Source organism: Ascaphus truei, chromosome 2 (genome assembly GCF_040206685.1).
Source record: "Ascaphus truei isolate aAscTru1 chromosome 2, aAscTru1.hap1, whole genome shotgun sequence".
In the NCBI taxonomy this organism is placed as follows: domain Eukaryota; kingdom Metazoa; phylum Chordata; class Amphibia; order Anura; family Ascaphidae; genus Ascaphus; species Ascaphus truei.
Genome location: NC_134484.1, coordinates 299,015,197 through 299,303,554, shown reverse-complemented (window position 1 = coordinate 299,303,554; position 288,358 = coordinate 299,015,197). Strand labels below are relative to the sequence as shown.

The window sequence follows — 288,358 nt, the reverse complement described above, 5'->3', positions numbered from 1 at the left end:
GCGGAAGCCAGATTGTAGAGGGTCCAGGAGAGAATAGGTGTTGAGAAAATGGAGCAAGCAAGAGAATACACGATGTTCAAGAAGTTTAGAGGCAAAAGGCAGGAGTGTCAGGTCGATAGTTAGAAAGACAGGTAGGGGGGGTTTCCGGTGACGTCAGCGGGCATGGGGGTGTAGGAAAGGAGCTCTGCGGACCCGTCAACATAATAACGATAATCAACGCTCTTCCACCTAATACTTCCCAACTCTTTTTGGACCCTTGATCTGAACAACACTAAGGAAATGTCCAAATAAAGTAAGAAGCCCGCAAACCAAGCGGTTACTAAATATTTCTCACCCTCGCAAAAAAGCCCTGAGGACCCGACTGAATTTCAAGATGGCGTCGGAACATGCCACCCTCATACCACACATGGCAGAGGTACTCGGGCTAGAGAAGCTCCTGCTACAGAGGAACCTGTAACAAGAACATACCTCGAGGACCTCCTAGCAACTATGCATAAAAAAATACATGCATCCCTCCAGGCTGACCTTAAATTGGCGGTCTCGGAACTCAAGTCTGAGATCTCGGGCCTGGCAGAGAGAACGGGGGGATTGGAAGACAGACTGGACGAGGCTCTTGCGCCTATATCTGAAGCAGAGGAAGAAATTTTCCACCTAGGGGAGGAAATCACAGCTCTAAAAGATCACATGGAGGACCAGGAGAACCGGGACAGGCGGCAGAATATCCGTATCCGCAACGTCCCCGAAGCGGTTCTGCTTGGTCTCCTCTGGCCCTACCTGATACAGTTGTTCACCTCAATCTGTGACACCATAGAGGAACGGGATATGGAGATCGACAGGGCCCATCGTGCCCTAGGCCCCCGCTCAGATGACCCCAACCGCCGCCGAGACATAGTCGTCAGGCTTATAGTTATTCCACAAAAGAAAAAATCCTCGCGGCCTGCCGGGGGAAGGATACCCTGACTTTCCGGGACGAGCCCCTCAAGCTGTTTAACGATTTGTCAAAACCTACCATCAACCGAAGACGGGAGATGAAATCCCTAACTTCCTTTCTACGTGAAAGAGGAGTGAAATATCACTGGGGTTTCCCTTTTAAATTGACGGCAAGCTCCGGAGGAAATACCTGACGATACGACAGCATGCAGATATGATCCCCTACGTCCGAGCTCTGGGCCTGACACCACCGCCGTCGTTGCTTTCCGATCGCTCACCAACGGCTGCACAGACGGAGGAGAAATACCGAACGACATTAACCCGGAGATAAGTAAGATGAATCCAGGATCCTGCTTTCCAGGTTACCTGCTACTCTACCCCCGAGACCACCACGACAACGGCCATTGTTACCGGGGAGAGGATCGCCTAGATGTCATCGCCGGTAGATTTCTTCCACGTTCTTCGCTGGATACCTATCCGTCTGCCACCAGAGGGGAGCTGCAAGCTGAACAAGCGGAATTGCCCAACACCCTTGGCCCGGTCTGGGGGACACACAGTTAGGCTCCATGTCTTCCGCAGAAGATTTGTTTTGAAGCTTTAACCTGTTGTTGAAGAAGGTGGTGGTTGTTTGGCGGGGTTGAGAGATGAGGACCCAAACACAAAGCTAGAGGATCTCCAACCGTGAGTACTTCTCCCAATTACCACCGGCTCCCCACCCAACCCCCCAGGGGATCTGTTGTTTATCGGTTGACTCTGTTCCTACAGGAGAGCCTCCGGGCCACCGCTTGTAAAGCGCTATCGACTCTCGCGAAGTTAAAAACCCCTTAGGATCTGCTGTAAATAATCACGTACACTCCCGAAAGAGATTTCCCCATCCACCCCCCCCCCCCCCCACCCATAAGCGGAGACGAACTATCTGGTCTCACCGATTCCCCATGGAAAATAACACTTTCCTACCCCCCCTCCGTTCCCCTCCCCCCCCCCCGACTCACCCCATTGCCCCTTGGTGCTCCCCTTACCCTCCCCCTTCCCAAGTTCGTGACCTCAGCTATCATCCACAGCTGGTTCTGGTTTAATGTCTGAAATAGCTAACCCTCTTTGACTTTATGATATATTTGGAAACTCTCCACCTACACTCAGATACAAGGAACTGTCTCAAGTCAAATGACGCTGCGATCTGTCATAATGTTTACCATTGCTACTGTTTTCCATGCCTCTGAAATGTATGCAAACACCATTTAGACATAAGTGATCTTGCCTACGCCAATCACCCCCCCACATATCTGACCCCCCCTCCCTTCTCTTCCCGTTCCCCAACCCCTCCTCCCTTCCCCTTTTCCCCCTCCCCTCTTTCCCCCTCCCCCTCCCCCCTCCATCCCCGTCCCCCCCTGTCCCTCCCGCACCTCCCTTTTTCGCACCCCTTCTCCCCCCCTTTCCCCCAAGTTTGTGACCTACCATCTACAACTTGCTCTGGTTTAATGTTTAACATTAAGCACAAAAGGAAAATCAGGGGAGTATCATTCCATAAAAGGAAAAAATACTACCATAGTGCAATTAACGTAATAACAGAACACTCTAAATGGCAGAGCTCTCATAAGAGCATACAAAGCTAAATGGTACAAAAAATCTTCATCCACAAATTAGCAGTAAGGAGCAAAAATAGGAGGTAGGTGAGTCCAGAAGAGAGACACAGAGCCAAAGATTAAAATGCCAAACATTTATCCGACAGTGATAAAATTGGAGGCTTACGAGATTCCAAAAGAATTACAGTATGGGTGTTCTGGACTCACCTACCTCCTATTTTTGCTCCTTACTGCTAATTTGTGGATGAAGATTTTTTGTACCATTTAGCTTTGTATGCTCTTATGAGAGCTCGGCCATTTAGAGTGTTCTGTTATTACGTTAATTGCACTATGGTAGTATTTTTTCCTTTTAGGGAATGGTGCTCCCCTGATTTTCCTTTTGTGCTTATTGTGGTCCTTGAAACAGTCCTTTCAGGGTTTGAGTTTTTTCCTTTATCACTTATTGCACTATATTTATTTTGAGTTATTTTAGTCACTCTATTTATTCACTGCATGTTTTTTGTGATAGATTGTGTTTGAGCGCCATCTAGTGTCCTTTTGTGTATAGTTAATGTTTAACATTGTTAACTTTATCTATGATGTGCTTGGATACTCTCCACAAAAAAAAAACAAAAAAGAAACTTGACATACAGTAAGGAATTGTGTCACGCCAAATGACGCTACGACCTGTCAATATGTTTAATATTGCCATTGTTATCCATACCGTTGAAATGTATGCCAACATCATTTAGGCACAAATGATCCTGCCTACGCTAAACGCATCCCCACATGTCTAACACCCCCACCCCCTGTTTTCCTCTCCCCCCGTTCCCCTCTCCCCCCCCGTTCCCCTCTCCCCCCCGTTCCCCTCTCCCCCCCATTCCCCTTTCCCTCTCCCCTCCCAGATTTGTGACCTCAACTACCATCCACAGCTTGCTTTGGCCTAACGCTTGATATTGCTATGTAGGACCCTATGATGTGTTTGGATACTCTCCACCTACACTCAGACATAAGGAACTGCGTCGAGCCCTATGACACTGCGATTTGTCATTATGTTTATCATTGTTATTGTTTTCCATGCCTCTGAAATGTATGCAAGCACCATTTAGGCATAAATGATCTTGCCTATGCTAATCGCGTCCCACATAGTTAGACAAAGTTAGAGAAAGATGGAGGGTCCTAAAAATTGATTACAGGGATCTAGGCCAAAAGGCCAAAAGCTTAAGGCATGGACCTCCAAGGTAGTATTTTCTGAAATACTATCAGTGCCATGCGCTACCGCAGGGAGACAGTCAGAGATCAGGGAGGTTAATGCATGGCTAAGAAAGTGGTGCAGGAAGGAGGGGTTTGGGTTTTTAGAGCACTGGGACTCCTTTTCTGAGAGGTGCCATCTATATTCTAGGGACGGATTGCACCTCAATGAAGAGGGATCTTCTGTGCTAGGGGGGAGAATGCTAAAAAGGATGGAGGAGATTTTAAACTAGGATGGAGGGGGGAGGGGAATGAAACAGATAATTAACTAAATGGAATAGATGAGGATACAAGGTGGTATGGAGGTAGAATGGGGGCAAGTGCAAGTTTGACAAGCAGTGAGACACCCATAGTAAATACAGATAATACTAGAAAACTTCTAAAGGCTAAACCAAGTGGGAGCAGAAAGGAAGGAGCAGATAAGATAATAGTACAGGCTGAAAAAAACTTAAATGCATGCTTGCTAATGCAAGAAGCCTGACAGATAAAATGGGGGAGCTTGAATTAATAGCTGCAAGAGAGCAGTATGATATCATAGGCATTACTGAAACATGGTGGGATGAAACTCATGACTGGACAGTTAATTTAGAGGGTTATTCTCTTTTTCGGAAGGATCGAACAAATAGAAGGGGAGGTGGAGTATGTTTATATGTTAAAACGGATCTAAAACCTATTATAAGGGATGATGTCTATGAAGGGAATGATGACAATGTAGAGAATTTGTGGATAGAAATTAGCAGTGGAGGTAAAAGTATAAAGAAAATGTTTGTGGGAATATGCTATAAACCACCAAATATCTGTGAGATTGAGGAAGCTAAAATACTTTTGCAAATGGAGAAGGCATCAAAACTGGGTCATGTTTGCATAATGGGGGATTTTAATTATACAAACATAGACTGGGGTAATGAGATTAGCGTTACAACAAAAGTAAACAGGTTTTTGGGGGTGCTTAAAGACAATTATATGACCCAAATTATTGAGGAACCAACCAGGAGAGGGGCAGTTCTGGATTTGGTCATATCAAACAATGTAGAAGTAATAACAAATATTCAAGTCCTGGAACATTTGGGTAACAGTGATCATAACATGGTCTCATTTGAAATAAATGATCAAAAAACAGATTACTTGGATTCAACAAAGACCTTAAACTTTAAAAAGGCAGATTTTAATAAACTGAGGTCTAATATAGTAGTAATACAATGGGATGATGTTTTTGCAGGGAAAAATGTAGAAGATGAATGGGCAGTCTTTAAAACATTGTTAGAAAAGCACACTTATCAGTGTATACCCTTGGGTAATAAGTATAAAAGAAATAAGTCAAAACCAATGTGGCTAAATAAACAGGTAGGGGAGGAAATGGACAAGAAGAGGAAGGCGTTTAGATTCTTTAAGTCAGAAGGGACGGAAACATCGTATCAGAATTATAAGGAATGTAACAAAAATTGCAAAAGGGCAATCAAATTAGCAAAAATGGATAATGAAAAAAGGATTGCAATAGAAAGTAAGGTCAACCCTAAAAAGTTCTTTAAGTACCTTAATAACAAAAAAATAAGAAAAGAAAACATAGGACCCTTTCAGTGTGAGATGGGTAGGTAGATTATTGGAGATAAGAAGGTTGGGCTAAAGTCGTGAGTGGAGTACCTCAGGGATCGGTACTGGGACCCCTGCTTTTTAACTTGTTTATTAATGACCTTGAGGTTGGGATCGAGAGCAAAGTCTCCATCTTTGCTGATGATAATTAAGTGTGTAAGGTAATAGAATCTGAGCAGGATGTAATTTCTCTTCAGAAGGACTTGGAGAGACTGGAAACGTGGGCAGGTAAATGGCAGATGAGGTTTAATACAGATACATGTAAGGTTATGCATTTGGGATGCAAGAATAAAAAGGCGACTTACAAATTAAATGGAGATATATTGGGGGAATCCTTGATGGAGAAGGATTTAGGAGTGCTTGTAGACAGCAGGCTTAGCAATAGTGCCCAATGTCATGCAGTAGCTGCAAAGGCAAACAAGATCTTATCTTGCATCAAACGGGCAATGGATGGAAGGGAAGTAAACATAATTATGTCCCTTTACAAAGCATTAGTAAGACCACACATTGAATATGGAGTACAATTTTGGGCACCAATCCTAAGAAAAGACATTATAGAACTTGAGAGAGTGCAGAGAAGAGCCACCAAATTAATAAAGGGGATGGACATTCTAACTTATGAGGAGAGGCTAGCTAAATTAGATTTATTTACATTAGAAAAGAGGCGTCTAAGAGGGGATATGATAACTATATACAAATATATTCAGGGACAATACAAGGAGCTTTCAAAAGAACTATTCATCCCACGGGCAGTACAAAGGACTCGAGGCCATCCCTTAAGGTTGGAGGAAAGAAAATTTCACCAGCAACAAAGGAAAGGGTTCTTTACAGTAAGGGCAGTTAAAATGTGGAATTCATTACCCATGGAGACTGTGATGGCAGATACAATAGATTTGTTCAAAAAAAGGATGGACATCTTTTTAGTTGGGAAAGGTATACAGGGATATACCAAATAAGTATACATGGGAAGGATGTTGATCCAGGGATTAATCTGATTGCCAATTCTTGGAGTCAGGAAGGAATTAATTTTTCCCCTTAATGGGGTTTTTGTTTGCCTTCCTCTGGATCAATAAGTAAGTAAAGATATTGGATAAAGTATCTGTTGTCTAAATTTAGCATAGGTTGAACTTGATGGACCTACGTCTTTTTTCAACCTCATCTACTATGTAACTATATATATCAGACCCCCCCTCCTCTTCCTGTTCCTCAATCCCCCCCTTCCTCTCCCCCCTTTCCCCCTTCTCCCTTCCTCCCTCCCCCTATCCCTCCCCCACCCCTCCTCTTCGCTCCCCTTCCCCCCCTACCAAATTCGTGGCCTCAGCTACCATCTACAGTTTGATCTGGTTTAATGTTTAATATTGTTAACTTTATCTCTGACCTTAGGATGTATCTAAATACTCTCCACAAAAAAAACAAAAAAAAAAACATAAGGAATCATATCATGCCAAATGACGCTACGATCTGTCAGTATGTTTAACATTGTCATTGTTATCCACACCTCTGAAATATATGACGGCACCACTTCCTGCCTACGCTAATTGCACTCCAACATGTCCAATCCCCCCCCCCCCGCTCCTCCTCACGGATCCACGCCTTCTTCGGATTTCTGGGCCTTAAGCCCGAATGTCGGTAATTAACCCCGGCCACGCTTTTTGGAGGCGTTCCGCAGGCCTTTTCCTACTTTCTCTTCATCTGCTGACACTGTCCCAGCAGATCTTTTCCCCTACCCACTGCCCCCACCTCTGTCCCCAGCCCGCTAACCCAGAAACAAGCTACGGATTTATCTCCCCTACCCGAGAAGCATTTCCTAACCCATTCTGTATTGTAATTCCGCAAGACCTCCCTAGTGGGAATAGAGAGGTCCTAAGACTACCTACTAAAAATAAGGATTATGGCTAGTCAAACACCAATCAAATGTATCTCCCTTAACGTAAAGGGCTTACAAAATAATAGAAAAAGGAAATTGGCCCTCCAAGAGATGAAAAGATCTCAAGGAGACGTGATATTTCTTCAGGAGACGCACTTCACGGATCATGAGCCGCCCAAAACATTTAACAATGCATTTCCAATTAGTTTTTACTCGTCATATAGTAGTAAAAAGCGAGGAGTCATGATTCTAATTCGCCAAGGAACCCCATTCAATCATATCAAAACGGTTTCGAATCCAGGGGGTAGATTTCTAGTGGTATACGGCTCTCTTTCTGGCATGGCGATCGCCCTGATCAACCTATATGTGCCTAAGGAAAATCAAGTGAAGTTTCTAAAAATGGTCCTAGACAAGGTCTACCCCATCTATCTGTCCTCAATGATAGTGGGAGGGGATCTGAACATGGCCCTAAACCCCAATGAGGATAAATCGCTTCCTCCAAGCCATCCACATACGGTACTCTCCCAGAAGACTGGGAAAAAAATCAGAACTGTTCTCAAGGAGTTCTCATTAGTGGACATCTGGAGATCGCAGCATCAGGGCCAAAGGGACTACACTTTCTACTCCGCGCCCCACCAGACCTATTCCCGCATTGATTAGCACCAAAAATGTCCTCAAATTCAAATGTTGGCCCGATCACTTGGTCGCACCATGCCCCTATTACACTAACCCTCTCTGTTCCTTTTGTAAAGTCAAGCACCTTTACCTGGAAACTAAACGATTCCTTGCTGAATCATCTGGAAATAGAGAGAGAAATCAAAATAGCCCTTACTGAATATTTTACACTCAATTCAGGCTCAGTTACGTCACCAGCGGTACTCTGGGAGGCCCATAAGGCAGCAATAAGAGGCACCTTTATCTCCATTGCATCCCATAGGAAGAAGGTAAAACTAAAATTACTTAAAGACTTGACAGAGAAAATTATAAAGTTGGAGCAGCAGCATAAAGCTAGCCCATCGGGAAAAATTTACAAACTTCTTACCGCCGCCAGAAATTAGATAAAAAAAATCCAACTGGAAGACATAGAAAAAGCCCTCAAATGGACTAACCAGAGATACTATGATAAGGGCAATAAGGCTGACAGACTTTTAGCTAGCAAGCTTAGGGGAGTCCAGAAAAGATCCCAAATCACTGCGATTAAGAACAGATCTGGGGAGATAATATATAACGATAAAAAGATCGCGGAGGAATTTACAAAATTTTATACTAATTTATATAATCTAAAAACCCAAGATAGGAATGTAAACACTTCAGCAGCTACGGCAATCTCGGACTATCTGGATAGCTGTAGCCTCCCATGCTTAACAGAATAGGACAATCAATTACTCAATGGGAAGATAACATAGGAAGAGCTGTGAGACGCAGTAAAGACGTTAAAAATCTCTAAAGCTCCAGGCCCTGATGGCTTTACCAATGTCTACCATAAATGATTCCTACCGACCTTGTCTACCCATTTGCTGAACCTATTTAACTCTTTTATGGAGGGCAGCCCAATACCAGCATCATTGTCCCTAGCCAACATTGCGATTATTCATAAGGAAGGCAGAGACCCGATGCAATGCGGGAGTTACCGCCCAATCTCCTTGCTGAACAACGATCTCAAATTGTACAGCAAAATATTGGCAAATAGATTGAACCCCATCCTACCCAGACTTATACATATTGATCAAGTTGGGTTTGTCTCTGGTCGCCAGTACCCATAAAATAATAAATATAGTGGATCATATCAACCTTACAGACACATGGGCAGTTATTCTGAGTTTGGACGCAGAGAAGGCGTTCGATAGAATCGATTGGCTATTCCTTGTCAAAACCTTACAGAAATTCGACTTCAAAGATACATTTCTAGAAGGAGTCAAGGCACTCTATCGCAACCCATCTGCGGTGGTTAAACTCCCAGGTAGCACAGCTATGAATTTTGATATCAAAAACGGCACAAGGCAGGGTTGCCCCCTATCTCCACTCCTATTCGCTTTGACAATCGAGCCCCTAGCAGCCAAAATCCGTGACAGCACAAACATCCAGGGTGTACTAATTGGCGAAATAAACTACAAAATCTCGTTATTTGCTGATGATATTATTCTGACTCTAACCCATCCCCAGACATCCCTTCCTAATCTACATAAGGAATTATTAGAATTTAGCAATATCTCAGGCTATAAAATCAATAACGATAAATCAGAAGCCCTGAATCTAAATTTATCAGAGCCAGAAGCTAAATTGCTTAAATTAAATTTCAATTATAGGTGGAGTTCCTCATACATTAAATATTTGGGAGTAAATGTATTGGGAAACTACCACTCACTATATAAATATAACTACCCGGCCCTACTTGGGAAAATTATAAAAGATCTGGATAAATGGGAAGGTTACCAGATCTCATGGATAGGGAGAATGATCTCGGTAAAAATGACTATACTCCCTAGATTACTATACTATTTCCAGACACTCCCGATCCATGTCCCTGGCTCTGAACTAAAGAACATACAAAATAGAATGTTTAATGTTATCTGGCAGGGGAAAAGACCAAGGGTCGCTAGGTCAGTTCTTTTGTCATCCAGAGCAAGAGGAGGCCTAGGAGTGCCAGACATCTTAAAATACTACCGAGCAGCTCAGCTAAGACAAGCAGTAGTGTGGAACGCTGACCCGAGCCAATACTGCTGGTCAGATATCGAGTCCCATTACACCAAGACGCCTTCTCTACCAGTGAACAAAGAAATAAGTGCGCAACCCAAAAAACAGCCCAATTGTGTTAAAAGATCAATATCTAAAAGTGCTACCACTGATTAGTGTAAACCCTCCTTATTATATTATATTTAAACAATGGTTTCAGGCACAACCCTACTGTGGAAGTGACAAGAAATTGGTAAAACCATACAAAACCGTTGGTATGTTGCGTATGCTGCTATAGTGACAGAGTGGCTCAGCACTCCCAAGAACTAGAGACAAAAGACAAAAAACAAGCGCAAAACGCAAATGGTGAAGTATATCAAAACATATTTAGTGTTAAAAAAGGGTAAGTATTCTGCGTACATCAAAACAATAGAACATAAGCATTTCGTGTATCAATACACGAGTTACCACACAGCTGACATCAGGGTAGCTATAGAAGGAGATTCTCCAGGTAAGTGGACCTCAGCACTCTCCAGATGTCATCTGACTCCGTGGCTGTAGTTCGTCACCAGCGTCCAGGTCGTCTCCAGGTCACGTGTTACAGGAACTCCGTTGCCGCCTCCGTGGTAGTAGTGAAGATTTAATCCAGAAAAATGTAAGGTTATGCATTTGGGAAACAAGAATAAACAGGCAACTTACAAATTTAATGGGGACAAATTGGGGGAAACCTTGATGGAGAAGGATTTAGGAGTGCTTGTAGACAGCAGGCTTAGCAATAGTGCCTGAAGTCATGCAGTAGCTGCAAAGACAAACAAGATCTTATCTTGCATTAAACGGGCAATGGGTGAAAGGGAAGTAAACATAATTTTGCCCCTTTACAAAGCATTAGTAAGACCACACCTTGAATATGGAGTACAATTTTGGGCGCCACTCCTTAGAGAAGACATTATGGAACTAGAGATAGAGCCACCAAATTAATAAATGGGATGGACAATCTAACTTACGAGGAGAGGCAAGCTAAATTAGATTTATTTACATTTTAGGAAAGAGGCATCTAAGAGGGGATATGATAACTATATACAAATATATTAGGAGACAGTACAGGGAGCTTTCAAAAAAACTATTTATACCAAGGGCACTACAATGTACACGGGGTCATCCCTTTATGTTCTCGGAAAGGAGATTCCTCTAGCAACAAAGGAAAGGGTTCTTTACAGTAAAAATGTGTGTGGAATTCATTACCCATGGAGACTGTGATAGCAGATACAATGGATTTGTTAAAAAAAGGTTGGACATCTTTTTTAGAAAGGAAAGGTATACAGCAGTCCTGTACAACTCGTAAAGCGAGAAGGGCCGAACTGCTCCAAGGAAAAAAAATTTGGGCCGCACGGGTAAAATCATCGTCATCGTCATCGTCATCGTCATCACCACCATCATCATCATCATCATCATCATCATCATCATCATCATCATCATCATCATCATCATCATCATCATCATCATCATCATCATCATCATCATCCAGCACCTCTCATCATCATCCTCATATATCTCCCCCAGCACCCCTCATCATCATCCTCATATCTCCCCCAGAACCCCTCACTATCAACCTTTGCGATACTCCCCATCTATCTCTCATACCCCCATCTCTCCCCCTCACCCCTCACCCATACACATAATACTCCCCCTCCACATCAAACACACAATACCCCCCTGCACACCACACACATCCCACCCCCCCTGCACCTCACATCCTTCTCCCCCCGTGCACCTCACATCATTCTCCCCCCTGGCACCTCACATCATTCTCCCCCCCTGCACCTCACATCACTCTCCCCCCCTGCACCTCACAACACTCTCCCCCCTGCACCTCACATCATTCTCCCCCCTTGCACCTCCAATCACCCCCCCTGCACCTCCAATCACCCCCCTGCACCTCCAATCAGCCCCCCCCCTACACCTCCAATGACCCTCCCCTGCACCTCACATCATTCTCCTGCACCTCACATCACCTCCCCTGCACATCACCTCCCCTGCACATCACCTCCCCTGCTCATCACCCCACCCCTTCACATCACCCCCCTGCACATCACCTCCCCTGCACATCACCTCCCCTGCACATCACCCCCCTGCACATCACCCCCCCTTTCACATCACCCCCCCTTCACATCACCCGCCTTCACATCACCTCCCCTGCACATCACCTCCCCTGCACATCAACCCCCCTTCACATCACCCCCCCTTCACATCACCCCCCATGCACATCACCCCCCTGCACATCAACCCCCCTTCACATCACCCCCCTTCACATCACCCCCCATGCACATCACCCCCCCTGCACATCAACCCCCCTTCACATCACCCCCCTTCACATCACCCCCCTGCACATCACCCCCTGCACATCACCTCCTCTGCACATCAGCAGGGGTGGGGGGGTGGGGCGTGGTTTGAGCGGAGGGCTCTCGTGCTGTCCCCCCCCCCTGTTGGTCCCTCTCTCACTCCCAGAGTCCCCCTCCACTCCCCCCCTCCCGGAGCAGGGGCAGCCTGCAAAATGGGCACCAGAGGAGGGGGGGGCGCTATGCACGGCTGCACAGACAGGGTAGCCACCTCCCTTCCCTCCCCATTGTCACCTCCCTTTCCTCCTCATTGGCTGACTGCTGCACCATGTGACGCGGCAGCGCTTCTGATCACCAGAAGCTTGCAGCATCAGCTGGCTGACGCGTCACAGCACACAGTCAGCCACGTCTGAAGGAGCCAGCGGGGACCTCCAGGCTGGAGGAAAGGAGCTGGTGGCCCGTGGCCGCGCGCGCCGCCGGACGCAGCGGGACCAAAGCCTAAAAGAGAAATGATAATTACCAGGGTCACTTAAATCTTTATCATCTTGACAATCTGAAAGAAACCAAGGATTATTAGCATTCACATATTCGTCATAGCATTTCTTTAATGTACACTTCCTCACAAATTTATGAAGATCTACAACTGTATTAAAGACATTAAATTTGCATTCAGGGGCGAACTTTAAGCCCTTGTTGAGAAGAGATAGTTCATCCTCCATTGATTCAGTATTCAAGATATTGATAACACTGCTCAAAAGTTCTTTTTGCGTTTCGATGGGACCCCTTTGTTTTGATCTCTTTTTCCCCTTCTTGTCGTCTTCCGTTTTTTGACGAATAGCTGGTAGATGGAGCCGAACCATAACTTTCAGTGGTTCTATTCCCTTGATCTTTATAGGATTTTCCCCATTGGGGTCGCTGATCCTTGGGTCTATCCTGTTGGGAATAAATCCCCCCTGATCATTAAAGAATGAGACTGAGTGACTTAAATTGTCCTTGTATGATGCATCAGACTCTACATTTTGTGTATCATTAGGTGACGATGTTTTTTTAAGAATGGATTTCTGAGACCTCAAGTTAGTCCTTGATTTGTTTGGTGTGTAATAACCAGACTGTTGTTTCTTACTCCCCCTTCTAGCTTGTACTATATTTTCCCAGGAGTATACCTGTTTCCGCTCGTAGTCACGCTTATCACGTTCAAATTTAACATGCTTTTTCCTCATGATTTCCTTTTCTAGTTCTTTAATAGGTCTAGCTAGAGTTTGATTGCATTCCTTAAAACCCTCCATTTTTGGAAGGCGCATGCACGGCGGCTGACTGAATGGACGTGTGAGTCGTTAGCTCCGTTCACAGCCGGCGAATAAATAAATAAATAAAGCACTAAAAACCTGACGGCGAACACCGAATATACACCCAAGCCGACCCAACAGTGCAAGGATGTCGAGGGCGACGCGTTATAAGAGAACCTCCACAGTCCTAACTGACTATTTTGCAAAGGGGGACTCAGCGCGCGCCAAAAGCCACGAGGGCCCTACACGAAATGGCACCAAGTCGGAGGAGGAGAGAGAAGACAGCGGCAGGGAAAACCAGGTGATGAGACGGAGAGACATGAGGGAATTCTGCCTTGACATAAAATTATGCTTTCAATCAGAATTGGCTGCGTTAAGGGCTGATATTAGCGGCATAGGTGTGAGAACAGACTCCCTGGAAAAGAAGCTAGACTCCACTATTAAAGCCCTGCACAGAACAGACAAACAGTTGGCCCAGGTGAAAGATACTGTGAGGGACCTCATGGACAGACAGGAGGACTCTGATAACCATGATCACCGAAACAATGTGAGGATCAGGGGGGTGCCAGAGGATGAGACTGATCCGGAAGATTTCATGGGAAGATGGCTGCAGCAACTAATGCCTGACAGATCAGAGCAGGACATCCATCTGGACCGGTGTCATAGGGCTCTGAGGTCGCGGCTACAACAAGGAGACCCCCCTCGCTATATCATAGCGTGATTCCACTTTTTTAAAGTGAAAGAGTCCTTTTGCCAAATGACCCGGAACGACGCAGAATTTGAGGGTCACAAACTACAAGTTTTCCAAGATATATCGCCCACCACCCTTTTCGAAGGGAGACAACTTACCCCCATTACCAAGGTGCTCCGAGATGAGGGGATCAGATATAGGTGGCTGTACCCGTTTGGTCTGCTAGTAACCTGAAACGGAGCCTCTAACACACTGAGAAGTCTGGAAGAGGGTGAAAGCTTCCTATCCAAACTAGGGCTCCAAGATAAGATCCCCGAGGAGGCAACTGGAGGGCCCTGACCCAGCCTGGAAGGAGGCTAGGAAAGCTGACAAGAACAGACAGCCACGTAGCCCAAAGTTAAGAGGGGCCGCGATATACAGAACAATGCTCACCTTACCTGTTCCTGTTCATGTTGTTGGAGCTCTACGGTTTTGAGCCTGGTTGGGGACCTATTGTGTCCTGTTGAAATGCTGCCCCACGCTACCTCTTGATCCCAGCAGCGCTCCTCCGGGACTGGCGGCCATCTTGGATCGGCTCCTGCTACATAATGAGATCGAGAAGGGGCCGCATGACGCAGAGGAGGAGGAGACGGCAGATCTCGCGAGAGGATCTGGAAGTAAGAGTACGGGCACCTCCAAGATGGCGGCAGAGACAGACGGAAGGGGCGGAGCAACACAGGAGTCCACAGGAAGAGTCGCGAGTCCGGCCGGACTTACAGGGGCTCAATGAAGAAGTCGGAGTGGAGGGTGGAGGGATGGTGGGACGTGGAGGGAGGGGGGGAAAGAACTTCCCGCACAAGGGCTATTGTGTATGGAGGAAGAGCTCACTAAATAATAAAGACACCCCACAAAACAGAAAACTTAAAAAAAAGGGGGGGAAGAAAAAGTAAAGAGGAGGGGGGGGGAGTACGTGAGAAGAGGAGGGAGAAAATGATAAAAAAAAAGCCTGAAGCTCCCCTGGTTCACGTGAGAGGGAGTCATAGTGGTGGCCTATTTATTTGATGAGGAGGGGGGGGTAGGGGAACATATTGACACCCCCAAAAATGGAGGGGGATAGAGGGGTGGGTCTCAGATAGGGAGGTCATGGGTAGGATGGAGGTACCATAGGAAATGAAGGAGGATAGGAGTAAGGGGGGGGGATAACATCTAGAGCAGAGGGTTTAAGGCACAAGGGTAAAAAGGAGGAGGCAATAATGCACATAGTTTCAGAGGGAGGGTATTGAGGGTATTGATTATGGGGGCTTACGGAGAGGCAGGGGGAAGAAATTATATAAATAGTACACAAGACTACAGAGAGGGGGAGACTATCAGCCCTCCAAATTTCTTTTTTTTTTCTCTCCCCCCTGCAGTTATTCCCTAGGTCAAGGTTAACGAAGGGTTCTCTTTTTTGGTGTTCCAAGATTTAATTAAGAGTTAGTGCTTTAGGAAATAAAATAATGACAAACAGACGCCGGCCGGGACTGCGGTCTGGCCCTTGTCATGTGTCTTTGGACTCGGGCCAGGGGAGATGCCCAGGATCTCGAGAAAGTCCTTGGGAGAGGGAGGAGCAGAGCAGCCCAGATGGAGGGAGGAGTTTCAGAGGGGGCTCCGCCCGATTCCCACAACCCAAAGGCAAGGGAGGGGCAGTGGTACAGACACCTCTCCCACTTTGTTCTTTTTTCCTTATGTGTCAAATTTTCCTTTTGTGTCCTCCCCATCCCATCCCCCCTCCTGCCTAGGTGGTGCAACGCTCAAGCTGGGCAAACTGCTGAGCACTGCAGGGGAAGAGAGGTTCTACGGCGAAGGTCTGACATCCAAGGTCGTAAAACGACTGAAGAGAGGTGAGAATACACTTACAACATGACTCTAACCTTTATTTCACATAATGCCAAAGGGCTGAACTATCCCCGCAAGAGGAAGGTAGCACTCACTGACTACAAGAGAAAAGGGGCCGATATTGTGTTAATTCAGGAATCCCACTTTAGCACCACCAGCTTCCCAAAATACTTTGATACAAACAAGTGTTTCTGTCCTCTGCAAAAGAGAAGAAACGCGGAGTTGCAATACTGATACACAACAGAGTGGGGTTGGTGGTGGACATTGTGAAAAAAGACAACGAGGGCAGGTTTCTTATGCTCACGGGGTCAATAAATCAGCAACCAATACCGATTGCTGCAATATATGCGCCAAATGGACACAACTCGGCCTTTTTCACAACAATATTCACAACCATTCAAAAACACAGTAAAGGTGTCCTGATAGTAGGAGGTGACTTCAATACAGTGCTGAACGCAGCCCTAGACAGATCAGGACCTCCCAGGCCTGGAACAACGTCTAGACCTACGGCTCTGGAACAAGGGCTAAGGGACTTGCAGTTGGTCGATGTCTGGAGGGAGTCACACCCGTTAGATACAAATTACACCTTTTATTCGCACCCACATGACTCATTCAGCAGAATCGACTAATTCTTTGTCTCTAGTAGACTGGTCCCGAAGATCGCCCACTCTGGGATCCATGATATTTCGTGGTCGGATTATGCACCGATAGAGCTAAGGTGCGCACAGATAGGGTTGGACAGACCGGGAGCAAATTGGAAACTGAATGAATCCCTATTAAAAATCCCCAAACTGACGGAGATGGTTGGAGGGGAAATCAAACACTTATATAGAGAAAATGAAGGAAGTGTTCGCTCACATATAACCCTCTTGGAGGCGCATAAAGCAACATTAAGAAGGATTTTGATCAGTCTAGCGGCCAGGAGAAAAAAAGAGAGCAATGCAAAAATTATAAAAGGGCAAAAGGAACTAAAGAACTTATGGGACCAACATAAGAGTTCCTCAAATTCGGCTACCCTCCAACAAATCAGGGACGCTCAGATTAAGTTGAATCTACTCCTTACCTTCCATGCTGAGAAATCGTTAAGTTGGTCAAAGAGAAGATTCTTTGAAAAAGCAAACAAGCCAGATACCTTGCTGGCCAACCTGATCAATTCCAAAACAAAAAACTACAACATCCAGGCCATACGTCTAGAATCAGGTTGGATCTCGGCCAACCCTAAAAATATTGTAAGGGAGTGTAACAGGGGACTTACCCTGTTCAGAAAACTTGCCTCTAATCCAGCAGTGTGCTGGTTAATTGACCAGCACCTGGCTGATTAGAGGTGTTAGAAAAAGCCTGTCTCTGAGAAAGGAAGTGAGACTCCTTAGCACACCTGTGAGCTGAACAAGGAGACAGATGTCTTGAGCCTGCCAGAAGAGACTGCACGCTGCCAGCAAGACACAGGGGAAAGTACTTCTAAACCTGGAGAACAAAGAAGCCTTCCCCTACAAGAGACAGATAAGACTTTCCTTTCTAAGACTTTTTGTATATCTGCACATATTAAGATATATGTTTGGGGCTGGGAGACATGCTAATCTAAAGGGAGTTGTGGACTGCATAGGTTTCACTAGAAATACTCCCAAGTGGAACAAAAGCTTTGTTTGACCCCTTATTTGCATACGTTTGGATGATTTTCTTGTGTTAAAGAAACAGGCGCAATAAAAGCCTAATTTAATTTCACCTTAAAAAAGTCACCATTGCATACCTCTGCACATGTCCTCTTACAGGGAGTTTAAGAAATTTTCTGAAAAATTGTACGATGGGGGAAAGGTGACCTGATTCTCTGTAACTGTCACGACTCGCGCTCCCTCGCGCGCTCCCGCACGGACTCCGTGCACCTGCACATATTTCCGCTCCGGGCCGACACCTGCTGGCAACCTTTCGCGCTGTTCTCCTCCGTCACGCACCTCTCCCCACACGCGCAGTGCGCTCCCCTCGGGAGTGTCAGTCCCCGCTGATGCGCTGCGCAGGCGCAGACCCCGCACCATGGGATTGGAGGGCAGAAGCGAGACACGTCACTGGCGTGTGCTGCACGCGCGCGACGCACGCACAATGCCCCCGAGCGACGAGTCAAGAGGAACTCTCTAGTTCCAGTGCTGCCAGCTGTCTCTTCCCTTCTGACCTATCCCTGCTCCTCGTGAGGGTTACGCCCCCGCTCCACCCCCTGGGGTGATTGGTCCTTGCCTGCTACTTATGCCACTGGCACTTCGGCTGAGCATAGACTCTTTTACCTGGTGTTTGCCTCGGCCTCCCTTGTCTTGTTATCTTGTCCTAGTTCTGCTTACCCGTGTACCGACTCTGCTTGCCTTTGGAACCCTCGCTCTCTGGAACCCCGACCTTGGCTTGAATTTTGACCATCCATATCTCTCCTGCCCTGACCCTCTGGACTCTGACCATCCGCTCTTCTCCAGTTCTGACCTTGGCAATTGTACCTCACTCGCTCTGGATCTCTCTTGCATCGGACACGGCAAGTATACGTTTACTCTCCCTTCTCCTGCCCTAGACTCGGCCAGCAAGACCACTCTACATTCCAGACGGGGTCCCCGTGTCTGTGACTGGTGGCTACTATCCCATCTCAGCACAGGGGTCTCCTCTAGTTTGTGGCGAGCACAGCATAACAGGAACAGAGAAGGCCCTGAAGGATTTATTAAAGGGCTCGAGTCTTCCAGGTCTGAGTGAGATAGAGAGGTAATGGGTAGTGACTTCACAATGGAGGAAATAACTGAGGTTATCAAAAATCTGAAACCCTCTAAAGCCCCGGGTCCCGACAGATTCTTGAATCTCTACTACAAAAAATTTAGGAAACAGTTGACCCCATATCTCCTCCGCATGTTCAACCAAGTAGTAGGAGGTACCTCCTTTCCCCAGCACATGCTCCAAGCGTCCATCTCTGTAATACACAAGCAGGGTAAGGACCCCAAGGACTGTAGAAGTTACAGGCCAATATCCCTGATTAATTCGGACATAAAAATCTACGCTAAATTACTGGCCAACAGATTGGGTCTCATCCTGCCCAGACTGGTGCACCCAGATCAAGTCGGGTTTATCCCGGGTCGTCAGTCATCTGATAACACCCGACGAATTATTGATCTGTTAGAAATAGCCAATTCAAGATCGATACCAGTTATGGCACTCAGTCTGGGTGCAGAAAAAGTGTTCGACAGGATAGACTGGCCTTACTTGGAGGCCACGCTTGGAGCATTCGGGCTGGGAGAAAAGTTGACAAAGGCTATATTCGCTCTATACTCGGCTCTGTCGGCTAGGGTTACCCACCAGGAATTTGCTTCAGATCCCTTTCAAATTAAGAGCGGAACAAGGCAGGGATGCCTGCTCTCCCCCCTCCTCTTTGCATTGTGTATGGAGCCATTGACTGCTCATATATGCGACAGCAAAGACATCACGGGTATTGTCATTGGAAGCCAGTCGAATAAGATGGCACTGTATGCGGATGATGTTTTCCTGACAATATCTAAACCCCTTACCTCTCTACCGAACTTATTCGACTTGCTGGGGAGATTCAACAGGATCTCCGGATTCAAAATGAATCAGTCTAAATCAAACGCTTTGAATATAAATCTACCCAAACATCTAGAGAAGTTGATCGCCATAAACTTTAACTTCAACTGGCAACAGAAGCAAATTAAATATCTAGGCGTTAACGTTACTAAGACATCCAATATGCTGTACCAGGCAAATTACCCCAAATTGATGCATACCCCTAGAGGGGACCATTAGGAGATGGGCCACTCAAAAAAATTCTTGGATTGGGAAGATCCACTGCATTAAAATGAATCTGCTCCCACGCCATCTGTGTCTCTACCAGACCCTACCGGTGCCACTAAGGTTGAAGGATTCCCTCTCGCTTCAATCTGAGATGGATAAATTTATCTGGGGAGGAAAGAGAGCGAGGGTGGGCAAGCAGATAATGCGTAAACAAACAGGGGCAGGAGGGCTAGCGGTACCTTGCTTGTTGTCTTACTACAAGGTGGCTCAATTATGCCAAATTGTGCAATGGCACACTAACGCAGATTTGAAAAGATGGGTCGCTCTAGAAAAAGACCTATGCTCCCCTATTGAACTGGAACATCTAATTTGGCTTCACAAAAAGGTGCAGTTAGGCACCAAACTGCCGCTATCCTCAATGACCAACTCGCTTTCGGTATGGGAGGCCACCAGGCTCAAATGCAAATTGACCCACAAATCCTCAGGAATGACCCCTCTGTGGGGTAACCCAATGTTTGCTCTGGGTCGGAACAACGCTGACTTCACTATCTGGAAACACAAAAGTATTAATAGGCTAGTAGATCTGGAGGGTAGGCAAGGCATACAAACATTTGATCTACTTAAATCCAACAAAAACCTCCCCAATGGGATTTTAGATACCTCCAGATCAGAGCATTCTATCAGGCAACTCAGCCCCACACCCATTTAACGAATTTCGAAAAGCTCTGTCGATCAGGGACATCCACCAAGGGACTTACATCGCAGATGTACAAAGAGGTAACCGGTTCTGGCGCGACAGTGATGGAGAAAAAGGATATATGACTAAATGGGAGTCCGACCTGGGGGAGGTACTAGATCTAGATGAGTGGACGAGGATTGTGATGGCAACCTCCAAGCTCCATATAAAGTTATGATGCGATGTACCACACCCCCACAAAATTAGCTAAATTTCTGCCCAGTTACACCCCATTGTGTCCAAGACAATGCGGACAGCAGGCAGATCTGTTGCACATGCTGTGGTCCTGCCCCAAGATCACTCCGGTCTGGGACTCAATTAAGGATTGGCTGAATAAGATCCTAGACACACACATTCCACTGGATCTGTGGCTGTTTCTCCTCAACAGGCCACATCAGGGTCTCTCTAAAGGTGAAAATAAATTAGTGGCGCACTTTGCGATGGCGGTACGAGGGGAGATCGCAGCACGTTGGAAACAAAATGAAATCCCACTAATTGCTAAGATTCAGAATAGAATTTGGTCGGTTTGCCAGATGGAGAAATTGACGAGTTTGGTCAATGACACTGCTACAAATTTTCTAAAAGCCTGGTCACAATGGTTGGCCCAGACAGACATACCGGGGGTAGAAAGGGCCACGATATGGCAATAATAGAGGTAAGTGCGTTCTCGCTTGAAGACGTTACACTGGGAAGAAACGGACTATTCGGACAGACTAGAGACCCCTAGACAGAGATAGACACAGACTTCCGAACATGTCATGGGTGGCGCGAGGAGAGCACTCGGTCTCCATGGATGCAGAGTGCCAGCAGACGCAAAGCAATAAGCGGAACCATGGTAGGAGGATCCTCCCCCCTACAACACCCATCCCCCACACTTCCCCCCTTTTTCATGGGGTCTGTCATGTCTGTAATTCTGTCTGTTTACCCCGTATGTCTATATTTGTAAGTACCTATATGTGGTTGATTTTTACCAGTTGGAGGTTGTTCCCTTATTACAACTGTATGCCATGTTTGTAAACCATGTATGTTCTTAATAAAATTTAAGTTGAAAAAAAAAACCCTCCATTTTTGAGAATTTTGACAATTTTACTTGTAGATTTTAACTTCTTTCTCCATTATCAATTTCTCTTTAGACTTACATGATAATGATAATATCAAATCAATTAATTTAAAGGAGCAGTCATTAAGGATACTCTTCCAATTTGCCTCAAATTCTGGACCTGAAAAAACAAAAGTTGGAGACTTTTTTACTCTTAAGCCTCTGGCTATACGCTTCACCCTCGCATAATTCTCAAGTGAGATAATATCCCACCATAGTCTGGTGTCTGTAGTCATCAGTTTCTCAAGCTTAAGGAAATAGTCATGTAGACCAGAAACATCCTCACAGTCTACTTCCACATTGTCATCAAAAACTAGTTGAGCTTTATGGAAAAACTGACGGGGATACAAAACGACACAGTACAGAAATACATAGACGTCTGGGAACCGTGGAGAACCCATATAGGGAATAGATATCTTTCGAGAGCTACTCTCCAGTCCTGAAAACCAAAAAATAGGTGGGGTAAAAACACACAAGCTAAGGAAATTAATAAAAAAAAAAAAAAAAAAAAAATATATAACAATAAATAACAAGAGCTTCACTATTGAGACAACCCTGGTGTGATAAGGAATCGTAATTGTATAAAATGCAGAGGTGAGCCTGGAGGGTATCCAGTATCCAGATTCGGATACTCTATAAATGCATGGAGGTTAAGCCGGTGTGACAACAAAAGAAATGAATATTCTAAAAGCAATGACATTTCCCTCTTTTTCTTTTTTCCTTTTTAAGTCTTTTGAGTTAATTTTCTGTATTCACTACTTTAAACGCTGTAATAACAGTGATGTCATTATTGTCTCCCCATTGAATGTGTTATTCACTTGATACAACTGTATGTGATATGCAAGTAACATGTTCCCCTTTTTGTGTTTTGTATCCCACTCCCCATTTTTCTTAACAAAACAAAAAAACAAATAAAGAATAAGTTGAAAAAAAAAAAAAACTAGTTGAGCCTTCTTAGATCTAGCACGTTGATCAAAATAATTGAAAACAAAGTCTGTATTCGCGGATTCCAATAACCCTTCTTGTGAAGTATCCTCCGTGTCCATTGTGAAAGGAAGAAGGAATAGGAGTTTCTAATGAAATGAAGGCTGGCTGTAGAGGACGTCCATCGATAGCCTCTAGACCCACCGGTACTGACTTGTTGACCAGAGGAATGTTATGTTTGGTAGCAAAATCTTAATCCACAAAATGTCCACCACACCAGGAATCGATGAAGGCAGCGGCAGAAACTAGAAATCCAGGACCCTCAAGGAAGATTGACAGCATGACCCTGGTAAGAAGACATCTGTTACTAAGAGGGAAAGAAGAAATGGTACCCAAAGAGATCCCCTCATACCTCATTGGGTGTTGGCATTTCCTGGCTTCGTGGGACAGTAAAGCACCAAGTGACCCAACAGTCCGCAGTATAGACATAATCCTCCAGTCATAAAGCATGTAAAAATGGTCAGACTAAAACTAACACTTTTAGTTCTAACAATACAGGAAAATGCTTCAAAATTAAATCATTTATAAACTGTAGAAGCACACATGTAATATACATGCTAACATGTCCATGTGGATTACAATATATAGGGAGAAAAATAAACCTGCCGCCAAATAAAAGTCCAATATGGAAGTCCTGTAATCCTCAGTGAAACGGCATGGATGCTTTCAAGCCATGGAACGAGAAAAAAGACAAACAGAACAAATCATAGCGTAACACTGCTGGGTAATGACAGTCTATGCTATACACAGAACATTAAACATTAAACAAACTCCTAGTGACAAAGCTAAAACTTATTTATTAAAATATATAATGAACCATGCCATTAACATTGGCTGCAAGGGGTTACTGAACAGCTGATCGCCCAGAGATGTAAAATCAAAACCCTACTCACGAGAAGCAGGCTAATAGCAAGCGGTGGTAGTACAGTGTCACTGTCCAGGGGATGATGTCAAAACAGAGTTTACACTCTGCAGCGCCGGCTCACTCACCCGGATCTCCCTTCTACCACACACGGGGATGTGTCGGGGCGGAAGCAGTCTCTCTGGGGCGCCCACGCTGGAAACGCTTGTAGCTAATCCCCCTCCTTCTGCTCCTCCTCTCCGCCCGACTGTAGACGCACGCCCGCGCGCGTGTGCCCGTGTGCTTAAGGTGAAACGAACTCCTCCACTTGCACGGATCTAACAGTGCTACTGCGACCAGCTAATCAAGCAAACCTCTATGCAGACACAAGGGTGAAAGATAACACCCACCGATGTCCATGTGGATTACAATATATAGGGAGAACTACACGTCCCCTCCGTACAAGGATCCTTGAACACCTAAGAACACCTAAGAAACATTAATTTAGGGATAGAAAACCATAGTGTTCCCCTACATTTAAAAAAATATCACAATTCCAATTCTGATGGCTTAAAATACATGGGGATAGAACAAGTACCTATACATTGGAGGGGTGGGAGTAGGATACAACAGTTATCCCAACGAGAATCATTTTGGATTTTTGAGCTAAAAACACTGCAACCAAAGGGATTAAAAGCTGACTTTGATTTTAATGCCTTTTTAATATAGATGAGGTTTTACTGATTTAGGTTATTTCTATTTATATGTGCTTATTTATATTGTGTATATTTAAATGTATCTGTATGCTGTGTATTTTATATTTTTACTATAGATTGCTTTGTGTTATCATATCATTGTTTTCAGATAATTTCCTAGTGCACCATAGTATATATTTTTGGGGTCATGTTCTATCCATGTTATATACACAAGTGGGTAGCGCTGCCCCTGTGGATTAACTTACTCTTAAGATGGTTATCATGGTTTATTTATTGTATTATACACAAGTGGGTAGCGGTGCCCCTGTGTATCTACTTACCTCCCTGTCTTCTATGCGTGGAACGCATGAATAGCGCTTACACGCAGTGCTTGATGACTGTAGTGCGATGACGTCATCGCTCTAGCTGGAACGCATGCTGGGTCCTGGCACGCAGCACATAGCCAATAGGAAATGAGAAAGGAAAAAAGGCGCGAATTTGGAATGTATTTAAGAAGGAAAGGATTGCAGGACATTTCCAAAAACCCCTGAAAAAGTCCATTCGGACGAAACGCGTAGAGGCATTTTTGGAGCCAGCTGCTGTATTATCTAGACCTTGATGAGCTGTCTGAAGCTCTGTACCCCCTCAGTGCAGTATCCCCGGGTGTATGGCCATCACCAGGTTTTACTGAGAGTGGGGCTGCATGTGTTTTGGACTACCTTAGGCTGTTTATGTCTACAGCTCTGTAAGTGCTTATTTTTATTCATTTATAAAGTTTTTTTCTACCTTTTCCTGCATCCTTTTCCTTTTTTTGCCTGGGAATTTTCCTGTGATTCCAGAAGACATCATAAGTTGGTTACTTTAACAACCTGAAGGCCTACTATCAATACACACAATGTGAGTGGATATACTATATCGTTATAGAATATATCTACATATACAGTATTACACTATGTGTGTCTATTTCTCTGTATCCCCATAATATCCTGCTGCCTGTGAGCCTGGGAAATATCGGGAGTATCCTGTCGTCAGAGATTATATATACCATAAGAAGTGTCCTGACATCAGACGTTCTTCAACAACAGTTTGGTTAAACTGATTAACCGAGATGCCTGTTTTATCCTACTAAATGTGAGTGCATTACCACCTTTACCTATACTGGTCACACACAGAATTACACTATTGTGTTCTCTCTCTTTTATTTCATATTATCTGGATGTGAGTGCGCATTGGATCCTCCTTGTGCCATTATTAGCCATATGTGACCAGGCTGATTCCAGAAGACATAATAAGTTGGTTACTTTAACAACCTAAAGGCGTACTATCAATACACACAATGTGAGTGGATATACTATATAGTTATAGTTATAGACCGGGTAAAATGTTATCATGTCTGTCCGAAACATCCAGTGTTTCATCCAGGATAGACACTGAGGACGAGTCATCTTCTTCTATGGTCTCCCAAGTGGGGGTACGCAAATGGTGGGATCCATTATTCCAAGGGTATTGCCCTTCAATGAATCGCACAAGGTTCCTCTTGGTAGATGGGGACATTGTGGATCATAGGTGGGGGGAGGGATCCTTATCTCCAGAAGAAATAGCAGAGGCATTGAGGAAGAGAGTAGGGGAGATACAATTGGGTATTGTAATGCTTGCTGGACCCTCTCTGTCTTGTATCAGGAGGTGCCCTCAGAAGAGCCCAAGTACTGGGTTGTGCCAGGACAAGCCCATGGTAAAAAGTTAACTAAGCTGAGCACGGCAGACAGGGCTATTGTAGTCAGATACAGGCAATCTCATGGGTATGAGTACCCCTATTTTCCTGAGCCCATCATTTGGGAGATTGAGGCTAACGGGAGTCATGGCATAGGGAGGCTATTCAGTACTATCTGCGGTCCAAGACCAGTTATTCTGCCTACCACACTGAGGAGAGGGTGTGTGACTTGATGAGAATATGGAGTATAGGCCGGGGGATATTCATGGACCGGGTGGGGTATAGCCCTGAGAATATTTTGTTTAAGTTGCAGACCTTGAAGTCAGAATTGTGAAGAATGTAAAAAAGGAGGGGAATGAACCCCGTGTATCCGATGCTCTTAATACATGTATATGACTGTTTGATTGTATTGTGACCTCTGATCCATATATGCAACAAATGTGGGAATCCTACTGCAGGTATAACGTATAATGAAAGTCATAAGGAGGGTAGTATATAGACTACAACCTAGTTGGGGGGCTAGTACACAGGAAACTGGATAGAGGCAAGAGAAGAAGCATTCGCAGATGCCTCTCTCATGAACTCAAAGGAGCCCACAACCTGCTGCCCTTTCCCGACCCGGTGTCTTCACTGCCCGCCCTGCCGGTCCCAGCTCCAAGAACACTCCAACGGTATCGTCTCTGATAAGGAGCTGCTTGTCCGGAAAGGTCCCAGCATACCGTGCGCTCCGGCGCGTGTCCTCACGCTCCAAGGGGCGGCGCCAGATGCCACATGCTGGGAGGGATGCAGGGCTTCCTGTGCAGTAAGATGCCTGCGTGCTCCAGCCGGTATTAGACAATAGTGAAAGTAAGATGATAGGCGGTCACTGCGGGATCAGAATCAGCCAAACTGGAGATAAATTCAGCTTTATTTGGTCAAAATGCTGCACATCACAGAGAGAGAAACTCTAACGCGTTTCGTCCCGTCGTGGGACCTTATCAAAGAGTGAAAAACTCTCAACACACAGGCATCTTAAGTAGGTAATGGCTACACCCCTTTGGTCAGATAATAATAAGACCCAGTGATTAGCAATCAACCAAATGAGCTGAAAGCCAGGGATAGAGTCAAATTACTCTGCACAAGATATCTTATGTTTGACAAAAATATATAAAAAAATTATAATGACAAGTAAACATACAAATAAACAAAAAACAATAAAAATGTTAAAAACAAGAATGAAAGTAATGTGAAGCATCTATAATAGAAGTTCTATTACAGTCTGAAACAGTTGGAAATTTTGGGTAGGAGCAAACCCAAGTCCCTTGTTGAGGAGAGACAGCTGGTCTAGAGAAAGATCTACCCCAGATAAATTGATGATATTATCGGGAGCCCTTAATCGTATTTCTTCCTCTTGGACCTTCCTCATCCTCCCTTGTTTCCTCTTGGATCTCCGCGTTCTCCCCAACCTTTGGCTCCTGTCTGTAAAAAAGCCGAGGAGGGTTGGCCAGAGGATTTGATGACTTTAGACTGGGAAAATGAGGTAGAGGCCTTGTTGTCATATTTGGAAGCCCCCCGATCTCTAGAATACTCCATAGGCCTATCAAAGGAAACTGAATGAGATCTGGATTCAGAATCAGAGAAATCAGAGTCGAAGCTAGAAGTCTCTACTCGTGTATTTTTGAGGATAGATTTATTGGGGGGGTTTCCTGACCATCTCTTGGGATGATGTTTTGGACCCTTAGGTGTACTAGAGCCAGTGAATTCTCTTACTACTATTGGTTTCTGCCAGCAATAAACTTGGCTTTTAATATAATTAACACGATCTCTTTCAAACTTGAGATGTTTCTTATCACTAATAATATCTTCAGTTAATTCGATATTTGATGATAAGGTTTTATCGTTCTTAATAAATTGCTCCCTTTTGGAAAATGGCTGCAATTTCGTTTGAAGGATGGTTATCTCTGCCATTAAGATAGTTTTTTCTGTTGTCTTTTGCTGGATAATAAGCTCCATCAATTGTATAGAGCAGGTATCTAAGGCTTTCACCCAGTCCTGTTCAAATTGTTTGTTCATAAAGCCAAATGATGGTACTTTCTTTATGCGTAATCCCCTAGGGATTCAATTACACCTTATATAATTTTCCAGCGAGGTGATATCCCACCAGAGTCTTATATTTTCAACCAAGAGTTTTTCTAGCTTAACAAAATGATGTGTTAAATCCGAGGGTTCATCACATATAATCTCAGAAACTCCATCAAAAAGGTGTGCTGCCCTTCTAGACCTTCTTGTATTGTCTCCACAGTTATGTACTGTACATAAGTACTAATTTCAATATCAGATATAACATTTTCTTCTCCACTGGATTCCTCCATATTGTAATAAAAAAATACTTTTTTAATAGAAATGTAATAAAAACGAGACTGGCTGAGTCCCTATGATATATAGGTCGAGGTATATATGAATAGCTTATATTCATAAAAAGCAAAAACAGTCCTTCCAAGTTGGGTAACTCTTAATGAGTCAATTATCCTTTAAGGGTAAAAATACGCATGATGAGCAACAAGGAAAAATGAACTAGAATGTAAAAAAGGAGGGGAATGAACCCCGTGTATCCGATGCTCTTAATACATGTATATGACTGTTTGATTGTATTGTGACCTCTGATCCATATATGCAACAAATGTGGGAATCCTACTGCAGGTATAACGTATAATGAAAGTCATAAGGAGGGTAGTATATAGACTAATAGTATATAGACTGGGTGGGGGGCTAGTACACAGGAAACTGGATAGAGGCAAGAGAAGAAGCATTCGCAGATGCCTCTCTCATGAACTCAAAGGAGCCCACAACCTGTTGTCCTTTCCCAACCCGGTGTCTTTACTGCCCGCCCTGCCGGTCCCAGCTCTAAGAACACTCCAACGATGTCGTCTCTGATAAGGAGCTGCTTGTCCGGAAAGGTCCCAGCATACTGTGCGCTCCGCCGCGTGTCCTCACGCTCCAAGGGGCGGCGCCAGAAGCCACATGCTGGGAGGGATGCAAGGCTCCCTATGCAGTAAGATGCCTGCGTGCTCCAGCCGGTATTAGACAATAGTGAAAGTAAGATGATAGGCGGTCACTGCGGGATGAGAATCAGCCAAACTGAAGATAAAATCAGCTTTATTTGATCAAAATGCTGCACATCACAGAGAGAGAAACTCTAACGCGTTTCGTCCCGTCGTGGGACTTTATCAAAGAGTGAAAAACTCTCAACACACAGGCATCTTAAGTAGGTAATAGCTACTCCCCCTTTGGTCAGAAAATAATAAGACCCAGTGATTAGCAATCAACCAAATGAGCTGAAAGCCAGGGATAGAGTCAAATTACTCTGCACAAGATATCCTATGTTTGACAAAAATATATAAAAAAATTATAATGACACGTAAACATACAAATAAACAAAAAATAATAAAAATGTTAAAAACAAGAATGAAAGTAATGTGAAGCATCTGTAATATATATATAGCTTATAACCAATTGTACTTATTTATTTATATTGGATAAGAGGATATTTATTAAACAATATGTATTTTAGGTTCTGTATAATGTTAAAATATATATATATGATTTTTTAAGTGTTATATTGTATAATGTGTCTTGATTGGATTTCGCCAACAAGCACGACATCCCTATGATACAGAACTCCGTACCCATCGGTCTCGAGGCCATTGATGGAAGACCTCTCCAGCCAGCCTTCATTTCTTTGGAGACAGTTCTTCTTTCCCTCTCCACGAAGGATGGTCATAAAGAGAACATTTCCTTGGACGTAATTCACTCCCCTGCGGTGCAGGTAATCCTGGGTCTACCTTGACTCCAATGCCACAATCCCCAGATAGATTGGACTGATAACAAACCTATACAGTGGGTTCCAGTTGCTAAGAGTCCTTCAACCGCCCCCCACGTACAAGTCGTTGTCGGCCTAGAGACCACCAAACCTGCTAACCCTTCTCTTCCTGTAATATATTCAGAGTTTCTTGACGTATTAGATAAGGTTCGTTCTGAGGTTCTGCCCCCTCATTGTCCCTTTGACAGCCCTATTGATCTTTTGCCCGGTGCCATACTTCCCAAAGCTAGGTCTTATACTTTTATCTCTCCCGGAGACTAAGGCCATGTCCGAATATATTCAAGAGAATTTAAAGAAGGGCTTTATAAGAAATTCTACTTCCCCTGCCGCAGCAGGGTTCTTTTTCGTTAAGAAGAAGGATGGGTCACTTCGCCCGTGTATAGATTACAGAGGTTTGAACAAGATTACTCTTAAGAATCGCTACCATTTGCCCCTTATTTCCGAACTTTCCGACCGCTTACAAGGTGATACCATTTTCTCCAAGCTGGACCTCCGTGGGACTTATAATCTTATACATATATGATAAGGAGACGAATGGAAGACGGCCTTCAATACATGCGACGGCCATTACGAGTATTTAGTTATGACCTTCGTACTTTGTAATGCACTTGCGGTTTTCCAGGAGGTCGTGAATGAAGTTTTTTGTGATATCCTTAACGTTTTCGTCATTGTATACCTTGATGACATCCTCATCTATTCTAAGTCTCTCCTGGAACATATTGCATACTGCTGCGACACACTTTATTCGAGCAAATACCCAGTATGTACCTGGCAGATACCTGGAATGCGCCGCTCCTCACCTCTGACAAGCCCCGTTGCGTTTGCCTTCCCAGCCATGGTTCATGCCTGGCTGACGGGCGGCTGATCTGTTAAATGATAATGATTAGGATTTAATAGGCTGCAATGCTTCGCGTGTCTACCAGATGGCATAAATTCATGAATTGTAATGCAGTATACATATATATACTGTGCAGTATTGCAGCCAGCGGGAATAAAATGCTTCAATCCCTGCCTGGAAAATAACGCAATGCACTCGGGCAGAAAACAGTCACAAACCTCAATACACCCGAGTATACCCGAATTCGTGGGACTAGCCGAGCTCGAATAAAGTGTGTCGCCAGTGTATGTATATATATATATATATATATGTACTAGGTATATAAAGGTTCCCCAATGTAGTGTACCTTACTCCTTGATAAAGCACCTTGTTGTGTGAAACGCGTAGGAGGATTGTACCTCCTTGTTTGCTATGTCTGACAATAAACTTATGTTTTATTTTTGATACACCTGTGTCCCTGGGCAGTGCGCTGCTTTGTGCATTTCTTTGCATTTTTTGGACCCTTCAAAAAGGGATGTCTCGTTTTTTTTACCTTTTTTAACTTGAAATTTAAATTCCAATGAGACATACACGTATGTGCCTAAATGTGATGACACGCATATGCGTTTCAACAAGGTTTCAATGAGACATACACGCATGCGCATTAAATAAAAACAATATGAAAACAAGAGAAAGCCTAGCAAAAGTTGAAAATATTGAATAATACATACAGACTGAAAGATATGCCTTTTTTGGGGGGGGGGTTTCCTAAAAGAGTTAATTAAACATGCAAGTGTATTGTAATTATACTAGAAAATGCAACGTCAAACAGTAGTGATGATTACAGTACAAAAACGTATTGAATATGAAAACAGCAGCATACTGTATAAGGTTTTCTATAAAGCTCCCAATTATTTTATCCTAATCAATAAAAATTGCACTGTCACTAAATTGTTGCCTACAGTACTTGGATTTTTAAATCAGATTCACAATGCGCAATCAACGTTTCAAAAAAGCGATATTATACTGTAGGTCCATCGAAATCCTTATGCCATTTTCCGCTTGATGACAAAGTTTCTTTTCTGTGGAAAAATAACACGAAGCTATTATTTCCGGTATTGCGTATGCGTCGTCGAGTCATTGGGAATTAAAGCAGCAGTTCAAACAAATTAGTTGACAGGTGACAGCGGGCCTGCTACACCTGTAGTTGACAGCTGATGAAGCTGGAAATCTTTTTGGTACATGCAAGCTTGCTAGAAGTTTTGCAGGTATTCTGGCGGGGACAGATAGGAAGGATTGCCGTTCACCAGGTTTTCACTGATGGTCGGACCGTTATTCTAAGTCGGTGCATGCGCTGGTGCAGGCGCTCTTGCTGGCGCTGTTGCATTGCTGGATTGGGATTGACGAATCTTATATGGATTCAACCGGGACTTTTTCCTTTTGAAGTTTCCATGCTCAAACACAATGGAAAAATCTGGTACAACACACCAATAGCCTCTTCCATCTCCGCGTGCTGGGTCAATACGAAAAAAACACGGATCGCTACTTAACTTGTTTCTTATCGCACGCTTCCACACACAAGCGTCGGGTGAAAATTTGTAAAAATCATAGTTCAAAGTGAAATATTCATAAATTTCGGTAACAGTCGCCATGTTATCTGCTGCAGCATTAATTGCAGAACAAATTAAAAATGCATATGTACAGTCAGGTCTTTTATACAGTGGTGTACTCATTGTGTCTAGTCAGCAATTTTGCAGGAGAAAGAATGTAAAAAAAAAGACACAGAGCATTGAGTTTTTAAGTTTTTATTACGAAACGCCTAAAAAAGATAACTTCTTCAAGGTCAATTCACAATGGACCACTGTGGCAGACATGGTTTTTATCTATTTTTTTAAACACCTGTATGTCGACACAGTAGTGCCAGTACTGTACAAATTACAATTCATTACGATTCATGAATTTCTGCCACCTGGCGGATACGTGAAGAATTGCACCCAATTAAATCCAAAACCATTAAATTAAACAAACTAACCACGGATCAGCCGGGCGGCGTGAATGTGGCATGAACACGGGAATGCAAAATTAATACTGCATGGAATAGAGACCTAAAGTAGTCTGCCGCTCACCTAATACAGTGTAATTGTCATCTGTAAATATAGGAGAAATTGGTGGTGCATCAGGGATTGTACCTGACTATAACCCGAAACTTGGTGAAACCCCTAGGGGTACACACAAAAATAATCCCTATATAGATGCACTCTACCTCTATGATATATAGTTGGCAGTCAATGGCTGCTGAGTATAATACTCAATTCATCAAAAACGACTGAGGACTAAAGTGGTCCCAAGAGACCCCACTAATATACAAAAAAATAGGTAAAAATAATAAAAATTTTATTAACATATATGCTAAATAAATGACAGACACAATGGTAATTAAAATGCAATGTAAATAAAATCCCCTTGGTGAAACCAGTCCTGCTGAGTGGTTGGTATATGAAGATATTTTCAGGACGGAAGGTCTATACAATCACTAATCTAGTGGTTGCTCCAAATGTTGGCAGCCACTGTGATAAAGACCCTACACTGATAGGCAGACTCAATATCGTGTCCCTGAAACACCCAAACCACTTGGAGTGGTAGTGTGGCTATGTAAATAAATAACGTGGGGTTGTACCGTTGCAGCGTCTAATCAGGTAATATTACAAGGTGCGCAATCAATACCTCTGATATAGTGCATGTGCACATGACACATAGGTTAATACAGATGTGGATGCAATGAACAATTACTGTAAGTCCCAGAACACAGAATGTGTCAGGTAGAGGTACTGTTACAAAGTGACATGCTAGGTATCCATGCCTCAACGTACCAACAGTAACCTCTAAGATGCATGCATAATAGATGACTTTCTACAGATCAATATCCGCCAGATTTGGGACAGAGAGACCTTCCACTTTGTGGGAAACGAGAAATCGTTATCTCTAACTAGTGGTGAAGGGACGCAAAGCCACTTCAAAAAGAGGCAGACTTTCAGAGGAAAGAGGGGGAGAAGAAAAAGAACGAGAACCGAAAAGGAGTACAAGATAAATCATAATATTTTTAATTTAAGTTCAGTCATATTGTCTGAATCACAGAATTTTTTTTTATCTCAAAGGGATTGTCTTTTGCACCAATTAGAGGCCAAGGTAATTTTGACCTCTACATAGATGCCAATAAATTTTTGAGAAAGCTTACCTTAAAGAGATATGTTTTAGGAAGAAATGTAGAACCAAAGGCTGATATGGCTATTCCTCCAGTTGTGCAGCAAGAAATAAATTTTATACACACAGAACTGAAACAAAGATCAACCTTTTATCCCCAATTTGCAAAGGGTAATCATTTGGAGGTTTTCTTCCAAATGATAACAAAAGATTTTGAGGATTTGATACAAAATCAAACCAAACAAAAGGATAATCTAACCCAAAAAGAAAAGGAGGCCTTAAAAGAATGAATGGCGAATGACAATCTAGTCATTAAACAGGACAATAAGGGGGGAGGGGTGGTTCGTATGGATAGGGGGGATTACGATAGAGAATAATCTTCGCCTTCTGGGGGATACCAATACCTATACTAAACTCAGGTCTAACCCGATAAAAGAATATACAGAGGAATTGAAGTGTCTCTTGGAAAGAGAGAAGGAAATGGGCATTCTAAATGAACACGAATATAGATTTCTATAAAATGATAAGGCAAAAATGCCAGTGTTATATTTCCTCCCAAAGGTCCACAAAAGTCCAGTCAATCCCCCAGGCAGACCTATTGTCTCGGGATTGACTCAGTTACAGCAAACCTGTGTTTGCATATATATAGGTTTTTTCAGAAATATGTGACCAAACAAAAATCTTATCTAAGGGACACTTTAAACATATTGAATTTCCTTAATGATACACAATGGGAGGAACATTACATAATGGCAAGCTGTGATGTAACATCACTTTACACATCCATAAAACATATAAAGGGATGTGCGGCCATTAGGCAAATATTAGGACAAGACAAAGAATTACCTGAACTTCAGGCAGAGTTTATTATTGAGAGCATCGGTTTTATTTTAAATCATAACTATTTTTGGTACGGTGGAGATTTTTATTTGCAAAACTGTGGAACGGCGATGGGGGGTAGGTTCGCACCCAGCTACGCCAATTTGTTTATGGCAGTCTGGGAAAGTGAATACATCTGGTCTGGAGACGAACTCTGTGCGGGCCTAGTCCTCTGGTGTCGTTTCATCGACGATGTGTTTTTAGTATGGAAAGGGAAAGAGGAAGATCTGACAAAATTCAATGAGAAAATTAATGTTAACACGTGCAATTTAAAATTCACCAGCCAAAGCAGCAAAAATCAGATTAATTTCCTGGTTTTGACAGTTTATATAGAAAATAATGAAATTAAGACTAAGATATTTCAACGAAATTGACCAGAATAATTATATTTTAGGGTCCAGCAGTCACTTGCCAAGATGGATGGACAATGTCCCACCTGGGCAATTCAATAGAATTAAAAGGAATTGTTCAGACAGGGACCAGTTTTTAATACAAGCAGATCTTATTCGCCATCGATTCCTGGAGAAGGAATATAGTAAGGAGACGCTAGACAAAGCTTTCATTGAAGCTGATCTAAAAGTTAGGAGAGATTTATTACAACCCAAACCAAATAAACAGAGGAATAGTAAGAAGTTTGACAGTCCTAACAGGTTATAATAAAGAAGCAAAAAAGATTATAAAAATCATGAACAAACACTGGGACATTTTAAAGAATGATCCTGTCTTAGGGACAGAAATCCCTTCCAGGCCAAATGTTTTGTTCAGAAAAGCTTGCAATTTAAAAAAAACGATTGGCCCCAAGCGCACTGAAACAAAAGGGATCTAACCAAAGGAATTGGTTGAATCATAGTAAGGGATTCTTTGGTTGTAAGTCGTGCAGGGCATGCCAATTTAAGTCTCCTATTAGTAACAACTTCAGCTCCAATGTTACAGGCGAAATCTTCACAGTAAAATCATGCCTAACGTGTAGGACATACAACATAATATATGTGTTGGCATGCCCGTGTAAACTTCAATATGTGGGTAAAACGGCGAGACCCATTAGAACTAGAATAGTCGAACATTTAAGTAGTATAAAAAGACAACTCATCACCCACAGCGTATCCATCCATTTTCTGGAGTTTCATAAGGGGAATCCAACTGGTCTGACATATGGCCATAGAACATGTTTCACAACATTGGAGAGGGGGAGACGGGTATCTTGAATTGTTGAGGAGGGAGACATTCTGGATCCATCGTTTGAGGAGCCTTACACCTAGGGGACTCAACATGGCAATAGATATTGTTCCCTTCCTCAAATGATGCGTATATATTATTATGCCCTAACAGTTCTCGTTCTCGTTCGTTCTCTCGTTCTTTCTCTCTCTCTCTCTCTCTCTCTCTCTCTCTCTCTCTCTCTCTCTCTCTCTCTCTCTCTCTCTCTCTCTCTCTCTCTCTCTCTCTCTCTCTCTCTCCTCTCTTAGGACAATATTGTAATTTTTATGAATTTTTATGAATCGTCATTTTTATGAATTGTATATAGATTTTTTTATTAATAATAATAATAATAATAATATATTTTATGATTATTTGCATAATGATCATTGCTGCTATTATTTTATTATCACTGATGCTTCATTTTATGATTATTTGTATAACTAATGTTACTTTGACCTCATTTACTCTGTCATAGTCTAATATTGGAAGTACAGTAGACGTTACTGTAATGATATAAGTCTTGTTTGTCAACTAATGTGTAACCTTGGGAGTATGTATGGAAGGATATTTTTATGTTCTGTATATTACCACTAATAGGAGTTAGACTTGGTAATCAGCCTTCAAGTTTTTAAATACTCCATCCGGTGATTTTTGATTTTAGATTGTAAGCTCCTCGCAGCAGGGACTCCTTCCTTAATGTTACTTTTACAGTATGTCTGAAGCACTTATCCCCATGATCTGTTATTTATATTATTTGTTATTTATATGACATGTATTACTACTGTGAAGCGCTATGTACATTTATGGCGCTATATAAATAAAGACATACAATACAATACAGGGGGCCCTCTATGTCAGTCTCAGGGTATAAGTTGGTGTCCATTGGGGGATACATACTGGCGCTATATAAATAAAGACATACAATACAATTTTAGTATTTTAGTATCATCATCTCCCCCCCCTTCCCTCTTTTACCTCCCACCTCCACATCCTGTGAGGGATGTGTATATAGAACCATTTGAGTAGATAAATATCTATCATTCTTCACCATGATTGATTTAACCTATCTCTGTAAATATTTCATCTTGTGAATAACAGCTGTCCATATATATTCGGCTGTTCTTATTCCAATAATGCTTAATATATTTTATATTATTATAGTTAATGACTTTCTTTAATGTACTATACTCATTAGATTTAGTTTTTATATAGTTTTGAGCGACTTTAGAATAAAGCTGTTATCTGTTATTTATTATTTTTTATTGTCATTACAATGTTGCTTAGATTTGTGCCAGCACTGAATGTTAACCCCTGAAATTAGCATAGATACACCAGGTTATGTGTATTAGCATTTATTGCACTCGTTATTTAAAGCCAGTAATTAGAATGATACTCCACACTCCTGACGATGCCGTTACTTTTACGTGGGAGTCTTTTGATCCACGGAACACACTGGAGACGTGCCGCAGGCTGTTCGGACACCGCCGGAACTAACCCGGATCTGACGTCAGACGCCAGACTCTGTCAGGAATCCACTCCTGGCTTTTCTCGTAGCCTTGCAGGGTGCTGTTGTTCTCACTAATTCCCTCTTTGCAATCAACAGCAGCTGTGTGGGCTATCACTGCAACCTAGCCTTGTACGCAGTCATTGGAGCAGTGCCCTCACACCCTCCTCCGGTGATTGGCCCGCTGGCCTTTAAATACTGCATTCCCCCCACAATCCCTCTCTGCCAAGTATAATCCTTCCTGGATGTCACCTGTGTTCTGCCACAAGCCCCTGGCTTGTTATCTCTATGTACTAATCTCTGTGTATTGTGTTCCAGAGTTAGTTCCTGTTTTCTCTCGTGACTCTGCTTTGATATGTTCCAGCGCATTGCTTTCGTTCCTGTTTTCCAGTATTCTACAGCAGCTACTACGCTGAAGCCTGTGTCCTGGATCCCTTGGCCTGCTGCTCTCTCTCCCTTTGCAGAGGCCAGCTTGAACTTCTGTGCTGAAGCACTGGTTTACCAGTGCTGCCTGGCGGTGTGCCCTCTCCGGTCAGCTTTCTCCTTGCTGAGGCTGGTACCATGGGCTACGGTTGCCACTCGCACAGAATCCGCTCCCGCCCTGCAGCTATTACGCTGAAGCGGGACCTACTTGATCTCCTGTTGCCAAAACTACGCTTGCATAACGATTCCCCTGATGTCTCCAATCCTGACCCTGGTTCGTCCACCGACTACGCTGTTTTCTCCAGTCCTGAACCTGGCCTGTTTGACTATGAACTTCGCACTCCGGACCAGTCTGCGCGGTCTAAGGTCGGTGATTTCATAGCTCAGCCTCAGCCACGCGGTCCGGCCCCGGTTTGTGGCGAGCTCAACCGTGACATTATGCTCGGCCCCACAAAACCGTACCGTACCGTGGCGGGGGTTGGTAAATGTGTAACTGTACCTATGTCCCAGGTTGCGGACCAGTCCCTGTTTGAAAAACAGTATCTGTTTGAAAGACTGCCTCCGCCTAATCTTGCTTGTATGTATGAAGGGTTAACCCTTGCAGAAAGACGGACTTGTAAAGAAATACTTACTAAGTGTCAGGAATGTAGAGAGGTAAAGAAGATGTTACAAGCCCAGTACTCCCAACTAATCCTTCTTATGTCTACTCCGGGTCTGGAAACTGCGGATTTTTGGGGTACCGGCTCAGGCCATAGACACCACCCTTAAATTATTCCTGGAATTTGACAGGAACATAAGTGAGCGTGAACCTCTTCTTTCTTCCTACGCACAGACTATTCACAAACCCTTTTCTGTCAGTCCTGTTGTTAAACCTGTGGGGGTACCTTCCTCTCCAAAAAATGACCAAACTGTCCCACTATCACTGCCTCCTAAGGTAGAAGCTGCCACGGTCTCTAGCCCTGATTGCACCTCCCGTTACTTATACCCCAAGGATATGTCTACGTTAACCCCTGCCAATCAGCCCTGTGAGGTTCCTGTGGAGTATACGTGCATTTCCCAAGCCAAAGCTAAGGCTCTAGTATCTGAGAATGAACCCCTTCTACCCTCAATTTCTAACTCAGAATCCCTAACTCCTGCCCTTGAGGTTATTCCTGTCTTAACCCCTGCTAGTCAGGCCTATGAGTTCCCCACTGTAAATCCCTGCATTCTCCAGGTCAGTGTGTCTCTCCTAGCACCAGAGAATGAACACTGTTTGCCCTCTCTTTCTAACTCAGAATTTCTAAGCTCTGTCTCCGAGGTTATTTCTGTTTTAACCCCTGCTTGTCTGCTCTGTGAGGTCCCTATTGTTAACCCTTGTATTCCGCAGACTAATGTTAGGTCCCTAGGGCCAGATGCTGAAACCCCTATGACCCCACTTTCGGAGGCTAGCTTCTCTTTTTCCGATTCTCAGGCACAGCCTAACTTAACCCTTGAGGTTTTTCCTGTATTAACCCCTGCGGGTCAGTCCTATGAGCCTCCTTTGGTAATCCCCTGTTGTTCGCCAGCCAAGTACACGCCCTGGGCTCCAGAGGAGGAACCCTTGTGTCCCCAATTTCAGAGGTAAATCTCCCTCTTTTTGACTCTCAGGTACTATCTGGATTAACCCCTGTAAATCCTTGCTGCCCCCAGGCATGTACCTGTATGCCCTTGATGAGGATGAGATGACAACCCAGTAAGGCCACGACAGGAGGAAAGCAATCCTCCCAGACCACCTACCCTCGCCTGCTGCCAGAAGCACACCCGCACCCTAGATTGTAATGCTCCCATACATCATCTTGAGCGAACTGCCCCAGCAAGTCCGGGAGAAATTCAAGATCGAAAGTGCTGGTCTAGCCCAGAAATATGCCCTGTCCATCTTGAAACACCACGTCATTTTTGAGATGTAAGCGGGTGGACCCACAATGTAAATTATGAAGGGAATAAAAGCAAGAAGGGTCTGCTGGCAAATTTAAGGAAAACAATTGTGGAGGAAGTGCAGCGTTATTTTATTGTTAACGATCATGTTATGAGAACCGTGAGAGACACCATCAATGGCCTTTTGAGGCATATAAGGGCTCGTCCCTGGAAGGCCAGCCCATTTGGGAATGACTTTGCTGTTTGATTGCAATGTACTGTAGTTCAAAAGTTATAGAAAATGTTTTTACACCAAAAAAAAGTTGATTGTTTTAAATTGTTTCATTGTTTAATGTTTTTAATGCTTGTTACTGTATAATCATTTGTTTCTATTTCTGTTTTGCATGTGCATGTCTGGAGCTGGGAGACGATAAAGTGCAGGAAATCCCCCCTCCCCCCAATACTGGCAGGTAAAACCCAGTGCTCCAATCCCTAACTTGTTATAGTTATAAAGTACTTGTACTGTATACAGTATAGAGTTCCAGTATATACTGTACAGTATACTGTAGTTATACAGTTATACTGTACAGTTTATATTTTGACAGTAGTTACTGTATAGTCCAATATAGTGATATATGCAATGCCTTAAATGCACTTTACTGCACTAATTTTTTCTTTTCTTTTCAGAGTTGCAGCAGTACAGGAAGGGGGGGCATGTGTAAAAGTATTGTACTGGTGGGTGCTCCAATTTTTTTTTGACCAATTCCAAGGTCTAGGCATAAGGCTGATTGCCAATCTGCTGAAGAGTGAGGAGATTCTCTCCTTCCAGGAACTTCGAGATAAATATCACCACCAAGGCCTCCATCTATTCAAGTTCCTGCAAATTAGGCACATCCTCCTATCCCTGGCCCCGAACGCTAAATTCCCCCCATTAACCAGGTTTGAATCCCTCTGTCGCAGTGGTTCCTATCAGAGAGGTCTGATATCAGAGATCTATAAGGGGATGGAATCGGTAACCGACCCCCCAATCCACCATTATATGCAGAAGTGGTCCAAGGACCTCAATGTGCAGATAGATATGGACGAGTGGGAGGATATCTGGGAGTTGGCCACAAAGACTTCAATTTGCACAGTGACAAAAGAGAACATATATAAAATACTATTCCAGTGGTACCTGACCCCGGCTAGACTGAGCCAGATCTTCCCCAGCATACCCGACCTGTGCTGGAGGGGATGTGGTCAAAAGGGGGACATGGCCCACATTTGGTGGTCATGTCCGGAGATCCAGAGATACTGGACCAAGATCCAGATACTCCTACAAGAGACCACGGGGCTTCTTTTCCCCCTAGTCCCCTTGACCTTTGTGCTGAGCAAACCCATAAACGACCTGGCCCCACCTATGAGTAGACTAGTAACAGCTTTCCTAACCGTAGCCAGATGCTCAATAGCGGCGGCATGGAAAAACACCAAAGCCCCAGCAAGAAACACGGTGCTAAGAAGAATAGATGAAGTAATGATCATGGACAAGCTTACAGCTATGCTCCATAAGAAAATGCCACAGTTCTGGAATACCTGGGGCCCCCTTGAGCGGTCCGTTGGGACTAGGCCTGCATTAGGCTGCCCACAAACAATCTGAGAGGCCCTCCCCCCCCCCACACCACCCCCCCACTAATTGAAACACACCTACTTTGAGACAATATCTTGTTATACTCAGTTGAGAAATCGTGTCATGTGCCTATGACATTCTTGTACTCATGTGAATGTATGTTGTTCTCAATAAAAAAATTGATACAAAAAAAGTATTGTACTGTGTGTATATTGTAGCAACCGTCAGTAATTTACACATACCCCCCCCTCTCTCAATGACAAAAGAACTACAGCCATTACAAAGAAGATAAAGTCAAGATTGTAAATTTGGATAAATAGGCGACCTACTGTATTTTTGTATTATCCATTTTTTCATGATTATCCTGTACACATAAAATTGTTTCTTCTTTAAATTCATGAGAATCATTGAAACACCCCCACCCCCAAAGAAAAATTCACATATACGCATGCGCCTAAATGTGATGACACGCATATGCGTTTCAACAAGGTTCCAATGAGACATACACGCATGCGCATAAATGTGATGACATGCATATGCATTTCAACAAGGTTCCAATGAGACATACATGCATGCGCATAAAATAAAAACAGTTTGAAAAGAAAAATTATCATAGATAATGTTGAAAGAACTTAATAATAAATATAGAATAAAAGATCTACATTTTTATTTGTGGGTTTTCTTAGAATTTAATTAAACATGCAAGTGTATTGTAATTGTACTGCAAAATACAACGTCAAACAGTAGTGATGATTACAGTACAATGTAAAAAAAGTATTGAATATGAAAACAGCAGCATAATGTATAAGGTTTTCTATAAAGCTCCCAATTATTCTATCCTAATCAATTAAAATTGCACTGTCACAAAATTTTTGCCTACTTGGATTTTTAAATCAGATTCGCAATGCGACTTCCTCAATGATGAAACGTGTAGAATCCTAGTCTGTGTCCTGTTTGAGAGATCCTGGCAGACGAAGACCCAGCGTGACGTCACATCCGCCCTTTCCGCTATGCACACCGGAAGTGTCGGACGTGAACAAGCGCAGGCGCCGGAGACTGAACGCTGAAAGGATCGGGATTTCGTACAATTCCCTGTATTGTATTTTAAAATGTGAGTGCATTTTATCTCTTTTGCTGCTGGTCAAATAATACAATTTGTAGATATACTACACCATGCCAGTCTCTGTCCTTTTTGTATGACACTGGAGGACGGATTACCCTACGAATACAAATCATGTTGGAAGTTACAACTGAAGGTTGCTCATTTCAGAGAGAGATAGAGTCTCTGTACTGCGTGATTTCTGGGGATAAAGTGTGAGTGCTACTATCTTACATCCTATAAAATGCCATTACATGCACACAGGTTGCACTATGTTATGTTCCTTTATTTTTTCACGACTGTACTGTATAGTGTAATAGAGTATACTGTAGTACATTATATTTACCTTCATTATAGACTTTGCCAAATGGGTGGTGATGAGCCACTGTCATTCCTGTAGTCTTCATTATAGTTGACAGGTGACAGCTGGCCTGCTACACCTGTAGTTGACAGCTGATGAAGCTGGAAATCTTTTTGGTACATGCAAGCTTGCTGGTACCTGTACATGAAATCAGGCTTAGGCTGGCAATTTTGCAAGTTTTCTGGCGGGGACAGGTAGCAAGGATTGCTGTTCACCAGGTTTTCACTGATGGCCAGACCGTTATTGTAAGCCGGTGCTGGTGCTGGCGCTGGCGCTGTTGCCGGCGCTGTGACATTGCTGGATTGGGATTGACAAATCTTATATGGATTAAACCCAAACTTTCTTCTTTTGAAATTGCCATGATCAAACATACTGTAAAAATCAGGGACAACACCCCAATACCCACTTGTACAGTATCTCCGGCAGGTTGGGCAATGCAAAAAAAACACTGATTGCTACATAAGGTTTTTCTCATCGACCACTTCCAACCACGAACGTCAGATAAAAACGTGTAAAAATCAAAGTTCGAGATGAATAATCATATATTTCGGCTACAGTCACCATGTTATCTGCTGTAGCATTAATTGCAGAACATATTAAAAATGCATAACTACAGTCAGGTTTTGTATACGTCTACGGTGTGCACATTATGTCCATTCCAGTCAGCAATTGTGCAAGGATACTGTAGGAATGTAGAAAAAAGCACACAGCTTTGAGTTTTATAAGTTTTCATTATGAAGCGCCTAAATTTGATAACGTCTTCAAGGTCAAATCACAATGGACCACTGTGGTAGACTTGGTTTTTACATTATTTGGTTTTAAACACCTGCAAATTGACACAGTAGCACAGACAGAACTGTACACATTAGAATTCACTAATATCTGCCACCTGGCGGATACGCGAAGAATTGCGCCCAAAGAAATACGATACCATTAAATTAAACAGATCAACCGCGGGTGCCTGGCGGCGTGAATGCAGCATGAACGGCGGCATGAATGCGGGAATGCAGAATTAATACCGTGTGGAATACAACCGAGCACACGAAAATGGCTCCATGATTTATTCGAATAACGGCCGCTGCAGCTGTATCACAGAAAAATAAATTGCCTCTTCACTTTCTGATAGAATGTTGTCTTGAACATGCTTTTTACATAAATTAATACATTCATTTTGGGTTTCCCAAGATAAATAATGAGCCTGGAGTCTTTGTCTAATTGAGTCTAACTGGAGTCTCTTGGCTAATCTTCACTTTTTCTAAATGTTCTTGCAGCAGAGGATCATAATGTGATATCAACTTGAGTAAACAAAGAAAATTCCTGTCACAGTAGACCATTTATATTCCTGGGACCAGTCAATAGGCAAAACAAGGCAGTGAAATAAAATGGGATTTATTTGGATAAAACATTGGAAATAAAACAACACACAAAATACAGAAATATACACACTTACTGGGGTCTGGGGTATGAGATCTAGCCTTTCCTAAGCGCAGTGTGCCCGCTTACAAGGGCTTACCCTGATCGGAACCTTGTTCCAGACTTCCTGAACCAAGATTCAACAGAAACTCCTGACCGCGATAGCTACATTCTCAGATGAGAACTTGGTTCTCACGTCTTACTTAGTCTCTGCAGGGCAGACTTTCCTAGCTTCAAAACAAAGCCGATTGCTCTGTTATCTGGGACAGAGCAACTTTGAAAAGCCTGCCCTAGCTTCATCGACTCAAGCCACAAAATCGTCTGGTTCTCTGACTGGGCTTCTCCTTACATACCCTTCGCTGAGCTATGTTCAGCATGGAGGAAGGAGGAGCGACCAATCAGAGCGTGAGAATTCATTCCCGCCTGCCAATAGAAGCAGTGGCTCATCTCTGGGCTGACATTAGAGGAGGAGGCATGTCAAGCCGGCTCAGGATGCACCGTGGGTGGGACATATGAATCGACCAATGGGAAATGCGCCGACATTCTGCCGCTTCCCATGGTTAACCCATTGCCACCTACTGGGCAGGCTCCACTAAGTCTGGCAGACCAGATTTGTTCTCTCCCCACAGGGGGTCCCTGTTCTCTGGTCTCAGTACTCCACCCTGCCCTGGACCCTTTGCACTCCGATACCTCTCAACATCCAGTCTCCTTTTTGAATTACGGACTCTATGCAGACTTGCTGGCACCTTAAGCAGATGCCCTGGCCGGATGCATAGAGCCTTATAATAAATGTATCAAATGCATAAAACATTTTTTAATACATGAGACTCATGTCTGTACGGGATATAGGACTGAGATATCAGGGCTCGAAAACCAGGAGTCTGGGGGACATGGGGCAGCCCTTGTGTAATTCTCTTGCGTACCTGCAAATCATGTCTGCTCGCCGGATAGAATTAAGGTACTACTGGTAGCTCCAGTCCCTGAACTCCTGCAAATAAAATAATTGCAATCTTACCCAAATATCCCACCTAAAACTGACACACAATAAATCTCACAGTTCTAGGGCTAAGGGAACAGAAAAACAGAAAAAAGCACGGGTCCCTTTATTTTACACATGTATTATCCATGGCTTATGGAGCTACCAGGGACCCCATGGTTCCAGGGGTAACCAGAGGGCTTAACCTTTATTGTATAGCCTGGTTGCCAACTACCATCACGATTCCCATCTCTGATATTTTGAGAGCGCCTTCTGAATGCCATATTCCTTGATGCCAAAAACAACGTCACATCAAGTAATCGTTCAAGCAGGGCAGCAAACTTCTCAGTTTCTCTTTGTAAACGTCTTTGCCTTTCAGCATTTACTCCATGTCCTCCAATAAACTTCTACAGGTTTCTCCAACTCCAATTGCTTTGTTTGTGCTGACTGCTCTTTTCATGTTCTGGTAGTCTATCATACAGTTTATGCCACTTGGTTTTTGAGGGATCAAATCCTTATTTCTTGCAGAGTAAACTGCCAGCTTTGCTTCGGTCAGCAGGAAATGCAAGAAAAGTGACACAGTACAATACATGTTTGCTAGTGCTCTATCCAAGCCAGTCCCGTGTACGTTTTTCAAGACCATTGGATGATATCACATTCAAAAGAAATTCATGAAATAAGCGTTCTTGACAATTCACAGGCATGCTGTGACAGGGTGAATAAACGTCACCTGCCCTATGCCTGGAAGACCCATGTTTAGGTCTGCAGTGCAGCAGTGACCGGGTTAACACTCAGCTGGGAAGCTCTAGTCAATTAGTCTGGTCCCAGCTGCCTCATCAATGAGCTTTAAAAACCCCAGGCTGCACACACATGCAGCCTGTCTGATCCAGTGAGAGATACTGAAAGGCTGAGGGAGGATTACTGCTATAAGGTCTGTCTTGCCTATACTGTTTTTGCAATACTGTTGTTCAGGACTTGGACAGCCCTTGTTGGGAAAGGGCAAGCCCTGCTCAGGACTTATTTTCTGTTTTGTTCTACATGCTGAAAAGAAGCTGTTTTGTTTTTGTGTGCCATATTTTTAAGGCTCAAATAAATAAGCCTTCCCAAGAAAACCCACGTGTGGTTGCATGTACCCTACAACACATGCATTTAATAATTTCCTTTAATTATTTTTCCGTCTTTAATCTACAGAGCACTATCTGTTCTCTGTCTTTGACTTTCAGTGCGTCCGGCCATATACAGTTAGGTCCACAAATAATTGGACACTGATACAAGTTTTGTTATTTCGGCTGTGTACCAAAATAAATTCAAGTTACAGTTAAATAATGAATATGGACTTAAAGTGCAGTCTATCAGTTTTAATTTGAGGGTATTCACATCCAAATTGGAGAAAGGGTTTAGGAATTACATCTCTTTAATATGTAGCCCCCTCTTTTTCAAGGGACCAAACGTAATTGGACAATTGACTCAAAAGCTGTTTCATGGACAGGTGTGTGCTATTCCTTCGTTATTTCATCATCAATTAAGCAGGTAAAAGGTCTGGAGTTGATTCCAGGTGTGGCATTTGCATTTGGAAGCTGTTGCTCTGAACCTACAACATGCGGTCAAATGAGCTCTCAATGCAAGTGAAACAGGGCATCCTTAGGCTGCAAAAAAAGAAAAGAAAATCCATCAGAGAGATAGCAGGAACATTAGGAGTGGCCAAATCAACAGTTTGGTACATTCTTAGATAAAAAGAACGCACTGGTGAGCTCTGTAACACAAAAAGGGCTGGACATCCACGGAAGACAACAGTGGTGGATGATCGTAGGATCCTTTCCATGGTAAATAAAAAACCCTTCACAACATCCAGCCAAGTGAAGAACACTTTCCAGGAGGTAGGCATATCATTATCCAAGTCTACCACAAAGAAAATACTTCACGAGAGCAAATACAGAGGGTTCACCACAATGTGCAAACCATTCATAAGCCAAGAATAGAATGGCCAGATTAGACTTTGCCAAACAATATCTTCAAATGCCAGCTTAGTTCTGGAGCAGCATTCTTTGGACAGATGAAACTAAGATCAACCTGTACCAGAAAGATGGGAAGAAAAAGTATGGAGAAGGCTTGGAACGGCTCATGATCCGAAGCATACCACATCATCTGTAAAACACGGTGGAGGCAGTGTGATGGCATGGGCATGCATGGCTTACAACGGCACTGGGTCACTAGTGTTTATTGATGATGTGACAGAAGACAGAAGCAGCCGAATGAATTCTGAAGTGTATAGGGATATATTGTCTGCTCAGATTCATCCAAATTCAGTGAAGTTGATTGGACGGCGCTTCACTTTACAGATAGACAATGACCCAAAACATACTGCAAAAGCAAGCCAGGAGTTTTTTAAGGCAAAGAAGGGGAATATTCTGCGATGGCCGAGTCAATCACCTGATCTCAACCCGATCGAGCATGCATTTTACTTGCTGAAGACAAAAGTTAAGGCAGAAAGACCCACGAACAAACAACAACTGAAGACAGAGACAGTAAAGGCATGGTAAAGCATCAAAAAGGAGGAAACCCAGCGTTTGGTGATGTCCATGCGTTCCAGACTTCAAGCAGTCATTGCCTGCAAAGGATTCTTGACAAAGTATTAAAAATGAACATTTTATTTATGATTGTTTTAATTTGTCCAATTACATTTGAGCCCCTGAAATAAGTTAACTGTGTATGAAAATGGTTGCAATTCCTAAACGTTTCATACGATATTTTTGTTCAACCCCTTGAATTAAAGCTGAAAGTCTGCACTTCTATTGCATCTCGGTTGTTTCATTTCAAATCCATTGTGGTGGCGTACAGAGCCAAATTATGAAGATTGTGTCAGTGTCCAATTATTTCCGGACCTAACTGTAGCTTGATCCTTCCAGTCAATATCTTTTTCCAAATTTGTTTGAGATTCAGAGAAGCTGCTTTGAGCTTGTTCTTCTATCTCGGGCATCTCTTCTTGATTTGCAGTCCCATTGGTGAAAGACGATGTTACTGTAGACTGTAAGCTCCTCGGGGCAAGGACTCCTCTTCCTTAATGTTACTTTTATGTCTAAAGCACTTATTCCCATGATCTGTTATTTATATTATCTGTTATTTATTTGATTACTATGTGTATTACTACTGTGAAGAGCTATGTACATTAATGGCGCTATATAAATAAAGACATACAATACAATACTGTAGGCAACAAGCACTTTCCTCTTGTTCTACTTCCTTGTGGTCCTTTTCAACTTCTACCTCAGGAGATAAATTATCTTCGACATCTTGCTGGTTGGATTTAGGCTTGTTAAAAAAAATTCAATAATAATTTCTTGTGTCTCAATCTGTCATCCTCTTCTTCTCGTTCTTTCCTTTGTTTCCATTTTAGAGAACCAGACCTGTGGTGGTACAGTACATTTTAAAATTCAATGTGTTGAAATAATAGTAGGCAATGGAAACAGGACTTTTGTGCTTTATTATAATAATATAACATATAAAATATACCGTATTAAGATGATAATTTCCTCTAGCTAACCTAAGCTAACCAGAAGACCACAACTACAAAGCAGGTTCTTTGACCCTTAATGCAAGAACTCTTCAAATAACAAATGTCACTTACAGTACAAGCACACCTCAAACCAACGTGTAATTAAAAAAATACATAATATTACTTTGATAACTTATTCAGATAACCAAGAAATCAGCAATTGTACAGAAATTACAATGTAATGATGCTGTCTTTAGTGCGGTAAAAACCTTACAGAATGACCGGTGCGCCTTACCTAATACTGGTAGTAGGGTGGTTGATGGCAAGCTGCCTCATGCCCAGATAAGTGGATACCTCAGGCTGGTGGATGGCTGGAGGGAAGTTACCTCAGGCTGATGGGGATGGGGTACCTTAGACTGAAGGTGGGTATCTAATGTCTGGGGGGACAGGGTAAGTTATGGGCCAATGGGGTAAAGAAAGACCTGGAGGAGGGGTAAAGTATAGACCTGGGGGAGTGGGGGTAAAGTATGGGCCTTGGGGATAAAGTATGTGCCTAGGGTGTGTAAGGGGTATTGAACTAGGAGGAGGTTTGATGAGTCTCTGATGTAGATTACCTGGAAGCTCTGCAACTGACTGCAGGTGGCTCTTCAATGGGCATGCAGGGGCCTTCAACCAGTCTGCGGGGGGAGCTCTAATCGGCCTGCGGGGTGGACTTCAATCAACCTGTAGGGGGGACATTCAACCGGTCCACGGAGGCGGCATGTGGGGGGCCTTGCCAGTGAATGAGGGCTGGGGACTGCGGAGGGGGGTATGGTTCGGTAAGGGGGTAGGGGGGTATGGCACATGGGGGGCCTGCAACCTGCACCACCAGATGTCCAGAGAGGAGGGTGCAGAGGAGAAGGGGAGAAGTTGAAGGGGAGTTGGGGATCACACACACATAGACACACACACTCAACACAAAAATATACACTGGAACAGGGACACAGACACTAAAGAGACAAACACTGGGTAAACACACAGCAGTACAGGGTAGTACAAATACAGTGAAGTATTTACATTTGTATTTGAATATCAGCTGCTAGTCCCCGCCCATGAGGAAGGCCATGATTGGCCATCCTCCTCTAGCTACAATTAACCTAGTGTGTCACCTAGTATTATTGCAGGGGGCTCGGGCCCTCTGACTAACCGGGCCCGGAACACCAGTCCCGGCTGTCCTCCACTGTCGGCGGCACTGATAGCATCTGCTACCAGTTACTAGCGGTGTACACTACTAGGATGTATGATAGTGGTAATATCAATGTTCTATGTAGCCAGGATATTAATAGTGTTAGCTTAGTCGGTTTATCACAGAGAAAAGAAAGAATTGGCGGCGCCAAATCAGTCCTTTAAATAATAATAACTCCGAATAAAAACCAAACCGTCTCTTGAAAAGTCCCAAAAGTGTCCTTGAACAGATATGCAGTGAAGGGGTCAATGAACGGCTCACACCAAATGATAGTGCAATATGTAAAAAAGAGAAGAAAACAAACAGATAATGGTGCAGTACGCCAAAAAAGTTGACATTAAAACATTAAAAACTCACACATGACAAACATAACACACAATGACAGACAGACACTAGCAAGGCTATAATCCTAACAAAAAGCTATTTACTGTATACTGGGTTCCGGAGGATACAGCACTTAGGTCCAGAGGGGTAAAATTGAAACCCTACTTACAGGACAGTGGATGGTAATAGCAGTTAAGCTGAAGATCGCTCAGGTGCTCTTCTCTGATGATAACTGGAGCTCCTTTAGGGATTGCCTCGTGTGTTGGATGGATGTTGAGTCGCACGAAAACCGAAACTTCCGGGTGGATGTGACGTCACACGCCACGGTGTTACCGAAATCGCTGCTCCTCTTCCTCTCCTTTCCCCCCTCAGCCTACACAACTGCTGCCAATATCCTCCACAACCAAACGGACAGCTCTAAAAACAGGATAATCTCCCAACGACGTTTCATGCACATGCATGCACTTCTTCAGGAGTTATTATTATTTAAAGGACTGATTTGGTGCCGGCAATTCTTTCTTTTCTCTGTGGTTCATTTTCTGACTGTACAGTCAGTATTTGCCAGGCTGCCTGCAATATTTATTTCAAGTATTGTTGTTATTATTTTTTTAGCGCTGTTTTGCACTGTCTTTTTTCGTTAGTCAGCATTATCAGCAACAACTTTGTTTGTCTCCACTCTCACTGATTTTATCACTCATCATTTGACATTGCTAGCGGTCACACATACAAACCCTGTTCTGTATTCTGTTATGAAAAAAATATTAAATGAGTATGTTCTTTTATTCTCTTTTCTCTTTCCCATTATAGACTATACAGTTAGGACATACTCAACACAACTCAAGCATTTTTCCAACACGCCAAAGGCTGGCAAAGCTAAGTGTTGGCTGGTTTGGGCCCCACAAAATGGTACCAGATAAAAAAGGATACATTAAGAATCATGATGATGCTGAATTGAGTAGTGGTGGTGGACACACTAATACTATAGTTGTTGGTGGTGTGGTTGATAATAGCTATGCATGGGCACGAATAATGGCACTTGTGGTGGTGGTAGTGGCAAGTCAGTCAGTGACTGAGATTAGTGAGGAGCACATAGCATCTATAGCTGCACTTGTCCACAAGGGTGTAAATATATCCAACAATATCGTAATAATCACTTCAGAGTAAGGGAATATGTCAGTAGAAATGTCATAATAAGCACAATCTATCTTTGGGAAGGCACTGAGTGCTTGCTAAATAAAGCAATTTGATTTGAAAAAAAAGCTCCAAGGGAGATTTCCCAATGTGGTTAGTGCTAATCGCATATACAATATGTTCCCATCAAATAAATAATAGTTAATCTCTTAAGTAGGAGCCTCAGTAGCTGTTAGATAAAGGAAAAAGGAATACCAGCGCATGGGTTAAATATGTGCCCTAATGTGCAAAAACACTATGGGGGTCATGCACTAAGCAGCGGAAAATTGCATTCGCCAGGGGTTTGAATTCGCCATGTTTTTGGCGTGTTGCCCTCGCTGTATGCAGGAAGGGCCGAATCCCTGGCGAATCACAATGAGAGCAACATTGCCAAACATGGCAAGTAACCGGTGGGGAGACAGTGTGTCTGGCAAGAAGCTGCCGAGAAGCCGTCCCCTGCCGAGATGTGTCTGCAGCAGAGAGAGATCCACCGCTCTCTCTGCGCAAACATCGGCACATTAAAAAATCTTTTAAATACAATTTTATTCATAGTGTACATGTGCAGGGGGTTTCCGGAGCTGAACCGCATTGGTTTCAGGTCCGGGGACCCCCTGCTTCCCGAGGCACAGGCCCCGTTATGAGGTGCCGGTATCCCTCGTCATTTAAATGTCCCGATCACGTGACCGCGGAATGTAAACAAAGCAGAGGGATACCGGCACCCCCTAAAGGGGCCTGTATCTCGGGAAGCAGGGGGTCCCCGGACCTAAAACCAAAGCGGTTCAGCTCCGGAGACCCTCTGCACATCTACACTATGAATAAAACACCCATATCAATAAACAATAATTCCTTACCTTTGCGGCTATGTGCTATGATAATGAAGCAGCATGAATATATTTTTAATAATAGTGTACTGTGAGCAGGGGGTCCCCTGAGCTGAACCGCATTGATTTGTGGATCAGGGACCCCCTGCTTCCCGAGTTACAGGCCCCGGTATGTGTCATCGGATGCCAGGGTCGCCGCCATCTTTATAGTGTCCCATATGCGACGTGCCCGCTATAAAGATGACGGCGACACTGGCACCGATGCCCCAAACCGGGGCCTTTAACTCGGGAAGCAGGGGGTCCCTGATCCACAAATCAATGCGGTTCAGCTCAGGGAACCCCCTGCTCCCGTACAATATTATGAAAGTACATTAATGCTGCTTCATTACTATAGCGGATAGCCGCTAAGGCAATGAAGGGGTTAAGGCATAATAGCATGTTTATTGGGGACAATTGCCCTCAATAAACATTGCAATATACAACATACACCCCCAGGGTCCCAAACAACCCCTATACCCCCATTACATATATAAAAATTTTGGGATGCACAGCAATGATACCATAGGCCGGCGGTGGCCCTCGGGTGTTCCCCGCAGGCCTGCAGTACCAATTCAGTGTACCCCCAAAAAAATTACAACACATAAATACACTACCATTAACACATACAGTATAGTAATGTGCAAAATTAATATTATCCACATATGGATAATAGTGAATTTGCCATTTAAAATACATAAAGAACAATAAATACAATAAATACATATAGCACTCACCCATGTACGGCTGCCATGATGAAGGCCATCCTCATCTTCATCACCATCCATGCCCCCTCCGATGCTGCAAAACACGAACAAGAATAAAATGTCCCCTAACCCCTTAATCACCATAGCGGTTATTAACCGCTACAGTCATTAAGGGGTTAACCCACCCTCACCCACCACTCGGGCGGCCTACATACCCTCCCCCACTACCCCCCACCCCGTGAGGCCTAACCATCCTCACTCACCCAATACCCAGCCGGGAGGCCTACCCACATACCCTTGGGGCCAATACACCCTTCCCCCACCCCCAGTACTCACAATAAAAACAATACACAGCCCCACAATAAACATCATTATATTTATTAAATACATAACCCACCCCCTGTGCCCCCCCATAAATACATGATTTATTATTTTACATAGAGGGTTAATACCTCAGGCCCATGGGAGTCCCCGGTGGGCCTGACGGGTCACCTCACAGACCTACAGTAGCCCAGCACCATGTTTCAAACAGGGTCTGGAGGCCTACGGGGGGTCCCCGCCAGGCGCCGTGGTCCACCAGGTGGTCTCCGCGGGTCACCGTGGGCCACAATGGGGTCCCCACGGGTAGGCTGGTGGCTGTCTGGGGGGCCCGGGTCAGACCCACAGGTGTCTGAGGGGCCTCGGGTGGTTTCCACAGGGGTCCAGGGGGCCCACGGGTGGTCCCTACGGGTCTGCAGTGCCCCAATAGATGTGGGGCCACGGGTTCTTCCCCGCAGGTGTCCCCCGTGGACCCGGCAGCCGTTTACCCATGAGAAGCCCGAGGAGACCACAGGTTGTCTCCATAGGTCCCCCACAGACCTGAGGAAACAGTATGTAAAAAAAATAAACATGTCCTATACATTAAATACATCAATCGCCCCCCCCCCCCCCCCCCAACACATACAGTACAATAATGTGCAAAATAACTATTATCCAGATAGGGATAATAGATTATTTGCACATTATTAAACACATTAAGTAGCATAATAAAATAAATAAAGTTCTACTGACCTCATCAATAAGAAGCCCCCTCGCCAGCAAAATCCGTGTCCTCCGTTGCCAACAAAATACATAGCCAATACATTGCAATTACATTCTGATATCAATTAACACCTTAATCACCTTATCGGATAATAACCGCAAAGGTAATTAAGGGGTTAAGCCACCCTGGCCCGATACCCACCCTTCACCCATTCATTTGTACAGTGGCTTCATCATGCAAATATATATATATATACACACATATTTATATATTTATATATTTATATATTTATTTATTTAGTGTGGGGCTGTTGTGTGTGTATTTTTTTTTATTGTGGGTAGCGGGGGTGGCTGAAATGGGTATTAGCCCCAACGGTGGTTTGTTTAGGGCTTGCGGGTGGGTAGCGGGTGGGCTTAACCCCTTCATGACCGTAGAGGTATTAACCGCTATGGTCATGAAGGGGTTAAGTGCACCCACAACCCCCCCGCAAGCCCTAAACAACCACCAAGGGCCAAATACTCCCTTCACCCACCCCTGCTACCCACAATAAACCTGGCACGGCTGGTTAACCCCTTCATTGCCTTAGCGGTTAGCCGCTAAAGTAATAAAGTGGCCTTTAAATGCATTTTTCCTGCCTTGGATGCATGCCGGGAGGCTCCGGTGCTGGTATTAATGGTATCAGCTCCGGAGACCCCCGGCATCTATCCCAGGCAGGAAAAAGGCCTGATTTTTTCTAAGTGCCGTTCCGCCGCTCATCCGCAGCCTCTCTCCAGCAACTTGTCAACTTTTTGGGGCAAGATGGATTGCTGTGAAAATCTCAATTCTAGAGTGGCGCAAAGCTACTCGCCACTACTAGAATTGAGCAGGTTTCAAAACATGGCTAGTTGCGGCGCAAAGTGCCTTTTTGCCGCGCCGATGGCGGAAAAAAACCCGCCAACAAACTTGGCGTTTGTTTGCTTTTCGCCAAGTTTTCGCCCCTTACTGAATCTGTGTATGCATTTTTGGCGCAAAACGGGCGAAAAGTGACTTTGCGCCGCTTACTACATGAGGCCCTATGTGTTTAAACCTATAAAACACACAACTATCCTATATACAGTGCAAAATATATCCAATCTCTGTGAAAAGTGCACTTACATAAACAAATGTCCAAGTGAAAATGTCCCGCAAAGTAAGTCCACTTCCACAGGTTAAGTTGATCCAGATGATAGGTGTATATCTTCACACTTGTTCCACTTTAAGAAAAGAAAAGAGAGAGGGACATGGCATAATAACATTTATTACAGGAAAAGATAAAAGTAGGAACACTCACAAACGAGTTATACAGTAGTGCATTGGTGCATAGCTTGCCAGCTCCTGTTGTCTTTGTTAGATCTTCCTTTGCTCGTCCTCTGTTGATTTCCTTGCAGGGGGGTTTTCCACCGGCCTCTCTGCTTCCCAGCAGACTGCGTGTCCTCTCCTGCTCCAGACGTGCACGAGCACACGTGACGAGGTTCCGACGACTGCGGGAGGACTGTGTGAGGAATTAGCACTGCTCTCAGACAACTATGGTGGCTGTGAGTGCCCAAAACACATCAGATGCATTTCGGCAATGCCTTCCTCAGTGATGTAAGTTTGCAGGGGCTAGGAGTCCTTTTATAGAGCGTCCTCAATTAAGTCTTTGATTATTTAAAATGTGAGTGAAATTGATTGTTGCAGACTGTTCTTTAAAAGAGCAAAAGAAGCTCTATAGCCACACAAATAACATTAATAAAATTGGTACATACAGTACCATAAAAAGAAAAGGGGTCCCAGTATAACATTTATATCCATATAGATCATATATCTTACTTGGTAGAGGAAAAGGGAAAAGGGCAGGGTCCATACTGCAATGTAACCCTAAGGGTTAAAGATTAAATGCCAATAGCATTGCAGAGGTTCCAGCTGAGGGGAAAAATAAGCATAGAAAGCACACCTAGGATATTCACTTCTGATAGGGACTATGCATACATGCTACAGAAGAGCTGCAATATCCATACCGTAATTTAACCATTTGGGTGCCTGTGTTTGCAGGGTGAAAATCCAAAATGTTTCTCGTTTGGAGATTTTTTGTGTAAAATCACCCCCTCTCCAATCATGTAACACATGCTCTATTTCCCAAAATTTCAAACATTTTGGATCTTGTTGGTGTTTTATTTTGTAATGCTTTGAAACAGTATGGATCTCTAACCCTATGGTTATATTCCTAATATGTTCGCTGATTCTAGTTTTCAACTTCCGTGTTGTTCTGCCCACGTATTGCAAATGGCAACTGCACTTTACTGCATACACAATGCACTTGCTATTGCATGAAATATTGGATTTTATTTCAAAATTTGTTAATGTAGCAGTGCATACAAATGCCTTCATTTTTGTTTCCTGATTTTTGTTATTCTTACATACTTTGCAGTTCAAGCATTTGAAAAAGCCTTTTGAGGCTCTACTTAGCCAGCTTTCATCTTTTCTAGTGGACAGAAAACTGGGTACCAACTTTTGCTTCAAGTTTGGGGCCATTGAAAATAAGATGTCAGGCTTCTCACTAATGACATCCTTAAGCCATTGGTCCTGCTGTAATATATGCCAATGCTTGCTCAGGATTCCCTTTACTTGCTTTGACTGTTGTATGCTGTAATGAAAGGAATAAAAGGTTTTTCTACTCCCGGATGTGTTGTCTTGTTTTTATGTACCAACATATCAGACCTATCAAACTTATCTACCTTTTCCATTGCAGCATCAATTGTCCCTGATTTGTAGTTCTTTTCCAGGAATCTCTCTTTCAAAAGGGAAGCCTGACCCTCATAGTCCTGTTTCTTAGAGCAGTTCCGCTTTTACGTCGGAATGCGCCATAAGGAACATTACTGAGCCATGTGGGTTTATGGCAACTTTTGGCCATGATATAATTGTTGCAGTTCACTTCCTTAAAAAATGTCCTGGTGTGGATCTGATTATCTTCTATGAAAATTTCTAGATCTAAGAACTCCACACTTTTAGTACTCATTTTGTGAGTGAACTGCAAATTGAGGTCATTTACATTGATCTCCTCAAAGAAAGTCTGTAGTTCCTCTTGACTGCCCTTCCAGATTATGAGGATATCATCTATGTAGCGGTGATAGAGTACCAGGCTTGCACTAGCTGGGATTGGACCAGATGGTATGATCCTCCCACCAACCAAAAAATAGATTGGCGTAGCTAAGTGCAAACCTGGTACCCATCACAGTTCCTCTAACCTGGAGGTAGTGGTCGCCCTAAAACTAAAACATGTTGTGGTTTAAAATGAAGGCTATGCCCTCCAATAAAAAGTCTACCTGGTTGGTCTTCATATTCAGACTATAGGCAATGGCCTCACATCCCTGCTGGTGTCCGATGCTAGTTTATAAGGAGGAAACGTCACAGGTTGCCAATACATAATTCCGTTCTCAGAGTACTTCTTTCAATATATGTAATATATGTGTTGTGTCTCTGAGGTGAGAATGCAGTTTCTTTACATATTTACATAGTTACATAGTAGATGAGGTTGAAAAAAGACGTACGTCCATCAAGTTCAACATATGCTAAATTTAGACAACAAATACTTTATCCTTTATGTATACTTACAGTGGTGGCCGCCTTTAGCCTCGTGCGGCCGTAGCGGCGCAACTCTGATAACCGTGGACAGATGCATTTTTTTTTCCGGAGTATATTGCGGTATTTTAGCGCTCGTAATATTAGCATTTTATTATCGCTGTCTGCAATACTGCAATAACGTCTAAAAACTAAGGGGGGCGTTCGCGAGGTGTTGTCTACGAAGTCTAATACTTTAGCAGTTCAACCTACGTCAGTACACAGTCTGCGTGTGCGCGCGCAGTAATTGTAAATTTGCATATTTATACATGCATTTGCAGTGCTGTACTGTATGTCTCATTTGAAAATTGTTGAAACGCATAGGCGTGTGCTGTAACAGTACTGTATCACATTTCAGCATATACCGTACAGCGCTCTCCCCTCGCTCGCCCCCGCACACACACAGGATAATTTACTGCACTGCAGTATTTCAACTTCTTATCTTATCTACAGTGCAGTACACATCTCCCACACCATTCCTTTGAATGTGTGTCTTTCTGGTTTCAATCACATTCCTGCTTGCTTGCGAAATTCAAGAGTGATTTTTTATTTTAATTTTCTCCACAAGCCTGCCTAGACCAACTTGATCTGTGCTGTAGCTTTTGACTGCGACCCTGTGCGTTTGACTGCACGTGGTTGATTTGTGTGCTTTTTATGTACTGTATTTGGGGGTGTAGGGATCAAATTATTATGATAACCTGCCTTTTGAAATTATGTCATTTCTTTGAACTGCAGTACAGCTAATCCTTCATGCAGCTGTACTCTGTGCCCCCCCTCCCCCACGCACACAATCAAGGCTCGCTCAAGGATTTGAAACTCTTATCGACAGACACTTCTACAGAGTCATTCAGTTTCTGAAGCTTGCCATTGGGTTTTTAATCCGTCCCTAGCCAAGCATCACATCACTGCGCCTGTGTGTAATCCTCTTTGGGATGGGAGCTACAGTACATAGCTGATGATTACTGCGCATGCGCCTGTAAATTCACCACTGCTTGCTTGCGAAGTTCAAGAGTGAGTGACCAAAAAAAATATATATATTTTTTTTCTCCTTATTTTTTATTTTTATTTTCTCTACAAGCCTGCCTAGACCAACTTGATATTACGATATTCAATCTGTGCTGTAGCTTTTGACTGCGACCCTGTGCGTTTGACTGCACATGGTTGATTTATGTGCTTTTTATGTACTGTATTTGGGGGTGTAGGGATCAAATTATTATGATGACCTGCCTTTTGAAATTATGTCATTTCTTTGAACTGCAGTACAGCTAATCCTTCATGCAGCTGTACCCTATGCCCCCCTCCCACACGCACACACACAAGGTTCGCTCAAGGATTTGAAACTCTTATCGACAGACACCTCTACAGAGTCATTCAGTTTCTGAAGCTTGCCATTGTGTTTTTAATCCGTCCCTAGCTGAGCATCACCTCACTGCACCTGCGTGTAATCCTCTTTGGGATGGGAGCTAGCTGATGATTACTGCGCATGACTCACCCATCCACCCCCCAACCCTTTGAGACTTTGTTTACGGTAACGCTTTTGAAAATCCCCTCGGGAAAATCCCTCTCGAATTTGATATGTAAATCAGATTTGCACAGCACTGTCATTCTTTATTTTTCTTTGGTGTACTGTAGGTGTGTGGGGGGGGGGGGTTGTCAATGATTATAATTATCATGAATGTAAATAAATATTATTTTCTTTTATCAGGAACAATAAAAACAAATATAAAAATAATCATGAATAATACAAAATGCAGTCTTTATTAAGTTCTTCTGTCAGATGGCAATTGAGGGCCGGTGGATAATCATGAATAATGCACATTGATAATAATATTAATTAATAATATATAATAATATATATATAGCAATATAATTTTTTCCGTCTTTATCTTCTTCCTCATTCTGTGTACAGTACGGTAGTTCATTGAGAGAGGAGAGGTTTTGTGTACATCATGACTGCAGTTTAGATACTGTGCACTTAACTGTACAAACAGTTCACAGACTTTACACAATACCCCCCTCTCCCCCAGTCCATCCTTTTTTTCTGAAAAGACAAGAAAACAAAAAATTAGTGCAGTTATGTGCATACTGTATTATGGCATTGTGTGCTGTGTAGTACTGTCAAACTAGTCTATACTGGAACTACTGTATACTGTGACTACTGTTAAATACTTTGTAACCAGATGGCTGGTGCTGCTCTCTCTAGAAAGAAAAAAATTGAGCAGTTAGGTGCATACTGTATTATGGCGTTGTGTACTGTATAGCTTCTCCATATTGGACTACAGTATGCAGTTAGTACTGTCAAACTAGTCTATACTGGAACTACTGTATACTGTGACTACTGTTAAATACTTTGTAACCAGGTGGCTGGTGCTGCTCTCTCTGGAAAGAAAAAAATTGAGCAGTTAGGTGCATACTGTATTATGGCATTGTGTACTTTATAGCTTCTCCATATTGGACTACAGTACGCAGTTAGTACTGTCAAACTAGTCTATACTGAAACTACACTCAGTATGCCTTGCGCCAACTCATCCTTTTTGGAGGGTTTCACGACTTTTTGGATATGGTCCTTCAGCTGATGCCAGACCATTTCGATAGGATTGAAGTCTGGCAATCTGTCATTGGAGGGAGGGGGAAAAAAAGGACAATTAGTTTAAGAGATACAGTACACAGTAAAAACAGTGCTAAAAAATGAGACACGGTTACCGCACTTACTCCGCTGGCGTCTTTACCCAGTTGATACCGCGCTCAAGGATATGCGCTGTTGACGCGGTGTGCTTCGGATCGTTGTCCTGGTAGAAACGGTGACCATCCGGGAACTCACGTGTGATGTATTCCACAATCTCAGGCACAATTTTCTCTTGGAAGAAAGCTTTATTCATGATTCCTATAACAAGAAAAGAAAAGGGCTCAAAAAACTGCACACTAGTACACTACAGAGCGTAAGGCAAAAGCGTGTGACATACATTTTACTGTACCTTCAAAGATGATGATACATCCTGGTCCACGCCTAGAGATAGCACCCCACACATGCATCTTCACTGGGAGTTTTGGACGCGGCTTCATAGATATGCAACCTTTTTTGTGGAATGCAAAGGTGGCAAATCTCTCCAGCGAAACAGTAGACTCGTCAGTGAAGATGCAATCCTGGAAAGTTTCTCCAGTGTCGATCTATGCCTAGGCCTGGACCACTCTCTTGATTTTGTTAACGTCCCTTATCATAGGGTATGCTCTGTAATGACAAGGAATAAATAATTTTAGAGGTACAGTACAGTTTCTTAAACAACACTTTTACCTCCTGTTCTGTCCAGTACTAACCTCACACGTCCATATTTCCATCCAATTCTGCGTCTCATCTTCTTTATGCTGGTCTCGGATACAGTGAGATTGTGATTTTGCTGCAGAGTGTATTTGACCCTTAATGCACTCTTCTCATCATTCTCTTCACTTATTTTGTGGACCAGAAGAGTTGTCTCCCTACAGTGTACAGAAAAACAACAATCCGGTAAGTTACAGTGCAGTAGGCCACAAGTACAGCACATCATTTACAGTTAAAATAGTATAAAATTAGATAGATCTACACAATATATAGTTCTATTAATATTTATTTATTTATTTATTTATTTTTATTTATAAAATATTTTACCAGGAAGTAATACATTGAGAGTTACCTCTCGTTTTCAAGTATTTCCTGGGCACAGAGTAAAACAAGTGTCTATGGAACAAAAGAACCCGGGCGCTACCTGTAGATGATTAAGAGTTGAAAAGGGTGTAATAGCAACCTTAGTAGTGGGCAAAGTATCCCTCTGTTTCTTTTCCTCCTGTGACTCTAACGACCCCAAAGGAGGATCTACCCAGGATCCTTCAAAGTAAGGGCGACAAAAGAAAGGAATGGGGGAGCACTAGTGGAATAATAAAGTACAATCTGATTCAGGTGTGTGACTCTGAAGTGCTGAGGTGGGTGTTATAACTCTAAAATAGTTTCAAACACTCACACGGCCTTGTGCGAATGCTTGAGCATCAAGGTATCTTTGCGTCCTAACTTCTTTTCTTTATGGATTCGATCTCCGCTTCTCGTCTGGGCTCTTCCTTTCTTTCTTTGTTGATGTGATGTCACCTTCTTTGTCCTGTAGGTTCGGTCTCCGTCTCTCGTCTGTGCTTTTTTCTCTCCTTTTTCTTGTGTGCGTTATCACCCTCGAAATGAAAGCATGGAAATAGGAACAGAATATGAACAATCAAGAACAAATTCTAGTGGAACAATATAACCAGAGGTGATAAATATAACCAAACACTCACACGGGCATGTGTAAGTGCACTCTAAGGTATGGTATCTTTGGGCTCCCAGGGGTAATCCCACTGCTCCAACTGACAAAACTTGACTCAGTGGCAAGTGATGAAGGGGATAAAAAAGATAATTCAAAGTATTACTACTCACACGGCCAAGTGTGAGTGCACACTTGGAAAGGTATCTTTTGTTGTGTCTATCGTCCTAGGATGGAAAAAAGGTAGCCATCTCCCGAGTTGAATTCCTTACAGAATGGTAATAAAAATAGTGAGCCCAGTGAGTCAAGGCTATGGTCTTTATTTAAACAATAAACAAGAATTTAAAACAGGGATAATCAACAGACCCCCCGCTTGTTCAAACCGTGAGCTGCGGTGTGGAATGGGGTTAAGGCCAGTCTCTATGGGATCTTTAGCAGGGCTCAAGGTGCTGCAGTAGCTCGCTCCGCGTCTGGATGGAGCTCTGTACTTCCTGGTCCTGCTCCCGACGGTGGCCGCAAAAGGTCAAAAAGGCTGGGGGATTTCGAGCAACGCGTTTCGCCCTGTGGGCTTCCTCAGGCTCCGTAGTTAGTCATTCTAACTTACGTACCGGATACTTTGTTGAGCCTTGGGACCATGAATAGTCTTTTGGAGTCTGATCTCAGGTGATAAGTGCTGCAAGTGGTAGGGGTGAGGAGCTTGATCAGATAGCTGGGTAGCTTACCCATGAAGAATTTAAAGGCAAGACAGGAAAGGTGAAGCAATATAAACAATAATAGATAAACTGTATTATATAGTTATATGTTATATATAGTTATAGTTATATAAATAAAAAAAGTTATATAAATATACCGAAATAACTATAACATTTTATAAAATAAGTTACAGTGCAGTAGGCCACAAGCACAGCACATCATTTGCAGTAAAAATAATATACAATGAGATAGATCTACACAATATATAGTTCTAGCAATATAAACAATATATATACTGTAGTTATATAAATATACCAAAATAACTATAAAATTAGATAGATCTACACAATGTATATAGTTCTACTAATATGCAGCAATATAAACAATATATATACTGTAGTTATATAAATATACCGAAATAACTATAAAATTAGATAGATCTAATATAAACAATAATATAGCAATATAGCAATATAAACAATAATAGATATACTGTATTATATCTTACTATATATTTCTGAAAGCGTCATATGTGTCCGTGTCTGTGTGTGTCTCCCTGTGTCCCTCCCTGTGTCCCTAGCGGCAATCCCATTGGACCTTGGGCCAGGCCAATGAGATTGCTTCCTTGGCCCGCCCGCCCCCGCACACCTCTCATTGGCCTGAGGCGGAGTGACGGGCCAAAGGAGAAACGGAGACACACACACACACACACCTCCTCCATGCTCTCTGTGGCTCTCCCCTCACATAGGCCGCTCCCCCAGCTGACCATCCCCGAGAGTGCTCCCCACGGCTCTCACCACCCATAGGCCTCTCCCTCACCCGGTGCTCTCCCTTACCCCCCGCCCGCTCACCCCCCTCTCCCCCCCTCCCCCTGCTCTCCCCCCTGCTCACCCCCTCTCCCTCCCTCCCCCCGCTCTCCCCCCGTTCACCACCCCCACTTATCCCCCCCCACCCACACACACAGAGCATGCTCTCTGCGGCTCTCCCCTCACACAGGCCGCTCCCCGTCCCAGAGGCCGCTCCTCTGGCTGTCTCCGCCTCTCCCGCGAAAGGCACAGCACCTCCTCACCGGAGTGTCTCAGCCTCTCCGCTGAGGAGCCCGAGGTGGAGGAGGAGGGCGGCCGGTACCCAGAGGAAGAGGAACGCGGCCGTGTGCAAGGTGAGTAAACGCAGGGGAATGGGTTATTTAACACGTCCCTGACTCACCCTGCCCTTTGCCCCCTGCCCTCCCTCCCCCTGCCCTTTGCCCCCTGCCCTTTGCCCCCTGCCCTCCCTCCCCCTGCCCATTGCCACCTGCCCTCCCTCCCCCTGCCCTTTGCCCCCTGCCCTCCCTCCCCTTGCCCTTTACCCCTGCCCTCCCTCCCCCTGCCCTTTGCCCCCTGCCCTCCCTCCCCCTGCCCTTTGCCCCCTGCCCTTTGCCCCCTGCCCTCCTGCCCTTTTCCCCCTGCCCTCCCCCCGCCCTTCGACGCCCCTCCCCCCCCCGACCTTCCACTCCATGCCCCCTGCCCTTCCACGCCTGGGCAATGCCGGGAATATCAGCTAGTAGTTATATAAATATACTTACGCGTTAGTTACCGTTGGTGTCCTCGTGCGTTGTTTGGTTTTTCCGTGTGCATGATAGCACACGGTGGTTGATGGCACAACGAGGCCAGAAGCAGCTAGCCAGCGTTGGATATCTGCAATTCGGTGTCCGCTCGTGTACATCTCCTTAATTCTCATGCTGAGATCCTTTGAAATCTTTTTAATTGTGGATGGTGTATTTATACGATAATGACTCACATTAGAGTATGCCCACTTTTAACACCTGTACCTCATCGCAATGCATAAAAGGTTACAGACTTTGCATAGCCTCCCACTCGATGATCTGTATCTGAACTTGTCCAGATACTGCATTGTGCCATCTGCTTCCATGGATCAACCCCGATTCTATGGACGCAAGAAGCCACTCGCCTCTGCCGTGCCTGTCACACAGAAAAAGTGAAAGGCGGCAGCCGTTTCCAAGCCAAGGCCAAAGCGACAGGCTAAGGCTAATAAAGAAAACCTTCTGCTGACCCCAAAGACTAAGGGTTTTAATACACGTAAGCCTTATTATGTCAAGAAGAAATACGGTGATGTACACTCAACGCAAAACAAATGGCAGCCAACCCATCGAACCCGCAGACCACTTCCTCCAATTCACTTCGACAACTCTGCCGCCGCTCTCCCGGAAACCCACAGGCCATTTTCGCCACTGCTCTTCGACGCCGCTGCCGCTGGTGTCCCTGAAATCCATGGGTCACTTTCTCCATTACGCTTAGACGACTCTGCCACTTCTCGCCCAGAAATCCACAGGTCACTTTCTCCATCCCTCTTCGACGACGCTGCCGCTTCTCCTCTCCCGGAAATCCACAGGTCACCTCCTCCATCCTTCTTCGACTATGCTGCCGCTTCTCTCCATGGAACCCCCATCTCATCCTCCGTAGCACCCATCCACCCAGATGTCCACAGCACCCCATGCACAAGAACCAGCTCGTTAGACCGCATGCTGAATGGGTTAAGTGTGGATATCCCTGGGAACTCTACTGTGCTGGTAAAGATAGATCTGCTTCTGGAGACCATCCTAAATATGGATCAACGGATGCAGAAGATGGATCAACGGATGGAGAAGATGGATCAACGAATGGAGAAGATGGATAGACGGATGGAGAAGATGGATCGACGGATGGAGAAGATAGAGACTGGCATAGCGGGGATACATAATTTGCTCGGTGTTCATGCCCCTGTATCCCCGACGCCAAAGCAGGAGGGTGGCATGGATGTGATGAATGGGACATTCGACCGCCTTCCAACACCAAGCGCACCCCCTCCACCAGAAGAATTTGTGTACATGTATGCCGTTGATGAGGAGGAAAACATGACAACCCCGTCAAGACCACGCCAGGAGACAACACGGTGACCAAGACAGGAGGAAAGCTTCCTCCCAGACAACCTACCCTCGCCCGCCACCACAAGCACACCCGCTCACAGAAGAACACCCGCTCCCAGAACCCAACCTACATACGCTTGCATCGATACGGTGCCCGACATCATCCTGCGCGAGCTGCAACCGGCACTCAGGGAGAAGTATAGGGTGATGAGTGCTGGTTTACCCCAGAAGAATGCCATGTTAATTTTTAAGCACCACGTGTCCTACTTGGTGTCCTGCGAGTGGGTCTACAAAGTGAACTACAAAGAAAATCGCGAAAAAAGGGCGCTTCCTGAAAATTTAAGAAGGACTATTGTGGAGGAATTGCGGCGCTTTTTTTCAATTACAGATCCTTTAATGAAAAGCGTTCGAGACTCCATTAATGGCATTTTGCGCCATACAAGGCATCGGCCCTGGAAGGACAATCTAGTGGGTATCGAATTTGCGTGACTGTTCAACTGTTGTTTATTTTTTGTAAATGTTTTTGTAAATGTTTTGACTTTCTGTACTTTAATAAAGGAGATGTTGCGTGTTTTAACTTGTATTAATAAAGAAATGTATTTACTTACTGTACACAAGACCTGCACAAATCCAATCCACGAGAGCCGCAAACAGGCACGGTTTTCAATGCTGTCCTGAAAATTGGGCCGGTTTGCAACCATCGAGGACTGGAGTTGTGCAGGCCTGACTGACTGTTCTGTACACCATCCTACTGTAAATGTTTTGACTTTCTGCACTTTAATAAAGGAGATGTTGCGTTTTTTTAAATTTATGAATAAAGATTTTTTTTAAATAACACCATACTGTTGTGCTGTTGTGCTGACTGTAAACCATACTAACATAATACATGTAGAATAAATGCATACTTTTTATTTTTTCGGGTTTTTTATAGAGTATATATAAAAAAAGTATTGTATACGGTCTGAAAAAATCAGCATACTGTTTCAGGTATTCTATCCTAATCAATAACAACGGCCACTAAACTGTAGACTCCGGTACGTGTTTTTTAAATCCGATTCAGCAATGTGCAGGCATTGTTACACAAAGCGATATTATCCATCGAAATCCCACCATTCGCCGTTTTCCGCATGAGATGACAAAGTTTTCTTTTCTGAGGAAAAACAAAAGTACAAGTTTTACTGAAATGGTCAGTCCCCTAAAGAAGTTCCCATAGTCAGCCCCACCAATAATTTTTTTGGGGGGGTCCTTCTGTTCACATGCGCATGCGCCTACCGTCGATGTGATGACATGCATACAGTATGCGTTTCAAGAAGGTTCCAATGCGCATGCGCCTAGCTTTTCACCAATTGTGCAGTATCTACTGTAGAAGCCGCTCAGCCAATAATATTGCGTACAGGAGAATCGCTTGACTTTTGAATCGCATGACATTGATATTTTCAAAATAAAAAAAACAGAATAAAATACGGCAACATTACTCACCATAGAATTTCCCAATCAGCTGGCGCCGAGCCACTGCAAGTCCCGTATTCTTGATCATACACATCGTTGACAGGTGACAGCGGGACTGCTACACCTGTAATCAGCTGATGAGGCTGGAAATTGCTTAGGTACATGCAAGCTTGCTCGAAACTGTACGCGAAATCTGGCACAGGCTGCAGGTATCCGGGTGTGGACAGACAGCAAGGGTTGTCACTGACGGTCGGACCGTTATTGGAAGCCGGTGCTGGTGCTGGCGCATTGCTTGCCAGGGACTGACGTTTCTTACTTGGTTTTAACACGACCTTTCGCCTTTTGCCGTCTGCATGATCATAGATATAGGAAAAACCCGGTGTTACACACCAATACCCTGCAATAAAATCAGAATCAATACGAGAAAAACATGGATCGCTACATAACTTTTTCCTTATTGCACGCTTCCACACATGAGCATCTGGCGAAAATTTGTAAAAGTCATAGTTTTCGATAAAATACTGATAAATTTGAACAACTGTTGCCATCTTATCATCTGTTGCATTAATCGCGGCCCATATTAAATAAGCGTACGCTCTGTTGGATTTTTAGAACACGGGCTGCACATGTACACTCATGGCAGGAATCTCTGGACAATAACCAGACCAGAAACTGGTGCTTGTCTTTCTTTAATATGAAAAGCCTAAATTGATACATTATTGTAACCTCTTCCTTCAGTCCCAAGGCCAATTTACAATAGACCACTGTGATATCTTTTTAAACGAAACACCTGCAAGTCGATACATTACTGAAGCGCATGCGCATTACAATTCATGAATATCTGCCATCTGGCGGATACGCGAAGAATTGCAACCAATTAAATCCGAACCATTATCAATAAACACATCAACCGCGCATTAACCGTGGCTGTGAATGCAACATGAATGCGGTATAAATGCGGTCAGAATGCGGCATGAACGTGGTGAAGTGCGGTGAAGTGCGTGGCATTCGGAAAAAATCACCGAAAAAATTCGGAGATGTTGGAGAATAAAAGGGGCCGTGGCTGTACTTATTGATCCAGAGGAAGGCTAACACAAAACCCAAGAGTCATATAATCCAATGATGTCTCATAAGGGGAAAAAGAAATTCCTTCCTGACTCCAAGAATTGGCAATCGGATTAATCCCTGGATCAACATATTTCCCATGTATACTTATTTGGTATATATCCCTGTATACCTTTCCTATCTACTGTAAAAAGATGTCCAACCTTTTTTTGAACAAATCTATTGTATCTGCCTTCACAGTCTCCATGGGTAATGAATTCCACATTTTAACTGCCCTTACTGTAAAGAACCCTTTCCTTTGTTGCTTTTGAAATCTCCTTTCCTCCAGCCTTAAGGGATGGCCCTAGTCCTTTGTACTGCCCGTGGAATGAATAGGTCTTTTGAAAGCTCCTTGTATTGTCCCCGAATATATTAATAAAGGGGATGGACAATCTAACTTATGAGGGGAGGCTAGCTAAATTAGATTTATTTACATTAGAAAAGAGGCGTCTAAGAGGGGATATGATAACTATATATAGTTATCCTCATAAGTTAGATTGTCCATCCCCTTTATTAATTTGGTGGCTCTTCTCTGCACTCTCTCTAGTTCCATAATGTTTTTCTTAGGATTGGTGCCCAAAATTGTACTCCATATTCAAGGTGTGGTCTTACAAATGCTTTGTAAAGGGGCATAATAATGTTTACTTTCCTTCCATCCATTGCCCATTTGATGCAAGATAAGATCTTGTTTGCCTTTGCAGCTACTGCATGACTTTGGGCACTATTGCTAAGCCTGCTGTCTACAAGCACTCCTAAATCCTTCTCCATCAAGGATTCCCCCAATATATCTCCATTTAATTTGTAATTCGCCTTTTTATTCTTGCATCCCAAATGCATAACCTTACATTTATCTGTATTAAACCTCATATGCCATTTACAGCAGCGGCAGCTCTTATTCGAGCAAAAGCCGCTGGCTGTATGTGGCTGGGAAGCGGGTAGCCGCGGCGCGTGGCGGCGCACTGTGACGTCACAGTCACAAGCGCGCCCGGCTTCCCCGTCTTCCCTGGCTTCCCCAGGCTTCCCCGACACCCCTGGAGATCAAATCAAGGTAAGCGGGGGTGCGGGGAAGCAGAGGGGCAGAGCAGAAGCCGGGCTCGGGGTCCGGAAGCATAGTAAATTGCGCGCGAGTTGGAGGGGGGGTGCGTGGGGGAAACGCGGCGGCGCGCAGTTATTACTGGCGGCAGCTGGGGTAGATCCCGGCATGCCGCCGGCATTTAGTGCGATAAAGTATGTCGCTACTGTACCTGCCCACGTTTCCATTCTCTTCCAGTTTTTCTGAAGAGAAATTACATCCTGTTCTGATTCTATTACCATACACAATTTAGTATCATCAGCAAAGATAGAGACTTTGCTCTCGATGCCAACCTCAAGGTCATTAATAAACAAGTTAAAAAGCAGGGGTCCCAGTACCGATCCTTGAGGTACTCCACTCACGGCTTTAGCCCAACCTGAAAAAGTTCCATTTATGACAACCCTCTGTTGTCTGTCCTTTAACCAGTTTTCAATCCAGGTGCATATATTATTACTGAGTCCAATTTGCTTTATTTTGTACACCAACCTCTTGTGTGAAACCGTATCAAAAGCCTTTGCAAAATCTAAGTAGACCACATCAACTGCATTACCCTGGTCTAAATTCCTACTTACTGCTGCGGCCAAGTTTATTCGAGCATTTGCCCGTTCTTGGCCGCAGCAGTAGCCTGGCGCGCGCCCGAGGGTGACGGGCGCGCGCCGAAGCAGCGGAAGAGCGCCCTCCGATCGGGGCGCTCTCCCTACCGCTGCCGGGTCCGCCGGGTCCCCCGGAACCCCCTGCCGCCGTCCCGCGATCGCGGGACACCAGGGCTCCCTCGGGGAGCCCTGGACGCGCGTGCAGGGGGCGCAGGCTCCCGAAGACGCGTGACCGCGCGTCTATGATGCGCGGCACGCCGAGGGGCGGCCACTAGCAAGCCGGGAAATCTCCCGGCTTGCGGATCTGGCCGATGCGCAATAAAGCGTGTCGGCAGTGTACCTCCTCAAATAAACAAATAAGTTTAGTTTGGCAAGATCTATCCTTCATAAATCCATGCTGACTATTACTAATAATTTTATTTTCCATTAGGTATTCCTGAATATTATCCCGTATTAAACCTTCAAGAAGTTTCCCCACTATTGAAGTCAGGCTTACAGGTCTGTAATTCCCCGGTTGTGATCTAGCTCTCTTTTTAAATATAGGCACCACATCTGCTTTACGCCAATCTTGTAGTTCTGAGCCTGTGGAAATGGAGTCCTTGAATATTAAATATAAGGGTTTGGCTATTACTGAGCTTAACTCCTTGAGAACTCTTGGATGTATGCCATCGGGGCCAGGTGCCTTATTTACTTTAATTTTTTCAAGTCGCTCATGAACTTCTTCCTCAGTTAGCCAATTGTTCATTAATATGGAGGTTGTGGCTTCCTCCTCCGGCACTACTATTGAACTTGATTCTTCCCTGGTAAACACAGAGGCAAAGAATTTGTTTAATACCTCTGCTTTTTCCTTATCTCCAATAATCTGTCTACCCATCTCACACTGAAAGGGTCCTATATTTTTTTTTCTCATTTTTTTGTTATTAAGGTACTTAAAGAACTTTTTAGGGTTGACCTTACTTTCTATTGCAATCCTTTTTTCATTATCCATTTTTGCTAATTTGATTGCCTTTTTGCAATTTTTGTGACATTCCTTATAATTCTGATACGATGTCTCCGTCCCTTCTGACTTAAAGAATCTAAACGCCTTCCTCTTCTTGTCCATTTCCTCCCCTACCTGTTTATTTAGCCACATTGGTTTTGACTTATTTCTTTTATACTTATTACCCAAGGGTATACACTGATAAGTGTGTTTTTCTAACAATGTTTTAAAGACTGCCTATTTATCTTCTACATTTTTCCCTGCAAAAACATCATCCCAGTGTATTACTTGTAGATTAGACCTCAGTTTATTAAAATCTGCCTTTCTAAAGTTTAAGGTCTTTGTTGAACCCAAGTAATCTGTCTTTTGATCATTTATTTCAAATGAGACCATGTTATGATCACTGTTACCCAAATTTTCAAGGACTTGAATATTTGTTATTACTTCTACATTGTTTGATATGACCAAATCCAGTACTGCCGCTCTCCTGGTTGGTTCCTCAATAATTTGAGTCATATAATTGTCTTTAAGCACCCCAAAAAATGTTTCCTTTTGTTGTAATGCTAATCTCATTGCCCCAGTCTATGTCTGGATAATTAAAATCCCCCATTATGCAAACATGACCCAGTTTTGATGCCTTCTCCATTTGCAAAAGTATTTTTGCATTCCTCAATCTCACAGAAATTTGGTGGTTTATAGCATATTCCCACAAACATTTTCTTTATACTTTTACCTCCACTGCTAATTTCTATCCACAAAGTCTCTACATTTTCATCATGCCCTTCATAAACATCATCCCTTATAATAGGTTTTAGATCCGGTTTAACATATAAACATACTCCACCTCCCCTTTACCATGGGTTGTAAAAAAGTGTCTATGTAGGAAGGCAGATTTTGTGTCAGGGACTAGATGCCGGAAATTATCGGCCTTCCTAGTGGCTTTATTAGGCATTTGTGTACCTTAGGTAGGTGATAAAATACTGGCATCTTGGGGTTTTCTGTTTTAATGAACTCAAATTCATTCTTCGATAGAATCCCCTTTGTTAAGCCAACATTTAGCATGTGAGTCATCTGTTTGCTATACTCCAAAGTGGGATTCCCTGGCAGTTTCTTACACGTACTTATGTCATCTAGTAGCCTTTTGGCGTCCTCTATATAGTCGGCTTTATTGAGGATAACCACCCCTCCCCCTTGTCTGCCGGTTTGATAACTATCTCCTCGTTCTTGGCTAATCTCTCCAGTGCCTTCTTTTCTTCTTTTGGTATATTCTGCCTTTTGCTTTTGTTGCCACTGTCCTTTATCTGTCTGAGATCCTCCTCAACCAATTTTTGGAAGGTCTCAAGGTACAGACCTCTGTAGTGACTGGGGTAGAATTTTGAAAGTTTTTTTTAAGGGTTGTATGTTTATACTGATCCCCCATAGCTATTGTATTATCTGCGTTGCCTGCAATTAACTCATCTTTTGACTTCATAAAGTACCTTTTCAATGTCCGTTTCCTGATGTACTTTTGAGCATCAACAAACATTTGGAAAGAATTAGAATTGTTAGAGGGTGCAAAATAAAAACCTTGCTCTAGTACGGATTTCTCTTTCTCTCCTAGTACTAGATTGCTTAGATTGAATATTCCCAATTTCTCTTTCTTCGGTTCTGATCTATTTATCTTCTTCTTCTCCCGCCTGCACCCCCTCTGTTTTCTTTGTATATTTCCCCTCTGGAGGTTTTTGCAGAATTTGCCCTCCACATTCGTGGGTATTCTCTCCACCTTTGTCTCAGAAAAGGGGTATCTTGGGATTCATACCTCTCACTTCTATATCTATCTCTTACTTGCGGTTCACTATATTCCCTATTTCTATATTTCCTTTCCTCGTATTCTCTATTTCTATGTTCTCTTTCTCTGTGAAGTCTAACTTGAACTCTTCTCTTTCTCTATGATGATATTGTTTTTATGTCTATATTAATGTTGGTCTGGGACTCCCAATCTATTTTGCCTAGCATCTTGTGTATCTCTGTTAGATAAGATTGAAATAATTTACTGGTGTCGAGCTGAAATATTAGATCAACTCCTTTTCCTAAATGTTACTTTTATGTCTGAAGCACTTCTCCCCTTTATGTGTTATTTATATTATTTGTTATTTATATGATTGTCATGTATATTACTGCTGTGAAGCGCTACTGTATGTACATTAATGGCGCTATATAAATAAAGACATACATACATACATACAGATCTGTGCTAGCCCTCAAGTGACAGGCTGCCTCGTGGTTCGGTCAGTGAGGGACTCTCACACCAATTAATTCACACAAAAGACTTCCATTATTTTCTCAGGTAAGGGAAAAAGCTTCTCATGCACTTAAATAGACAGTGCCACATCAAGTTAAATGTCCTTACTTTAGGTTTCTGAGGCAAGTCCTTCTCCATCCCAGGCACATCCTCTGGGAGATGACTTTCTCTTGGCTCCTTTCCTTTGCAGTTTTGGAGTCCTGCAGTTCCCTGGTAAATCCCTCTGGACAACTTGCTTCTATGGCTTTTCTTGCCAGGCATGAGCCCCAACAGTTTCTCAGGGACTCCCCATGGGAAACGTGATCCTGTTTCTTTGCAGGATCTGGTAGCACTGACACGGAACAACTTCCTGTCTTTTAATTCCCTTTAGCCAGGCCTGCACAACTCTAGTCCTCGAGGGCCGCAAACAGGCCAGGTTTTCAGGATATCCCTACTCCAAAACAGCTGGCTCAATTAGTGGCTCAGTCATACTGAGCCACTAATGGAGTCAGCTGTGCTGAAGTAGCGATATCTTGAAAACCTGGCCTGTTTGCGGCCCTCGAGCCCTGGAGTTGTGCAGCCCTGCTTTTTGCCATTATGATTTGATTGCCCTAATCCTAGCAGAGCTCTACAGCTAGGGTGTGGTCTCCTACATAGTTACATAGTAGATGAGGTTGAAAAAAGACGTACGTCCATCAAGTTCAACATATGCTAAATTTAGACAACAGATACTTTATCCTATATCTACAGTATACTTATTTATTGATCCAGAGGAAGGCAAACAAAAAAAACCAGTGTCATATCATTCAATGATATCTCATAAGGGGAAAAATAAATTCCTTCTTGACTCCAAGAATTGTCAATCGGATTAATCCCTGAATCAACATTCTTCCCATGTATATTTATTTGGTACATCCCTGTATACCTTTCCTTTCTAAAAAATGTCCAACCTTTTTTTGAACAAATCTATTGTATTTGCCATCACAGTCTCCATGGGTAATGAATTCCAAATTTTAACTGTCCTTACTGTAAAGAACCCTTTCCTTTGTTGCTGGTGAAATATCCTTCCCTCCAACCTTAAGGGATGCCCCTGAGTCCTTTGTACTGCCCTTGGGATGAATAGTTCATTTGAAAGCTCCATGTACTGTCCCCAAATATATTTGTATGTAGTTATCATATCCCCTCTTAGTTGCCTCTTTTATAATGTAAATAAATCTAACTTTGCTAGCCTCTCCTCATAAGTTAGAATGTCCATCCCCTTTATTAATTTGGTAGCTCTTCTCTGCACTCTCTCTAGTTCCAGAATGTATTTTCTATGGAGTGGTGCCCAATACTCCATATTCAAGGTGTGGTCTTACTTATGCTTTGTAAAGGGGCATAATTATGTTTACTTCCCTTCCATCCATTGCCCGTTTTATGCAAGATAAGATCTTGTTTGCCTTTGCAGCTACTGCATGGCTTTGAGCACTATTGCTAAGCCTGCTGATAACATATATATATATTTTTTTTAATTTTTGGAGATAGATATGAGAGGAGGGGATTTTTACATTGTTAATACATCTAGGTCCGTGACAATACTGTAAGTCATTTGACTGCACCCGGTCTGACAGGGTTAAGTAATTATACAAATGAAATGAATCACTCCAGACTAGCCAATTAGAACACAGACATTCCCATAAATACCTACTACAGGGTCTGAGGGGCAGACTCCTCCCCCTGAAGAAGCGTGTTGAACGCGCGAAACATATGTTGGGCTGAACAGGACGTCGCAGGAGTGACGTCACGCAGGAGAGGCGGTTCATGCGGTGGATGCACTTCAACAGTGCACGGCTTGTATCCTATTTCCTTGCCTTTTGGGTTCGCTGTAACCGTGTGCTGTTGTGATTATACCCCCACACTCACTGGCTATAACAATTCTGGCTAGAGTAAACGGGCTGTGTATCTGTACTCTGTAACTGACAGAGAGGCCACTTAGTGGCAGGTATTATTTGTTGGTGTATGACTGATCTATCCTTTATTATGAATATATGGTAAATGAGAGACTTTAGAAATCATTTTGACAGTTTATATTCTGCCTATAAATGTACACTCTGTTTGCTGGTTTAGGGTGTGTACACTAGATATACCCATACTATGGAGCAGTCTCTGATGAACATGGGCTGCTGATATGTATCTAATGTGGCACAATCTACTGTATATAGCAGGGATTCTTTGGTATATCCTGGGAAATATTTATCTCAACAGGGGAAACCCATGTTCTGGTAAAAGCTATTTGGTGACAACTTATATTGCTATGTAGCTTACCAACTAAAAACTATCTGCAATCAAGTGTATTAACACTCCTACTGACAACAAATAGTAGGCACCGCCTGATAAAATAACCGCAGGGGTAATAGGGTGATTGTTCTGACTATTGTATCAGTAACAATACCCTATTTCTCTCCACTACTCCTCCGAGGGAAATTTTACAATTTTAACCATTTAATGTGTAATTATTTTTTAAATATTTTTTTTTTGTTTTTGCTGCTCCCTTTTTCCCTGATAGGGATCTGGCTATTGGCTAAAAGGAGGATCTTATTGTTAATAATGGTAATGAGTGCAAATAGTGGGGTGCTTTGAACTCACCTCTTTTGGGTTCTCTCTGTATTGTATGTAGTATTTACCTCGCTTGCACCTACCTTCATACTCAGGACATAGAACATATATAGGTGAGCAGTCAAATTCATTGATTTTTGATAAGCCTGCTATCTACAAGCACTCCTTAATCCTTCTCCATCAAGGATTCCCCCAATGTATCCCCATTTGATTTGTAAGTTGCCTGTTTATTCTTGCATCCCAAATGCATAACCTTACATGTATCTGTATTAAACCTCATCTGCCATTTACCTGCCCATGTTTCCAGTCTCTCCAAGTCCTTCTGGAGAGAAATTACATCCTGCTCTGATTCTACTACCTAACACAATTTACTATCATTAGCAAAGATGGAGACTTTGCTCTCAATGCCAACCTCAATGTCAATAATAAACAAGTTAAAAAGCAGGGGTCCCAGTACCGATCCCTGAGGTACTCCACTCACGACTTTAGCCCAACCTGAAAAAGTTCAATTTATGACAACCCTCTGTTGTCTATCCTTCAACCAGTTTTCGATCCAGGTGCATACATTATTACTGAGCCCAATTTGCTTTATTTTCTACACCAACCTCTTGTGTGGAACCATATCAAAATCCTTTGCAAAATCCTGATTCAGCACAATGAGGGAATTAACTCTTCAATCTCTCACACCTCACCAATTGGCAAATCTATCCATCTGTCTCCATCTAGCTCTCTGCACTAGCACTTCCTGGATGCTGTGACAGCATCATTATGGCCTATGCATTTTGTTCACTAAAGGGCTTCATCAGGGTTTCCTGTTATATGTTTTTGTATGAGATTAGCTTCCTTGTTGCTTTTTAACAATACTGTATGTAAATAAAAGTGAAGTTTTAGCCCCCTGAGTGCTCCAAAATGTGCTTTCTTCTTGAGAGATCTCCCTTGATTTCTCAACTGTTTGTATTCAAGACTCTCACTTATCACTGAATATCTTTCTCACTTGACATTACTGATGGCATACATAATTGTTCTGTAATAAGATAGTCATCACACTCATTATCCCAGTTTAAAAAATAAGCAAAATATAAGGAGTATGGCATTGGGCCCCTCCACCCATTACAGATGGAACTATGATGAGACACACTCATCAACAAGTCAAGCATTGTGACAATATTAGTACTGGCTTGTTTGGGCCCTCACAAATAGTAGTAAAAAGTAAAATGGTAGGGGTGGCAGTGTACAATCCACTACTCTAGTACTTGTTGGTGTGGGGCACTGGTGACATCTGTCATGGGTGTGATCCAGTATAGCACATAAAAATTTATTTATTTTAACAAACATAAACCTTTCTACACTGCTACTAGACAGATTGCTTCTATGATCTTTTATGATGGATCCAGTTTTGCTGAACATTCATTCAGATAGCATGAAGGTATTCTGATGACATGCATGCCATCTTTGACCATATTTCTTTATTTTCTACCCAGTAAATTAATGGATCACAGTTGAAATTGAGATATTTATTTATAAAATATTTTACCAGGAAGTAATACATTGAGAGTTACCTCTCATTTTCAAGTATGTCCTGGGCACAGAAAAAAACAAATAATACATGGTTACAAGTACAGTTACATAAATGAACAAGGTGTACATTATATACAAGACATTGCATGCACAGTTAAAGAAAATATATATTATGAGCGTATGAAACAGTTACAGACCAGGTTAAAATGTCAGACAGCCTTAGATTTGAAAGAACTTAAACTGGTGGTGGATGTGAGGGTCTCTGGTAGGTTGTTCCAGTTTTGGGGTGCACGGAAGGAGAAGGAGGAACGTCCGGATACTTTGTTGAGCCTTGGGACCATGAATAGTCTTTTGGAGTCTGATCTCAGATGATAGGTGCTGCAAGTGGTAGGGGTGAGGAGCTTGTTCAGGTAGCTGGGTAGCTTGCCCATGAAGAATTTAAAGAAAAGACAGGAAAGGTGAACTTTGCGCCTAGACTCTAGTGATGACCAATTTGGTTCTTTGAGCATTTCGCAGTGATGTGTGTTGTAGTTGCATTGGAGAACAAAACGACAAATTGAATTGTAGAGGGTGTCAAGTTTGCCAAGGTGGGTTTGAGGTGCCGAGCCATATACTATGTCTCCATAGTCAATAATTGGCATTAGCATCTGCTGTGCAATACGCTTTCTGACCAGGAGACTTAGGGAGGATTTGTTCCTGTAAAGTAACCCTAGTTTGGCATAGGTCTTGGTTGTCAGGGTATCAATGTGCATGCCGAATGTTAAGTGGGAGTCAAAGCATAAGCCCAGGTATTTAAAACTAGTGACAGGTGTTAGGGTGGTGTTAGCGTTGGTTCTAATCAGTAGCTCAGTCACTGGAAGCTTTACAAATTTAGTCTTGGTCCCAAATACCATTGTTACAGTCTTGTCAGTGTTTAAAAACAGTTTGTTTTGGGAAATCCAGTTTTCGAGTCTCAAAAAGTCAGACTGAAGTATGTGTTGAAGGTCAGAGAGGCTATGGCTGTGTGCATATAGGATTGTGTGATCTGCATACATGTGTATTGAGGCTTCCTTACAAGCTGTGGGAAGATCATTAATGAACACTGAGAAGAGTAGGGGCCCCAGAACAGAACCTTGCGGGACACCACAGGTGATATCCAGGGGGTTGGAGTTAGAGCCTGAGATGGACACATGTTGGGATCTTCCTGATAGGTAGGACAGAAACCAGTTTAAAGCATGTTTCCCTATTCCAGAGGTCTGGAGTTTGTTAAGCAGGATAACATGATCAACTGTGTCAAAAGCCTTTGCAAAATCTAGGAATACTGCACCAGTGAGTTGTCCCCATTCCATTCCACACTGGATTTCATTGCAAACTTTTAGCAGGGTAGTTAAGGTGGAGTGTTTGGGACGAAACCCAGACTGGAATTGGCTAAGGAAATTTGTCTTGGTGTAGAAATCGCTTAATTGGGAGTGGACACATTTTTCCATAACTTTGGATAGAATTGGGAGAAGTGAGATTGGCCTGTAGTTTGAGACAGTGTTTTTGTCCCCACTTTTGAAGATTGGGACAACTCTGGCAGTTTTCCAGGTCTTAGGGATATGGCCTGCAGACAGGATAAAGTTGACTATGGACGCAATTGGTTTGGCAATGGCTGGGGCACCGTCGTAGGAACCTAGATTGTAGTAAGTCGGGTCCACATTGGCTGCTTAGTTTTAGTTTGAGGAGCGCTTGTGTAATCTCCTCTTCAGATACTGGGCTAAATTGAAAATTGTGGGCAGTGTTGGGAGGGGGTGGGACTGTAGGGATACTCCCAGGATGAGATTCATGTTTGGGGTTTGTGCTGCGTTTTGCTAATAAGTTAGTGGCACACCCCACAAAGTAATCATTGAATGCATTTGCAATGTCAGTGGGGTTTGTCAGAGTAATATCCCCCTTAGTGATATTACTTGGTTGTTGATGGTTAGGAGGCTGGAATATATTGTTGATAACCTTCCAGAAGTTAGCTGGGTTTGATGTATTTTGGTGGAGATTGTCAGAGTAAGATTGTGCTTTTGCATGCCTTGTTTGCCTTGTGCACATGTTCCGCATGCATCTGTAGTGATTGAGATCCTTGGTAGTGCCAGTTACTTTGTAGCTTTTCCACAAGGCATCCCTGAACTGGTAGAGTGCTATAAGGTCAGGTGTAACCCATGGAAGGTGGGCCCCCCGTACCCTTATTTTGCGTAGTGGAGCATGGGTTTCGCAGAGTTTTAAGAACTTGGATTGGAAATAGTCGAGCGCAGAATCAGGGTCGGGAATTAAATCGATTCTGTGCCATGGGCAGTTGGTAAGGTCATCCAGAAACTGTTGTGAGTTAAAGTTTTTAAATGTTCTAGTGAGGAGAACTTTAGGGCTTGAATGGGGTGGTTTAATTTTCCTTACACAGTACACTATTGCATGGTCACTGAAAATATCAGGAAGGATGCCAGAGGATTGGATTCTGCTGGGGTTTGAGGAGAGAATCCAGTCTAGCAAGGAATGGTTATGCGATTTCAGGTTTATCCGTGTGGGTTGGGAAATGAGTTGCGATAGGTTAAGTGACTTGAGTTGTATCTGGATTTTGTGGTTTTTAGGGTCAAGCCAATTGAAGTTGAAATCCCCTAGAACTAGCAGCTCACTCTTCTCATTCAGAGAGGAAATGGAGCCAAGAAATTGGGTGATATCAGTCAAGGATTGTAGAGGGGCTTTAGGGGGGCGGTAGATGCCAGCAAGCAAGATGGGCTTAGAAAAGGGGAGGCAGATTTTGCCAACTAGAGTTTCAAAAGAGGGTGGACTTGGTGGGCAATTTAACAGTGTAAATTGTAAGGTGTCTGCAATATAAAATAACACCCCTCCTCCTCTCTTTGACCTATCTCTCCTAAAAATGGAGTATCCCTGAATGGCGAAATTTGCATCAGGGGTTTTAGGGGATAGCCATGTTTCTGTAAGAACGATGGCTTTGGGTTTATGCATAAGGCACCATGCCCTTAGTTCATCCAATTTGGGCAGCAGGCTCCGGATGTTTATATGGGCGACAGATAGCCCTTTTTGGAATTTAAAGGTGGAATTCTCAGGGGCATGGGATAGAGCTGAAATGGGAGGACCTGGGTTAGTTTCAACATCACCTGCTAGAGAGAGTAATAGTATGAGTAGAAATTTGGTTAGTTGTTTGCAAGTTGTAAATTTGTGGTGTTTGCCATTTGAGTGAGCAGTGGTTGGTGTGCTAGTTTTTAGAGTTCTCCACCAACATTCAGTAGATAGTGCAAGGCTTCTGAGTAGTCCAGGGTGTATGGTGATGTTGGGTGTGGGCCAGGATGGAGGAGTTTGTAGTGGATAGAGGGAGTAACATATCCATGAGGCCTGGAGAGAGAAAAAAGTTAAAAGACATAGCAGGTTCATGATGCCAGAGGTAGGCAGTGCTGCAAGGAGCTGTTGTGAGCAGAGTGAGTGTGTGCAGACTAAACAGCAGGGGTGAGCCTGTACCTTGTCAAGTGTTTTGCTGCATTGCAATACTAGGGTCAATTCAGGGTTTAAGTGTTTTATGCATTCAGTTTTGGGAGAGGCTGCAGTGAAAGAAGTTGTAAAGGGGTGGGGGGTTAAACTATGCAGGCTAACAAGCTTGGGATCATAGTGTGATCTGAATAGCTTACCGTTTGTTGTCTTGAGTAAAAGAGTTTGCAGTAGATGCAGTCCCCAGTCACCTCTAGTCAAACTGTAGTCTAACTGTATCACTTAAAAAGCTCACTTTAAATGTTGTATCATTGATGTATGCCTCAATCATGTTAGTGACCCATGTTCCAACCTCCTCCTCTCTTATGTAGCCTCACATGCATCAAACCATTACGTAGCAACATGTCTCATAGACAAATTTCTTTGCTGCTACTACTGACAACACTACTGCAACCACAGTACAACATAACACCTTTCTAACATGTATTGGCATGATACTGGAGTACCAGTTGAGGTAGACATGGCATAACTGTGTCTGCTACTAAGATCAGGAATACCCCTATTCCTATTACTAGTCCCCAGCGATGGTTGTGCTATTTAAATGGTCATTTGTGTATTTGAACATAATTTACCTCCTGCATGTGATTGTGATGAGACTGCTTACCATAACCCTTCACTTTCCTCCTCCATCAACACTTGCACCCTATACTCCAGTTTATCCCTGCATTATTTTTCTGTCTGCTTACCCCTAGGCACAAATTGTTTAATTTACACCTTGAAGCGAGAGTCTAGAAAGTAGCTACGAGATATTCTAACTTAGTTTTAATAGAAACGACACAGGGATAATTTCTCCGGCATTCTAGCATAGCATCCACCAGCCGCATAAATTCAGCATTGTCATAACTTTCATGCAAACAAGGGTCCTATATTGTAGGAATATAAATAGGATGACTACGCTTATTCAAGCACTGTCATTGTTGACCAACAGGTATTGCTCCTCAAACAGCCTCAATAGCTTACACAGATCAGATGCTACTTGTTGGGCAACAAGTGGATTTTAGTTCCACTGTACAGGGTTTGTTCCATTGTTTAGGTACAGATGCAGCTGCCGGTATTAGTCCACTTGCCTGGCAAAATCTGTGGCTAACTCGCAGTAACTCTTGAGATGGTCCAGAGCAACTCTGTTTTGAGCGTGTGGCATGTCAGATTATTAGACTACTGTGTGGGAAGGGCTAAAGAGTGCACAGATTTTTTAGTTGGTGATAATATTTCCTGCACTGCCTCACACTGATCTAAAAAATGATTAATAATCAAGTTGAGAACATGGGCAAACTACAGAACATAAATTAGGTTGCCCTGTTGTAATACTGCTGCCAGGTGTTTTAGATTATCTCCTGCCATTTGTCCAACCTCTAGACTTCTCTGAGAAAGCCAGTGCTCAATAATCCCATCTAATTCCAATTGAATATTAGTCATTTTATGGGCCTTCTGATCAAAACCCTGCATACATATGGTATTACGCCACCAAGTAGTGCTGTTGCTATTATCTCTGTTTCCCTGACTTGTAGCATCAGTACAACCACCAACACACAGTCCTCTTTGGCACTAGTCCACATGTATTGTGTGGTACACCTTTTTACTGTATGAAAGAGTCCAGACCACTAGTTCAGCAACATCCCACCACAGTGGGGGAGAGCCTTAGTGGATAAATAGACCCTACTGGGAATTTACCTGCTAGTCTCAGCATGTTGTAGGAGCCCTCTAAAGATCTTGCTCTCTAAAACGCAAAAGGGCTGTGTTACAGGGCCTTAAACCCTAACTAAATAGGGCTCCAAAAAGAAAGGCTGATTAGTTCAGCAGGGAACTGGTTAATTGCAGCTACAGACAATTAGCCAGTCTCCACCTGGCTCATCAGTCAGGTAGAAAAGCATCTTGCTTAAACAGCATTGGATCTCTCTGGCACAAAGGAAGTGGGTACTGTTAGAGAGAGAGCCCAGGGAACCAAATCCTCTATTCCAGGACGCAGCAGTCCCTGGAGCCCACCAGAGGGTTTCCCCCATGGACACCAACCCAGGCCCGGGCTGATGTAAAGAGCCCCTGATAACAGGCACCTCTTTGGACTTTGGGTTAGAGGTTATTAAGAGGCCTATCCTCCCAGCCCTGCACATAGGGACTGGGAAGTATGAGTTAGACTTTACAATGGGATAGGCTGTTTTATTTATTTGTATGCTGCCTTAAACTCTGTATTGTTTGAAGCTACGGGCTGAATAAAAGCCAAGGTTTCTCCCCCCAATATATGTCTCCCTGGTTATACCTCTGCACTAGTCTCCCACATATGGTGTCAGAAGTTGGGATAAGAGGTGGCACTTGAATTACAAAGGGGCACCGGAGACCGTCCGGAAAAATCATTGTGCTTTTGTTTGCCTACTGTTCCTGCAAGAGCTTGAGAAATAAAACCAAGAACAAAAGAACCACATGCAGAAGTGACCAGAATTAAAGGGCTACAGATCCAGGCTTGGAAAGCTACACTGTGCTGGAGAAACCAATAACACCGCAGTTTGACCTTGGGGACTGCGACAGATGGTGACATACACAAGGTACTGATGCAGTTACCAAAGTCTAACCCACCACTTTTAAAAAGTGGGCTTTTTAAATGGCCGCTCAAAAAAATAAATAGTTTACAGAGACTCCTGTGAGAGCTAAGCACTCTGCAAGTGAAGTATGCTCACCGGTAGGACTACCAGCTGGGGTTTTAGCATTTACGTAGAAAATCGCTACAATAGCACCTCCTGAGATCACGGGGGAAAATACACCTGATACCGCCAAAATGTAGGGCAAAATTTCCTGTAATGAACCTGGCCACACGGCAGAGTTTCCCTTCCGGTCCTAAGAGGACATGGATGAGAATGAAGATATATATTATGTGGGTCCCGAAACGAGACTCACCCACAAAACACCCATAGGATGGTGGAGGTGCCTGAACACGGTACGCACCGAACAGACAAAAGACTTGGTGGATGCTGTGAAACTGCTTAAGTTTCAAATAAAGAAGGAGTCCCCAGTATCCCTGATGGGACTGTGAGACTTTGATGAACACTGAACGTTGCTTTATTAGTGATTTAGAAAACCTGAGGACTGAGCTTAAGACGATGAACACTATTATTAACATCATGGGCAAGAAACAGACATGCTCAGATGAAGTAATTGATGACTTGCAGCAGAAACAGTAGGAGGCTCAAAAGAAGGCCCTCTGTTTCAGTGTAGAGGTTGGACAATGTCAGAAGGAGTCTCTCAGTCTCGGTGCAGAGCTCTGAGGCTCTCAAAAGCTTTCTGTATAGAGCTGGATGTATACACCAGGAGATCAGCAGTTGCCACACAGAACTGAAAATCTCTAAAATAAAATGTTTCACAGTCTCGCAGAGAAGCTGGACATCTCTCAAAAACCTACTCGCAGTCTTAGTATGGATCTTAAAGTCTCTCAGAAAGAGTTTCATACCCTCAACCTAGAGCTAGAAGTCTCATGCCAGGAGATCTGGAGTCTCAACTCAGAAAAGTGCATAAATGGAAGGAAGACTACGAGGAGGCTCTGAATATTAAAGAGACTGTAAAAAAGAAAGTACAAGTCTGAAAGAGGAAAATTCTTATTTGACTGACCACGTCAGTGAAAGTAATAAAAAGCTTCATGAGCGAGAAAAAATGAAGAAACTATTTGAACAAGAAAGGTTAGAAACACTGGAGCAATGCACACAAGCAGAGCACATACTGTACTGCAGAGCCATCTACAAGCTCTGTGTATGCACCAATAGGAGGCAAAGAAGAAACAGGCGAATGCCGAGGAGAAGCAGCGAACTCTGCAGGAAAAAATCTGCTGGCTGCTAACGAAGTACAAGTGCTGCAGGAACATCTGATTACCCAGTGGTCTCCGCAGAGCAGCATAAGGAACTGAAGGCTATGCTGAGCATAACTAGAGCATCACTGAGAAGGTACTTCAAAACGATGGTACTATAACAGAGATAACCCTCTAGACATCACTTGGGATTTACCCACACATTGAAGAATCGGTCAGCGTAAAAGAAGTAATACGTTAAGATGATGTCTACCAACTACCAAACTGAGATGCCACGGGGGTTAATCAGAGTGGATACAAACTCCACCAAAGATGAACTACCCGTGATCATGGATACTGAACCTGAGGCAGGTGTTGACCCTTGTCTCAGGGAAGAAAAGATCAGCCGACGCATGGAAAAACTCATGGCCTCATTCTCATTCCAGCAGCAGATACATCTCGAGTGAGAGTGAAGGGATGGCCTTCAGCCATGGCTAGCCCGAGCTACCGACAAACAGCAGAGGTATGTAACAGGACAAGAGAAAACAAGAAGCAAACAGCACACTGTCAGGGAGTCAGGTGGTGAAAAAAGTAGATCCTATTTATTTCAGTACATCACCGATAAAAACATCACCAGTGATGTACTGAAATAAATAGGATCTACTTTTTCACCACCTGACTCCCTGGCAGTGCGCTGTTTGCTTCTTGTTTTCTCTTATTCTGGATCTCCATTTCCATGGCTGGCATGCCACAGTGGACCACCAGAGACTTTAGGAGTGGGTAAGAAGCTTATATTTATTATTTATGACCGTCATAGTTGAGTACTCTTACCTGGATCGTTTATACTTATATGCTTTATTACTTTTGATCCTATGAGTGACTCACAGGTCATTTCATATATACCCACTCTGTTATAGTCTATTTGGGGCCTTTTAATATTGATTGACTATTGGATGAAGTTATTCTACGGTGGAGCACCCTTCTTCCCCTCTTTTCTGAGGTATGTAACAGGGCCTTAACCCCTGTCAAAAAGGGACTTCAATTGAAATCCTGTATTGGTCTGAGGAAAATAGCTGGGAACTTGTTGATTGCAGCTAGAGACAATTAACCACTTATAATCTGAGATCTGACTCCAAAAGACTGTTTATGGTCCCATGGTTCAGCAAAGTACCCGGCCGCTCCACCTTCTCTTACCGTGCACACCAAAACTGGAACAATCTACCAGAGACTCTCACAGCCACCACCAGTCTAAGGTCATTCAAAACTAAAGCTGTCTCACATGTTAATCTTGTCTATAACTGTTACATACACCTATAATATATATTATCTCTAACTGTGCATGCAATGTCTTGTATATAATGTATACGCTGTTCACTTATGTAACTGTATTTGTAACCATGTATTATTTGTCTTAACTCTACTGCACCGACACACTTTATTCGAGCAAATACCCGGTATGTACCTGGCAGATACCTGGAATGCGCCGCTCCTCACCTCTGACAAGCCCCGTTGCATTTGCCTTCCCAGCCTGGGTTCATGCCTGGCTGATGGGCGGCTGATCTGTTAAATGATAATGATTAGGATTTAATAGGCTGCAATGCTTCGCGTGTCTACCAGATGGCATAAATTCATGAATTGTAATGCAGTATAAATATATATACTGTGCAGTATTGCAGCCAGCGGGAATAAAATGCTTCAATCCCTGCTTGGAAAATAACTCAATGCACTCGGGCAGAAAACAGTCACAAACCTCAATACACCCGGGTATACCCGAATTCGTGGGACTAGCCATGCTCTAATAAAGTGTGTCGCCAGTGTATGCCCAGGACATACTTGAAAACGAGAGGTAAATCTCAGTGTATTATTTCCTGGTAAAATATTTTATAAATAAATAAATAATACAGATAAATGTAAGGTTATGCATTTGGAAAGCAAGATTAAACAGGCGACACAAATTAAATGGGGATGAATTGGGGGAATCCTTGATGGGGAAGGATTTAGGAGTGCTTGTAGACAGCAGGCTTAGCAATAGTGGCCAAAGTCATGAAGTAGCTGCAAAGGCAAACAAGATCTTATCTTGCATTAAACGGGCAATGGATGGAAGGGAAGAAAACATAATTATGCCCCTTTACAAAGCATTAGTAAGACCACACCTTGAATATAGAGTCCAGTTTTGGGCGCCACTCCTTAGAAAGACATTATAGAACAAGAGAGAGTGCAGAGACGAGCCACCAAATTAATAAAGTTGATGGACAATATAATTTATGAGGAGAGGCTAGCTAAATTACATAGTTACATAGTTATATAGTAGATGAGGTTGAAAAAAGACATATGTCCATCAAGTTCAACCTATGCTAAATTTAGACAACATATACTTTATCATATATCTATACTTACTTATTGATCCAGAGGAAGGCAAATAAAAAAAACCAGAGTCATATCATCCAATGATATCTCATAAGGGGAAAAATAAATTCCTTCCTGACTCCACGAATTGGCAATCTGATTAATCCCTGGATCAACATCCTTTCCATGTATACTTATTTGGTATATCCCTGTATACCTTTCCCATCTAAAAAGATGTCCATCCTTTTTTTGAACAAATCTATTGTATCTGCCATCACAGTCTCCATGGGTAATGAATTCCACATTTTAACTGCCCTTACAGTAAAGAACCCTTTCCTTTGTTGCTGGTGAAATCCCCTTTCCTCCAACCTTAAGGGATGGCCCGTGGGATGAATAGTTCTTTTGAAAGCTCCTTGTATTGTTCCCGAATATATTTGTATATAGTTATCATATCCCCTCTTAGACACCTCTTTTCTAATGTAAATGAATCTAATTTAGCTAGCCACTCCTCATAAGTTAGATTGTCCATCCCCTTTATTAATTTAGTGGCTCTTCTCTAAGTAATAAGTATAAAAGAGATAAGTCAAAATCTATGTGGCTAAATAAACAGGTAGAGCAGTGGTTCCCAATCTGTGAGCCATGGCGCCCTGGTGCGCCGCGGCTTGCCTAGAGGTGCGCCACAATTATCCTCCCCACCATCCCTCCGATTATCCTCCCCACCATCACTCCTTCATGCTGGCCGGGCCACAGGAGATTGGCTGCAGGCAGAGAGGAAGCCGGGGCGGGGCTTTGTGCAGAGCACACGGCGAGTGTGTGTGCAAAGTTCATCTTTCCTTTCTTGTCTTCAAATACTTTCTGGGCAAGCTACCCATCTATCTGAACAAGTTCCTCACCCCTACCATATGCAGCACTTATCATCTGAGATCTGACTCCAGAAGACTGTTCATGGTCCTAAGGTTCAGAAAAGTATCCGGCAAAGTATCCGGTCGCTATTCTCTTACCGTGCACCCCAAAACTGGAACAATCTACAGGAGACTCACATCCACCTCCAGTCTAAGTTCTTTCAAAACTAAAGCTGTCTCACATGTTAATCTGGTCTGTAAGTGTTACATACGCCTATAATATATATTATCTCTAACTGTGCATGCAATGTCTTGTATATAATGTATACCCTGTTCACTTATGTAACTATGTATTGTAACCATGTATTATTTGTCATCTTAACTCTATGCCCAGGACATACTTGAAAACAAGAGGTAACTCTCAATGTATTACTTCCTGGTAAAACATTTTATAAATAAAAAATAAATGGCTCATCAGACAAATAGAAAAACTTCCTGCTTGAAATGCAAGAGATCTCTTTAGCACAGAGGGACAGTGTTGCCAGAAAGAGACTCACAGAAACATTGTCTTTAGTACAGAAGGACTGTGCTGCCTGCAAGACACCAGAAATCAGACTCTGTTCCAGGGCACAGCAAACTGTAGAACCCACCAGTATGTATCCCCCAATGGACACCAACTTATACCCTGAGACTGACATAGAGGGCCCCCTGTATTGTATTGTATTGTATGTCTTTATTTATATAGCGCCATAAATGTACATAGCGCTTCACAGTAGTAATACATGTCATATAAATAACAAATAATATAAATAACAGATCATGGGAATAAGTGCTTCAGACATACTGTAAAAGTAACTTTAAGGAAGGAGTCCCTGCTCTGAGGAGCTTACAATCTAATTGGTAGGTAGGGAAAACGTACAGAGACAGTAGGAGGGAATACTAGTAAGTGCGTCTGCAGGGGGCCAAGCTTTATGTGTCATGTGTCCATGATTATCCAGTGCTACTCATATGCTTCTTTAAGCAGATGTGTCTTAAGGTGGGTCTTAAAGGTGGATAGCGAGGGGGCTAGTCGGGTATTGAGGGCATTCCAGAGGTGTGGGGCAGAAAGTGAGAAAGGTTTAAGGCGGGAGAGAGCTTTAGATACAAAGGGGGTAGAAAGAAGACATCCTTGAGAAGAACGCAAGAGTCGTGATGGTGCATAGCGAGAAATTAGGGCTGAGATGTAAGGAGGGGCAGAAGAATGTAAAGCTTTAAAAGTGAGCAGGAGAATTGAGTGTGAGACACGTGATTTAATCGGAAGCCAGGAGAGGGATTTCAGGAGGGGAGATGCGGAGACAGATTTAGGAAAGATTAGAGTTATTCTGGCAGCAGCGTTTAGGATAGATTGTAGGGGAGACAGGTGAGAGGTAGGAAGGCCGGACAGCATGAGGTTGCAGTTATCGAGACGTGAGAGAATGAGGGCCTGAGTCAGAGTTTTAGCAGTTGAGTAACAGAGGAAAGGGCGTATCTTTGTGATATTGCGGAGGAAAAAGCGACAAGTTTTAGAAATGTTTTGAATATGAGAGGAGAATGAGAGAGAGGAATCAAGTGTGACCCCTAGGCAGTGTGCTTGGGCTACTGGGTGAATGATCGTATTTCCAATAGCAATGTGGAAGGAGGTAGTAGGGCCAGGTTTGGGAGGAAGTATAAGGAGCTCTGTTTTTGCCATGTTAAGTTTCAGTCGGCGGATGGCCATCCAGGATGATATTCCAGAGAGGCATTCAGAAACTTTGGTCTGTATAGCAGGTGTAAGGTCAGGGGTTGAAAGGTAAATTTGTGTGTCGTCAGCATAGAGGTGATATTTAAACCCAAAAGATGTGATTAGGTCACCTAGAGAGAGTGTGTAGAGAGAAAAGAGAAGGGGTCCCAGGACAGAGACCTGGGGTACCCCCACAGAGAGATCAATAGAGGAGGAGGAGGAGGAGGTGTTAGCAAAAGAGACACTGGAGGTACGATGGGAGAGGTAAGAGGAGATCCAGGATAAAGCTTTGTTCCGAATACCAAGAGTATGGAGAATGTGAAGGAGAAGAGGGTGGTCCACGGTGTCGAATGCTGCAGAGAGGTCGAGTAATATGAGCAGAGTGTAATGACCTCTGTCTTTGGCAGCGTGGAGGTCGTCAGTTATTTTAGTGAGGGCTGTTTCAGTAGAGTGAGCAGTGCGGAAGCCAGATTGTAGAGGGTCTAGGACAGAATAGGTGTTGAGAAAGTGTGGATCAATCGAGGGAATACAAGACGTTCAAGGAGTACAGGTTACCTCTTTGGACTTTGGGCTCATAGGTTTGAAAGAGGCTTATCCTCCCAGCCCTGCAGATAGATACCGGGAAAATGAATTAGCCCTTACAAAAGGATAGGATTTTATTTATTTATGTGCTTCCTTAAAATGTATTGCTTAAAGCTATGGGCTGAATAAATGCCATGATTTATTTTTCCCAAATATATCTCCCTAGTCGTCCCTCTGCACATGTCTCTTACAGTGGCAATTGCTAGGATGATGTAATCTTCAAATAGAAAGAGTTTATTTTAATCCCCTGTATGTTGGCGTTCGATTGAATCATGCCTGCTTATCATTCTATTGTAAGGGCGAACAATAAAGGTGATAAAGGGCAACCCTGTCTGGTTCAGTTTGCAATCTTAATTTTGTTTTGGTTATCGCCTGGGAGTTTCAGTGTTTCTATTAGGGATTTATACAAGACATTTATTCATTTCAATCCAAAATAATTCAATGTATGATCCAGGAAACTAGAGCTAATACTGTAAAATGCCTTTAAGAATCTAAATTTAGTAAAATAGCTTTTATTTTGGTGTTACTAGCATGTTCAATTATATTTATGATGTTTCTTGTATAATAAGTTGCTTGACAAACATTCACAAAACTAACCTGGTCAACATATACAGGTACAGTACATATTGAGGAAGTATTGGGTTCAATCTGTTTGCCAATAGTTTACTATAGAGCTTGAGGTCTGAGTTCTGGAGTGAAATTGGCCTGTGACTCCTGCAACTAATTGGATATTTTCCTTTCTTGTGAATTATGGCAATGTCGGGTTTAGTCATTTGTTCTGGGATAGCCTTTCCTTCCCAGAAATAGTTAAATAGGTCCACTATAATTGGGGCTAGGACATTAATGTATTTCTTATAGTAGATAATAATAATAGAGAATCCATGTGTACCTTGAACTTTAACCTACTTTATGGATTTCACTACCTCTAATAGTTCCTGTTTTGTTATTTTAGCTTTTTATTTTAAAAGGTTCTCCTCAATAAACTTTGGTAGATTACATTTATTGAGGTAATCTTGAATCCTCTTAATAGCAATTGGGAATGAGGAATCTCCACCAAAATACATCAAACTCAGGTAACTTCTGGAAGGTTATCAACAATATATTCCAGCCTCCTAACCATCAACAACCAAGTAATATCACTAAGGGGGATATTACTCTGACAAACCCCACTGACATTGCAAATGCATTCAATGATTACTTTGTGGGGTGTGCCACTAACTTATTAGCGAAACGCAGCACAAACCCCAAACATGAATCTCATCCTGGGAGTATCCCTACAGTCCCACCCCCTCCCAACACTGCCCACAATTTTCAATTTAGCCCAGTATCTGAAGAAGAGATTACACAAGCGCTCCTCAAACTAAAACTAAGCAACCAATGTGGACCCGACTTACTACAAACTAGGTTCCTACGACTTGGTGCCCCAGCCATTGCCAAACCAATTGCGTCCATAGTCAACTCTATCCTGTCTGCAGGCCATATCCCTAAGACCTGGAAAACTGCCAGAGTTGTCCCAATCTTCAAAAGTGGGGACAAAAACACTGTCTCAAACTACAGGCCAATCTCACTTCTCCCAATTCTATCCAAAGTTATGGAAAAATGTGTCCACTCCCAATTAAGCGATTTCTACACCAAGACAAATTTCCCTAGCCAATTCCAGTCTGGGTTTCGTCCCAAACACTCCACCGTAACTACCCTGCTAAAAGTTTGCAATGAAATCCAGTGTGGAATGGAACGGGGACAACTCACTGGTGCTGTATTCCTAGATTTTGCAAAGGCTTTTGACACAGTTGATCATGTTATCCTGCTTAACATACTCCAGAGCTCTGGAATAGGGAAACATGCTTTAAACTGGTTTCAGTCCTACCTATCAGGAAGATCCCAACATGTGTCCATCTCAGGCTCTAACTCCAACCCCCTGGATATCACCTGTGGTGTACCGCAAGGCTCTGTTCTGGGGCCCCTACTCTTCTCAGTGTTCATTAATGATCTTCCCACAGCTTATAAGGAAGCCTCAATACACATGTATGCAGATGACACAATCCTGTATGCACACAGCCATAGCCTCTCTGACCTTCAACACATACTTCAGTCTGACTTTTTGAGACTCGAAAACTGGATTTCCCAAAACAAACTGTTTTTAAACACTGACAAGACTGTAACAATGGTATTTGGGACCAAGACTAAATTTGTAAAGCTTCCAGTGACTGAGCTCCTGATTAGAACCAACGCTAACATCACCCTAACACCTGTCACTAGTTTTAAATACCTGGGCTTATGGTTTGACTTCCACTTAACATTCGGGATGCAAATTGATACCCTGACAACCAAGACCTATGCCAAACTAGGGGTACTTTACAGGAACAAATCCTCCCTAAGTCTCCTGGTCAGAAAGCGTATTGCACAGCAGATGCTAATGCCAATTATTGACTATGGAGACATAGTATATGGCTCGGCTCCTCAAACCCACCTTAGCAAACTTGACACCCTCTACAATTCAATTTGTCGTTTTGTTCTCCAATGCAACTACAACACACATCACTGCGAAATGCTCAAAGAACTAGATTGGTCATCACTAGAGTCTAGGCGCAAAGTTCACCTTTCCTGTCTCACCCTCAAATACTTTCTGGGCAAGCTACCCAGCTACCTGAACAAGCTCCTCACCCCTACCACATGCAGTACCTATCACCTGAGATCAGACTCCAAAAGACTATTCATGGTCCCAAGACTCAACAAAGTATCCGGACGTTCCTCCTTCTCCTTCCGTGCACCCCAAAACTGGAACAACCTACCAGAGACTCTCATATCCACCACCAGTTTAAGTTCTTTCAAATCTAAGGCTGTCTCACACTTTAATCTGGTCTGTAACTGTTTCATACTCTCATAATATATATTTTCTTTAACTGTGCATGCAATGTCTTGTATATAATGTATACCTTGTTCATTTATGTAACTGTATTTGTAACCATGTATTATTTTGTTTTACTCTGTGCCCAGGACATACTTGAAAACGAGAGGTAACTCTCAATGTATTACTTCCTGGTAAAATATTTTATAAATAAATAAATAAATAAATTATATAGTTTAGAATAGATATTTTTAAACTCATCAGAGAGGGATTGTGAGTGACCGAACCATCCTTTAATTTGATAGCTGTAATTTGAAATCTGATTTTCATACCTCTTATCTTGTTAGCTAACAGTTGATCTACTGTACCTTATTTCTCTTCTCATGGAACAATTGTTTTATCCACTTAAGAGCTTTTCTGTTTATTTTGTTTGTTTAGCTTTCCTCCACTGGTTAACAATTTCTTAAAAGCTTTTTTTATATGTTTGACTGAATAAGTGCATTCAAGGATGGGGATTTTGTCAGTGAGGTCTTTCATTAAGTCTTGCTTAGTTTCTTATGGGAGGCGATGGAGATAATTACTCCTCTAAATGTAGCTTAATGAGTTATGCGCCTCCCATAGGGAAGCAGAGAGTCTACAATCTCTCATTAAAACTGTAATAATCCTTTATGGAATTCTTGATTTTCTCATTAATATCTGGAAAATGTAATAGTGCCTCATTCAGCCCCCATTGTAAGTGCCTCTTTCACAAGAAGGGGGCTTTAAAAATGTCTATTGGCACATGGTACTATCACACTTTTTTAGCCTATTGATTTTTCCGTTATGCTCTCAAAGATATCAGGGCTGACTTGGATGTGATCTATCCTGGAGTAGTAATTGTGGGGAAGAATAAAACCTGTATTTGCCAACTCTTTTGGTTTGGGATTTCCAAGACTCTACTAAAGCAAATTCATTCAATACGTTCTTAAATTCTTTTGATGCTTTAGCTATTGATAAAGAATGAGCTTGACATGTGTGGTTAGTTTTATCTAGGTCTGGATTTAGTATCATTTTGACATTTCCTTTTACGATAAGCAATTTTGTAGAGAATTCAACAAGTGAATCTAGAATCTTAAGAAATTTGGTTGTTGCTCCTTCGTATACATGTTTACCAATATAATTTCTAGGTCAAATACAGTACCATCTGCCTTCTGGATCCTTCTTAACATTAGTTGAACTGGAACATTATGGTTGTATAGGATAGCCATCTCACAACTTACTATTACAGGATGAGAAAAAAGCCAGTGGAGATATGCTTTTGAATGTATTTAGTGGATTCTATTTATTGAAATGGGTCTCCTGGAGGAAACTGATATCTCCTTGCAAGGGTTTAAATTCAGACATAGGGCCTCATGCAGTAAGCGTTGATAAGGGAATTTTCGGCATTTTATAGCCAAAATTGGGTTTGAGATTCAGTAAGCGCCGATAAGTGCTTGATTTCGGCAGGTTTCGGAGCCGATAATTTTGTTATGGCCAGTCGGCTGCCGATAAGCCTGTTTTCGCCACTGATCGCCACTTTTTTAAATTGGCTGGATTCAAGAAAAAAAATCAGCTTATCGGGGCTGATCGGCACTACGAAATTGAGATGTTATGGCCAATTTCTCCCGCCAACTAAAGTTGGCAGTTTGAAGGGGAGAACGATCGCTAAGGCTGCCGGAACGGCACTTAGAAAAAAAAAATCTTCTGTACATCAATGGAGTCAATGGAGCGGGGACGTATAACAGTATAGTACTGTTTACGTTTCAATGCTCACAATACAAACGTCATTTGCATTACAGTGTGGGGGCATTCCCTGCATTGTGTCACAGCTGACGTGTATTATTTGCATAACATTGTACTTTTACATGTTTTCAGCATTTGCGGGTCACATTACTCATCATGTGATGATGTGGCAAGGGAAAATACTATACTCAACTCTTAAAGGAGAACCTCACATCATATCACACATTTTACTGAACTGAGCGACAATTATTTACATGATGTTACACATGTCACACATGTCACACATACACCGTATATTCATGTTCCTTTACATTACACAATGCTTGTAATGTGTCACGCATCTTTAAACGTTCATGTACATCTTTCTTCTCATGTTTACATCTAGGTTTGGTCCTCCCTATTTTCATGACGTCACTTATTGGACGCGCAATCACATTGCATGTTTACATTATAACCGTTGCATTACAAGCACTTCAACCTAACTTACACACACATGTACAGTAATTCATCATTGTGACACCTTGTAAACTCATTCTATAGCAACTATCCTCCTTACAGAAATGCATGCATATGCACACGACTATTCATTGTTGTCAACATGTGACAATAACATGGCTAATTACACATGTTACACCAAACTTTTCCCACGTCAATCTCAGCCTTTTTGTCTAATTACATGACTGACTGTTGCGTTCAGAAGTGTTACATGCATTGCACATTCAACTATTTATTTTCAAGCAATCTTTGTACAAAGCTTCACGTCACATCATTGGCAAATATCATCATTCCCTGCAGAATACACACAACAAATACTTCTAAGAACAACTGCACACAGCTTGCCACAGAAGTACTTTATTATGTTAATGTAACACCTTGCATTTTACTATGTCACCTGACATCATCACATACCTATTTAAAGGACGCCCATTACCTGCTCATTCACAGCTACTCATTTCAAAATGTTGCGATTGTTTAGGAGACGGAGGAACATTCTTTTCTATGACATGCTTGCTGATCAAGAGAATGATATAGGGCAAGGGAGGGACAGACCGAGGGACAGTGACAGGGACAGGCACGCGGATACGACAGGGACAGGGAGAGGGACAGGCCGAGGGACAGGTAGAGGGACAGGAGATCAGAGGAGAAGACAGAGGAGACAAGTTGTGCCTCGTCCGCGTGTATACAGGGAGAGAACCCTGTTAGATGGGATGAGTGAGGAGGAGATAGTAAGTCGCTATCGTTTGAGTTCAGCAGCAATCGTATCTCTTTATGAGGAGATAAGGGGAGATTTAGATTTTTTCACAGCCAGAGGTCGTGCAGTCCCTGGGCTTGTTAAAATGCTGTGCTCATTACATTATCTTGCTTCCGCGTCATACCAGACAACTGTGGGCATAGTGGGCGGGGTCTCGCAATCTACATTCTCGCGGGCCTTTACCCAGTTTCTCTATGCACTCAATAGACGCGCTAGGAATTATATTCATTTTCCTACAGAGGCAACAGAGTGGCTGGAAGTCAGGACTGGCTTTTATAATATAGCAGGGATACCATGTGTGCTGGGTGCAATCGATTGCACACATGTTGCTTTGATTGCACCTAGTCAGAGTGAGCATGTGTACCGCAATCGTAAGCACTACCATTCACTCAATGTACAGGTGGTATGTGATGCCACGATGAGGATAATGCATGTGGTACCCAAATTCCCTGGTTCCAGTCACGATTCCTCTATCCTGAGGAACTCTTCAGTCTTCCATGCATTCGAAGAGGGACATTTTGAACATGGTTGGCTGCTGGGTGAGTACAGATTTACATGTTCTAACACAAAACACATTTTTATTTAGGAATGTTGGCATTGTAGAATTTGATCACTAATGTCAGCTTATGTGTGCTCCATTCATTATAGGTGACTCAGGATACGGAATTAGGCCGTGGCTCTTGACTCCGGTGCTAAACCCTCAAACTGAAGCAGAGGAGAGGTACAATGCAGCCCATATATCTACAAGATCTGTTATACAGAGGACATTTGGCCTACTCAAGACCAGATTTAGGTGTCTGGACAGAACTGGTGGGGCTCTTCTATACAAGCCTCAAAAAGTGTCTGATATTATCCTTGCCTGTTGCATTTTGCACAATGTTGCACTCAGGCACAATGTACAATCAGACCTAGCTGAGCCTTTGGTAGACGAGCATCCCACCCATGTAGCTGCTGAAAATGAACAAACAGCCAGTGGTGGCCAGACACGCCAGAATCTCATCAATTCCTTTTTTTCTTGTAAGTAAAAACATATATGTTCCAAGTTCTACTTTTATAGTTTTATTATGTTATATTAACAATAATGTTTTTTTATATAACCTTCTGTTAGGACACAGATGAATATGGGTTGCACACCTTTCTTTTCTCTGCTGTGTGCACAAAGGGATGTGGCACCGGTATGTTATTGTTGCACAGGTTATATAATCCCTCTTCAATTGTACTTTAGTTGTGTGTATGTGAATACAACTGGGGTAACAAAGCACTAATATTTTAGCATTGTGTTGTTCCTTATGCTAAGACAATACACATATTATGCCCATAGTCATTCATGCTTCTAGTATGCTTATATACAATGTTATTGGTGCAGTGTAACATGTACATCCATATGATGTGTACACCAGGGTGATTTACATTTTGAATGTGATTAAATATACATGGTGTTGCACATTTAACACCAAATACACACTTTGCTGTGTTGCTTACGGTACTGAAGATGGCATGTCAATGTTTGCAATTTATATATTGTTCCTTTGCATTATAGGTATATCTCCAGTATGACTGATCATGGTATGTATATTTGCTGACATCTCTCATAAGATGTGCCTACCTCAATCTTCCTATAATTATTTGAAGTAAAAACCCAACATATTGGTTTAAAGACAAATGTAACATACATGTACTTTCTGTATCATGTATATGCATTTAGCTACTCTTGAGGTTTCATGTGCATTGTATTAGAAAATGATTACTCCCATTTCATCACATTTTATGTATGTTTCCTTATAAATTCCATTAATGTAATATAGAGGTGTTTGGAGAAAAGGGGATAACTGTACTTATTTGTTTACTTACGGGAGCTCATTCATCACGGATGAAATTGACTGTTCATAACACTCCATGCATGAATGCCTGTAATCACAACAATGCGTACTACATCTTATATTTAGCAATGTAGGTGTTTATTAATGCTAGGAATTAATAGTCAACATTAATTTAAATTTGTGACATGTGTATGTATAAGTCACACGTGTGTGGATGTGTCCTACATGTACTGCACCGACACACTTTATTCGAGCAAATACCCAGTATGTACCTGGCAGAAACCTGGAATGCGCCGCTCCTCACCTCTGACAAGCCCCGTTGCATTTGCCTTCCCAGCCTGGGTTCATGCCTGGCTGACGGGCGGCTGATCTGTTAAATGATAATGATTAGGATTTAATAGGCTGCAATGCTTCGCGTGTCTACCAGATGGCATAAATTCATGAATTGTAATGCAGTATATATATATATACTGTGCAGTATTGCAGCCAGCGGGAATAAAATGCTTCAATCCCTGCCTGGAAAATACCTCAATGCACTCGGGCAGAAAACAGTCACAAACCTCAATACACTCGGGTATACCCGAATTCGTGGGACTAGCCGAGCTCGAATAAAGTGTGTCGCCAGTGTACCAAGTGTAAAACTGTTAAGAGAAACCACAATTTTGTCGCAAATGTTACTGTAATTTAGCATTTCTAATTTCCCAATATGACAATGTTGGTAATATTTTTGGAATGTCAATCACGTCACTTCATCATTATCATGATGATAATTATCAAGTATTCTCACAATTGTAACGTCAATCACGTGCACATTAGCATAGACACACTTTTTAAGACAACTGTTTGTGTCTGTATCAATTTGTGTAGGATCCATGTATAACACCGACAAATGATAACAGCAGCTTTATTATGGTAGCTTATATCATTATATTGACTATACTATGTATTTTTAGAACGTTTAATAAACACAGTAAACTATAGTTAGTTAGGTTAATGAAATATACACAGAAACGTACTTTATTACATGATGTTGATGTAATATTCAGAACATCATGCATTGTAGGGGACCACAACATCTGGCCAATAACATTATTTGCTACAGTCCCAAACCATTTTATCAACATACCCATGTAACAAGAGATTTTTAACAATAAATGGCTAGTTGGTTGTAAGTGTCCTTTACATTGGGAGAAGGAGTGGCTCAGTGAGTAAAGACACACACTGGCACTGAGAGTTTGAAGCAGGGGAGTCTGGTTCAATTCCCGGTGTCGGCTCCTTGTGACCTTGGGCAAGTCACTTTGTCTCCCTGTGCCTCAGGCGGCAAAAAATAAATTGTAAGTTACACGGGCCAGGGACCTCAGCCTGAAAAATGTGTCTGTAAAGCGCTGCGTACAACTAGCAGCGCTATACATGAACATGCTCATATTATAATTATTATTATTGTTACATAGTTTCGACAGTCATAGACAGCAGAGTGGGAATGGTTGTTATATATAAAACACACCATGCCATAAAATGCTAGTAGTAATTAAAGAACACTCAATACAAATTCATGAGGCACTCTTTTGCAACATCATTATGTTAATTAAGTGCTTATGCAATATAGGCATAAGGGTATCACATTTTTAATTGTTTGTTAATAAGCGCTGCAAGCAATATAAAATTAGTTCCATATGTAGTATAGTAGTCGGTGGCTCCTCCTCACAATCATCTCATATAAAGGTAGACTCTTCTGAAATCATACATTGATCCGATTGTATCTTCCCCGACATCTCTGAAATACAGCAAACACATGATGGTCAAAGATGGCACCTTACTATATATGTATCCGTGACAACGCGTTACACAGCTCTATATGATTGTGTACATACACACGTCACTCACTTATATGTTAGAAGTACAAGTGTACATCAGTATGTAATTTTTCTTTAAATTTGTAGCAGGCATAACTATGTATATGAAGTGAACGTTGCCTGTATACTGAAAAATGTGCGCGCACATCTTAGTGTGCGCACGCACTTCACGCTTGGGTCGACTAACTGTTAGCGCATGCGCAAAACAATGCGTACGTTGTGCGTTCAATACATGTTGAAAATACCAGTAAACATAAAATCTTTATTTCAAATACAATGAAGACGAAACTACATTCGTTCTGAACGAGTACATCTGTATTCTTTTGAAACAGACGTGTTTGGACAGAAAGCACGGCCGATAACAAAATGCGCAAATGCAATACGTGTGACGTCATGTTAAGCCAGCGTGAAACGCACGCTAACACTCCTCCCACTCAATTAACATTCGGCTAACGCCCAGTGTACGCCCCCACTGTATGACACAGTGCAGTTACCGTTACTATAACAAAACAAGACAGCCAATAGGCTTTGAGGCGTGCACGTCGCTTGGGGGCGGGACTTACATCCGTAATCCTTTTTAAGGACGCCTTGGGCCATGACAAGGGTCCCACGTCATACGTGGTGGACCCGCTTTTAAATGTTGTAGATGTAGCATGATAACAAAACAGGTATGTGTTAGAGTTATGGTAAAATTTTGCTAATATGTTTAAAGTGATAGGAAAGTACGTATATTTATTCCGTCAGCAATGTGTACTACTCTTTCAGGTTCTACTATATTGTATTAGGAAACAATTTGTTTGTGATTGCTACATGTTATGCAGTCTGCAATGTTACGCTGTATCCACGCATTGAAAGTGAAAATGGTGGTTAAAAAAAAATAAAAAATTTAAACGCAGAGTCAACGCATAACGATTGTTATATTTACCATTCTTCTAGAATTAACTCTTCGTCTGCCTGAAACTGTTCGCTCCAGAAATGCAAGGCATTTTCATCCACGCTTGACCCAAACGCTGAATCCAGTATGACACACATCTCCTCCATGAAGCGCTCATAGGAATCGCCACTGCTTTCTTCAAACAATTGGTCGGGAGGTAGGTTCATTTCTTCGGGTACCCATTCCAATGCATTTTCAGCTGAAAGGCTTGGTACATAATCATAGTAGTTATGTTCTTGTACAATGTGGCTTTCAGGAATGGAGGGTGCAGATATTGCAGCAGGTATCGATTCACACGGAACTGTAGTAGCGGATCCATTGCTATTGGCATTAGGAATAAATATGCCATTAAGCACAATATGTGTGCCCTCTTTCACGGTGAAATGTTTATCCTTGGCAATCTTCCAGAAACCATACCTGTCTTCTAGCTTATCCTGCACACGTTCAAACCAGTCATTAGTTGATAAAGTGAATCTTACTGAGGAATTAAAATTGCGCGCATGGCCACGTTCTTGGTAATAAGGATATTTGGCTCTAATCAAATCATAGATTTGACGTGTGTTAGCTTTGTGTCCGCAAGTGGACAAAATCGCTTCTGCTATCATGAATTTATACCCTCTGTGCGGATTCATAGTCGTTACGAATTCATCAGCCATTGCAGATTAACGCAAGAAATGTGTGCAGGTCTCTGTTCTTTGCTCATAAGAATGAAAGTGGTCACTGCCTAACAATTTGCTGTGTTTCCTTTTCAAGGTCATAAAAAGTATCAACTGTTACTCCTTTTTTTGAAACTCCAATTGAATATGTTGAATTAATTGGTTGAACGTTTGTGGTTTCTGATAGCCGTTTGTCTGACAAACATGTATCATTTTTTTATCTCGTTTCTCACAACATTCCGAGACTTTTAATTAAGTAACATTGTGGGTTCAGGAAAAATAAAATAGAGCACTGTGTGAAAATAGTGCTTACACAGCCATATCATGAAATACACAGACACCTGCAAAAGTAAATGTTTTTTTTCCCCATAAAATTCTGTGTGTATTTGAAAGTCTGGTTAACTCCCTGTCTGCATCAGTTGAAGTACGTCTGTATATATATCTATAAATATATCTCTCTCATAAATATATATATATATATATATATATATAAAGTATATATTGTACTATATGTATATTGTAGTATATATATATATATATATATATATATATATATATATATAAATATATATATATATAAATATATATTTATATATATATATATATATATATATATATAAATATAATGCAGGAGTACACACAACATATTGATGGCAGTAAGTAGGCCTTGTATGAAACCTATTAAAATGGTGTTAAACATGAGTGAATTAAGTAATAAACATTTGTTTTAGGCCAATACTGTTATAGGCTCACAGTTAGTATAGTTCTCAAACATTAGGCCTGTATTCTTAAAATAGTGTGTTTTCACAAGGAAGCATGAAGTGTATGTTTTTTGTAAATACATATATACCAGTTTAGATAGTACTATATATACACACACACACACACACACACACACACACACACACACACACACACACACACACACACACACACACACACACACACACACACACACACACACACACACACACACACACAGTGTGTGTCTGTGTGTGTGTGTGTGCATATATCCATACATACTACATATATATTAGTATAAAATCAGAGATGTTCTTGAAACAAGAACACATAAATGATTAAAGGACAACATTACAATGCATGATAAAAAGCTGTGTTTCCAGACTAATTAACATAGAAAGATATTCTGAACCCATATTTGCATATGAACAAAACTCAGATGACCTAGGATCACATGTATTTGAATAATAAATGTAAAGGTACACTTACCTAGTAAATGTCCATAGATACTGTCATAGTGCTCCAGAATCCCAGTGACAAGAGCTCTATTTTCCTGGTCATTGAAGCGAGGATTACGTGGCTTCTCCACACGTTTCTTCCGAGCAGGTTTAGGGTCAGAGCTTGGCTGGTGCTGACTAAACTCTCCTTCTTCCAATGGAAGAGCCTCCAAAAGCTGGCCACCAGCAAGCACGCCACCACCAGACACCTCATCAGCAACTGCGCCACCAGCAGCACTCCCAGCACCAGCACTCCCACTCCTAGCACCAGTACTCCCACTCCTAGCACCAGCACTCCCACTCCCAGCAACAGCACTCCCACTCCCAGCAACAGCACTCCCACTCCCAGCAACACCACTCCCACTCCCAGCAACAGCACTCCCACTCCCAGCAACACCACTCCCACTCACAGCAACAGCACTCACACTCCCAGCAACACCACTCACACTCCCAGCAACAGCACTCACACTCCCAGCAACACCACTCGCAGCACCAGCACTCCCACTCCCAGCAACATCAATCCCCTGAACAGTACGTTCACTCCGACGTGTACTCGCACGAGTAGCACTCCCACTCCCACCAGCATCACTCTTACCACGCTTTGCGGGCATACTTACAGCACTCACAAAAAACAGACAACAAATGTACAGCCAATCACACGAAACACTTCCACATATAAAACAAGACAAAGATGTAAACAAAACAACAAAGGACAAAGCTTTCCCAATACACAACAAGTCTCTCAGTCAATATGCAAATCTTAAATCACCAAGCTCTGTGCGTCTCTCTCTCTCTCACTCCCAACAACACAGAGAATGATTAACAGTACACGTTGCCTTTAAATATGGCGCGCTATCCAATACATGCTTGGTTCGCCTGATTCAGCAAGATTTGTGATTGGGCAACCTAACAGCACCCCGCCACGCACGCCGATACACCTGTGTGTGATCGGCTAATCATCGTGAGAGTGGGCGGATATGTTTTCGGCTTGATTTTGAATGTATTCGGCACTTACTGCATACGGAGAGGAAAAATCGCCAATAACATGACTAATCGGTAAGCTTGCCGATTTCACATAATCGTCGCTTACTGCATGAGGCCCATAGTCAGTTTGCTCTTAAAATTCAACTTGAGACTTTTCCATTTAATTAAATACATTTAAGAGAAGATTGACTCGTCATGATAGAATAAATGGTTTAATTTGTATTACCCTCATTTGTTTATTTTTCCAACAGGAACGTGAAGCAAAACCACTTTGTCCACATCATATAGTCCAGTGAGAGTTAGGTGACCAGGTGTTTGTGGAAGCTAAAATTGTGGGATTAGCTAAAAGTTGCTTATATGAATGCATAAGCAGAGCCAGGAATGTTTTTTTGCCCCAGAGGGGCAGCATAAATGGGGAAAATAAGTTAAGTGCCACCTGCACCTGACAGAGTATCCCATACTGATCTACACTAGGATAAGTACATAGGCCATAGGGTCCAGTGGGTTTTATGTGACCACTAGGCACACGGGAAAAATAGGTAAGTAACCAACAGGAACTGAAGTCTATTAAACTAGTTTCTGGTGAGTTGATAGGGGAGACCTCCAGGAGAGAGAAGAAAAAGCCCTCTTACCCTCCCCCTTCACCCTTTGGTGCCCAGAAGTGTTTAAAATAAGGTTAAAGAATATTTGGATTAACAACTCAAATCAATTAAATTAACGGGGATACTGCCTAGATGGATGCAAGACTTGTCTTCCAGTAAATAATTTATCAATCTCTTATCCCACTAAACTTGGCTCTGCGTGGGGATGTCAGCATAGTCAGTGGTGAACAAATCCGGTTGCCTGGTCACCATGGATGACAGGATTTTGACCGCTGGCAATGTGCCAAGCAGTGCACGTGGTTTTGTATAAATTCCCCTGCTTGCGCCCCAAAAAAAACAAAACAAAAAAAATCTCCCTACCTTATTGGGCTGACGCGACTTGGCATGCTGTCAGGATTTTTTTTTGGTTTGCAGCCAGGCTCTGCACTGTGATGCCGGACCCTCCTTTTTTATTCTAATAATATGCTGCAAGGAGCAAGTAAGGTGAGCCCCATGCCTCTTCCCATGCCTCCCTTCCATGCCTCCCCCTCCGTGCGGAGGCCCCCCTTCCATGTGGAGGCACACCCTTCCATGTGTGTGTGTGAGAGTGTGTGTGAAAACAGACACCCACCCACAGTCAGTCACTTAATCACTTAGACAGTCATAGTCACCTACCTACCAAGTCAGTCATAGTCACCCACCCAAGTGTCAGTCAGTCACCCTGTCACCCACCCCCACCCCTTCACCCACCACCACACCCACACTCTCTCTGTCTCTCTCTGTCACCAATGCTCTCTCGCTCTCTGTCACTCACGTGCTGTTTATGTCATCCACACTCTCTCTGTCTCTCTCTCTGTCATACACACTCTTTCTGTCTCTCTCTGTCACCCACACTCTCTCTGTCTCACACTCTGGATCTGGATATCTTATTTACCCTATATATCTTAACTGCCCTATACCTACACCGAAATAACCTATACTACTTTCTTCCAGATCTGACTCTCAAGCTTCACACGGGAGACACCGGAATCCCCCCTAACCCTGAAGACAGGTAGGGAACACCTCCCCTCCAACATATAACATTGCGGGAATGAGGGTACCTGGACATTGAGGGACTGCGGATCAGGTAAGATCCCAGGCGGGATTGCTGCTTTAGAAATTATGAAGCGAGGGCATCCAGACACTGGTTAAGGGGTTAGGAAATTAGTCATTCACATGTGGCTTTTTTTCTAGATCTGACATACACACACACACACACACGTAACTATGTAACAAGGACTAATTGTAGTAAAGTATAAATGTAATACAATAAATAAACTTATGTCAAAAATGAATGTTGTTATTAGTTCTTATTTATTCAATTTCTTTTTTAAAAGCGGGGCTTGGGGCGGGGCTATGTGGCGATTCGATTTTTTGGTTCGTTGAGTAGATTTTTGGGTGATTTGTCAAGCACAGAGCATAGTATTAACACAATCATTATGATTATCTGTGTTGTTTAGGTTAAAACCATGGAACAGTCATGATCTCCCTTCCTTGTTTGTCCCCTCCTCCGTCTGACTTCCCTCTCACAGCAATTGAAGGTCTATGCGTCTCTTGTTTGATGGAACTAAACAAGGGGGTTAAAGAGTCTCATCTCCTGGAGTAGTTGTGGTGTGTCTTTACTCTCCCGGTTCACCTGGAGAATCCCAGACACAGCTCCTAGCTTTTGTTATTTTTGAGTACTATAAATTAGTCAAAAAAGTTTAGAATACAATAAGTAATTTAACTATCAAATAAAAAAAGTAAGTATTTAATTTATATAACCCCCCAAAAAGTGCTTTGTTATTTTATTGATTATGACACAAATTAAAAAAACAGTACATTTAGTATGAATGCTACAGTATATTCAACTGATATTGTGTTTCTCAGTTCACAATTAGTTTGACAAATTGCACAGTATATCACAATAATTCTATTGAAGTAATGCAAATTTAAAAATACTATAATATTTACAGAAAGAGGAGTGAATTTTCACATATATGTATTTTTATTTTTAAAAAAGAGGAAAAATTAACAATCTTGTATTGCCACATTGCAACAATACCGAATCAGCTTAAATAGATGGTTAGCAAATTATACATTTTCATTTAAAATGTATACTTATTTGAAAAAGAATCTCTATTGACATATGGTCAGATCACATTATTGGGCCTAGTGATGGAGTATTGTACAGGAACAACTTTAATATTTGTCCCACTGCAAAAAAAATTTTTACATTAATAAATGTAATGGTCTTTTTGCACACACACACACACACACACACACACACACACACACACACACACACACACACACACACACACACACACACACACACACACACACACACACACACACACACACACACACACACACACACACACACACACACAATCATGGAAATATTACTGTATGCTCATTTGCATGTCTTAGAGAAGGGATTCTGGAAAATGACATGCAAATGAGCACCTTTTGCTTCAAAACCATACAACATGTTTATATATAGATATAGATATATAGATATATCTATATCTATCTATATATATATATATAGATAGATATAGATATATATAGCCCTACGCGAGATCGAAAGGGAACTACAACCCATTCTCCAGGAAGATACAAGACTGCAACAGGTTTTCCCTGAAACACCCTTATTATCATACAGACATCCTCATAATCTCAAGAAAATGATGGTGAGGAGTAAAGTATTCAACAGTACAAAAGAATGCGGGACAAGACCATGCCAGGACGCAAGATGCGAAACCTGCGCAATGCTCCACACAGCGGGCACAATACAAATGCCACACAGGAATCTGAAGTACAAAATCAGAGGAAGGTTCACCTGTTCTTCCAGCAATGTCGTGTACCTCATCATGTACATCAAATGCCCAGGGTGCTGCTACTACACAGATGAGACGGGACAGGGGCTAATCAAGAGAATGAATCTGCATCGCCACAGCATCACACACGGAAAAAGTGACAGTCCTGTCGGTGAACATTTCACTGACGACGAGAAGGACAGCCTGTCATCGGTGGTGATGCGCCGGCCGGCGAACCACCCCAGCGGTTAAACCCTGTCAAGTCCACTTACCAGAGAGATGGAGCGGATGAGTCCGTAGACTCCCCGACAGCAGGCGCTGGTGCTGCCTGAGCCGCGTAGAAGTCCCACAGCCATGGAGCCTCCCAGTGTGGCGGAGACGGGACCCGAGACTGCTCCGGAAGGACTGCAGCGTGTCAGAGGTCAGCGGAGTGGTAAGGAACCAATACCCCCTTACCTCTGCCAGGTGAAAGAAGAAGATCCCAGAAAGAGCATCCGGCGGCCTACCTAATTGCCTGTGACCCCACAGATCCACCGCCACCCCTTCCGGTGGATGACGCACTTCCGGCACGGGACCGGGATGTGTATGGCGACCCCACAGAGACGAACGGAGATGACATCACTTCTGGGTCAACACGGAGCTTGGGCCTAAGGCAAGCACCTAACTCCCCGAGGAGCTCCAGTATTGATGAGGAGGAAATAAAGAGGTTTCAAGATGCCCTAGTCAGCAGAGAAACAAGGAGACGTGCTGCATGGGACAGTAAGAGAACCCCTACTGGTTGCGGCATAGCCCAACTGTGAGACACAGTCCTGGACTATGATGATTCATTTGTCACTTCCCATAGCGCCAATGCCCCGGCCACTGCCTCTGTCCCGTCACGTTCATGTCCACCGGGTCCTAGTGGGGGTATAAAGGATAAGACGCCAAAATTATCAACGGACTGGCGGGATTGGGTTACCAGCGATGAGGGGTCTGATGGGGAGATACCTTGGGCGAGTCGTATACCTGTGCCTAACCCCACTGTATTTAATCCTATGCCATGGGGTAGAACCAGAGAGTCAATGTCTTCGGAGAGGGAGGGTTCTGTGTGTCCTAAACCTCCAGTAATGAATCCTACAGTGTATAAGAAAGTGGTTAGAGGAAAAAGTAAAGGTTCACATTCCACAGATAGGGAAACATCTGGGGTGTCCTCAAAAGATGAATCTGACTAGTCTATGAGTGTGTCTTCTTTGTACGAGCACCATGATAAATGGTAGGCACCATTATTTGTGAGGTACGATAAGGGGATGGATCGTACAAGATTTATTCTTATCAAGAATGAGGTGGTAGATCATTGGGGGGACATAGGCACATACTCTGAAAAGGAGGTTGCTGAAGAACTCACTAGGAGATGGAGAGAGATCACCCAGAAGTTAGTGACACCTAAAGGCTCATCAATATTCTATGATGAGAGAGCACCTGAGGAGCCTGTATACTGGGTACTGCCAGGCAAGGCGAGGAACAAAAATCTCACTAAGTTGAGTAGAGCTGACAGGGCTATTGTAGCACGGTACAGACAGTCTCATGGGTATGAGTACCCTTATGTACGAGAGCCAATTATGCAGGAGATTGAGGACCAAAGGGATACATGGCTCAGGGACGCAGTCATTGACTATCTGTGGTCAAAGTGTAGTAGTACTGCATATCAGACAGAGGAGAGGATCTGTTCCCTGGAGTACAGAGAGGAACATTTTCATGCACAAAATTGTGTAACGCCCTGAGAACGGGTCTCCTCATAGACCACAATGGATGGGAAGTAAGGAAGCTTGATCCCTGCCATTACTATTAGAAAGGATTCTCCATTTTGGGAGTATCCCTGTTAGTTTCACCATCCAAGGTGGGTGGGTGTACAACCTACTATGTATGATACTGTGTAGAATAATCGTCTGTCTTTGTGTTTGCACAGGTTGTTCACCTGCAGTATGGCCCAGCAAATTTGGCCCAAGTGGGGACCATTGGATTCCACCAGAGGGAGAGTGTAGCCCTGGGTAGTTTTGGACTATAGTTCTGTCCTCCTCCTGGCAGTAATACCTAGTAATGGCAGGTTTGCCATGAGTAATCATGGGTTTTCCCCACACATGCAGTGCAGTGAGTTAGTGAGAGTAGGGTAATCAGGCCTTGTGCCCAATCAGAGGCACAGGGGTGGTTCCTACTGGAGGCTACTTAATGCATCGCACTTCCTGATTTAGCAGTTGGTCTCTACCTTTGATAGAGACAGGTTACCCGTACCAAGCTGTCAGGGCTCTGGCAGGCTTGGGGCCCTCCGGGGAGTGTGGGTGAACCATACCTCCTATCCCACAAGGGGATAGGGGAAGAGCAAGAACTGCTCTCGATACCCTTGGCTGGGAGTGGGTTCAGGGACATCCTTCGGGTGGATACCCTAAGAACTGCTGTGATCTGTGGCTGCTGAAAAAGGAGCCCAAATAAAGATCTTGTGGGCTATGCACTAAGCTCCGAGCTTTCGCGCTGGCCTGAAAAAAATTAGCACGTCCAATAAAAAATGAAGCCAGCGGCACGATTCACTAAGGCCCTCAGCCCATTTTTTATCGGACGTGCCCAAAACTGGCTTATCGTGCGTGCAATGTATTTTCCCCCTGCTATCGCACTTAAAGTTCCCGTACGCTAGCTGATTGAAAAAAAAGCCGCTTGTAACATTTGCATGGAGATTTGCCATCTCCATGCAAGTCTGTTACAGGCGATCGTACAATAAATAAATACATTTTAATTATAGTGTACATGAGCAGGGGGTCTCCCGAGCTGAACCGCATTGGTTTCAGGTCCGAGTACCCCCTACTCCAGGAGATACAGGACCCGTTATGGGGTGCCGGTATCCCCTGCACTTTCAAGAGTCCGCGTCACGTGACCGGGACATTGAAATTCAGCAGGGGATACCGGCACCCCATAACGGGGCCTGTATCTCCTGAAGTAGGGGATCCTCGGACTTGAAACCAACACGGGTCAGCTCGGGAGACCCCCTGCACATCTACACTATAATTAAAATGTATATTTAAAAAAGAATTAACAAACATCTATACACGACCCCCCTCCCGCCCTCCTCCCTAACACATACAGTACAATAATGTGCAAAATAACTAGTATCCAGATATGGGTAATAGATTATTTGCCCGTTATTAAACACTGCATTAGCATACCTAAATAAAGTCAATAAAAACAGTAGCCAGCTAATCCAATCAATACAAGCAGTAACAACATCAACAATTATTTAATTAAACCATTAACCAATGAAACCAATTAATTCCTAAACCAACTCAAAATGAATAGTAACACTAACCAATCAAACCAATTAATTACTACATTAATGAATGTAAACATTAAAAGACAAAGAAATACATTCAAACAATCTCTGAAAGAACCATAAAACGCATTAGCCAACATAGTACAACATTAACTACTGTACAAACGAACACCAATCGCAAACATTTTATTACATTAAGCAGGAAAAATACAAACAATGACATCCACCTAAGAAACTGACATTAACAAAACCAACAGCAATTCCAAGCCACAAATGCCCCCCAAATATTGTAATAATAATGTATTAATCTGTACCCTAAAGTGGTCAATGTGCCTCCCCCAAAAAATCAAAAATCACATCCAATGAAAAAACCTGTAAAAAGAGACATTTACAAACATTGAATATATTACTTACCATTAGAAGCGGTGGCCCTCCGACTCCCACGGTAACAGGAAGCTCACGTACCTTGAAGGCCTCCAACAGCATCCGATGCCATCCGCCATGAAGATCCAGCAAAGGTACCCAAATCTTCTTTTATCTTTCTTTACTCACCGTCTTCTTTCTTCATCTGTAACCATTTCTTTTTCTTCTTTATCTTCTTACTTCATCTGTCAATCCAAAATACCCCATGTTAAATCCCAGCCGATGCTGTCTCGTCGGCTTCTTGGGCTCAAATGAGGCGTCACGGCCTTAAATATGGCTTGTGAGTCACATTTAGCCTCAAAATGGTGAACAGCCACCTGATTGGCTGTTCAAACCATGTCCCGACTTTTTTTTTTACATGACGTCACTTAAAGGGAATGATGCCAGCCAATCAGAATGGCTGTGCTTCATTTGCCTTTAAGATGACGTCACGAAATCCAAGATGGCTGGCGTCACATGGTATTTCAGCCAATCAGAGTGTGGAATTGTTTCCCACGATTTGATTTGCTGAAATACCATGTGATGCCACCGCTTCTAATGGTAAGTAATATATTCAATGTTTGTAAATGTCTCTTTTTACAGGTTTTTTCATTGCATGTGATTTTTTGCTTTTTTGGGGGAGGCACATTGACTGATAATATATTAATCTGTACCACTTTAGGGTACAGATTAATACATTATTATTACAATATTTGGGGGCATTTGTGGCTTGGTATTGCTGTTGGTTTTTTTAATGTCAGTTTCTTAGGTGGATGTCATTGTTTTTTTTTTCATGCTTAATGTAATAAAATGTTTGCGATTGGTGTTCGTTTGTAGTTAATGTTGTACTATGTTGGCTAATGCGTTTTATGGTTCTTTCAGAGATTGTTTGAATGTATTTCTTTGTCTTTTAATGTTTACATTCATTAATGTTGTAGTAATTAATTGGTTTGATTGGTTAGTGTTACTATTCATTTTGAGTTGGTTTAGGAATTAATTGGTTTCATTGGTTAATGGTTTAATTAAATAATTGTTGATGTTGTTAATGCTTGTATTGATTGGATTAGCTGGCTGCTGTTTTTATTGACTTTATTTAGGTATGCTAATGCAGTGTTTAATAATGGGCAAATAATCTATTATCCATATCTGGATACTAGTTATTTTGCACATTATTGTACTATATGTGTTAGGGGGGTGTATTTAGTTAGAAATAATGTTTAGTATTTTTGTTGACACAACATTGGTACCGCAGGCCCGCGGGTACCCCAGGACTCCCGCGGGGACCCGGGACAGTCGCGGGGTCAGCTGGGGACACCCACGCGACCCTCTTCCTCCCTCTGGGACCCCTGCGGGGTCAGCCGGGGACACCCACCGGCCTGTTGTATTGGTTTTGCGCATGCAAAAAGGTAAACAAAGAATTTTTTCTAAGTACAGCTTTTTTTATCACCAGCCTTTAGCTGGGGAGCTTTATTCAGCGCAACTTTAATGTACAATCAGTTTGCGTTGCTTAGTGAATCCCGCAGAAGGGCAGGATTCAGCGCAAACAGCTGATCTCAGGATCAAAGTTGGACTTAGAAACAATTTCAAGGAAAAGCCCGTTTTAGAGCGCAAAGTGCCTGTTTGCGCGGCTTAGAGCATAGCGCTCGGCGGAACTTCACGTTCTAAAAGCACTTTGCGCTCTTAAAACGAGTTATCACTACTTAGTGCATAGCCCCCCTTGTGTTTTTACCTACAGGTGCGCGGATGAGTATTCAAAAACTTGCCTTAAACTTGCTTTGGAAAAACTGGGGCTATCACCAACAAGATCCAGGTACATGCTGCAACATTTCAGTGACATTTCAACAGAGACTAATGGCCCATCGGATTAATATAGCAGGGGTCCCTGGCAGTCCCATTCAGTTTGAATGGGACTGCCAGGGACACACGCTGTTAATCCGATGAGTCATTAGTCTGTCTGAAGAAATGTCACTGAAATGTTGCAGCATGTACCCGGCATGTACCTGGGTCTCGTTGGTGATTGCCCCAGATTTGTTTTAGAATACTCGCCGGCACTACAGTATACCTCCTGGCCCTGAGGCTGAAGTATATTAGGAGGAGGGGGACGAGAGTTCTTTTGCAGAGACTGCATCCCATACATCTGGGGGCTGCACAAGATGCAGGCGCTGCACCTGTGAGTACAACTCGGGCAAGACCCCAGAAGCCTGTCCTGTTCGTCCCCTCTACCATCATGCGGGAGAACAACGGCCCCCTGTTACCAGCAGGTATGCACCACACAAAGCCATGTAACCAGAGTCGCATTTCCCCTAGGAGATCCTATGTGAGATTGGGAGGGGGAAACAGGGTTACATATATATATATACCATAACTTATTAAAACTACAAATATTCCGCTTATTGTATTATTTTCACATTATTATGATGCATATACTTATAGCTGATATGTGCATTATAATATTTTGATCTAAGAAGTTGCAAGAGTACAGTAAGCATTTAACAGTTGCCATCTAATAAATTGTCAATACCTAGGAATAAGGTTTAAAGTGGTATGGCAGTGTACCATAGAAATGAATTCAAAGTGAAAGAGAAGTTTCTTTAATAAACCAATTACAGTACACAAACAGTAGTGCATTAATTTTTAGGGGTGGGGGTGCTGTACATATGAAATCAGTAATATACCTACATTGCCCTAATGTTACACAGTTACATAGTAGATGAAGTTGAAAAAAGACGTACGTCCATCAAGTTCAACTTATGCGAAAATTTAGACAACAGATACATTCTCCTATATCGTTACTTACTTATTGATCCAGAGGAAGGCAAACAAAAAACCCCAGTGTCATATCATTCAATGATATCTCATAAGGGGAAAAATAAATTCCTTATTGACTCCAAGAATTGGCAATCGGATTAATCCCTGAATTAACATCCTTCCCATGTTTACTGAGTTGGTACATCCCTGTACACCTTTCCTTTCAAAAAAAAAATAATATCCAACATTTTTTGAACAAATCTATTGTATCTTCCATCACAGTCTCCATGGGTAATGAATTCCACATTTTAACTGCCCTTACTGTAAAGAACCCTTTCTTTCCTTTGTTACTGGTGAAATCTCCTTTCCTCCAACCTAAAGGGATGCCCCCAAGTCCTTTGTACTGCCCGTGGGATGAATAGTTCATTTGAAAGCTCCTTGTATTGTCCCCGAATATATTTGTATATAGTTATCATATCCCCTCTTAGATGCCTCTTTTCTAATGTAAATAAATCTAATTTAGCTAGCCTCTACTCATAAGTTAGATTGTCCATCCCCTTTATTCATTTGGTGGTTCTTCTCTGCACTCTCTCTAGTTCCAGAATGTCTTTTCTATGGAGTAGTGCCCAAAATTGTACTCCATATTCAAGGTGTGGTCTTAATAATGCTTTGTAAAAATGAATAAACTTGGGGAAAGCTACAAGTACCCCCTGCACCCTTAGTTCCAGCCCTCATGTGCACAAATGTCAGATAATTAATAATTGCTGTGCATCACACCACGGCATCTTTACAGAAATAGCTATTGTTGTGGGACAATACAATTCACCTCATACATATATGCTGGTCTATCATTGAATCCTAGTATTTGCCTTTGTCTGTAATAAACCCTTCTCAAGTTGGCGTGCTTGAAAAATCATAGTATTGAACAGCAAACACAAAAAATACCAAGTTAAATAGCAGCATGTAAATATATACAAACATACTGATCATACACATAAATATTGGTATTTTTTATTGATTTACAGTAGTTCATAGTATCAACACCATGAGTCATGTATTTAGAATTAAATGTTATCATTCTAAAATAATCTACATAAAACATTTTTATGGAACCCAAGACAAAGCTTTACTGAAAATAGAACAGTCCTTGAATTCATAATCTCTCATATAATGCTACACTCAATGATACTACACAAAATAAAAGGTGGTAGCAGAAAAAAATAAGAATTAGAACAAATAAATAATATAAATTACTTTAAACACCAACAGTGAAATGAAGAAACTGTGTGATAGATTTATGTAATTTAGCATGGTTTGCATGCTTTTAAACAAGGCAGTATATTTATCAGTTATGCATTCACAGTTGACAGATTTTGATTGATATTTATTTATTAACATAACTTAAAGATTGCAAGCTTTATGCATAGAAGCGTATTATTGCAAATGAAAAAAATTGTAATCTAATTTCTTATATGGGATTTACTGTAAGGACTAAATATTTTCATTATCAATGTGTAGCCATGGCTAGTCCAGACTGCCTCTCTGCCTCCTGTCACATAAGTCCTTAGTAGCTACAGGCTGTGGCAGGCTCCCAGGGGTATTGACCCCCCTCATGCTGAATCTCTGAGTGGCAGGAATGGTGGTGACACAGGGTCTGTGTATATCCAATAATGGTGCAGACCTTGTGCCCTCCCCTTCTGGTGTCTCACAGAGAACGTGCTAAATTATAGAGAGTTCTCGTATACCCCTCCTGGGTAGAGGAGGTGTGTGCAGTTTCCTCCCAGCTGGGGGTGAGACATGCCAGTCAGTCCCTCCTGGGCTGACTGTGAGAGAGAGAGATCAGAACTGAGAACATGGCCTCAATATTATCAGAGAGCCAAGCATCATCCAAAGGTCTGGGACCCATCTCAATCTATCTGTATCCACTGCATGACACCAGCAGTGGCTGCTAAATAAAGCATCCCTTATTATATACCCCTGCCAGTCTATTGGGTAGGGGTATGGAAGAAGTCTGCCCTGGCAGGGACTGTCTCTGGGAATCCTGGAGCCCACTAGAGCTGGAGGCGCAGACACCCTGAGTGGAACGTAAAGATCACCAAATGCCTGTCTAGTTACCCCACAACACTGCGGACACTCCGCTCTCCTGACCTTCACAGGTATGACCGCACCAAAGATATCAGTAGCCAGCAGAACATCTTCCAGAGAGGGGGGGAAACAGAGTTACAAATATATGAAAGTTATATTGAAGAAGAAATCTGTGAGGTTTTGAAAGCTCAGTTCTATATATTTTCAATTATGAAAAACTGTCCCATTGGGTCTTAAAAGGTATCCTACCGTACAACAAATCTACATTTTTTCCAAGACCAATATGGCTGACGGAGCTTTGAACTACATCATGAAAGATAGTAGAATTTACTGCATTAGAAGCTCAGTCAGCTCAAATAAAGGAAGCACAGATTTACAAATACACTTGAAAAAGAAACCACAGAGCTTTTGAACACTCTGTACACTGCAATTTAATTTATGAAGATCTCTCTTTGGGGCTTATTCAAAAAAGTCAATGGGAGTTTCCATACATTATCGTCGAATTGTTGCGAAACTGTCGCACTTTATTGAAGAAGCCCCATTGTCTCTTACAATGGTTAATTTCTTAAAAGAACACTTTACATAATGTTCACATTTTTGTAGATATAATGTATATATATTTTTTTTACCACAAAAGAGAAAATTGGGACGTATAGGGCTGATGAAGTATTATTCTTTTGTTTTGAATGTTCTGTTACAAACATGTATTGTCTTAGCATGTATTGTCTTAGCATCACAGGTGTCTTAAAAGTAAATTCTGTGGAAGTAGAAGATTGAAGTTTATAAAATGAAGAAAATATACATGGTCACTGGCAGTCTTATTCTTGCAGTTGGCCAGATAACCTCTTTAGATGTGGCGTATAAATTAAAGATGCAGCCTGCAGGCTAATGCAGCTGAATGTTTATGTAAGTCTGTTTAGAGGTCCTGAATTTCACATGAATGAGTTTTGGGTAATGTAAAATGTAAGCAACCTACTGTATACGGGCCAGAAGGTTTTAGAAATGTAACATTGTGGAAGCTGGTTTCTTAAAGAGAAAATGCACCACATTTATCAAAGAAAAAGAATGCCCCTGAAATCAAGGGATTTTTCTTCATGGATAAATGAAGTGCTGATTCATTCCACTATTGTTCAATTTCTAACATGAGATTTTTAAGCAATATAAAATTGTGGATTTAGAGTTTTGTTTCCTCCTGCTCTAAAGAATGAGGAGGAATATGACAAGAAGGTGGAAGGGATTTTAGTTTCTGTAACCTAGAATAATATTGAAATGATTTTGGCCGATGAAAGGAATGGCGACTTTGCACACATCTTCCTACTGCTAATCGCAATGGGATATCTGTACTAAGAAGTGGTTTCTGCTCTTGAAGGTCCTTTAGATTAGATTCTTCAGAGTCATGCTTAGTCAGAGGACTATCCTGCTGGGTGTCCACCAGTTCATTGATAGGTTCAGACCAATATCCAGAATTGACATGCGCTATTTCATTTATATCTGACATTGTTTCCCAGTGGGATAAAGTCTGCATTTGATCACCTGTCATGTATTCCAATATGGTTGAAAGGGTGCTTTTTTCTTTGCTTTCCAGTGATGAGTAATTTGGAGTCCAGGGCCGCTGAAGACAAAGTGGAACAATCTTCAATGGTCTTTCTAAAGCACTTAGGGTGTTATAATTTGCTTGATCATTTATCCAAGGTGACAGGTTTTCAGTAGAGGAGTGTGATGCCGGTGGGTTACTTATGATGCAGTCACCTGGATATGATAAAAATTAATAAATATTTTACTAAACAAACATGGCAAATATTATAAAATATCTGACGTCAGCTTGAGCATTCATTTTCTTTAATATTTAAAGAGAAATGTCACCTGTTTTACCTTGGCTTTTCCCACATTGCTGCTGTTGAAATTCTATTTCTATTTTTTAGTAGCGCACTTGAGAATTATTGAAATACCTCAAATATTGTTAATATGTGTGTATGAAATGCATTTACAAATTACATTGGAATATTTCAAAATGTTATACATCCAATTTACCAATTAACAAATTGCAACTGTATTTTATTGGCAAAGCATGGTCTGTATTTTTACATGCCTTTGTTTTTAAAGTTTGGACATGTTCAGAATGTCATGAATGCTTATAGCAAATAAATGGTTATGCTGGTCGTAAAAAGTAAAAGTAAACTATATGTTTTTGACTTTATGTTTTCTTAATGTACGTTGGGGGGAAAACAATGTATTGGTTCCAAAAAAAGTGTAATTTCATACTTTGGTTCCAGTGATACAAAAAACATTTATCATTTTTATGCAAGAATTTTTTTTTAAGGAAATGTAAACAATGTTAGTAAAAAATGAAACAGAAATAAACTTTGGAAAGAAATGAAGATGAAGGTTTGTAGCAACGAACTGATAAAGAAGTTATTTTAATTTAAGTTACATTTACATACACAGCTACACATGGTATCACTATAAAGATTAATAAAGTGGCATAGGAAATGCATCAACTGTTCCTAAAGACATACAAATATTATGATGGATAGTTACTAATCTTACTACTACATATTCATATGGTGTTATGATATTAGATATTTATATTCTAAATGCAATAATCCTAATTTGTTTAGTGTGATAGAACAAGGGACATAAAAGTAACTTTCTTTGCAACCATTCCTAGAATTTAGCAGCAGTTATTTTGTTACTAAAACTAAACTGTAAATCTGTAGTGATTTACAGGAAGTAATCAATTTCACAAAAATAACATTAACAACAAAAGAATGTGCTTTTCATTCTTGTAAATTTCAAAGGATTACTTAAATCAAAGTGGAACTAGAAAAAGGACAGCAGTTAAGGCTTTAAAAAAAGATGTACAGAGTACAGACAGAGGCAAAGAAACAGGTTGCTTCAAGAGATACTAAGATTTTTTTTTAAATATATAAATTCCAGTTCATATATTACATATTTGTTGATTCTGGAAGCAAAGATCTGGGTCGCTCCTCTGCACCATCTGCTATCAAAAACGAATCAACTGATCTACTGCTGATGCGTAACGGGGTAAGCCTTCTGAAGTTGTTTGGAGAATACGGTATCTGTACACGGGCCCTTTGTGATGGAGCTACAGTATCTTCATTGGATAACCACGGTGCAAACCTCAGACAGATATTTTGCTCATCATCAACGGAAAATACTGGGTTATCAATTCCTAAAAATAAAGTTTGGGAGTCACAGATTTAGTATTAATCAGATATATGAGGTTGTGTCTTAGTTTGCATAGTTGTAACCGATAGAGATTACAATGGAAATGATTGGGCTAAAGACATCTATAGTCAACTTTTAGATTCCTTGATATTTTCTTCAAAGCTGTATAAAGCAATGCCGAGTTACAGTATGTACTTGTAAATTAAACACATTAATCTCTAAGTGTAGAAGAATACAATAATATATTAGGAAGAATGATAATTTCTAAATGGTATACTATATGATCCTCAAGAAATCCAGGGGCAGCATATGGGAGAGAAGAAAAAAGGGACTGTAGGGCCTGTCAATTTAAATCCCCTAATCATACTAATTTCTGTTCTAATGTTACCGGTGAAACCTTTAATGTAGAATCTTGCATTACCTGCCGTACAGACCATGTGATTTATTTACTGGAATGTACCTGCAGGCTACAATATGAAGGGAAAACAATTCGACCGGTTAGAACTAGAATCATTGAACATTTTAGGAGCATTAAAAGAAAAATCACTAATCATAGTGTACCTAACCATTTTTTGGAAGTTCACAATGGGGATTCAACAGGCCTACAGTTCATTGCTATCGAACAGGTCCAAAATCACTAGAGAGGTGGAGATAGGAATTCAAAACTCCTAAAACGAGAGGCATTTTGGATCCACCGTCTAAAAACCCTCACTCCAAGGGGACTGAATCTTGAAATCGATTTAACACCTTTTTTAAAATGACATCAGTCATAAAGATTTCTAAATGATCAAGTCTATTGGATGATGATTTTAACGGTATCTCCTCTTGTCTCCTCTCTTCTTCCCTTTAGTACACCGTCTATACTGTATCATATATATATTTTTTTATATGTTTAGATATATTTTGACCTTCTCTGTTGTTGTTATGTCCATTATCTCTGTTTTTTGGGTTTATACCCATGACTGACCATATCCGTGTTTCTGTGATAAGCTTTTTTGACATCTACTTTTTGATATACCCTATGTATAAAATTGTCTATTATGTCCCAACTTGTGGTTAACCTATGTAAAAGGTCACATCCTTCTCTCTACACATTTTTTCAGGTCTGGTTTAAATATAAAATAATATAGATATATACACACATAAGTGTTTAGTATAACACTAACAACATTGGTTACATCTATTTTTGCACTTATTAACCCTGTAATGATTAGCTTTAATATATATATCCCCATAATAAACCCTCCATCATATTATCCCACAATCTTTTCCTATTGAAACTCTTTCCAACCAAATTTAATTCCCCTATTTTTAAGCATTCAGATCTTTCCTCCTGTGGAAGACATATAGATTATGTTGATGTATACCCTGTCTCCAGAGTAAGAGCTAATACCGAGTGGCTAACTTAATTATAAAACCCTTTTCTGATGGATACATGTTCCCTTTAAGTATATAGCAGATGAAATGTGTAAAGAGAACACCAGATGGTGCTCTTACTGTTCAGGTTGATTGCGTAGTTTGAATAATGCTGACACACACTCTTCTATTGCCCATATTCAATATAAAAGCTTTAATGAATTTATTAATGAGAAGGGCTATAAATATAGCACTGTAGAGATTAATCCACACTCCTGACGAAGCCGCTAACAGTATCCACTGGGCGAAACGCGTAGAGTGGAGGAATTTTGGCTGCACAGACGATCCGTATTCAGAACTGCCTGCAGTGTGACGTCACCATTGCGCCAGAGCTGGCTGTGATTGTGCCGAGATGCTGAGACAGAGGGAGACCACACTCTGCATAGAGAACTCCCCAGCTTATCTAAAAGTTCCGGCTGAGAACTTTCACAGTTGATGTGGGGTACCCCACACATTGCGAAAGGCGGTGAAAGATACCAGGATCGATCCTGCAGTTCACTATTATGTGATATATGCCTATTTTATTGGCACTATTGTAAGTGCGTTTTTTATATTTTACTATAAAGTGTTTATTTTATTGATCTGTGCTATGTAGTTCTTATCTCTCCATATACTGTTGGAGCACTCAACTATCTCTGTGACATCGGAGGGAAGGAGTTTATCTTTATTTCGTGAGAATTATTCCCTCGACGCCTATTGAATACCTTTATCCTGTGAGTAGGCTGGACATTGAGCCAAGATCACTATCTATTTACTCCCAGTGTGTTCCTACGTCTACACTTATATTTCCTGTGTCGCTGTTTTTCTTCTCTCCCATATACTGCCCCTGGATTTCTTGAGAATCATTCTTACGTTCTGGAACCCGTGAAGACAGGTCCCACCGGAGGTTTTGAGCTGGGATTTCAGATATATATCACTTATTTACTCACTTTTTCACGTATTATTGTTTGAATACATATATTTATTGTTATTTTTCACTATTGTGGTGTTCGCGCCTATAATATCACTGTCACGTACATACTATATGATCCTACATACAGTATCTTGAAAAATACTTCACTAATAAAATAGATACTGTATGTGAGGTCAAAGTATCAGATCAACATGAAAACAGACATAAAGAATAGGAACACTTGGGATCCTGGGATCTTTTTTGCCATTGTATGGCAATGTATCAAGATAGAAAATCTATTTTAGCCAGTCTAAGTAGGGAGTGTGAGAATAAGAGGGCTATGTGATTAAAATGAGGAATGCACTGGGAAAAATTGTAACTTCCAACCATTATAAGATGAAATGTGATCTAAAGCCTACATGAAATTCACAAGAAAAATGTTACACTATTAATTATATTATATAATTTATGGATGGTGAAAAAGGCGACAAAAAACCTCCACCATCGCATATAGCCAATAAAGAATATCACTTGAATATCACTTGTGAGCACATTCTCATGACTTAGACAGGTTGGCAACCCTGCCTTTCACCATTATCACCTAGCATACAGTGCTTCCACTGCAGCAACGGATTCTGGGCAATGACATGCAAATGGGCACACAATGCGTCACCTTTTGCCTTAAATCCATTTTTACATGGACTGGGCCATTGGAACACCTTAATTCTTTTCTTTTTCAGCCATTCTGTTGTAGATTTGCTGGTGTGCTTGGGATCATTCTCCTGTTGCATGACACAATTTCAACCAAGCTTTAGCTGTCGGACAGATGGCCTCACATTTGACTCTAGAATACTTTGGTATACAGAGGAGTTCATGGTTGACTCAATGAATGCAAGGTTCCCAGGTCCTGTGGCTGCAAAAACAAGCCCAAATCATCCCCCCTCCACCACCGTGCTTGACAGTTGGTATGAGGTGTTTGTGCTGATATGCTGTGTTTGGTTTTCGCCAAACGTGGTGCTGTGCATTATGGCCAAACATCTCCACTTTGGTCTCGTCTGTCGAAAGGACATTGTTCCAGAAGTCTTGTGGTTTGTTCAGATGCAACTTTGCAAACCTAAGCTGTGCTGCCATGCTCTTTATAGAGAGAAGAGGCTTTCTCCTGGCAACCCTTCCAAACAAACCAGTCTTTTTCTAATTGTACTGTCATGAACTTTAACATTTAACATGCTAACTTAGGCCTGTAGAGTCTGAGATGTAACTCTTGGGTATTTTGAAATTTCTCTGAGCATTGCACGGTCTGACCTTGGGGTGAATTTGCTGGGATGTCCACTCCTGGGAAGACTGGCATCTGTCTTGAATGTTTTCCACTTTTGAATAATCTTTCCCACTGTAGAATGATGGACTTTAAATTGTTTGGAAATGGCCTTATACCCCTTCCCAGAATGATGGGCAGCAACAATTGCTTCTCTGAGATCATTGCTGATGTCTTTCCCCCTTGCATTGTGTTAACACACACATGAATGCTCCAGACCAGTAAACTGCTAAAACTTTGGCTTTTATAGAGATGGTCACACTTGCTGATGATCAATTAATCAAGGGCATTTGATTAGCACCTGTCTGCTACTTAGCATCTTAATTCCTACGGAAGTAGTAAGGGTGTACTTAGTTTTTAATACATAGCTTCTCCATTTTGGCTTTATTTTTGTTAAATAAAACATGACACGGTGTAATATGTCATGTGATGTTGTTCATCTGAGGTAGTATTTACCTAATTTTTAGACCTGCTAAGGAACAGTTGATTGTTATTATGTCCTGATATGTAAAACCATGGAATTCAAAGAGGGTGTGCTTTCTTTTTCACATGACTGTATATATATAGTCAGAATTAGGATTAGTATTAATAATCTCTTTTTGTGATTAGTAGTTTGATTAGGTATAGGAACCAAATGAGAATTTGAAAAATTGTACATATACATGATAAATTATTTTATATAGTAAAAAATATTTTATATAGTAAAAAATATATATATACATAGGGCGTGGCTAAGACTGAGGTGTCACTTTCCCAAGGACATTACCACTGCTGTTTGAGAGACACTGCAGGCTGTGTGAGGCTAAGAAGAATTTTGGATCCTTTTCTCCCGGTGGTGCACTGATCAGAAGCAGGGACCTGAAGGTGCTGGTTCACGGTGGGACTTCATGTGCGGGGCACCTGACCGGAGGGACGCCACTTCCGGTTGTTTGAACCACGTGGAGAACAAACAGGAGAAGGATACCATTGCTGATATCGGACGGCAGTACTGGCTTATGAGAGCCTATCTCATACCTGCTCTTAAACCGTGTACCTTTGTGAGTGGGCATTTGACTGTTTTTATTGTTCTATAAACTAAATTGTTATACTTTAATGCACTAGGTATGCGCCTGTTTCTTTTCTTTTTTCATAGGTATCAACAGGGAGTAGTGACCCCTTTGAAACGGGCTGCCTTTTACCTGGATGCTTTATTTTGGAACAGGACTTTGTGTTTTTTTAAGGTTTTTTAAGTTCTAATTCATTTGCATTTTAATTCATTCACTTTCATAATACTTTTACATTTTTTATTTAGTTTTTATGTTATTTTATTAATTAATAAAGTATTAGGTTATTCTTATTGAACATTTTACATATTTTAACATATAAACGTAAAATCCTTGGATAATACTGGTTTTAGTATATTACCCACTTCTGCCACCCCATTGGATGCTTTTATAGTTAGGTAAACTCAATCACAGTTTTGTCAAGGTATAATAGAGGCGCTACTTCGTTTCTTTTTTTGTTGTTTTGATATATATATATATATATATATATATATATATATATATATATATATATATATATATATATATATTCAATTTTGTTTATGCTATTGTCTATAATAACACACTGTTGAATCTACTGAAGAAACTAACTATTATAAGTCATTTAATTGCTAGATGTAATTATAGTATTACCAAAACGAGTGTCTGTCAATTCCTTGCTGTCGGTCAAAGAAGTTAAAAAGCTAATACCACCATCCATTTGAGCATCATATTCCACAGTCTCTTCTGGATCAGAAAATTCAATTTCTGTAAAAGGACAAAAAAATGAGTTGGCTTGAACATGATCACAATGAAACAGAAGGACTGCTTTTTAAAGGGGAATTGATTGTGGCAATTGTTTAAAAAGCCTGCCAATATATTTTCTTTGTATTATTGTTTTAATGTTTTTATACATTTCTTAACACTTTACTTAATAGTTGGTTCAAAATAAATAGAAGTTTGCATTACTTTCATACAGTTCCCCTACAGAACTACTTTAAATATGTAATTCCACCCTACTGTTTCTGTGAAAAGTTTAAATAGTCTTTAGTCCTGTGTGTGATTGATAAAACAGACTGGGAGCTTTTCAGCACAACAATTATGTGGATGTATTTGCAAAAAAATATAAAATTCAATTTTAAACAATGACACATTATTCAATTTACATCCCATCTCTTTTTGCATCAAATGTTTATTCTTGACAGATCTAGGTAGCTAAATTAATCTGTTATGTGTGTACTACAAGGCTAATTTATGATACACTAAAAGTTTTCAATACTACACCAGACAAACACAATTGGGGGAAGGGGGTGGGGAGAAGGGCAAAACTGGAAATGGGTGGCTGCAGATTATCAGCAACTCTTATTAAATATGAGCCTAACAGGGAGATTCACTAAATACTGATGTGGGATTTAAGTAAATGGCAGTGAATGCGGGATCACAGCATGATGTTCCACATCAGCGCTTATTACATTTTGGCTCATCTGTTCATGTTGACCTCAAGAATTGGAAGACTTTGGTCTGGAATGTAAACAACTCTAATGAGAAAGTAATGACTTTCTCATATTAGTAAAATAACAAAAATGTTTTATTATTTTACCTTTATTCTGAAAGGTAAAATCTTGGATTGTAGTTTCATATGGTATATTCCCATTTGGTAGCATATTAATGCTGCTGTTCCTCTGCGAACACAATAAAATCTTATTTTAGTTCATAAACAATTGCTCACATATGCAAAAAGGATAACTATTTTATTTTCATCTAAATGTAGCATAGGTTGAATTTGACTGGACATCTGTAACTATATATACAAAAAACGGTCAAAACAAAAGTATTGGCCGGAAAAGAATCCCAAATAGTTGCACTCAATGGACGCACAGTTTGTTTGGACAATGTATAGTCCCAGGTCATTATAACCTAATATATGCCATGTAACGAAAATAATACAATTTTATTTAGCATAATAGTAGTGATAATATAACATAAAGTGAAGGGTATATACAAGTGTGTTAAAAATAGTAGTGGTGGGAAGGTATCTGGCTCCTCTTAAGCCTATATTGAGCAACCAATATCTATGGGATAAAAGTCTCTAAAGGATGGTATTCACTACATAAAATAGAATATGTCTACATAAATATATCAGGTGACTGAAATATAATGTTGCTGGATTACAGAAATGCCAATATTGCCTGTCTGCAGGGATAGTTACCTGCTTGTAAGGATATACGAAGCTAGCAGAATAAATTCTGAACACAAGGTATCTTATCCCAGATGCAGTAACTGAGTCAGCATCCAGTTACTGCTTTTATATGGGCAGATTGCAGTCAAATACTAGATGCATTCAAGAAAGTATACGTATATACACGACCGCTGAAAAGTCGGTGTATCCGAGCGGGTATTTAATCATATAACTCCATCAAATGTAGAAGTTAACTCTGTCAACGTTTAGAAACCTATTAGTATGCAGGTAGTATACTGCTGCGGCACAGTTTATTCGAGCATTTGCCCGTTCTGTGCCGCAGCAGTAGCCTGGCGCGCGCCCGAGAGTGACGGGTGCGCGCCGAAGCAGCGGAAGAGCGCCCTCCGATCGGGGCGCTCTCCCTACCGCTGCCGGGTCCGCCGGGTCCCCCGGAACCCCCTGCCGCTGTCCCGCGATCGCGGGACACCAGGGCTCCCTCGGGGAGCCCCTGGACGCGCGTGCAGGGGGCGCACGCTCCCGAAGACGCGTGACCGCGCGTCTATGACGCGCGGCACGCCGAGGGGCGGCCACTAGCAAGCCGGGAAATCTCCCGGCTTGCGGATCTGGCCGCAGTGTAATAAACTGTGTCGCCAGTGTACACTGTACAGTATACAGGCAGATTGGCATATAGACTTAAAATGCAATCAGATAAAGAGAGTATACAGAGGCGGCACACTTTATTTGAAGTGGGCTCGAGCCGCAAGCCGGGAGGTTTCCCAGCTGGCTCGTTTCTTTCCCTCGGCGTGCCGCGCGTCATCGATGTGCGGTCACGCTTCATTGGGAGCGTGCGCATATGGCGCGCGTGCCCAGGGCTCCCCGAGGGAGCCCTGGTGTCCCGTGATGTGGGGGATGGTGGTGGGGGGCTCCGGGGGACCCGGCGGACCCGGAAAGGGGAGGGGGAAGCCTCGATTGGGGGACCGATCCTCCGAGGCTCTGGCGTGCACCCGGGACACCTCGGCGCGCGCCCAGTTTCTGTTGCGGCCGAGACCGGGTAAAGGTGCGAATAAACTCGGCCGCAACAGTATACATATAAACACAACCGCCATATGACCCGTGTTTCCAGGCATGTATGCAGTCAAACAGCTCGTGGTACAGCAGTCCCTACCACCGACGTCAATACGATGATGTCACCTAAAACCGACGGTCGATAATTTAATTTTGCGTACAAGATTACGCTTCGTCAGGGTAGGAGGGGTCCCTCCTATCCTGACGAAGTGTAATTTTGTACATGAAATGATCAACCGTCGGTTTTAGGTGATGTCATCACCTTGACGAAGGTGGGGAGGGGGGGCTGCTGTACCACAAGCAATCTGCCCATATACCAGCAGTAGATGGATGCTGACTGAGTTACTTGTTGAAAACCTACATGTATCGGACATTTTATTGAGCCCTGACTCATAGTAACAGAGACTCCTCTGACCTGTCTTCGATTCATGTAAACTGCTACATTAATAGCTAAAATCAATTGGCTATCAAACTTCTAGGAGCTAACTGTGACTGTGAAGGGGTAACTAGGCAATAAATAAAGGTATTATGCACGGCTGGTTAACTCTGAGCCCTGTTTCAGGTTTTAGAGTGTCAGCTCTTCAACCTGTGTATTGTACCTGCAATGAATGTATTGTATGATAATAAAGGATTTACTGTATGTGTGTTGTGCCTTTCCAGGAGTGCTATCCAGTGGAGATTATCAGGCTAGGAGTTTCACGGGGGTTTTGCGGTAAGAGTGTTGTCAGATTGTGTCTAGGTAGCAGGGGTCTAGAGTTGCTGGTCACCCCAAAAATGTATCCCGGAATCCGGTCGTATTTCTGGGGCCATGTAGGCACATCAGTCCGGTCACAATCCTCCCTTCAAAACAGTTACTCGATTCACCGCCAGGCTTCCCTGCTTCAACACAGACCAGAAAGGTAAATCCGGGTGCAGCCCCTGTCCCACCGTACCGGGGGACGGAACTACCGGTACTGCTATTTCCTGTATGGCAACCAGGAGGCCTGAGCCTCCGCCACTGGGAGCCTGGGGTGATATCGGGTTTTATCTTGGTGCAGCGCCTCCACCTGAAAGGGGGCCCAACGTGGTGGGATATGCCCCTTACAGGAACAATAACAATAATACACACAGTCGGGTATATAGCAACAACCTTTACTGAACACAGTATAACGGTACCCTATACCACACAGTGTGATAGGCCCAACCCCGTACCACCAATGAGTGTCCCCAAAGTACATTGGGTGCAATGTGAATGCCCACCCAAAGCGTTGGAGATAGCGTTATCCCGTGAAGTGTTGGTGCACTTAGTTGGGGACCTGTCAGGGGCTCCAGCACCTGGCTGATGCAGAAGAACAAAGAGGATCCGTCTGATCCAACGTTGTTGTCTGCGATGGCATCCACCAATAGCTATTGGCCACATGCATTACAGTGGATATGGTCCCTGTGTTGTGTACCCTGCTGAATTGCACTTGGTGCCGATTAATCACGCATGCGCACACGGATTCCTTCGTGCGGCATGGCGGGTTACCATGGCAGTGAGGGACGCTGCGGGTTGCGCACGTGCGTCTCATGCTATACGGCGGCCCAGCTGCTCCAAGTCAGCCCTCTATGCTCATGTCAGACTGCAGACGACACACAGACCAATAGATCAGAATGGAGCTTTGAAGGTAGGTGGTACCATAGATTTCTATGAAGTCAGTGGAGTTCCTTTCATCATTGACAGACCTATCAGAAGTATTATCTCAGGTGACATGGTAAGAACAAGCATTGTGATTGGCACATTAGGCTGCAGCAGCAATTGATGAATCATGTGGCGTTTTGAGCTGTTCTCATTGGTTGATTGCATGTTTTGGGTGCACTAGTGGGGGTATAAGTTACAGTGGCCTTCATTCTAACACTGTACAACCCTGAGGAAGGTTCCGTTTGCAGGAACCGAAACATTGTTTTTTTTCTGTATTCAATACACCACTTTGAATTTCATCTCATGTGTGCTGTCTCTCCTTACTGGACCATCATCTGGTAATATTCACATATATATATATATTGTGACATAGTCCAATGATGTTAGGCAGCTTTATGCCTGTCACGGTTGTGCTCGCCACAAACTCGGGTCGGACCGCGTGGCTGAGGTAGGGTTGTAAAAGCACCGACCTTAAACCTCGCAGGCTGATCCGGATTGCGCAGTTCATAGTCGTACGTAGCAGGGTCAGGATTGGAGAAGACAGCATCGTCGTTGTACAAGCCAGGGTCAGGACAGGAGACGTCAGAATAAACATTGTCCAAGCAGGAGTTCGGCAACAGGGAGTCAGGAAAACCCCGCTTCAGCTTAGGAGCGCGGGGGTGGCCTCTGCGCGTGCGGCGACCATGGCCCATGGTACTGGTCTCAGGAGGTGGAAGACAGACCAGATTTACACACCGCCTAGCTGCACGGTTAAACCAGTGCTACAGCGCAAGAGTCCTGAGCGGGCTAGGGAATCCTCTGTAGCAGCACAGGAACCAGGACACGGCCTCTCCAGATTAGGGAAAGAGTAGGCCCCAGGAACCAGGAAGCTGTAGAAACACAGGGAAACCTCCGCTACAGTGCAGGAATCCAGGAGACTGAAGGACGCAGGGGCGAAACCTCCGCTTCAGTGCAGGAATCCAGGAGGCTGAAGGACGCAGGGACGAAACCTCTGCTTCAGCACAGGGGAACAGGAAGCTGAAGGACGCAAGGGAAACCTCCGCTTCAGCACAGGAGAACAGCAAGCTGAAGGACGCAAGGGAAAACTCCGCTTCAGCACAAGAGAACAAGCAAGAGCTTGTGGCAGAACAGTTGGTGACATCCGGTAAGGACTATGCTCGGCAAGGAGCATTATGGGAAAGCAGTACTTAAAGGTCAGCGGGCCAATCCCCAGCGGGGGTGTGAAGGTACTGCTCCAATGAGTGAATGCAAGTCTAGGTTGCAGTGATAGGCTGCACAGCTGCAGTAGATACCAGAGGGAGTGTGTATAGCTTTGGTGAGTGAATCCAGGCTGCAGCAAACATCGGGAGAGCTGTTCCAGAACTGCACCGGTCTGCAAGGTAAGGCAACCAGTAAACCGCGGAGCGGATTCCTGACACTGCCCCGTTTTAGGTCAGAAAGTGCAGGAATAGTTAAAAATGATCCATTCCACAGCTTCACATTAACTCAGGCTGCTGGATGGAAAATCCAGACCACAGATTACAATGGGTCTAGTTCTCCCTCACCTGCTCTCCTAATCACTAGCACAGGTAATTAGAACAGAGAGGTTTGCATTTCAGTCTCTCTCCTTAGAGCCTGGAGGCTGGGGGTGTCGCTGGTCCCCTGCATCCAGTTTCGGGGTGGACGGCCCCTCCAAGTATCACAGTACCAGAGGATTTGCCTGATCACTTGGGACCGAGTTCCCACCACGAACAGATAAGACAAACAAATGTTTATTGATGTTTCTAAAAGACTATGCTGTATCTAGTGACCCTAAATGAGAGGGCATTGTTTTAAGCTGGGGAACAAGGTTAGTTGGCCCAGCAGCAGTTAGAGGCTGATTCTGATGTGTAGTTAGATCCCTGAAAGGGATAGGATTTCTTTATATGATTTGGTTTTTATTTCTTAAAAGTGACAGTGTGGGAAATACTATGACACTGATATGAGTAAACCGCTGAATGAAAATATCTGAGTGCCTCTAACCTACACATGTTAAAGCCGCAGTCCCTTACTGGGATGAAAATAAAGCAGGCAGAAGCCTGAGTTAAGCAATATAATACTTTGCATGATCCTGTTTGTTGTATAATTAACCCTAGAAGACTGTGTCGGGAAGAACCCAGACAGACGTCACGCTACAAAAGAGGGGCGTTTGTCACAATATATATATATATATATATATATATATATATATATATATATATATATATATAAATATAGCAAGATACAAACAGCGCAAATCCAAACACTTAGTTAAATGCAGAGTAAATAACAACCACACCTGGCCAATCAGTCAACCGAGAGGTATTAACCCCTAAAACAACTAACCCTACTCAAATGCTGCCACTTAGGTCCACGGCTCCACACCTGCCGCAATGGATTGTATAGAGAAGAGATGACCTAGGCGCAAATATGCAGGGAAAGACAAAAAGAGAAAAACATCATAGGGCAGTATATCCGTGCAATTCAGGGTTTAGGTGGTAAGATATACACTTACAATTAATTCAGCAAATAAAAGCCTTTAATCCCCAATGGGACTCAGGAACTCTGCTTCTGGTGATCTTTATTTTCTCTGTGTGCCTATATTTCTGCTTCACACGATACTCCAGACAGCTACTGCAGCATCACCATCCGTCTGCTGCTAGATGATACCTTTTCAAGGGATGAATCTCACAGGGGGGATGGGGGGGGGGGCTGGAGCGGTTGGGGAATAATAGAAAAAAGGAATAGTATAAAACCTTTTAATAAAATCTATCTAAAAAACAACAAATGGTATTCCACTCACATGCTGTGAATAATTAGTCCCTGACGAAGCCCAAGTGGAGAAACGCGTAGGACAAACGCATTGGCAGAGCAGTTGGAGACGTGCTGTGGACAGGTCCTATACACCGGAGCAAAGGCAGCGTACTAACTACAGTGGGAGACAGAGTCTCGCGAGAGCCTGAGCACGTGATGCGGAAGTAATCCCACATAGCAACAGTGCAGAGAACCGGCGTCTTACGGACATGAGTGTGAGAGACTCACCTAAACTCTCAACTGCCTGAATTCGATTCACAGCATGTGAGTGGAATACCAATTGTTGTTTTTTAGATAGATTTTATTAAAAGGTTTTATACTATTCCTTTTTTCTATTATTCCCCACCCGCTCCCCACCCCCCATCCCCCCTGTGAGATTCATCCCTTGAAAAGGTATCATGTAGCAGCAGACGGATGGTGATGCTGCAGTAGCTGTCTGGAGTATCGTGTGAAGCAGAAATATAGAAGGCACACAGAGAAAATAAAGATCACCAGAAGCAGAGTTCCTGAGTCAAATTGGGGATTAAAGGCTTTTATTTGCTGAATTAATTGTAAGTGTATATCTTACCACCTAAACCCTGAATTGCATGGATATACTGCCCTATGATGTTTTTCTCTTTTTGTCTTTCCCTGCATATTTGCACCTAGGTCATCTCTTCTCTATATATATATATAAATATATATATTTTCCCACCTATCCTTTGCATTGTGTGATTGGTTTGGCGCCGCTTTTCTATTTTTCTATGAATGACAAGTGACTAGGGTGAGAAACTCACGCATACCGTCGTTTCATTCCGAAGAAACAACTTGCCCGGCTTTGGAAGACTGCTGCCCTCTGATTGGCTGGTTGCAAAGTTCCCAGGCTCGGATTGGTTGTAGTATTTCATGAATTAATTTGAAATACTGTACTATAAGAAACCCAGCAGCCAATCCAGACCTCAGATTCTAAGCACCAAAACTGCAGCAGTAAATTCAAAGATGCTCTGTGAGAGATGTCACTAAGCCAGCTTTGGAAATTTCAAGACGAGAATTTTTCTAAGTCTCACTTTTCGGGGCCAAGTTCTCAGAATACTTTGTGGCGTTCTCAGCTGGAACTGCATATCGAAAAGAGTACCAGGACATTTGGTACTCACTTCCGGTCAAGGGATTTAAGCACCTCCAGAGTGGAAAGAGCGGTGGTGTCAGGAACTGCATGCCAATTTCAGTTCCAGGACTTTTCGGGCTTAGTCCCGGTCATTGGAAAGACTTTGTAAAGACCTTGGGGGCTATGCACTAAGCTCCGAGCTTTCACGCTGGCCTGAAAAAAATTAGCACGTCCGATAAAAAATGAAGCCGGCGGCACGATTCACTAAGGCCCGCAGCCCATTTTTTATCGGACGTGCCCAAAACTGGCTTATCGTGTGTGCAATGTATTTCCCCCCTGCTATCGCACTTAAAGTTCCCGTACGCTAGCTGATTGAAAAAAAAGCCACTTGTAACATTTGCATGGAGATTTGCCATCTCCATGCAAGTCTGTTACAGGCGATCGTACAATAAATAAATACATTTTAATTATAGTGTACATGAGCAGGGGGTCTCCCGAGCTGAACCGCATTAGTTTCAGGTCCGAGGACCCCCTACTTCAGGAGATACAGGCCCCGTTATGGGTTGCCGGTATCCCCTGCAGAATTTCAATGTCCCGGTCACGTGACGCGGACGCTTGAAAGTGCAGGGGATACAGGCACCCCATAACGGGGCCTGTATCTCCTGAAGTAGAGGGTCCTCGAACCTGAAACCAACGCGGGTCAGCTCCGGAGACCCCCTGCACATCTACACTATAATTAAAATGTATATTTAAAAAAGAATTAACAAACATCAATACACGACCCCCTTCCCGCCCTCCTCCCAAACACATACAGTACAATAATGTGCAAAATAACTATTATCCAGATATGGATAATAGATTATTTGCCCATTATTAAACACTGCATTAGCATACCTAAATAAAGTCAATAACAACAGTAGCCAGCTAATCCAATCAATACAAGCAGTAACAACATCAACAATTATTTAATTAAACCATTAACCAATGAAACCAATTAATTCCTAAACCAACTCAAAATGAATAGTAACACTAACCAATCAAACCAATTAATTACAGCAACATTAATGAATGTAAACATTAAAAGACAAATAAATATATTCAAACAATCTCTGAAAGAACCATAAAACGCATTAGCCAAAATAATACAACATTAACTACAAACGAACACCAATCGCAAACATTTTATTACATTAAGCATGAAAAAAAAACAATGACATCCACCTAAGAAACTGACAATAAAAAACCAACAGCAATACCAAGCCACAAATGCCCCCCAAATATTGTCATAATAATGTATTAATCTGTACCCTAAAGTGGTACAGATTAATATATTATCAGTCAATGTGCCTCCCCCAAAAAATCAACAATCACATCCAATGAACAAACCTGTAAAAAGAGACATTTACAAACATTGAATATATTACTTACCATTAGAAGCGGCGGCCCTCCGACTACCGGGGAAACAGGAAGCTCACGTACCTTGAAGGCCTCCAACAGCATCCGATGCCATCCGCCTTGAAGATCCGGCTCAGGTACCCCAATCTTCTTTTTTCTTTCTTTAATCACCTTCTTCTATCTTCATCTGTACATTTCTTGTTCTTCTTTATCTTCTATCTTCATCTGTCAATCCAAAATGCCCCATGTTAAATTCCAGCCGATGCTGTCTCGTTGGCTTCTTGGGCTCAAATGAGGCGTCACGGCCTTAAATATGGCTTGTGACGTCACATTTAGCCTCAAAATGGTTAACAGCCACCTGATTGGCTGTTCAAACCATGTTCCGACTTAAGTTTTTATTTTTACATGACGTCACTTAAGGGAATGATGCCAGCCAATCAGAATGGCTGTGCTTCATTTGCCTTTAAAATTATGTCACGAAGCCAGCGTCACATGGTATTTCAGCCAATCAGATTTTGGGAACCAATTCCACACTCTGATTGGCTGAAATACCATGTGACGCCGGCCATCTTGGATTTCGTGATGTCATCTTAAAGGCAAATGAAGCACAGCCATTCCGATTGGCTGGCATCATTCCCTTTAAGTGACGTCATGTAAAAAAAAAAAAATTAAGTCGGAACATGGTTTTAACAGCCAATCAGGTGGCTGTTAACCATTTTGAGGCTAAATGTGACTCACAAGCCATATTTAAGGCCGTGACGCCTCATTTGAGCCCAAGAAGCCGACGAGACAGCATCGGCTGGGATTTAACATGGGGTATTTTGGATTGACAGATGAAGTAAGAAGATAAAGAAGAAAAAGAAATGGTTACAGATGAAGAAAGAAGACGGTGAGTAAAGAAAGATAAAAGAAGATTTGGGTACCTTTGCTGGATCTTCATGGCGGATGGCATCGGATGCTGTTGGAGGCCTTCAAGGTACGTGAGCTTCCTGTTACCGTGGGAGTCGGAGGGCCACCGCTTCTAATGGTAAGTAATATATTCAATGTTTGTAAATGTCTCTTTTTACAGGTTTTTTCATTGGATGTGATTTTTGATTTTTTGGGGGAGGCACATTGACCACTTTAGGGTACAGATTAATACATTATTATTACAATATTTGGGGGGCATTTGTGGCTTGGTATTGCTGTTGGTTTTTTTAATGTCAGTTTCTTAGGTGGATGTCATTGGTTTTTTTTTCCTGCTTAATGTAATAAAATGTTTGCGATTGGTGTTCGTTTGTAGTTAATGTTGTATTATGTTGGCTAATGCGTTTTATGGTTCTTTCAGAGATTGTTTGAATGTATTTCTTTGTCTTTTAATGTTACATTCATTAATGTTGTTGTAATTAATTAGTTTGATTGGTTAGTGTTACTATTCATTTTGAGTTGGTTTAGGAATTAATTGGTTTAATTGGTTAATGGTTTAATTAATTCATTGTTGATGTTGCTATTGCTTGTATTCATTTGATTAGCTGGCTACTGTTGTTATTGACTTTATTTAGGTATGCTAATGCAGTGTTTAATAATGAGCAAATAATCTATTATCCATATCTGGATAATAGTTATTTTGCACATTATTATACTGTATGTGTTAGGGGGGTGTATTTAGTTATAAATATTGTTTAGTATTTTTGTTGGCACAACATTGGTACCGCAGGCCCGCGGGTACCCCAGGACTCTCGCGGGGACCCGGGACGGTCGCGGGGTCAGCCGGGGACACCCACGCGACCCTCGGCCTCCCTTGGGGCCCCTGCGGGGTCAGCCGGGGACACCCGCCGGCCTGTTGTATTGGTTTTGCGCCTGCAAAAAGGTAAACAAAGAATTTTTTCTAAGTCCAGCTTTTTTTATCACCTGCCTTTAGCTGGTGAGCTTTATTCAGCGTAACTTTAACGTACGATTAGTTTGCGTTGCTTAGTGAATCCCGCAGAAGGGCAGGATTCAGCGCAAACAGCTGATCGTACGATAAAAATTTCAAGGAAAAGGCCGTTTTAGAGCGCAAAGTGCCTGTTTGCGCGGCTTAGTGCATAGCGCTCGGTGGAACTTCACGTTCTAAAAGCACTTTGCGCTCTTAAAACGACTTATCACTGCTTAGTGCATAGTCCCCTTTGTTCTCTATGCTATTTCAACTTGGAAAGGTTAGTTTTGTAGCCCATACCCCCAGTAAGTGGGTTTTCTCCTGTATATTGTTAATCATTGTGTGTATGAATGTTTCTAAGGAATAAATCACAATTAGTTTTACTTCTTGGTTTTGCTCAGTGATATGATCCCAGTATAAAGGTGTAAACTCCTGGTCTCCCGTGACACTAACATCCTGATGCAATGTAGAATATGAGCTATAGGTAGTTACGTATGTATCATTTCCTACTGTGTCTGGGATAGGATACCTTGTGCTCAGAATTTATTCTGCAAGCTTTATATCTCCTTACAAGCAGGTAACTACAGTATGCCTGCAGACAGGCAAAATTGGCATTTCTGTAATCCAGCAACATTATATTTGAGTCACCTGATATATTTATGTAGACATATTCTACTTTATGTGGTGAAAACCATCTGTTAGTGACATTTATCCCATAGATATTGGTTGCTCAATATAGGCTTAGGAGGAGCATAAACCTTCATAATGCAGCACCACCACTATTTTTAACACACTTGTATATACCCTGCACTTTATGTTATATTGTCACTACTATTATGTTAAATAAAATGTCATTATTTTCGTTACATGGCATATATTAGGTTTTGATTACCTGGGACTATACATTGTCCAACCAAACTGTGCGCCCATTGAGTTCAACTATTTGGGATTTCTTTCCGGCCAATACTTTTGTTTTGACTGGTTTTTGTGTATATATATGTACCTTATTCCCATATGCACCATGGGATTTCATCTTATTTCTAACTGTGACTGGAGAGCGATAGGCCTTCTCTGGACATAGATACTATGCAACTATAGCAGGAGTATGCAAACTTTTGGAGGTGCGCCTCCCTGCCTGCTCCCCCTAGTGCTCTTGCGCCCCTTACATTTTTTGCCAGCATCATATGATGTCTCGTTGCCAAGGCGACGGGCGTCAAATGAAGCCGTGGGGTCATGTGACGTCACCTCATTTGACACTGTGTTGCCATGGCAACATGCCACACCATGCTTCTGACTCTTGGTCAGTACTACTACACTACTGCGGAGCAACTGGATTTTGTCTATCATCTGCCAGTTCGGTAATATATTCTATTCATCTTTATCTACCATATGGATTGTATACGGGACTCCCTATAAACATTAAACGTAATACACACTGCTGGTGATTGTGCCAGCCACTCACACTGACTCTAATTTCAGCTTTAGAGACTCTTCAAGCCCCCAAGGCAACCTTTGCTCTGTTCTTCCCATGTGGAGATCACAGCTTGATCTGATGTTATACTGATATTTCTTTAAGTATACATTTATATGTATTTGATATCTGCTATTGGACATAGTTTGTCCTATTTTTAATAAATTGTAATATACTTTCACACATGCATTAGGAGTGTGCGCAGGGTTGCAGGCCTGTCTAAGACATGTGAATGTGTGTATATATATATATATATATATATATATATATATATATATATATATATATATATATATATATATATAGTGCCTTTACAATTCCCATGTGTTTCATATGAACCTTCTTTTTTAATGCCCTAGTAATATTCTAATAAATTCTATCCCAACTAAGTCCATGCCAGATAATTCCTGTGTTACGTTTTAGACCTTCACAGCTTGTACTTACTCTCTTTTGTCCTCGATCTCTTTTGTAGTTTTTATTGAGCTTTTTTGTCTGCTTGAGGCCAAACTTTGTAGACTTGAATGACTCTAAACGCTTCCTCATTGTTCTTTCAAATATCTCAATGGTTTGTTTTTCATCTTCATTCAATGTCAGCTCATGACGACTATACAGATGTTTGTGCTTTATGAGTAAAAATATAATGTTTAAGTGCATAACATAATTAGTATAAGGTATTTATAAAAAGTACAAATGGGTTATTGATAGGAAGCAGACCATAAACTTCACCAAAACGAATGTGAGTTTTGCTGAATGATAAAGGCGGAAAAAAAATTGCTTAGGGTCAAGGAGGAAATATCTGGTCGAAAAAGGTTAACAAGGCAACAAAAAAGTAGCAGCAATTATAAAGATAATACAAGGAAAGTTAAGGTTTTATGTGATTGCTTTTTTAAGTCCCTAACATCCTACCAATTGTAAACATAGATCTAGTCTCTCAACCATTGATGAAAATGCACTAAAAAAAACTAGTAGATAACTGTTAGTTTTTCTATTGAAAGGTCAAAAATATATTGTATTGCACGAGAAACTATGTCAATTGTTTAAATACATTTAGTTCTACCAGCAAGACAAAAGACAGAAAAAAAATGATTGAGAGTGGATAGATAAGCAGTACATTTTGTGTACTATATTTCACAAGGGTTTACAGATGTCATGTTTGCCCTATGTAAAAAAACAAACAAAAAGCAGTGCAGGTTACAAGAGAACAAGTTATTACACTATATGGTTAGTATACCCATTACTGAGTTTTAGGAGTAGCATGAGTTTCAGTGTTTATTACTATCGATCTTATTAACACAGAGACACTGCAAATATTATAATTCAAGTATTATTTTTGTGAAAGAAAAATTGTATTTGTTGCAATGATCAAGCAAATATGTTTTTTTTTTCACTGTGTATAAAACTGTTTGCTTACCTGCTGCCTTGGTTTATATAGATATTGATTAAGAGTATGGTGAGTCCCTATATCTTCTGTGTCTCTGACACTCTTTCTCCTTTTCTCTAGAGCCTGCATATCTAGACAAACGGCGCTGACATTTTCTCTCCTTAAATGAAAAATAACAAATGTTAAATGTTAAACACTTTAAATAGACATAACATAAGACAGGTAATTACAAAGTGCTGCGTCTTTGCTGGACACAATGATAGTCAACATTCTAGTCATATATATACAACTGTTCACAAATTTGGATTATTTTGTATTTTTCTTATTATTTTTACATTTATCCCATGTTAATGTTACATTTTGCATTGAATGGTCCCCATTTATAACTCATAGTGTTACATACTATATAAGTGTGCACATTTGTAAAAAAAAAAAAAAAAAAGTGCTTAGTCATAAAATACATTTATGTGGAAGTCTCTTCGGGTTTACTGAAAGTACATCGATGAAAGAAACGGGTGTACGATGAAAGGTGATTGTAAATCTGAAAAGATCTCAAACGAATTTTATAAAACTATACCTACTGTACAAAGAGCTATCATATTTGTGTATTGAGGTAACATCACGAATAACCCAGCTATTTGTCTCCAGGAACAATACAACTCCCAAAATTCTGTACTAGCATCTGCTTAAAAAAAAAAAAAAAGAAATGTTGCCCATGACTTAATTAGGTTTATGCCTGCTCAGGCATAGTGTTATTTTTATTGATGAAAATGATTACAAGGGATGCATAAGCTGTTACATCTCAATTTATATTTCCACTAATTGACCTGCTCATTTTATGTAAGTGAGACAAGATCAGAGTGATGTATCCTAATACGATGACACTAAAGGATGATAAAGTGCACAACTTCCTTAGATTTCATTTTTATGGGGAAAAAAATTGAAAAACCCCCCAATAAAAACCTGTTGAAGAATAGTCTCAATTGTTACCATTTTTTTCTGAAAGGGTTAGGGCTTGCAAAACAAACAGTCAATATTCTCATTAAAATATGACTATTTTATAAATCCATTTAACAATATTTTTAAACTACTAGAATTTACTACTAGTATTTACCATACACTACCTAAGATAGTCAATATTTTAGATTTATAGGCAATATATGGAAATAATTAAAATAAGACATGTTGAAAAATCACTGATGAAACTTAAATATTCCAAAATGAATTTTTATCATCTTTTTGACTTGTGCAGAAGATGATTAAGAATGCCATAAAACATACATGGAAACTATGAAAACATTTATCTGCATGTTTGTAAAACAAATTTTACAGTAAATCTCTTAATGACGTTAAACGCAGTTCTCTATAGATGTTGTGGTAATATTCATCTATGTGTTTTCTATGCTGCTAAATTTAAATTTTTAATGCATGGGTAATTTTATAAATGATTCACCATAAATATTTTACACTGTCATTGGCCAAAAAAATAAATTCCACAATTAAATTTGTATTAATTAATTGTATTTCAAAATAAACTTGTCCTCACTAAGGAGAAATCATTATACATAATAGAAATTCACATTTGAGTGTTTTGTTGGAAAATGTAAAACAAAATTTTTTAAATGATACATTATAAGAAGTCAAGCTTACAGCATGTAGGACACAGAAGGCTCCACAAGGGAAGGACGAGGACTGCTAAAATCTACGTTGGCCATGTTTTCTGTGCTTGGCGAACGAATGAATGCCAGTGATCCTTTGCGTTCTCCCTAAACAAGGGAAAACGATGGTCACATTTTAACACCTTAAAGAATCTTCATAATTACTTATCTTTGTAGCTGGTCTTTAATATAATACATTTGTGGAAATAACAACAATAACGTAAGCTATGAATTCTGAATTGGATGGAGAGAGAGAGAGAGAGAGAGAGAGAGAGAGATATGTTGAGGTATCGGTACTGTGTTAGCCGAGCTTTAATAATCAAAAATGAATAGACGATACCGTTCTGTGGCTAACGAGCTGCTTTTATTTGTGCGTGCTTTCGAGATTGGTACACAAAACCCCAGCAAGCTCTTTTTGGGAACCCCTGAGCCCCCACAATATATATATATATATATATATATATATGTATATAAGTGTCAAAAAGGAGTGCTATTGAGCGTGGCATATGTATAAAGCATTCGAGATACACTGATTTCTTCTTCCGGCGATGGTACATTGAATAAAGCAAGCAAGGATAAACTTATATCATGGAAATATTACTGTGTGCTCATTTGCATGTCTGTCTTAGACAGGTCTGCAACCCTGCCTTTCAAATGACCCTTCAATAACCAATGGGGAGAGAGAGACAGACACAGAATGGGGAGAGAGAGACAGACACAGAATGGGGAGAGAGGGGCACACAGAATGGGGAAAGAGAGACAGACACAGAATGGGGAGAGAGAGACAGACACAGAATCGGGAGAGAGAGGGACACAGAATGGGGAGAGAAAGGCAAACACAGAATGGGGAGAGAGAGGCAGACACAGAATGGGGCGAGAGAGGCAGACACAGAATGGGGAGAGAGACACAGGCACAGAATGGGGAGAGAAGCAGTATCAGATAAGCGGATGGGGGAAGGAGAGAATGGAGGGAAGGGGGGACGGAGAAAATGGAGGGGAGGGAGAGAATGTAGTGAAGGGAGAGAATGGAGAGGACGGAGAGAATGGGGTGAAGGGAGAGAATGGAGGGAAGGATGAAAATGGAGGGTAGGGGAAAGGAGAGAATGGAGGGAAGGGGGGAAGGATAGAATGGGGGAAGGGAGGAAGGAGAGAATGGAGGGAAGGGGGGAAAGAAAGAATGGGGGAAGCGGGAGGGAAGGAATGGAGGGAATGGGGGCATTGAGAGAATAGAGGGAAGGGGGGAAGGGAGAGAATGGAGAGGAAAGGAGAGAATGGAAGGAAGAAAGGAAGGAGGGGAGGGAGAGAATGGAAGGAAGGAGGGGAGGGAGAAAATGGAAGGAAGGGGGAGGGAGAGAATGGAGATAAGGGGGAGGGAGAGAATGGAGAGAAGGGGGAGGGAGGATAGGGAGGGAATGGAGGGAAAGGCGGAGGGAGAAAATAGAGGGAAGGGGGAGGAGAGAATGGTGGGAAGGGGGGAAGGATGGAATGGAGGGGAGGGAGAGAATGGAGGGAAGGGGGAGGGAGAGAATGGAGGGAAGGGGAAATGAGAGAATGGAGGGAGGGGGGGAGAGAATGGAGGGAAGGGGGAGAGAGAATGGAGGGAAGGGGGTAGGGAGATAATGGAGGTAAGGGGGGATGGAGAGAATGGAGGGAAGGAGAGAATGGAGGGAAGGGGTGTCATGATCGGGGTCTGAGGGGTTAATGGGATCTGTGTATATGTTGATCTGCATCCCCCCCCCATTAATTGCTATGTTATGTATTAACATGTAGCGAGGGTTAACTGTGTATTTGTCATAATGTAAACCCCATAGAACCATATCTCTATAGGTGTTTGTGCTACAAGGCTGAAATTTGGATATGCTTTCCTATGCAACGAACACAGGTTGCATAGATATTGTTAATCTGATTTAAAATATGGGAGAAATAGTTATGTTATCGCTGTTTTTACTATAACTTTGGATAAAAGTTTGGAAGCTCGCCAAATGGCCCCTTTGATATGTAATTGTACAATCAAAGGAGGCCACTTGAAAGCCTCATTGCATATGCAGCCAGGTCTCACAACGAGGTGATAACCATTTCACCTGTCAAAAGTGACACCCTACATGAAAGACCCCTGCCCAATAAGCATTTTTGCTAGACAGGATGGCAACGAAGGCATCATGTCATAGTTTTTTATAAATGGGCTGGCCAAGGAGCTACAGGGGAGGGTTGTATTAATGAGGGGCTGGGTAAACCCAGCTTTTTGCGTTACCTGGCAACCTGTGATTGGGTCAAGATTTTTCTTCACCAATAACTGAACTGCCATGGTAGGAATGGGGTTCTGCGTCTATATAGTTGCGTGCACCCCTTATTCCTGAGTTGTCGTGCTTGTTGTGACCTATAGCAACTAAGGAGCTGCTATTCGGCTGAATATCTCCTTGTCCAACCTCAGTAAGTGTAAATATTTCTGTAATATTATTTGCTTGATGTATTGTCTGTTCTGCTCATAGGAAATAAACTCATTCAGTTTACTATATCCTAGTCTTGTTCAATCTGGCCCGGTTATTGTATATATGTGCTATTCTCTCGTGACAAGGGGCAAAGGAGAGAATGGGGGAAGGGGGAAGGAGATAATGGAGGGAAGGGGGAGTGAGAGAATGGAGGGAAGGGGCAGAGGGGAATGGAGGGAAGGGTGGAGGGACAAAATGGAGGGAAGGGGGGAAGGAGAGAATGGAGGGACATACACACACAGACACACACACAAACACACACACACACACACACACACACACACACACACACACACACACACACACACACACACACACACACACAGTGACACACAAAACACAGACACACACATACACAGACACACACACACACACAGCTCCCTCTGCACCTCCTGCAGTTCACACAGAGATTTGACAGGAGGAGGGGGGAGTCTGCTGGGCAATGTGAAGATGCCTGGCAGGCATCTCTAAATAATCTCTCTGCAAGTCATGGAGGGGGTAGGGGGTGGGATCAGAGTCATGCTGTGGCTCCACACACTCTGATCATCTCCAGCCGTGCCCCCTAGGTGATTTTTTTATTAGTACATCTAAGACGCATCCCTATTTCAGACATGTGAAAATGGGGAAAAAGGCGCCTCTTACAATCGAGGAAATATGGTAATAGAGAGAGTCGCATTAATGATTTTTTATAAGCTGGATCATTTGAAGAATGAATTTATGAGGTTTCCAAAGCACTGTACACTATAATTTATGTTGAGACATGCTAAATTATGTTGAGAAAGAGCAAAAGAAGCATATTGAATAAGGACGGGCCTTTGCTATTTTTTGTTCAATAAAGAATGCAATGTTATGAAGGTCAAGGCGTAACCTAAAAAATTCCAGTATATGTTAGAAAACTGAAATGTTTCAGGCATAAGGCAGCGGCTTGAGTTTTTTTAGTCCTAGATATTGTCCAAAGAGGCATGCAAATTGAGGGTACATTGAAAAACATGAAAACACATTTTTATTTAAAAAAATTATGTGTATAGAAATTATGTTCTGAATCACAATCAAGATTGAGTTTCTGAATTGTAATGATATGTGTGTCTGTATATGCCCGTGCATATGTGTATATATGTGTATGCCCTAGTGTGACATTGAACATGATTAGGACACACAACTGGATGTGTGCAATACACATATAAAAATTAATTTGAAGCTACAAATACTTTTTCCAATGTTATGAACACATATGTAGCAGACAAAAATGAAGCCATGACAAAGCACATTTTGAAATTGGAGTTGGTACAAGAGTTTGAGATACAATGTGATACTCTGACTGGCATAAACAATGATCTCATATTATTCAAAAGACACATTTTTTAAACTAACACAGACATACAGTACCTCGGCAACATAAGTTATGGCATCCTTCATATTTAATTCATGGAAAACATTGAGAATTTGATCTCGTGATTTTTGGGCTGATCTTCTCATTAAAATTTTGCTGAGAAATGTTCTGTCTAACTTTGCAAACCTACAAGAAAGAGTTTATAGATTTAATAAAAAATAAAAATAAACAATTTATGCTACTAATTTAGAGTTGTGAGAATGTTTCAAATTTGCTTCGTAAACGTTTTTGCAGCTTTGTCATTCACAAAAGTTCCCCTTGCTCTGGAATACTCAAAATTGATATAAAGTGCACAATTTCCTCCAGATTACAGAGAGATGTGTCTACATTCACCAAAATTGTGCAAAAATGGCTGAATAAAAAGGACCATGCGTATCTGTGTTGACATTTGGAATGCAAATAGGGGTAGATCCTCAGAGGTCAGTTGATAATTTAACAAGACAATAACTTCAGTTAACATCTCATTCACTGATGTAGCCCCTTTACCCCCACCCTAAGTGAGATCTGATCTGCTACTATTGTCTACTATTATCAGGACAGGTTTACAGGGTACCTTTGTTCGTTGAAGCGCCTCCAGTCAGCGAGAATCCTGTGATAGTAGGATGGTTGTGACGGAGCGGCCTGTAGGTGAGGGCAGTTAGACGCATAGATAGAGGGTTACGCTTAACTGGATTAGTTAATTAACCACAAAACAGCAACCAAACAATAGGGCTACTGCCCCTTTAAGTCAAAACACAAAATGATAACATAAACACCTACTCCTTTCAGGAGACTAACTACACTTTGTTGTGGCCCTTTCTAACGGCGCTGGCCAACTAACCTGGTTCCCAGCCCAAAACATATGAAAGAGTATTTAGAAAGACAGGGAACAATTGTGAAAGTCTTATCTGATATTGTTGCTGGTTCGGCGTCTCCGATTTCTCCAGCACAGGCTTTGAAGTCCTTCTGCTCCCAGGAGGTCTTTTTTCCCTTCTTGCTGCAGGCTTCTGCTGGGTGAGGCATGGGTTCCTCACGGTTGCCAGGCAAAATCTTCTGGTCAAACCAGCCTGGATCCCTGCGAGCGGGCACTCTGTCTGTGATCCTCTCACAGACTGCAAACAGGGACACTGACATTAGCTACTTCCTGCTTTTTATACCTGTTCACTCAGGAGTTTTACATGTCAACTGCAGGAAACCCGACACCTCAGTTCAATCTCCTGCCCTGTAAAGGGAGTTTGACCCTTGGACTCCCTTACATACCTCCCCCCTCAGAGTGTAGCCCCGCACACACTCGGCCATTTAAACACCCCCCCCCCCTTCTCGGGAAAACAGCACGGCCTCACAGGGGAGTCTTTTGGATCCGATTTCTTTTTTCTCTACTTCCAATTGAAGAGCTTTTCAATCTTACCTCCAATCTTTTCTGGGTCTAGCTTCCGGCTGGATCCATGGGCTTGGTTCTCGTTGGTGAGACTTCTTTTCCCAGGCACCTTTTTACTACAACCAGTCACTTTGGTTTTTTCCTTTGGTGCAATTACCGTACTTTCCAGAATGGTATTTTGCCACCTCCTCTTCCATGACACTCATACCTTTGTTTGTTGCCAGCTGGGCAGCTGAAGGTTTAGCTAGTACTTGCTCAGGCGGTTCAAACGTTGCACTCCTGTTTTGCAGTTGAGCGGTGTCCCCAGCTCTCACTGTACCCTTGTCTTCCTGGGTATTAGTCGCTGTGGTATACCGACGCTTGGGCAGGGCCAATACCTTTTCCTGCAGTGGATACACCTGTACTTTACTGGTCTGCAGAGTCCCACTCTGTTTTAAATTCTCTAACCTTTTTCTCCAACATCATCTTTTCAGCCTCCAACCTTTTAACTGTGGGCCAAATTTTTTTTTGAGACGCTTTCTTTATTGAGAGTTCTCTCTATTTCATCTCTAGCTGTGAGGATTTGCCATCCTGATGGTTGGAATTTACCTCTCCATCCCACTCCCTCAGGCACTCAAGATGCGCGATGCCATGGCGGTCCGACGGCTCGCGATCGGTCTGTCCCTCCGCGGGTTCCGCCTCCAATCTCCAACCTTGCTCTGACGTGCGGCCTGCCCGTTCGGCCAGCCTTCCCTCCGGATCAGTTCCCAGACTCCGCCCCCGCTCTAACGACAAACATGCACTGTGCGCGAGTGACGCACAGTGTGCGAGTGACGCGCAATCAGGTCACCATTCTCTGACGTCGGAAATGCGCGCGGAACAGGTCTCCTCTGGACCCACCTCCAGACTCCACTCTCACTCACGCGACGGCCTTGTGCGGTGCGCAAGTGGTGCGCGATTGGGTTGACACCCCTTGACGTCGGTGACGCGCGCGGATCGTAGTTCCGTCCCCAGGTCTAATCTGGCTGCACAATAGGGTGCACCTACGCGACCCAGCAGCCTATCCGCTTCCTCCACCTTGTTCCGCCCTGGCTCACCATTGGAGGAAGAAACCTTTACATACCTGCCTCGCTCAGTCTGTCTTTGCTGAGCATAACCTTGTGTGATGCCGTGCCTTGCTGCATTCTGCCTTGTACCAGGCTGCCTGCCTGCCTTGTGCCCTGCCTTGTTCCTGCTGCTGCCTGACCCTGCTACGTTCATTGGACTCTGCATCTCTCCTCTCCTGACCCGGCTTACGTACGACCAACCTGAACTCTCCAATTCTGATCTCTCCAATTCTGACCTCGGCTACCCTCGCAACAACAACTCTTCACTCTCCAATCCAGACCCTGGCAAAGTACCCCAAAGATCCGCTATTCTCCAATCCAGACCCAGCAAGTATAAATGACTACTCTACCTTCTGTACTCCTGACCTGGCTTGCAAGACTATTCTACACTCTAGGCGCGCCCTCGCGGTTGTGGGTTGGCGTTTATACAATTCCCTACCTCAGCCTCGCGGTCGCGTCTGGTTTGTGGTGAGCTACGCGTTACACTAGCAACTGAATTTTGAGTACTGAGCTTTCCTCTAGGCTCTTTCCCAGTTCCTGTTTAAGTTTGAGATTGTCCTCCTCTAGTTTCCCAAACTCTACTTTTAGGTTTTGCTGCAAGTTCAATTCCTCTGTTTCTTGAGCGCATCTTGCAGTTCTCTTTTTAAGGTCTCCACCCCCTCACTCTGAGTTTGCATTGCCGTCTCCATCATATTTTGGAGCTCTGCCGATTTCGTCACTAGGGTTACAGCAGCTTCAGTTTTCCACACCTCCTTCTCCTGAGCATACTGACTTTTGGGGATGGAGCAGTCTCTCTGTTCTTCCAGCTCCCGCTCCAGTTTCTAGACTGCCTCATGCTCCCTCTCACATACAGAATTACCTGGCCTCTAAGATCCTCCTCCAGCAATGCTCTGGTGATGCTCAGTGTGGCCTTCAGCTCCTCATGCTGCTCTGCGGGGACAAACTGGGTACTCAGACGCTCCTGTAGCACTTGCTGCTTCTCTTCAGCATCTGCCTGTTTCTCCTTGGCCTCCTGCAGACTCACACAGACCTTACAGCTGGCTCTACAGCTTCTGTTCTGCTTGTGTGCGCTGCTCCAAGGTGACACATTCTCCTTGCAGTAATCTCTCTGTATTCTGCAGTGCTTGCTGCACTTCTTGTTTTCCAGGGCCAATTGTTTCTTTACCTTTTCTGCTTGGTGAAGCTTCTCGTCTCCTTCACTGACCTGGTTAGTCAAATCTGAAACCTTCTCTTGTAGGTTTTTCTTCTCTTCTTACAGCCTCTAGAGTTTGCCTGACCTCTTCAAGGGCGTAATCATATACATTCAGCCCTGCGGTGAGACAATGAATCTCCTTCTGAGAGACTTCCAATTCAGCCTTTGACTCTTCATCCCTGGTGGCAGCAGCTGAATTTGACTGCTCAAGGTTTAGTCCTCATGTCCTGGAACTCGCTCTGCAAGAGACGCTTTGTCTACTCCAAAGTTGCACACTTGGCGATTGCTGCGGACATACCCCTCTGTACAGTAGCTCAGTCTTAGCTCTTGCTCTTTAACCAACTCTTTGTGGAGGAGATCATAGTCATGCTTGGCACCTCACAATGCATCTTTAACCTAGCTCAATTAATCATCAACTTTTTTCTCATCTTTTTCCTTTGCCGTCTCTTTTTGAATCCACGCCTTCATCACTGGATATTCTGCCATTCCCAGGAGGATTCTGCCAGTCCCTATAGGCTGCAGAACATCTCGGCTTCCTTTGGAATTATGATTTTCTGACGTCGTAGGCTCATCATTAACTGTTTCTGTACCTTCTGCTGTAAGTTACAAACTTTTTTTTTCCCTCTTTTTTTCTTGGTTTTGGTAGGCTCTGAGGCATGGGCAGTACTGGGTTAACCTTCCTTGCTCTGAACTTCTGCATTTTCTCCTCGCCCACCACACGTTACTTGCTGTCGCACACTGGAGACAATCTTCCTCATATTGCCGGTACTTTTCATGCTCCAGGACGTAAGGACACGCCTCTTCCGAGTGCCCTGGGTCCTCGCACTCCATACATACTAGGGGCATCTTGCTGCTGCGTCTTGCTGTTGCATCTTGCTGTTGCTGGGGCATCTTGCTGTGCAGCCTGGACTTCAGCAAAACATCAATAAAAACGTTTAATTCACCGTTTTCTTCCAGAATACTACCTCACGTATGTCACCATCTGTATTCGTTTTTCTGCTTCAGCACAGATTCGCATAAACTCTTTCACACTTTTCCTGCATATGCTCCAATCACCTCTGGTAGTCCTATGCGGTATGGCAGTCTTTTCCAGAATCAGTACCGCTCGTGGGTCACCGTCTGTATTAGTTTCCCTGCTTCAGCACAGTTTCGCATCAACTTTCACACTTTTCCTGCATATACTCCATTCACAGCTGGTAGTCCTATGCGGTGTGGCAGTCTTTACTTCTAGAATCAGTAGCTCTCATGGGTCACTGTCTGTATTCAATGCTTCAGCGCAAACATTTTTTCACACACCTGGTGGTGCAGAATTCACTCCCAGAATCAGTACCTTTCGTGGGTCACTGTCTGTAGCTGTCTTGCTTCCAGAATCATTACCACTTGTGGGTCACCGCCTGTTGTACAGCCTCGTTTTGTAGCTTTATCCAGCGCAGTGATCCTCTGTATGCGATTCTTCTGCCGACCTCTGGAGACGCTGCATCCCACCTCTGCCACCATATGTGATGGAGCGGCCTGTAGACGAGGGCAGTTAGACGCATAGACAGAGGTATCCGTTTAACTGGATTGGTTTATTAACCACAAAACAGCAACCAAACAATAGGGCTACTGCCCCTTTAAGGCAAAACACAAAATGATAACATAAACACCTACTCCTTTCAGGAGACTAACTACACTTTGTTGTGGCCCTTTCTAACGGTGCTGGCCAATTAACCTGGTTCCCAGCTCAAAACATATGAAACAGTATTTAGAAAGACAGGGAACAATAGTGAAAGTCTTATCTGATATTGTTGCTGGTTCGGCGTCTCCGATTTCTCCAGCGCAGGCTTTGAGGCCTTGCTGTTCCCAGAAAGTCTTTTTGCCCTTCTTTGTGCAGGCTTCTGCTGGGAGAGGCTGTGGATTCCTCATGGTTGCCATGCTAAATCTTCTGGTCAACCCAGCCTGGATCCCTACGGGCGGGCACTCTGTCTGTGATCCTCTCACAGACTGCAAACAGGGACACTGACATCAGCTACTTCCTGCTTTTCATACCTGTTCACTCAGGAGTTTTACAAGTCAGCTGCAGGAAACCCGACACCACATTTCAGTCTCCTGCCCTGTAAAGGGAGTTTAACCCATGGACTCCCTTACAATGGTCCATGCTGACACCTTTCCATATCCCAAGACAGTGAATCACACTTGCATATGGTTCCATGGTGTTTATTGCATCAGTAGTTGTTATAGCAGGCAAATTACTTTCTTGCTTCCCCAAGAAGGTTACTTTAAGGCTTGACGCCCATCTAAGCTTCCTTCTGTATAGTCCTCTTCCTGAATCACCTTATGGGACCAGGGTAGCTGTTGTTCACTCCACAGGGGGAGGAAAGAGACACGCCCACTTTTGGAAGAGACAGTTTATATACCCTGGGGTTGGGCTTGTAACCCTGCCCCATAACAGGGCAGGTCTGATACTGACAGGTGTCACATCTACATGTCACCCAGCCAGTACCTCTTCCAGGCTGACACTATCTAGTTGTTGCTAGGCCCGCCCTTGGATACACTAAGGGTATCCAAGGCTGCAATAGCACACTAGGCCTTCAGGAGTAATTAACCCATTCACTGCCTGTACCTAACAGGACTTACACTGGTAGGGCAAAGGGAAATAGGTAGTGGCCGAAGGCTAGGCTACACTGTAAGAAGGATCTTCAAAGCTCTTTAATGCGTTGTGTTGTTTTCAGACATAAGGAGCCCTTACGTTACTATAACAGACATTAGTGGTAATGATATGCAAAAGACGTGTTCACTCTAACAAAGTACATCAATAGAGCTCCATTATAGTTAACGCAGAGATTTAACATTATATTCGATTTAGGTCATAGCTAAAGGTGACATCACGCCTAACCAGGCCTTGAAATAGGTCTTTACAGGATCTGGGTAAGTGTAAGACCACAGTTAGGTATTATTTAACTATCATATTGTTATTTACAGGATTATTTTCTTCTCCTGTATTCTCTTTTTTTTACTTTAATTAAACACCTATTCACGGTCTGCATGAAAGTAATATCACCTTTGGTTAAGACAGGTTTAATGCAATGTTATTTGAAACCAACGCAAACCAGTGCTAACTTCACATAGCGTTAAAGCCTATGCTAGTGAGTTCACTAACGTTAGTATTGCATATGTTTAGCTTTGTAGATAACTGTTAAACTCAGGGAAGCTAATGGACATTACAAATTTAGATAACGTCACGTTAGTAGCTTCGATTTAACAGACTTCTGAGGATCTACCCCATAGATTTGGCAAATTCTTTGCCAAGTTGCAATTTTCGGGAAAGAATATCAGCAAAGGTCATCTAATTCACAAAACTCGGTGATAAATCTTTACTGAATGACAATTAATTACACAGAATGTGCCCATTTGCCATATTGGCTGCAGAAATGCTAAGAGAGGAATATGTGGCATTGTCTAGATTGAAGCTCCTCTGCAATTAGTTTGTGAGTGGAACTTGCTTGCAAAGAAATGCATTTTTTGTTTGTTTTGTTTTTAATTTAGGAAATATTTACATAATTGCTAAAAAAATATATTTGTTTTTATGTATTTTAACATTATTTCATAGGAAACAAATGCATTATTTATGCTGAAATACTTTTTTTTTGCAAGGGAAATGTTGCATCCTTCCTGCAATGTAAATAATAAGACCCAAATCCATGTTGTTAAAATAACACGGCTTAGGAATTACCTAACACTCATTAATAGTTAATTGAAATGCATTTTAATACATTTTAAATACATAAATAAATATGTGTGAACTTTCCATTTTTCCATTAAGATATTGCGAAAAAATGGCATTAAATAACGTACATTGGTCACGGGACCTCAGATATTGTTGTGAAAATTAAAAAGTTTTTGTGAATTTTTGTTCACATTCATATATCTCCATCTCTCCTTCATTTGCCACTTTTCAGTTCACATGAACTCCTTTCTTACCTGCGCCCTCTGACACTACACAGCTATATCCCCTGCACTAAAACACACCCTACAAATCATGCTCCCACATTCTCTTTCTTTCCATGCTTTTCCTCCTTGCTTCTGGCGATATCTCTCCTAATCATGGCCCCTGCCTTATTTCTACATGCTCTCATCCTTGTCTTTCACATGCAACTTCTACTCTTTCTTGTGTCAACCCCTCTAACCTCATACCCATCCCCTGTCAATTTCCCTCCTCTCTCCCTTTCTCCTGTGCCCTTTGGAATGCTCACTCTCTTTCCAAAAAGTTCCTCTCTGTGCATGAATTATTTTTCTCTCAATCTCTGCTCCTCTTTGCTATACTGTAACTGAGACTTGGCTCACTCAGTCTGACTGTGCACTGGAAGCTGCCCTCTCTTATGGGGGCCTTTCTTTCTCCCGCACTCCGCGCCCAGATGGCAGGGGTGGAGGCGTGGGGCTCCTCGGCTTTATCTGCTTCTACCGAACCCTTCCTATCCCTCTGTATCTTTATTTTCCCTCCTTTGAGGCTCACACTGTTCAGCTTTTTTCTCTACTCCCTGTCCACATGGCGGTCATCTATCGCCTACCTACCTCTACTCACCCCCTTTCTGTCTTTCTCTCTCTTTGAATCCTGGCTCTCCTTCATACTTCTCCTGTTGCCCTTGGGGACGTCAACTGCCATATTGATGAGCCTTCTCTCCCTTGGGCTTCCTGCTTTTTCTCTCTAATCTCTTCTTTTGGCCTTCAACAGTGGACTGCAGCCAGCACCCACAATGATGATCACTACCTAGACCTGGTTTTCACTAAAAACGTTTCTCTCTGATTTCTGCATTTCCCCCTTTCCTCTCCTTTCATCTCATCTCATTTTCTCTCTCACACTTCTCTCCTTCTCCACCTCCCTCTGCCACTTGTTTCTGCAGAGACCTGTGCTCTATTAACCTACCAGCTTTTGATTCCACTTTGCGCTCCTCCTTCTCCTCTCTCAGCTCTGCTCCAGACCCTGACAACCTGGTCAGGAACTACAACTTAGCCCTATCTTCCTCACTTGATCTACATACCCCTCTTTCTCTCTGACATTTCGCCCTTCTAACCCCAATAGAAATTTATGTGGTATACGCGCTCTAACGCAGGATCCATATAGCACATATATTTGCAATGAACAAAATTAATCCAAGGCACAGGTTTTGGGGCTGATAACCCCAGACCATGGCTAAATTGCCACACACTGCATGCTGTGTTCCTCTGAACACCTCTAGAGGAAATCTCACACCCGCAGACTTCTTTCACTACAGCGTTATGTTATCCTGTTTCAACTTTGCCATCTCCTAGGCTAAACAAACCTACTTTTCTTCACTAATCAACACGCTGTCACATAGGAGGATGTATCATTGCTGATATCCTCTTCTCGCTCTACCACTTGCCCTTTTGACCCAATTCCCTCCCAACTTCTAAAACCTCTTGCTCCTACTCTAATCCCTATACTCCCACACATGTTTAGCTCCTCCCTCTACACTGGTACCTTTTCCTCCTCCTTCAAACATGCAACAGTTATTCCTTTACTCAAAAACAGCAAGCTACCTGTCTTTCTAACTATCGTTCTGTCTCCCGCCTGCTTTTTGCTTCTAAACTCGTTGAACGTCTTGTATTCTCTCGCTTGCTCCATTTTCTCACCACCTATTCTCTCCTAGACCCTCTCCAATCTGGCTTCCGCACTGCTCACTCCACTGAAACAACCCTCACTAAATTAACGGATGGTTTCCATGCTGCCAAAGACAAAGGTCATTACACTCTGCTCCTATTACTTGACCTCTCTTCAGCATTTGATTCTGAGGACCACCCTCTCTCCTTCATAATCTCCATACTCTTGGTATCCATAACAAAGCTCTATCCGGGATCTCCTCTTACCTCTCCCATCGTACTTTCAGTGTCTCTTTTGCAAACACCTCCTCCTCTATCGATCTCTCTGTGGGGGTACCCCAGGGCTCTGTCCTGGGACCTCTTCTCTCTTCTCTTTACACACTCTCCCTAGGTGACATAGTCACATCTCTTGGGTTCAAATATCATCTCTATGCTGATGACACACAAATTTACTTTTCAACACCTGACCTTACACCTGCTGTACAGACCAAAGTCTCTGAATGTCTCTCCGCTATATCATCCTGGATGGCCATCCGCAGACTTAAACTTAACATATCAAAAGCAGAGCTCCTCATATTTCCTCACAAACCTGGCCATACTATCTCCTTTTACATTACTATTGGAAACACTATAATATACCCTGTGTAACAAGCATGCTGTCCAGGGGTCACACTCAACTCCTCTCTCACATTCTCCTCTCACATTCATAAAGTAGCTAAAACCTGTCGTTTTTTCCTTCGCAATTATACAAAGATATGCCCTTTTCTCTTTTGCTCGACTGCTAAAACTCTGATACAGGCCTCATTCTCTCCCGTCTCGACTACTGTAACCTCCTGCTGTCCAGCCTTCCTGCCTTTCACCTGTATCCCCTACAACCTATCCTAAACGCTGCTGCCAAAATTACTTTACTCTTTCCTAAATCTGTCTCAGCATCTCCCTTGCTGTAATCCCTCTCCTGGCTTCCTCTCAAATCCTGTATCTCACACTCTATTCTCATCCACACATATGGGGCTTTACACTCTTCTGCCCCTCCTTACATCTCAGCCCTAATGTCTCAGGATGCACCATCCCGACTCTTGCGTTCTGCTCAAGGATGTCTTCTCTCTACTCCTTTTGTGTCTAAAGCCCTCTCCCACCTTAAACCTTTCTCACCGACTGCCCTACACCTCTGGAATGCCCTTTCCCTTAATATCCAATTAGAATCCTCTCTATCCACCTTTAAGACCCATCTAAATTCCCACCTCTTTAGCAAAGTATATGAGTAGCTCTGTGGCTGATACTATACGCATCATACATAGAGCTTGACCCTTTTAGATGCACTTACCAAAACACTTTCCTACTGTCTCTGTACGTTCTTCCTATTAGATTGTAAGCTCTTCGGGGAAGGGTCTGCTTTTCCTAAATGTTACTTTTATGTCTGAAGCACTCTTTCCATCGTGTGTTATTTGTATTATTTTTTGTTTATATTATTATTTCACGTGTATCACTGCTTTGAAGCGCTATGTACATTAATGCACTATATAAATAAAGATACAAACTTGTGTGTGTGTATATATATATATACACACACACAAGTTTGTATCTTTATTTATATAGTGCATTATGTATGTATGTATGTATATATATATACATACATACATACATACATACATACATACATACATACATACATACATACATATATACATACATACATACAATGATGAGCAAAAATGTAGTTCAGATACTAAAAAGTGAAAAAAAGCATTTTACATGATTTACAGTGTTTTTAGGGTGATATCCGCCACATGTACAGTTAATTAATAGGGTGATATCTGCCACACTGTCACATTGTACAGTTTGGGCATCACTGCTATTCAGTATACAGTTGTGTGAAAAAGAAAATACACCCTCTTTGAATTCTATGGTTTTACATATCAGGATATGTAATAACAGGACATAATAACAATCAGCTGTTCCTTAGCAGGTCTTAAAATTAGGTAAATACAACCTCAGATGAACAACAACACATGACATATTAATGTAAGGAATCTGGGAACACGTCCTTTGCGACGTGTTCCCTCCTTACCTGCTGTTACTGCGCTGCTGTTGCCTCTGTACCTGCTCCTGCGCGCACCCCCGCTCTCATTACAGAGCGCGCGCGCACCCGCAGCTCTTCTAGCAATGATGTGCAACGATCCCCAGCTGCGTGGAAAATACTCCCATGCCTGCCTTGTTCTCCTGCAGCCTATCCCAGCCTCCGCTGGGGTCGCGCCTACGCTCCGCCCCCTGTCCTCATTGGCTGTTCTCCCTTTAAATACTTCCTGGTTTCTCTGAGACTTTGCTCAGACTTTGCTCAGCATAAGGCTAAGGCCGCGCTCCCTCATTCAGCGCACCTGCACTGCAGACAGGCGGCGCGCTGACAGGCAATTGACCGTGATATGCGGTCTGTAGGGAGCTGGTAGCCGGAGCGGGAGGAGGGCGGGAGCGGGAGGGGGGGGGGCGTGGTAAAACTTTGCCAGGTCTGAGATCGTGGTGCCGTGGTGCCATCCACCCCACCACCACCCCCACACACAACACATACACACACACATACATAAACACATACATATACACTCACACATTTTCCCCCCGCAGCTCCTTCCCTGCTCCCCTTCCAAGCCGCCTCCCATCCGTAGCTCCTTCCCTCCCCTCCTTCCCTCATTGGCTGACTGCCGCACCACGTGATGCCTCAGAGCTGCAAATCACTAGGAGCTTGCAGCATCGGCCAGCTGACGCGTCACAGCACGCAGTCAGCCAAGTAGTAAGGAGCCCATGGGGACCTCCACACTAAAGGAAAGGGGCTGGTGGTCTGCTGACGCGCGGCCGTGCGCACCACCGGACGCAGCGGGACCAAAGCCTAATTCTATGTAGCCTCGAGACGCTCACTCCTGTTGTGCTTTGCTCTAGTTCACTTTGCAGTTTAACCTCTTGTGTACCGACACGACTTGTTTCTGGATTTTTGGACTTTGGCTATCCCTCGACTACGCGATCTCTCCTACCCTTGAACACGACATACAGACTTGGACTATTCTACTCTCTACAATCCCAGACCACGGCTTATGGACCCCTACTATCCTGCTCTCTCCAAACTAAGGAACCGGCAAGTATACCACATCTCCTACACTATCCAACCCAGACCCGGCTACGCAAAACTATCCACCTTCCAGGCACGCCTCCGCTGCTGCGGGAGTGTGGTGTTATACCTTCCCACCTCAGTGCCGGGGGCTTGTGGGCAACTCGAGCGTTACAGTATACTGAGCCCAACAAACATAGACCCCCTTGAGGTGGGCCCTGTCCCGTCCTCCATTACCGAGCATCTCCAGCTGTTGGACAACTAAGTCACCTCCTTGCCCCAAAAGATCGCCACAATTTTGCTCCATCAGCCTCAGTCTCATATTCTCGGAACTTGAACTTTAACCCCCTCTAGACTGGAGCTCAATATACCTCTGGAGCCACGGCTTCCTACTCCAAATCGCTATGCTGGTGACCCACATGGGTGCAGAGGGTTCTTAAACCAATGTGACTTTCAATTTGAATTAACCCCTTCTCGCTTTTCCTCCAACAGTGCATATTATTGCTCTCTTGACTGGTGATGCGGTAGCCTGGGCTTCTCCCATCTGGGAGCCAAGACCTGAACTTACACAAAATTTCTCAAATTTCAAAGAAGAGTTGAAACAGGTATTTGATACCTCTGGTCGTAAAGCTACTACTGCATCTTCTTTGTTTCATATTTCCCAGGGCCACAGATCTGTTGCTAAGTATGCTCTAGAGTTCCGGACCATCGCTGCAGAGACGGGCTGGAATGATGAGGCTTTATCTGCAGCCTTCTGGCAAGCACTTTCAGAGACTCTGAAGAATGAGTTAGCTGCTCAGGAAAGACCTGCTGCGCTAGAGGATCTGATAGCCGTATGGATTAGGGTGGATCAACGCCTTCAGGAAAGGCGGCTTGAACGCCATCATGCTCGTTCTCTCACTCCTATGCCTCCTATCCGCAGTTCTACTCCCATCGCTCTCCCAGCTCTTGAGGCCCCAGAACCCATGCAGTTAGGAAGTCATCAACTCTCCTATTCTGAGAAACAACGCCAGAAAAATGAAGGTTTATGTTTCTAGTGTGGTTTATCTGGACACCTGGTGCGCCGCTGTCCTATGGAGCCGGGAAACGCCAACACCCAATAAGGTATGGGGGAATCTCATTGGGTACTATTTCTTCTTCTCCCCCTACAAAGGGAAACCTTCCAAAAAGGACTATGCTTCCAATCTTCCTCGAGGGTCCCGACTTCAGAGTATCCGCGTCTGCTTTTGTCGACCCCCGGTCTGGGGGAAATTTTGTGGATCAGGATTTCGCCAGTAAGCACAACATCTCTATGATACAGAAGTCAGTACCTGTCGGTCTCGTGGCTATAGATTGAAGACCCCTCCAGCCAGCCTTCATTTCCTTGGAGACAGTTCTTCTTTCACTCTCCACAAAGGATGGTCATAAAGAGAAGATTTCCCTTGACGTAATTCACTCCCCTACAGTGCAGGTAATCCTAGGCCTACCTTGGCTCCAACAATACAATCTTCAGATAGATTGGACCGATAACAATCCCATACAATGGGGTTCAGCCTCTAAGGGACCTCCTATGCCCCCAGTGCAAGTTGTTGCCGGTCTAGAGATCACTAAACCTGACAACTCTTCTCTTCCTGAAGTTTACTCGAAATACCTTGACGTATTTGGTAAAGTTCGCTCTCAGGTTCTGCCCCCTCATCGTCCTTTTGACTGCCCTATTGATCTGTTGCCCGGTGCTGTTCTTCCTAAAGTTTGGTCTTATCCACTTTCTCTCCCGGAGACTAAGGCTATGTCTGAATATATTCAGGAAATTTAAAGAGAGGCTTTATACCTTTCGTCAAGAAGAAGGATGGTTCACTTCGTCCGTGTATTGATTACAGAGGATTAAACAAGATTACTCTGAAAAATCGCTATCTTCTACCTCTGATTTCCGAACTTTTTGACTGCTTGCAAGGCGCTACCATTTTTTCCATGCTTGACCTTCGTGAGGCCTATAATCTTATTCACATACACCAAGGAGACAAATGGAAGACGGCCTTCAATACTCGCGATGGCCATTACGAGTATTTAGTTATGCCCTTCGGACTCTGTAATGCACCTGCGTTTTTCCAGGAGTTCATAAATGAGGTGTTTCGTGATGTCCTTAACACTTTCGTCATTGTGTATCTTGATGACATTCTCATCTTTTCTAAGTCCCTTTCTGAACATATTCAGCACACTAAGTTAGTCCTCTCTCGTCTTCGCAAGAACCATCTCTATGCCAAGATGGAGAAGTGTATGTTCCATCAGACATCTACCTCTTTCCTAGGGTACATTATTTCTGATGCACGGTTCGCTATGGATCCTGATAAACTTAAGTCTGTTATAAAGTGGCCCCAACCCACTTCTCTTAAGGTGATTCAGCGGTTCCTTGGTTTCGCCAATTATTACTGTACATGTATCCGTAATTTCTCCGCCACTGTGGCTCCCATTACTGCCCCGACTAAAAAAGGAGCGGATCCCTCTTCTTGGTCCCCTGAAGCATGCCTGGCCTTTGACTCTCAAGAAGGCATTTGTTTCTGCCCCAATCTTACGTCATCCAGACCCTACTCTCCCTTTCACTTTGGAAGTAGATGCCTCGGATATCGGAGCAGGAGCCATACTCTCTCAAAGGCGATCTCCTCAGGATAAATTGCACCCCTGCGGGTTCTTCTCTAAGAAATTCTCTTCCGCAGAACAAAATTATGATGTTGGGAACAGAGAACTTTTGGCCATTAAACTGGCCCTACAAGAATGGAGACACCTCTTGAAGGGTACCGAAAACCCTATCTCAATCCTTACGGAACATAAAAACCTATTGTACATTGAGAATGCTCGCCGTCTCGGTTCACGTCAAGCCCGTTGAGCCCTTTTCTTCTCAAGGTTCAATAACATTATTCTGGTACCAAGAATCTGAAGGCCGATGCTTTGTCCCGATAATTCGTCAGTGAAGATAAATCTGAAGATATCCCTGAGAGCATTCTTCCCTCTCAGTATATCCTTTCAGCTAATTCCTTTGACGTATTGCATAAGATATTGGAGTCTCAAACACTCATTCCTGAGGGTATGGAGGCGCCTGAGGGATGTCTGTACAGTATGCCGCTCCGTAATTCCACCAGAAAATCCTCGAGTGGGGTCACTCCTCTAAATCTGCCGGTCACCCAGGCACCAAGAGAACTTTGGATCTAATCAGACGCACGTTTTGGTGGCCAAACATGCTGAAAGACATTAAAGAATTCATCAGTTTATGTTCCACTTGTGCCCGAAACAACAAGCCGTCTGGCCTGCTTCGCCCTTTGCCTATCCCAGATTGTCCTTGGACACACCTTTCTAGGGACTTCATTGTCGAACTCCCACTCTCTAACGGTATGAATACCATCCTCGTCATTGTAGATAGATTTTCGAAGCAAGCTCATTTTATACCGCCTAAAGGTCTCCCTAATTCTGCTACTCTAGCAGGCATTTTTGTGAAGAAAATCTTCCATATCCACCCAGTTCCAATCTCCATTGTTTCTGGTTGCGGATCACAGTTCATCTCAAAGTCTTGGCGCACCTTCGCCCAAAGACTGGATATTTCACTTCTTTTTTTCCTCTGGATACCATCTACAAACCAACAGTCAGGCAGAGAGAACGAATCAATCTCTTGAGCAATACCTCAGGTGCTTCATTTCCGACACGCAAGATAACTGGGTAGATCTACTCCCACGGGCTGAATTCGCTCACAACTCCCTCAGGAACGAGTCCACCCAGGAGTCGCCCTTCTTTATAAACTATGGCTTTCACCCAGCTCATCTCCCTATCTCGTCTAACCTCTCTGGAGTTCCGACAGCAGACTCAAGGGTAAATTTTCTTCAAAGCTCATGGAGAAAAATTCCAAAAACTCTCCAGGAGGCAGTCCTCCGACAGAAGAGACAGACGGATCGTCACCGCCAAAAGGCGCCCAGATATAAAGGTGCGCCGACGAGAATTCTAAAACGCCTTAAACTTGCCTTGAAAATCTTGGGCAAATCTGGGGCTATCACCAACATGACTCAGGTACATGCTGGGTACATGCTGCAACATTTAAGTGACATTTCTGCAGAGACTAATGGCCCATTGGATTAAAACAGCAGGGGTCCCTGGCAGTCCCATTCAGTTTGAATGGGACTGCCAGGGACCCCTGCTGTTAATCCGATGGGCCATTAGTCTGTCTGCAGAAATGTCACTGTAATGTTGCAGCATGTACCCAGCATGTACCCAGCATGTACACAGCATGTACCCAGCATGTACCTGGGTCCTTTTGGTGATTGCCCCAGGTTTGTTTTAAAATACTCGTCGGCACTACAGTAGGCCAGGAGACAAGGTATGGCTATCTTCAAGGAATATATGGTTGAAAACGCCTACGATGAAACTGGCTCCAAGATTCCTGGGGCTCTTTAGCATTTTGAAATGGATTAACCCTGTGGCGTATCGCCGCCAACTGCCTTCATTGATGAGATCCTTTCGTTTTTTCACGTTTCTTTATTGAAACCGGTAGTTCGGAGCTCTCAGTTCCCTGATGTCGTGCCTCATCGTTCTCAATTAAACAATGGTCCATATTTAATATGCATTGGAGCCACCTCCTTTTTGTTAGGGATGTTTAAAAACGTTATCATTAGAATAGCACTTAAAGCAACAATCCAGAGACCTGTCACTGATTTTACGTGTCCCGCTGGTTTCTGATATAAATGCTCCCACAGACATCAATTAATTCTCACTGATAAAAAAGATCACAGATTTCACATACAAAATAAAAAAATATTTAGCCAATAGAATCTCTGATTCTCCAAACTTCTTTAATGTTTTTCTTGTGTGGGTGGGGGGTGGGTATTGTGTGTGGGGGGAGTATTGTATGTGTGTTTTTCTTTTGTGTGTGTGTAGGGGTGGGGGGTATTATATGTGTGGAGATCACTATGTGTGTGGGGGTGAGGGAGTGGGGGGAAAAAAGTGGGGGGAGGGGGTATTGTGTGGGATTAATGTGGGTATTGTGGGGAAAGGGAGGTATTATGTGGGCGTGTGGGGGATGGGGGTATTGTGTGTGTGTATGTGGGGGAGAGGTTATTTTATGTGTGAATGTGTGTGTGTGTGTTTTTTTCTGTGTTTTTGTGTGTGTGGAGAGTATTATGTGTGTTGGGGAAGAGAGGTAGGGGTGTGAGGCAAGAGAGAGGGGGAAGAGAGAGGTGAGGGTGTAAGGAATCGGGGAACACGTCCTCTTCGACATGTTCCCTCCTTACCTGTTGTCTCGCAGTCCTCTACTCTGGCACCAGCATGTCTGCGCACCCCCGCTCTGCTTACAGAGCACGCACGCATGTGCAGATCTTAGAGTGCCACGGAACTTAGCTCCGCCCCCTTGGACGTGCCGTGCTTCTCTCGTGACGTCATGCACTGCTCCCCAGCTGCATGGGAAGTACTTACAGCCCACTTGTCTCCTGCAGCCAATCCTTGACTCCGCGGAGGCCACGACTACATTTCGCCCCTCTTGTGACTGGTTCTTGTGTGCTTTAAATATCCTTCAGTTCCTGTCTTACGTTGCTGAGCATAACTACTGTAGATGTTGCCTTGTGCTTCCACGTCTATTGTGCATTGCTCCCTGTCTTGTGCTTCTCTCTACAGTTAACCCTTCGTGTACCGACCCGGGTTGTACTTGGAAACTCCTGTGGATACTGACCCCGGCTTACCCTCGACTCTGCTGATTTGTCCAACCCTGACCACAGCTACACGGACTACTACTATTCTGACCTCTCCAACCGCAGATCACGGCTATACAAACTTTGACCATTCTAGTCTCTCCAACCCAAGACCTCGGCAAATATCTGGACTGCAACCCAGACTACGTTGACAATTCACCTGCCAGGCATGCTTTCGCTGCTGTGGGTGCGTGGTTAAATACCTCAGTACCGGGGTCCTGTCTTGCTCATGGGCAGCGCAAGCATTAGAGTATGCTCAGCCTAAATGTAGAACCCATCCTTTGTCACTTCCCGAGACTAAGGCTATGTCTGAGTATATACTACAAACAAACACAAAAAGAGCCCAGTTCTACACCCAATGGCAAAAATACACAGTGAAATACCTATATATCTCTATGTCTGCGTATATTCAGGAGAATTTAAAGAGAGGGTTCATTAGAGCTTCATCCTCCCCAGCTGGGTTCTTTTTTTGTTAAGAAGAAGGATGGTTCGCTCCGTCCATGCATAGACTATAGGGGCCATAACAAAATAATCCTGAAGAATCGTTACCCCTTGCCACTCATTTCAGAATTGTTTGATCGTATACAAGGTTCTTCCATTTTTTCTTAACTTGATCTTCGTGGGGTGTACAATCTTATACGTATTCGACAAAGGGACGAATGGAAAACGGCCTTCAATACGACAGATGGCCATTATGAATATTTGCTCTGTAACGCCCCAGCAGTTTTTCAAGAATTCATGAAAGATATTTTTTTAGATGTTCTCAACATGTATGTAATTGTCTATCTCGATGATATTGTAATTTTTTCCAAATCTATTCCCGAGCATATTCAGATCACCAAGTTTGTCCTCTCCTGTCTACGTGAGAATCATCTCTATGCCAAGATGGAGAAATGTATTTTCCACCAAACGTCTACTTCTTTCTTGGGATACATTATCTCTGACAAAGGCATCTCCATGGATCCTGATAAACTCAAAGCAGTTGTAGATTGGCCCCAACCCACTTCTCTCAAGGTGATTCAGTGATTTCTTGGCTTTGCCAATTATTATCATAAATGTATCCGTAATTTCTTCGCTATAGTGGCTCCCATCACTGCCCTGATGAAGAAACATGCGGACACTTCTTCTCCTTGTCTCCTGAAGCATACCAGGCCTTGGAAACTCTTAAGAAGGCGTTAGTCTCTGCTCCCATCTTACACCATCCGGACCCTAAACTTCCTTTCACTTTGTAAGTAGATGCCTTGAATTTTGAAACAGGAGCCATACTCTCACAGAGACAGTCCCCTCGGGATAAGCTACATCCCTGCATTTTTTTTCAAAGAAATTCTCCTCCGCAGAACAAAACTATGATGTTGGCAACAGGGAACTCTTGGCCATCAAACTTGCTTTACAAGAGTGGAGACATCTCCTGGAGGGTACCGAAGATCCAATTTCGATCCTCACGGACCATAAAAATCTGTTATATATCGAGGGTGCTCGTCGACTTCGTTCCCGTCAGGCTCGCTGGGCATTGTTCTTTTCCAGTTTCAATTATATCATTTCCTACATTCCTGGTACTAAGAATCTTAAAGCCGACGCCCTATCCCGTCAATTTTTCAGTGAAGACAGATCTGAAGACATTCCTGAGACCATTCTTCCCACCAAATATATCTACTCAGCGAACTCTTTTGATGTACTAGACAAGACAAGATATTGAAGATGCAGACACTCATCCCTGAGGGTATGGAAGTGCCGGAGGGTTGTTTATTTGCTGTACCTCAATTTCAGCAGACAATCCTTGAGTGTGGTCATTCCTCTAAGTCGGCCGGGCACTAAAAGAACTTCCGATCTGATCAGACGCAACTTGTGGTGGCCTAATATGTTTAAGGATATCAAAGAATTCATCAATTCATGTTCCACCTATGCTCTAAATAAGTCCGCCCGCAATAAGCCATCTGGTCTGCTCCGTCCTCTCTCCATTCCGGACCGACCGTGGATCCACTTCTCAATGGACTTTATTGTTCAGCTTCCTGTTTCTTGTGGGATGAATACTATTCTCATCATTGTGGATAGATTTTCCAAGCAAACCCATTTCATTTTCCTCAGGGGTCTTCCTAATTCTTCCACCCTAGTAGATGTTTATATTAAAGAAATGTTTCATATTCATGGAGTTCCACTCTCTATAGTGTCCGATCGGGGGTCACAGTTCGTCTCGAAATGTTGGCGTGCCTTTGCCCAAAGGTTGAAGATCACTCACCTTTTTTCTTCTGGTTATCATCCCCAAGCCAATAGTCAAACCGAGGGAACAAATCAGTTGGCCCAGTGGAAACTGCAATCCTGGGCCCTGGTAAAGCTTTCTGCAACACTGACCCTAGGCAAATCCCTCCAATCTCACAGAAAAATGTAGATTTGAGTACTATTTGTAGTATAGAAGAAATAATGTTGATATTACTTTATTTTATTTTCATGGTTTTCATTATATGTGAAAAAATGGTACACTGTTTCATAACATACTTTTAAATGAGTTGATACATTGACAACTATATGTATGTACAGATGTAGCAAGACTTACAGTCCTCGCAGTGGGGATTTTCACTGTTCCAGTACAGCTGCAGTGCCGTGTGGCCTGAGGACAGTACATTTCCCAAGAGGATTAACTCTGCCTGGTTCCATGTTTCTGAATGGACACATAACTGTCCAGCCCCCTTGATAATGTAGATTACCAAATATGGCCATATTGCCTCCCCCGCATGATGTAGAGATCCATGTAAGTGTACCCCAGTGTACGCCTGCGTTTTCCCAGAGGCGGGCAGCCTGATGGGGCTCCACAAGAACTGCTTCCCTCTGCACAGGACATGTGCTTGTACTTTGTGGAACGTCAACCCCACACACTGGAATGTTAATGAGCCAAGAGACACAAATAACTTTTTGTTCACAGCTGCAACAGATCAATCTCAACAACCCCAGTGTAGGTCTGCATTGCCCCAAAGGCGAATAGCGTTTGGCACAGCTGAAGGGCAGCCAAAGGGTGTGAGCCGTTGCTGCCATTTGCTGATGTTTGGTGAAGTTAAAGTGATGTTAAAGCTGCTCTATTTCAATCTGAAACTCACAAGCCCTTTATCCCCTGTACCCAATTTTCCAACTTTATCTGTCCATGAAATGTCTGGAATTCACTGTATAACCCTGTTCTTTTAATGTAACCATGTATTTCATATAACGCTGTGCCCAGGACATACTTGAAAATGAGAGGTAACTCTCAATGTATAACGTCCTGGTAAAACATTTTTATAAATAAATAAATAAAAATAAAAAAATATAAGGGCATCTGAGTTTGAATCAGGGGACCTGGTTAAATTCTCGGTGTCGGCTCCTTGTGATCTTGGGCAAGACCCTTTATCTCCCTGTGCCTCAAACATCAAAACAATATATTGTAAGCTCATCTGGGCAGGGACTGTCTGTAAAAATTCAGATGTTCTGCATCTTGTGCACTATACTGTAATTATGAAGCGCTTTGAGTCCCTCTGGGAGAATGTCATGCTGTTCTGCCCGCAGACCAGGTTAGCCCCCATACTGAGGTGGAGAGTGAGTAACCACGCACCCGCAGTAGAGAGAGCGTGCCCGGGGTGTGGATTGGGTTGCGTGGACTAGGCCAGGGGTACCAGGGTAGATAAGGTACTTGCCAGATCTGGGCATAGAAAAGATTCCGTAGTAGGTTCCAAAGCCAAGGGTCGAGGGTAACAGAGTTCCAGGTAGTAGGGGTCAAAGTGCCGTGTTCAAGGGGTACGAGAGGTAAGCATAGTCGAGTGGAAGCCAAGGTCGGGGAGCCAGAGAGGGTTGGTAGACGAGCCGGATCGGTAACGAAGCTGAAACAGAGAGAGAGAGCAAGGCACAGTATCCAACAGCCCTAGGCAGACGAACTATGCAGAGCGATGTTGGAGAGGAATCACAGGGGTAATAAAATGAGGAGGAGCAATGGGAGGAGGGGGCAGAGCAGAGGCAAGCCCAGGAGCCCTTTGTGATATGGCAGGGGTTAATGTCCGTGTTTGTTGCATGTGCACAGTATGAGGGCGTGAGACTAAGAGCTGAGACGACCGGAGGGCAGAGCTACACTGCTTGTGCAGGGAATAAATTAAGTAGTGTGGCACGCCCCCTGTAATGGAAGTGGGCGCGCGTCCGGCAGTGATGTTGGCAGTGTGGGAGAGCCGCGGGGGGGCGGAGGAACGGGCCGCGATCCAGAGCAGGGGTGGAGGAGATCGCAGCCAGCGGGAGAGGTAGGGAAGGGCAGCGCCGAGGATGGCGTGTGCCCAGATTCCTGACAGAACCCCCCCCTCGAGGATCGGACTCAGGACGATCCACCCAAGATTTGTGGGGAAACTTGCAATGAAAGCGTCTGAGCAACACAGGAGCATGAATTTGGTCCACAGGAACCCAGGATCGTTCTTCCTGTTCATACCCCTTCCAATGTACCAGGAATTGTAAACAACCTCTGGAAAAATGGGAATCCAGGATGACCTGAACCTCAAACTCATGTTGCCCTTGTATGGAGATGGGTTTAGGCCTTGGATCTTTGGACGGAAAGCGGGTGCTCTGGGTGTAGGGTTTGAGCAACGAAACGTGGAATGCTGTGGGTATCTTCATGGTCGGAGGAAGTCTTAAGCGATATGTGACTCGGTTGATACGCTCGAGAATCTCGAAGGGTCCCAGGAATTTTGGTGCCAATTTCGTGGTGGGGGTATTCAGGTGGATGTTTTTGGCAGAGAGCCACACCTTACTCCCCGGTTTGAATTCAAGTGCTTCCTGACAATGCCGCTCGGCTTGAAGTTTGTACCTTTGGGAGGCATCAGCAAGAATAGAGTGAATTCTCTTCCAGGAGTCTTGAAGAACGGATACCCAAGAGTCGGCTGCTGGTACCCCTGAGGAAATACTGGAGATGGGAAGATAAGCGGGGTGAAAGCCATAGTTCGCAAAAAATGGGGATACTTGGGTAGATTCATTCTTGTGTGAATTGATCGCGAATTCTGCCCAGGGTAGTAAATCAGTCCAATCGTCGAGGGTCTCGGATACAAAACATCTTAGGTATTGCTCCAGATTTTGGTTCATCCTCTCAGTCTGCCCATTGGTTTGCGGGTGATAACCGGAGGAGAAGGAGAGGGAGATACCGAGTGATTTGGAGAAGGCCCACCAAAATTTAGAGACAAACTGAGAACCCCTATCGGAGACAATGGACGTGGGAATACCGTGGAGTCTAAGGACTTCTTTGGCTAAAATGTCCGCCAGAACTGGAGAAGAAAGAAGAGCTTTGAGCGGGACGAAGTGCGCCTTTTTTGTGAACCGGTCCACAATGACGAGAATGGTGGCTATACCCTTGGAGGGTGGAAGTTCGACTATAAAATCCATGGAAATGTGTGTCCATGGACGTTCGGGGATGGGTAACGGAAGTAGAAGACCCGAAGGCTTGTGTCGAGCGGTCTTATTTTGGGCGCATATTGAGCAGGCACTAGTGAACTCCTGAACCTCTCTACCCATCTTGGGCCACCAGAAGGTTCTTTGGATGAGATCCAGAGTTTCTTAAAACTGGGATGCCCCGCAGTCCTAGAAGAGTGCCCCCACTCCAGAATTTTCCGATGGAATTGCGGCGATGCGTAGAAAGTACCATCCGGAATTTCTAAGCCCCTGGGAATTTGAGATTGAGCCGTGATAATTTTGTCCAGGATATCAAATGAAGTAGCGGAAATGATGAATTCGGGTGGTAGAATGGTCTCGGGAATCTCTTCCGACCTGTCTTCTGGGGAGAATTGCCGAGACAGGGCATCGGCTTAAACATTCTTGGTACCGGGTATATAGGATAGAACGTAATTAAATCTCGAAAAGAATAGTGCCCACCAGGCCTGCCGCGACCCCAACCGGCGAGCTCCTTCTATATATAAGAGGTTTTTGTGATCCGTAAGGATGGAAATAGGTACCCGAGTACCCTCAAGCAGGTGTCGCCATTCTAGAAGAGCCATTTTGATGGCCAAAAGCTCCCTGTTCCCGACATCATAGTTTCTCTCGGCCAGAGAAAATTTATTCGAGAAAAACCCGCATGGGTGTAATGTGTCTTGAGGTCCCGTTCTTTGAGAGAGTACAGCACCGTCTCCATACTCGGAAGCATCCACCTCGAGGATGAAAGGGAGGGAAGTGTCCGGATGCCGCAGAATAGGTGCAGAAACGAAGGTACGTTTGAGGGTCACGAAAGCAGAGATAGCCTCAGACGGCCAAATGGAGGGATTAGCTCCTTTTTTAGTGAGATCAGTAATGGGGGCCACTATGGAGGGAAAACCACGGATGAACTTTCTATAGTAATTAGAGAATCCGAGAAAGCGTTGAATGGCTTTAAGCATACCGGGCTGGGGCCATTCCATTATGGCCTTCAGTTTCTCGGGATCCATGCTGAAACCCTTGTCAGAGATAATGTAACCTAAGAAGGCTGTGGACTTCTGGTGGAAAAGACATTTCTCTAATTTAGCAAAGAGATGGTTAAGGCGAAGACGGGTGAGAACAAGCCTAGTGTGTTGTACATGTTCTTGAAGGGTTTTTGAAAAGATAAGGATGTCGTCTAAATAGATGATCACGAAGACATTAAGTATGTCTCGGAAGACCTCGTTCATAAAGTCCTGGAACACGGCTGGGGCATTGCAAAGGCCAAAGGGCATGACAAGGTACTCATAGTGCCCGCTGCGGGTATTAAATGCGGTCTTCCACTCGTCCTCCTCTCGAATGCGGATGAGATTGTACGCCCCCCTAAGATCGAGCTTAGAAAAAATGGTGGATCCTTGCAGTCTGTCAAACAACTCGGAGATGAGAGGAAGCGGGTAGCGATTTTTGACCGTTATGCGATTGAGGCCCCTGTAATCAATACAAGGTCGGAGCATACCGTCTTTCTTTTTGACGAAGAAGAACCCTGCACCAGCATGGGAGGTAGAATGCTTTATTAAACCTTTCTGGAGGTTCTCCTGGATGTAGTCCGCCATGGCAGTGGTCTCAGGAACAGACAGAGGATATGTCTTGGATTTGAGCAAGATTGCCCCTGGGACCAGATCGATGGGGCAGTCGTATGAGCAATGCAGAGGTTAGAGGTTGGAGTAGGTCTTACTGAAGACATCTTGGAAATCAGCGTATACCTCAGGAAGAGGGATGAGTAGGAGGTATCTCCAACCCAGCAAGAAGGGTAGTGGAACGGACTTGTTCTGAGGGATTCTGCCACTGGATGGGTACTTGATCTGTCCAATCAATGCGCGGGTTATGCCTTTGTAACCAGGGCAGGCCGAGGATAACATGGACCACCGAGGAGTGAAAAACATTGAACGAGAGACGTTCGCAATGACCATCCTTTGTAGCCAAGGTCCAGCGAGATGAAGGCCGGGTGTAAAGGGCGCCCGTCAATGGCCTCTAATCCTATGGGAGACCTCTTCTCGACCAGGGGAATGTTGTTCAGAATAGAAAAACTCTGGTCTATGAAATTTCCTCCCAATCCCGCATCGAGGAAGGCAGAGGTGGAAACAGGGAAATCCATACCCTCCAGGGTAACCGGTAACATAACCCTCTTGGGCAATTCTTTCTTGGAAAGGGGGCGAGAAGAGACCATACCCAGGGAGAGCCCCACATTACTCACTGGGTATCCTCGTTTCCCGGCTTCAAAGGACATACGCGTATCAGATGTTCTGAGGACCCACAGTTAAAGCAAAGGCCCTCGTTCCTTCGACGAGACCTCTCCGCACCCCGAAGTTGCTGACTGCCAATCTCCATTGGTTCGGAAGTATCTGGAGGTGGTAAGATAGCCGGGGGATTCCTGAAAGGCATAGAAGGAAGCGGAAAGGAAACATGAGTGACAAACCGGGGACGCTGGCGTTCTTGAGGTCTCTGTTGCAGATGCTGGTCTACCCGTATACACTGGGAAATCAATCCCTCCATAGTCTCCGGCCGAGGTTGCGTCGCGAGTTCATCCTTCACCGACTCGGACAGTCCCTGCCAGAAAACAGCAACCAGAGCCTCTTCGTTCCACCGTACCTCTGCCGCGATGGTCCGAAATTCCAAGGCGTACTTCGCTACGGACCTACGACCCTGAGACAGGTACATCAAAGAAGAGGAAGCCGAATCCGAGCGGGACGGGGTGTCGAACACCTATTGAAATTCCCTCTTGAAGCAGGGGTAATCAGTGGTAAGTTCCGGCCGTACATCCCAGATAGGGGAGGCCCAGGACAAGGCACTTCCTGTCAAAAGAGAAAAAATGTAGCCCACCTTGGCGCGGCCCGTGGTGAAGTGACTAGGGGACAATTCGAATTGGATTTCACATTGAGTCAGGAAGTCTCGACATGCATGTGGGTCTCCGGAGTATGGTTTGGGTGCTGGAATCTTTGGTTTCGTGGTGGTAGCCCCTTCACGGATGGGTGGGGTTAAGAGCGGGGTGCGTGGTACTCTGGGAGGATTCTCCTGGAAGGTTAGGTTAGAAAGCTGCTGCGTGAGGGTGGCTACTTGGTCTCCTAGACTCTGACAGTGTTGTGCCAGAGCCGTCAGTATTTGATTCATATCAAGGGGAGGGTCTACGTCGTTTGGGCTCTGCATAATGTCACGCTGTTCTGCCCGCAGACCAGGTTAACCCCCTATACTGAGGTGGAGAGTGAGTAACCACGCACCCGCAGTAGAGAGCGTGCCCGGAGTGTGGATTGGGTTACGTGGACTAGGCCAGGGGTACCAGGGTAGATAAGGTACTTGCCAGATCCGGGCATAGAGAAGATGCCGTAGTAGGTTCCAAAGCCAAGGGTCGAGGGTAACAGAGTTCCAGGTAGTAGGGGTCCAAGTGCCGGTTCAAGGGGTACGAGAGGTAAGCGTAGTCGAGTGGAAGCCGAGGTCGGGGAGCCAGAGAGGGTTGGTAGATGAGCCGGATCGATAACGAAGCTGAAACAGAGAGAGAGAGAGCAAGGCACAGTACCCAACAGCACTAGGCAGACGTTGGAGAGGAATCACAGGGGTAATAAAGTGAGGAGGATCAATGGGAGGAGGGGGCAGAGCAGAGGCAAGCCCAGGAACCCTTTGTGATAGGGCAGGGGTTAATGTCCGGGTTTGTTGCAGGTGCACAGTATGAGGGCGTGAGACTGGGAGCTGAGACGGCCGGAGGGCGGAGCTACACTGCTTGTGCAGTGAATAAATTAAGTCGTGTGGCGCGCCCCCTGTAATGGAAGCGGGCGCGCGTCCGGCAGTGACGTTGGCGGCATGTGGGAGAGCTGCAGGAGGGCGGAGGAACGGGCCGCAATGCAGAGCGGGGCGGAGGAGACCGCAGCCAGTGGGAAAGGTAGGGAAGGGCAGCGCCGAGGACGGCGTGTGCCCAGATTCCTGACAGAGAAATACCGTTATTATTCTTATCTACGTCATCCAGGGTGAACAAAATACAGTACAGCCCTGCATTTCATACTTTCAGTGCTTTGGAGACATAGAGCCAGATGAAGAGACGGCTGCAGTCTGCTGTGCAGATCTTCTAAAAGGTGAGTATCTGTCTTCTCTCTCTGCAGATGGCCCATTCAAGCAAAGAATCAACGCTGCGGGGTCGCATGCAAAAGCATGGAAGCCCGCAGTGTTATTCTTTCCAGGCCACAAAACTTGCTGTACTTCTGATTGCAATCGAGCTGGGACCGGAACCCAATTTTCTGAATTTATATTCCTCATCACAAGGACAGTAAGTCTTGCTACATCTGTATGTGTCTTTTTTACATAGCGTCTCACAGCAGTACTATACTGTACATGATATAATTATATAACACATAATGGGAATAAGTGTTTGAGACATAAAAGTAACATTAGGGAAAAGGTGTCATTGCCCGAGAGCTTAAATTCTAAGTGGTAAGTGGGGAGAACTTACAGAGACAGTAGGAGGTTGCTCTGGTAAGTGCCTCTGCAAGGGCACTAGGTTGATGTAGTAGTTGTATAGTATCAGCCCCGGAGATACCCAAATGCTATATATCTCTATACAATGTAGCTTATTTTTTCAGCAAACATGAACTTTTGTTTTAATGTATTTCAGATTACTTATGTTTACTGTGCATGAAGTTACATCCAATAAAATGTTACTTACTTATCCCTCATAGTATTGTGTCCAACTTGCCCAGAAATGTCTTCAATCGCAGAGCAGATGTGGTCAAATGCCTTGAAGAAAAATACAGATATCTACATTTGCTACTCTTATTTAACCTAAATAACGTTTTTGTTTTTCATAGCTAATATATAATGTAATCTAATAACAATTTATAAAATATTATTATATATAATCAGTTACAATTTGGCAGTAGCTTAGCAATTTGTAATCCTCCAGACTCGAAATCTATTTGTAACTTTAATGTTTTACATGTTTCTACAGTATCTGTATGGCCTGATTATGACCAGTTTATTGAAAAAAGGAGACCTATATCATACTGATTATGCTGCTAATGATTCATTTGTGGAATTTAATCAATTTTCATAAATCAAATTTAGATTGCTAGTCTTTTTTAATGCCAATTTGTAACCCTGTAAATGCTGCCAGCTTGATAAATGTAATTTGAAAAAACAAACAAAACAAATACAAAATAAATTACAATATGATAAAGAAAAAAAACTACCAGCAGCAGCCCACTTAACTTAATTTTCCACAATGTAAGATAATTTACTTAAATGAAAGAAGAAAAACAGTTGTAGGAGTTAATGTACCATTTTGTTCAAGCCACTTTAAGTACTCTTTGAACTCGTATTCTAATTCGTACACAATGCAATGCAAGACTACAAAAACAATTGACCTTACTCTGCCATGAAGTTTCTCATTAATTTTTCTCTCTCGATGCTCACTTCTCTTCACTTTTAACCACTGCACCAAAGGTTTAATTGTTAATCCCTGTTTAAACAGAATAAAATGTACAGTATAATATTGATTAGAGGGAATGAAACAAAGAACAGTCTAAACATTCAAGACATACCGTAATAGTCATTTATCAACAATAAAGGCATATATAATGTTATCATACCCAAAGTAATGCCATAAAGCATGCTTTATGTAGAGATCAAATCGTATCAAATCAAAAAGTAGCTATTGTGAAATTAATAAAGGCAATCTTCACATTCTGCTACATTTAATAATCAACATAGTAAATAAAACATAACATGTGGAATTCATTGCCCATGGAGACTGTGATGGTAGATACAATAGATATCTTCATAAAAAGGTTGGACATCTTTTCAGAATGAAAAGGTATAAAGGGATATACCAAATAAGTAAACATGGGAAGGATGTTGATCCATGGAATAATCTGGTTGCCAATTCTTGGAGTCAGGGAGGAATTTATTTTTTCCACTTATGTGATATCATTGGATGATATTTCACTGGGGTTTTTTGTTTGCCTTCCTCTCGATCAACATACTGTAAGTAGGGATATAGGATAAAGTGTCTGACGTCTAAATTTAGCATGCAGTAGGTTGAATTTGATGAACATATGTCTTTTTTCAACCTCATCTACTATGTAGACAAAAGAGAACACAAAGGGCCTCATTCAGAGAAGGTTGATAAAAATTATCGCCAGGGCATTTAAAATGCCATTTTTTGGGTGGTTGCTATCACGGTATTCAGAAAGCCTCGATTACCTGTGATAGCAAAATTCCCAAAATGGGCGAGTTGCTGCCAGTGAGAGCATCGAGCCTCTGAAAAGGCCTAAACCGGCGATTCATTTCTGCTGCAGAGAGAGCGGCTCTGAGAGAGCCGCCTCTCACAGCAGAAATGTTGCCCGAAAATTAATTATTTTAATATAAATTTCTTTCATAGTGTAGATGTGCAGGGGGTCTCCGGAGCTGAACCGCGTTGGTTTCAGGTCCAGGGACCCCCTGCTTCCCGAGATACAGGCACCTTTATGGGGTGCTGGTATCTCCTATGCAAGGAAATGTCCCGGTCACGTGACACGGGACATTTCAATGCAGAGGGATACCGGCACCCCATAAGGGGCATGTATCTTGGGAAGCAGGGGGTCCCTAGACCTGAAACCAATGCGGTTCAGCTCCGGAGACCCCCTGCACATCTACACTATGAAAGAAATGTATATTTAAAAACAAGGTACATGAGATTCCTGTTTCCCCTGGAGTCGAGGGCCACCGCTTTTAATGGTAAGTAATATATTCAATGTTTGTAAATGTCTCTTTTTACAGATTTTTTCATTGGATGTGTTTTTTGTTTTTTTTGGGGGGAGGCACATTGACTGATAATATATTAATCTGTACCACTTTAGGGTACAGATTAATACATTATTATGACAATATTTGGGGGGCATTTGTGGCTTGGTATTGCTGTTGGCTTTTTTAATTTCAGTTTCTTATGTGGATGTCATTGTTGTTTTTTTTCCTGCTTAATGGTAATACAATGTTTGCGATTGGTGTTCGTTTTTAGTTAATGTTGTATTATGTTAGCTAATGCGTTTTATGGTTATTTCAGATATTGTTTGAATTTATTTCTTTGTATTTTAATGTTTACATTAATTCATGAATGTTGTAGTAATTAATTGGTTTGATTGGTTAGTGTTACTATTAATTATGAGTTGGTTTAGTAATAATGTGGTTGGATTGGTTACTTAATAAAATAATTCAGAGTTGTTTTAGGAATTAATTGTTTTGATTGGTTAATGGTTTAATTAATTCATTGTTGATGTTGTTATTGCTTGTATTCATTGGATTAGTTGGCTACTGTTTTTATTTAGTGAAGTATGTTTTTTTGGAGTTTAGTTATGTTTTATTATTGTGTGTCTTGTGTATTAATGTATTGTAATTAGGGTGCCCATTGAGTGCTATAGAGGCTTATCATGCCCATATTATTATTATATGGGTATGATGTACCACTATACTACTCAATGGGTACAGGGTGGGTATAGTCAGTCCGGGGTGGGTGCTTAGGCCTCATGAATGGGTGAAGGGGGTATTAGCCCATAGGATGGGTGTCTAGACCTTGCAGGTGGGTAGCGGTTGGGTTAACCCCTTTATTACCTTAGCAGTATTAGTGTTGGTAATGAAGGTAATGAAGGGGTTAAGTCCCCCCGCAACCCCCCCCCGCAAGGCCTAAACAGCCACCAAGGGCCAAATTCCCCCTTCACCCACCCTCGCTAGCCACAGTAAGCCTGGCATAGGTGTTTAACCCCTTCATTGCCTTAGCGGTTTGCCGCTAAGGTAATGAGGTTGCTGTAAATGCATTTTTCCTGCATCGGATGCATGCTGGGTGGCTATGGTGCTTATATTAATGGCTATCAGCTCCGGAGACCCCCGGCATCAATCCAAGGCAGGAAAAGGGTCTGATTTTTTCAAAGTCCCGACACATCGCAGCTCATCGAGGCATCTCCCCACCAATTGACCTAAATTTTGAGGTGAATTGGATTTGGGAGAAGATCGCCTTTTAGGGCTGCGATAGGCGGCAACAACCGACTCGCGGGTACTAGAATCGCGCGAGTTTATGATCTTTCCGAAAATGGTCGATAAGCGGCTGATCGCCGCTCAATTGGCGATTTTCTTTTGATCATAAGATTTTGCATCGATACAGGCCGTTATTGAGCACTTATCGAGGCTTACTTAATACGAGTAGCCATTTTGGTCGATAAGTGCTCGATAAGGGCCTTATCGAGGCTTTCTAAATGAGGTCCAAAGTCTTTGGCGCAGGTGAGGAGAATATCTACCACTTCTGAGCTAGTTTATATAATAGTCCAGTCACATTGGAAATCTTTGTGATGGTTAAACTCCTCTGCGATGTTACAACACTGCAAATAGAGAGAGAAAGAAGACCATTGCGCAGTAACTTCTTATACTCAGGGTGTTTGAATAACCCCCACAAAATGATTTTGTGGGGGTTATTCAAACACCCCGCGTATAAGAAGGTACTGCACAATGGTCTTCTTTCTCTCTCTACTTGCAGTGTTGTAACATCGCAGAGGAGTTTAACCATCACAAAGATTTCCAATGTGACTGGACTATTATATACACCGGCTCAGAAGTGGTAGATATTCTCCTCACCTGCGCCAAAGCCTTTGTGTTCTCTTTTTTCTCAATAAGTTTACAAGTCTTTTTTAGATAGATTTGAAGTTTAGTCTTTTGGCTGCCAATCCTATGTATTGTATGCCATCTGTGGGATTTTAGCAACATATTTATCATTTATTGTATGATTGTTAACACTGTTATTGTGGCACGGTTCTTATACCATTCCTTGGTTAGATTCATACACATTTTCAGTTTAGATGCAATGGGGCCGATTCACTAAGCTCCGTTAAGTGGCTTTAAGAGCGCAAAGTTCCCTTTAAGACCGATAAGGCTGCAGTGAGATTCACTATGCAGTGATAACTGCGCTTTATCACTCTTAAAAGGGCTTTTTTTAGCCTTCGGCGCAAAATGTGCACGATCAGGCTATTGCGCTGCTTTTTGCCAGTACAGGAGATTCACTAAGCAGCGCTAAGTGAATCGGCCTTAAAAAACACGCCTAACAAACGCGCCAGCTAAAGACAGGCGCAAAAGGAGCTGGACTTAGAAAATATTTCTTTGTTTACCTTTTTGCAGGCACACCATCCTTACAACAGGCCCGCGGATGTCCCCGGCTGACCCCGCGGGGGTCCCCGGGTGATCCCCGCGGGACTACGGGGGTCCCCGGGTGTATCCGGGGGGGGGTGTCCGGCGGTGCCCGCGGCTGTCCGCGGGCCTGCGGTACCAATGGTGTGCCCCAAAAAAATAAACAATACTATAAAAAATACCCCCACCCCTAACACATATACTACAGTAATGGGCAAAATTATTATTATCCACATATGGATAATAATGCATTTGCCCATTAAATATACATTAATCACAACAAATACAATAAATACATTTTGTACTCACCCTTGACCAGCACCCACGATGAAGGCCATCCTCACCGTCCATACACTCGGGTGCTGAAAAATATACACAAGAAGAAAAAGAGCCAAACTAATGTCCCCTAACCCCTTAATGACCTTAGAGGTTATTAACCACTACAGTCATTAAGGGGTTAAGCCACCCTGACCCGATACCCACCCTTCATCATGTATGTATGTATGTATGTATGTATGTATGTATGTATGTATGTATCTATATATATATATATATATAGATATATATATATATAAATATATAATAAAAAATAAATAGACGATACCGTTCTGTGGCTAACAAAATGCTTTTATTTGTGCGAGCTTTTGAGATACACTGATCTCTTCTATAATATTAATATATATATATATATATATATATATATATATATATATATATATATATATATATATATATATATAATACTGAGTTAAGTTATGGTGAGTAAAAAAAAGTGACAAAAACCCTCTACAGGAAAGCAAATATGCAAATACAGCTGTATGCCCATCTGCATGTCTTAGGCAGGTCTGCAACCCCACCTTTCCTAGGGAACCATGTTAAAAATGGTTTTTGAGGCAAAAAGTGACACTGTGTGCTCATTTGCATGTCATTTCCCAGAATCCCTTGCTGCAGTGGAAGTGCTGTATGCTGGGTGATAATGGGGAAAGGTGGGGTTACAGACCTGCCTAAGACATGCAGATGAGCATACAGTTGTATTTGCATATTTGCTTTCCTGTGGAGGGTTTTTGTCACTTTTTTTACTCACCATAACTTAACTCAGTATTATGGTAATGCCTATCCCATAGCCTCTTTGCATACCCATTTAAAATCAACCCCAAACTGATGAGACCCATAAAGGTCAAAACAGCTGTCTGTGGGTGTTTTTTTGGGTATGCACCTTAACCCTGGCTGTGCTCAAAGCTGTGACCATGCAGCAAGCTTAAGCCTATAGGGAACCATGTTAAAATGGTTTTTGAGGCAAAAAGTGACACTGTGTGCTCATTTGCATGTCATTTCCCAGAATCCCTTGCTGCAGTGGAAGTGCTGTATGCTGGGTGATAATGGGGAAAGGTGGGGTTGCAGACCTGCCTAAGACATGCAGATGAGCATACAGTTGTATTTGTATATATATATATATATATATATATATATATATATATATATATATATATATATATATATATATATATACTGTATATGCATGATTAACCAATATACAAATAAATGTTTAAGGATATACTGTACATGCCGAAATACAAATCTCTCCCAATATCAAACAGCACCAAGCAAAATCAATATCTAAGAAATGCAAATATATATATATATATATATATATATATATATATATATATATATATATATATATATATACAGTGTTCGACAAATCACCCAAAAATCTACTCGCCCAACCAAAAAATCTACTCGCCACCTAGTCCCGCCCCCAACCTCGCTTTAAAATAAAATATATAAATAAAATACATTTAATAAATTCCTAGTCAGAACAACATTCGTTTTTGACATAAATGTATTTATTGTATTACATTATACTACAATTCGTCCTGGTTACGTGTGTGTGTGTGTGTGTGTAAATGTCGGATCTAGAAATAAAAGCCAATTGTGAATGACTAGTTTCCTGAACACCTTAACCAGTGTCTTGACGTCCCCGCTTCACAATATCTAAAGCAGCAATCCCGCCTGGGATCTTACCTGATCCGCAGTCCCTCAATGTCCAGGTACCCACATTCCCCCAATGTTATACATTCGAGGGGAGGTGTTCCTTACTTATCTTCTGTCTTAGGGGGGGTGGGGGTTCCGATGTCTTCCGTGTGAAGCTTGAGTCAGATCTGGAAGAAAGCAGTAGAGGTTATTTCGGTGTAGTATAGGGCAGTTAAGCTATATAGGGTAAATAAGAGATGAGATTGTGGGGGAGAGAGAGAGAGAGTGTGGGGGAGAGAGAGAGAGAGTGAGAGAGAGTGTGGGGGAGAGAGAGAGAGAGTGTGGGGGAGAGAGAGAGAGTGTGGGGGAGAGAGAGAGAGAGAGAGAGAAAGAGAGTATGGGGGGGAGAGAGAGAGTGTGGGGGGGGAGAGAGAGAGAAAGAGAGAGTGGGGGGGAGAGAGAGAGTGTGGGGGGAGAGAGAGTGTGGGGGGGAGAGAGAGTGTGGGGGGGAGAGAGAGAGAGTGTGGGGGGGAGAGAGAGAGTGTGGGGGGGAGAGAGAGAGTGTGGGGGAGAGAGAGAGAGTGGGGGGAGAGAGAGAGTGTGGGGGGGAGAGAGAGTGTGTGGGGGAGAGAGAGAGTGTGGGGGGGAGAGAGAGTGTGGGGGGAGATAGAGTGTGGGGGGGAGAGAGTGTGGGGGGGAGAGAGTGTGGGGGGGAGAGAGTGTGGGGGGGAGACACAGAGGAAGTGACCCACAGAAGGGGGAAACGGTGGGTGACACACAGAGGGTGGGTGATACACAGAGAGAGAGGGTGGGTGACTGGGTGGGTGACTGGCTGGGTGGGTGACTGGCTGGGTGACTGGCTGGGTGGGTGACTGGGTGGGTGGGTGACTGGGTGGGTGGGTGAGTTGACTGGGTGGGTGGGTGGGTGGGTGACTAGGTGGGTGGGTGACTGGCTGGGTGGGTGACTGGCTGGGTGACTGACTGACTGGCTGGGTGACTGACTGACTGGCTAGGTGACTGACTGACTGACTGGCTGGGTGACTAACTGGCTGGGTGACTGACTGGCTGGCTGGGTGACTGACTGGCTGGCTGGGTGACTGGCTGGCTGGCTGGGTGACTGACTGGCTGGCTGGGTGACTGACTGGCTGGCTGGGTGACTGACTGGCTGGCTGGGTGACTGGCTGGCTGGCTGGGTGACTGACTGGCTGGCTGGGTGACTGACTGGCTGGCTGGGTGACTGACTGGCTGGCTGGGTGACTGACTGGCTGGCTGGGTGACTGACTGGCTGACTGGGTGACTGACTGGCTGGCTGGGTGACTGACTGCCTGGCTGGGTGACTGACTGACTGGCTGGCTGGGTGACTGACTGGGTGACTGACTGGCTGGGTGAGTGACTGGCTGGGTGACTGACTGGCTGGGTGACTGACTGGCTGGGTGACTGACTGGCTGGGTGACTGACTGGCTTGGTGACTGACTGGGGGGGTGACTGACTGACTGGGGGGTGACTGACTGACTGGGGGGGTGACTGACTGACTGGCTGGGTGACTGGCTGACTAGTTGGGTGACTGACTGACTGGGGGGTGACTGACTGGGGGGTGACTGACTGACTGGGGGGCTGACTGACTGACTGGGGGGTGACTGACTGACTGGGGGGGTGACTGACTGACTGGGGGGGTGACTGACTGACTGACTGGCTGGGTGACTGACTGGCTGGCTGGGTGACTGACTGGCTGGCTGGGTGACTGACTGGCTGGCTAGATGACTGACTGGCTGGCTGGGTGACTGACTGGCTGGCTGGGTGACTGACTGGCTGGCTGGGTGACTGACTGGTTGGGTGATTGACTGGCTGGGTGACTGACTGGCTGGGTGATTGACTGGCTGGGTGAGTGACTGGCTGGGTGACTGACTGGCTGGGTGACTGACTGGCTGGGTGACTGACTGGCTGGGTGACTGACTGACTTGGTGACTGACTGAGTGGGTGACTGACTGACTGACTGGGGTGGTGGTGACTGGCTGACTGGGGGGTGACTGACTGGGGGGGTGACTGACTGGGGGGGGTGACTGACTGGGGGGGTGACTGACTGGGGGCAGTTACCTCTGGTGTCACACACGTACTCCCATACACACATACACACACACTCCCATATACACACACACGCACACACACCCATATATACACACACACACACACACACACACACACACACACACACACACACACACACACACACACACACACACACACACACACACACACACACACACACACATATATACACACACACACACACACACACATATATATACACACACCCATATATACACACACACACACACACCCATACAGTATATACACACACACCCATATATACACATACAAGCACACACGGGGGGGCGGGGGAAAGGCCGCGACCACCACGCTCCTCCCCCACCCACCCGCACCCATCTCCCGCTCGTGGGGGGGGAGCAGGCCGACATCCCCCCCATACCTCACGCGGGCGTAGTGGAAGCTTTGGGGAGGTGGAGAGGTGGCAGGGTGGGTGGGAGTCATGTGACGGGCGCCCAACGGGACAGTCAGCCCTGCCGTGGCCGCCACTGCCCTGCTCCTTCCGTCGCCATGTCCCGCAGTGCACAGGCAAACAGGTATGCACCATTAAGCTAGTCAGCCCGGTATCCCCCCCCCCACCTCATGCGGCGGCTGCGCCGTCATGAAGTTAGCTGGCGGGTAGGCACCTGGTGAGGGAGGCACGTGGTGAGAGTGCCCCCCCCCACGACAACCAGACTGCAGCAGTGGGGACCTCCCATCCTGGGCAGCGATCGGTGGATCGAGGGACAGGAGGAGGGGTAGGGGACAGGAGGAGGGGAAGGGGACAGGAGGAGGGGGACAGGAGGAGGGGAGGGGGAGGGGACAGGAGGAGGGGAGGGGGAGGGGAGCAGGAGACCAGAGAGGTAACGCAAAGGCGCGTACTGGCGGGAAAGGGCATGAGCAGAGGGTCGCGGTGGTGAGAAGGGAGCCATGTGGGGACCAGGGGGATCGCACGGGTTTGCTTGCAGGGAAGGAGCAGAGGGGCCGCAGCATGGGGAGTACTTACCCTCCAACAGATCTCCAGGCTGAAAGAATGGCCGCTCGTTGGGGGCGGGCTCATATAGAGCCTGGCCGCGCGCCCACAAAGCCTGGGAGCGCGCGCCAATCAGCTGTCAGGTAGGGGGAGTTTTTTTTTTGTCAGCGCGAGCAGGGAAATTTAAAAAAACAAACACGTGTGCTGCTTGGGCCAATATTTACTCGCCCGGAGGTTAAATCTACACGCCCCGGGCGTGTAAATGTATATGATTGTCGAACACTGTATATATATATATATACATACATACATACATACATACATACATACATGATGAAGCCACTGTACAAATAAATGGGTGAAGGGTGGGTATCGGGTCAGGGTGGCTTAACCCCTTAATGACTGTAGCGGTTAATAACCGCTAAGGTCATTAAGGGGTTAGGGACATTAGTTTAGCTCTTTTTCTTCTTGTGTATATTTTTCAGCACCCGATTGTATTGACGGTGAGGAAGATGAGGATGGCCTTCATCGTGGGTGCCGGACAAGGGTGAGTACAAAATGTCTTTATTGTATTTATTGTGATTAATGTATATTTAATGGGCAAATGCATTATTATCCATATGTGGATAATAGTAATTTTGACCATTACTGTAGTGTGTATGTGTTAGGGGGTGGGGGGGATGTGTGTTGTATATAGCAATGTTTATTGGGGGCAATTGTCCCCAATAAACATGCTATTATGCCTTAACCCCTTCATTGGTAATGAAGCTGCTTTAATGTATTTTTATGAATAGTGTGCGGGAGCAGGGGGTCCCCTGCGCAGAACCGCATTGATTTGTGGCTCAGGGACCCCCTGCTTCCCAAGTTACAGGCCCCGGTAAGGGGCATCGGATGCCAGTGTCGCCGCCATCTTTATAGAGCCCACATCGCGTCTTGGACGCTATAAAGATGGTGCCCCCATTATGGGGTGCAGGTCAGGAGACCCCCTGCTCATGTACACTAGTATTAAAAATCATATTTGTACAGCATGATCGCCTGTAAGAGCCGTGCATTGAGACTCAGAGTCTCCATGCAGTTCTTACAGGCTGCTTTGTTTATAATAGTTATCGTGTTATCTAACTTTAAGCACGATATCAGGTGGGGAAGAAGGTGATCGCGCGATATGGCCCTTTTGGGCAAGGCAGGCTGAAAACGCACCAAACAGCCTTAGTGAATAGCGCTTATGGCTTCACCCTTTTTCGGTCGAGCGATGTAATCCATTTCAGCGCTAATTAACGTAGCTTAGTGATTCGGCCCCAATGTGTCTATATATTCTAATATCACTAGCTTTGTCTGTATAGGTAGCCCAGGTAATTTATGCACTTATTCTTTGTGTGTAGTGACAGGGCGTTTGTTCACTTGGTCCACAAGTTTTAACCATTTAGTGGTAATTTGGTAATTTAGTCACTTAACATTGGGTGGATTATCATAGTTTTAAGATCACATATTATTAGAGTTAGTTAGCTCTTATTGCGTTGGTAATTTAATTAATCCAGCATTTTTTAGGTTAGAGCGCTTTATTGTGTAATTAGTCACTTTTTCTTAATTTATCTACTATGTAACTATGTAACATATATAAAAGGAGGAAGAAAGGAAAAAGTAATAAAACAAAAAATAGAAGAGAACAAAACCATGTCCTCTTTTATTGTGTGATAGCACATCACCTCTCCTTTTCACATTCAGGCCCATATTTACTAAGCTTTCACTTCAATGGGCCATTATGTATTCTCAAGTGCCGGAAGTCATCTGAAATAGCATAGTAAAGTAAATATGGGTCCCAGTCTCTTAAATCACAGTGCATCCACCTATGATCAACACATCCACCAGAATCCTTCCCTTGTCCTTCCCCTTTTGCTTAGTTTTCTACAAATATTGCCTCAGTCTTGCCACATTTACCAATTTTTCACTATAATCCCCCCCCCCTTTTGCCACAATTTAGAAAAAATGTCTGTAAAAGGCAGTAAATAAAGGGCTACGTGGCCTTGCACACCAACTTTTAATACTTGGCTAAATTATTTTTACAAATCGTGCCAATTGCATGCCATTTTTCACACAGAAAAAGAACAACACAGTTTCACATATCTCTATCTATGAAAAACATTGTTGCAATAGATGAGCTATATACAGTATGGATAAATTAATATCATGAAAAAATTCTGGCAGTTTTTAATTTTTTATTATTAATTTAATAAAATACTTTGATGTGCCATCTAGTAATGTTATAATGGTAAATGAGCAGCGTATTTGACATATTCAGTACGAAGGCACACTGCAATTCATTACCACAGGCACCAAAAACATAGATTGTAAGACCATCTGTGCAGGGACTCGTGTCTATAAATATCCTATGTGCTGCTTACCATTTACTATACTGTAATTGTGAAGAACTTTGAGTCCCATTGAGAGAAAAGCGCTATATATAATAAAGCTATTATTATTAGTTTTGTTGTATGACGTTGTAAACAAATTTGAATCCTTAAAATCTCAGATATAACGTTCAAAATCCATAAATATATATATATATATATATATATATATATATATATATACATATATGGAGTTTATCCATTGTAAACAAGCAGCCATGAGCGACATCACTTTAGAATCACCAATCACTACTGCTTGAGTGCTTTCATTTTGCATAGTTGGGAGTTTTCCTAATGCTTACGTTAATGATTTCCTAACCTTCTTCCCCTTACATTTCCAGAACAGATAAATATGGCTGCCCGCAGAAGGCTACTGGCCTTAACGACTTATGATCTTTACTGGTGGCAATTAACCTATTTTTCCAAAGTTTTTATTTTTATTTTGATAAATATCATAAATCGTGCCCACCAGAAAATGTTATAAACAAACCTACCTCTTATCTATTTGTACTAGCAAAATAATATATTGATAGAATTTGCATCTACTGTAGCATTGTAACATTGTGCACCAGAAGTAAGTAGGATTAGTATATTCAACAAATGTAAAAGTAGTAAGTGAAAACTTACAATCCAGGTATATTAAGATCAGTGGGTTAATGGTTCATGCCAGTTGCCGATCGAGGCACTGGAAACAGAATGTTCTCTGCACTGGGACCAGCTGTATGTCGGCGGTTGTTCCGTACTTCTGGGTTGCGTCTCCAAAGTACAGAAGCCTGGCGTGTCTACAATGGGCTCTGTTAGGTGTTACAGCAGGCATTGAACCTGATCAACTGCATTTTAGACCACTATGCGTTTCACATGTTAGAGTGCTTCATCAGGATTGAATAGAACACGTTGAATAAAATTAAATTGAAATCAACCTCATACAGTCTGGAATCTCAATACATAATTACATGTGGAAAAAAGGAGAGACAAACGATTGCTCAGATAGTTTGTCTCTCCTTTTTTCCACATGTAATTAATTATGTATTGAGATTCTAGACTATATGAGGTTGATTTCAATTGAATTTTATCCAATGTGTTCAATTCTATGCTAATTACGACTGAGATCGACCCCCCCCCCCGCTGTCCGTGGGGTATATCAAATTGGACATTGGCCTGAAGTGTGACTATCTGATAAAGTGCTCTAACATGTGAAATGTGTAGTGGTCTAAAATGCAGTTAATCAGATTCAGTGCCTGCCGTAACACCCAACAGAGCCCATTGCACATGTAAGGCTCCTTGTACATTGGTTCCAGTGTGTAGGACATGTAGTCAGAGAACATCCTACTTCCAGCTTCTCGATCGGTGATCGGCAACTGGCACTATGAACCATTAACCCACTGATCTTAATATACCTGAATTGTAAGTTTTCAGTTACTTCTTTTACAGTTGTTGAATACACTACTCCTACTTACCTCTGGTGCGCTCTGCGTTTCTTTTCTCTTGCCATATCTGCTTAGTTTTTTCTTCGGTGGCGTCTGTAGGAGCTTGGAGCGCTCCCACTCACAGCAGCTGCAAAGAGGATAAGTTGTTACCACTTAACATACACTAATTGGAAGCACAAGCACAGATCAACCCTTTTGTAGCATTGTAACATTCTATGAAATATGTGCAACACATGTAAGTAGTACTCTGAGAAAGACATTAATTACCTGAAATATAACTGTAAAATACACAACAACTATAGTTGTGCTGACAAACAAGTTCTTGGCTTTTACTTTATTTTCATCCAGTAGCGCAACTAAAGCAAAAGCAACAGCACCACGTAGACCACCATACGACATCACAACTTGATCTATTATTTCTAGTTGAACCATTCTGTACCGGTTAAGTATCCATGTTTGAATCACCACACCTTGAAGTGAGAAAAAAAAACATGGATAAGATGTACCTTGCAACACCACATGTTTTTTTTATGCTTTACATCTCTATAGAGATTGAGGGCTTTCTTTGCAATTTTATACTAGGGAAAAAAAGTTACTGTGATATTTCATTGTAAAGTAACTTTATTGCTGATACAGTATTGGTCAACACTGTTAATATTTTAAACAAGCTGATAAACAAAAAGTGGAAGTAATATTTAGAAACCGTTTCTCGGAAACAAATAATATCTCTGCAGAGTTCTTTGAATATATTTTTCTTTAGCAATTATTAAATCATTATAGAGAATAAAACAGTGTTGACATTTCTTAATTTGATTATTAGAGAGGCCTGTAACAAATCACACTGCTGTAGCTTCCTAAAACACAAACACTATACTGAAAGCTAAATTCTACCTGATTCAGCAATGAGGGTATTATATGTGTATGTGTGTGTGTGTGTGTGTGTGTGTGTGTGTGTGTGTGTGTGTGTGTGTGTGTGTGTGTGTGTGTGTGTGTGTGTGTGTGTGTGTGTGTGTATAATATGGATCTAGTAGCTCTTGTTATGCCAATTATTGATACCTTTTTAGGCTTTGGTATTAGTGCTACGTCAAACTAGGGTGTATTGCCGTTTTAATGGAAATGACGTGGGATTATGCCAGGCATTCTGCTCCTGTTTACTATGTTAATTATGGAAACCAACAATAATAATTGAGTGGAAACATTGTCCATGTAAAAAAGTCAAATCAAAATATATTGCTTTGTAATCTCCCATTCAATGTTTTAATCTTTGTTAGCATTGTGTGACTGTGTACAGATCATAAAAAGATAGGTAGCCTCCATGTTTATTTGATTTGGCAATAAACCATTGTAGAGATTGTGAGACACACATAATACTTCTGACCTACGAACTAGTACAAGGTTATTTGACTGTAATGTTCTATGTTGTTTTACAGTAGTTTCCAAACACAGCCTAAACTTAGCTTTAAGTCTTGCGTAACTGTGATGGTAGGGGGTAACCAGGCTCTCAAATAAAGGTTAAGCTTGTTTTGGTTGCCCCTGATCCATGTAAAAGGGTTCAAAAGAGTTAGCTCTTGGACCCAGTAACAGTGTACTATTTGCTGCATGAAATAAAAGTATTTTTTGTGTTTTTTTGCACTAATACACACAAACAATTAAGAGTCCTAGCGACAATTAAAAAACTATTTATTAAAAAGAACTATGCCAGGACAGGCATTGGCAAATACAAAGAACCGCAGGTCATCTGGGACACAAAAATTGGAGCCCTACTTACAGACAGCAAGGCTTAAACTCGCATTGGTAGGAACAAGTCCTAAATACAGATGGTCTCCCTGCCGGGTGATGCCTCTGCTCCGTTGCGGCTCAAACTCCAGACCGTCCCTGCGATGGTAGCCGGAACAGCTCCGGCCGTGGAGGCTGGTGTGCGGGGTCCACAGCTCTGCACCGCATGTAGACACACGCCTCACTTCCTCCTCCGGGGCAAACGGGAAGTCTCTGCGCGCTCGCGCGCGATAGTACCCGTGGCCTTAAAGGGACAGCTGGCAGGCTGAAGGGAAAGCAGGGCTCCAATGCCAAATGACCATAAATGTCCAAAGCCAGTCCAACAGTGGCTATGCCACTAGCCCTACGCGTTTCGTAGATGTCACTCTACTTCCTCAGGGGCTTGTGATGAAGGAAGTATTGGTGTCAGACATCAAAACCCACAGCCTCTCCTATTCTGTGTAGCAGCTCTAGTTGTGTGATGTAAACCAGCTGGAGAGGAGAGGAAAGGCTGTGGGTTTTGATGTCTGACACCAATACTTCCTTCCTCACAAGCCCCTGAGGAAGTAGAGTGACATCTACGAAACGCGTAGGGCTAGTGGCATAGCCACTGTTGGACTGGCTTTGGACATTTATGGTCATTTGGCATTGGAGCCCTGCTTTCCCTTCAGCCTGCCAGCTGTCCCTTTAAGGCCACGGGTACTATCGCGCGCGAGCGCGCAGAGACTTCCCGTTTGCCCCGGAGGAGGAAGTGAGGCGTGTGTCTACATGCGGTGCAGAGCTGTGGACCCCGCACACCAGCCTCCACGGCCAGAGCTGTTCCGGCTACCATCGCAGGGACGGTCTGGAGTTTGAGCCACAATGGAGCAGAGGCATCACCCGGCAGGGAGACCATCTGTATTTAGGACTTGTTCCTACCAATGCGAGTTTAAGCCTTGCTGTCTGTAAGTAGGGCTCCAATTTTTGTGTCCCAGATGACCTGCGGTACTTTGTATTTGCCAATGCCTGTCCTGGCATAGTTCTTTTTAATAAATAGTTTTTTAATTGTCGCTAGGACTCTTAATTGTTTGTGTGTATTAGTGCAGTACTGCTCACCCTACAGTGTTGCGCTATGATTTTTGTTTGTTTGTGTTTTTCTCTTTGCATGGTCTGTCGAGTAAGTGTGCGGATCCCTTGAGGAGTTCAGGACATTCCACTGACAATTTGGCGCCAGGTTTTTTCTTTATTTTGTGTTATTCTGTTAGTACTGGCAGTATCACCGGGCAGCCATCCTTTATTAAAAGTTATTTTTAATATCACACTGTGTTTTACACTTTAGCGCTAGTTCACAATTTTTTTGTCCACCTTTTGTGTTTTTTTACCTTTCCGGGCATGCCAGCAAGCAGGTATTGCTAGGGGATGAGTTTCCATGGGGATTTCAAGGAGGAATTGTTGTCAGAAAGTGCCTAGGTAGTTGGGGTCTGGAGTTATTGGTTCCCCTAAAAATGTACCCGGGAATCAAGCTTGATTCCCAGATACATGTTGGCACATTGTTCCAGCAATATCTCACCTTGAAAACGCAAGCGCGGCTCACCACTAGGGTACCCTGCTTTAGCATAACCTAGAAAGATGAATGGGGCACAGGGATGAATAAGTGTCCCTGTAGCTGAGGGGATCCCTAGGTTAAGGGGGGTACCCCAGTTAGTGCCCAGGTAGCCCAGAGCCTTTATTGGGTTTGTGGGTGCCCCAACCATATATAAGGTTGAGGGGGGACTCTCAGAGTCCAGACTAAGTCCCAAAAGGTAGTGTACAGGGAATAAAGCTGATAGGAATACATCTTTCCTATTCTATTACCCATACCTAGAGACTTAGAAGTGTATTAAACTATACTTTATTAATATACTGTAATGCACTGTAATGTACTGTAATGTGCTTGGGACTTTCGGAACCGATGTCCAGGCAGGCTGCCAGGGCTAACCCATAGACCCCAGTAAGTCTACTTGACATCGGAGTTCAAAGTAGCCAGAGGATACCAGAGGTGTGAAGAGCAATTGGGTGGCAGGGAAGGGCACAAGTACCCAACAATGGCAGTCGTCCAGGCTGCCATTTCCTCTGCCAGACCTAGTGGAGCCTGACCATAGTGGAGCCTAGTGGAGCCTGACCCACTAGCGGGTAGCATTGAGACAGCCAGGGACGGAGGTGGCAAACTTGCGCATATCCCTTGGAAATTTCATATTTCCCTCTGACCCGGCTTTTCATACTGCCTTGGTTCTGATTAGCTGATGAGAAAATTCCCACGTGATGATTGGCTGCTGAGTTTCATGAATGAAACTCAGAATACTATAAAGAATGTATGAGCCAATGAGAAATGAGATTCCCAGTAGTAAGGCCGCGGCCTTTTCAAAGCTGCTCTTGCACGAATAACAGAGTAACCAGCTTCAATTTCAAGCCAGGAAAGCCTACCTGCAGATTCTAAGTCCCGATTTTAGAGGCCAAGTTCTCAAAATCGGATGTAGCGGACGCGACTGGGATTTGAAGCTGTTTTGAGTTCCATGAGATTTGGGATAACTCACGATCAAGAAAGTCCAAGTTCTCAGAAGAGAATGGAGAAGTGGCGTGTGGAACTTCACGCCGATTCCGGTATCAAGAGTGTAAGGGACCAGCGAATGCATTCCTCGTGGCGGCTCCCCTCCCTACCTGAGCAGACGTCCACAGCAGCTGCCCCCGCATTATCCCGTTGGGCTTCCACTCTCGGCGGCTGTGCGCCGCTGCCCTCTCCTCTGGCAGCGAGGCGTGCCGCTGCACTTCCGGGTCACGCACGCGCAAGTCTTACAGGGCGCGCGTGCACCCAGCCTTCTATTTCTCCATCCGGAACTCCTGACTCTGCCCCCCGCTCATCGCGGAACGCTCTGCCTCCTGGCCCAGCCACACACCTGGCTTCCTCCTCCTCTCTGCCCCCGAGCCTATCCCTGAGGCAACCCTTACACACCCCCGTTCCTCCCCTGCCCTCCATTGGTCAGCCATCCTTTATTACCCCAGTCCTCCCTCTCCTTCCTCGCTCTGCATAGCTTCTAGTAGCCTTGTGCTGTTTGGAGTTCTGTGTCTGGCCCTCTGCTCTTTCCTGTTCTAGTTGCGGATGTGGCTCGTCTGACTGTCCTCTCTGGATTTGAACCCCGGCTTCCTTTGACTTCATGTACCTCTATACCCCTGGACTTGGCTACGGACTTCGACCTTGCTGCTCCCTCTCTCCTTTGACCCTTGGCTTACGGACTCACTACTCGGACCTCTGGCGCCCTGGACTCAGCAAGTACTTAACCATTCTACTCTCACCAAACTCGGCAATGCACTGTACCAAACCCCGGGCACGCCCTCACTGCTGTGGGTGTGTGGTACACTACCTTCCCACATTAGTACTGGGGACAGGTCTGGTCTGCGGTCAGCACAGCATTACATTATGCAGATCCCACCAACAGCAGACCCTCCTGAGGTGCCTCAGGCAGTGAACACGGAGCACTTGCAGTACTTGAGAAACCAAGTAGAAGCCGTGGCGTAGCAGCTTTCTAACCTCCCTCTCCAGGAAGCCCGGTCAAGGATTCTACCCGCCCGGGAAGGCGTGTCTGCCTCGGAACAACGTATTCCTGCTCCTAACCGATACTCTGGAGATACACTCACCTGTCAAGGTTTCCTGAACCAGTGTGACATCCAATTCGAGTTGTCCCCATCTCGCTTCACCACGTACCGCTCCAAGGTAGCCTACATCTACGCTCTTGTAACCGGTAATGCTCTCGCCTTGGCCTCACCTATTTTGGAACTCAGGCCTTAAATTACCCCAAATTTTCCGCGGCTCCGGCGTGAATTCCAACAAGTTTTCGATACTCTTGCCCGTAAGAAGACTACAGTTTCCTCTCTATTCCATCTTTCCAAAGTCGGAGATCCGTGGACTTCCGCACCATTGCGCAGAGACTCATTGGAACAACGAAGCCCTGACGGCCGCCTTCTGGCTGGGTTTGAAAGAGAAACCTGCCCTGCGCTTCAGCTGTACAGCAATGCACCCCACGTGTCAATGGGTCATGTTGGCTGGGTATGAGGAAGCTGTGAGCAACCCTAGAGTGACCGGAGTGATGTGAGTGGTAGTAAAGTAAACTCTTAACTTTATCTCCACTCCGGTCTGGGTCCTGTTAACCTCTATCTTCCAGCGTCCGCGTGCTGCCTTCAATGGATGTGAACGGATAGTGTGAGGTAAGGGCACCACTGCACATGACAAAACTTCACTAGGTCCCGGATGAAAATGCAAAAAACTTTATTGGCACAAGGCAAACACCAGGGCTACACCACGATCTCCCCCTCTACGTGTTTCACCCTTAGGAATAGGGCTTCGTCTTGGAGTTTTCCGTGGCTCCGGCGTGAATTCCAACAAGTTTTCGATACTCTTGCCCGTAAGAAAACTACAGTTTCCTCTCTGTTCCATCTTTCAAAAGTCGTAGATCTGTGGACTTCCGCACCATTGCCGCAGAGACTCATTGGAACAACTAAGCCCTGACGGCAGCCTTCTGGCAGGGTTTGGCAGAACCCCTAAAGGACGATCTGGCCCCCAACCTTGACCTTCCTCGCTGGAGGATCTTATAGCTCTGACCATCCGAGTTGACCAACGGCTGCAGGAGAGATGCCAGGAACGCCAACGTCCCAGGTTCGTGATGCCCTTCTCCGCACTACCAAGCCTCATCCGTCCGGGCCTCCCCCACCTGCCATGCTGGCTATTGATGCCCCGGAGCCAATGCAGATTGGTAGTCAGTAGCCCCGCTCCGCTGAGAGGATTCGCCGTAGGAATGAACGTCTTTATTATTATTGCGGCTCAACCAATCACCAAGTACGACATTGTCCCCTGAGACCGGGAAATGAGAACACCCAATGAGTTTTGAGGGGCTTTCTCGGGGTATCATCTCTTCTCGCCCCTCTCTCCATAAGGAACTTCCCAAGAGGATTATTGCCCATAATCCTCAAAGCCCCCAACGTCCGGGTACATTCAAGAAAATCTCAAGAAAGGATTCATTCGGAATTCCAGCTCCCCGGCCGGTGCCGGATTTTTTTCGTGAAAAAGAAAGATGGTTCTTTGAGACCCTGCATTGACTACCATGGCCTCAATAAGATCACAATCAAAAACCGATACCCACTTCCTCTTATTTCTGAGCTGTTCGACAGGCTACAGGTGGCTACTATCTTTTCCAAACTGGATCTCAGAGTGGCGTACAACCTGATTCATATACGAGAGGGCGACGAGTGGAAGGCTGCCTTCCACACGCTCAGCAGTCATTATGAATACCTCGTGATGCCCTTTGGCCGCTGTAATGCCCCGCCCGTTTTCCAAGAATTCATGAACGAGATCTTCTGGGACATTCTGAACATTTCGTTATTGTTTATCTGGATAACATTCTTATTTTTTCCAGGAGCCTGGAAGAGCATATCCGCCACACCAGGGTGGTCCTTTTCTCGGCTTCGTGCCAACAGGCTCTATGCTAAGATGGAGAAGTGCCTCTTTCATCAACCTTCCACAGCCTTCCTTGGCTACATTATTCCGATGAGGGCTTTACCATGGATCCAGAAAAATTGAAGGCAGTCCTGGACTGGCCACAACCTAACTCCCTAAAAGCTATTCAACGTTTTCTCGGGTTTTCTAACTATTACCGGAATTTCATCCACAATTTTTCTACTTCAATCGCACCCATTACCGCCCTTACTAAAAAAGGGGCCGATCCCTCTGTATGGTACCTTGAGGCTACCAGGGCCTTCAACACCCTCAAAAGGGCTTTCGTTTCTGCTCCTATTCTTCATCACCCGACACCGCCCTCCCCTTCATCCCCGAGGTCGATGCCTCTGATATCGGTGCCGGCGCAGTACTGTCACAAAGGTTTTTTCCCCAAGACAAGCTCCACCCCTGTGGCTTCTTTTCCAAAAAAAATTCCTCGGCCGAGAGAAATTGTGACTTCGGTAATAGGGAACTGTTGGCGATTAAGCTAGTCCTACAAGAATGGAGGCACCTTCTTGAATGTACGAAAGAACCGGTAGCCATACTCATGGATCATAAAAATTTGTTGTATATCGAAGGGGCTCGTCATCTGGGATCCCGTCAAGCGCGCTGGGCATTATTTTTTTCTCGTTTCAATTACACTATCTCGTACATTCCAGGCACCAAGAACATTAAAGCCGACGCTCTTTCACGTCAGTTCACCACTGAGGAGAAGTCTGACGAAGTCTCTGAAACCATTTTACCCTCTAAATGCATTATCTCCGCCAATTCCTTTGACATCTTGGATAAAGTCGTGAAGGCCCAGGCTCACATCCCCAGCGGGTTAGAGGTACCAGAGGGACTCCTGTATGCCGCCCCACACTTCCATCACAAAATCCTAGAATGGGGTCACTTCCAGATCAGATGGTCACCTGGGTTTCAAGAGGACTCTGGATTTGATCAGACATACTTTCTGGTGGCCGAATATGAACAGAGATATTCAGGACTTCACGAAAGCCTGTCCGGCATGCGCACAGAGTAAGTCCACTCAACACAAGCCATCGGGTATTCTTCTACCCCTTCCCATCCCTGAACGTCCTTGGACGCATATATCAATGGATTGTGGAACTCCCACCCTCCAGGGGTATGAACACCATTCTCGTAGTGGTGGATAGGTTCTCAAAACAGGCACATTTTGTCCCCCTCAAGGGCCTCCCTAATTCCCCCACGTTGGCTGAGGTATTCATGAAGGAGATCTGCAGGCTTCACGGTATCCCTCATTCCATTGTTTCTGACAGGGGCACACAATTCATTTTGAAGTTTTGGCGGGCATTCTCCCAAAGGCTCGGCATCTCCCTCCTGTTCTCCTCAGGCTAATAGTTGCCCAGACCAATGGGCAAACTGAAAGCATGAACCAGTCTTTGGAGCAATATCTGAGGTGTTTTGTGTCCGAATCCCAAGACAATTGGGTGGAATTACTACCCTGGGTGGAGTTTGCTACCAATTCCCTCAGGAACGAATCTACTCAGGAATCCCCCTTTTTTTGTGAGTTTTCACAACAGCCGCCTCCCCCTCTCCCACACCTCTTCTGGTGTTCCGGTGGTGGATGATCGGATTGCTAGCCTGCAAGCCTCCTGGAGAAGGATTCAAAAGGCACTGCGCAGCGCTGTTCAAAGACAAAGACGCAAGCAGATCGGCGCCGCCAAAAGGCACAGGAATATAAGCCGGGGGACAGAGTCTGGCTTTCCTCCAGGAATATTAAGCTTAAATCAACTTCCCAGAAGTTGGCACCCCGATTCTTAGGACCCTTTAATATCTTGGAACAAGTAAACCCGGTAGCCTTCCGCCTCCAGTTACCACTGTCCATGAAAATTTCCAGTCTTCCACGTCTCCCTTCTGAAGCCCTTTGTTCAGAATGCTCACTTTTCTGATCGCCCCCTCAAACCCAATCTCGTCACCATTCAGGGGCAGCAAGAATTCATGTTACAATCCATCCTTGATTCCTGATTCACAAGAGGCAAGCCAAAATTCCTCGTTCACTGGAAAGGTTACGGGCCTGAAGAGCGATCTTGGGTGCCTCCCCACCACATTCATGCTCCAGCTTTACTCAAGCTTTTCCACCAGAAGTTCCCTCACAAGCCATGGAAGGATCGTCCGGAGTGCGATCCTCTTGGGGGGTACTGTAAGAAACCAGCGGACGCATTCTCTGCGGCAGCTCCCCTCCCTACCTGAGCAGACTTCCGCAGCGGCCATCCCCGCATTATCCCATCGGGCTTCCACTCTCAGCGGCTGTGCACCGCTGCCCTCTCCTCTGGCAGCAAGGCGTACCGCCACACTTCTGGGTTGCGTGCGCGCACAAGTCTTACAGGGCGCGCGTGCACCCAGCCTTCTATTTCCCCATCTGGAACTCCTGGCTCTGCCCCCCGCTCATCGCGGAACGCTCCGCCTCCTGGCCCAGCCAAACACCTGGCTTCCTCCTCCTCTCTGCCCCCGAGACTATCCCTGAGGCAACCCAGACACACCTCCGTTCCTCCCCTGCCCTCCATTGGTCAGCCATCCTTTATTACCCCAGTCCTCCCTCTCCTTCCTCGCTCTGCATAGCTTCTAGTAACCTTGTGCTGTTTGGAGTTTTGTGCATGGCCCTCTGCTCTTTCCTGTTCTTGTTGCTGATCCGGCTCGTCTGACTGCCCTCTCTGTATTTGGACCCCGGCTTCCCTTGACTTTGTGTACCTCTATACCCCTGGACTTGGCTACAGACTTTGACCTTGCTGCTCCCTCCCTCGACCCTTGGCTTACGAACTCACTACTCGGACCTTTGGCGCCCCGGTCTCGGCAAGTACTTAACCATTCTACTCTCACCAAACCCGGCAACGCACTCTACCACACTCCGGGCACGCCCTCACAGCTGTGTGTGTGTGGCTCACTACCTTCCCACCTCAGTACTGGGGACTGGTCTGGTCTGCGGGCAGCTCAGCGTTACAAAGAGATTTCGGGCTAGGTCCCGATCAGGACAAATCTCTTATTTAGAGTTCCCTGCACCTAGGAAAGTCTAGTTTTTTACCCCAGTCCCAAAGTAAGTGTGTCTTTTCATCTGCATTTTGTGTTCCATTGTGTGTAAGCGAATTTGTGCGAATAAACTTTAATTTATTTCATTACCTTGTTTGCTCAGTGAATGATCCCGGTTAAAAAGGTGGAAATTGCCTGGTCTCTCGTGACAGTAACAAACTCATTTTACATGACTTTCGAAATGTTATACATGGTCATAAATATGGCCACATATTGAAAAGTTAACGATTTCTTGTTTGTATATTCCCCATCTCTGCCTTAGCTACATTGAGGCAGTCTTTCCCTAACTTACCCATAATTCTCACTGCACTGCATCAACATTGCTTCCTCTAATGGTGATATTGCTCCCGATTGTTCACCCGCATTGTTCTCCAACCTAAATTGCTGATGTCTTTACCTCCTTCTCCCTTTTATTCCCACACACAATTATATAAGACGCTAAAATAGTTTGTTTCTCCTAGTGCACTATTCTTCACACTCTAAACGGATGCAGCCCATAGCTATTAGACTCCTGAACTTGCTTCATTAACAAAAAAGCCATCTGAAGTATGAAGTTGATTTCATGCGTTATGGAAATTCAATAAACAAATGAAGTATTAATCATTTAGTTTGTCTAATCTATTCACAAAGTGTGGGGCACTCTTGAAACACACGTTAAAGGAATTAAAGAAACATTACAAATGTGTTGGTAGTATACTGTAGGTATTTTTCCATTATTGTTCTAATGCTGGTGTTTGGCATACTACCATAAGTGACAAACGATAAATAATTATTTATAAAAACAGCAAAAAGAATCTACCACAGTATTTATGACAGTATATCATAATTTATGTAATTAATAAATTCACATTCCTATGTACAAAATAACCTTAGAAATAATAAACAAAACCCTAGAATACTACAATTATGAATATCAGATCATAAAAGTTTTTCATATTAATAATTTGTAGATTGCAAACTTGATATGATAAAACAAAATAGGTTGGACTTTATTCTTTAGTGCTAAAGCACGCTCTTTTTTTTTTTTTACCCTTGTTTGATAATTACACTGGCGACACACTTTATTCGAGCTCGGCTAGTCCCACGAATTCGGGTATACCCGGGTGTATTGAGGTTTGTGACTGTTTTCTGCCCGAGTGCATTGGGTTATTTTCCAAGCAGGGATTGAAGCATTTTATTCCCACTGGCTGCAATACTGCACAGTATATATATATATACTGCATTACAATTCATGAATTTATGCCATCTGGTAGACACGCGAAGCATTGCAGCCTATTAAATCCTAATCATTATCATTTAACAGATCAGCCGCCCGTCAGCCAGGCATGAACCCAGGCTGGGAAGGCAAACGCAACGGGGCTTGTCAGAGGTGAGGAGCGGCGCATTCCAGGTATCTGCCAGGTACATACTGGGTATTTGCTCGAATAAAGTGTGTCGGTGCAGTACTTGTCACCTACTAGTAAAGTCCCTGAATAATCCAAAAGTAGACTTTATGAATAATTAAATGATGTTGTCTCTTACCAATTACTCTGTAAACAGAGACGAAGACCACTGTTAAAAGTATGAAAGCTGTGTTCCATATCCAGATGTTCGGATCAACAGCTGATATTCCCAAGAACATAAAGATAATAGTTTCAGCACCGCTGGCCAACATTTTCATTGTATATCTCACAGTAGTAGCAGACTGTTCCGATATATTAGCTTTCACATATTTCTGACAGCAGATTCCACAGAAAGTTATACTGAAAAAAGAAATGCATTATTGATAGTGTACTTACTATTATGTACTTTTAAAATGCATTTATTAAAAATAAGTGTATTTTCTTTTGACAATCTATTCTGTTTCCGTCAGTTGCCTCCACCTGCCTCTTAACATAAAGAGCAGATTAAAGCTCAATAAAATCACAGTCACTACAAGTGTTACCCACCTAGCAGGTTATGTATATATAGATAATTAGGATGGATACAAATATATATATATATATATATATATATATATATATATATATATATATATATATATATATATATATATATATATATATATCGGGGCAGGGACTCCTCTTCCTTAATGTTACTTTTATGTCTAAAGCACTTATTCCCATGACCTGTTATTTATATTATCTGTTATTTATTTGATTACCACGTGTATTACTACTGTGAAGCGCTATGTACATTAATGGCGCTATATAAATAAAGACATACAATACAATACAATTTAAAAAAATATATATATATATATATATATATATATATATATATATATATATATATATATATATATATAGTGTTCCAGTTAACTTTTGACATTCTGGTCATATGCTTTATTATGAAATCATCTAGAAAAATTATGTTGTTGTGGATTTTGTTGTTGCAGAATTAATATGTATTGTATATTATGCACAAATGTATTCTCCAGATTTTCATAGCTGGGCTTTCTGGCCTAAATTTGGAAAACTAATACATATCTAAAATTATGAGATACCCATTAACCCTTTCTTTTTATTGCAGTGTCAAAATATGCTGTACGAGTAAATGCACCTGTAAATTCTGACTCCGAGCCTTTATTTAAAGAAAGGCAAAGTGTTAAAACAATATACTTCTAAGGTATTGTATCTATAGATAAAGAAATCTAAACTAAAATTATTGCAATATCTTTATTTTATCCTTATAGGTCAACAGGCAGTTGTGTTTGATTTGTATTGCAAAATGACCTATAGCGCAGAGGAGAGAAAGAAACAAAAACAGACCACAGTGTAATCTGTAAATTGATAGATATTCCTGCTATAAAAGAATGCATTTACAGGATAATAATCCAGATAGGGCAGAATAATCTCAGCTGGATGTGTTGAGCACAGAATACCCGCCTCCACGTTGCACTCAACCCCTTTGTAAAAGTGTAAAAACTTGGCTCCGTCAGGGGGATTTATTCATACTTTGTAGAAACTTCTTAGAGGCTGATTAACTCTGCTGTGCTCCCAAAGGGGATATGATAAAAAGAGTCTATATTTTTGATAAACTGCTCAACCTTAATATCATATAGGTCTAAATGTAATTGACTAAGGTGCATAGGGACACAATTATGACATCCAGCAACAAATAGGAGGAAAAGAGATCCCTACCAAGGAGTCCAGCTAAAATATACTAACCTTAGGTGGTTATATATATAGGCATATCAGTCAATACAGCCTCTCGAATGGAGTTTTAAAATCACTGTATATAAAATTCACAATTTTGCGTCGATGTCTGATAACAATAAAATTGTTATTATTTTGGATTAGTGGTACATAAGAGAGATAAATATATACAAAATTATACTCTCAATCAAATATTTGTATTTGAAAGATATAATATATATCTATATTTGATTTATGTGCTTTGAGTGCAAGGTAAAGGGACTCCTTGGTAGGGATCTCTTTTCCTCCTATTTGTTGCTATATGATAAAAAGAGATAAGGAAAAGAGAGAGAGAAAGAGAGGGAATGTACTCACGTACAAAAACAGGTTTATTGAGCTAAAACCAGCAAGGATATATCTGTGATGAGAACGCCGCACTGCAACTATCTCCTGCGAGAGATACTGTCACCGCTTCCTGAGCGGATGGCCCACGTCCCTCCTTCACGGTGTCACTGACCACAGAAGAGTCCGTCTACCACTGGAGAGTACTTAGCTGTTAGAGGCGATGACCTGCGTCCTTCTCTGCCAATACTTCCGAGGGACGCGGGTCGCCGCCTCTAACAGCTAAGTACTCTCCAGTGGTAGACGGATTCTTCTGTGGACAGTGACACCGTGAAGGAGGGACGTGGGCCGTCCACTCAGGAAGCGGTGACAGTATCTCTCGCAGGAGATAGTTTAGTGTGGCGTTCTAATCACAGATATATCCTTGCTCGTTTTAGCTTAATACATCTGTTTTTGTACGTGAGTACATTCCCTCTCTTTCTCTCTCTCTTTTCCGTATCTCTTTTTATCATATCCCCTTTGGGAGCACAGCAGAGTTAATCAGCCTCTAAAGAAGTTTCTACAAAGTATAAAGAAATCCCAGTGACGGAGCCAAGTTTTTACACCTTTACAAAGGGGTTGAGTGCAACGTGGAGGCGGGGATTCTCTGATCAACACATACAGCTGAGATTATTCATTCTGTCCTATCTGGATTATTATCCTGTTAGTGCATTATTTTATAGCAGGAATATATATCTCAATTTACAGATTACACTATGTTCTGTTTTTGTTTCTTTCTCTCCTGTGCGCAATATATTTTGACTTTTTCTCTCCGGGTAAGAGTTTAGGCCAGCTGCAGGGAGAGTTTAGATACAATTGATATAGATAGTGGTTTTATGTGTATCCTTTATTTTGTTTAGTTCATATTGTATAGCGCAGTTCTGTTTTCTTGCCATGTGTTTGATTTGTGACTTTATTTATAATACTGGAAGGCCGAAGGCATTAGGATTCATAGGTAATTAATAGGTACATTTAGGTTTCTTGACAGAAGAAGTGATGAAAAGGACATATTTGTGCTGTTTAAAAATGTTTTTTTTTTTAAAACAACATAGGGATTTGTAAGGGATCTCAATATTGTTTTGTTCTCCAGAGTCATAAAATAATATCTCAAGTCCAATATGGCTGCCCTCTAACTCATGAAGAGGAAATACAGATATCTGAATCCTTTTACTGTAAATTGAAATGCTTATAACTCCTATACTGTTATTTTTTAGAGTACTTTTTAACCAAATTTTAAAAAGGATGTACTACTACCTCTTTAACCTATGTAGGATAACTCAAATCTGCAAGTGGATTTAGCATGGCAACATCTAAGGATAACTAAACAATGCTATTTATAGTGCCTCATGAAATTATCATTCTGCCTATGTCAGGACGATTAACAGTTTATGTATAATTCCGCATTGAATTAAATATAATTTGAAATATGTTAAAAATGTAACCCTGAATAGTAGCTAAAGAAATACCATGCTATAACGCAAATGAATTATATAATAGAGAGGCAACATAAAAACATAGCTTAGAGGTAAATTGTATTTATTCCGAAGCTGCTGTTGGTGCCTCTTTTTGGTCAAAATGGCTGCATCAATGTTTATAGATTTATCCTTTAACCCCTTTAGGTTTTGGATTTGTAATCACCATATATTTTATCTTATATTTTTTATTCAAACATATAATGTAATATTATGTTAGAGCATGTCTTGAAAATACGTATTACATTTTTTGGAACTATACGCATTCAGTGCAGTCTCTGATAGTTCAGGGACAAGCTAATTTAAGAACATGAATATGAATTGAGGTTACCTCATTTAGCTGTTAGTCAGATACAATAATTTCTGCAATGGTTTCTATGATTTTTTTCTTACTTCGCAATGAACTATAAAAAAGGTTGGAAAGGTTTTTCTACAAAACTGGATGGGCAAACAAAGTCATATGCTATGGGTAATTATATAAACAAGGGCACACATGTTAAAGTATACAAATGTCTCACCCAGTGCATGGGAATTCGTTTGTTAACTCATTTAGCACTAAACGTGCCTGTAGACAATTCATTGCAATACATTGTGCATTACCCTGACAGGGGCTAAGTTATTTTGCCACTATACTGACTACTATGAAATTGCTTGTCATATTGTTAAATGATTTACAGTAAAATGGTAAATGTTTTACCAAATTACTTTACAAGTTTTTTACAAATATGTCATAAATCTAAAGGTATGGCTATGAGGCCTGGAATCTACAGTATAACGCTGGATGCCTCAATGCATATTGTTTTCTAGGGATTCAAAATTATGCACACTTTATATGCAACTTGGTTATTTTATCGTAGTCAATGTTTCAGACCACAAGGCAACAACACAATTATCTTATTAATCTACAGCCCTTCTGGTATCTTAATAAATGGTCGTTTATGAGGATGAATTTTATCATTTTAAAATTTGCTTTGATGGTTTCTAGTTTTTGAGGCTAAGGCAGCAATCCCACCCTATCCATTTTTTCATCTTAAAAAAAAATTGTGGTCACCTGGAGCTGAACAGCATTATCTTTATCAAACTATTTTTATTTGACAGTGTTTCTTCACTTTTGAGAAGTCAAAACGGCGACTGGGCCAGCATCCTATTCGACAATACTGCTGGATGTTACATACAGCTGAACCCCGTTATAACATGGTGCTTGGGATCCACATAGTGCGACCGCGTTATAATGGGGATCGCGGGGAAAAAATGGCCGCAATCAGGGGTTTCCGCATCCACTGGAGGGTGGGAGCTGGGATAACTCTCCCAGCTGTACCAGACCCGGCGGAGCAGCAGATGTGTGTGGGTGTGTGTCCCGTGGCGGAACAGAGTGGCAGCTCTCTCCTCTCCCTGCTTCAGCCTCCAGATGGGGGAAAGAGAGAATGTGTGTGTGTGTCGGTGGCACAGCAAGGCAGCTCTCTCCTCTCCCTGCTTTAGCCTCTGGAAGGGGGGGGGACAGAAAGAGGGGTGTGTGTTTTCTTCAATGCTACTTTGTCAAAATAAATATATACTCCTTAATTCCACATGCAGAAAGGAAAGGCACAGACTTTGTGCTACCTCAGCTGTTTTCGTTACCCAAACATAATGTGTTGTAATACTAATGATAAATGACATAACATTTAAAAAATATATTTAAAAAAAGTATAGAGATATTGCATGTAGGTAGATGACCTTTATAAATTACAGCCAATAAAAGAAAAATGTGTTACTTAAAGTGTTCCTCTCGGATAGCATGCTGCTAACAAGTAAAGGGAAGTTTGCAAGGAGACTTTTCAGGTACAGTATATGAGCCTATTCTATCTGAAACTGAAGGTATCTAAAGCTCATTGTACTTGCATGTATGGAATATCTCTCTAAATACACATGTGGCTGGCATTATAAATCCATAATTACTCTCTGATTAATTTGAACTTATTACAACAAGGTTGGGGGACTTAAGCATTTCATTGTCTTATTACTATATATGAATCACATTGTAAACATTTATTGATCATGCTATGACATCTGATGCAGTCACAGTAAACGAGGATCCTTCTCTATACGTCAGTCAGTCATTCTGATTTCACAATAGTCATTTTGGCTATGAAATATTGCACTGTAGTGGTATAGTTGTAATTTAGTACTATGTTATGCTGTTCAGTACCTCCCTAGATTAAAAGTGGTGAAATAATAAGTGCAAATAGCACTCGTGCAAACAAAATACAGTGATATACAATATATAAAACCTGTGATACAGAGTACGATGAAGGTAGTCCTTTAGCTGCCTGAAAGGTTGATCTGGTATCTCCCAACCAGATGGGAAGTCTGCGGAAAGAAATCTCCTATGGCGCTGAGGAAAGAATGGAAGTAGAATCTTGTACAAAAGTTCTTGTCTTGTGCTGTAAACCTCAGAAAAGGAAGACAAAGAAAGGCAAAAAAACACTACAATAGTGTATTACCCAGGGACATAATATGGTATATATAATGAGAGCATTTATTCTATAAAACGATTGGTATAAAACAATTAATATAAAACAGTTAATCAAACAGATGTATAGGCATAAAAAACTTCCAAGCGCTTGTGCTTAAGGAAGATGAGCTGCTCTGCCGTGGTAAAATTGAAATCCTACTCACCGGACATGAGTAGGACATGCGCAATGGTTTAGGGTCTTTATCTTCAGAAGACACCGCTCGCTGTGGGGTGCAACCGCCTGTTGATGCGGGAGGATCGCCTGCAATACGTGTGGACTCTTTGCCGACAGAGTTCGATCGATCGCCTCCTCCGCTGACATCACCACCTGGATAGCACTGCTACGGTGTCCCAGAGTGGCCAAAAACCTTTCCAACGCCTTTCCAACGCGTTTCGAAATTCCTATTGATTCATCCCTGACGAAGAAACCCATCAATAGGAGTTTCGAAATGCGTTGGAAAGGTTTTTGGCCACTTGCGAAAGGCGTTGGAAAGGTTTTTTTCCCTGACGAAGTGACTGACGTCACGAAACGCGTAGGGTGGACTTTTATTATTGGCAAGGACTATTTGGCGTTCATCTCCTGTTCAATTGCTTCCCCATCCCCAGCAGCTACGGCTGTTTCATTGCCTGGCACCTGCGAGCTTCCTTCCCCTGTCTCGGCTCTCAGCGGTGACGTCACGTGGTCTCGCGAGACCTGAGGTCCGCGTGACTGTCCCAGGGAGGCCTCGGCGGTTAGAGCTCTGGTGTTCCTCCATTTATGAGCCTATACGTCTGCAGACGAGTGAGGCAGCTGGCGGTGTGATACCACGGGAGAGGAGCTTCCCTGCGGTGCAGCAGCACACGGACATTGTGGTGAATCCTCCTTTCTCTACCCAGGCCACGGAGGGCTGTGTGATTGATATACAGGCTTTATAAATTCAGCAGTGCTGTAAGTAGGGTTTCATTTTTAGCCCCAATGGACGCCATCACTTTATTAGTGTGTTCCCTGCCCAACAAGCAATTGTTTGTTGTTTTTTTATGTGTGTTTTTTTAATTATATATTAAATTACTGTTTATATCTGTATACTATATCAGTGATTTGTTGTTTGTATTTAGTTGCGCTATGATCTTTTTTCTTTTTTCTTCTCTTTTATGTTGTGGTCTTATATGTTTGTTTGTCTGAGATTGCATTGAGGACATTTCCATGGAACTCATCCCAACCCTTTGAATTGGACTATATTTGGTCAGATTTTCTTTCTTTTGGCGCCGGTTTATCTTTATTTATTGTCATTTTTTGGTTTGTGTCACCCATTGTTCCTGGCAGCCTTTGCCTAATATTTTAGGAGTTTATATATTATTAGTTGTTAATATACACTAATTTTTGCATTTAAAGCAATAGCGCTGTTCCCACTGCCCTTTCCCTTTATCTTAGTGCTATCCAGGTGGTGACGTCAGCGGAGGAGGCGATCGATCGAACTCTGTCGGCAAGGAGTCCACGAGTATTGCAGGCAATCCTCCCGCATCAAGAGGCGGTTGCACCCCACGGCGAGCGGTGTCTTCTGAAGATAAAGACCCTAAACCATTGCGCATGTCCTACTCATGTCCGGTGAGTAGGATTTCAATTTTACCACGGCGGAGCAGCTCATCTTCCTTAAGCACAAGCGCTTGGAAGTTTTTTATGCCTATACATCTGTTTGATTAACTGTTTTATATTAATTGTTTTATACCAATCGTTTTATAGAATAAATGCTCTCATTATATATACCATATTATGTCCCTGGGTAATACACTATTGTAGTGTTTTTTGCCTTTCTTTGTCTTCCTTTTCTGAGGTTTACAGCACAAGACAAGAACTTTTGTACAAGATTCTACTTCCATTCTTTCCTCAGCGCCATAGGAGGTTTCATTCCGCAGACCTCCCAAGATTAGTGGACACACACACACACACATATGTGCATATAGCTTGGTCTACCTTTCCACCTCATGTTCAGCTCTCAGCTCTGTCTCAGTCTCTCCCCCCCACCCACCACAGACTCCGCTTCCAGTCTGACAGCAGAATCTGCTTCCTCAGCATGATATGTGCAGCAGGCACGGAGGGGGGAGCCCAGAGAAATCCCCAAATATCCCTCAGAAAACAGGGAAGTTGTGGAATTTCCAAAACTAAATAAAACGTACATTCTCAACCTCTCCTAACTCCTGCATGTCATCCATATGAGCCAATGCAACCCACAGCAAGCTTCATGACTGCAGACAGCTGGCATGTGACTGCTGGAAGAGGAGGAGATAAGGAGGGGCTTGGGCTCAGGATCTGCTGGCTGGAGACATCAGCACAGTTACATTAACACGCCCCTGTTCCAGAAGCCAGGTAACCTCATTCCCGTGGGGTCATTTGACGGAGATGGGGGGCGCCGGCAGCAAGAGCAGGCAAAAGGGAATTAAAAGGTGGGAGATCTTCTAAAGCGGGAGCCATGCTCAAACCGCGTTATAAGCGATCCACATTGTAGCACATCACGCTATAATGGGGTTGAGCTGTAGTTATATAGAAGATGAGGTTGAAAAAAGACATACGTCCAAGTTTAACCTATACTAAATTTCGACGACAGATACTTTATCCTATATTTGTACTTGCATTATATTGATTCAGTGGAAGGCACACAAACAATCCCCCCCCCCCCTGTGAAATATCATCTAATGATATCTCATAAGGGGAAAAATAAATTCCTCCCTGACTCCAAATATTGACAGTCAGATTACTCCCAGGATAAACATCTGTCCCATGTTTACTTATTTGGTATATCCCTGTATGGCTTTCCTTTCTAAAAAGATGTCAAACCTTTTTTTGAAGATATCTATTGTATCTGCCATTGCAGTCTCAATGGGTAATGAATTCCACATTTTAACTGCCCTTACTGTAAAGATGCCTTTCCTTTGTTGCTGGTGATATCCTTTCCTTCAACCTTAAGGTATGACCCTCTGTCATTTGTACTGCCCTTGGGATGAATAGTTCTTTTCAAAGTTCCTTGCATTGTCTCCAAATATATTTTATATAGCTATCATCAGGGATCGACAAATTATAAAAAATAGCACTCGCCAGAAAAAAAGGGACTCGCCTGTCCACATACCACCCCTTCCACCCTCAATTTTTTTTTAACGTACTGTATAACTCTTCCTCTCTCATCCCCTTCACTTACCTAGTTTCGGTGGATGGTGGTGGTGGAAGAAGAGGAGGACTAAAGACGGGAGCGGAGTGGCACCGGAGGAAGGCATTGACACCATGTGAGCAGCAGGAGAAAAGCCAAGTAGGAGCGCGCACACAGCGGTCCCACCCGGACGTCTTTACTGAAGACTTCCGGTGTCTTGGAGTGCTACACCACTGTCAGGAAATAGCCCTGACATATATTTTCCTAGATCTCCGTCTCTCCCAATTCCCTTCTCTGTCCACCGGGTGTGCTGCTGTTTTCTGTCTGCTCTGGGGTTCCTCTGTATGTCTGTTTCCTTGTTGCTCCTGTCCTCTGTCCTTATAGTTTCCTGTTTCCTGTTCCTCCCTTTCCTTTGTTTTGTGTCAGACTCTTTATGCCCATGCCCATGCTTCTGCCTCTGTTTCTGTTCCATGTTGGAGTCCTGTACATTATTAAAGGCCCTTGTTGGTAATCTGGCATGTCCCTGTTTGTTCCCTGGTCTCAGAGTCCCTGTTCCCTTGTCTAACTCCCTGCTCCCCAGTCTCAGTTCCTGCTCTCCTGTCCTGCTCCCCTGTCCTGCACCGCCCTTCCTGTTGCCGAACCCTGCTTGTGACCCCGACCACGCTACCTGCCGCCTGCCTCCGACCTCTTCTTGTGACCCCACCTGCCTCCGACAATCCTTGCCTCCCCTAATGTTCCGGCCACCGAGGTCCTACCTGCTCCATGAGTCTCCTCGTGATAACGCAGCTTCTACCCGGATTTCTCTTGTTGCTCACATGGTGTCAATGCTCTCCTGCTGCTGCCCACTGCCCACCATGTAATGCCTCTGCTGCCCTGTTCCTATGACATGGTCCTCTTCTCATGCCGCCAGCTGCCTTCCTTCGGTGCCACTCCACTCCCGTATTCAGTCCTCCTCTTCTGACGCTTCCGCCGCCACCTTGCCAACTCCCAAAATTCACTCGATTTGTCGAGCCCTGGCTATCACATCCCCTCTTAGATGCCTCTTTTCTAATGTAAGTAAATCTAATTTAGCTAGCCTTTTCTCATAAATCAGAATATCCATCCCCTTTACTAATTTGGTGGCTCTTCTCTGTACTTTCTCTAGTTCCATACTGTCTTTTCTAAGGAGTGATGCCCAACATTGTACTCCATATTCAAGGTCTGGTCTTACTAATGCTTTATAAAGGGCATAAGTATGTTTACTTCCCTTCCATCCTTTGCCATTTAATGCAAGATAAGATCTTGTTTGCCTTTGTAGCTACTGTATGACTTAGGGCACTATTGGTAAGCCTGCTGTCTACAAGCACTCCTAAATCCTTCTACACCAATGATATGAAACAGCAAAACATCAGCTGGTATTCTCTTTGACCCCCCACCATGCTCCTATTAAAAACATTAATGTTTAACAGGAAAATATTGGACCCTAAAGTGGCTGGGACTAGATACAGGTACAGCACATGTCTACTAGCTAGCAGTCCTTTGACTGCTAATTTCACTGACATTTGATCTCCTATTTGACGCACTTGATCATCCCTCTATTCACTGTCATGTCATGATGTATCTCCACTTGATACTGGATACCTGGGGTTGACAGAATGCACTAAGGACATTTAAATGTCCCATGTGTAACTATAAATATGGAAAACTTGTCCCATTAACACACAGTGTATTGACAGTACCCTTTCCTCTACACTTAAATAAAGACATACATAGATACACTTGCCTTTAACTATGTCCATAAATTTTAATCCCTGTTTAGGGGCTGTTTCCTTAACTCAGCTGGATGTCATTTGAATTAATAAAGTCATTGTACTTTAATTTGACACCCCCTTTCTCTGAGAAATGTATCTGTATGTATAATACTTAACCAGAACCAATATGCCAGTTCTGTATACTTACTGGGACTGGAGCTTTAGACGTGTAGCCATCACCAAGGCAACTAATGGCTACTTAAACCGCATTTTGCCGATAGGCGGGGCCACCTTGAGAAAGCGTAACCTAACGTGAAATGTACGTTGGTGCACGTCGCTTTAGTGTGACATCAGCACAGGGTCAGGCAGGGACCCCGGCTGCATTGTCAGCGCGACCCACGAGCAGAGAGATAGAAAGCTACTTACTGATACATTAAATATAATTCGGATACTGAGGCTAGTTTGCTAATTTTACCTTAGAGTTACTTACAGACGATGGTCTGCAGTTCTATAGAACCTGTACATTCCGACCATAGCTGCATCTAACTTACATATTAAGTATATTACTAGTACTATTAAGTATATATTACTAGTACTATTCTCTCCTCTAGCTAAGTGACTCCCAGTCAAGGGAGTGTTTTAAGTTAACTGAATCAGCAGTATACTTCCCTTTATCACTGGCTCTCACCAGACCTTGTGTTCAAGCCACATAGGGCTAAGACTGATATTTGTCTTTTTTCATTTTATCAGCAAGCACTTTTACATGATATAAATACTAATAAGTGTCTGGTGCTGATTTTGCAGAATCAATGCTGTTCTATGCCAAGTATCTTAGAATACCGTTTCAATGTTACAATACAGTTATCCTGAGTAAATGATATTTTACTTCAAGTATACACATGTTGGTTTTAGTACCTGATCATTACTCTGCGCCCTGTGGTAACCCTATCCCCTCTATCTAGAGTATTATCATCAACTGAGTAATCCTCATTGGATATATAGTAGCACATAAATATTTATACTCTGTGTGCTTAACATTTATTTTTATAAAAAAACTTTTACCAGGAAGTAATACATTGAGAGTTACCGCTCATTTTCAAGTATGTCCTGGGCACTAACATTACCAGTAGCTAGGTGTTTAGTTCTGTCGGGTAAGTAAGACACCGACACTATCCCAATATATTACAACCAATTATATCACCTGGCTGTATGCACTCTATTGGGACATCATTTGTGTTAACCAACAGCTATACCCATGTATCTGGTGCAGTCTCTGTGCCACATGGGTTGCCTTCTCCTGTGCCAAGGACAAGATACTCACACTGATATCGATATTGAAGGATTATCCTATCATAATCCTTGTCAGCTACCGCACCCACGTCTTATATCAATAGTGGATGCCTCTGCCCCAGCAGTGGGATTCTGCCGCGATTAGTTTAATCTGATTTCATATTTGTCTATTCGTCATTGTTTGTCTGATTTATTTTATTGCACATTATCCTATTAAAGGTTAAGTTTTAAATTACCACATCATCTCATTATAATTTTGATCTGAGTGCTGTACTATAGAGGCTCCTTTCTTGCTTAGGCATGTTTTTGGATATATTACACCAAGGATTCTCCTAATTTATCCCCATTTAATTTGTAAGTTGCCTGTTTATTCTTGTTTCCCAAATGCATTGCATTACATTTATCTGCATTAAACCTCACCTGCCATTTACCTGCCCACGTTTCCAGTTTATCCAAGTCATTCTTGAGAGAAATTACATCCTGCTCTGAATCTACTACCTTACATAATTTAGTGTCATCAGCAAAATGGAGACTTTACTCTCTATACCAACTGCAAAGCCATTAATAAACAAGTTAAAAAGCAGGGCTCCTAGTACCGATCCTTGAGATACTCCACTCACAATTTCAGCCCAACCTGGAAAAGGTTTATTTATTACAACTCTCTATAGTCTATCCTTCAATCAGTTTTCAATCCAGGTGCAAATATTTTTACTGAGTCTAATTTGATTTATTTTGTCCATTAACCTCTTGTGTGAAACTGTATCAAAAGCCTTTGCAAAATCTAAGACACATCAACTGCATTACCCAGTTCAGCTCCCTTAGTTGTGATTATGGAGGAAAAAATCAAGAAATGCTGGATTTACAAAACATATCTAAATGTCATCATATAGTATTAATCATAAAATAGCCAGTCCCTTTTCAATTGTCCTGTTTTACAGAGTTTCTTGCACTGTAGCTGCTAGTTTTCGTCTTTACACTGTTATTAGATGTTTATACATTTCTCTTGTTCTTATTGACCATAAATCTCACTATTTTCATCATGAGTCACTTTTAAAATACATATTTCCATTCAAAGGGTCGTTGGGAGAATGAGATGTGTTTGCATGGCGGGAGGAAGGTGGTGTATTCTTCAACAATAAAAAGTCTAAACCTATCTTAAAAACTTTAAGACAGCTATATATGTTGAAACCCATCCCTAAAAATTGTTTGTTTATAAGCCATTCTCATTTCTGGTAAGTTATACTCACGCAAGGATAGCAGATAGAGAAAGCATCTCTGATGTAAGATAAGACAGGTATGAAATGACGAAGACAAATCCTGGTTCAATGATCCTGACATGTTTGGTAAAACGAGTAACCAAACTGAGAAGGAAGGCGAAGACAATTCCAACTAATGTTCCTCCTAGGCTTACCACAAAGAAAGACACTAAAAACAAATATGAAACATAAGCATCGGTTTAATAATAGGAAACAAAATATCCAACATACTGCATTATACATTTTAAAGATATCCAAACATGAATATTAAAGTGTTATTTGATTCAAACACATAGTTTAGTTTAGGTTAAATATGTAGTACGAGTTAGAATATCATATACATAAGCTGTAATAAGGTAAAAGCACTTCACCTCATAATACATTCTTAACTATGATAAATGTTTCAAAATTAAAGATATGTTTATTTATTTTTTTTATCAACAAACTAAAATGTAGAACATGAAGAAGCTTAAGGAGATATGTATCACGTGTTGCAAACATTGCTCCAAAAATGATGCAAATTGCGTAATTATGACAGTCACTGTGACTTAATGCATGAAGGTGTTTGGCTCAAAATTTGCTCCACTTGTATCAATGAGCATCTTGCGAAGTTGTAAATAGAGGAGTTAGGGGAGCAGTGAGCTTCATATTATATTGAGATGCATCTAAACGTGTGCATTTAACTGGTGCAATTGTTTATACTATAAGATATTTGAGTAGTTTAAGATATTTTAGTAGTAGTATTAGCTAGTAAAATACTTACGAAAAGAAATGTGTTTAGTAATTTAGTGTACTGATATTAAAGTTATGCTTTTTGTTTTCATCAGTTAAAACATGATGCTGCAAATGAGCTATAATACAAGAACATGGAACACTTTTGAGTATGTAAGGAAGAGTTTTCTTACCAACTCCTTTTACACAATCCACACCAGTCACATTTTCACCTCCTATAGCCACAAACGAATCAAACACATTATACAGTACCTAAAATAAAGAGAACATTCTGATTAATGTTTAAACTTACAGAACCATCACTCTCCTTGAAGCAGGTATACCTGGTCTATATCCCAGCTTAGCTCTTTGTAATCATTAAGTAAATCACTCTAAGTGATTTTGCACCAGACACTAAAATACATTTAAACTGCAAGCTATATGCCTATGTGCCTTAAAACCCCAATGCAAAGCTACAGTATGTAATGATTTCCATCATTCCCAAATTCCCTATGTAACTATGTAATGTTGAGAAAGTTAAAACTTTTGGTAATAAAAAATACACATCATTATAAAATTAATTTGGTGAAATGAGCAACCAATTAATATCTAAACCATTGGCATTGATGGTAAATTGGAGATGTTTGATAAAATTAAAAATAAATCCCAGTGAATTTGTATGGTCATTTTGCAAATAATGTGTTAGGTCAATCATGCAAAATTGGAATGCAGAGAAACTGTGTTTTGGTAAATTAATTTGGATATTTGATTTCATACTGCTTTTATACATAATCAGGTTTCTTCTAGTGATTTAAAGTTGAAGTCTACCAAAAATGTTAATTCCCACCACACATTGGTTTTCAGTAAACATTATTGTTTTCCTATTTTGCTTCCAAAACATGGGATGGTTTTAGAAATAGAAATGTAATTGGACTGCTGATTCTGTATAGTATAGCCCAAGCGTAGCTGTATAAGATGTTAGCTAAAGCGCTAGTGTCTGCCAGTAAAGTATATCAGTGAGTCAGTTGCAGTTGCACTCCATCTCCAACATACCATACTGTACTTGAGCATTTAAATTGTCTTTCTAAACATTCTTCTTCTAAGTAGTCTTGTCTTTGTTTTACCTGGTCCTGTTCTCGGTCGGATTTAACATACACCACATTAATATTTATTATCATTATCTTTCCTAAATAGATTACAAATGGCATAAACATAGGAAGCATAAAACAGATCTATGTTAATTACATGACATTACATTTTTTTCCTTACATTCACATTTACTGTATAATGTAAAATCAATACCAATCAACAAGTTTTGTCAAAACCAACACATCATTTATTTATTTTTAAACCAAAAGAATGAATCAAGTGCACATCTCTAGTTATAAGTATGAAATTCTAGAACATGATATATAGCAGTGGTGCACGAGCTAGGGGGCATGTCCCCAGGGTGGGCGCGAGTCTGTCAGGCGGGGCTTGCAGAGGCACCGTGCTCTTCCCCAAAGCATTTAAATGAAATGCTGGGGAGTGTGCGAGGCCTCTGTAAGTTCCCTTACCTGGTCTCCAGTGGCTTCTGGTGACGTGTCGCCATGGCAACACACCATCAAATGACGACGCAGGGTCACATGACATTGTGACGTCAGAAATGCCGGAGACAAGGTAAGGAGGGGGGCGCGATCAGGGAGGGAGAGCAGCCAAGGGGGCGCAGAGAAAAAAGTTTGCGCACCCTTGATATACACTACAATGAATGCAGATAATGTAAACCTACATAGAAGAAATTCTTACTGCTATTTATTTTTCTTTAAGTTCTTTTCACAGCAGTGCACTACCAAACTTTAACTAGTAGGTGTAATAGGACCTCCTTCCCCTTTACTCAACAGTTTTGTTCCTAAGTCAAGACAAAAAGCAAGAGAAAAAAACTCCACAAGCACCAACCAATTGCTGCATAAAATGTATTTAGGGAGGGAAGTCCCACGCAGTGCCGTGAAAAGGACTTGAAGAAAAATAAATAGCAGTAAGAATTTCTTCTTTCATTTATGTCCTCACGGCAATGCACAAACTGTGGGATATACCACAAAGTACTAAATGGGAGGGTCTAATGGTTTACAATGGCTTGCAACACCTTTCACCCAAAGGAAGCATCAGAGGATGTGGTCACATTAAGTCTGTAGTGCCTTATGAAATTGTTCACTGAAGTCCAGGTGGCTGCTCTGCAAATCTCTGCTGCCAAAGCTTGATTTCTTACTGCCCATGAAACCACCACGGTTGTAGTAGAATGTTCCATGGGCAGAGCCGATTATCCATAATCCTGTCAGGAGGCATTTTTCCTTGAATCGTTCTGTAATCGCCCATCTTAACCATCTTGCCAATGAAGGCTTTGAGGCAGTACATGCTTTATTGTGTCTTGCATACAAAACAAAGTATTTTTCCATTTTTTTAAATCATCAGTTCTTTTGAAATACAGTATGCTTTCAGAAAAAGGACAACAACCATCCAATATATTAAGTTTATTTTGCATTAAATGAATTGGGACATAAAGATGGTAGAACTGTTTCTTGATTTAGATGAAAGAAGGTTTAGAGCTTCAGAAAAAAAAATTGGAGGCTACCTTGTCCTCATAAAACAGCATATATGGTTCTTTTATGGAAAGAGCCTTTATGTGTGGCCAATTCTTCTGGCTGATGTGACTGCCGCTAGCAAGAATGATATAAGTGTTAATAGCCTTTATAGAGATGTCTTGTAGAGGTTTAAATGGTGCACTTACAGAGGACTGAAAGAACCCAAAGGTAAGTCACAACTTGGTACAGGAGGCAAACATTTTGGTTTGATTTTCTGCACAGCTGTAAAAAATCTAATTTTTCAGCAGATTTCTGGCTAATGGTTGATCTCTGACTACAGATATGGCCATATGCACATTCAGTGAATTTTAGCAAAATTGACAGTGTCAAAATCTTGCTGCAGAAGCTGTACGATATAGGGAAAAGGGAGACCAAAAAGCGCACCAGCACAAACGGAGCAGGAAGAACCCAGGACAAAAAATGATTAAAAGGGCACTTTAATGTGACAAAAGACCCATCCAACGCGTTTCGAACGTCACAGCGTTCTTTTTCAAGGAAACATATAGGGAACAGAGAGACAGAGAATCAAAATCACTTCCACGCCTTGGCATAAGCTCCCTTGGTAGAGGCACTCTTTGCTGCTTGTAAAATATCTATCACTTTGGATGAGAAACCTTTGGTCTCTAAAGTCTTCTTTTCAGCAACCGACCAGTCAAGCTCAATCTCTGCACATGTGGATGCAGCATCTACCCCCTGGACATCAGAATCGGAATGGTTGGTAACTATCAGCGAGCTCATATGGACATTTGCAAAGCTTCGGAGAACAGGATCTTCTTGGCCAGAAAGGAATTGTTGCAATCAATCTAGCATTGCTTTTAATCAACTTTTCTTTAATGTCATCGGAATTAATGGAAGAGGAGGGAAGATGTAGGCCAACTGGAAGTTCCACAGCAGTATCATGGCATCCAGATTAAATGGTTAATACTCTCAGAATCTTGAGTTGAGCAAAAAATTTCTGTTTTCTGATTATTTCTGGTAGTCATCAAGTCTATGCTGTGCTGGCCTCATCTCTGTACTATTTCTTTGAAACTTACATAATTTAATTCCCATTCTACTCAATATATATTGTGCCTGCTGAGAAAATCTGCTTGTTAATTTACAGCTCCTGGAATGGGGATTGCTGATATACATCTCACGTTATTTTCCGCCCACTTGAGACATTTTAAAGAATGGTGGCCCAGAGATCGGTTTCTTGGGCCTCTCTAGGCGACTTTTGAATCTAGAGTTGCCATGAACTCTCCTGGTTGTAAAACATTGATTCCTGATTTTATTGTCTCCATTTTGAACTTTCTTTCTTATAAACTGATGTAACCACTTGAGATTCAAAATGGGTCTGAATGTACTGGAAGGTTTCAGTACTAGAAACATTTGTAAACCCATTTTGCTTCCTCCTTTTTTGGAACTCTTATGATAACATTTTCTTTAGCAAATATATATATTCACCCCGATAGGGCTGCTCTTTTTTCCTTCTGAAAAACAACATTTTCTTGAAGGGGAACTCTCGAATTCTATTGCACAACCAAAGCAAACAACCTCTGGTACCTATCAGTCGAACATAGTCTGTTGTCATTGCTTCTTGAAATATAAAAGTCTTCCTCTTACTGGATGGTTGAATATTCTGGCATCAGAATTCTTTATTTCAGTATATTGGAGTGGATTGACCTTTTACTGCCTTATGAGAATCTTGAGTGTCTTGGCCAAAATTCTCTTTCTCCTCTAGAAAATCTTAACCACCAGTTCCATGCTTATTGTGGGTAGCATGGCAGGGTGGATTAACTCCTTAATTACTATAGGGGAGGGTGGGTTACTATAGGGGGTGGGTTAACACCTTAATTACTATAGCGGTTATTAACTGCTAAGGTGATTAATGGGTTAGGGGCCATTAGATTGTATTTTTTATGTATTCTTTCTGGCAACGGAGGACATGGCCCTGCAGTATGCTGGCGAGGACGCCCTTCATAATGGCAGGGGTAAGTAGAACGGTTTTATTTACTTTATTAATGCTGGCTGGCTAATGCTTTGTTTAATAATGGGCAAATGAACTATTATCCATATCTGGATAATAATTATTTTGCACATTACTGTACTGTATGTGTTTGGGGTGTGGGGGTGGAGGCAGGCGTATTTATTGAAATGTAGGCCATCTTTATTTATTTTTACAACACAAATGGTACAATAGGCCAGTGGGCACCACCCAAGGAACCCCAAATGCCAACGGGGACCATATTATCAATCGTGTTATCAATCGTGTGTTAAAATAAATAAATAATGGTTTTGTGTGTGGGCACAGGGAGTGGATTGTGTCTTGGTGCTTACTACATATTTTAATATAATGTTTAAGACTAGTGTAGATGAGCAGGGGGTCTCCGGAGAAGAACCTTGATAAGTTCATGTCCGTCCGGGGACCCCCTGCTTCCTGAGATACAGGCCCCGTTATGGGGTGCCGGTATCTCCTATGCATGTAAATGTCCCGCGTCACATGACCGCGTACACTAGTAATAAAATTTAAATTCAAAATAATTAATTTCAGCCAAGATTTGCGCAGGGAGAGGTCTCTCTGAAGCAGAATCAACTCGCCAGGTGAGCCCTTTTCAGAGGGTCGAGCATCTCGTCGCCGGCTACTCGCCATTTTTGTAAATGTTGCTATCACTTGTATTCGGGACTTTCTGCATACTGTGATAGCAATGCTATCAAAATTGGTGATTTTTTTCTATCTGACTTTACTGCATGAGGCCCACAGTCTATTCTTTGATGTTGCATCTGCGTTCCATGTTTTAAGCCACAAGGCTCTTGTAGCTACAACTGTATTTGCTGAAGATCTTGCTAGCAGCTTGATAAGGTAATCAGAGGCATCACAAAAAATCTATAGCCACTTTAAATAATTTGAAAATCTCCATGAATTCGTTTTCTCGATACACACATCATAAGATTATTTTACAAATCCGTCATCTGAGCCCTAAGAGCTCTAGAGATGCAAGCGACTGCAACCGCAGGTCTCTGCAGTGATCTTGCAGAGGAAACAGCCTTCTTTAAAGCGCTATCCATTTATATTTTCATATTATCCCTGTAGGAATAACCATCCTCCAAAGAGATAGTGACCTTGTAAGAAATCCTTGCCACAGGCACATTGACTTTAAGCGCATATTTCCATTCGGAAACATCCTCTAACCAATAAGGATAGACTTGACTAAATCTTTTAGACAAATATCTTTTTATGAGGAACACTCCGTTACTTTTTGGCAATCCCTTTGACAAAACCTCTTTCAAACCTTCTATTTCCATGATATACCTCATAGCTTTATTAAGCTTATCTATATCAAAAGGTGAAAAAGCATTTGGCACATCTTTTAATTCACCTTCTTCTTCTGACGGATATTACGTTAAAAACATTCTGAAATTTCTGAAGATACTACTTCAACAACCTCATATGTCAAAGATGGTTCAGGAACTTTCTCATCAAGACGTGCACTTTCATCCTCCTTTAGGCCGTGATTATACCGAAAAACACATGCGGCATAGCATGGAGCGGCGCCAAAACAAGTAGCATAAATACAATTAAAGTGCTCATAGTGATGGCGACGGTTGCGGAGCGCCATACTGCAAAGCCGACGGCTGGGGAAGAGACCTCCAAATTTGTTTTTCTCTAACGACGGCCATGTCACGTGAGCGGTTCAGCCTATGAGGGCGAACCGCTCATAGCCACGCCTCCGCCACATCTCCAAGCCTCCTCTGCTCTGTCACCCAGTATAATCAAGATGCTGCTCGGCGGCAGCACAGGGTGACGTTACAGGATAGCGCTGACGCCCTGCAGCTCTTGGTATAATTGAGGCCTTACAGATATTTTTATCATATCTAAATTTTATGGAAGATTCTTCTTAGAAATAAGGATGTGGCTGCTCAGGTTTACTGCACATAATATATATTGTGTTAAATTGAAGTATACCTTCTTTTATTTTTTTTTAGAGAGCTTAATCAAACAGAGTGTACTTCAGAACTGTTGCATATTTGTGACTATGTTATTAAGGGAGGGCACTTTCACTTGTATTTAGGTTCTAAATCATGTTTTGGTTTGGCAGAACTTGAAAGGCTTTGGATTTATAAATAATTATTGAAAAATTATTGAAAAAAATCAAAATAAACAGGAATTGTATTTTTTTTTGGACCATATTGTGAGTTTTCTGTTTGTTAACCCAAAATTTGCACAGCATATTTAAAAAATAAAAATCGAACAATGAGCCTTTCTTAGGTTCTGGCTCTTCTTTCACAGGAATTCAGTGTTCGATGCGAATGACATTCAAACAAATACCAAATGATTACAAATACTGTAATAAGCTTTTGCATGCAATAGTTTGAGAAACTATATTTATCTCCTTACCACTGTAACAGCATCATTCAGAAGAGATTCTCCAAAAACAATGATAAAAAGGACTTCATTGACATGCACTTCTTCAAACACTGCAAGCACAGCTACTGGGTCAACTGCAGCAATAAGGCTTCCAAAAAGAAGGAACTCCAGTAATGAAATCTCGAGATTTCCTTTAAAAGAAGAGGGGCATTCAAACATTTTCAATGCTTTCAACAAATACGCTTTTCTTTTTTGTGAGGCACAAAAACAATATTTTTCCCTCTCCAGCAAAACCCACATTTGAGTTGTTTCGACCAAACTACCAAACCTTTTTCGAGAATTATAACTTTTTTAAAAGTACAAACAAAACATACAGAAGACGAAACAAATTTAGCTAAATTTGCATATCTCTAGTCAGGAAGTCATATTCAGGGCTATGCATCCTGACTGAGGCTTATTCTATATCATCTGAAGCGGTCAAAAACATGAGGACATATTGGTCATATTTATGTTATAAAATCATTGTGGGTCTCTGTGGCTAAAGTGAGGAAATGCCGAATTTCTGTCTATCAACCGTAATCACGAATCATACGGCAAATTAATTTATTTAAGATTTTACATTATCTGAAATTCAGTGGCTTAACATTAGAAAAGTACATAATTCCTTTTGTTACAATAGTTCCTTCCATTTCACACTGATCTACAGATAGATAAATGCTATTGATTTCAGATTTATTTATATAATAGAAAGGTATATAAATAAATGCAAAATACGGAACTGGAATTTGTCCATGATGCTCTTAATTTAATGGCATAAAATTGAAGTTTGAAACTTAATCATCTTCATGTTACTTACATGAATACTGTTACTTTTAGATTTGAGTAAAGCTGAGTAATTATATATTATAAAATTTTAATTCAATAAGCAACGTTTAAAATAATTTACCAGAGAAAATATTTAAATTAATAATTGTATAGTCTGCAGCATAGGCAACAATTCTGATTGTAAGCATGACTCACAACATATTATCCCAAGATGTTTCTCTTTGTCAAGAGGCCAGAATTAATAGTTACACATTACATTTAATTGTATAGTTACAGGGAAAATATCTCAAATTTCTCATGCCTTTGCCAACAAGGAACAAGATAAACATTTAAACAATACTTTTAGAACCAGCAATGAAAAAAGGACAGATCAGGAAATGTCACCAGGCCTTACCCATTATTCCAGTCATGTAAACACCATAAAGTGAAAGTCCTATTGCGGCAGCATTCCACACTGTCCCAATTACAGCATACAGAAGAATAGTGCCAAGATTCCCAAAAAACAGTCTGTTTGGCATAAAGTATCCTGCATCTAGTACAATTGGTGGCAGTAAATAGAAGAAGAATACGGTTGGAGTTAAGGTAAAAGAGGCAATGTGGTCCGCAGCCCATACTATACCACCCAGGAAAAGTCCGAGCACAATGAGGAGACAACTTTCAGGCACCAATGTGGTCACTTTGTGGGACATGTGAAATACTGTAAATGAGAAGAAGAAAAACACTTTTTGTTTTTAATAATTTTTTTTAGTATTCATAATTTCCTCAAGGTAATGTGTATGTGAATACATTTAATTCAAGAGCCCTTTAGCATAGTTTCCCAGCTACAAAAGTAGTGGATTACTATCCAACCTCCAACTGACCTATATTGTCTCTTGTCTACTCAGTTGCAACTGGGAGAATATTCATGGTCTTTAACTCATACATGACCCAAATAACAACTTCCGCATTTTCCAAACTACTTGCATATTTTCCATATTCTTATATTTCAATCTGTTTTGCAATTGGTAAATTGCCTGTATGAAATGTTAACATTTTCTTCCAAATGTATTATATGGATATTTATAAGACTAAAGTAAACGTCGTAGATTTGGAATTTGTAGCAGAATTCATCTTATCACTGTAATACTTTTTTTTCTGTAATCTAAACACTGTATTTATATATATATATATATATTAAAACATTTAATAAGTAAAATAAAAAGTATTACAAGAACATATAATTACAATAAATGCAGAACAGTTTCTCAAAATAAAAAGGAGGAACATAAACAGAACACCCTATACATTACCCTATGCCATAGGTTTTCCCCAGAGATGTCACTGGTCCAGGAACATGAGCTTCACGTGTTTGGTTGAAACGCACCTTTGTTGAAATCTAATTTTCATAATCTTTGCTCAGACTTAAATATTCTTTTTTCCCATGGAAACAACATAAGCCCACCCCCTGTCGTAAACCAGCTGTGAGATTGATGGTTTTACGACAGAGAAAAAAACCTTCTACAAAATTACGTTTAAACTAACCTCAATATCTAAACGCACTCTTAAATTTCCTTAACAAATACATAGAAATATGTGACTGTCTTAATCCTAAACCTGAGCAACAAATGAATATCTGTTCCCCAGTACCTGCCAGACCTCCCATATCTGGACCCCTTGCGCTCATCACCCTGTCACGAATGCAGATGTAGCCAAGTCCCCCTCTTACCTCCGGGCTGCGGGAATAGGACGGCTACCTGTGTAGGGAGGGTGATGTGCCGGTGCTGCAGGAGGGGCGACCGGGTCACCAGGAGCTCCGTGGTGGGATGCCGAGAGGGCGTCGCCATTTTGGGCATCAGTGTGCATGCACGAGATCGCGCATGCGCAGAAGCTTAGACGGAGAGGCGGCCATTAGACACATAGCTCCGCAAGGGAACTACAACTCCCATGAGCCTCTGGGAGTAGGGACACATGGCGCAAACCATCCAATTGGGCTGCGGGATTCCCCTGCTGAGGAAAAGATACAATTGGCACGCTCAGCGGGACCACACCAGTCAGAGCCAGGACAGAGAAGGGAAAGGTAGGGTCTGAGTTTCAGTGGCACTCAGATTAGGCCAGAGTACCCCCCCGTAGGCCGCGTTCACACAGGGGGAATTGCGATGCTGCGTTCGCACATCCGCGTGTGTGCGCCTCCATCTACTCTGCGATGTGTGATTATCCCCAGCAGAAGGAATGATCTGACAGAGCGGGCAGGCAGGCGGCGGCGCAGTGTCACGGGTGCAGAGCAAATGGGCGCAGAGCAAATGGAGGTTGCACTGGGCTGGACCCCCCCCATCCCCACTGCCATGTCTCAATTTCAGCAGCCAATCAATGTAAACATCTGGACATGTATTGGCTGCTGAAATTGACATCACGTTGCTGCAGCCGGAGATCTCAGATTGTAAAGACACCCGCGACTGCAGCAGCGTCATGACTACCGGGAACGTGGATCCTTGATTGGATGGGAGCGTTCAGCTAATTTTGACACTAGAGGCTTCTCCAATATACAAGATGGCCCCTCATTTGTGATTATGAGATCTCATGGGAAGCACCTGGTATGTACAAATGTTTGTGGTTACTCTAATTGAGTATGGGGTGGAGTCACTGGGTTTTAGGTATGTATGCATTCACTTGTTGGTAGCACTGTATACACAACCCCTCTGTGGTGTTGAAACGTCGGTTATTCATAATGTCTATGCTGTTTAAGTTAATATAACCTTTTTGTTATCTACCTACTGTGCTGTCTCTACTTTATCAGTTATATTAACGTATATTCTATTTATCTTTAAGGGAAAGGCACCAGGCCATATTATTATTTAGGTAGGCAAATGGTGAACATTTTGATAAAGTTCTGTTCCCAGAACGAAACGCGTCAGAGTGTCACTGACATGAGGTTGTTCGTTTTGATGCATTAAAGTTTTTTTGTTTTACACGCCTGGTTGGAGAGTTTTTTCAGTGGAGCAGTGACCGCCGTCTGTTCACCATTTGCCTACCTCTCTACACCATTTGCGAGCAGGAGCACACCACCGCATCACACAGCAACAAGCAACGCTCCTTCACAGCAGCACCCGGCAGTTCTTCAGTTCAAGGAATGATGTATACCGGCAGGATTTACCTCTCGATCACAAGATGTAGGTGAGGCTAGCAGTAGCTGGAATTGTGATTTACTCCTGAGTTCTGTCCAGATAGGGCTCCGGGGTATCTCTACCAGCCGTGCTTTAAACGCCCCCCATCAATGATAGAGGTCTACAATCATATGTTAATGGACTTATTGATTATCTTGTTGCTGCGGTGGTTTCTTACTGACTCTCTCCACTTGTCCACACTATACCTAAAAAGTTGTAGCATCAGTCCCATGGGGACATCCCTTATTTTTCCTATCTACATATTATTATTTATACCAGGAGTGCTGATTCTTGCATATATATATATATATATTAGAAAGAAAAAAAAAAGAAAGAAAAAGCGCCCAATCCTTGTGTAAAATCAGATATAAAAGGTTTTAATTTGCCATGAACAGACGATTGCCAACTCACACTTTGTCAGTAAAATATAAGCATATTATGGGACCAGCCCATGCACCAGACCGATGTCCAAATCTCACAGCCGTCCTCCGTCTGCATACGGTTACTGCCACTGTAAGTAAGCCTTGCTGTTGTCGGTGCTGCCGTTCCAACCTCTCTCCGTCAACCTGGATGGGATTAATGGTATTTGCGGCTGCACTCGAACTTCCACCAATCACGAAGCAGGGGACTCCTGCACTGACGTCTTTGCTCTGGCGTCTGGGTTGCTCGACCACCGTAGTTCCTGTACCACGTGACCCTACGCGTTTCATCCGTCTCAGCGGATTTCATCAGGGGAATCCCCTGATATATATATTTTTATGTAGAGGTATCAGTACCGTGTTAGCCGAGCTTCAATAATCAAAAAAGAAATAGATGATACCGTTCTGTGGCTAACGAAATGCTTTTATTATATACATATTATAACACTGTTTTAGCCATAGAATCCTTTGTATATCAGTATTGCTGACCTGATGAAGAGAGGAGAACTCTCGAAAGCTTGTCCTATGACATAAATTGTTAGTCCAATAAAAAAGTTATATTACTGAAGAACATACATATATATATATATATATATATATATATATATATATATATATATATATATATATATATATATATACAGTGCTCGACAAACCCGGTCGCCAGCTCGCCAGCTGCGATCGGATATTGGCTCGTGGCCAGTAACTTTTCCCCTGCTCTGCAAAAAAAAAAAAATCCCTGCTCGAAAAAAAAAAAATCCCTTTATCTGATAGCTGATTGGCTGTGACGCAGGATGGAGTTTACCAGGACTTCAAACCGCCCTTCCTTCTCTGCACGGGTAAAGTAATGATGGGGGGGGGGGGGGGGAGGGGGTGTGCGCGTGTGTCTGCTACTGCTGCTGCTGCTGCTGATCCGGTCATGGAGGATTTTGAACAGATGCTCGAGGTGGGGGGAATTTAATGCACTTTAAAATATTTATATATACACTGATACATCCTGCCCCCGGTCCCTGGCGCTCCCGCTGTCCGCGCGGGTCGGGAGATACCCCCCACCTCCAGCACTCTCCCGCTGTGTGCGCGTTTATCACTTGTGTTTATCACTTTAATTATTTTCTCTTTCATGCTGTATTGAGGCAGCTTCTCTCGAAGTCTCTGCATTTCAAGATATCGATAATCTGTTCTTTTTTTGCGCAGATCTTCTCTGAGTTGTTGAGCCAAATCAGTGTCTGCCTCATTTCTTCCGCGTGCACTCTCCCGCTGTGCGCGCGGGTCGGGAGATACCCCCCCACCTCTGGCACTCTCCCGCTGTGCGCGCGGGTCGGGAGATACCCCCCCCCCCACCTCCGGCACTCTCCCGCTGTGCGTGCGGGTCGGGAGATACCCCCACCACCTCCGGCACTCTCCCGCTGTGCGCGCGGGTCGGGAGATACCCCCCCCCCCACCTCCGGCACTCTCCCGCTGTGCGCGCGGGTCGGGAGATACCCCCCCCCCACCTCCGGCACTCTCCCGCTGTGCGCGCGGGTCGGGAGATACCCCCACCACCTCTGGCACTCTCCCGCTGTGCGCGCGGGTCGGGAGATACCCCCCCCACCTCCGGCACTCTCCCGCTGTGCGCGCGGGTCTGGAGATACCCCCCCCACCTCCGGCACTCTCCCGCTGTGCGCGCGGGTCGGGAGATACCCCCCCACCTCTGGCACTCTCCCGCTGTGCGCGCGGGTCGGGAGATACCCCCCCCCCCCACCTCCGGCACTCTCCCGCTGTGCGCGCGGGTCGGGAGATACCCCCCCACCTCCGGCACTCTCCCGCTGTGCGCACGGGTCGGGAGACACCCCCCCCCCCCCCCGGTGCTCTCCCGCTGTCCTCGCGGGGCGGGAGATAGTAGCCGAGTGTTTCTCCCCTCCCCTCTCTCCCCTCCAGCGCTCCTGAGATACTGTGAGGTACTGAGAGAGTGTGTGTGTATGTGTATGTGAGAGAGAGATTGAGAGAGAGAGAGTGTGTGTGTATATATATGGGGGAGAGATTGAGTGTGTGTATGTGTATGGGGGAGAGCGACTGAGACTGTGTGTGTGTGTGTGTGTGTGTGTGTGTGTGTGTGTGTGTGTGTGTGTGTGTGTGTGTGTGTGTGTGTGTGTGTGTGTGTGTGTGTGTGTGTGTGTGTGTGTGTGTGTGTGTGTGTGTGTGTGTTGAGAGTGTGTGTGTATGTATGGGGGAGAGAGAGAACGTGTGTGTGCAGGACACCAGAGGTAACCCACCCAGTCACCCACCCAGTCAGTCATCCCACCCCCCACCCAGTCAGTCATCCCACCCAGTCACCCATCCCACCCCCCACCCAGTCAGTCATCCCATCTCCCACCCAGTCACCCAGTCAGTAATCCCACCCCCACCCAGTCACCCAGTCAGTAATCCCATTTCCCACCCAGTCACCCAGTCAGTAATCCCACCCTCCACCCAGTCACCCAGTCAGTAATCCCACCCTCCACCCAGTCACCCAGTCAGTAATCCCACCCTCCACCCAGTCACCCAGTCAGTAATCCCACCCTCCACCCAGTCACCCAGTCACCCAGTCACCCAGTCACCCAGTCACCCAGTCAGTAATCCCACCCAGTCACCCAATCACCCAATCACCCAATCAGTAATCAGTAATCCCACCCCCCTCCCAGTCACCCAATCAGTAATCCCACCCCCCTCCCAGTCACCCAATCAGTAATCCCACCCCCCTCCCAGTCACCCAATCAGTAATCCCACCCCCCTCCCAGTCACCCAATCAGTAATCCCACCCCCCTCCCAGTCACCCAATCAGTAATCCCACCCCCCTCCCAGTCACCCAATCAGTAATCCCACCCCCTCCCAGTCACCCAATCAGTAATCCCACCCCCCTCCCAGTCACCCAATCAGTAATCCCACCCCCCTCCCAGTCACCCAATCAGTAATCCCACCCCCCTCCCAGTCACCCAATCAGTAATCCCACCCCCCTCCCAGTCACCCAATCAGTAATCCCACCCCCCACCCAGTCACCCAATCAGTAATCCCACCCCCCACCCAGTCACCCAATCAGTAATCCCACCCCCCACCCAGTCACCCAATCAGTAATCCCACCCCCCACCCAGTCACCCAATCAGTAATCCCACCCCCCACCCAGTCACCCAGTCAGTAATCCCACCCCCCACCCAGTCACCCAGTCAGTAATAAAGTCACCCAGTAAGTAATCCCACCACCACCCAGTCACCCAGTCAGTAATCCCACCACCACCCAGTCACCCAGTCAGTAATCCCACCCAGTCACCAGTCAGTAATCCCACCCAGTCACCCAGTCAGTAATTCCATCCCCACCCAGTCAGTAATCCCACCCAGTCACCCAGTCAGTAATCCCACCCCCCACACAGTCACCCAGTCAGTAATCCCACCCCCACCCAGTCAGTAATCCCACCCCCACCCAGTAATCCCACCCACCCACCCAGTCACCCAGTCAGTAATCCCACCCAGTCACCCAGTCAGTAATCCCACCACCACCCAGTCACCCAGTCAGTAATCCCACCCAGTCACCAGTCAGTAATCCCACCCAGTCACCCAGTCAGTAATTCCATCCCCACCCAGTCAGTAATCCCACCCAGTCACCCAGTCAGTAATCCCACCCCCCACACAGTCACCCAGTCAGTAATCCCACCCCCACCCAGTCAGTAATCCCACCCCCACCCAGTAATCCCACCCACCCAGTCACCCAGTCAGTAATCCCACCCAGTCACCCAGTCAGTAATCCCACCCAGTCAGTAATCCCCACCAAGTCAGATAACACCCCCCCACCCAATCCCCCAGACAGTCATCCCCGCGTCAGTCGGTCATTGAGGGACTGCGGATCAGGTAAGATCCCAGTCGGGATTGCTGCTTTAGATATTGTGAAGAGGGGGCGTCCAGACACTGGTTAATGGGTGCAGGAAAATAGTCACACACACACGTAACAAGGACTAATTGTAGTAAAGTATAAATGTAATACAATAAATAAACTTATGTCAAAAAAGAATGTGTTTTACTAGGAATTTACGTAAAAAAAATTTAAGCGGGGCTGGGGGCGGAGCTAGGGGAGGGGCTGGGGGCGGGGCCTGAGAGGGGCTGGGGGCGGGGCTAGGTGGCGAGTAGATTTTTTGGTTTGGCGAGTAGATTTTTGGGTGATTTGTCAAGCACTGTATATATATATATATATATATATATATATATATATATATATATACAGTGTTCGACAAACCTATACATTTGCTCGCCCCGGGCGAGTGGATTTAACCCCCGGGCGAGTAAATATTGGCCCAAGCAGCACACGTTTGGTACTAGGTGGCGAGTAGATTTTTTTGTGTGGCGAGTAGATTTTTTGGTGATTTGTCAACCACTGTATATATATATATATGTATATATATATATATATAATATATATATACATACCTGTATGTGTGTGTATTACTTGTATTGTTCCTGGGAGGGGCTTATCCTACTGCGTTAGGATCCCTTTCAGGTGGAGGCGCTGCACCGAGGTGGACACCCAATGCCCCCAGGCTCCAAGTGGCGGAGGCTCAGGCCTTTTGTGGGCCAACAGGTGACACGGTACCGGTAGCCCCTTTAGTTGTGGGGGAACCAGGGCTACACAAATATCAGAATTGTATAAGTCAGAATCTTTGTCAAGTCCCAGATTCCATGTTTCATATCTTGGGATGGCATAAGATAGCCCCACCCCCCGGCAATCCATAAACCTCTTCCAGAGAATGCTTTGAAAAACCTTTTGTTTATGTCAGAGTCTCTGTCTGGCAGAATATATGTCCTTATCTCTAAAAAAAATATCAGTTTTTTACCACTAGGCCTGCAAATGGTGTTAACATACCATAAACCCTCTCTTTGTACTTTTAGCACCCAACTTCAGTCAAGCCCCTTTGAAGCTCCCACAGATTCATGACAAGTCAGAAACTCCAAATAGTATTTTTTAAATTTAATTGGTTGCACCATTAACCTCTGAAACACCAGATGGATTAAAATACCGAATATCTCATGATATTGTCATGACAGACTCAAGGGCTAGAAAGTTTTCAAGGACATTTCTCTATCATCCAAATAGGGTTAGAAATGATTAGTACATTTCATAATTCTTATTATTATATTGGTGAACAAACCAAGAAAAGTGCATGAATGATCTAGTGAAAAGCAGGTTAATTTCTGCCTAACTGAGTACAGTGTGAGCAACAGTGTTAAATATAATCTTTGTACTGTATGCATCAGGTTGCTACCTGCCAAGTCTGTTTAGCAATGTGTATGTATGTACGGATATAGCAGACATTATTGCTCCAGCCATGCATTTTGTAGCACGTCACACATTGCACCAGCGGGAAAAGTCTTCATTTAGCCGCATGCTTATTTGTAAAGCGTCATCCATGTACATAGCGCTTTACAGCAGTAATTCATGTGACATAAAAATAGGAAAGATAATAGGAATAAGAGCTCCATACCTAAAAGTAAACATTAGGAAAAGGAGTCCCTGCCCCAAAGAGCTTTAATCCAAGAGTAAGTAGTTACAATTTACAGAGACAGTAGGAGGGTGTTATTGTTAGTATGTATGCAAAGGGTCATGGTAAATGCATATGTAATGTATAGTATTAGCCATGGGAGCTACCTAAATGATTAATTAAAGAGTGTTTTAAGATAGACCTTAAAGGGGGAGAGAGTTTGCTAGTCTGATATTGGGGTGGGGAGGGCATTCCAGAGGTGTGGGGAAGTAAGTGAGAAAGGTTTTGGATGGTAGAGAGCTTTAGATAAAAAAAAGGGGGGGGGGGGTAGACAGAAGACATCCTTGAGCAGAATGCAAGAGGCGAGCAGGTGCATAGCAAGAAATAAGGGTTGAGATTTAAAGCGGGCAGAGGAGTGTATAGCTTTAAAAGAGAGAAGGATAATTTGGGAAGTAATATGGGATTTAATAGGAAGCCAGGAGAGAAGCCGAGACAAATTTAGGAGAGAGGAAAGTGGTACTAGCAGTAACGTTTAGGATAGATTGTAGGGGAGACAGGTGAGAGGCAGGAAGGCCACACAGCAATATGTTAGGGTAGTTTTAGCAGTAGAACAACTGAGGAAAAAAATGACCTATCTTTGCAATGTAACAGAGGAAAAATCAACAGGTTTGAGCAACATTGTGAATGTGACAGGAGAATGTGAGGAAGGAGACAAATGTGACACCTAGGCGGCAAGCATGTGATACTTGGTGTATGAGAGTGCTGCCAAAAGTAAGAGAGAAGAAGTAGGGCCAGGCTTGGGAGGTATGAGGAGCTCCATCTGTATATAAAAAAATGTGTTCAATTAAAATCAACTTTCATTAGCCCCACTTTGTTTCTAATGATTAAGAAATCAAGCCAGTTGGTAATAGTCTTTGTTTGCAGGGGCAGAGATGTTTATTCATAAACTTGAGTTTAATTGTTTCTACAAAATCCACAGAAATTATCCTGTATAATTTAATTAAGTAATCCAGTTAAGGAAACAATGCCTTTCAGATAAAAATCTCTCTTCACACTATTCCTTCAGTTTCTATTTGAAAGGCTATTGTTCTCATTATTTAAAATAAAGCTTTCAAACACAGGTCTTGGTCATTTCCCCTGCCCTCTCATCTATAAATCATCAACAGACTTGTTTTGCTAAAGTGATATTGTCTTATATTAACTCCTTCAAGAAAGACTGGGATCTAAAGCATGCACTTTATGCCTATGTTGCCTCTGTAGAAATTAAAAGTAGTCTTAGTGGGAATATCTTTCACAAAAGAATTGGTGACCAAAGCGTAACATTCATTTTCTGACTATAATTTCTCACAAAACATTTAATTTGTAATCGCTTTTTGTGACACTAGACTGTGGATTATGCTTCTTCTTTCTCCATTTATCTAAAACTGTATACACTTGTTTATACTAGGGAAAATAGGGGAGTGGGAGGATAGAGAGGCTAATATATGATGGTTCTACAATCTGGGGTAAGGATAGATGTACAGTATATGAAAAGAGAAGAAATCCCCAATGTGAGAGCACTCAAATCAAAAAAATGTATTGTGCAGAGACAGACTAATAGTCTCAGTAATGACCCCCTAGCTTCTAGGGGGTTATTATGAGACTATTAGTCTGAATACATTTTTTTATTTGAGTGCTCTCACATTGGCGATTTCTTCTCTTTTCATACACAGTATCTCATAAGCACCGACTGAAGCTTTGAAAACTGAGGTAAAAATACATATATGAAGAACTATGATGCTTTTTCAGTAGAAACGGGCAAAACCAGCAACAATTGCTTATAATTTTTTTACTTTAACTTTGAATATACATTCTTCATCATGGTCACAAGTAAATTGTATCTTGTTATTTCTTTTTGAGCTACATGTATAAACAATGATAAAGCCCAGGTAAAGAAGCATTCCCACTTAGTTTTATATACAGTATATGTACACACACACACACACACACACACACACACACACACACACACACACACACACACACACACACACACACACACACACACACACACACACACACACACACACACACACACACACACACACACACACACGGAAGAAAATGTGTTCCTGGTGTAAAGAACCCCATCACGGAGCAGTGTCCCTTCAGGCCTTATTCAGACGATGAGAGTGAATGCATGGACAGTACTGCTAATATTGTATACCTTACCCAAGGGAAGAAAAAGTCTACAGAGATGCCTGTGAGAGCTGCGACCTCTACAAGCAAAATATGCTGTGAAAAAGAAAGTACACCCTCTTTGAATTCCATGGTTTTACATATCAGGACATAATAATCATCTGTTCCTGAGCATGTCTTAAAATTAGGTAAATACAACCTCAGATGAACAACAACACATGACATATTACACAGTGTCATGATTTATTTAACAAAAATAAAGCCAAAATGGAGAAGCTACGTGTGAAAAACTAAGTACACCCTTACTGCTTCCACAGGAATAAAGATGCTAAGTAGCAGACAGGTGCTGCTAATCAAATGCCCTTGATAAATTGATCATCAGCAAGTGTGACCACCTCTATAAAAGCCAAAGTTTAAGCAGTTTGCTGGTCTGGAGCATTCAGGTGTGTGTTAACACAATGCCAAGGAGGAAAGACATCAGCAATGATCTTAGAGAAGCAATTGTTGCTGCCCATCAATCTGGGAAGGGTTATAAGGCCATTTCCAAACAATTTCAAGTCCATCATTCTACAGTGAGAAAGATTATTCAAAAGTGGAAAACATTCAAGACAGTTGCCAATCTTCCCAGGAGTGGACATCCCAGCAAATTCACCCCAAGGTCAGACCGTGCAATGCTCAGAGAAATTGCAAAAAACCCAAGCGTTACATCTCAGACTCTACAGGCCTCAGTTAGCATGTTAAATGTTAAAGTTCATGACAGTACAATTAGAAAAAGACTGAACGAGTATGGTTTGTTTGGAAGGGTTGCCAGAAGAAAGCCTCTTCACTCTAAAAAGAACATGGCAGCACGGCTTAGGTTTGCAAAGTTGCATCTGAACAAACCACAAGACTTTTGGAACAATGTCCTTTGGACAGACGAGACCAAAGTGGAGATGTTTGGCCATAATGCACAGCGCCACGTTTGGCGAAAACCAAACACAGCATATGAGCACAAACACCTCATACCAACTGTCACGCACGGTGGTGGAGGGGTGATGATTTGGGCCTGTTTTGCAGCCACAGGACCTGGGAACCTTGCAGTCATTGAGTCGACCATGAACTCCTCTGTATACCAAAGTATTCTAGAGTCAAATGTGAGCCATCTGTCCGACAGCAAAAGCTTGGCCGAAATTGGGTCATGCAACAGGACAATGATCCCAAGCACACCAGCAAATCTACAACAGAATGGCTGAAAAGAAAACAATCAAGCTGTTGCAATGGCCCAGTTAAAGTCCAGACTTCAACCTGGTTGAAATGCTATGGCTGGACCTTAAGAGAGCTGTGCATAAACAAATGCCCAAAAACCTCAATGAACTGAAGCAATGTTGTAAAGAAGAGTGGGCCAAAATTCCTCCACAACGATGTGAGACTGATAAAGTCATACAAAAAACGATTACTTCAAATTATTGCTGATAAAGGTGGTTCTACAAGCTATTGAATCATAAGGTGTACTTAGTTTTTCACACATGACTTCTCCATTTTGGCTTTATTTTTGTTAAATAAATCATAACATGGTGTAATATGTCATGTGTTGTTGTTCATCTGAGGTTGTATTTACCTAATTTTAAGACCTGTGTAAGAGGACATGTGCAGAGGTACGCAATGGAGACTGTTTTAAGGTGAAATTAAAATAAGGCTTTATTGTGCCTGTCGCTTTAAACACAGCAAACGTGAAAACCAGCAAACCAAATTTGCTCCACTTTGGAGTATATATACACTTGTAGTCCAGCCCTCATTAACTGTGGGGTTAACCCAGTGATTCACCAGCCCAAATCATAGAGACGTATATACTGTATATATATAACTATAACTATATAACTATATATATATATATATATATATATATATATATATATATATATAACTATATATATATATATAACTATATATATATATATATATATATATATATATAACTATATATATATATATATAACTATATATATAACTATATATATATATATATATGTATATATATATATATATATAAACACAAAAAGAATGAAAGAGGGTTTGTTGAAAGCACACGATAAATATGTGAAAGTACAAAATTGATTTTATTAGTAATACAAAACACAAAAATAATATTAAAATATACCTAAACACATACTAATTGAACACTGCTGAACCAAAGAATACACAATAAATGATTATCTTAGCTATGCTATGTTTCTCTGAATCTTTTTTTATTTCACTTTTTCATTTTTTAGCCCTTATGATTTTTGTCTTTGCTTTTATGCTGGTTATATTTTTAGATATCTAGCTGTTTTTTCATATTCTTTTTATTCTATGTGTCACTATATTTTCATATCTGATGTGTTTATATATTTCTCTTTTCTCTTCTGTCATTGATATGCTTTTTATGTTCTATTTTAAATCCTTTGTTTCTCTTTGAGATTTTTCCTATTGTGATCATGTTTATTTAGGCAGGAATATTTATGTTTGTCTCTTTAAGTTTCAGAGCCCTCTTAAAAACTTCTCCCGTGCCCTAGCAACAGATGATGTCACAGCACTCATCGTTTGTTTGATTGGCTGATATGCGAGGGGTTTTTTTTTGGCGTGACAATGGAGTGCTTTAAATAGTGCTCACTGACTCCACACAGTTATGCTCCAGGAAGAAGCCTTACGGCAAAACGGCCGTCGGAGTATCTATACCACTCACTTTCCTGTGTCCCACCGCTGCACCGTGCTGACCATCTCCTTGTTTGGAGCTTTACTGCTAAAGCTGTTTTGTCAGGTTCTGTGACTGCTGTATGATCGCTGCCTGATGCTAACAGTGAGCGGGATGCCGGGGGCTGCATTGCCTCTTACTTACCTCTGTATTGGACTCCCCTTCTCCTCTGGATGTATTGTGCAGCGTCATAGCAAGTATCTGGACATTTCCTTGCTCCACGGTAGCCTTTGGGACACTATCATTTTTGTCTGCCATAGCTTATATCAGTAACACTTAGTTTTGGCATTAGGGAGTCATTTTCTCATGTTTTTTTCTCCCTTGTTTTCTCTGCTGACTCATTGTTTACATTTCAGACTTTGAGGGGACCCAACCTCTGCACATTTTAGACATTTATTTTCTGTCTTTCTTGGCTCTTTATTATAACTGCCAGGATTTAGCCACCACCTTCTGGCTACACAGCATCTAGGGTATTCATTCATTATATTTTCACTGTTGCTCTTTTTTCTGTGTTTACTTAGGTTTGTGTAGATATTGTTTTTTTCAGTCATTTGTACTATCATGTGTTGCTGATCGGCTGATCTCCATTGCATTTACAGGGGAAATTACTTTCCCCTGGATTTGCATTATCATACCCATGTATTTTGCATGTTACATATTTTGGGTCCCTACATTTTTATTGTGTATTCTTTGGTTCAGCAGTGTTCAATTAGTATGTGTTTAGGTATATTTTAATATTATTTTTGTGTTTTGTGCTAATAAAATCAATTTTGTACTTTCACATATTTTTCGTGTGCTTTCAACAAACTCTCTTTCTTTCTTTTTGTGTTCTTATATCATATTGGGTTGTTAGCACCCCCAGAGGGTAAATTTAACCCCTACATCTGGCCTAGTGATATATTTTGATTTAAGGGGGATGGTTTTGATTGCGGCACCAACTCTGTGTGTTATATATACATTTGTAGTCCAGCCCTCATTAACTGTGGGGTTAGCCCAGCGATTCACCAGCCCAAATCATAGCGACATATATACTGTATATATAGATATAGATAACAGTCTTATAACATTCTTATAAAAAAGTCTTATCTGCCTCTTGTAGTTGTAGGGGAAGGCTTCTCTGTTCCCCTGGTTGTCCGCACCCTTGTGTGCAAAGGCAATGTCAGGATCCAGGTTTAGAATCTTGTCCCCTTTGTCTTGTTATCAGCTTGCAGCTCAAGACCTGAATTTGTGTGCAGTCTTTCCTTGGTTCAGCCCCACGTCACGTGTGAGACTAAGGAATTCCCTGCTCTTTCTGCTTCCTGGGTCAGCTCTGCTCACGTGTGAGCCTTTTCTCTAACAAACCTCCAATCAGCCTGGTGCTAGTCAATTAACCAGCACACTGCTGGATTAGAGGCAAGTTTTCTGAACACGGGTAAGTTCCCTGTTACATACCTCCCCTGTTTGTGGGAAGCTCGGGCTTGCCACGGCCAAAGCCCATCCTTCCACTCTCATTTGAGATATCTCAGTGACTTGACTGAGAGTGGATGGAGGAGGAGAACCCTCAGTCCCGCTGGGATTGGAGCCCTTCCTCCAGTTTGTAGTGTCTTCTCCAGAAGGTGCTTGAGATCAGCAGTCCTCAGTCGCTCAAGGAGCACTTTTTCCAAGTCCAGTCTTTCTACTGACCATGTGATCATGAGCTTACCCCTGTGTCGGGCGCTCCTCTTTTTGTAGGCAGACTGTATGGCGACAGTCGCAGAGCATTTATGCAAATCGCTTTCTCTCGTCATCTTTGTACTCCACTTTAGCACCAAATGTCCATTTCGTGGTATCACAAGAGCGCCCAAGAACAGTCACCTGATCCCTCAGTTCTTGAAGCTGTCTTCCTGCACTTTTCCCATTCAATGTAGTCGCCAGTTCAGCTTCTTTGGGATTGAGTTGCGATTCCAGCTCCATTTCCAGAGAATGTCCTATCTTTTCAGCTTCCTCAGCTAAGGATTCTTCTGGCTTTGATTCTGCACTCCTACCTCTGTTTGTTGCCTGTTGGGTGGTTGCAGGTTTGGCTAGTGCTTTCTTAGGTGGCTCAAACTTCGTAATCTTGTTTTGAAGGTGAGTGGTGTCCCCAGCTCTCACTGTACCCTTGTCCTCGCGGGCCTCAGTTACTGTGGGATACTGATGCTTGGGCAGAGCCAATACCTTTTCCTGTGTTGGATGCATCTGCAAGTTACTGGTATGCAGAGTCTGTTTCTTGAGTGTTTCCTGCCATTCTCCTTTCAGGGTCTTTATTTCTTCCCTGTGCTTTCTCTGAGCTTGCTTACACCTATCATTCATTATTTTGTGGAGCACTGTGAACTTCTTTGCTTGGGCCACAGATACTCATCTCAGTTTCTGGACCTCTTTGCGCTCCCTCTTGAACAGAATCACCGGGCCTCTAAGCTTAGCCTCTAGCAATGCTTTGGTGATGGTCAGGGTAGCCTTCAGTTTATCATGCTTATTTGCGAGGACACACTGGGTAATCAGATGTTCCTGCAGCACTTGTATTTCCTTATTAGCCTGCAGATTTTCTTCCTGCAGAGTTCACTGCTTCTCCTCAGCATTCTGGAGGTGTTTTTGCAGACCTTGCAGTTGGTTCTGCAGTCGGTGCTCTGCTTCAAACTTATCATCCTCCAAAAGTTTCTTTATTTTTTCAAGCTCGTGCAGCTTTTCATTCTTTTCATTGACGTGGTCTGTCAAATCAGAATTTTCTTCTTTTAGTCTTAAATTGTCTCTTTTTGCAGTCTCTGTAATATTCAGGGCCTCCTTGTAGTCCCCCTTCCATTTACGCACTTCGGCTTTGAGACTCCTGGTCTCCTGGCGTGAGACTTCCATCTCTAGGTTGAGGGTCTGAAGCTCCTTCTGAGAGACTTTAAGATCCGTATTAAGACTGAGGATAGTTTTTTGAGAGATGTCCAGTTCCTTAGTGAGACTGTGAAGTTTCTTTTTAGAGACTTCCAGTTCTGTGCGAAGAGAATGAACCTCCTTCTGGGATACGTCCAGCTCTGTCCAGACAGTGTTGACCTTTTGTTGTGAGGCATTCAGTTCTAGGCAAAGACTGTGAACCTCTTGCTGAAAGACTGTAATCTCCTTCACTGCCAACTCATACTTCTGCTTCAGATTAGCAATCATTCTATCGGATTGACTCTGCTTTTCATCCATGGCGGTAATAGTAGCATTTCATTATCTAGCTCAGTCTTGAGATTGTCCAATTCTGTCCTGGCCAAAGAGTACACCGTGAGTACATTCTTCTGTAGCTCCATGTTATTTTTCAGTAGCTCCGCGTAATCATCTTTCTTCAGTTTCAATTGTTCCCGAAGCAAATCACAGTCACGCCTGGCAATTTTCAGGGCATCTTCAGGGCAGGTCAAGGGATTGTTACTCATTGGTTCCGGCTCCGCTTCCCTAGTATGTGAAGACCCTTTTTTCTTTTTCCGCTTTTTTGTTTTTTTGACGACTCTGTCCCATCAGGGATACTGGGGTCTCCGTCTTTATTTGAAACTTCAGCAGCTTCACTGTATCCGCCATGTTTTCCTTGCAGTTGTGTTAGGTGGCGTAAATATTCAGCGATCTGCTGTTCCCGCTCTTCCTCCTGACAATCACATTAGTCATCATACTGCACCGACACACTTTATTCGAGCAAATACCCGGTATGTACCTGGCAGATACCTGGAATGCGCCGCTCCTCACCTCTGACAAGCCCCGTTGCATTTGCCTTCCCAGCCTGGGTTCATGCCTGGCTGATGAGCGGCTGATCTGTTAAATGATAATGATTAGGATTTAATAGGCTGCAATGCTTCGCGTGTCTACCAGATGGCATAAATTCATGAATTGTAATGCAGTATATATATATGTACTGTGCAGTATTGCAGCCAACGGGAATAAAATGCTTCAATCCCTGCCGGAAAATAACTCAATGCACTCGGGCAGAAAACAGTCACAAACCTCAATACACCCGGGTATACCCGAATTCGTGGGACTAGCCGAGCTCGAATAAAGTGTGTCGCCAGTGTAGAGAGCGGTCTTTTCAGTTCGTATCGAGTTCAGGCACCCCCACCATTCTTGGGTTGTTTTGTTGGTTGTGATTCGGTTCGCGTTCCCTGTTAAGAGATGTCTTCCTCCTTATCGGACTGGAAGGGCCACTCTTCCGTGGGGTAGGGTTCATTACAGGAACGCCGCATCTTGTCCTCCATTTTGGGGCTATCAGGTGTATTTTTCTTCCCGACCTCAGGAGGCGCTATTGCAACTGTTATCACTGTATTTGCTAGAACCCCAAATTGTGGTAGTCCTACAGGTGGGCATATTTTGCTTGTAGAGGGCGCAGCTCTCACAGGCATCTCTGTAGACTTTTTCTTCCCTTGGGTAAGGTATACAATATTAGCAGTGCTGTCCATGCATTCACTCTCATCGTCTGAATAAGGCCTGAAGGGACACTGCTCCGTGATGGGGTTCTTTACACCAGGAACACATTTTCTTCCCCATTTTTGCAGAGTCTATATTTGACTTCAGGGTGGCCATTTTAAATTCCCAGAATCAGTACCTTGCGTCGGTCACCATCTGTAAAAGTTTCCCTGCTTCAGCACAGTCTTGCATCAATTTTCACACTTTTCTGCATATACTCCATTCACAGCTGTTAGTCCTATGCGGTGTGGCAGTCTTTACTTCGAGAATCAGTACCACTCGTGGGTCACAGTCTGTATTCACTGCTTCAGCGCAATTTTATTTTTAAAGAAAACAATAAACAAAGCCTAGCTCCTCTGGAGCGCTAACTCACTTCTTGAACCCTGACTACAGCTGGAAGGCAAAGCCCCTTTATCAACAACCATATTACACATTATTGTGATAGGCAAGTAAGGTTTACCTGCTTCAGCAGTCTCTCTCTCTCCTCTTAGGATTGGGGAAAAGAGTCCATCTGTGGTTTTGTGGCTTTCTTCAGTGCAGTGTAGATTTCCTGCCTGGAATGTGTATCCCTTTAATTCTGGTCTCTGCTGCAGGTGAATCTTTGTTTTTGTTGCTCAGGCTGTTTGCAAGACTGCAAGCAGGTAAAACGCACAAAAAAAATTCACAGGCAGTCTCCGGGGCCCCTTTTAACTTCAAGGGCCACCTCTCATCCCACTTCTAACACCATATGTAAGCGGACATGTGCAGAGGTACGCAATGGAGACTGTTTTAAGGTGAAATTAAAATAAGGCTTTATTGTGCCTGTCGCTTTAAACACAGCAAACGTGAAAACCAGCAAACCAAATCTGCTCCACTTTGGAGTATATATACATTTGTAGTCCAGCCCTCATTAACTGTGGGGTTAGCCCAGCGATTCACCAGCCCAAATCATAGCGACATATATACTGTATATATAGATATAGAAAACAGTCTTATAAAAAAGTCTTATCTGTCTCTTGTAGTTGTAGGGGAAGGCTTCTCTGTTCTCCTGGTTGTCTGCACCCTTGTGTGCAAAGGCAATGTCAGATCCAGGTTTAGAATCTTGTCCCCTTTGTCTTGTTATCAGCTTGCAGCTCAAGACCTGAGTTTGTGTGCAGTCTTTCCTTGGTTCAGCCCCACATCCCGTGTGAGACTAAGGAATTCCCTGCTCTTTCTGCTTCCTTGGTCAGCTCAGCTCACGTGTGAGCTCAGGAAGAATCTCTCTTTCTGTCTCAGGGGGAGCCTTTTCTCTAACAAACCTCCAATCAGCCAGATGCTGGTCAATTAACCAGCACACTGCTGGATTAGAGGCAAGTTTTCTGAACAGGGATAAGTCCCCTGTTACAACCTGCAAAGGAACAGATGATTGTTATTGTCCTGATATGTAAACCATGGAATTCAAAGAGTGTGTACTTTCTTTTTCACATGACTGTATGTGTATCTATGTATCCATGTATCTATGTATCTATGTATCTATGTATCTATGTATCTATGTATCTATGTATCTATGTATCTATGTATCTAGGTATCTATGTGTTTATATATGTATCTATGTGTGTATCTATCTATGTATCTATGTGTGTATATATGTATCTATGTGTGTATATATGTATCTATGTGTGTATATATGTATATATGTGTGTATATATGTATATATGTGTGTATATGTATGTGTTGCAATATAGTTGAAGGAATTTGAGGCAACACATTCTCTTGACTTCTTTTAATGTTTGTTTCATTATATTAGATATAGGTAGTGTCATTTCAATTTAAGCCTGGAATCTTAATCATGAGAACCATAAATAAAAATAACTCTGAATGCACACATAGCTATGCAAAAAAATGCAGGACATTTTTCAAAGTTGTGTGGGGTATTCTTTTTTTTTTTATCAAATCATAAGGTCATCCATATTAAAAAGCCTCTACAAAATGTTTAAATCAAACTTTCTACAAATGTGAAAACTATGAAAAATACTGCATGATTTCACAATAAAGTGTGTAATCAAAATAAAAGGGTAAATTAATTCGGACAAAATAAATATTTGGGAGTAAATTCCATGGTGCTTCTGGGATCACATTGGCAGTAATCACATCAGTAATCAGGCCCCACCACCTAACATTCCAAACAGAAAAGCAGTGAGTATGAGGAAAAATTGAACATGCTCTTTAAAAGTCATAAGGGAACTTAGGGCTTTAGCAAAAACATTTATTATCAATGTGTCCTTGTCTTATTTTCACAACCATCTTCTTGCACATACTGTAGCTATAAGCAACACCATTTACAGTGGTGGTGGTGGTGGTTATGGGGGTGGCTCCTCAGAAGGTTGCTAATTTTTTAAGGTTACATTATCTCAATTTACTGCATTCATATCCGTAACGCATATCCTCAAAGGTGCTCAGCGCAACAATGTCCTGGCATTTTCCTTAAAAATAACAGAGCCTACATTTTAACGGACCTTAGCATTTCTTATATGCATAATGAGCAATTTACCTAACAACAAAGATCCTCAGACCTCGTTCATGTTAGCACATGATAATAAGGCTATGATATTTAGCATCTTCCAAAAGCTACCCTTACTGATATCCAGAACCTGATTATCAGAGAGTTATTTCTTGCAATAGCCTAAAAGTAATGTAATGGGTCTAGGGCCTAACCCTTTCAATGTGTCTGTAAAGCGCTGCGTACAACTAGCAGCGCTATACAAGAACATGCTGTGATTACATTATATATAATATAATTAAGTGAAAAAGTTAATAAGTGTAAAAATGATACATTTCTAATATTATACACACATGAAAATCTCTGTTTGAGGATTCGCCATCCTGGCGGTCACAGACCGTCTCCTCACCTCAATAACCCTTCCGCGTCAGACAGCCAAGATGCGCTATCTCATGGCCCTGTTTCGCGTGCGCACGTGGATCTTGCGCAGCCTGATTCTCAGCCCGTGGGTTCTGACGCGTTTTAGGCTCTGCCCCCTGACCTCCGTGACACGCGTGGGTCAGCGCGCGATCGGTTCCGCCCCCATCCCTGATCAGGCTGCACCATAGGGCACACCTGTGTGCACCAGCAGCCTATTGGATTCTACTTCCTGGTTTTGCCCTGGCTGGCTATTGGAGGACCTTCCTTTATATACCTTCCTGCTGCATACTCTCATTGCTGAGCATAGTCTAGTGTGACACCGTGCCTTGCTGCATTCCTGTTCCATGACCTTGTCATGCTGTGCCTGTTAACCTCTTGTTGCCTGACCCTGCTTATCTCCTTGGACTCCGCACCTCTCCTTGCCTAATCCGGCTACGAACGACCATTCTCCTGTCTCCAGTCCTGACCTTGGCTAAGTTCTTCAAAGATCCGATACTCTCCTATCCTAACCTGGCTACATACCCCGACGATCCGCTACTCTCCAATCCCGAACTTGGCTACGCACCCTAACGAACCACAACTCTCCACTCCTGACCTGGCAAGTACTTACAACTATTCTCCCATCTATAATCCTGACCTGGCTTACACGACCACTCTACATCCTAGGCGCGCCCGTGTGGCTGTGAGTCGGCATTAATCAATTCCCTACCTCAACACTGCGGTCGCGCTTCGTTTGTGGTGAGCTACGCGTTACACTCTGTTAATACCGCTACCTTAATAATGCTCCAAAAAGTTTGACCAACACGCATGTGTAGTGTATTGGAAAAAGCAAGTAACATAACGGTGGGGGTTCTTCTAATGGACTTTATTTATGTATATGATTAGCTTTGAGGATCCCTGTGAAATGAAAGAAAAATAATGCCAATTAGGTAACATAACATTATTTACCCACATTTAGCACACTTCAGAGAATCTAACCCCATATTAGCATATTAGAGGGGGGGGAGTGTTTGCTTCAATATTTTTTTATTGTGTTTTCAAAGAGAAACAGATTATTACATTACATTACACTGCATGGGGAGCATTACATTGGGAACAACAATCAGTATACTTTACATTTTCATGTACAATAAACAACTAATATTAAGGGTTAGCTTCTATCCATATTTTGTGAATTTGAGCAATCGCAGGAGTTATAAACCCGTTTGCCCCTTTGTTTAGTGATACAGCTCTTCAGATCTGCAATCTCTGAGTGAGTATCAACGTGGATAGAGAAAGAGAAGCAGAAAAAGATAAAGAGGGGAAGGAAGGGAGGGGACGGGGAGAAATGGGGGGGGGTAAGGTATGGTAGAGTGTGCGGAGATAGGGAGAGGAGGGGAGGGAATTCAACCCCCCTCCTATCTGATCATCACCTTCTTATTTTATGGGTCTACAGTTTTTATTTTTTGAGTGATCATTTTTACCTCTTACTGGTTTCTATGTTTTCCTAGCTCTGAAGCCCTGGCTCCCACATCTTACAAAACTGTTCGGTAGTTTGTTCCAGTTGGGCTGTTAATGTTTCACCAACATTACTTTGTTTATTCGTTTAGGGAAAGTTCTTCTGGAAGGGGTGTTCATTTTTTTCCATGCCGCAGCTATGGAACATCCTGCTGCAGTTGGGATAAAGGAGACCATCCGCCCCATGGAAGGAGTGAGATTTTCTACTGGTTTAGCAAACACGAAGGTCAGCACGTCTAGGGGGATTCTTAATTCTGTGACAGCTAATAATTATGTTTTGGATCATAGTCCAGAAATTCTGAACTAACGGGCTTGTCCACCAGATGCGGGCCATATCTCCTCTAAGATCACACCCTCTCCAGCATAGATCGGCGGTTCCAGGGAAGATCTTGCTCAGCCTACTAGGAGTTAGGTACCATTGAAATAGAATTTTGTAGATACAGTACCGACACACTTTATTGCAGTGTGGTCGGTACCGCAAGCCGGGAGATTTCCCGGCTTGCTAGTGGCCGCCCCTCGGCGTGCCGCGCGTCATAGACGCGCGGTCACGCGTCTTCGGGAGCGTGCACCCCCTGCACGCGCGTCCAGGGGCTCCCCGAGGGAGCCCTGGTGTCCCGCGATTGCGGGACAGCGGCAGGGGGTTCCAGGGGACCCGGCAGCGGTAGGGAGAGCGCCCCGATCGGAGGGCGCTCTTCCGCTGCTTCGGCGCGCGCCCGTCACACTCGGGCGCGCGCCAGGCTACTGCTGCGGCCAAGAACGGGCAAATGCTCGAATAAACTTGGCCGCAGCAGTATGTTCGTTCGTAATCATGCAGATTGAAGTTTTAGCTGCCCATTCCCATATATCCTCCCAGTCATCCCTATCTATCTCCACATTGAGTTCTTCCGCCCATTTAAGCATGTAGTTATGGTCCAGTGCATTTACTGACGACTCTATTACCACATATATTCCCGATATCAGGCCTCTATGGTAGGTGCCTTTATTGCAATATGTTTTGAATTTTCATAGATTGGGGAAGCTTGCGTTATGAGAAATTGTTGTGAGAAAATGTCTAATTTGGAGGAATTTGAAGAGATGGAGGTCTTGCGTTTGGTACTTGTTTTAAAGTTCCTGGTAAGACATGATCTTCCCCTTTTCCACCAGGTCAGCTACTATTTTTATATTCAAATTTTGAAATTGGTTGAATTGTATTTTGGAGCATCCAGGAGGAAATTCCAGGTTATTGAAAATTGGGGTAAGTTGAGATGGGGAGGACGCTAATGCATATTTCCCCTTGTTTTTGGTCCATATATTCCACGTGCACCTCATCGATCCCAGGTCAAACCTCCCTGCTAGAGTCTCCCTGATACCTGGGGACCACAGAGACGCTGTGAGAGATAGGGGTCTCGCGTAGTAGGATTTAATTGCTAACCAGCAGCAGGTTGTTGGGTCGCTATTCCAGACCACTACTTGTTTTAGTTGGGCTGCTTGATAATATTTAATAATATCCGGAACTCCCAAGCCTCCTCTTGCTCTTGAGGCTAGCATTACCGACGTCGCCACTCTTGGTCTTTTATCTTTCCAAATATAAATATCCGGCTTTGTATATTTTTCAGCTCAGGCAGGGGAATATTTATTGGGAGGGTTTGAAAATAATATAATAGTCTTGGAATAATATTCATTTTGGTGGAAATAATTCTCCCTATCCAGGATATCTGAAATTTATTCCATGCTTGCAAATCTTTTTTAATTTTTTCAAATAGGGGAGAGAAATTACACTGGTAGAGGGATTTGTATGAGTTTGCAATCTTTATTCCTAGGTACTTGATATGGGTGGAGCTCCATTTATAGTTACATTTTGATTGTAGCTGTTTAATTTCTGAAGCTGGGAGAGTTACATTTAGGGCTTCAGATTTATCATTGTTAATTTTGTAGTCCGAGACTTTGCCAAATTGATCTAAAAGAAGTTGGAGATTGGGAAGGAACGTCAGTGGGCTGGCTAGAGTTAATATAATATCGTCCGCAAATAGGGAGGTCTTGTAATTCATTCCATCAATAGAGATTCCTTGTATATTGTCCTCATCCCTAATTTTAGCCACTACGGGTTCAATTGATAATGAGGCGACAAGGGGAAGCCCTGCCTGGTACCATTTTTGATCACAATTGGATCTGAATTTCCCCCTGGAGTTTTGACGTATGCTGTGGGCTTCTGGTAAAGGGCTTGAACATCCTCCAGAAATGGGCCCCCAAATGCAAATTTTAGCATAGTTTGATCTAGAAATTACCATTTTATTCTATCAAACACCTTTTCAGAGTCTAGGCTTAATAGTATAGCCTTTGTACTGGTGAGGTGCACGTGGTCAATGATATTTATGATCTTTCGGGTATTGTCTGAGGCCTGGCTACCCGAAACAAAACCTACTTGATTGATGTGTATTAGAGGTGGTAGAATCAGGTTCAACCTGTCCGCCAGGATCTTACTATAGATTTTCAGATCTGTATTGAGTAAGGATATTGGTCTATAGTTACCACATTGGAGTGGGTCCTCTAGCCTCCGTATGAATGATGGCTAGGTTGTCCATAGACATGGAGGTTGGGATTGGTTCACCTTCCAGAAAAGAGTTAAACGTATCAAGGATATACAGGGACAGGATCGCATGATATTTTTTATAATAGAGGTTTGTAAAACCATCCGGACCTGGTGTTTTGGCTATCTTCAGAGATTTAATCGCCTCTGATAGTTCCTCTTGTGAAATTGTCTTATTTAGTGCTTTTGATTCCTCATAAGATAACCCATGCAAGTTACATTATTTTAGGTATTGTGAAATCACCTCGGTGCTTGTAGGGCCCCCTTTCAGTGAATCTAAGTTATACAATTTTGAGTAAAAACATGTAAATTCTAGTTCTATTTCTTTTTTGTTATAGGTGACTTGCCCTGATTTGGATCGAATGGCCAAGATTTGAGATTTAAGTCTCATACCTCTGAGTTTATTTGCTAATAACCTGTCAACCTTATTACCCTTGTCATAATATCATTGATTTGTCCATTTTAGCGCTCTCTATCTCTTCCAGTTAGAGCTGTTTAAGCTCTGTTCTTGTTTTATCAAGTCATTTATAAAGTGTTTTTGAGGGGTTATCTTTATGTTGTTGTTCTAGTTTGATTATCTTATCTGTGAGTTCTTCATATTGTTTCATCTTGTTTTTTTTCCTGTATGAGGCTATGGATATAAGATCTCCTTTAATTGATGCTTTGTGGGCTTCCCACAACATTGCGGGAGCTGAAACAGTGCCCTTATTTATTTTAAAGAAATCAGATCGTTTTTGTTTGATTGTACTCTCAATATCTGGAAAATTCAATAGTCATTTAGTTTCCATTTATATGGATTGTTTTTGACAACAGGGAGAGAGCTAAATCAATGGGTGCGTGTTCGGACAAGGTAATTGGGCCTATGTTTGACTGGGAGGATGCCTGTAGAATATTTTTTGGTACCCAGAAAATAATCAATCCTTGAGTAGGTCTGATGTGGCGCTGAGAAAAATGTATTGTCCCGCTGACCTTGGTGCTGTGCTCTCCATATATCTACTAGAGAGAAGTCTTTCATTAACTCCTTACATTTCTTGGCTGTTTTTTGGACTTGAGTTGAGTGGGAGATATCTGGGGTAGTAGACGTGTCCTGTTCTGGGGAGCATACCATGTTCATGTCTCCTGCAATTATCAAGGAAGATTGGAACTGTTGATCCACAGATTCCAATAATTCCGTTAGAAAGGTTATTTGGTTCTCGTTAGGGGCATACACATTGATGAGAGAGACTGGGGTCCCTGAAAGGGGGGGGGGGGGGAATAAGAGGGAGGAGATGGACGGGGGAATGGAGGAGGGGTGCATGGATGTATCAGAGGCATCTGAGAGGGTCTGAGCCTCGTTATTTTCTTTGTCAACCATTTCAACATTCAATTGTAGCCATGGCTGGTTCTGGCTATTCCTCTGCCCTCCCTAACACATAAGTCCTGGTAGATGCAGGCAGTGTTAGGTCCATCTTGGGTTTACCCCTCCCCTCTGCAGCTTCCTTGTGTGGCAGGAGTGGAGGTGGGACTTGGTCTGTGTGTTGCCCAATCGTGGGTGCAGACCTTGTGCCCTCCCCTTTCTGCCCTGAGGAAGAGGCACACCTAAATTGTATTTAGTCTAGATCTCCCCAGTGTCTTGAGTGGGTGTGCTGCTCTGACTCTGAATACTGGAAGTTGTAAGTTGTGCCTCACCCTGCGGGGTGAGACGGTGTGATCAGTCCCACTAGGGGACTGTGAGAAGGCCCAAAGCCATATCTAATACAGAGACCATTCAGAGGCCTGGGATTAGAAGAGTATTCGCTGTATGACCTGATGTATGCAGTGGATGCCAAATAAAGAGTGTTCAATATACTCCTGGCCTGAGTTTGCAGTCAATCAGAAAGGGAATATGCACTGGGTCTGTTGTGGGGACTGCCTCCAGCACTCCTGAAACCTGCGACAGATGGAGGCGCTAGCACAGCAGAGAAAGAACTAAGCATCCTACCACAAAAGCCTATCCTGTTGTCCCCACATCATCGCGGACCCTCAGCTCTCCTGCAAACCAACAACAGGTACTATGCACCACACACCGTTAGCAAGGACAGATCTCATGGTGGGGGGGGGGGGGGGGAAGCGCTACACAACCTTATACCTTGATATTGGGTTCACATTATAAACCTTTTTGGAAATGTAAACATGCAACAAGGACCTGCAGATCTGCCATTTCAGAGAGTGTGTTGATAATCGTATAAGGGAATTATATGCCAGTTGGCCAGTTGAATTTCTTTGGGGCCTCTGAATGGGGAAGTGTTTGTAAATGAAGTTTTTAGTCTTATCCCAAACCCTGTCTGAATCAGAGAAACAATTAAGTTAAGAAGAGGTGGGAAGGAGTTAGGCTGAGGACCCGCTGCACGCGTCCGCACGGCTGCCTTGCTTGCCGGCAGCACGTGCAATTGGTTGTAGGTCCGCAGGAGGAAGGGTTGTGGGTCCGGGAGGCTGTGGGTCCAGGAGGAGAGGGATAGATTGCACACACAGAGTTCCTTTCCAAGCCGCCTCCCTCCAGTAGCTCCCCATCTCCCCTCCTTCCCTCCTCGTTTGCTGACTCGTGCACCACGTGACGCGTCAGTGCTTCTGATCACCAGAAGCTTGCAGCATCGGCTGGCTGACGCGTCACAGCAGGCAGTCAGCCACGTCGGAAGGAGCCAGCGGGGACCTCCAGACTGGAGGAAAGGGGCTGGTGGCCCGCGGCCATGCGCGCCGCCGACTGCAGCAGGTCCTTAGCCTGACTTTTGCTCTACAATCATTTTCTGAAAACACAGTGAGATCAGAAGGCATTAGCCCGAGGAAATCAACCCCCTCCCAAGTCTAACTTTAAAAATAACTACAAAATCTTAGGTGTCAGATTTGGGTAAAAAAAAAAACACCTAGATGAGACCCCTTGAACAGTTCACTGGAATTACTTCACTTTTGTTCTATGAGGAATTACCATTCAAGTTTGGACATTCCCTTTCCACATTGTTAGTGGTAGCTTGGGGGTGGGGCGAGTGGTTTTAGTGTTAGTATAATAAATTGTCTGTTACACTTGCAATCAGGAGGGAGTAAGATGATCTGATTTAGTGAAATAGATCTAGGGGAATTCTCCAGGGAAGCGAGCAACTAAAGTGGTGCTGCATAACAGTCAAAGGCAAATAGCCAAATGGCCTGCAAGACAGGTGGGCAGCACTCCAGGAGACCATTGGAGTACCATTAGTCCTTGGCATATAGACTCTGTTTCTCAAATAGGAGGATCACCTAGTCTAAGGTTTGGCACAATTCTCACCCTTGGAAGTAATGCTCAAAGTTTTCCCTCATCCGTTGGCAGTCCAGTTACTCACTTGGTGGGTGAAGTTTATTTTTGTTTGCAGAGATAGTTTTACTTAAGAATCATTGCTGCTGTTTTAGTTGATGATTTTTAACTAATAATAATTAAAAAAAATCCTCCTCTGCTCGCCACCCTGTCCAATAACTTAGTAGACTGGTTGCCCATATCCCTGACCACGTAAGAATCTATAGAGATGGTTATTCACCGAGTATGCAAACAAACTAACTAAAATAAACTCTCTACAAGTGCTAACCTAAACCAACAATGTGATGTGCAAATAAATGTGATGAACAGATAATTATAAACACACAAAAAATATGAAATAAAGAAAAATCAATAAGAAAGCTGCCAAGGGGAGCTACATAAAACAGATAGTCCCAATCCTGTTAGACAAAATGAAAATACAAAATAAGTGTCCCCGGCGCTAGTGATTAAGGTGTTCAAGATACTGTAGTCCAAATGACAGTCTTTAGATAAGAGACAATCCGGATAGGTAGATGGAATAACCAAGAGAGTTACAGATAGGTAGGGGTGTCCTTATGGAAGACCTCCAAATTGATTCTGGGAATAAACAAAAACAAAAGCACACACCAATTGCACAGTATGAAAGGCAAGGACCCCTATCTAGAACATAGAAACCCTACTTACAAGATAATATCTTGCTCATGCAGGGGAGAGAATCTGTACTTGTGCCACGTCTTCACCTCGGTTTTCCACGGGCCCCACGTGGTCTGACGAGATGGTTCCCCTTAAGATGGTGGTTAGGCTCACAGGCACACCGATAGCAGCAACACCCAAATGATAAAGGAAATAGGGCACAGCCAGGTGTAATACGTAACTACACTTTTAATAAAATATAAAAACCACAAACTACCCACACTTACAATAAGTATAGATAGCGATACAACTCACGAATGCCGTCCGCAACCTGCTTCCAACCCGATAGGCACGGAGATCGACTAACTATCCAGAGCACCCGCGGCTCGCCAAAAGATGACGTCAGCAGCACGAGTCACTTCTCCGGCGTCAGGGGATCTCCCCTGAGTAAGTGACGCTCAGTCACGAAACGCGTAGGGAGGAGGAGCTTAGTTCTGTGCGTGCCTGCCCAGCCACTGCAGCCGCCCGACGCCGGAGAAGTGACTCGTGCTGCTGACGTCATCTTTTGGCGAGCCGCGGGTGCTTTTGATAGTTAGTCGATCTCCGTGCCTATCGGGCTGGAAGCAGGTTGCGGACAGCATTCGTGAGTTGTATCGCTACCTATACTTATTGTAAGTGTGGGTAGTTTGTGGTTTTTATATTTTATTAAAAGTGTAGTTACGTATTACACCAGGCTGTGCCCTATTTCCTTTATCATTTGGGTGTTGCTGCTATCGGTGTGCCCATGAGCCCAACCACCATCTTAAGGGGAACCATCTCGTCAGACCACGTGGGGCCCGTGGAAAACTGAGGTGAAGACGTGGCACAAGTACAGATTCTCTCCCCTGCACGAGCTAGATATTATCTTGTAAGTAGGGTTTCTATGTTCTAGATAGGGGTCCTTGCCTTTCATACTGCACAATTGGTGTGTCCTTTTGTTTTTGTTTATTCTCAGAATCAATTTGGAGGTCTTCCATAAGGACACCTCTACCTATCTGGAACTCTCTTGGTTATTCCATCTACCTATCCGGATTGTCTCTTATCTAAAGACTGTCATTTGGACTACGGTATCTTGGACACCTTAATCACTAGCGCCGGGGACACTTATTTTGTTTATTCACTGAGTATGTTACAGGTATATTAGGTTTTGGATGTTCTTTGACCACAACTAGTGAAAAGAGGGAAGGAGAAGCATACTGTTAAAAATGTTTTCGTGGCCTGTGGTAAGTCACTATATCCTCCTGTGCCCTAGGCGGCAACATTATATTTCTATTTCCTCAAGGCAGCAACTTATTGTGCTAGTATATATAAGGCCTTGTTTATAGTGCATGTGTGCGACCGCGTGATGTCACGCGTGCTTGGCATGTACGAAACATGCACTGCAGGCATCTGGAGGCGACAGGTAGGCATGGTGGAGGCGTGGCCATGATGTCACGTGAACGGTTAGCCCTTATTGGCTGAACCACTCATGTGACGCGGCCGAGACACAGTCGTCACCCGACAAGATCAAATTCTGAGGTCGGTTTAAAATGTGCGTGCTTGAACGCGTCTGTCGCGTACACTATATGAGCCCTCAATTGAAACATTACTTTGTTTTGGTGCACATGCACCGCCATTATAATTGCGGCATTATATGTACAAACTTGTGAATCTTGTTTGCAGTATATAAAGTAAAAAAAATTAATAATAAAAAACAAATTCAAGTTGAGGATGGAAGGAGGAACGTTAGAATGAAATATAATGTAATTCTCCAATAGCACTTCTTTGCACTTTTAATCTCTTCCCTTACTATACACACACACCTTGTCCATCCAATTCTTGCCACTTAAAACATTTTTTCCAGTTTACTACACAATTAAATTCCCTCCCTTCTTATTCTCAGTCCTCATTTCCATCTAGAGATACATAGGGATTTATGTTTGAGAGGAATGAGCTATGATTACTAAGGAAGGAGGTACTACTGTATGAATGGGGTTTTTAATGAAAGAGATAGGGTGTGACGTGATGCTTTAAATTTGAGCGTGTATGAGATATGGATAGAAAAAAAATGGAGGATAACTACTAATGAGGACTATTAAGATGGGAATCTTGTGCCTCTCTCGGCACTCTCTAGTTTAATGAATTGCGGCCTGATCATTTTCAGAGTACTGCAGTGTTTAAAAGGCATGTCAAGACAGTTAACCTTGACTCTTACAAAATGAGAATCGTTTTATATCTGCAGGTGTAACATATTTGAAGTTACTTACTTCACCCACAGGTTTTATTTGATCCTGAAACAAACAGGTCTGGGTTTGGTTCTATCCAGCTTTTAAAGACTTTGCTCCTTTCCATCTATAGGTAAGTAGCACTTAAAATGCACGAAGAACTTTAATGAGTTCATTAAACTGAAGGTTCAACCAGATGTTGGTTTTCTAGGTGACTGACAAACCACAATGTGTTAGGGGTTTTCTCCTCTAAACCTACCACACTGTATGCACTACTGTGATCTTAAGAAAACTAATTTTAAGAAAATACCAGTTCCTTGATAGTAGTGAATGGGAAACTAAAGACCCATAAAAAAATAATGCAAAACAGTGCCAATTAAAATTATATAAAGTAAAATGGTATGGTTGAACTAAAACTCTGGTCCATGTTAGCACCTTAACTGCCCTCACTATTATGGTGTCAACAAAACACACCCTAATATAGCTAATATGATCTGTTGACAGAGTTCTGCAATGTTTTGCAGGCCCCTGTGGCAGTAAACGAGTTAATTGGCTCTCGTTGTCTAAAAAAGCAACGGGAACTCATTAATTGCCCCAAAAATAGATTTTTATTTTCAATGTATATTATTTTCACAATTAAAAAAAAAGTATTTATATACATAGAAACATGAGTCAAACATTATTATATCTAAACACAAATGTAGGTATGCTTTAGTATAATAACCAAGACCAAGTAATTGTAAACCTACAAACTAGTGTGATTATTTCCACAACAATGAACATTACATACTCTAATTACACAAATTCCTAACTAGAGTCTAAGGTCAACTATAACAGCATGTTCAACCAGCTATAATGACATGAGGCGCATATTCATTTAAATAGCCAGGTCCCCTAAGGTGCACATAAATATCAGCTGATCTTGCACTGTTAATATACATCATTCAGCAACATTAGATACAGGTGATTTCTTGCTAAACCAGGAGTTAGAGGTAAAATTAAACCCCTAAGGCAGAACTATTTAGAAATCAATTTGGCAAATGAATAACTTTTCATAATCGCAAACCTCAAACAAGACAGCCTACATATATACAAATATAGGTTTTAGTGGCTAAGATGTTTTTATTATAAAATCTTACCCAGTATACAGGAACAACTTTTAAAAGCAGCACTTTGCTTTTAAATTATTTGTGAGGAAGCATGATCATAGAATGTCCTTGAACATTGTTTTACTAAAATCTTATGAAGTAAGTCATTAACTTAAAAGACTAGAAATTTGTGAAAAATATCCACATCAGATCACAATTAAGCTGTGCATGTAGTTTCAGAGATACGTATATAAGTAAAAATATTAATACAACAGTACAAAAATATTAGCTCAGGCACTATTTATGTGAATGTGTAGAAATAGAATCAGGAAACAGGAATACACGTAATTCGTAAAAATGATTAATACAAGGTTTAAAAAAAGCATGATTTTAGTGGGATAAGTTATCCCAGTTAATTTTGTTGTAAATGTTATTGAGCTTCCAATACTGATAAACACTTTTAGATCACAAAGGGAGAGATGTATCAATGCAATTATGGAAAAAAAACTGTTGTAAAGATGGTAAATACACATACAAATTAAATGTCCCAGGCGCTGTGCAATAAAATCCAATAGACCCAAATACCGTGAACCAATTGGGCAGTCTTTAGTATAGGATTCCTATGTCTGATAGATGGATGTTTTGATAGTTGATAGACAGGTGGGGGTGTTTTTCTATTTTGATGTGCTGGTGTTCCTGAAATCACAGAAAAAAACACAGCAGGGCACGCCAATTGCGTGGTATGTTTTGTCAATAGTCCCCTATCTAGAACCCTGAAATCCTACTTACAGGATATAGGCTCTCCATGTACAGTTGAGAGAATCTGTGCCACACGACCCTGCTCCTTAGATCGTCTCACGGATCCCACGTGGTCTCGTCTGCAGGAGTCCCCTCACTCAGCGATGATGTACTCCAAGCTCCCACAGATGTTTGCGTGCGGGAGGAGGGGGGGGGTTAGAAGGACGGGGAAGATATGAACAGAACTAGTGTGATAACGTTTGGGGTTTTATTAACATAAAAACAACAAGAAATCGCACTTACAATGTTAAAACTTCTCAAGCACAGCTCTCATTGCCGTCCGCAACCTGTGTGATTCCAAATGCTGCCAAGGGGAGGATCGCCGCACACCGCACTCGATCCCGGAAATCGAAGTGACGTCAGTGGTAGGGCAGACCAGACTCTCTTTGCACTATAAAATCTATGTATTTTAGATTCGTATGCAATGTATATTATAGGTGTTATTTTTAACATTTATGTGATTTTTAGTAATAGTTGATCATATATGTTGTATTTAGAAATATGTATCAATCAATTCACTAGCAATTCAGGCTATTATTCTAATCTATATGCGATTGATGGCTTCTAGTTGATTAGGTATGCTTTACTAATACTCTTGATCCCATTCTGCCTTTAATAAGATCGCAGTCTTTATTATTGTGTAGCTGTCAAGGATAGTCCATCCCCCTTTGTAGGAGGGTCTCCACTTAAGATTGGTATATAAATAGCCTATCCACTAGGCTCCATTATCCCCTGAGGAAGTGACAACTCGTCACGAAACGCGTAGGGAGGAGGAGCCTAGTGAATTGAGCTGTTCGGGCACCCGTAATTCCTAGTGCAAGGAGAGTCTGGTCTGCCCTACCACTGACGTCACTTCGATTTCCGGGATCGAGTGCGGTGTGCGGCGATCCTCCCCTTGGCAGCATTTAGAATCACACAGGTTGCGGACGGCAATGAGAGCTGTGCTTGAGAAGTTTTAACATTGTAAGTGCGATTTCTTGTTGTTTTTATGTTAATAAAACCCCAAACGTTATCACACTAGTTCTGTTCATATCTTCCCCGTCCTTCTAACCCCCCCCCCCTCCTCCCGCACGCAAACATCTGTGGGAGCTTGGAGTACATCATCGCTGAGTGAGGGGACTCCTGCAGACGAGACCACGTGGGATCCGTGAGACGATCTAAGGAGCAGGGTCGTGTGGCACAGATTCTCTCAACTGTACATGGAGAGCCTATATCCTGTAAGTAGGATTTCAGGGTTCTAGATAGGGGACTATTGACAAAACATACCACGCAATTGGCGTGCCCTGCTGTGTTTTTTTCTGTGATTTCAGGAACACCAGCACATCAAAATAGAAAAACACCCCCACCTGTCTATCAACTATCAAAACATCCATCTATCAGACATAGGAATCCTATACTAAAGACTGCCCAATTGGTTCACGGTATTTGGGTCTATTGGATTTTATTGCACAGCGCCTGGGACATTTAATTTGTATGTGTATTTGCTTTATACAGATTTGGGATAATCTGTTGATTTTTGACCCACAGGCTGCTTTAATGTTTGATTAATTTTTGATCATTTTAAAGTTAATCACTTTATTTTTTGTTATCACTGTTATCACTTTATCACAATCATTTATTGTAGGTCAGCGCTTCATAGAGGGCTTATAATTGTTTGTTTGCCTGTTGTAAAGATGGGCATTTTCATATTGCGCCAAATTGCACCAATGTACAAGGTATTTGCTCAGATTTTTGGTCAGTGTGTAGAAGATTGCAATTGGGTAATTTCAATAGGACAAATTACAATACATGGAGCACAAAATGATACAAAGCAAATCATTTTTAATTAATTTAACATATTCAGATTGAGCTCGACTTCTGCCTCAAGGATCAGTAGAAGGGCCACTGCTTTTTAACTTGTTTATTGATAAACAAGGAGGTAGGCATAGAGATGGGAGCAAAGTACCCATCTTTACCAATGGCACAACATTGTGTAAGGTTGTATAACCAGAGCAGGAGGTAATTTCTCTGCAACAGAAGAGCTGCATAAACTTCCTGTTAAAGGGGTTAGTAAATGGTGTGTGTATATGTTTATATAATACACTTTAATAATATGTTTTTGATATTAAATTGCTGCCCCAAATGGCATTTTGGACATATCATAAATGTATAAAGGCATGAAGTGGTTCTATTTGAGTCATTAGCAATGGAAAGAGTAGCTATAAGGACAATTGGGATAGTATAGGCAAGGTAAATTGACTAAAGTGTTATCATGGCTTTATCGGACTATGGGGGCAATTCACTTATCAGTGATAGCTGCTTTTAAGTACAATGCATGCCTTTTAAGACCAATACTGCCTGCTGCGCGATTCACCAAGCAGTGATAGTGCTTTATCGGTCATAAAAAGCATTTTTTCAGCCAGGGAAAAAAAAATACGTCCGATCAGGCATAAAATGGCAAAGGCGCCATTTTTTTGGCAGTCAGCGCGATTCACTAAGCAGTGATAAGTGAACCGTACTTTAAAAGTACGCCAGATTTTTGCACCAGCTAAATGCTGCCGCAAAAGAAATGGAGCGATGAAGAAAATAATTGCTTACGGGTTTCTTTGCCACACAATTAATACAACAGGCCAGTGGGTGTCCCCGGGTGACCCCCATGGGAGTCCGGGGCCCACAGGTGATCCCCGCAGGAGTCCGGGGCCCACAGGTAATCCCCACAGGAGTCTGGGGGCCGCGGGAGTCCAGGGTCCCCACTGGCCTGCAGTACTAATCCTGTGCCCAAAAAAACCAATACTTTCAAATAACTACACCCCTCTCCCCCCGCCCCCTCACATACATTACAATAATGGTCAAAATTACTATTATCCAGATATGGGTAATAGTGCATTTGCCCATTAAAAATAAAACATTAACAAGCAGAAATAAAATAAATAAAACTTGCACTCACCTGTTCCAGGCTGCCACTATGAAGGCCGTCCTCATCCTCATCAGCGTCCATGTCCTTCGTTGCCACAAACAATACAGTAAAATCAAAAATACAATCTAATGTCCCCTAGGACAGGTTAGTCACCACTATAGTAATTAAGATGTTAACCCACCCTCCCCCACTACCCACCCAGGTGGCCTAACCACCCTCCCCAGACAACAACCCCCACCCTTCACCCATTTATTGGTACAGTGGGTACATCATGCTCATATAATATGGGCATGATTTACCACTGTATCAAGAAATGGTAAAGGAGTAAAAAACAGGAGCAAATAAAAGAACATGACATTGGCATTAGTAATATGTTCATTTTGCAATCAAACAATTGAATGGCACAGTGGGTACATCATGCCCATATAATATGGGCATTATTTAACACTATGCCAGTCAATGGTCAGCCTAAAAATAAACAATCAAAAACAAGATCCAATGCATTCAAAACAATCTCAAACTAAAAACAAATAAAGAAGTAAACCGAACAAAATTACCACCAATCAATTATTCAAATCCAAAATAAAGACCAGAAAAGGCAATTAAAACACCAAAACAAAACCATGAATACATAAAATAAATATCTAACTAAACTACATCATTCAAAATCAAAAGTAAAAAAATAATCCAACATTAAAAAGCAAACACCAATCAAAAGCTAGAAATAAACTATTTAAAACACCAGAAAAAAATGCCTGAACACTACATAAATATGCAATATAAATAGCATAGAAATTTAAAATCAAAGAAGCAATATACATTTAAAATACATACAAGCAAGCATTTGCCAAAAAAACATTGCTTCTTACTGTATGTATGTATGTATGTATGTATGTATGTATGTATGTATGTATGTATGTATGTATAGCCTTAAAGGGCCATACATAAATACATTTGGAATGAATGTGTAAAATAAAATGCAATCACAAAAAAAATACAATAAAAAAACCTGTAAATGAAAAATAACATACATTCAATATTTTTCCTTACCTTTACATGTCTTCACCCTCCGATTCCTGTGGTCACTGCAAGCTCTCAAAACAATAAAACAGCAACAGCCATAGGTAAAAAAAAATCCAAAGTCCATTTCTTCTTTCTTTTCTTCATCTGTAAATTGTAATCCAATTTCGGAGCCTTTTGGGGTCTTCTGTGGTCTTCTGTGGTCTTCGGGGGTCTTCTATCTTCTTCTTCATATGTATCTTCTTCTTCAACTGGCATGCCCTTGTATTCCTATTGGAGGAGGTCCTCCCTCCTCGGCTTCTTGCTGTCAAATGAGGCTGCACAGGCTTTTATAGGCCTGTGACGTCACATTTGAGTGCAAATGGTTCACACGCCTCTGATTGGCTGTGAAAACCATGTGGTTTTTGTTTTGTGACATCATGTAAAGGAAGTAAAGCCAGCCAATCAGAATGGCTGTGCTTCCTTTCCCTTTAACATGACGACACCAAAAGCAATATGGCTGCTGTCACATGTTACAACAGCCAATCAGATTGTGGGAGCTATATACCCAATCTGATTGGTTGGTGTAGACCATGTGATAGAGGTTTTTTTTGGGAAATGATGTGACGTCATCCGAAGTGAGTCACATGGTCTACAACTGAGGTGGGCAACCCTGTCGTCATTCGTCATTCGTCATTCTAGTGCAGGCGGCCCGCCAGGACTCCCTGTGCGGCCCGCATTGATGGCGGCGCCCACCCCCCCTCTTGCTTCTGAAGATGGTAGGGAAGGAGCACCAGCATTGTGAATCGCTCCCCCCAGCCCCCTCTTCTCCTCGTTATGGGGTGCCAGTATCCCCTGTGCTTTTAAAGCTCCCGCATCACGTGATGGGGGATTTAAATCCTGCAGGGGGATACCAGCACCCCATAACGGGGCTTGTATCTCATGAAGTGGGGGTCCCAGAAGCTGAAACCAATGTGGTTCAGCTCAGGAGACCCCCTGCTCATGTACACTATGATCAAAATCAATTTTCTTAATGCACGATCACCTGTAAGAGCCGTGCATGGAGACGCATCACCATGCATCACCATGCAGCTCTTACAGGCTGCTTTTTTTTCAATTAGCTAGCGCGCTTTACAATTTTAAGCATGATAGCAGGGGGAAAGAAAATAGCTCGGGCGATCGGGCATGTTTTTGCCCACACCTAACCAAATGTGCTTCACTTCTTAGTGAATCCCGCGTCTGGCTTCATTTTTTATCATGGGATTACAAATTTCCCAATCGGGCGCATAAGATCACTGTTTAGTGAATCGCCCCCTTTGTGTCTCTACTGTTTACAAAACAAGGACTGGCATAGTGACATTGGCTTTATGGTATTAACCCCTTCGCCACCACTTTATAAGGATTAGAGTGTAAACTCTCACAAGCAAGGCCCTCATGAGCTTTTTTATCTGTTTGCACTTGTTAGTTCTTATTTGGTATGTCATTCTGTTTATGTAATTTGTATAACTCTGTAGCCCCATTGTACAACACTGCAGAATACGTTGGCACTTTACAAATAAACAATAATAATAATTGCAGGCCCTTTGCAACACAGGACATACCACTGGTTTCTAAAACCTGAGGCCCGAGTCTAAGGCCCTTATTCTGTAAGGTGTAATAAGTGCAGATGACATGCTATTGCATGAAAAGCCCCATTGACTTCTGCACTTATCACACTTAAGCACATCATCTGTGATTATTACACTTTGCAGAATACGGGTCTAAAATTGCAATCTCCGTTAGAAAATATACTATAATAGCAGTAAAAGAAAAATACTAAGTCATGTAATCTTTCATTTTACAAACTTTTTCATAATGAAAGATTTAAGATATGAGTTTTCAGGCTCAAACGTTTACTGCCAAAGTAATCAAAGACTGTCTTATAATCAAGGAAAATGGCGTATCACCATATTCAATTAAAAATGTAAAATTACTTGTAGCGGGACTAATACATATAAATTAAATAACATCAAGGGCACGACATATACCATCGGTATGCTCACCAACCCGGGTCCTGTGAGAAGAAAGGCTCACCTGTCTCCGTGTGGAGCCCGGGACCCGGGATTGTAGGTGGCCTGTGGGGTCTTGTAGGTGGCCTGTGGGGTCTTGTAGGTGGCCTGTGGGGGTCGCTGGAATCAAAAGGTCGTCATGGATACATTGTGGTGTCATGGCACTGCAACCTCGTCCATCTCTGTAGAGCTGATTCTGAAGGCTGCATGAACCACTAGGAGTTCTTGAGAAAGCACTACTTGTCATGAAATGTGTGGGAGGACCTTTTTGTATTCTTCAGTATCTCCTGAATAAAGTTTTTGTATATTTTTATACCAATTGAGTTCCCATGAGATCTGTTGCAAGCAGTGACTCTGGACGTATTGGATCATACTGTACGTCAAATTTTTACCAGTCTTCTAAGGGACTATACTTTTAAGTCGAATCACATTATTAAATCATGCATTAAAAAAAATACATCTGTCAAATTATAGGCAAATGTTAAAGGAAGCACAATAATATAAATAATTTCCGATGTGTTTTCTCATAGACGCTGAGAGGGTGCTCTGGGGTTGTACTGATCACTACCACATCAGATCATTTTATCTTACTCTGCTTTATCTAATTAGAACAAAAACATTTCTTTGCTTATATTGTGTTCAAAACACCTGTTTCTTTACCTTTTTTGAATGTAGCAAAATATACAATTCGATGCCATGATGCAAAAAATATTTAGCAAATATTTTAATGCAGAGAGTTAAATTATTTATATTAGAATATAACAAAGGTTTAAGAGGTTTTTGAGTTGTTGGATATTTGGATATTTCATTTTGGTTATATGGATAGAAATCCCATGGTCACAAAAACATATTTTAGATTTCTATCAAAGATAAACAAATGAAAATGGGGACACTGTTACCAAAATAAATTAAACTCGTTTTAAAAGACTGGTGTAAATAGAGCTCTACTGTACTTATTTTTGGGGGAGTTTCCTGTTTTCTTTTAATTAAATAAATACAGAAAACGTAATATCCATTATGTTGCCTTTATTTAAAAAAAACTACTATATCATTCATTTTCACAAACAATGTGAATCAATTATGCCATGTCTCTAAGTTGGAAAAAACATAACCAAAATCAACAACTTAGTTTAATGATCTGCTATTGACTTTTTTGGACTTGGAACAATGCTCATCTCCAAATATAATCAAATATCTTTATGAGCTACATGTGTTAATAACGATCAATAATATTTACAGAAATGTTTTACCAAACATGAACTATTTTTTTCCTACCTAGTGAGCTAAATAATATAGCTGTACCCTATAAAGTACATGCTGTGCCATTTCAGTGATATATTCATTGATATTTTTGCGGGGGAACTCAGGGGACCTGAGTTCCTGCACCTTTTTTTAAGTTCTAGCACCTTATGTTAGGGATGAACAAGAAACTTCATAAAGTAATTCTGAAATTATTAGGAATGGGGCTGGATTAGTAAATGTGTGTGGATACATATCGGTTATTTCACATTTCTTTAGTTACATTTTAATTATTGGTTGTAGTTCATAAGGAGTGGACAAGTGGACAACACAACACCTACTGGCCCCGATTCCTGGATTTGAGCTACGCTGGAAAGGAGAATATTATCTATCCCAGGCTGCACACCTCAGCACTAAACTATTGCTGTGATGCCACCTTTACTCTTTAGATTTGCTATGACCTCACTTCTTCCCAACGTACGCACTCCTTTCTACCAGTCTCATTATGTCTCTAACTCTATTCATATATCTCCATCTCAACTTTCTTCACCACTTCTCAGTTCACATAAACTCCTTTCTTACTCTACTCATCCCCCTTCTGTCTTTCTCTCTCACTTTGAATCCTGGCTCTCCTTCTTTCTCTCCTCTGACTCCCCTGTTATTCTCCTTGTGGACTTCAACTGCCATATTGTTGACCCCTCTCTCCCTTGGGCCTCCCGCTTTCTCTCTCTAAACTCTTCTTTTGGCCTTCAACTGTGGACTGCAGCCAGCACCCACAAGGATGGCCACTACCTAAACCTGGTTTTCACTAAAAACTTTTCTCTCTCTGAATTCTCCATTTCCTCCCTTCCTCTCTCTAACCATCATCTCATTTTCTCTCTCTTTCGCTTCTCCCCTTCTCCAACTCCATCTACCCCTCGCTTCTGCAGAGACCTGCGCTCTATTAACTTACCAGCTTTATTTTCCACTTTACGCTCCTACCTCAGCTCTTCTCCAGACCCTGACAACCTGATCAAGAACTACAACTGTGCCCTATCCTCCTCTCTTGATCTACATGCCCCACTTTCTCTCTACCGTTCTCACCCTTCTAACCGCAGACCTTGGCTAAATTCCCACATGTGCATGCTACGTTCCTCTGGAGGAAATCTCACACTCTCGCAGACTTCCTTTACTACAAATTTATGCTATCCTGTTTCAACTCTGCCCTCTCTCATGCAAAACAAACCTACTTTTCTTCACTAAATCTACACGCACAAGTCTAACCCACCCCAGCTCTTCTCTGTCTTTGACTCTCTTCTCAAACAACCCTCAGCTGCCTCTTCTTCCTCCTCCATCTCATCTCAGGACTTTGCTGACTATTTCAAGGAAAAGGTGGAATCCATACATCAGAACATCCCCTCTGTTTCCTCCTCTGATCCTACACCTCTTCCTAAATATCCTCCAGCCTTCCTTGACTCTTTTTCCGCTATCACAGAGGAGGATGTAGCACTGCTGTTCTCCTCTTCTCCATCTACCACTTGCCCTCTTGACCCCATTCCCTCCCATCGCCTAAAACCTCTTGCTCTTACTATAATCCCTATGCTCACACACATTTTTAACTCTTCCCACTACTCTGGTACCTTTCCCTCCTCCTTCAAACATGCAACAGTTATACCATTACTAAAAAAACGCAAGCTTGACCCTCCCTGTCTTTCTAACTATCGGCATGTCTCCTTCCTGCATTTTGCCTCTAAACTCCTTGAACATCTTGTATGCTCTCACTTGCTCCATTTTCTCAACACCTCTTCTCTTCTAGACCCTCTATAATCTGACTTCCACACTGCTCACTCCACTGAAACAGCCCTCACTAAAATAACTAATGACCTCCATGCTGCCAAAGACAGAGGTCATTACACTCTGTTCATACTACTCGACCTCTCTGCAGCATTTGATACTGTGGACCACCCTCTTCTCCTTCACATTCTCCATACTCTTGGCATTCGTAAAAAAAACCTCTATCCTGGATCTCCTCTTTCCTTTCCCATCGTACTTTCAGTGTTGCTTCTGCTAACACCTCCTCCTTCTCTATCGACCTCTCTGTGGGGGTACCCCAGGGCTCTGCTCTCCTCTTTTCTCTGTACACACTTTTTCTAGGTGACCTAATAACATCTCTTGGGTTAAAAAAAAACCTCTATGCTGATGACACACAAGTTTATTTTTCAACCCCTGATCTTACACCTGCTGTACAGACCAAAGTTTCTGAATGTCTCTCTGCGATATCATCCTGGATGGCCGTCCGCCGACTTAAACTTAACATGGCAAAAACAGAGCTCCTCATACTTCCTCCCAAACCTGGCCCCACTCCCTCTTTCCACATTACTACTGGAAGTTCAGTGATACACCCAATAGTGCAAGCATGACGCCTAGGGGTCACACTCGATCTCTCTCATTTTCTCCTCTCACATTCAAAGCGCATCTAAAACCTGTCGCTTTTCCCTCCGCAATATCACAGAGATACGCCCTTTCCTCTGTTGCTGGACTGCTACAACTCTGACACAGGCCCTCATTCGCTCCAGTCACAATTACTGTAACCTCCTGCTGTCCGGCTACCCTACCTCTCACCTGTCTCCCATACAATCTATCCTAAACGCTGCTGCCAGAATCACTCTACTCTTTCCTAAATTTATCTCAGCGCCCCCCCACCCTTTGAAATCCCTCACCTGGCTTCCTATCAAATCCCGTATCACACATTAAATTCTCTTCCTCACCTTTAAAGCTTTACACTCTTTACATCTTTACATCTCAACCCTAATTTCTCGCTATGCACCATCCCGACTCTTGCGTTCTGCTCAAATATGTTTTCTCTCTCCCCCTTTGTATCTAAAACACTTTCCAGCCTTGAACCTTTCTCACTGACTGCCCCATACCTCTGGAATGCCCTTCCCCTCAATACCCGACTAACACCCCCTCTACCCACCTTTAAGACCCACCTTAAGAGACACTTGCTTAAAGAAACATATGAGTAGCACTGTGTCTAATACTATACATGATACATAAAGCTTGGCCCCCTGCAGACACATTTACCAGAATGCCATCCTACTTTCTCTGTACATTCTTCCTACACCATATATATTCACTTTCTGTTTTTCATATATATATATATTGGGTATATAGTGTGCTGTTTTGTCACTGCTAATACATGTCTTTTTGCTTATCTGAGTGTTGCTGCTTTTGTGCCTTCTCTTATGGTAAGACAGGGTTTCTATATATATATATCATATATACTATTGTATATATATATATATATATATATATATAATCAAAAAATAAATAGATGATACCGTTCTGTGGCTAACGAAATGCTTTTATTTGTGCGAGCTTTCTAGATACGCTGATCTCTTCTTCCGGCGATGTTACAATGAATGAAGCAAGGATTACTTAAAAACAGTGTCTCTTGGAATGTTATCTGTGCTGGTCCTCCCCCGGTGTGGATGAGATTTATGGCTGGAGGTGTCAAAGGGTAACTGAAAGTAAGTGAAGAAAGAGTGTGTATGTGTATCAGTGTGAATAAAAATGAATGGAGAGCCCACAGTATAAACTGTGCTCTACACAAGGTGTGTGTGGAGTGAGAGGGGATATAAATGATGTGGGTGGGTGTGGAAATGTGACAGTTTGTAGCACAACTAAAAGTGTGTGTGGATACTATGTGGTCCCTATTGGTGTATAGGGATGGAAAAATAAGGATTATTAGTATGTGTGAGAGACAGCTGTGTGTGCATACATATTATGTATTATATACATATACACGATTATTGAAGCTCGGCTAACACGGTACTGATACCTCTACATGTATATATATATATATATATATATATATATATATATATTTATATAAGTACAGTATGTAGATATATATTTTTTAACTAGATGTTTTAATAGATTTTCCAAATATTTGCTAGAAAACTAATCAGTATAAAAATACAATAGTATATATGATTTTGTTAAATCAATAATTACTTGAGTGATTCCAAAGTTGCACAGTTCAGAAGTCAATTATGTAAAATGCTATTGTGTATTGTGTGTGTACTGGTGTACATTCCATTTTACAGGATAACCAGTCCCTGCTCTAAAGAGACTGCAATTAAATTGCACAAACTTTCAAATTACTGTGATAATAGGCTTTGGAATGGATGCTCCCTTTTAAAAGAAGAGCCGTTCCCATCAGATGTATTTGAACATTCACAATATGGGCCAATTTTAGAAACCCAAATAATAGACAAACAGAAAATCTATTAAGTAACAGGTAAAGTATAGAAAAATATGTTTGATAATAACGTCCTGGATCACAAATTTCAATTGCAGCTGTTTTGATTGATTCTATCAGATCTGAAGGAAGAAGACAAACTTAATGCTGATATTGGCCATTTTACTGCATATACTGTACATGCTGGGTCATCACCTTATAATCCATGCTGCTTTTGAAACCGGTGATCACATTCTCCTGTTTCACATTTTGTAAATCCATTGGTATGCGAAACAAAGCTATGTTCTACCTCGTCCATTGTTCCTTTTGCTGTCTCTTTAACTAAGTCTCTTTAACTAATCCTTCATCGGCCATTTCACTATCTGTTGATGTGCCTCAAGATTCTTTTTTTGCAATATCTTCTATATTCCCTGTATGCACTCACACTGGATGACTTAATTAGCATATTGGATTCAAGTATCACTAATATGAAGATGGACACCCATCTCAAAAACTATCCCCTGTAATCCATTACCAATTCTGAGATTTCCTATTAAGTATCTCCTTTTGGATGTCCCACAATAAACTTATGCCATGGAGCGAAAAATCCCAAACACCTGGTTGTCCAGTGCTTAAAATTTCCACCCTGGTGCTTTGCACAGTAATGACTGACCTGACAATCACCGCCATGACCCACACGGCGGAAATTGACAGGTCAGTAACCGCTGAGGCACTTAGTGACTAGTGCGATGAGGGGGTTGAGAGGAGAGCAGGAGGCAGCAGAGGTGAGCTATGGCTGGGGGGAAAGCACACTGCAGCTGGGGGAGGAGTGTCTGTGACAGAGTGTGTGTGTATGACACATACACACTAGCACACACACACTGACACAGAGCTTGAGTGCCGACGTGTGGGGGAGGGAGGAATGGTGGGGGGCGCGTAACAAAATGCTCCTGAAAATTCTGACTTATTCCTAAGTATTTTATATTTTTGCCTTAAACTCAAAGATCATAATTCGCTAAGCTCTAAAAACGCTATTGAAGCTTGATCCCATGTTAACTGCTATTTACTTGAATGGTAGTTAATGTGGGATTGAGCTCTGATACCCCATTATTGGAGTATGGTATATCTCCCCAATAGAGTTAAAGACCTAGCTCCTTGTCTGAAGGAACACAGTGTAGGCAGATCCCATAGCTCTATTCCCATTCACATTAGCTAACACAACCATCTTCCTGGTCACCCAACCACTTTAACTCTATCCGCTCCTTCTTCTTCCCATTGAAGCTCCTTCTAAATCTAACAATTTCTCCCACCACTACAACTAAAATGTTAATGCATGCCTGTAACCACTCTCACTTTGACTACAGTACTGCACCGACACACTTTATTCGAGCAAATACCCGGTATGTACCTGGCAGATACCTGGAATGCGCCGCTCCTCACCTCTGACAAGCCCCGTTGCATTTGCCTTCCCAGCCTGGGTTCATGCCTGGCTGATGGGCGGCTGATCTTTTAAATGATAATGATTAGGATTTAATAGGCTGCAATGCTTCGTGTGTCTACCAGATGGCATAAATTCATGAATTGTAATGCAGTATATATATATGTACTGTGCAGTATTGCAGCCAACGGGAATAAAATGCTTCAATCCCTGCCGGAAAATAACTCAATGCACTCTGGCAGAAAACAGTCACAAACCTCAATACACCCGGGTATACCCGAATTCGTGGGACTAGCCGAGCTCGAATAAAGTGTGTCGCCAGTGTAGCACACACTTCTAACTGGATCCCCTGCCCTCACCCTCACCTATTTTACTCTTCTACTTCAAAGCTCTAGACCAGTGGTTTCTAAACTTTCTTTTGTTAAGGAACGCTATCTGAAATTCTGAGGAATCACAATGCTCTCTAATAGTGAGTCTGAGATCAGATGCATCATAAATGTTTCTGTATTTGGTACCATTTTCAAATGACCTGAAAATTGCAAGGGACTCTTTAGGGATGCCTGAGAAACCCAAGGGTTCCTAGGAACCCCTGTTGAAAACCAGTGCTCTAGAATCTTCTGACCCTCCTTACATTATAATCAGAGTGGACCATGACTTTCTGGGGCCCTAAGCTATGTCAAGTTTAAGAGGCCCCAAAAATCAGAAATAGATTTATTATTCTGAATGAGGGGATCATTGAAAATATAAACAAACTGAAATGAATGAAAGCATTATACTAGCATTGTTATATACAATGATGACGGTGTAAAGCTAAAATGAACAGTGTTTGCATATCACATTCATTTTAAGATTAAAACATTGTCTTTCATAATTTTTGGAGAAAGTGCAGGAAAAACGGCGGTGCATCTGCTGCTGCTGAAGATTGTTGAGAAACCACAAACTGCAAACTGCAAAAACTAGGTGGGATACCACGTTAAACTCGTTAGAGTGTCCTTCTGGCTGTTTTTATTATGCCCCAAATAAATTTTTGCACCTAGTTTTTGCAGTTTGTGGTTTCTCAACAATCTTCAGCAGCAGCAGATGCACCGCCGTTTTTCCTGCACTTTCTCCATTACCTCTCGGTAGGAGCACGCCAGACAGGACCAGGAGATCCCCAAGGTCAGCAGTGAGTAATTTATTTACTTCATTTATGTGATCAGTCCTGCACATTGCCCAGACTACCACATAAGATCTAACTATACAGGCTAGTGGTAAGTGCACGGGAGTGTGTTTATTGTTGGACTATTTGGACTCCTGGGTCTTATGAACTGCCTCATGCAATGAAGATGTTTTATCATTATATATTATGAATAAGGCAATTGTCTGCTCCTGGTTAGCATCACAAGTGGGAGTTTCCCCTCCCCTTTCCTTTTGCATAATTTTTGGAGAGCAAATTCATTGATGATATCTTCAAATGATAATCTACGAAGTTTGTATCTTCCGATGCACATGATGCTTAGGGTCATATTTGAACGAAAATGTTAATATTTATATAGAATCTTCTTTTCTCTTAGCTCCTTTATTTATCATCCGATTTTAAAACTCGAACTTAATTTTTTTCTATTTTTAAAGACACTCATATTGTGAGCCCCTAAGTTGTAGCTAAATTAGCTTATGTGTAAGTCTAGCATTGTTTATAATTCTAATATCTTAATATACTCCTTTCTGCACTCTTTTCAAATATATCACCTATTTTACACTTAATCTTTCTCGCTCAGTGCCTTCATCTCCCTTGATCAATATTTTCCAGGCTCGCTCTCTTTTCATCTTCAAGGCTCAGTTCAAATACTATCTTTTAATGGAGGCATTACAATAGCATGGAAATGCCCCCAAAAGCACCCTCTCTGAACAACTGCAGTCACATGTAGAGTCATATCATACTGTATATCGCCTATCATACCCTTATATTGTAAGATATTTTGGGGCGGGAATTGCTAAAATAATTTTACACATTCATGTTTGGTGTTCTTATCACTGATTCTATATGCAACTCTCTTTAATATAAATTGTCTATATGCACCTTCTGTAAAGCGCTGCATACATGGTTGGTACTATAGAGTATAAGAATTGTTAGCATTGTAGGCATGGGAAGTTGTGGTTGCTGAATGTTATTTTCTAAGATTTAAAAGCCATTATAAAAAGACACCACTGCATGTTAAAAGTGTCTGTGTGTGGTGAAACTGATGTTAGCAACATTAGTACAATTCAGTCTTCTGTCGAAAAAGCAATATTTTGGCCCTTCTAACCACAAGGGTGTTAAAAAATGTAAATATTAATTGAATTCACAGAGGTTGGTTAATGTGACATTTTAAGAATAGTGGAACTTTCATTGCACAGAGAAGAAGGAATGTTTCACTTTATGTAATAACCTAATTATATTATGCAGACTCTAATATAATTATTGTACCAACATGACATTTTTTGACTGTTGTTACACGTGAGATTTGACCTCAGATCTTCCTTCCAGCTGAACAGTTGTCAACCACTGTAAACTTACCAAAAATAAAAGATACATTTGTTTTGTTTAAGCAGTTGTAAAATAACATATGGATGAGATTTATTTTTAAACTTGATCATAACCATATTTCTTTTCACTTTAACCCTCTGCGTTCTCCTGTTACTAGTTTAAATACTTGGGCATATGGTTTGACTCCCATTTAACATTTGGGATGCACATTGATACCCTGACATCCAAACTAGGTGTAGATTACAGGAACAAATCCTCCCTTAGGCTTAGTCCCCGCTGGCTGCTGCAGCGCCCGCTAACACTAGCGATGGAGTACTAGGCCACGCCCCCCGGCAGTTCAGCCAATGAGGGCGAACCTGCCGGGTGACATCATGGCTGCGCCCCCGTCTCCCCCCCATCACGCCCCCCTGTCTTCCCCCTGCAGCTCACTGCAGACCAGGGAGCTTGTCTGAACGCGTTGCCAGCCTGGCAGGCGAGCATGCAGTGTAGACAGCGGGGCTGTAGCCTAAGGCCTCGTCCAGGGAGGTGCTGAGTGGGCACGCACGCTAACACTGGACATGTTGCGACAATGCACGTGGCCTGCCTGAGTGGTCGGGCACGCCTGCTCGGCTCTCAGCTGCTTGCCGAGCAAGTAAAATTTATTTTGCTGCTCGCAAGCGCGTCACATGGGCGGTTCGCCCAATGAGGGTGAACTAGCTCCGTGACGTCAAAGCCGCTCCCCCCAACGCGCGCACACCTAGCCGGCCAGGAATCGCCCGGCCGAGTATGGCGCAGCACTGGAGCGCCAGCGTGCCTGTTTCCACCCTGGACAAGGCCTATGTCTGCTGGTCACAAAGCGTATCGCACAGCAGATGCTAATGCTAATTATCGACTATGGTGACATAGTATACGGCTCGTCACCCCAAAACCACCTTAGCAAACATTATACCCTCTACAATTCAATATGTCGTTTTGTTCTCCAATGCAACTACAACACTCATCACTGCAAAATGCTCAAAGAACTAGATTGGTCATCACTTGAGTCTAGGTGCAAAGTTCATCTTTCCTTTCTTGTCTTCAAATACTTTCTGGGCAAGCTACCCATCTATCTGAACAAGTTCCTCACCCCTACCATATGCAGCACTTATCATCTGGGATCTGACTCCAGAAGACTGTTCATGGTCCCAAGCTTCAGTAAAGTATCCAGCAAAGTATCCGGTCGCTATTCTCTTACCGTGCACCCCAAAACTGGAACAATCTACAGGAGACTCACATCCACCTCCAGTCTAAGTTCTTTCAAAACTAAAGCTGTCTCACATGTTAATCTTGTCTGTAACTGTTACATACGCCTATAATATATATTATCTCTAACTGTGCATGAAATGTCTTGTACATAATGTATACCCTGTTCACTTATGTAACTATGTATTGTAACCATGTATTATTTGTCATCTTAACTCTATGCCCAGGACATACTTGAAAACGGGAGGTAACTCTCAATGTATTACTTTCTGGTAAAACATTATATAAATAAATACATTTGTCACTTACTCGCTGATTTCCTTCTGAGTACCAAAGGATGTTTGTGATAATGATACTGGGCTCACATTAACTAAGCAATCTTCTGCCATAAAACATCTTCTGGTTATGGCAGATACCTAACATCCCATAACCTTAAAGGGATGCAAGGTGTCTTCCAGAGCCAAAAAAACTTAATGGTTGAAGACTATGTAGTACAAAATGGCAGAGTGTCACCAAAATACACAAAAATGACAACCTTAGGAATAGTATTGCAGTGTTTACAGTAAAGACCAAGGGGCATGTTTACTAAACGGTGATATTCCTTTTCAATAGGCCAGATGGTGCCTTCTGACACTAGAAGCTGCCTTATGGAAAAGCTTAGCTTAGTAAAAATGTGCCCAAAAGTTCAGGCTAAATGTGTGAATATATATGTTTCTAAAGATAAAATATATCTTTCATTTTTTTGCCATGCTATTTAGAATTAACACAATGTCCTAAATTACAGAGAAAAAGTGAGATCATAATGAAAGTTTGGGCAAAGGAAATACAAACAGCTTATTCATCTTTAACTATAACAATACACATTATTCTTTAGTGTTACAGTACATGAATCTTGGCTGTACTTGCATTAACCTATTTTTTTTTTTTTCAAACATCAGTTTCAATTTATCTCATATAATAGACTTGCACATCCCCCACTGACCCAATTATTGCAACTCACTTAGTATTTTTGAATCAAGAACAGCATTTTTAGGTAAAACAGTTGAACAATGCAGCAGAAGAAGAGCACAATAAAAAATGATGGTGTTGCTGACAAAATGTAGGACAACGGAGGTTAAGTAAGCAAAAAAAATAAACAAAAATAATTGCATTGGTTCTAACATAATTGGAAAAGTTAAACAAAAGGAGTAAAAACAAAATGTGGGGATTACAAAACGTTTCAGTTGGGAAACAAAAGAAGATGGACCATGAGATCAACCCATCCATACAGAAGAGAGACATTAAGTAATAATAATAATAATAATAATAACTGTATTTCATATAGCGCATGGGACTAAAAGCACTTCACAATTATAATATAGTGCGCGATACGCAGAACATTGGAATTTTACAGGCGCCGTCTCTGCCCGGATGAGTTTACAATCTATCCCAGACTGCACATCTCAGCACTTTGCTATGCTGTGATGCCGCCTTTACTATTTAAATTTGCTATGGCCTCACATCTTTTCAAAGCCTCATTATGTCTCTAACTCTATTCATATAGCTCTATCTCTCCTTCTGTCACCACTTCTCAGCTCACATGAACTCCTTTCTTACCTGCACCCTCTGTCCCTACACGGCTATAACCCCTGCACCAAAACGCACCTCTACAAATCCTCCACACATTTTATATCTTTCCAAGCTTCTCCTCCTTGCTTCTGGGGATATCTCTCCCAATCCTGGTCCCTCCCTTATTTCTACATGTTCTTGTCCTCGCCTCCCACAATCAACTTCTACTGTTTCTGGTGTCCACCCCTCCAACTTCATACCCATCCCCTGTAAACCTCCCTCCTCTCTCCCTTTCTCCTGTGCCCTTTGGAAGGCTCGCTCCCTTTCTAACAAGTTCCACTCTGTGCATGACTTCTTTCTCTCTCACTCTACCCCTATTTGCTATAACTGAGACCTGGCTCATTCAGTCTGACTCTGCTCTGGAAGCTGCCTTCTCTTATGGTAGCCTTTCTATCTCCCACACTCCGCGCACTGATGGCAAGGGTGCAGGCGTGGGGCTCCTACTCTCCTCTATCTACCGCTACCGAACCCTTCCTATTCCTCCCTCTCTTGCTTTCCCTCCTCTGAGGCTCACACTGTCTAGATCTCCTCTCTCAATTCTGCTCCAGACCTTGACAACCTGGTCAGGAACTACAACTCTACCTTATCCTCCTCTCTTGATTTACATGCCTGCTTTCTCTTTGACCTTTCCCTCCTCCTTCAAACATGCAACAGTTATACCATTACTCAAAAACATTAAGCTTGACCCAACCTGTCTTTCTAACTATGGGCCTCTCTTCTTCCTGCTTTTTGCCTCTAAACTCCTGGAACGTCTTGTTTTCTCTCGCTTGCTCCATTTTCTCAACACCTATTCTCTCGTAGACCCTCTACAATCTGGCTTCGGCACTGCTCACTCGACTGAAATAGCCCTCACTAAAATAACTAATGACTTCCATGCTGCCAAATACAAAGGTCATTACACTCTGCTCATATTACTCGTCCTCACTGCAGCATTTGATACCATGGACCACCCTCTTCTCCTTCACATTCTCCATACTCATGGCATTCGTAACAAAACTCTATCCTGGATCTCCCTTACCTCTCCCATAGTACTTTTAGTGTCTCTTCTGCGAACACCTCCTCCTCTATCAATCTCTCTGTGGGGTAAACCAGGGCTTTGTTCTGGGACCTCTTCTCTTTTCTCTGTACACACTTTCTCTAGGTGACCTAATCACATATCTGGGGTTTAAATATCACCTCTATGCTGACGACACACAAATTTACTTTTCAAACCCTGACCTTACACCTGCTTTACAGACCAAAGTTTCTAAATGTCTCTCTGCGATATCATCCTGGATGGCACTCCACCGACTTAATGTACAAAACCTAACTAAAAACCCTATAACTCAGCGCTTGTGACCAATAATGTGTGTGAATAAGAATCAATATAATAATGTAAATGACTGGAAGTCCAACAAAGTGAATATTGTGGTTAAGCTGCCGTGGGAATCCCTCTGAGCAAATTATCTCCCAAATCTGCTATTGAAACCAAAAATACAAACATAGTGGGATTCTCGGCGCTATAACTGCACTTTACCCTTGTCCATAGAATTGTCCATATACTTTCACAGTCCTCTTGACAGTTGATGCCGACAAAGACACAAGGAAACTGCTGCTGACTTGTGACTGGGTGGTTCTCCTGTTGGTGAATGATACATATAAAAACACACCATTGCGCAGTACCAAGCACTGGACTGTAACCCTAAATGGACAGATAGTAGTGCCTACTTGCAAGAAGATTTCTGTAACGATGCACAGAACACGCCCCTGCGGCGTGTTCCTTCCGTACCTGTTTACTCTGATCGCCGCCCTCTAGCTGTCAGTCAAGATCCTGTGTCTTTAAGGATTCTGAAGCAAACAACGCCATCTTGCTTCCTGGCAAATCCTGCCCTCTTCCTCCTGACAGGAAGTAAGCCTCTCTTTGACTTTCTCTTTGCTATTAGTCATTTGCTGCCTGCCCTGGTGCCTGCTAGTACTATCATCGCATGCTGCCCCTCCTGGACCTCCTTGGGACCTTTACTTATCTCCTTTGGATTCCGGAAGACTGGGACAGTCACTCATATACTACTGAGGTTAGTTTACCGTCAGGTAGTGTAGGTACCTGCTTAGTAGGGTTCACCTTGACGTGGTAGCAGGCTTATAATTCCTTGGCCAATGGATTAGACTAAGAACCCTTATGTTATATTTAGTTTTGCTGCACCTTGCTGTTTCTGGCTTTATGCCTTTAAGGAGGCTGTACGTCCTCCAAGAAGCAATTCCCTTGTGACTGTTACCTTTTGCTCTGGACTCTACCTCCCCTGCTTCTCACTTGGGGCTTCCCACAACCCCCACGTTGGTGTCTGAGAACGCGCGCACTCCCGCTCTGCTGTCAGAGCATGCGCGCACATGGAGCTGGATCAGTCGTGTCTCTGAGCCTTGCACCGCACCTCCGGATGCGTCGCGCATTATCCTGCGAGTGGCGTGGTCACATGACTACGTGCGCCGATCCCCAGCTGCGCGGCAACTCACTCCCTTCGTGTCCCCTGTGGCTTCCCCACCTCGTTAACGGGCCCTTCCCCATCCCTGCGCTTGTGTAGGGAGCACAAGCGTGACAATTTCTTGGTGCATACAGTTGAGAGAATCTGTTCTTTTCCTCGACTTCACGGAGCCCACACGTTGCCGCCACTCGATCAGTCTCTCCAACTGGTTCCTCATGGTGTCCCGTTTGTCCCCAAGGAGAGAAATTGATGGAGAAAAATTGTGCAGATTGCTAAAAAAAAGAACGTTTATTAAAAAGACATTAGCCAAAAGCTCACTCACATGGCATAGGCTAGATTAAAACAATTTCAAAGTGCCATCCGCAGCATGTGAAACAGGTGCTATGCGCGTCGCAAACGGCCCCGAGCACTCTCACTGCTCGCAGCTCCGGTTCTGGCGCGTCCAGCTGACGTCACATGACGCGACACAAGACCTCTCCTTGCCGATAAGCACAGTAACTCCTCCTTCCAAACGCATTTCGTGACGTGGAGACCATCACTTCCTCACTTCCACTGAGGAAGTGACGGTCTCCACGTCACGAAACGCGTTTCGAAGGAGGAGTTACAGTGCTTGTCAGCAAGGAGAGGTCTTGTGTCACGTCGTGTGACATCAGCTGGACGCGCCAGAACCGGAACTGCGAGCAGTGAGATTGCTCGGGCCGTTTGCGACGCGCATAGCACCTGTTCCACATGCTGCGGACGGCACTTTGAAATTGTCATATTCTAGCCTAAGCCATATTAGTGAGCTTTTGGCTAATGTCTTTTTAATAAACGTACTTTTTTTTTAGCAATCTGCACAATTTTTCTCCATCAATTTCTCTCCTTGGGGACAAACGGGACACCGTGAGGAACCAGTTGGAGAGACTGATTGAGTGGCGGCAACACGTGGGATCCGTGAAGTCGAGGATAAGAACAGATTCTCTCAACTGTATGCACCAAGAAATCGTCTTGTAAGTAGGCACTACTATCTGTCCATTTAGGGTTAAAGTCCAGTGCTTGGTACTGCGCAATGGTGTGTTTTTCTTTGCATCATTCACCAACAGGAGAGCCACCTAGTCGCAAGTCAGCAGCAGTTTCCTTGTGTCTTTGTCGGCATCAACTGTCAAGAAGACTGTGAAAGCATATGGACAATTCTATGGACAAGGGTAAAGTGCAGTTATACACTACCGACACACTTTATCACACTGCGGCCAGATCCGCAAGCCGGGAGATTTCCCGGCTTGCTAGTGGCCGCCCCTCGGCGTGCCGCGCGTCATAGACGCGCGGTCACGCGTCTTCAGGAGCGTGCGCCCCCTGCACGCGCGTCCAGGGCTCCCCGAGGGAGCCCTGGTGTCCCGCGATCGCGGGACGGCGGCAGGGGGTTCCGGGGGACCCGGCGGACCCGGCAGCGGTAGGGAGAGCGCCCCGATCGGAGGGCGCTCTTCCGCTGCTTCGGCGCGCGCCCGTCACTCTCGGGTGCGCGCCAGGCTACTGCTGCGGCCAAGAACGGGCAAATGCTCGAATAAACTTGGCCGCAGCAGTAGCGCCGGGAATCCCACTATTTTTATATTTTTACTCCGCTGACTTAAACTTAACATGGCAAAAACAGAGCTCCTCATACTTCCTCCTAAACCTGGCCCTACTACCCCCTCCACATTACTGTTGGAAGTACTATCATTCACCCAGTAGCCCAAGCACTGCCTAGGGGTCACACTTGACTCCCCTCTCACATTCTCCTTTCACATTCAAAACGGATCTAAAACCTGTCGCTTTTTCCTCCACAATATCACAAAGAGACATCCTTTCCTCTGTTGCTCGACTGCTAAAACTGTGACTCAAGCCCTCATTCTCTCCCATCTTGATAACTGTAACCTCCCGCTGTCCGGACTTCCTGCCTCTCACCTGTCTCCCCTACAATCTATCCTAAACGCTGCTGCCAGAATCACTCTACTCTTTCCTAAATCTGTCTCAGCGTCTCCCCTTCTGAAATCCCTCTCCTGGCTTTCTATCAAATCCCACATCTTGCACTCAATTCTCCTCCTCACTTTTAAACCTTTACACTCTTCTGCCCCTCCTTACATCTCAGCCCTAATTTCTCGCTATACACCATCCCAACTCTTGCGTTCTGCTCAAGGATGTCTTCTCTCTACCCCCTTTGTATATAAATCCCTCTCCCACCTTAAACCTTTCTCACTTTCTGCCCCGCACCTCTGGATTGCCCTTCCCCTCAATACCTGACTAGCACCCTCTCTATCCACCTTTAAGACCCACCTTAAGAGACACCTGCTTAAAGAAACATATGAGTAGCACTGTGTCTAATACTATACACGATACATTAAGCTTGGCTCCCTGCAGACACACTTACCAGAATGCCCTCCTACTGTCTCTACATTCTTCCTACCTACCAATTAGATTGTAAGCTCTTCGGAGCAGGGACGCCTTCCTAAATGTTACATTTATGTCTGAAGCGCTTCTTCCCATGATCTGTTATTTGTAATTTATATGATTGTCACGTGTATTACTACTGTGAAGCGCTATGTACATTAATGGCGCTATATAAATAAAGACATACATACATACAATATACTGTATGTTTTTAGTGCCTGAGGCACAGGGACATAAAGTTATTTGCCAAAGGTCACAAGGAGCTGACACTGGGAATTGAACCAGGGTAGCCTGATTCGAACAGTGTCATTAGGGGTTATTTTGTTTGATACATTAACCGCAACATATCTCCAATGCACTGTGTGTTTAATTTTCCAGATTTAAAGTCCAAATATATTTTAGATAATAGGTTAACATTTCACAATATACTTAAAATCTATTGTTCTAAACCCTTAACAGCCAGATATACTTTCCAGTACAAAACAATCCTGAACATTATTGATGGAAGAATATACAACTTTCTCATTAATATCCAAATGTAAAAATGGTAAGGAGCATATATATACATGGGCACGGTAAAAGTAAAATTATTTACATTAGCAACTGAGTAAAAGGGATTGGTATATGTTGAATTTTACGGTCTGTCAACTACTAAATACTTTGTGGTGAAATTTTCAAAATGTTAATTTATCTTCAAACATTTCCAAGTTATAACTTGTCCCTTCAGTTATGTACCACACGTGTCAAATGAATTTGTAACAGATCTGATAGTGTAATATACAGTAGAGGTTGTTTCACTCAGAAATCATTTTAGAAGTCATGCATTACTATAGTAGATTTACATCACAAAAACAATTACACTTTGAAGCAAATGTCTATGATATAGCATGCATTATAATAAGTAGACTTACCAATTTTAGCTAAACTTGCCACAAGTATCCATAGAGCAATGATGTAAGGATCCTGAACATGGTGCCATTTAAAGGTGACAATTTCTAGACTGGCAGGTCCCCCCCCATGGCTATTACCACTATCAGCTGGATTCCCATGAGCTTCATTTTTTACTTGTCCCGCTACAGGGTCAGATATAAACCCCACCAAAAGAACTCCCAGGCAAGTGTTAATATAAAGTGTGGGTGTAGCCATTTCTCAGTTTTGTTTTCTTCTTCCTAAGTTCCGTTTGCTTTCCTATTTGTTCTAGCTTTTTTGATTATCAGTTTAAAATTGGTAACCTCCAAATATACCCGAGATACCTATACGTCGAGTACAAAAGGCTCCCCTATTGACTGTCGGAATGCTATTTATTGATTCATTCTTTCTTGCATCAGTTCCTTTCTTATCTAGCTTTAGGCATCTGAATCAATCCTCTTTTATCACCCCGTATCCTTCCCTCCTGGCTGCCTTAATTGCTGCTGTTCAGGTAGCTTTCATGATTCTACGGAGGTGAAGACCTTTTTTTTTAGACAAAAAAAATAAACCTCAGGGATGCTTCAAATGATACCGGCTTTTCGCTGCTTCTGCTTTTATGGGACAGAGTGGGAGGGGCTAAATAGTAAAACCACTACCTTTTTTTGTTCTCTCCCTCCTACTTGTCCCACCCCACCACCTAGATTAGCAGGTAACAGTAGCTAGCCGTCTACCTTCCAGCTGACTGACAAAAGCTCGATCAAACATGCTTGGATAGATAGATATATTTACACGTGTGTGTGTGTGTGTGTGTGTGTGTGTGTGTGTGTGTGTGTGTGTGTGTGTGTGTGTAACACAGACAGACACAGACACACACAGACACACACAAGCATGCTTGGTTTTGAAGGTATTAAACTAGTTGACATCCAAAAACTGTCACTGCGCACTGTTCAATTTAATTTCGGTGCGTGACCCACATTATGTCCTTCACTCGCCCTTTCTCACATCCCTCCTTCTTTCTAACCTGGTGAAGTCTCTTCCTTTTCTATTCTCTGCTTTCGCCTTGGTGTTTTGTAAAAGCTGTCAGATTTCCTACTCTCACCGCACACAACAGTCCAGGACTTGCAGCACCTCCTGTGTGCAGAAGCTTTATGTTGTCTGAGACACCTGAGACCGGCCAGCTGCAAAAATCTTACACTGGTTGCGGTTTTAATTTTGGGAATCTGAGACTAAGAACTGAATTAATAAAGTTGAATAACTAGATAAGAGCTACTGCCGCATAAAAACAGCTGGCCCTAAGAGATAGGGGACCTACAGTACAATAGTCAGTGATAACAGCATTCATTCAAAATATTTGTTCCAGCCTTTCAATTTTTATCTATATGCATTAATTGATGTGTATTGTATTGTGAAGTGTATTCCCAATTGTAAGGTACTGCTCACCATTTTCTCTCTCTTGTAGCAACCCAGGGGTGATATTAGACATCGCGAAATTCTCAACCTCCCTTAATACTTGAACGAACTAGAAGGGCTTATAATAGTAATTGTGATCCTTGTTTTGATTGTGGTTTGTTTATTTTTTAATGAATTAACACAAGACTCATGGACAGAATGTGAAAATGTATATTGGTGTAATACATATGGCTCGACTAGAATGTGAATGTGCTGCATGATTCAGACAGGAGTCGGCGATTCCAGCCACACGGAAGGCTTATTATGAATGAGAACGTAAAAGGACAGAGAGGTTATGTGAGTCCAATAGAAGAGGACAGGAGCAAGCTGCTTCCTCATTTTTGTTTACAATCCCGTTTGTCATCTCAGTCTATATATTCTGCCCTGTTTTCTCCATCTTCTAAATGACCACTATCGGGAGAACTACTTTTTGTTCAGAGGGAAGATCATTCTTTTATTACCCAGAAAGTCTGGATACCTCTTGGCGCAATGCCCGAGTCACTAAGTCTATCCAACAATTCCCAACTGGTGAAAGAAAGCTACAGAACAAGGTAATGTATACTATACTGTACATATACTATGATTATTTCCTTGTTTTGGGGAGATAGCTACACTTTCAGTTTTTCACAGTCTTTACAGATGCTGTATTTTACCTTACTCCTACCTTTATAATTCCCATTCTCAGACTGCAGTGCGATCATAAAAAAATAAAAATACCTTCAACTATAAGTCAGACAACAAAGCTACAGTGTGTGCCAGAGCTAAACTATTTCCTTCCTCTTCTTTACTCCTCCCCTCCAATTTTCAGTTTTGGTAATAAAAGAAACGCTTTAGATTTAGATAAAATCCCTCTATATTACTGATAAGGGACAATGTTTTTACACCACCTTTTTTTCTTTTTTTATAACACTTACAGTATCAACAAGTGTTTGAATTTCAAAGGTGTCAATGCTGAAACCCTTTGCTAAAAGGAAGAAACAGACTGGGGAATCCACTAAAAACGAATACAAAGGCTTAAGTAATTTTAACACAGATCCTGCTATTGTTTTGTACTGTACCTGATCAACACAAATAGAAGTGTACACATAAAACCAAAATATAATTGAGCAAAACTAGTAGGGGATGCAGGCCTGCAGCCTAAAAAAAAAAGAAACAAAAATAAATTTTATGAAGCAGAAACAACATTAGTCATGAAGTAGAATGGGAGTGTGTTTTTTTATTGTGACACCATTAAATCAATGCCAGGTATTGCAAAATATGTTATAATACATTGTGCAGCTAACACATAAGTGAATTCACTTGCATAAAGTCATCTCCAACCTTCATTCCACATTTAATTTTTTGTCATTTTATTTTCCAGATGCAATGTGCATTTTATTTTATTACATACCCTCAGCATCAACAGCAATCCCATCTACAGTACATGTAGTTTAGTAACATATATATACATATATATACATATATATACATATATATACATATATATACATATATATATATATATATATATATATATATATATATATATATATATATATATATACACTTATTAAGGTTATGGTGGGTAAAAAAAGTGACAAAAGCCCTCCACAGTAAAGCATATAGCAACTGTAAATAGCAGTGGAAGTGCCATGTGCTGGGTGATAATGGTGAAAGACAGGGTTGCAGACCTGTCTAAGACATGCAAATGAATATATATATATATATATATATATATATATATATATATATATATATATATATATATATATATACTGTATATATATATATATATATTCTTTTTTATTTATATATATATATATATAAAATTTTTACTATACTTAGGCTTATTAGTCTATTGTTGAAGTCCAAGGACTTCTGTACCCTCTATACCTGTACTATCAAACCCCACGATCGTGACAGTTAATCATGATGCATTAATTCTGGTATACATTAGAGCAAATCTCTTTTTACATATATTTTAGAAACTATTGTACAATGTTTAAGCTCTAAAACAGAAAGATTCAAGGGCCTTAAAAAAAAAAAATCATATTTCTCTATAAAAGCGCTGGAGCTATAGCTGCAAATCAAAGAAGTAGTGGTACTCCTGAAGTGTTAAAAGAGGGTACTGGCACCCCATACCTTCTATTACCATCATACATGGATTACTGATAATATGTAACAAAAAAAACTCTCCTCACTTCCCCAGAAACTCTACATCCACTACTTCCCTGCTCTGATGCTCAGTCAGCGAGTGAATTTAGGGAGAAAGGTATGAAGTGAGGGATATATTTTCACACAGATGTAGTAATTTGATGGTAATGGCTGGAGGGAGGACCATGTACACAATATTATGAGCAACAGATATGAGATATTTGTACTTAAATGAATTTTTTAAGGCTTCCTCCTGAGAGTTTGAAAGTAAATTATGTACAATTTTGAAATGCTTTTAATTTTCTGTATTTTCCCCCCAAATACATATTTAAAGAGATCTTTATATTAGTTGTCTTGATATTTGATTCCATGCACATATTCAAACTATTCCAATTACAGTTGATCGTTAACTGGAGACCTCTTTATAATTAAGCTCTAATATCCTAATATACCTCCATTGACTTCAGATGCTCTTCTAAAGGTTAGCTCAATTTCGGTACAATTTTCTCTGTTTCTTTTTAGTGCTAAAAATGTGCACTTTTTTCAGTAATGCAGTTATTTGTAATGCACTCTGTTAGGGTTTTCCAATTATGTTCTGACCACTTCCTGTGGTCTAGGTAGATTATCTGAAAATCTATCTTTATACATTCAAGAAAACACAATAGCTAAACAACTAGTCCTCTTTTACTGTAAAACAAGTGCAAATATATTTACTTATGTTGTCTCCATAGATTTTTCAGATTATAATCTATGTATTGCAGGAATTAATTTACGACAAATGTTTACCCATTACTTGTGGTGCTTTTATATGTTCTGAGTGCTTTGCTATGTACAAGGGTGATACTATGTAAATAAAATACTTGTATAATCACGATCATTATCATGAACAAGCAATTAAAACTGAAATATGACTTTACACTTACAGGATGAGTACAACAATATTCTGTGTTATCTCCAATTTTAGTTTAGCAATAAAAACACCCTTAAACATATACAAAGTATTGCACTCGGTTTTAGTGCCTAATCTTACATTTTGTGTAACTGAAGGAAGTATTTACTCATGTATTTGTTGCCATGGGGGCCATACCTGCTGTGGAGTGCTTCTATGGCAGAGAAGGTGTTAAATTACTTGATACCATTTTTTAATCTGTATTTGCACAGTGGTGTTTGGTAGTTTGAGCTGTTATTTTTCTTCTCTCAATGGACAGGATATTTATTTACCAGTAAGGGGTACTAGGGATTAAAAGTTCAAGTGAATATACTGTACTATAAAATGCAGTTGAAGGACATGGACTGTTTGTTCCCTTGGTCACATGCAGCTTTTAAAATACTGTACTAAAACTTAGAAAAAAAAACTATTCTGTACAGTATGCAGATCATGCAGTTTTTTTTTTTTTTTTACATTCAACAGTAACTGTAAGAGGCTGTACATAGTTAGTTAGTGTCTCCCTTCAATGTTTTAGGGACATGTGATACGTTATTAACATTGCACAATCTTAGATTGTAAACTCTTCGGGGCAGGGATTTCCTTTCCTATATTCCGATTTTGCTGCACTTACTGTATTATTATAATTCCCTGTACTGTATTCTTTGTGAAGCGCTGAGTACACTTTTGGCGCTATATAAATAAAGACATACAATACAATGTTATTTATTCCCAGGCCTATTTAACCTTTGTCACAATCCAAAATCAGAATGTTTGAATGTTATACTGTATAATATAAATGTGTGGCACAGTACTCGATTGCAGTGAGCAGTTGGTTTTTCTCATTTAAAAACTGTGGAATCCTTCTAAATAATTGACTACAAAACCTACATACCCCAACATTACTAATACTGTAGGGGGCATACTTTTAATATATATAGCACACTGATGAGACCCACAAGGTCGAAACTGTCTGTCTGTGAGTTGGTTCACTGGCTTTGCATCTCATCCCAGGCTATGTTTAAAAGCTGTGTTTAAAACAGCGAACATTAGCTTAAGGGTGCCATGTAATAATGGCTTTAAAACAAAAGGTGGCACTGTGTGCTCATTTGCATGTCATTTCCCAGAATCCCTTGCTGCAGTGGAAGCACCGTATGCTGGTGATAATGGCAAAAAGCAGGGTGGCAGACCTGTCTAAGACATGTGAAGGTGCTCACAAATAATATTTTTATATGTGATATATATATATATTTATTTTTTATTTTTTTATTTTTTATGCGATATAAAATATTCATATCACAATTTGTATAACTGAGGAAATAATAGAACTCAAATACTTAAAAAGGAAAGTGTGAAAATATGATGTGCCATTATACAGTTTTATGTGAACATTAATTAAACTCACAAAATCCCAGGGCTCCACAGAACAGAGGTTGGAAACTTTTGCTATAAAGCATTATCCATTCACCATTTACCAAGTTCTACATTGTAAAGAGAAACACTTTTGGCATACTGTTATATGCCATTCTAATAGTAAAGGAAGTTTGTTGAAAGCAACAATGTGTAATACTTCCTATTGAAAAATGTGTTTTTGTTAATGCCCTTCACTATAACATGTTTGGTGCTCCAAACAGTGACTTCTGTAGTTCAGTGAATGCAAATGTATGCAAATTTCTGACAAAATATCTTAAGTAAATTGCATTCATACATGCACACAGCATTTGAGGCAAATTACCATTACTATAATCACTCTTAGTTTTACACAAGAAAGTAAAAAAATAACTGCACATACAATCATTATTTTTATATTATTATATCTAACAGGCCCAGTAGCAATTTCTTGGAAAGCATGAGTAAATGTGTAATTAGCATTTGAAAATGGACAAAACTTATTTTTTTTTTTTTTACAAAATGAACCACAACCTGGTAGTATTTTCCCACTGGATAGTTTCTTGGTGGAATCGGAATAATTTAAAATAAATTCTGTCCCGCAAGGAACTTTGACTAATAACTATTTTCATTTGCTTGTAGCATTAATGGCCACCTTTTTCACAAAGTCTGAAGAAATATTTTTGCAGTCAGGATGATGAGGGCCTGATGATAAGGAAAGTCCCTCATCTCTTAGCTCAATTAAAGAATTTGCACAGCAGTTAGGAATCATATTTACATTTAGGTAAGGACTAATATATTGATGCATTGACAAATGTGGGGCAATTTACCAGAGCCTCCCAAGGCAAAACTAGTACAAAAGTACTGCACCAGATTAAAAAAAAAAATGGGTTTTAATGGAACCACATTTCATTTATAATTTTAGTTTAGCTCCCCCCCCCTCCTCTACCGGTTTTGCTGGCCTGTGCACACACAGGTTTGATTGCAAATAAACTAAAGTGCTTATTGAAACAACCTTATTTTAATTCAATTGTGCTGCATCATTTGAAAATGTAAAATTATACCTCAGCATTTAAAATCATGAACAGTCAATATGATTACTTGGATATTTAACACATTGTTTGGGGGCAAAGTTTTCTGTTAAAGTTAATATTAAAACACGCCACTAGGAAGGATCAATTGAGATATGCATCCTATATTTGATGGTATACAAGGGGAAGGGTTTGAGAATGTATTGGGATTTGCTGAGGATCACACCAATTGTAATTAACCCAGGCAGAAACCGAAACCACAAGCTTGTGTATTCAAGATCAACGCCTTAAGGGTTAACCCCTTTGTCACATATTTTCCTAAAAGTGTAAACAGTAAGGTACAACTTTGATCATACTCTTCACTGAGATAATTTCAAATGTACTATGTAACATTGTGAAATGCAAGTTCATATATCAATATACTACCATGAAACATTGCACACAATTCAACAACAATTATGATGTGACTATAATTAAAAACAAAAGTGCAGTTAAACGTACATAAAGGATTATTTATTAAAGGGCAAAGTAAAGTTTGGGCACTACCAAATTGAAACAGAAAAAAGATGACATCTTGTGTATAATAACTGCAATGCACACTGCAAACATCCCATGACTGATTTAACTATAATTTTGTTTGCATCCACACAGAAATAAAAATATAATAACTGAAAATATATTATTTTCAGTGAAGTTACTTTACTACTCATAGTTAGACTTTCTGGTCCTAAATCATGAAATATGCTTTAGAAATGGCAGGGGAAAAAAGCATGAGGGGGAGGCGGAGACGGAGTTGTATAAAAGTCTCCTTGCTGCAAAACTGGTGCAAGATTACTTGTCTATAATAAATAATGTGCTGCTTTTTGCACTGCTCTCCACTTCATTTTGCAGCTGTAGACTTTGGGGTAAGTGTTCTAAGGCCTCGTTCAGGGTGCTGGCTTCGGAGGGAGGGCGTGCTGCCGTGCGTGCTGCCGTGAGAAACAAAGTATTCAATTTGAATACTGGTTGTCAGGGTAGCAACCGCCCTGTTTCCGAAGCCAGGAGTTGAAGCTGACTACAGTTTCAATAAACGAAAATTTCGTTTTTTGGAGCTGCAGCAGCGTCACTGGGACCTAGGCAGCCAATGAAATCATTCTTCAGAATGATTTCATGACTGCAACCTCGATACTTACCCTGCTGTGTGTAACCCCGCCCCCTCCCCAACGCTGAAAAGTCTGCTGGGGGATAAACACAGATCGCCCAGCAAACTGCCGCACTGCCTCCCTCCCGCCCTCCCTCCGAGTCCTGCAGCTGGCACCCTGAACGAGGCCTTAGAGTTGCAAATGTCTTTTTTGGTGAAAAAATAAATGTAACTAATCTTGATGCTCAGATATCTAATTAAAAATTATCCTAGTGGGCACTTATGTACTAACCTGACATTTCTCCATTGGTGCCACACATTAAATGTAATGTGTTTTTTTGGCCAGAGTAATGGACTGCGTTACTGCAGATATAAATGGTGTGTACTAAAAAAAAGAATGTTTTTGTGCGCAAAAAAAAGTAGAAAGTAAAACATCCTCCAAATTTAACTTGACATAACCCCTAAAAAGCCTTTTAATAGTGTTAGTGCAGAATTACGTTGCTATGTATCAACCAAGATTTTTGTTTTATGCACCATAGTTTTATAATGTAGGTTAAAAAAACATATTATTTTCACAGTATTGCTATTATAAATAATGTTCCACTAATAATTGATATTTACTACCACTAGATTTAAATTAAAATCACAGCAACAAATTATGCATCATATGTATGAAATCTTCATACATACGACATACATTTTTTGAAGGTACTAACATTTGACTCAACACAAATTTGAAAAAATATGTTAATACATAGGGCCCTCCAAATGAAAAAGTCTGGATATATTTATGTTGGTTAGTATAACACAAAAATAGTTTGAATGATTATTTCCAAAAAAATACTTATTATTGACTAAGAAAATGCATAAGGAATGGGTTCTTAAAGTTGATGTTTATTAACTTGTGATTAATTAAGTGTATACATGTGCTAAACAGGTATTGTACTTGTGTTCACCCTTACAATGCTGTGACAATTGCAGTTGACTTTGTGTTTCAGGAATGTGACATTGTCAGTCACCCTAACAAGTGTATATCTAATTATGAATTGTAATTTACTGAGCGATAGCTCAAACACCAATGCTTAACAAACCCCTATTTTAATCTACTTTTTTGGCTGTGTGACATGGTTTAATTGAAACTATTTTTCGCATTGTTTTTCTTTGATTTTGTTTAAATTTTATAGTTCTCCTTTTAGTAAATTGTCGTTTTCCTGTACAACATATTTGGAAGCAAAGCATGATGTAATTTGTATACATTACAAATACAGTTGCTTAAAAAAATAATGTTGTTCTGTTGTATATCCAGTGACAATAAAGCTTCATTCATTGTTTCAAAAACCAAAAAGATTGTAATCGATTTTAATATTTTTAAAATGCTTTACATCTATTTTCCATTTTCTATTGTACTGTAAACTATATGTAGCCATGTCTCCATCTGGCACCCCTCCCTCCCCCCCACCCCCCACTTCCTCCTCACTATGTTTCTCCTCAGGGGAACTACGCTCCCAGAAAAGGTTATATTAACCCCCTTAGGTCCAATATATTTCCCAGTCACCTAATAGATTGTGGCTGCTTCAGAGAAACCCCTAGCTAGGGACATTTCCCCATTAGCTGTATATAGTTAGTATATGGTGCCAGTGAAGACGCCATGTTGTGAAGCATAGTCTGCAGTCTATGACCCGATCCAGGCATACATTATGAAAGACTATTTTATTGGTGGGACCATCCTGCTGGAACTCACCCCATGCGGAGGCTTCACTGACGGCGACGTCGATGGATCTCTAGGATCCCTGTTGTTAATCGGCCGCTCTGGGTATTAGAGTACCCGGCAGGTACCGCAACTAAAGTGCACCAACGGTTCACGGGTAGCGCTACCATACACACTTTTGGGTGGGCCTTGACATTGGGTAAAAGGACATAAGGGTATTGGTGCCAAGCACCCTTTGTACTGTGGGTACACTCACTTGGTGTAAGGGGGTTGGGAGTGTGTGTGTATGTGTGTATGTATGTATGTATGTATGTATGTATGTATATATATATATATATATATATATATATATATACAGTGTTCGACCAACCTACACATTTGCACGCCCCGGGCGAGTGGATTTAACATCGTGGCGAGCTCCTATTGGCCCAAGCAGCACACGTGTAGTACTAGGTGGCGAGTAGATTTTTTTGTTCGGCGAGTAGATTTTTTGGTGATTTGTCGACCACTGTATATATATATATATATATATATATATATATATATATATATATATATATATATATATATATATATATATATATATATATATATTGTGGGGTAGTAGTATTATATCATGTTCAGTAAAACCTGTTATATTCTACTGGTGTGTGTTTATTATATTGTCCTGCACGGGGTTATCCCACTTTGTTAGGATCCCGCGCAGGTAAACCGGATTAGGTACACCCCAGGCTCCCAGTAGAGGAGTTCAGGCCTCCTGTGAGCCGCAGGTAATGCACCACATAGACCTTAGCCGCTATATCTCTCAGGGGGTAGGGGAAAGTGTGTTATATTTGGAGGCGCTGCTGAGATCTCAGACCTGGGGTGCCCTACTCAGCAGCCAAATTAAGATCCCTCCCATTCGTCATCATGCTAGTACCCTCAAGCCATGAGGTCCATGCCTGGGCCTTCAAGGTTCAAGAACCACCCAACCATCAAGTGGTGGCTCCGCCCTGGGGGTGACTGTGATGGTGAGGGGGTAACTGGGCTCAATAATAAAGGTCAAGCCCATCTGGTTACCCCTGATCCATGTTTTGGGTTCATAGAGAGCCAGCTCTTGGACCCAGAATCTGCATATGTATTACCAGGTGTAAATGTAAAATATGCGACATTCGAGATTTTTTTGTGTTTTTACCTTTCCAGGGGTGCTGGGACCAGGAGATTGCTAGGCTATGAGTTTCAGGATGGGTTTTGTGGAGAAAGTCTTGTCAGATTGTGGCTATGTAACGGGGTCCCCGAGTTACAGGATACCCCAAAGAAGTACCCAGGAATCAGGTAGGATTCCCGGGTGCATTGAAGCACAGGGCTCCAGTCAAAATCCTACCCTGGAAACGTTCTTGCGACTTACCGCCAGGGTTCCTGCTTCAGCACAAACGGGAAAGGTAAAAGGGGCATAGGGGATCAAGGTATCCCTGCAACATACACGGGGTCCCTAGTATAAGGGGGGATGCCTATTATATGCCCATGTCAGCCTGTATCTGGTATAGGGGTTCCGGGGATGCCCTAGCTATGTGATAAAGCTGCAAGGCTTTTATTTGTGTGCTAAATGTAAAGTCAGGTTTCTACAGTGTGGCAGGGATAAGGCCAGTAAGAGTAAAGAGGATATATTCTAATTCTATACCTGACACCAGAAAGGGGGACTTAGACATTGTAACACAAAACAGTGTAAAAGTATATTTAATTAAAGGGTACATTTAATAAAGGGACAGATGCTTTGTGAACAGTATAATGAGGCATAGGGATGGAAAGTGTCCCTGTAGCTGCAGGGATCCCTAGATAACATAGGGGTGTATGGTATCCCCAGACCGGTACCGGGCTCCCTAGTATAACAGGTCAGAGGGTACTCCAGCTAGGTGATAAAGCTGAGAGGTTTTTTTTATAAAAATGCAGGTCAGGTTTTGCAGAGTGCAAGGTATATTTTATTAGCAAAGTGTATTGCAACATATGCTTGTGCATTGTACCAAGCTGGTGCCACACTGTCCCACTCAGATGTCTGGACTTGAAAAGCTAGGAGTGTGAGAGCTGGCTCAGTAGTGGCCACATCCTCAGATCAAGGGACCTGATTTACAGCTCAAGCTGGTCTACCCAGATCGGACGGAGACCTGTTACCGCGGGTGGCCAGAATGGAACAGGGGGCAAAGGACCATATGTCACCTGCCCCTGTGGACAGTCAGAGGTTTAAGAAACCCCGTTTAGTAGTCTCAGATTGGTTGCTACGAAAATCTCTTAGGCCCCTGATAGGGAGAGGGTTTTATTTAGATGTTTTAAAAACCCTATCGCAGCTCAAATCTGGCAGTTCTCCAAGTCTATAAGGTTTTTAAAGTGTTTCCAGTGAGAAAGAAGCAGGACTCTGCTTCAGCACAGTCTGCCTGGAATCTTTGCAGTTACAAGACTATTGAGGGTAAACTTCTGGATGTGAAGTCCCTGCACATAGGAAAGAATAGTTTTGTTACCTCGGTCCCAAGAAAGTGTGCTTGTCTCTGTATTTTGTGTAACATTGTGTGTTTGCCTATTTTAAATGAATAAATTACAATTTATTTCATTACATGTTTTGCTCAGTGAAATGATCCTGGTAAAAAGGGTGTAAGTACCTGGTCTCCCGTGACAGGCTTATTTACTGTTGACAGCAGTGGGATCATTGAGCTTAATGTTTTAAAATCCTGCGGGGTCTCAAAACAAGTACTAACTTACACACGTAACACAAAGCAGGAAAGCGCAGGTTCTCTCTGTCACTTAGTTTAGTGCCATCAGGCGAACATGGACAAGACGTCAGACCTGTACCGGGCATGGTACCGACCCAGAATTGTTGCCCGATGTGAGAGCTACAGTTCACCAATGGACAGTCGGTCAAAGATTTTGCTTGAGGAGGACTTAGGCCGCGCGTATAGT

General features: G+C 42.6%; 1 protein-coding gene across 2 annotated transcripts; it reads right to left on the bottom strand.

Annotated features, from left to right (window-relative positions):
- Positions 1-113,927: 113,927 nt before the first annotated feature.
- Positions 113,928-276,386, bottom strand: SLC9A3 (solute carrier family 9 member A3). Of its 2 annotated transcripts, XM_075586397.1 has the most exons (17): positions 275,678-276,385; positions 218,806-219,108; positions 217,617-217,777; positions 210,818-210,896; positions 209,904-210,081; positions 196,579-196,799; positions 185,022-185,224; positions 172,115-172,204; positions 171,413-171,483; positions 143,300-143,429; positions 139,417-139,532; positions 137,797-137,926; positions 136,830-137,006; positions 124,427-124,508; positions 123,481-123,594; positions 117,945-118,188; positions 113,928-116,744 (listed from the first exon to the last, which is right to left on the bottom strand). In XM_075586397.1, exons 1-17 carry the CDS (start codon positions 275,910-275,912, stop codon positions 116,741-116,743), a joined length of 2,538 nt encoding a protein of 845 aa, XP_075442512.1. In that variant the 5' UTR covers positions 275,913-276,385; the 3' UTR covers positions 113,928-116,740. The 2 variants fall into 2 exon arrangements, with proteins under 2 accessions (XP_075442512.1, XP_075442513.1); XM_075586398.1 differs by lacking the exon at positions 113,928-116,744 and having other exon boundaries at positions 117,941-118,188; positions 275,678-276,386.
- Between the last annotated feature and the right edge of the window lie 11,972 nt (positions 276,387-288,358).

Excerpts from the sequence above, each read along its gene's own strand:
- SLC9A3 (XM_075586398.1), bottom strand. The coding sequence starts at position 275,912 with ATGGCTACACCCACACTTTATATTAACACTTGCCTGGGAGTTCTTTTG. Across the intron at positions 210,082-210,817 it reads GGATTGTGTAAAAGGAGTTG|TGTCTTTCTTTGTGGTAAGC; the intron begins GTAAGAAAACTC and ends ATTTGTTTTTAG. Across the intron at positions 196,800-209,903 it reads TCTCTATCTGCTATCCTTGC|TATAACTTTCTGTGGAATCT; the intron begins GTGAGTATAACT and ends TTCTTTTTTCAG.